The sequence below is a fragment of the Rattus norvegicus genome, chromosome 10, assembly GCF_036323735.1.
Source record: "Rattus norvegicus strain BN/NHsdMcwi chromosome 10, GRCr8, whole genome shotgun sequence".
NCBI lineage: Eukaryota > Metazoa > Chordata > Mammalia > Rodentia > Muridae > Rattus > Rattus norvegicus.
In genome coordinates, this window is record NC_086028.1 from 80,663,746 (window position 1) to 80,949,541 (window position 285,796).

The 285,796-nt window shown below is 45.4% G+C and overlaps 6 protein-coding genes, 2 long non-coding RNA genes and 1 other non-coding gene across 42 annotated transcripts; 6 read left to right on the top strand and 3 right to left on the bottom strand.

Annotated features, from left to right (window-relative positions):
- The first annotated feature begins 40,894 nt into the window (after positions 1 to 40,894).
- Tac4 (tachykinin precursor 4) lies at positions 40,895 to 49,227 on the top strand. Its single transcript, NM_172328.2, has 5 exons — positions 40,895 to 41,014; positions 44,610 to 44,703; positions 46,365 to 46,397; positions 47,352 to 47,411; positions 48,452 to 49,227. Exons 1-5 carry the CDS (start codon positions 40,895 to 40,897, stop codon positions 48,655 to 48,657), a joined length of 513 nt encoding a protein of 170 aa, NP_758831.1. The 3' UTR covers positions 48,658 to 49,227.
- A 5,362-nt stretch (positions 49,228 to 54,589) lies between these two features.
- On the bottom strand, positions 54,590 to 88,642 carry Kat7 (lysine acetyltransferase 7). Of its 9 annotated transcripts, none has more exons than NM_001415103.1 (15): positions 88,473 to 88,642; positions 85,051 to 85,198; positions 82,161 to 82,337; positions 79,120 to 79,359; positions 73,811 to 73,893; positions 70,839 to 70,928; positions 69,024 to 69,122; positions 65,646 to 65,756; positions 63,494 to 63,685; positions 61,517 to 61,606; positions 61,196 to 61,336; positions 60,102 to 60,195; positions 57,685 to 57,831; positions 56,770 to 56,876; positions 54,590 to 56,237 (listed from the first exon to the last, which is right to left on the bottom strand). In NM_001415103.1, the coding sequence occupies exons 1-15, from the start codon at positions 88,485 to 88,487 to the stop codon at positions 56,136 to 56,138; spliced, it is 1,836 nt and encodes a 611-aa protein (NP_001402032.1). In that variant the 5' UTR covers positions 88,488 to 88,642; the 3' UTR covers positions 54,590 to 56,135. The 9 variants fall into 9 exon arrangements, with proteins under 9 accessions (NP_001402032.1, NP_851595.1, XP_038941998.1 ...); NM_181081.4 differs by lacking the exon at positions 88,473 to 88,642 and adding an exon at positions 87,978 to 88,016; XM_039086070.2 differs by lacking the exon at positions 88,473 to 88,642 and adding an exon at positions 87,825 to 87,954 and having other exon boundaries at positions 54,594 to 56,237.
- A 109-nt stretch (positions 88,643 to 88,751) lies between these two features.
- On the top strand, positions 88,752 to 95,488 carry LOC102546598 (uncharacterized). 2 transcript variants are annotated; one of them, XR_001840387.3, is made up of 3 exons: positions 88,752 to 88,892; positions 92,138 to 92,297; positions 92,609 to 95,488. It is a non-coding gene; the product is annotated as an uncharacterized LOC102546598 (long non-coding RNA). The 2 variants fall into 2 exon arrangements; XR_005490429.2 differs by lacking the exon at positions 92,609 to 95,488 and having other exon boundaries at positions 92,138 to 92,371.
- Positions 95,489 to 96,221: 733 nt separating this feature from the next.
- LOC102546674 (uncharacterized) lies at positions 96,222 to 110,345 on the bottom strand. 3 transcript variants are annotated; one of them, XR_010055749.1, is made up of 3 exons: positions 109,310 to 110,345; positions 101,314 to 101,486; positions 96,222 to 98,775 (listed from the first exon to the last, which is right to left on the bottom strand). XR_010055749.1 is itself a non-coding variant. In XM_063270140.1 (3 exons), exon 1 carries the CDS (start codon positions 107,567 to 107,569, stop codon positions 107,114 to 107,116), a length of 456 nt encoding a protein of 151 aa, XP_063126210.1. In that variant the 5' UTR covers positions 107,570 to 107,824; the 3' UTR covers positions 96,222 to 97,651; positions 98,667 to 98,775; positions 101,314 to 107,113. The 3 variants fall into 3 exon arrangements, 2 of the variants coding, with proteins under 2 accessions (XP_063126210.1, XP_063126209.1); XM_063270140.1 differs by lacking the exon at positions 109,310 to 110,345 and having other exon boundaries at positions 96,222 to 97,651; positions 98,667 to 98,775; positions 101,314 to 107,824; XM_063270139.1 differs by lacking the exon at positions 109,310 to 110,345 and having other exon boundaries at positions 101,314 to 107,824.
- Positions 110,346 to 114,483: 4,138 nt separating this feature from the next.
- On the top strand, positions 114,484 to 158,374 carry Fam117a (family with sequence similarity 117, member A). Its single transcript, NM_001109039.2, has 8 exons — positions 114,484 to 114,726; positions 140,969 to 141,138; positions 148,415 to 148,510; positions 151,460 to 151,570; positions 151,990 to 152,124; positions 153,743 to 153,941; positions 155,036 to 155,186; positions 157,155 to 158,374. Exons 1-8 carry the CDS (start codon positions 114,531 to 114,533, stop codon positions 157,453 to 157,455), a joined length of 1,359 nt encoding a protein of 452 aa, NP_001102509.2. The 5' UTR covers positions 114,484 to 114,530; the 3' UTR covers positions 157,456 to 158,374.
- Positions 158,375 to 161,226: 2,852 nt separating this feature from the next.
- Slc35b1 (solute carrier family 35, member B1) lies at positions 161,227 to 168,303 on the top strand. Of its 3 annotated transcripts, none has more exons than NM_199081.1 (9): positions 161,227 to 161,413; positions 162,087 to 162,190; positions 162,771 to 162,901; positions 163,561 to 163,591; positions 164,121 to 164,278; positions 165,446 to 165,572; positions 166,729 to 166,835; positions 166,976 to 167,129; positions 168,013 to 168,300. In NM_199081.1, the coding sequence occupies exons 1-9, from the start codon at positions 161,310 to 161,312 to the stop codon at positions 168,063 to 168,065; spliced, it is 969 nt and encodes a 322-aa protein (NP_954512.1). In that variant the 5' UTR covers positions 161,227 to 161,309; the 3' UTR covers positions 168,066 to 168,300. The 3 variants fall into 3 exon arrangements, with proteins under 3 accessions (NP_954512.1, XP_038941518.1, XP_038941519.1); XM_039085590.2 differs by having other exon boundaries at positions 161,368 to 161,413; positions 162,796 to 162,901; positions 168,013 to 168,303; XM_039085591.2 differs by lacking the exons at positions 161,227 to 161,413; positions 162,087 to 162,190 and having other exon boundaries at positions 162,804 to 162,914; positions 168,013 to 168,303.
- An 18,307-nt stretch (positions 168,304 to 186,610) lies between these two features.
- Positions 186,611 to 191,096, bottom strand: LOC120095178 (uncharacterized). Its single transcript, XR_005490434.2, has 3 exons — positions 190,030 to 191,096; positions 188,826 to 189,234; positions 186,611 to 187,330 (listed from the first exon to the last, which is right to left on the bottom strand). It is a non-coding gene; the product is annotated as an uncharacterized LOC120095178 (long non-coding RNA).
- A 48-nt stretch (positions 191,097 to 191,144) lies between these two features.
- Spop (speckle type BTB/POZ protein) lies at positions 191,145 to 272,036 on the top strand. Of its 21 annotated transcripts, none has more exons than XM_063268721.1 (13): positions 191,158 to 191,233; positions 191,386 to 191,458; positions 212,585 to 212,681; positions 234,852 to 234,902; positions 249,963 to 250,106; positions 250,634 to 250,755; positions 253,669 to 253,820; positions 253,917 to 254,044; positions 260,966 to 261,143; positions 264,334 to 264,389; positions 264,912 to 265,034; positions 268,990 to 269,132; positions 270,363 to 271,627. In XM_063268721.1, the coding sequence occupies exons 5-13, from the start codon at positions 250,029 to 250,031 to the stop codon at positions 270,505 to 270,507; spliced, it is 1,125 nt and encodes a 374-aa protein (XP_063124791.1). In that variant the 5' UTR covers positions 191,158 to 191,233; positions 191,386 to 191,458; positions 212,585 to 212,681; positions 234,852 to 234,902; positions 249,963 to 250,028; the 3' UTR covers positions 270,508 to 271,627. The 21 variants fall into 21 exon arrangements, with proteins under 21 accessions (XP_038941524.1, XP_038941520.1, XP_063124791.1 ...); XM_063268722.1 differs by lacking the exon at positions 212,585 to 212,681 and adding an exon at positions 232,771 to 232,913 and having other exon boundaries at positions 191,171 to 191,233; XM_063268716.1 differs by adding an exon at positions 235,185 to 235,300 and having other exon boundaries at positions 191,216 to 191,458.
- LOC120095411 (small nucleolar RNA SNORA4) lies at positions 213,700 to 213,843 on the top strand. The gene has a single exon (XR_005490885.1). It is a non-coding gene; the product is annotated as a small nucleolar RNA SNORA4 (small nucleolar RNA).
- Positions 272,037 to 285,796: the final 13,760 nt, after the last annotated feature.

Here is a 285,796-nt window from a genome sequence, read left to right on the forward strand (position 1 = left end):
TGTAGCCTAAGCTAGCCTTAAACTTTGAATCCTCCTGCTTCAGTTATCCAAATGATAACATCATAAATGTGTACCTGGGAGGTTAGAGAGATGGCTCAGTGGTTAAGAGCCCTGATTGCTCTTCCAGACGTCCTAAGTTCAATTCCCAGCAACCACATGGTGGCTCACAACCATCTGTAATGAGATCTGATGCCCTATTCTGGTGTGTCTGAAGATGTGTGTGTGTGTGTGTGTAAAATCTTTTTTAAAAATGTGTACTTGGTTTAGTCCCAACACTAGGGAAGTAAAGTCAGGTGTCTCTCTGTGAGTTCCAGGCTAGTTTGGTTGAACAGAGTGTTTTCCAGGCCAATCAAGACTGTACAGTATGACCCTGTCTTTAAAAAAACAAAAAACAAAAAACAAAAATGTATGTGTGAGTGTATGTGTGTGTGAGAGAGGTTGCGTGTATGTGATAGAGAGTGTGTGTGTGTGTGTGTGTGTGCGCTCTGTGTGTGTGTATGTGTGTGTTTATGTGTGTGTGTGTGTGCGCGCTCTGTGTGTGTGTATGTGTGTGTGTATGTGTGTGTGTATGTGTGTATGTGTGTGTGTATGTGTGTGTGTATGTGTGTGTATGTGTGTGTATGTGTGTGTATGTGTGTGTATGTGTGTGTATGTGTGTGTGTGTGTGCGCGCACGTGTGTGTGTGCGCGCACGTGTGTGTGTGTGCAACATCCTTGGCTAGTTTTCTTGGTTGTTTTCTTCTTTTCTCACTAGAACATCTGCTCAAGAGAACAGCAGCCTTGTTTGAGGTTGCTGTTGTTACTGGATCCACAGCCCCAGTGTGTAGAATAAAGGCTGGCCCACAGCACACACAGTAGATATTTTATAAATGCTCCCTAGATTAACCTCTCTTCTTTCTCCGGTGCTCGGGATGGAACCAGGACATTTTACATGCTAGGCAGGTGTTCCATCACTGGGTTACATCCCTAGCCCCTGGCCTTTTGAGATAGGTGTCTTACTCTTTAGCCCATGGCCTCGAGATCCTCTCGCCCTGCATGTGTATCCCCCATGCATGGTGGCCCCAAACTAATCCTGAAGAAACGTGTAGGAGAGGTATGGGACAGAAGCCTGCACGATGCTTTTGCACAGTCACGGGCAACGGATAAGTGACATTAAGTGAGAACTGTTATTATTAAACACACACCAATGGGCTTGACTGATAAAGACTGGAATTTCACAAGGAGAAAAGCAAGATTCAGCGAAAATTTCAAATATTGCTTCATGAGTTAGGTATTTCAGTCGTGTCTGTCATCCATCTTGATTAGAAGATGATTTACTTCAACTGTGTTTGCTCCAAAAATTCAGCCTGCTCAGCAATTGTCAAGACTTAATCTGCTCCAAGCAGATCTCATCCACCCTGTGAGACGACTGTTTGCACCATTAATGTGGTGCTGTCCCTTCCCTGGTCACGTGGGCTTGGAGGGGGGACCCCCCCACCTCCAAGCAGCTGGTTAAAGGAAGAAGAGGAGAACCAGACCCTATCCTGGGGAATCCTCTCCTTGGATCCTCAAGCCTTGAGTCCTCTCAACTGAGAGTTCTGGCAGGAATCTTTCCACTTACTACTCCACAAGTCTAATGCCTAAGTCTGGGGCTTTTCCTTTTTCCAGGCAGAGGCAGACACCTTGAAGCAGGGAAGTCACTGGTGACTGTCTCTCCCTCCCGGGCTATGTGGACAAAGGCCACAGATGGTCCTAACCGTTCTGCAGGACCTAATCTGGAGATCTAGGTCTCTCTCTGACTTTGACTACACTGTAACATCCCCATTCACTTACTAAGCCAACTTCATTCAGCACCCTAATTCACCAATTTACGGCTGGGTAAACATCCTCAGAGAGTCAAGGTCAAGGGTTATCTAACAACCTCTGGGAGTTGGGTCCTTTTGGGTCATGCCAGAGTGAGCAGAAACTGCTTCCTCCAGGCTGGCCGCGCGGGTTGCGGAGGAGGTTTTGGGGGGTTGTAAAGAGTCTAGCTCAAAACTGGTAGGGCTAAGGCAACCAGTGGCAGAGAGCCGAGGTGTGGACACAACGCTCCTGACCTCGTGGGACAGGCACGGCAAGCATGGGGCCTTGCGGTCCCGGGTTCGAGCAGACAGTCGCTGCGGTAGATACCCAGGGACGGTGGAGCGCGACAGAGGGGCGGCGGCGGCGGACTCCCAAATAGCCGGGTGGGACCCGCGGGGAGCGGCCCCGCCGCCTAATGGTTTTCCGAGGAGCCCCGGGGATTAGAGGTCGCTCCCCTCGGGACGTGGCGGCGGGCCAGGACTAGGTTAAGGACTGGGACTTCGCACGTGCCAAGAGGAGTGGGTGGAGTCAAGTGGCTTTTGTGCTAAGCCAACCCGCTGTGCACCGAGACAGCAGGGCGAAGTCCCAGGGGCGGCGCTGGGACTCCTCCTAAAGCTGCGAAGGTCCTTTGGTGTCTCTTAAGACTCAAATCCATCTGCAGAACCACGAAGAGGGACAGCGTGAGGAGCACGCTGACGAAGACTGGGGTTGAAATATCGCAACCTGCGGGTGCTGACCGCAAGCTGGTGGGGGAGGCGATTCAGGACAATCTACCTCCTTACAGGTTCATCACTCTGGCCAGCCCACTCCACCCTCCCCCCCCATCTCGCCAGGCTCCCGACTTTAAACCCTCTATTTCTTAGCCCCTTCCCCTTCTCATCTCTCTCCCCTTGGGCTCCTGTCAATCCCCCGCAGACCCCAGCCCCAAGTTCCAAAGGGACTGTGGCCTCTGGGAAGGATGGCCCTGCTCCAGCCAAGCCCAGGCCTGCCTTACCACCCCCAACTGCCCTTAGGCAAAAGCAGCTTTATCCCGAGAGGACCCCCAAACCTTTTGGGGGAGGCGACCTAGAACTGGGGCTGGGCTTTGAGTGAGGCAGGATGACTTCAAAGGGCGGTGGGTGGGGTTGGCGCCTGGTCACAGGTGCCACTCAGGGTGGGCCAACCTGCCCAACCAGGTCAGGGCCTGCGCTGCACCCGTCCTCCCGCCCAGAACATCACAACAGAAGCCTGACAGCAGCCCCACCCACTAGAAATGCCCCAAAGGCACCGGCAGAAGACCTTAGGAATCCCAGATCCCAGGCATCGAGGGTCAGGTCTTCCTTGGAGCCTCCCACTACCCAACCTGCAACATGTCTGCCCCTACATGTGCCCATGGAGCCCCCTAGCTATTGTGAAACACTTGCGCTCCAGGGCCTCAGGGCTGCTTGATCTGCCCAAACTTCCTCCTGTCACGGTCTCCACCTCCCCGAATCCTTAGGAAACAGACACAGGGGGAAGCAAGTCTGTAGCCTAGCTCCTCCCCTGGATTATGGAATCCCTGGCACTGAGACAGGTAGGTTCAACCTGGTGCTGAGAGGGGGACCCCAAAACACATGCTGTGTTCAGAGAGCACTAGCGTTTCCTCTGCGACCTTGGTACTCACAGCTGGAGCTTAAAGACTGAGATGTGTCCCTTCACACTGGGAGCTAAAAACTGGCTTTGCTCACAGTACCTCCTGTGTAAGATTTTCCTGAGGCTCAAATGAAACCGCACACAGAAGTTCTAGGACCTGGTTCACAGTAGGCACTCAGTAAGTGGCAGCTGTCATGGCTGCTCGAATTAATATTAGTTACTGCATCTGTAGACCCATATGCCCTGAAGGGAGTTTGACTGTCACAAATTCAGTGGGTTCCTGCCTTGCAGGAATCTAGCCTTTGCCCCTGGTCTCCTCCCACTGGTCACCTCCTGCTTGGCCTCCAGGATGCTCCAAGGTGGCCATAAGCGTCAGACTGAGCCATCCTGGACCAGCAAGGACTCTAAGCCCCCAGGGAAAAATCAGGAATGAGATGCTTGTGAATGTTTGGACTCCAGGGTCAAGGCTCACCCAGGAAGGAAAGGTTCCAGAGAGAATCCTCAATGATGGTATTCCAGGGGGTGCTGGCAGAGACAGGGTGGATCCAGGCAAGCCATGTCAGACTGCTGGGCTCTGTTCCTGGTGCACTGTCACTAGGCTGGTACAAGTCAGAGATGGAGCCAGGCAGGGTGTCAGCCTGGGGTATCCACAACCGGAGGGAGCCTCCTAGAGGCAAGCAGGTGACAACTGAATAGGAAGGATGACCCAATATTGGTTGGGGGAGCAAATATGGGTGGAGGCAGAAGATCCCCCCGCCATGCCTCCAAAAAAGGAAACTAGGTGTGAAGGGTAGTTAGTCCCTCTGAGTATGAACCGACGCTGGTATGAAGGATCAAGCTGAAATTCTGCTCTTAGGCTACCTGCAACCTCCCTCGAGTCAGTTGGTAGCTGAAGGAGCCTGATCAGCCGCATTCCGAAGAGGCCTGGGTTGCCTTTCGACTAGGCTCAGAAGAGCCCCTGGGGGCGGGCAGGTCTCTCCACTGTCTGAGAGCTGGCTGGAAAAACTGGTCTTCCTGCCCCCCCCCAGCAGCCTGGAGTTGAGGGGAGGGTATCCAAGGTATAGGAGGTTCCTGACATTCCACTGGGTTAGAAATAGGAGAAGGGTAGGGACAAGAGAAAACCCAGAGAAAGAGACAAGAACAAGTAAGCTAGCAGTAGCTTCTCCATCCAGGAAAGAGTATGGCTTGACAGGGTTGGTGCATGCCTCTGTGTGTGTGTGTGTGTGTGTGTGTGTGTGTGTGTGTGTGTGTGTGTGTATACATTTTTAATCAGCTTCAGAAACAGGACAAGTGTGAATCTGGCCCCTCTCCTTCCTCCAGCCTAAGGGAGAAGATGTTTTTCTTGTCGGCAGGCAGGCTTGAAGTTAGACATCAAGAAGGACTTCCCTGATGGACAAGTTCGTTATTCCCACACAGCTGTGTGGGAGGAATAGTAAGAAGAGAGTGACTGTCCACCTTCGTGAAATTAAGTTGTGACTTGGGCCCTCTGTCCAGTCCTTGTCTTTTTCCAGGGCTGGGCATGGGACTAGGGAGAGACACCATGCTCCCTCCCTCATGGTTCTCTCTTCTTCTCAGCTTATCCTAGCACTACTTGTATAGGAAAAGAGATGGTGACAAAAGGAGGGGTCCTGGACGCCCAAGCAAGACCATTCAATCCTTAAACTAGCCTGGTTGCAATCCCAGAACTCCCAGAACTCACATTCTGTTTCCTGGTCCCTCCCCCATGCCCTAGTGTTTTCCAGTCCCATTTCCTCTCCAGGACACAGCAGATGCCATGGAATGGTAGGTTGTAAAGGACAGGCCTCCTCCCTCAGGCTGCTACAGTTCCACCAGTGTCCTGTTCTGGACAGAGTTAGCATTTTCTAAACACAGGCATGGGGCCCTACTATGTAAGACAGGAGCATCCAATCAAAGTGTGAAGCCCATAGCTCTCCATGTTATCAGCCCTCCCCATCAGATACCTATTGCCAAACCCAGCCTTGCTTTCTTTCTGTTTCGATTTGGTTTGGTTTGGTTTGGTTTGGTTTGGGTGGGGGGTTGGTTTTGGTTTTGGTTTTTTGAAACAGGGTTTTTCTGTGTAACCCTGGTTGTCCTGGAACTCACCTTATAGATCAGGCTGGCCTGGAACTCACAGAGATCTGCCTACCTCTGCCACCTGAGTGCTGTGATTAAAGGTGTGTGTGTGTGTGTGTGTGTGTGTGTGTGTGTGTGTGTGTGTGTGTGTGTGTGTGAGAGAGAGAGAGAGAGAGAGAGAGAGAGAGAGAGAGAGAGAGAGAGAAATCTTAGACACTATTTCCCAAGGTCAGCCACCTAAACCCATGTGCAGAAGCCTCTGCAAACTCTAATCTCAAGCTCTAGACCTCGAGAAGCGAAGATTCCCACAGCAAGTGGCTGAGCATGAAATCCCTGGGGCATTTTTAAAGGCTGGAGTTGAGACCCAGGGCCCTGTACATTCTTAGGCAAACATTTGCCTCTGAGAAACACCATCCCCAGCCCTCTTTTTCTTTTTTGTTCTGGGCAGAGTCTTACATTGCTCCAAAGGGCCTTGAACCCCCAGTCCTCCCACCTCAGCCACAATGGGAGCCAGATAACAGGTGTGCCACACCTTGCCAGGCCAGTGCTTGCCTTGGTAACCACGATAACATGTCCTGTGGGTCCACTGAGCATCACATTCTGTGCCGGAGGCTGTCATCTCGGCAAGTGTGAGACTGTAAGCAGGAGCCACCAGTGTGTTAACAGAGAATCCGAGACCTGGTGTGCACTAAGCAAACACTTACCTACTGAGCTTACCCAGCCCCAGCCTTGGCTGTTTTGTTTTCTGTTTGGGGGGAGGGGTGGTGTTCGTTTGTTTGAGTTTTGGTTTTTCGAGATAGGGTTGCTGTGTCCTGGTACCTATCTGTAGACCAGGCTGGCCTTGAACTCACAGAGATCCACCTGCCTCTGCCTCCTGAGTGCTGAGATGAAAGGAATGGACCACCACACTCAGCCAGAATGTCTATTTCTTTAAAAACAAACAGACAAAAAAAACCCTCAAAACAAAAAAATGGGCAGTGTTGGCACACGTGAGTGTGCATACTTGTGCGCGTGCGCCCACACACATACACACACACCCATTTAATCCCAGTGCTCAGGAGGCAGAGGCAATAAATATCTGTGAGTTCACCAGCCTGGTCTAGAGAGAGAATTCCAGGACAGTCTTGAAAAGTAAAATAAAAAAACAAAAAAAGAAAAAAATGTATTTTATGTGTATGAACGTTTTGCCTACATGTATACATGTGTGTCATCTGTGTGCCTGGTGCCCACAGAGGCCAGAAGAAAGTGTCGGAACCTCTGGAACTGGAGTTATAATGAAAATGGCTCACGCTGCGTGAATGCTGGTAACTGAACCCAAGTCTTCGGCAAAAGCAGGTGCTCTTAACCACTGAGCCATCTCCAGCCACTTCCTGTGTGTTTCTTATAGCGAATTTCTTCAGGATGCCTTCTCAGAGCCTGTGGGATAGGCCCCCTGACTGCCTCAGGACCACACAATACAGCATGCATTCAGCAGGGCTTTGCTTCACGATGCGGACAATGTTCCAAGGGCAAAGACCAGGAGCAAAAGCGTTCCGGAGGAGCCAGTTGGGCATTGCCCTGGAGCTCTGGGCCCTTATCGAACATATCAGGTTATGGGTTTTAACCGAGTAACCACAGCCCTACTGGGCTGGGTAAACTCCAAAGGGTTAATACTGACCCCACTGACCTTTAGTCCCACGGACCTTGGTGCTACCCTGAGCTATCTGGTGAAGGTAGAGACAGGCACATATTAGTGATATCCACAGTTTTAAAGCCTCAAACGTTGGGCAGGGGGCAGAGCCAGCTGGTGACAAAGGCCACTAAGGAGAAAGGGACAGCTGAGTCCTTTCCCGAGCTCTGCCTGCACTCCCTCAGACATTTGTAGAAGCCACGGTCTCCTACCTGAGAGTAATCTTTGGATGACTCTGAGAAGTGCTTCAAAGTGGGGTCCTAGTTGAGAGGACTTGGTGTCCTTCTCAAACACTGGGACTTGGGAGGCAGGAAGTGCCCCTAGTTCCACGACCTCTATCTCTCAGAAAATAAGGCAGGGTTGACTATCCTGAGTTTCCTGGGTCCTTTCCAGAACACTCTCCCCTTTCTGCTTGTCTTACAGGGAGAGGAACGGTCACTTAATCCCAACACAGTACAATACCAATACCAAGGTGTAGGGATAGAGGATCTTCATAGACCACAGCCAGCTGTCACCCAAAGGTGGGGAACCAGATTTGGGGATCTGGAAAGAAGGGGAAGCTTTCTCTCAATCTCTCTCTCTCTCTCTCTCTCTCTCTCTCTCTCTCTCTCTCTCTCTGTGTGTGTGTGTGTGTGTGTGTGTGTGTGTGTGTGTGTGTGTGTGCTCTGTCTGCATGACACCTGCATGCCAGAGAGGGTATCAGATCCCATTACAGATGGTTGTGAGCCACCATGTGGTTGCTGGGAATTGAACTCAGGACCTCTGGAAAACCAGTCAGTGCCCTTAACTGCTGAGCTGTCTCTTCAGCCCTCAGTAATTGCTTTTAACCACTGAACCATCCTTCCAGCCCTTTTAAGTAAATACTGATTTAAAACATTTTTATCTAAACTGGGTGGTGTTGGCTGAAATCTTTAATCCCAGCCCTGGGAGGCAGAGGCAGGCAGATCTTTGTGAGTTCCAAGCCAGCCTGGTCTACAGAATGAATTCTACAACAGCCAGGGCTACACAGAGAAACCCTGTCTCAGAAAAACCAACAAAGTTTTCTGTGCATGGGTGTTTCATCCACATAGGTCTCTGTGCACCATGTGGGCAGAGGGCAGTGTCCATGAAGAGCAGGTTGGGTGAAGGACCCTGTTATCCACTGTCCATAGTTCCAGATTCAGGGCCCCTGCTCTCTTTCTATTCCTGGGGATCTCGCACAGACCCTTTCTTGGGGCTATGTTGGGTCCTGGAGACTGGCATTAGAGAAGGTTTGAGGCTCCGTGTGGGTGCTGGGAATTGAACCGAGGTTATCTAGAAAGACAGCTGGTGTTCCCAACCACTGTGCCATCTCTCCAACCCCTTTTTAAAATTGTTGAGGCTGAGTCTGTCTACCTTGTCCAGGCTGTCCTGGCACTTACTCTGAAGCCCAAACGGGTCTTGAATTCATGAGTCTCCCACTCCAGCCCCTGAGTAACTGGGATTCAGGCCTCTGAGCCACCAGACTCAGCCCATAACTTCTTAAATGAAATCATCTCCTCAGGCCGTGGGGAGCTGAACTCAAAGCCTACCACTGAGATACACCCTATGTCCCAAAACATTTTGTTAAAATATACATATCTATAATTTAGGGATAGATGGGAGGAGCTGAGGCGTGTCAGGGGAGACCTTGCCTGACTCTTAAAGCAACAGGGAGTAAGCAATGACTTCTGGGACATTCTTCTTGCTTCATGGATAGGTGTGTGTGTGTGTGTGTGTGTGTGTCTGTGTCTGTGTCTGTGTCTGTGTCTGTGTCTGTGTCTGTGTGTGTGTCTGTGTGTGTGTACTCTTGTAGAGCAGACCCCAACCACTTGTTGGTCTATGGCTACCAGTCTTTAGCCTCCTCCCCTTCTTTCAACACTGTCCCAGAAAGGATCTGTTGGGTACTCGCAGGGACCCTGAGTCTGGGACTATGGACAGTGGACAAACAGTGGACAACCTGCCCTGAGCTGCCTGGATATGCACGGTTTCTTTTTAGGATCTGTTTTCTAAATGAGATTTCCTTAGACCGCCCTCGGAGGGGGAAATCTATTTTGGGGAAAGAGCGGAGCAGGACTTTGCCCAAGGCTACATAGCCTCTTTTCCTTCTCCTTGGGACCCCCTACAGTCCAGAACACCCGCCTCCCTCGACGACCCTCTTCATCCCCGCCCCCAGCTTGATTCAATTCTCTATTCCTAAGAAGGTTCTCTCCCTCTTCTGCAGATCTGAGTGAGACCACTTGGCCTCTCCATGCCTCGGAGAGTCAGCTCACTAACAACAAAAGGATCAAATGAGATGTTTGTGAAAATACATCGTAGGGGTGGTCGTTTCTCATTCCCTAAATGCAAGCAGCCTCTGCGGGGTGGCAGCGCGGGAGGACCGGAAAAAGGTCGAAAGAAGGTAAGGATCAGCTGAGGGGGCTGTGGCCCAACCGCAGCCATCGAGCGGCACCCAGAGGCCAGAGCAGGCACTGCAGACGGACTCCCAGGGGGCGGGGCGGCTGGGAGGGCGGGGCGACTGGGAGGGGCGGGACCTAGCTTTCACCTGCATCTAGCAGGTGAAGGAGGCCAGGGCCGCCATAAGCTGAGCCGGCAGGACAAGACATCATGGCCCAAGATCCCAAGATCGAGCTAGTCCCAGGCTACAAAGGACAGGGGTGAAATTCATAGCACCATCCAAAAAAATAGAACTCAGGAGCTGAAGAGTCTATTTGGCCCAAGCCCCTGCCTCCAATCTCCTTCATATAGGATGCATTGTGTTTTCTTGTGTTTGCTCTCAGTGAAAATCTACCTGGAACAGAGTGTCCAGCCTCATGCTTCTTCTCTCACCTCCACCCCGAGGTCACTTCCCCAGGTGGAACCCTCTCTAAGGAGCAACCCCACTGCAGGCTGCCTCAGATGTCCCTCCCTCTGCTCAGGCTGGGGGAGGGAAACCACCCGCCTTAGTCATGCCAGATAATCACCTCTGGTCACTCACTGTCTGGCCTCTTCCTCCAAGTCACTCGGAGTATCTCTTAGACATTATCTCACCGTGCAGCCCTGGTGGGTGGGTGGGTGTCAGGGAGGGAGCAAGGGGGAAGCAGAATGCAGAACCAGCTTTAAGCTGGAAGAAACTGAAGCCAGAAGGAAGCAACATATCTACTTGTCCTGCTTCCTAATGTAAACTAAAAGATGACATTTAATCATAGGTGAGGTGGAGGGTAGACAGCAGAAAGAACTTCCTAGGGAATCGTGAAGGACTATAACTCGTGCCCACCGAACAGCATTTATGCGGCAAGCACTGTGTGAGGACCTAACAGGAGTTGATCCTTAGGAAGGCAGACGTTGGCATCATCCTTGTTTCAAAGATGAGGGAACCGAGGACTCAGTTGCCCAAGATGAGAGAGGGGAGGTACTGAGATTCGAGCCTAGGGGTTCTAACTTCAGGGGATGCCTTCTGGTGAAGTAACAGAGCAATGAGTCTGAAGCAAGAGCATGCCTAGGTTGACCTCCTATATGACCTAAGGGCTAACTGGGTGACCTCAGGTGTCTGTTAATGCTACTGGTACAGTCCACTGGAGCCTGACCAAGCCCCTCTCTTATCACCATGGAAGGTTTCACTGTGAAGTCCTTCCCCACTCAACTTTTGTTTCCCTGCTTGAGATAGCATCTCATGTAGCTCAAGATAGCCTTATCCTTGCTGTGTAGCCGAGGATGTCCTGGAAGTCCTGATCTTCCTGCCTCTACCTCATGACTGCTGGGTATGCACCACTAAGGATGCCTTTTCCTACCATCTTGTTGTTTTTGTTGTTGTTTTGGTGTTTTGAGACAGGGTTTCTCTGTGTAGCCCAGGCTGTCCTGGAACTCGCTCTGTAGACCAGGCTGGCCTGGAACTCAGCGATCTGCCTGCCACTGCCTCCTGAGTACTGGGATTAAAAGTGTGCGCCATCACTGTCTGGCTCTCCCCCAGAATCTTCTGTGACCTGAGAATTATGTCCTGTCCTGTTCCCCATGCCCCCTTGCATACACTGTCACATGCCACCTAGCAGGTGGACCCTACAAAGCCTGCAGGAAGGAGGGTACTGAAAGCATTCCACGCTGGGAACTGAGCATTTAATAGGGATCATGAACTGCTGTGACCTGGGAAGTTCCTGCTGCTGTCTGACCCAAATCCTTTCTCCAACAGAGTAGCTGGAGTTCTTCATGAGAGAGGCTGCCACAACCTGTGCCTTTGATAGAGGTATGAAGGACATTCCAGAGCTTTTACAGACAGCTTGATGGGTCACTGGAGGCCATAGGGCTGCACCACTCTTCTCAGCCAGGATAGGAAAACAGATGTCCCATGTGTATCCTGGTCTGGAACCCAGTCATCATCCAGGGTTGTCCCTCATGACAGCTATCAGCAGGGACATGCCCAGGCTGTGTATCTGATGGGAACCAGACTTGCTCAGGTCCCTGGCCCCAAGAAATCCTCACTGCCCAGCCCTTCTCCACTGCTGGCCTGCTGATGTGGTTAGAACTGTTCAGCCAGTCTTCAAAGGGAGCCTTGGGTTACATGTAGGAGGAAGCATGAGGGGGAGAGTCTGAGCTGAAATGGGGGGCCAAGACTCAAGACCCATACCTCGGTCTTGAGGAAATGAGGGAGGTGCTCCAAGACCTCAGGAACCCAAGAGTGAGTGTGGGGGAGGGGAAGATAGCTCTGTCCCAGGAACTACTGGGATGGAAATCTCCTACTGGTCCTTGTCTCCCAACACACACACATGGCAGTAGAGGCTTACCCCCCACCACACATACACACACACACACACCCATACACACACACACACACCCATATACACACACCCATACACACACACACACATACACACACACACATACCCATACACAGACACACCCATACACACACACACATACACACACACATACCCATACACATACACATACACACCCATACACACACACATACCCATACACACACACACACACACACACACTTTTGGGATGTAGACACCAGGCTTTGAGGAGAGGACAACAGTCCAGCTGTCCCCTCTCCAACCCTGCCATCAGGTCTTAAACCCACAATGCCAGAAAACTCTGTCACTTGCTACCCCTAGGATTTCCCATCAGCCATGGGTCTGGTAGGAAATATCTGGTGTCTGTCCTGTTGCAGATGCACTTTCTTATGAATCCCTGCCTCTGTGCAGAGCTTAGGGGTACTGCACAGTGAGTACTGTGTACTGAGAATACGCCAAGCCCTCTGGCAGCTTCTCTTTGACAGACAGCACCCTTCCTGGGGGTTCTATGGGGAAGCCTCTTATATCCTCACGCCTATGGGGGTTTCTCAGCCTACCTGGTTTCTCTGCCTGCCCATGGAGGCCCTGAACCAGTCAAACTGCAGGATGGATGGCAGGCAGAGTGTATAGGCTTGAGTCTCCCAATCCTGGTCTCCATTTCCAGACTCCCTTCTTGTCCGGGTTTGGTTCATGAAAGGTGACAGACAGAGCCTTTGCGGGAATGACCACTATGTCAGGGTCACTAGAGCAGCAGCACCTGGGGCAGATGGAAGATGCCACCGGCAGCACAGATGCTTTGTGTGGGACAGTGATTCTAGCAGCAGCCATGCTGACCACAGCAGAAGCTTACAGAAAATCCTGGCTACAGGGGACCTATAAACACAGGGTATAGTGGTGCATGCCTGTACCTCCAGCACTCAGGAGACTGAGGCAGGAGGATGGGGCATCTGGGCCAGTTGCTGAAGGTGCACAGTGTGGAAGATATCTTAGGTATACCTTGTTGATAGTTCTCTTCTTTTTTTTTTTCTTTCTTTTTTTTTTGATAGTTCTCTTTATATTTAATTTAATTTTATTTATTTATTTATTTATTTATTTTTTTGGAGTCACAGTCTCGTGTTGCCTAGGCTAGCCTCTATCTTCCTCAATGGATGAGGGTGACTTTGAACTTCTGATCCTCTTGCTTCCACGTCCTGAGTGCTGGGGTGTCAGGCATATTCCACCACACCCCGTTTATGTGGTTCGAGGAAAGGAACCCAGGGTTTGGCGCAGACTAGCAAACACTCTACCAGCTGACTTATGTCCTCACCCTTAGCGCTCTGCACTGGGGTGTGTATGCCAAACCATGATATCACAAACATTATTGCTCTGAAGTATTTATTTCTTTATCATGTGTCACAAACATCTACAAAGCAGTTTCTATGCCCAGGCACCCTTCTGGCTACTTTCCAAATAACGCTATGAGGCAAGTGCTATTAGCCCCATTTCCCAGGTGAGGAAACAGAGGCACAGGGATTCAGGGAGGGGCCCAAGTCACACCCCTCGTAAGTGGCGGAGCTTAGCCTTCAGCGTGGACTGACATCAAATCTGTTGGCATCAAAAGAGTCTCAGGTGCAAAAAAACGCTGATGGGTGTTCCTGCCGGTGGCTGGTGGGAGGCACAGTGTGAGAGGGATATCCCTAGAACTTTTCATGGGTCTCTTGTCACTGGATAATTGATAGTGAGGACTCACTTAAAGGGAAAAGAAACATTTCCCGAGCCTCTAGGAAGTGCAGTTCCCTTGCCCTGGTCCAGTCTGTGCTGGCACAAAAGGACAAAGGTCCATTGGTAAAATCCTGTGGGCTCCAACTGGAGCCCCTCCCCCACCTCCTCTGATGTCTCCTCCCACTGCCTCCATTTTGGCTCCTCACAGTCCCACCGCCGTCTCTAGGAGCTGCACACTGGCAAAAACCACAGACCATATGCCTTAAGCTCAGCTTTTGGAGAGAGAGTTACTCAGAGCCTCTGTGCCCTGGCACTGGGTAGAAACAAGAATGGGGGCGGGGAGCGGGAGGGACACACTTCTGAATGCCCATCACTCAGGACGCTGAGGCAGGAGGATCGCCTCAGATACAAAGCCTGCCTGGGTTACCAAACCCCTTGGCTTCTACATCTTACACCTCTGCTCCTCCTAGGCTGCTCCTCACCAGCCCATCTCTCCAAGTCCTAGGCTGTCCCACGCTGCCAGTCCCCAGGGGACTCTCTCAAGCTGAGTGTGAATCTCTCTGGCCACATCCTCAGCCACACCCAGGCATCTGCAAGCAAGAAGATGCAGGCAGTCCACCAGGTCACATTGCTTCTTCAGACTTCTGTGTGGCTTCCTTCAGAGCCACGTCCCTTCTACCCACCGGGCAAGCCCTCGCTAGAATGACAGGCAGCAGGCAGCCATGACGTTTGGGCAGCTTACAAGCGATGTGTGCGAGCCCGGGCCACGGGACATGTCCTTTTTTAAGACAGAGTTGCTTGTTTCTCAAGGAGGATGGGGCAGGGAGGGAGGGAGGGAGGGAGGGAGGGAGGGAGGGAGGGAGGGAGGGAGGGAATGGGGAGGGAGGGAATGGGGAGGGAGGGAGGGAATGGGGAAGGAGGGAGAGGAAGGGGCATCTACGAGGCAGCAAGATTAGTCCAAACTCACACAGCACTAGTGTGTGCAATGCATTGCTCTCGGCCCAGTGTGTCTAGGGATCATGAACTCATGCCTCCAAGTCAACCTGTGAGGAAGACACTTTTTCTACCGTTTTTTTGTACAGAAGGGAGAATGAAGCACAGAGAGGTTAAGTAATTTTCCTAAGGTCACACAGTTGGATATTGAAGACAAGATTTAAATTCAGACATAGCTTTTCACTCTCCCTGTGTAATTTTTCAGCTTAAAAGTTTCACCCCTAGGGGTTGGGGATTTAGTTCAGTGGTAGAGTGCTTGCCTAGCTGTGCTTGCCTAGAGTGCTTGCCTGGTTCAGTCCCCAGCTCTGAAAAAAAAGAAAAGAAAAAAAAGTTTCACCCCTATGAGATTAAGCTGAGGCTTGCTCTTCCTCGAGACATCCAAAGCCTCCCCCCCCTCAAGCTGCCAGCTCCCTCTGCAGCACTTCTATGCCCTACTGGACACCTGACTGTTTGAATCTCATCTCTACCAGCTGCCCTACTGTGTGATTTTTTTGGCTAAGTTACTCCATCTTCCTGAGCCTCAAGCTCCTCTTCCCCAAACTGGGGGATTTCTGATACCTACTATTAAGTAGACTTAATGAGAGCACCCACATAAAGAGCCTACTATGCACAACTGGCACACAGTAACAGATCAACACAGAGAAGAAGGAGGGAAGGAGAAGGATTTCTCAGATGGTAACTTGGTGTTAGGTTGTTTAGTGGGCCATGGAGAGGAAGGGGGTCTCCTACTAGGGGCTATACTGGGGAGGGGGCTATCACCTGGGGAGGAATGTGCTTCAGAGTGGATGGCCAGGCACCAGTAGGGCTCCTGTTGACACTTGAGTGTTTGGAGTGTCTGGGAACAGATCAAAAATCTCCCACTTGCCATAGAGGGGCACCTCTGCCTGGGGCCTACCTCTAGCAGTCAGTAGCTGTTCCTGCTGGGCCTGGTCTCAGGAGAAAGAGGGGCAGCTACCTGGTGAGACTTCCTGTCAGGAGTATTGAGCCCACACAGGCTTGGTACTGAGGTCTGAATCTGGGATTTTGGCCTGATCCTACTGTCCACTCTTCCCTGGCCCCAGCCCCTTGGCCCAAATCAGACACAGTTGCCCATGATGCATGTGGGAGACCAAATTCTGTTGGGAATTTGGTAAAGAATGAGGCATGGGGGTGAGGTGGGAGCAGGGTATGGAGTTCAGGCTGAGGTGCAGACAGCCACACAATGGTATCCTGAGCTAATGGTCTGGCTACTCTGGTATGGTTTGCTGCTGGTGGGAGGTATGCTTACCTACCTCCTGCCTGTGGCAGGAAACTCCACTTGGTGATGGTGTCTGCATGTACAAACTGAAAAGCGTTCTGAAAGGAGAGTTCTTGCCTGAGATACGGTAGTGTCAGCTTCAAATACAGTTTCCAGCACCGAGGCTCAGCAGGACAGTTTGCGTATTTGACAACTGCTTCCCCATACTCTTGAGGGAGGGAAACCAGTCTGCTTCTGGCCCCACAGCTCCTTCACCTTCCACCAAGGAGGAAGTGGGGCAGGAATCTGCCACCAGAGTTTTTCTCTGGATCTGATCATGCTGAGTCCTCCGATCATCTCCTCTCACATCCAATCAGGAACCCTGTGATCAGATGCACACTCTGTGACCCTCTGGAATGTAGGGGGAGAGAGTGCCTGGAGTCCTTCCCCGTCCACCGGCCTGATGTTAGAGGCTACAGCCTCAAAAGTACACAGGGAGTGGGTGAGTCACTGAAAGCCCAAAAGTCTCTGTGCCCTGGACTTCTCCCACAGCGACCCTCTAGTGCTGGACCAGGGATGACCTAGAAGTTCTTTCCACTCCAGTTCACCCCTCCCCCACCAAGCCACATTATCCCTCACTCCTGAGAAGCAACTGTCTGTGACTTCTAGGGTCCGGAGAGACAGAGAGTGGGTTACTGTTCCAATCTGAATCTGAAGACTGTTTGGGAGAGGGAAGTGAGGTCACCAGAGGCAGGCTCTGAAGGTCATACACAGCCCCTGGTCTGGCTTCTCACTGCACTTCCAGATCTGCCACTGTGTAAACAGCCCCTGCCCCACATTCCCACTGCCGTGCTCTTGCTTTACACAATGGTGAACCGAAACCCCGAGACACAATAAAATCTTCCCTCGGGCCTTCAATTCCAAGAGAGGCAGGCGGATAGATCTCTTAACTCCAGGCCATCATGGTCTACAGAGCAAGTTCCAGGACAGCCGGGGCTACACAGAGAAACCCTGCTTGAAAACAAACAACAATAAAAAAAAGTTTCTGTCATTCTCTTGCCTCAGGGAGATGAACTAGATATGGGGGCACTAGCTGCCCCCCATCCCTCAGCTGCGCTGAAGACCATGCCTCCCTCAAAAACTGGGTGGCAGTCACTCAGGGTGGCTCAGGCCTGCATCCTAGGGCTCAGAAGATAGAAGCAGGAGGATCGTAAGTTCAAGGCCATCCTCATTTACATAGGGAATTGGAGGCTAGCCTGAGCCACACAGAGGTCAGCCACACAGAGGTCCAGTATGAGACTCAGGCCCAACCAGTAAGATGGAGTCTTGCGACAGAGCTCACCAGGAAAAGACACCTGTTTGCCAACTCAGCTGCCTGGGGCCCCATCCCCAGAAGGACCCCCCCATGGCGGAAGGAGAGAGCTCACTCCCGAAAGTTATCTTCAAACGTCCATATGTACGCTGTAGCATGCCTGCGCTGCACTCACTAAATAAATACATGTTAAAAATAAAAAATTAAGAAGGACTGGAGAGGTGGCTCGGCCTGCAAAGCGCTGAACAAGCCTTACGACCTCGCGTTCAGTTCCCCAAAACCCATACAAAGGTGGAAAGACACACCTGGCTCCTGCAAGTTCTCCTCTGAGAGCCGTGAGTTCCCCGTGGCTTGCAAACCCACACATACACGCACGCAATAATAAATAAACAACTTCTGAAAACACAACAATGAAAGAAAAAGATGAGTGTTTTGGGGGGAACACCACATATATCCCTTTACATGCTCCTTGCGCTTTCAAATAGCAAGTCTCCCCAAAACACTAGTGGGAAACTCAGGCAGGAAGAGAAAGATAGCAAGGAATGGTGTTTGAAGAGTCTGGGCTCCAGGGTCCTGAGAGGTCCAGAGATCGGCAAACTGGGTTTAGAACAGGTCATTCTTTTTTGTTGTTGTTGTTCTTTTTTTCGGAGCTGGGGACCGAACCCAGGGCCTTGCGCTTCCTAGGTCTCCCTTCCCTCTGCTATCCTCTCTTCCTTTTATTTATTGTGGGAGAAGGAGAGATGGGGCAGGTGTGGGGTCAGGGTCTTGCTATTGGTTCAGGTTGACGCTGAATTTGCAGTCCACCTGCCTCAGACTCCTGAGCGCTTGCTATGGGATCCAGGAGACCCAGATCACTGCTTTGTTCTGCACCTCTCCATTTCAGGTTGTGTGTACCTTGCTCTTGGGAGTTCAGGGCACCTACTTGCTTTCATCAAGCTGAGGAGTTCCTCAGCCTGGGTCTGGCTTCATTGTGGAGTAGTAGTGCCCAGCGCTCTGTGTATCCACAAGTCAGCCACCCCCAAAGGGTAGCAGGAGGAGCAGGAGCTGGCCAGTGCTGGCTCCCCGCTGCAGAGCCGTGCTTGGACAAGTCTGTCTGAGATGAGCAAGCTAACCTCAGCTCAAATCCCTGATTTCTAAAGAAAAAAAAAAAGCCAGAACCCAAAAAACCCTCCCTCACTCCTCCAGCCTCCTCCCCAGCCAAGAACCTCAGACCACAGGCCCCGCCACGCTGGCAGAGCCAGGGAAACAGGCCAAAGCTGCTGAGGAGAGGAGAGGGTCGAGCTAGGTCTTAGAACATAGACAGATTTTTGCAGGTAAGGCCAAGATCCCAGAGCATCAGGGGCTGCTGCAGGCCACAAGGACGGTGAGGACCCCAAGCCACACAGGTGCTAAATGGCAGCTCGGATCCTAAGGGTGGTGTGGGGAAAGGCAGAGGAAGCTGCTTCAACTTCCGGGCTTCCAGAGAGCCCGGATGGACTGTGAGGCTCTCCTGAGTCTACACCTCACCTGGGCTGGGGGCAGGGGTGGGGTGTGTCCCTCACTTCCTGAGAGTAAAGAAAGCAAGAATGGCCTCAGGAATGGAGTACATGGAACTTCACACAATGGGCACAGAGAAGGAGGGAAAAGAGGGAGGAAGAGAAAGCAGTTCAGTGCTGAGGAGCTTAGAGTGGACAGGAAGGCACCAGTGTATTCATGTAACGCCCACTGAAGCACACAGTCCACACCACACTCCCAGCCACTCTTACAGTCGTCCTCTTCTTCTTCTTCTTCTTCTTCTTCTTCTTCTTCTTCTTCTTCTTCTTCTTCTTCTTCTTCTTCTTCTTCTTCTTCTTCTTCTTCCTCCTCCTCCTCCTCCTCTTCTTCCTCTTCTTCCTCTTCTTCCTCTTCTTCCTCCTCCTTTCCTCTTCCTCTTCCTCCTCCTCCTCTCCTCCTCCTCTTCTTCCTCCTTCTTCTTCCTTCTCCTCTTCCTCCTCCTCCTTCCCCTCCTCCTCCTTTTCTTCCTACTCCTCCTCCCTCTTTCTTTCCTTTCTTCATTTTTTCTTCCTTCCTTTCTTCTTTCCTTCCTTCTTTCTTTCTTTCTTTCTTTCTTTCTTTCTTCCTCTCTTTCTTTCTTTCTTAAAATAACATCCCGTGTAGCCCTAGCTGGCCTCAAATGTCCTATGTAACCAAAGACAACCTTGAACTTCTGATCCTTCTGCCTCCACTGCCCAAATATGCATGTGTACCACCTTGCCAGGTTTGTGTGGTGCTGGGGATCCAACTGAGGACTTTGCCAATCCTTCATGAACATTCTACCAATGGAGCTCCATCCTCATCCCGTACACGATCCGCCCTCTCACCCTCAGAGGCAGAACCCAGTTATACCCACAGGCAGGACACCTCAGGACTCAGCCATTGACAACAGCTGCTCTCACCCCTACTCACACCCGACCACATACCCTCACATACACACACACACACTCACACACACACAGACACACACTCACATACACACACACACTCACATACACACACACTCACACACACTCACACACACAGACACACACTCACACACACACCTGACCACACACCCACACACATACACACACACTCTCACACACTCACACACACTCACACACACTCACACACACATCTGACCACACACACACACACACACACACACACACATACACTCATCTACGCTCCCTTCTGTACATATGTCGCACATGCAGAGCAAGCCCACAGTCACTCTGTTTGTGGCCAGAGAGCCCACATCCCTCACAATACACACAGACATAAATACAAGCACACTCACGTTTCTGTAGATGGTGGGTCAAGCCCTATTTGCCCAGAACTGGACAATTCAAGGAACTTCCCTGGTCCCAAGCATCCTTGTACATTTCCCAGGCAGGTTTTCTCTTAGAAGTCCCTATTGTAGCCCCTCATCTCTTCAGCTTCCGTCCACGCAATGATACCCACTGTGCTGCTTCGGACCTGCAGAAACTACCTGGGGTTGAAAGCCAGTGAGTGAGGCCCAATCAGAGACATGTGTTTTATCTGCAGTCTCAACATCTGGGGGTCCTGAGTCCCCACACCAACCAGCCTGTCCTCCCTATATAGGAGGGGTCGTGGAGGGCAGTGCATGAACCTGCTTCTACCTCAGTGTGCCTATCTGTAATAAGGACATGGTCAATCATTCCTCGTTTTTGTTGGACAAACTGAGGTTCCCTGTGAACAAGAACACTGGAAGACATGGTATCTAGCCCCCACTGGGGAAACCAGGACCTAGGGAAGTCGAGGTACTCATCCAGAACTGGTCTCTGGTCTAGATAGAGGACCAGAGACAAAGGGGACAGAGCTGGAGACAAAGGGGAGCCAGAGGTCGAGAGAGGAAGCCCAGAGCAGTGAGAAGAGAAGTTGCTAGTAGAGGGCCTGCTGAGCTCAGGGGAGTTCTAATTACAGCAGGCAGGCGGGTAGGGCAGCAGGGCTAGCAGCCTGTTTGAAGTCTGTGGTGAGGGAAGCATCAAAGGGCCAGGAGGCAGGCTAGAGGCCGGGAGATGAAGGAAGGACCACACGGTCTGCCTGCTAGCCAGGCCAGCACTTCCACTCTAATGCTCACACAGTCAGAGAGCACTGGATCTGATGCTCACACAGCCAGAGAGCACTGGGTCTGATGCTCACACAGCCAGAGAGCACTGGGTCTGATGCTCACACAGCCAGAGAGCACTGGGTCTGATGCTCACACAGCCAGAGAGCACTGGGTCTGATGCTCACACAGCCAGAGCACTGGGTCTGATGCTCACACAGCCAGAGCACTGGGTCTGATGCTCACACAGCCAGAGCACTGGGTCTGATGCTCTCACAGCCAGAGAGCACTGGGTCTAATGCTCACACAGTCAGAGAGCACTGGGTCTGATGGTCTCACAGCCAGAGCACTGGGTCTGATGCTCACACAGTCAGAGAGCACTGGGTCTAATGCTCACACAGCCAGAGAGCACTGGGTCTGGTGCTCACACAGCCAGAGAGCACTGGGTCTGATGGTCTCACAGCCAGAGAACACTGGGTCTGATGGTCTCACAGCCAGAGCACTGGGTCTAATGCTCACACAGCCAGAGAGCACTGGGTCTGATGCTCACACAGCCAGAGAGCACTGGGTCTGATGCTCACACAGCCAGAGAGCACTGGGTCTGATGCTCTCACAGCCAGAGAGCACTGGGTCTGATGCTCACACAGCCAGAGAACACTGGGTCTGATGCTCACACAGCCAGAGAGCACTGGGTCTGATGGTCTCACAGCCAGAAAGCACTGGGTCTGATGGTCTCACAGCCAGAGCACTGGGTCTGATGCTCACACAGCCAGAGAGCACTGGGTCTGATGCTCACACAGCCAGAGAGCACTGGGTCTGATGCTCACACAGCCAGAGAGCACTGGGTCTGATGGTCTCACAGCCAGAGCACTGGGTCTAATGCTCACACAGTCAGAGAGCACTTGGTCTGATGCTCACACAGCCAGAGAGCACTGGGTCTAATGCTCACACAGCCAGAGAGCACTGGGTCTGATGCTCACACAGCCAGAGAGCACTGGGTCTGATGCTCACACAGCCAGAGAGCACTGGAGTCCGGAACAGCCTGATCACAGACAGGGCCACGGGCTTCCAGGAGCATGACAAGCTGCAGTTCAGACAAGCCCTGGCCTGAGAAAAGCTCATTTCACGGTCCCTGCAGCCCTCTCCTTGTCTCACCAGCTCCCAGGAAGTGTGTCTTCCGCACCTCTCAGCACCATATCTCAGGTAGACTCCAAGTCACTCAAGCTTTGGCACCCCAGAACCTGACACCATGACTGCCTTTCCCTCAAGTCCCAAACTATCAAGCTTTTGAGATTTCCAATGAAGAGAGAATGCCCACCATGATGGGCAGCAAAGGGATAGCCCAAGATGGCTCAAGGCTGTCTCCTGTTACAGGTCAGCAAGTTGGCCTTGGAGCATGAATGTAGCAGATGGGTTTTCTATCATATCCCCTCTTCTGCACCCCCTCCAGGGTCCTACAGCCCTCCTGGCCATACAGGGCTTCTAGGAGTCCCACCCCAAGATCATGTTGCCTTTGTTCAACATGACACTCTAGGGGGTCCCCCACTTGGCCCATTTCCTCTAGAGGTCTCTGGCACATCTCCCTGATGTGTTCTTTCAGCTCCCCAGAGAAGGGACAGTAGGTGGCAGGAAGCAGAATTGTCAGGTGATATAGACAGGAATCCCAACCTCCTGTCCTTCTATATGATGACCACTGGGTATATCCTTCAGCTGCCACTTCTCTCTTTCTCTTTCTCCTCTTCCCACTCCTACTCCCCCTCCTCTTCTTCTTTCTCCCCCTCCTCTCCCTCCCCCTCTTCTTCCTTTTCCTTCTCCTCTGTCTCCTCCTCCCCTTTCTCCTCCTCATTTTTCTCTTCCTTTTCGCCCTCCTCTTCTTTCTCTCCATTCTTCCTCATCCTCTTCTTTTGCGATGGGATCTCATGAAGTCCAGGGCAGCTCAAATGCACTATGTATGGAGAACGGTCTCGAATGTCTGATCTATCTCCCAATCACTGGGGTTGCAGACATGCACTGCCACACACTACACTCCGCCTGTGTGGTGCTCCCGAGCAAACCAAGGTTCCCAGGCATGCTGAGCAACCACTCAGCCATCCGCAGCCCACACTCCTCAGCCTCCGCTTCCTCATCTGAGGTAGGTAGGCACTCACTATCTCTACCTCCAAAGGACATTGTGAGAATTGGATATGGCCATGTGTACAAGATGCCTGGCTTCCCGCCGGCTCTCAGGTCACGATGGCACTAATATAGAGAGGGGACCATCGGAGGACGCTATTTCCAGAGGAGAGCAGAAGAGACTGGTCCCTGTGTAGAGTTAGGCCCAGAATCCCAGCAGGGCAGGGAAGTGTTTACACAGCACAGTACAAGCCTTCCATGCTAGGTGCCACGCCCCTCTCCAGCCCCCTCATGCCTTGCCTCAGCTTCCATTGGTGTCCCCGTTGTGTCCACCCTCTACTCTCAGGTCACTTTGTCACCGTCCACATCTCAATAACGTCCCAACCACCGTGCCACATGGCAGAGCCCAGGGCATCCACTCTTCCTCGGGCCACCATGCTCACAGGGGCAATTCCTTTTCCCTGTTCTGGAGCTGCACAGATGCTGTCTGCACTTTCACCCACTGAGGTCACGTGCTGCCGTCTCAGGGAAGGAAGGTGGGTGAGGACGCTCAGAGCAGAACCCTGAGCAAGCCACTCCCACCTGTCCGACTTCACACGCCAAGGTTCAGACCCCCATATCTCACAAGGGAGGGTCTAACGTCACCCCTGAATGTGACCTCGGTTGGGATGAAACCAGCCTGCGTCTTCTAGAGTTTTCCATACCATAGTCTCAGGTTAGATGATTGGGAGCTAAGAAAAACCACGGTCATAAATGAGGTATCAGAGCACATGCCGGGACTTCTGTGATGGAAACAGGAGGTTCAGGGCTTCAAAGCTGTCCTCAGCTATAGGATGTTAGGGGTCAGAGGTCACCCCAGGCTACTTGAGACACTGGCTTAAAAGAGACAAACCAAGCAAACAAGAACCAACCAAGGTCTTGAGAACCCCATGCTCAATGTGCTGTGGGTAGCCAGTCTTCTCAAGGTCTTGCCCAAAGCTGCCCAAAGGCCTGTCTGCTTCTTCTCTCCTCCATCCGGGGTTTCCCCCCCTTTTTCTGCCCATCCACCTAATGTTCCATTCTCATGACTTAATGGCCTACCCAGACCTCAGACACCCTGTTCCCCTCCCACTCCACCTCAGGTATCCATCCGCTGACCTACTTCCCAACATGCCTACCCCAGTGAGCCTCCTCTCCACCCTACATACTTCAAAATGGTCACCGCCCACCCACCCCTCTGTGTTCGTCTGCCTTTATTGATCTCCACTTATATCCCAGACACTGGGCTACATCCCCAACCTCTTTGGCCTCCCCACCTCATTGGGATATCCCAGCCCCATTATGGGAAGCGTAATGTCTGACAGAAGATGGCTGTTGCCTCCACAGCTTCCTGGAAGACCAAACAGAAGGAGAAAGGTTGTACCTGGAACAGAACACAAAATCGTACGCTAGCATTTAAAACAAGAGGGCTTTTTTTTTTAACTTTAAAAAAGTTTCTGTTTATTTTTAATGAGTGCATTTTGCCTGCATGTATGCCTATATACCACATGCATGCCTGGTGCCCTCAGAGGCCAGAAGGCATTGGATCCCCTGAAACCAAAGTTACAGATAGTTGCGAGCCACCACTTGGGTGCTAAGAATCAAACCTGGATCCTCTGGGAGACATCACATGCTCCTACTGAGCCCTGCAGGCTGGGTCTTAACAAAAAAGAAAATCTCAACCCACTAAGCAGGAGGGAAGGTTTCCATGGATACCGCTAAAGTATGGGATGGACAATGAGAACTGTCTGTGGAATGGGCCTCAGTTACTTAAAGATGAGGTGTGACTCTGGGAGGGGCAGGTCTCTCTCCCAGTTCCCCCTGCCTTGGCCCCATTCCAGTTTCCCAAGAATACAGGAGTGAAGGGAACAGGGCCTCGGGAGGTAAAAGCCAGGTGACAGGGATCCTCATGCATCTGAAGTGAGGTCCTGCGTCACGGGGCAGGTGCTGTTGCTCTGTCTCCCAGGTCAGTGACTTTGGGTAAGTCTCAGAGCCTTGCTTTAAATATGTTTGCAATGGAGACTTCTGCTGCAGACATCTCACAGAAGGGCTTGGAGGGCCATCTCTAGTTTTGCACAGTACAAAGAAGGTGCTAAGACATGGGTCTAAAAGGCATGAAGGTTTGTTACCCCAACCATAACTTCACATTTCCAGACGGAGGGCAGACCTCAGGGTGCTTTCCAGAAGCACAGCTCAGACCCAATGTCACATCTAATGTCAGCCTCAAAGAACACGCGGTTCTACCCCAACCCTAACCCCAAAGCAGTTCCAAGTGCCACCAGACACTACCTCCAATGCTACCCAAAGCATCCTCTGGAGTTGCACCCCTCTGGAGAGCTCCCCCTTCTCTGCTCACAGCCAATCCTGCTCTCCCCTACAAAGACAAGGGAAGTGAGGAGACAGTTGAGCTGCCATTAATAGTAGGGAAGGGGCACAAATGAGGGAATGGGATGTTCGAAACTATGGATCCCAACTACAGTGGTGGGGAATTCACTGAATACTTAGCGTGCACAAGCGTGGCTGGGTGCGATCCTCAGGACCACATAAACTGAGTGTGGACATGAACATTTGCAATCCCAGCGCTGGGAAGGCAAAAGGAAGATCAGAAGTTCAAAGCCATTCTTGGCTACAAGACAAGTTTGAGGCCAGTCTAGACGATGTGAGACCCTCTCTGCTTCAAGAGAAAATGTGCATGCTTGGGGTGGGCAGTGGATACTAACCGAGGCACCTCTAAACTGCCAAGCACAAAGGTTGGGAGAGCAGAGGAGAAACTGAAGCGAAACCTAACCCAGGCCAGGCATGAAAAGTAGAGCCTTGGGACTCACCTCACAGCAGGCTGCAAAACAACAACAACAACAACAACACACACACACACACACACACAGACTCACACACAAATACACATACTCACACACATACACACACTCATACACATACAGACTCACACACAAATACACACCCTCACACACATACACACACTCATACACACACATACAAATTCATACACACACACAAATGCACACAGACTCACACACAAATACACTCCCTCACACACATACACACACTCATACACACACATACAAATTCACACACACAAATGCACACATACTCACACACAAATACACACCCTCACACACACAAACTACAAACTCACACAAAAACACTCATACATACTCTCATACACACACACACACACAAACACACACACAAACACACACACAAATGCACACTAATGCAGAAGCTGTGGCAAGGGCACCACCCCTGGGCTTGAGGTGTTGGTGCCAGCTGGGTGGGCTGGCATGAGATGGGGAGAGGGTGGCGCGGAGAGCTAATCCCCCCAGCGTCTCCCAGACGCCCACAGAGACCAGGGTGAGCTCTTTGTCTGCTAGGAGAGACGACAGAGGGCGGGCGGACAGGCGGGCAGGCTGCCGGCTCCTCTTTCTCTCCCAGCCTCCACCCCAGGGCAGGTAGAAGCCTGCCTTGTGGAGGATGGGTTGGAGGGAGTGGGGGTGAAAGGATTAGAGGAGAGACAGGCGCTTCCAGCTAGTAGGGTTCCCTATCACAGACCCATGGGCCTGTGGCTTTCGGGTGGGGGTCCCCGGAAGGGCAATGGGGCATGAACCTCAATTGGGATCAGGCCTTGTATGCAGTGGGAAGGTGTGGGCGGCTGGTAGGACACTGCAGTCCCATATCCAGTCATGCTGAGAGTCAACACACACACACACACACACACACACACACACACACACAATCTAAACCAACTGACAACCCATGTGTTTACACTCTTGCACAGAGGCAAACACAGAGCGGTGCTGTTTAAAGCAGCTCATCTGGCCTCTGCCACCACACTCCCCAGGAGCCCTCCAGAAACACCACACTGGAGTCACTGCCATCCTAACTGTCCACATTGAGCAGTGCCACGGTCACCAGGGGGTCACCACACACCCAGCAACACAGTCCGCCATAGCAACGTGGCATCACGACGCCCACAGGCACAGAGAGGGTGCTCAGGAAACACTGGCACCTTCCACAGAGCCAACATAGACTGCACACTATGGCCCCTCTTTCTGGTGTCTATAGATACCTGTCCCCAACCCTCCCCTTCTCTACAAATATGAACACCAAACACATCAGGGAATCTCTTAGGAAAGAATGGAAAGGGGGCGGGGTGTAACTCAGTGGAGTGCTTGCTTAATAAGGACTCAGCCTTGGATTTGATCCCCCAGCACTGCATAAACTGGGTGCACTGTCATATCCTAGGATCCTAGCAAGCGGGAAGTGGAGCAGGAGGCCATCCTGGGCTACATGACACTCTCAAAATTAATAAATAGAGCCTGGAAAGATGGCTCAGTTAAGACTACTTCCTGCTCTTCCAAAAGACCTGAGTTTGATTCCTAGCACCCATGTTCAGCAGTTCCCAAAGCTCTGTCATTCCAGCTCCATAGGCTCTGATGCCCTCTTCTGGTCTCCTCAGGCAGTGCACTCATGTGCACACAACACACATGCACACGCAAACACACACATGCTAAAATAAAATCTTTAAGAATACGTAAATGAAATGAGGAATAAAAAGTCTGCCTCTTCCTATGTCCCAAGCGCTATCGTCTGCCTACCTCTCCTGATGAAAGATGGACCCTTGATGCTGTGGTCAGGGCTAAATACGGAGAATAAGCCCTCCCTGGGGAATAACTAAGCCAGGCTGCACCTGAGCCGGAGGAACAGGCAACTGGTGCTGACGTCGCTTCCAGGATCTTCCATAGCCTTCAACCTCTCGGGACAGATCCAGACCATCAGAGTCAAGTTCAGTTGCCCCAGTTGACATGGGCATTTGTCACCACCTCCTAGTGTCGGGGGGAGGCCAGTTCACATGGGACCCTTCTCTCCCTGCCCTGAAGCCTGCCTGCTCTGCAGCCCAGGGGCCCAGCTGAGGGGAAGCCCAATCCCACTGTGGCTGGCGTCTCCAAGGATGAAAGATCTCTGGCTCCTTGAGAAACCAGGACTAAATATATCCCTTGCCTGTTTTCTGGAGCCCAACTGGAACTAGCTGGCAAGACTCACCCTTCCTCCTGCGGGACAGGCCTTGGGCCATCACTGGACAGACAGGCAGACCATGCCACTCCTAACAGCCCCAGACCCAAGGAACGGAGTCCAGAAATAGACCAGGAAGAAACTAATGTTTGCATACCTTTCTTCCTTCAAGACCATCAAAGACAGGGATGAGAGAGTAAATTATGTGAGACCAAGCCCAGCCTATGGCAATGAAATGCTTGAAAGCCTCAGCTTTCCTATCTGTAAAATGGGAATAAAATAATCCTGGCCTCAGAATGTTGTCAACAGTGAATTAATATAGGTTGAGGGCTGGGACAGCATCTGGCACAGGGTAAGTGCCCAATAAACTCTGGTCACAGGGACTGGGGAGATGGCTTGGAGAAGAAAAGCCTGACTTTATGAACACGAGAACCTGAGTCCGGATCTCCAACACCCACTCAAAAATCTGGGTATGGCAGGCAGCATGCTCTTATATTTCCAGGGTTGGGTCTCAGGGGACAGTCTGAATAGTTGGTGACTTTCAGATTTAGTGAGAGAGTCTGTCTGAAAAATAAGGTGAGGCCGGGGAGCTCCGCAGATCAAAGTGTCAGCCTTGCAAGCCTGAGACCTGTGACTGACCCCATGAGCCCAGTGTGAAAGGAGAAAAGTGACTCTGGAAGCTGCCCTGTGATCGCCACACACACTGTGGCAGGAATGCACCTGCGTTCAAACAACTACCACACACACACACACACACACACACACACACACACACACACACGCATGCGCACATGCACACGGACACGCGCGCGCGCGCACACACATGCATGCGGGCACACACGGTAATAATCAACTTAAAATGTTTTCTTAAAGGGCTACGTGGACCAGGCACTGTGGTGCTCACCTTTGATTCTAGTCTCAAGAGATAGAGGTAGGTGGAACTCTGTGAGTTTGAGGCTGGCTTGTCTACATAGTGAATTCTGGCCAGCTAGGGTTACATCGTGAGACTCCAGTTTGTTTTATTTTCTGATTTTGTTTTGTTTTGTTTCTGGAAGGTAGAGATCCATAGAGGAAGATGTTGACCTCTGGCCTCTGCATGGGCACACATCAATATGCACACCAGCACAAGGGCGCGTGCGCGCGCGCGCGCGCACACACACACACACACACACACACACACACGAATTAGTGATTGTTACTGTGAGCATTCTGTGCCTTCCCAAGGCCACCATCCTGAAGATAATGCGACCCAACCTTACTAGATTCAAAGACTAAGGCCAGGGCTAACTGTTAAGACCCCAATATGGCACAGATCAGTGAGGGGTCCATGAGCCAAGACACGCCTCCTCCCCCAGCCCTGCTCTGGCCACGTCTTGAGCTCCCCAGACCAGGACTCCGCCCACCTGTGGTCAGCACTGTGGCTGGATCTCCCACGCCTCGGCTTACTTTAGCGGCTCCAGGCCGCTGCCCCAGGACAGCCCACTCTCAAGCCTAGTCCAGAGGCCTGAAATAGGAAGGAAGAGGGACCTAAAAATAGCCGTAATTACAGAGGGACCCTAGATGGGGGGATGGCAGCTACCCTCTGTCTTCTCCTGGGCACTGCCACAGCCTGTTTAGGATACAGTTCAGGCCCAGGGTAGGACTCCAGACTTGCCTCCTGTTCCCCAGTCCACGGGGCCTCCCAGTGGGACAGAGAGTGAGGGGTTGGGGGTGGGGTAAGCAGGGAGCTGAGCCTGACTCCAGGACTATAGCAGACAGGCCTCCTCTGCTTCTCATACCCACTGGAAGAACACAGTACTCCTCACAGAGTGCTGCATTGCACCCTGTCCTCACCCAGCCACTTTTCTCTTGTCCTGTCCTGATGCCTGCCTCCTCCAGGAAGCCCTTTCCCCAGCTCGCCCATCACACCAGAAGGGACTCCCAGAGAATATTTGCCAGCACCAGATGCAGAGAGACTGAGAGCAGGAGAAGCATCAGCTGATACCCAGGTCTCTGAATCCTGCAGCATCCAGTATAGGATGACCACAGCCCATCTTGAGGCAGATTTGAAGGAAAACCAACTGATGGTGGAAGGGGTGATGGCAGGGTTGGTGTATGAGAGATCTGATCTGAGAACCCTACACTCAGAAATCCCCAGGGTTTTGGAACCCACAAAGCTTAGATTTTAGTCCCTTCCACAGAGACTGACTGTCCCACCTTCGTTTCTCTGAGTTGTGTTCCTTTGGTATATATGTGAGAAAAACGACAGGATCCCTCAGAGCTGGAGTTCCGTGGAATAAGTGTTCTTGATTCCTTGACAGGAGTCTCCTGAAGGAGTTAGCAGAACCCCTGGCCTGGGAACCGGGAGCTCCTGTCTTCAGCTATGGCCAGGCGTCAGAAGCTTCAAAGAGGCACGGGGCACAATGGGAGAGCCATGAGGGGCTAAGAAGCCCGAGCTCTCCCTGGGTCGGGTGCTGGAGCCTCTGCCGTGACGGAACACATGATGTGCTGGTGCCATCTGGTGGCCACAAATGGCAATGATGGTCACCTAGCTTGAGGAAGAAGGAGAGACCTGAAAAGTAGAAGCCCAGAAAAGCAGGACAGAGCCAGGAGAGGGAGGAGATGAGGGGAGAGAGGAGCTGAAAGCCCCAGCAAGAGGCAGGTGCTGTGGAGGAAGACAATGGTTTCCGCAATGTTGCCGTAGACCAGGCAAGCTGGAGCAATAGACTATGAATATTTTCCTGTGACATCTCAAAGACTCCTGGAGGTCACCAAGGGCCCAGAGCACGCAAGTGTGGGCTGATCCAGGTAAAAGAAGGTAATCATGGTGTCCACCAGTCCTAGCCTGGGCTTCGTGGGCTTCAGCTGTCTAGCCCTAGCTTCCCCAGGAGCCCTGGTCATCTTCCAGCCCCCATTGCTGTGGGCACCCAATGGATATGTGAAACCAAAGGTCACCCATACAAGAGACCAGCACACACTGACTTGTCCAGGGGTACCCATGGCATGCACCTGGGTGGTACAGTGTCTTGGGGGGCCCTTGTTGCATTCTGTTCCCTGCTTCCTCACAGGGGTGGGAGGTGGAAGGTGAACTTGTTTACCACTTCTGCTCCGGGCAGTGGAGATGAGCTCAGACTGGCCCTGTGCCTTCCACGGGCAGGGCCAGGCCTGAGTCATGGGGGTCAGATGACTGCTGAGGCTAAATGGGTCCTGTCCTGCAGCCCCCAGCAGCCACGGCACACCCCGCCCTTTCAAAGCAATCAGGCACCTCTGGGCCAAAGAGAGGGTGGGTGGAGAGGGTACAAGGTTCAGGCCATCACTGGCCCCTCCTCTGGTCAGAGGACACCAGGGCAGTCAATACTGCTCTATCTGTCTCCATCCAGGCTCGCTCCCCCGAGTGTCCCTCACAGGACTATTCTCAGCCCCCAGGGGAAGCCTAGCTTAAGCCAGTGCCATCCTGGAATGCCGCAAATGCCTGCAGTTACAGGCCAAAAACATACTTCTGACCTAAACGGAATCTGAGGGTTGTGTGACTTCTCCCTGTGTCTTACTCTGCTATACTGTAAAGCGAAGAGAGGCTCCGAGTCCTTCAGAGGGGGACATCTCAACTTAGCTTGGCTCTTGACCTCTAGTGTCTGCTCCTGAGGTCACAGCGGCAAAACCTGAGAGAAACCCTTAGCTCTGTCCCAAGGTAGGTGCAGGGGCCTCAGGGATCTCTGCTTTTCAGAGACCCAAGTCCTTGCTCACCTGGGACAGCTTAAGTAATAAGGTCAATCTCACTCACCACTGTCCTCTTCTTCTCAATGTGTTTTGCCTTTCAAGCCTGTCCCGGCATCATGGAGCATTTGGTCTCCATTAGGAAGCCACTCTTCTAGGGCTGGAGAGATGGCTCAGTGGTTAAGAGCACTGATTGCTCTTCCAGAGGTCCTGAGTTCAAATCCCAGCACCCATGTGGCAACTTGCAACTGTCCATGACTCCAGTTCCAGAAGCTCTGACGCCTTCTTCCGGTCTCAGTGTGCACTGTATACTCGTGGTATATGGAAATACATACATATACAGACACACATGCAGGTAACACCTGCAGACACACATGCAGGTAACATGTCTATACATGCAGAATAATAGGATAGGAGTCTTCGTAAAAGAGTCTCTTTTTAACTTTTTTTTAACTTTTGAAAAAAAGATTTCATGTAGCCCAGGCTAGCCTCAAATCCACTATGTAGTCAAGGATGATCTTGAACTTCCCACCTCTACTTCCTGATTGCTGGGATTACAGAGGGGCCCCTCTGCCTGCGTTCCAAGGAATATCAAAGCCAGGACTTAATATTTGCTAAGAAAACCCTCTTCAGCAACTGAGCGCCCAAGCAACTGTTTCTGTTTTGTTTTGTTTTGTTTTGTTTTGTTTAGCATTGTTACATATAGTCCAGCCTGGCCTCAAATTTATAACCATCGTTATGTTTCTGAGTGCTGGGATGAACACTCCGCTCTGAAAACAATTCCTTTTAGTGGGCCTAGTAGTACATGTCTTTAATCCCAGAACTCTGGAGCCAGAGGCAGGTGGATTTCTGTGAGTTCGAGGCCTGCTGTGTCTATGTAGAAAGTTCCAGGACAGCCAGGGCTATACACATGGAGAGCCCTGTCTCAAAAACAAACACATAATTTCTTGTTGGTTTAAAGGCACATAATTCTTTGCTTTGGATTCTGCGGGACATGTCCCCGGCCCCACTTCCCTAAGACGGAGAATCACAAGGCCTGCCCCACTGTTGGCCCATAGCGTTTGCCAGGTAGTGCTTGTGGCCTTATGTCTGCTGTTTGGAAACATCTGGGCCTTGTTCCTCCACAACAGGGCTTTTGGCATTAGATCAGAAAGGAGGCCCTCACCCTGGGCCCTTCTCCCCACTATGCAACTTAGAGGGTTTGCACAGATTCCACCAAGACATTGCTGGTCCAGGTCTTATCACCAGACTCATGAGGTGGCCTTACCTAGGCCAACATCTCTGCCCTGGGCATGGTTACCCTTTTTTGTACAAAGGTCTTCTGACCTTGAAACTTCAGGATACGGTGCAATATGGTACAAATTCAGGATACTACAATATGGTGGCAGCAAAGCTGTGTGTATTATAAAACTGAACAGCTGAGGGAGACCTAGGGGAGACCAGGCTCAGGGTACTCACCCCTACCCTCTGCCCCTCAGCCCCGAGTTGGCACCAACTGCTTCCCACCACAGGCTTGGCAATGCCCACTTCCTCTTGGCCTCCCCCGAGCTCTGCTGATCCCCCACACTCCACCCCCGTCAGCCTCCTGCTTCAAGCCCCAACAGTGCCCCAGCACCCCCATCCGCTCCTCTGATCTTCTACCCTGGCAGCCCCTCTGCCCAGCTTGGCACTGCATCCTCTACCTTGCTGCCTGCCAAGAGCGGGCATCACCCACTCTCCGTGCCCAGGCACCGGGGCTTGACTTTAGCCTCCTCAAATCTTCAAGTCTCAACACTGTCCTTGCCCACCAGCCCCTGGGCACTGGAGACTCACTGACTCCTGCAGAATTCAGCATGGTCATCCCCCTGCCTCAGGGCTAACTACCTCTTCAGCTGGTTAGTGAGGTAACTGACACTCCCTTAAGTCCCGAAGCAAATTATCTCCTCCCACCCTTGCTCCTCCTAACCCTGCTTGGTGCTGGGGATTGAACCCATGGCCTCAGGCATGCCAGGCAAGCACTCTACCCCAGTCACATTTGAAGCTCTCCTCCATGGTTCTCAAACTTCCATGGCGGTCTTCGTTTCCGGAATTTTACTCATTGCACAAGGCAACACCGAAGTGTGCAAAACCAGAATCACACTCCAGCTTAAAACAGCAGAACTTGGGCTTGCAGCCAACTGTAAGAACCCGAGTTCAATCCCGGGGGCTCGGGCGATGGAGGGAGAGAACAGACTCCCTCAGCTGTCCTCCCACCACACACGTGGCCATGCTCCCACCCCATGAACACACATCCACATAAAAGAACAAAACCTCCCTTTACAGGGAGAAACAAAGGCAACCTGCCCAGATCTGTCTCTTTCCAGCTCCCCTTCCCCGTAGGTAAACTGCTTCCCAGATCGATCTATTATTCTGAAAAGGGTTTGATATTGTCGTGGCATCTGCATGTATCCAGTTATAAATGGACATGTTTTTCGTGCTACTAAGCAGATAGGATCACATTATAGACGCCCTACCCTATGCATGCATAGCCTTTTCCCCCAATGGCTGTACGTACGCATTGGTCTGTAGTACTCCGCACTCTCTTCGTCTTCAGTGCGATCATTCACATTTCTCTGGGTGTCCCCTATCCCCGCCCATGTGCTCTTCACAGAGGTCAGAGGTCAGCCTCAGGCATCAGCTCTGGCCTCTCACCGTTCTTGAGACAGGGTGTACCAGGTTATCCATTCTTTTTTTTTTTTTTAACTTTATTTATTTATTTATTTATTATGTATACATCATACAGCTTTCTGCCCTGCATGTATGCCTGCAGGCCAGAAGAGGGCACCAGACCTGATTATAGATGGTTGTGAGCCACCATGTGGTTGCTGGGAATTGAACTCAGGACCTCTGGAAGAGCAGACAGGGCTCTTAACCTCTGAGCCATCTCTCCAGCCCACAGGTGATCCATTCTTGAACCTCTCCAGTAAGTCTCCTGTCTCCCCTTAGGACTGTGGGACTACAGACTCATGCTACCCTGTCTGGCTTTTATGAGGGTTCTCGGGGTTTTCGCTCAGGTCCTCACACTGCACCATCTCCCCAGCCGTTTGGGGGAATTCTTGGTGTTCCCTCCATGCACTGGCCTGGGTTTACTCCACGCCTTGCTCCCGGAGCCCAGTGCACCTCCTCCTGGACAGTCCAGGCATTTCAAAGCCTCGGGGTGTCCAGAAGAGCTCTCAGGCATCCTCCTGTCCTCATTCCAGTGCCTCCCACTTCCTGTCCTCAAGACCTCAAACCCAGGACACCCACTGCTGTCACTGAGCTCAGCCTACTTTTCTCTAGATCAGGACGGGTCTCACCCAGCCCCACCCCGGGTCATCCTGGAACTATTCCGTTGACTTATCTTGACCCCGCGCCATAGGCATGAACATTCTCTGGACAAAACTCCACTACACCTGCTGAAGGGCCATGGCCCAGGTAAGCCCAGATCCTTGTTCATGAACTTTTTTTTTTTCTTTTTTCTTTTTTTCGGAGCTGGGGACCGAACCCAGGGCCTTGTGCTTGCTAGGCAAGCGCTCTACCACTGAGCTAAATCCCCAACCCCCTTGAACTTTTTTTTAAAGAGAGGCTCAGCTGTGCATGGTAGAACATACTTACCAGTCCTAATGCTAGAAAGACAGGAATGGAAGGATTCGGAATTCCAGGCCAGCTTGGAGATGGCTGGGCAATTAAGAGCACTGGCTGCTCTTCCAAAGGAGCATGATTGGATTCCAAGCACCCACACTGTGGCTCACAACCTCTGTAACTCCAGTCCCAGAGTATCTGATGTGTGTTCTGGCCTCCATGTGCACTAGGCACATAAGTGCTGCATATATACACAGACAAAACACCCATGCATGTAAAATAAAATATAAAAAAACCTTTTTAAAAGATAAAGGTTTACATTATGTCACCCCTGAAGGCTGAGCAGAGATGGGGTGTGAAATAACCCTTGGCTGTCTGCATCTTCAAGGTCAGACTGCAGGATCAGGGATCAGGCCCACCTAGAGTGGCAGAGCCTAGGTCCTAGCTCCAGTCCTGCTGGGCCCAGGGAACTCAGAATATCTTGATTTCCATAGCCACCTCTGCCTCAAAGTACTCGGACATCAGAAATGGAGTTTTGGGGCTGGAGAGATGGCTCAGCAGTTAAGAGCCATTAAAAACAGTGGCTGCTCTTCCAGGGGTCCTGAGTTCAATTCCCAGCAACCACATGGTGGCTCATAACCATCTGTAATGGGCTCATTTGTCCTCTTCTGGTATGTCTGAAGACAGTGACAGTGTACTTATATACATAAAATAAATACATTTAGCTCCTGTTCTCTCTTACCACTTGTTCTCTCTTACCACTTTGTCCCTTCTCTCCCCATTCCCCTCCTCCCTTTTTCTCCACATACTCATGGCCGACCTCTACTCTTCTATTTCTCTACTTCTTTCTCTCTCTCTGCCCCTACTACCTTCTTAACTCCCCTCCCCATGCCCTGAATAAACTCTATTGTATTCTAAAAATTAATTAATTAATTAATTAATTAAAAAAAGAAACGGAGTTATTTCCCAACCCCAAACTGTCCCCATCTGCCCCCAACTGTCCCCATCTGACTCATGTTGACCTCGGACCATAGAAGGATTGAGCAGATCTAGGAACGGGACTAGGGATCACGGGAGTCCTTCATCTCCAGTTGCCCTCCCTAGGTTTGGTGGCTTAGGTGTCCAGGTTGAAGTCAGGGACAGTAGGACAAAGTATGCCTTGCAAGCCCCAGATGCCCTTTGAGTCCAGCCAGCCAGACTCCTAAGTCCAAGGCAGACTCTTCAGGCGAGAGCAGCAACCTGTTCAGCAGACAGTGGGAACTGGAGACTCCATTCAGAAGACCAAGGGGCAACGCATTATGAACATTTTCAATTAGCAGTTCATTCTCCTGCAGCAGCACTCAGACCAGGCTCCAGGAAGAGAAGACTGATTTTAAACAGAGCTTCTCTCTCCTCACTAATGGGGTCAGACCAGAGAGGGTTTACTGTTTCCAGACGCTGGGAGAAGTGAGCACTTGAGACAGGTTCCTCCATTCCCCTCGAGGCAGGGGGCAGTTCTAGAACCCAGAACTCCTGACCCATCTTCACCAGCCTTCCTGAGCCCACCCTTTAGGATCTAGGATGCTGAGCTTTTGTCTAAGGAAGAGACTCCACACAGGAGACGCAGTCCGGTGGCGGGCACCTAGTAGCCATATTTTAAGAAGCAACCGGATGGCGAAACATCAGGGAATGCCCCGTGACTTTCCTTAATCTGGGCTTTCCCAGGGTATGTAGATGGATGTTGTCGTTTAATTATATTATTAACAGCAATAATTGCTACCATTTATTATATGCTGACAGGGAGCTAAACAAATGCTGCACAAAACTTGTGTGTTATCTTCTTACTCCCTACAAGCACTCCCTCCCTCCCCATCTCGCTCTGCTACAGCAAGGGAAGTTTAGTGATGGGGCCATAATTTGAACCTTAGCACTCTGCTCCGTTCTCTTGGTTTACACCCACCCTGATGTTTATTTTTGATGGCACCTGACTTTAAAGAGAAAGGTGTTTGAGGAGGTTCAAGGTTCGAGAAAAGCAAAGGAGCCAGGCTCCTGCACCCCTGAGCCTATGTTTTTGATGGTGGGGGATGGCTGGTGACGGGTTGATGGAGAACAGGGGGTTCTCTTGTGACCATTCTCAAAACTATTTGGGGTCTGGAGAGACGGTTCTGTGGTTAAGGACACTTCTTCCAGAGGAACTGGGCTCCATTTCTGCAACCCACATTGTGGCTCACAGCCTAACTCCAGTCCCAGGAAACCGACGCCCTCTTCCGACCTCCACGGGGCAGAGAACACATGTAGAGAGAGCACAGACACAATAGAGACAAAACACCCATAAAAGGCTAACAGAACAACAAAACAAAACAAAACCCAGAAACCTAAACAACAACACAGAACTCGGACTTGCTAGCAGTAGACTTGGCAACTTTCAGGCACTTTAATCTGGATCCTTCGAGAGATATGGGGAAACAGGGGTGGAGGCCAACAGTCTAACAGGCTAAAGATGCCAAGAACATGAGAAATTTGGGCTCAGGCATCGAAATGTATGTAAATATCTGCCCACCCCAACTCTGATTGCAAGGACCAGGGCTCTGCTCCATCTCCCAGTGAGGATAGAGATGGAATATTTTGCCCAGTGCTCCTGCTCTTCTGTAGATGCCCTGCTCTGTCAAAGTGGGTGTTTAATAAAGGGCCAATAAAGGGGAGCAGTTAAGGGGGAGGGGGTAGAGGGAAGGAGGGAAAGAGAAAAGGAGGGAAAGGAGGAAGGGAGAGAGAGAAAATGTCCAAGCTATTGCAATGGAGAGGTCCAAGCACAGGGTTTATATTTGTTGCTCCAGGTCTGTGCTCCCAGGTGACCTGAGCCACTTTACTCCCCCGCCAATGGAAGGAACCTATTGTTCTATGCAAAGAACAGGTCATCAGAGCCCTACACCCAGATCCTGACTCCCGGCCCGTGGCAATCTAGGAGGGACGGTGAGGCGGGCAGAAGCTTCCACGTGGGGGCGCTGGAAGGGCGTAGAAAGGATGGAAGCTGGGTCCGGCAGCGTCCCCAGATCCGTCTCCAACAGCTAGCCTTCTTCCGCAAGTGTCCCCACAGGGCAGCCAAGACCTCTTACCCGAGCCCCTCCCAGCCCCGCCACTCAACACCGCCCCCCACCATTTCCTAGATCTAAGAGGTGAACGAACACAGAAGCCGAATACAGGCCAAGGTTCGAATCCCGACTCTGCCACCGGTGGCGCCTGGCTTCCCGGGCCGGCCTCTGAACTGGCCCACGACCCCCTCCTCTGGCCGAGTGGGTGCTCGGAAGCGTCGGCTTCCTGCCCGCAGCTCGCCCGCGGCATCTAGTGTTTCCCTTTTCTCCCTCGGCATTTTCTTTTTTCATCCCTGCCTGCTTGTATCTTTTTCTTCTTGGCTCCGCAATCCTGGCCAAACCGCAGCCTTTAGCAATCCTTCGCGCCCACCCGGCGCCCAGGGAGCCTCACCGCTGCCGCGACCCGCCCCGCGGCCAGAGCGCCGCCCCGGACGCGGGCCGCCCACGCGCGGTTGTTCCGGATCTCAACCTGCCTTCATCAGTCGGCGAGGGCTGTTGCCGAACTTAGCCGATAGGGGGCGCTGCCGGGCTCGGCCGGTTGCGGGGCACTGCCCAGCTCGGCCGCTGGAGGGCGCTGCTCTCCCGGTCGTGCTGAACTGGGGGGCTAGTACTGGAGTCCCATCCTGTTGGGGCCCCGCCCACCCCAGGGTCCGACCCGAACCGGAACCAGCTAGGGCCCCGCCCACCCTGCGTTTCCTCCCAGAACCTTACCCTACCCAGGACCGGTGGCCTTGTCATCTGGCTTAGGCGTCCCAGCCCACCCGCTTCCCAAGCCTCAACATTGCAGAAGGGAACTCACGGGCCAGGGCTTCACCCGGGTGGCCGAGGGCACCGGGCGGGGCTGCGATCCCCGGTCACCGGGCCTTCCAGCTTCAGCCTGACCGCAAACCGAAGGCGACGCTGCAAATAGCCGCGGTTTGCTGCTGGTGCCCTGCCTCCCTCTCAGCCTTCCGGACCTTTGGGGTTTTCTCTCTCTTCTAGCCCTACACCCTCTCATCTGCCCAGTGTCCTCACAGTGCGCCCACCACATATTCACCCATGTACGGTGGTTCCTTCACTGGCGAGGTGGAGAACCTTAAGACCAATGCCGAGGCCCAGGCGTCCTCTGTGCCTGTGAGCGCTTTAGCTAGGTCATTCATGAACTACTTGCCACAACCCTAGGAGGTTTGCAGACAGAGAAACTGAGGCTCAGAAACTCCTCACAGACTAAAGTCAGTCTGTCTGTGCCTACAGTGGGAAGGCCACCTCCCATGTCAGGCCAGCCTGCGAGCCCTAATGGCACTAGAGTCTAGGATAATCCTTTAGAGCAAGCCTGACCTGTCTGCACATCTGTAAAATGAAGAGAGCAAAAGCAGATACCTGTGAGGAAGGATGTGTTAAGGAAGACGATGGAAAGCCCAAAGCAAGAGGTTGGAGGGAGACACTGGCGTCTTGACCATGAGAGAATTAAATAAAAGACAGGCTGACAGCCTGTGGTGGCCCAGAACCAGGGACTGCATTTTAGTACGTACTGGTATTCTGAAACAATTTTCATTGCGACACACCACAGATTTCTGGTGTTGAGGACAGGCATAGTGTTTTCTTCGTCTTCCCATTCATTCCCTATAATAGTAATAATAACAGTAGTTAGCCAGACAGGCATGGTGACGCTAGCCTTTAATGTTAGCACTTAGGAGACAGGTAAATCTCTGTGAGTTCGAGGCTAGCCTGGTCTACAAAGCAAGTTCCTCGACAGCCATGGCTACACAGAGAAACTCTTATCTCAAGAAAAAAGCTAACGTTAGCTTTTTTTAGTTAGTTAATGGCTGTTAAATATATACCATCCCACACTCTACACTGTGCTGAATGCCGTACATCGTATTTCACTCTCGGCCTTTGCAGAATGTCATTATCAGCCTTGTGTTACCCAGGAGGGTTCTAAGGTTAAGAGGGTTAGGTAATAGCCAGAGGGTCACATAGCTCCTCAATGATGATGCTACAGATGATGCTACAAGTGGATCCCTGATCTCTGACAGCAGGGCCTTTGTTCTAGACTGACAGGTGACAGGATGAATGGATGGCCAGGCAGAGGGAGGAGCTAAACAGACAGAGAATGAGCTTGGAGTTTGTAGGAGAGCAATACGGAAGCACGCAGAGGGGGCAAGTGTGGTTCTGTGTTAGAAGGCTGTGGAAACAGTGGAATATCACTGCAGATCAGTAGAGATGGGCTGGGAGTGGTCAATCAGCAGTGACAGACTGGCCAACCTCGAGAGCCCTGGAAGGAAGCACCATACAGCTCTCTTCCCATTTCCAGCAAGATAGTCCCCTGGGGGTTGTCCCTGGCAAGCTCTAATCTCCAGGTCCCACATCCGGTGCCATTGTGCACCTGTCACAGGAAGGAACTCAGCCAAAGGTACGGCTGGCATTGCATCAGTGGTAAGTAAGCCTTGGGATCAAATGTTGGGGTGGCTATGGAGAGGTCTAGGCTCCTGATGTCATTGGCTCAATCAGCCAAGGAGGCTGTTACATGAAGCAGTGCAAAGGTGGGGCAAGCCACAGGAAGGAGGCAGAGAAGCTGGAAGGCCTGGAGAGCAAGGACATTCGAGTGGCCCAGTGGGGATCTGAGCCCACTGGAAGAGGTGGCATCAGGTTGAGTGGATTTCCTGAACAAAGCAGCACTTGCTCACTATGCTGCCTCTCCTTGCCCTGTTTCTCCTGATCGGGCCGGCAGTGTCCACTACAACACGAGACAGAGAGGACCTGACTTTCGGTGCAGAAGCAGAGTCTTGGGTGACCGTGAACCTGAAGGTACCTTTCTGAGATGAGGACCCATGGTGGAGGACTGGGAGGTTCCTTCTGAGGCTGCCAGGAGAGCAGAGGGCACTATCTTAAGTACTTTCATGGCAAGACTGACTGGTCAACTCCCCAGGATGGAGAGGGTCAAGCCTTGATCTAACCAACCACCAGAGGAGCATTTGGCGTGTACTCGTGAAGGCATCGATGTGTGCTGTGTGTATGGAAACAGTTAACACCTACTGTGTTCCTAGCACTGTCCTGACAGCCTTGTTAAAAGTAACCCCTTTCAACTTCATGGGGAAATTTTCATTGCTATCCCATTTCACAGATAAGAAAACTGAGGTATAGAGAGGTCACAGAGCTTGTCTAAGGTGTGCTGCTTCAAAAGCACAACTTCCACCTTAGTTAGGTTAGTTAGGTTCTGATTCTATGTATCTTTGAATGGGAGAGTTTCCAGAATTTCTTTTCTTTTTTTAAGATTTATTTATTCATTTTATGTGAGTGCACTGTCAGTCTCTTCAGACACACTAAAAGAGGGCATGGATCCCATTATAGATGATTGTGAGCCACCATGTGGTTGCTGGGAATTGAACTCAGGACCTCTGGAAGAGCAGTCAGTGCTCTTAACCACTGAGCCATCTCCCCTGCCCCCAGATTCTGGGTTCAAGTGACCAACTGGAGTAGGATTGCTATTTTGTCACACACGAGGAATTGCTTTTGCCTCCTGAAAAACACTGGTATTTGACAATGGTGGCGTCCATCTACCACCCTCCTGCATACTGTCACTTGGAAGAACTATTTTTAATTATTTATTCATTTTATGGGTACGCTGTCGCTGTCTTCAGACACACCAGAAGAGGGCATCAGATCCCATTATAGATGGTTCTGAGCCACCACGTGGTTACTGGGAATTGAACTCGGGACCTGTGGAAGAGCAATCAGTGCTTTTAACAGCTGAGAGTCATCTCTCCAGGCTGAGAAGAAATCTTAAAGTTGAAACTCTGACCCTACTCTAAGATCCAATATCCCTTACCTTGGTGAAGACCCTGACCTTGGAGCTCCCAGTCCCTTCCCAGGGAACCACAACAAAAGTCTGGCAGTCAGGAAGGCTTGACAGGAGGATAACTGGAGCCTGTTTCCCCACAGTCCCAGGACGACAGAGAGGACGCTCAACTGATTTTGGCGTATGGTGCTTGGTCATGTGAGGTCCCTGGAAGTTGGGAGTCCCTGGCATTGGGAGGTTAGGGATGCAGCTCAGTTGGTAAAGGGCTTGTGTAGCATATATGAAACCCTGGGTCCAATCCTCCACACCACATAAAACTGCATGATGGTGCATGCCTGTAGTCCCAGCGCTCGGGAGGTAGAAGCAGGAATATCAGAAGTTCAGGGTCATTGTTAGCTGCATAGGGAGTTCAAAGCCAGCCTAGGGAGGGGAGGAGCAGTATAAATAGAACCCTAGGAAGAACCACTCACAGACAGTCCTGAGGATGGGGAAGGCCCTCTAGAGTTTGACTGGGGAAATATGGGCACAGGGAGAAGATGGCAGGCCTGGGAGACCTGGGTTTAAGTCTCAGCTTATCCACTGACCCCTGCTATCTTGACCTCAGTTTTCTTGCCTGCAGCATAGAGGGAGGGAGTAAGTGAGTCTAGTTCATTCTGGCCTTGGAGTCAGTAACAGACATGCAATGTATGAAAAGTCCCATTGGATGATAGCACAGGGAGTAGCCACACGGAAGTGTCATCAACTTCACATGCACTGGCCTTGGCAGCTCCCGTTTCCCCTGTAGTCAGTCAATTAGCTCACCCTGCAGGAGTGAATCTTCACCTTGTCTCTTCCTCTCTCCTTTAGTGTCCCTCTGTCTCCTAAGACATGAGGCCTGTACTAGGAGAGGAGAGGCTAGGCTAGAAAACTAGAAATACAGACAGACTCTGCAGGTTGCTAACTGTCGCTACAAATGGGACATTCTGATGGCTCCCAGTTCCCAAGGTGTCCTGCTTGCGCGTGCGCACGCACACACACACACACACACACACACACACACACACACACACACAACAGTTCCTGGATAAACTAGAATGGTTCTCCTAATGCCTCCCCTCCCCCTAGCAGAAACCTAGTGGATAGAAGGTCTGCTCTATTTCATTTGTAGACGACCAGTCTTCCCAGGGTGCACTTGAAGGATGCCCTTTGTTAAGGCAAAGTGGTTTTCATGAGCTGTTCGAAGATGGGCCTCAATCTCCAAAGAGACTCTTCTCTGGTTTCTGGCTAGGCTGGGTGACTCCAGCTGGCGACAGCTGCCCCAGCCACTGACGTCTTCGGGAGGAGACAGATTGGGAGACTGAATTAGGACAAGACTTAGAAAACAGACTCTCCCCATCATGAAACGGGGTGCGATCAACCCCAAACAGCACATGGGTCTTCCATGACGTACAGCTGGATCCCCGGAGTCCTAAGATCCTGCCCAGGCCCTAAGGAGAGTCCCTGATCTGTCCCTGGCTCCCAGAGGCTGTGGTCTGTCTTCAGCCCTGTTGGAAAAGGTGGTTCCCGCCTGTCTCAGTTCAGAGATGATTCCTCAGAGACTTAAGGCCAAAGAGGGAAAGGGCTTTAGCCAAAGTTGCAAGGGGGGTGGCGGGAGGGAATGTAGGTCTACAGCTGTTGGGGAAGGGTAATGCTAATTGGGCTAGGCTGGAGGATTAAACTGGCTTTTCCAGGGGCAATAACTTCTCTCAGAATGCCCAGCTTCCGGGGAGTTTAAATCTGGAGCGATAGAGTATAGAACAGCTACTAACTCTGGTGGTTCTACCATATTAAGTGGCAGCCTGATTCTGATCCTTGACAGCACTTCTCAAGATGGAAAAGATCATTTCTCAAGACGTCCGAATCCTGTTTCAGCTTCTCCTCTGTTACCCTAACTAAAGTTACTAGCAACTTCAGTTTCCATGTATGTAAAACAGACAGGGGATCGCATGTTCTCTTTTTGAGACAGTCTTACTGTATGTCCCTAGCTGGACTGGTGCTAAATGTAGACTAGTCTAACATCCAGTTTGTGGCAATCCTCCTGCCTCCACGTGTGCATGTGTATGTATTAGTGATGGTAATATTTTGGCTATGTGGCTGAGACGAACTTTGTACTCATGATGCTCCTGCCTCAGCCACTTAGGTGCTGGGGTTACAATCACATGCTACCATGCCCAGCTCCGTAGTCTAATAATAAATATTGAAATTTTGACCTGGGTATGCTCGTGGGCCTGCCCTTTGATCTAGACGACTGGGGTTCAAGTTCTGACCCCACTTTTCAGTTATGCTATTTCTGGTCATATCCCATCTCCATGTACCTGTATGTCTTCCTCTGTTAGATGGTGACTGTAATAGAATCGGACACTATTTTCATGAGGTTTGGCTGAGAATTAGTGTTACTAAATTAAAGTCCTGAGGGCAGTGCCAGGAACACAGTATGTGAGATTTTACATCATCATTAGTACAATGTGCTGTTTGGGGTAAAACATAAAGAAGAGCCTGGTGCCAGGCTGTTGTTGAGATGGTTCCATGCCCCTCCCCCTTTCTTCATCAGCATCGCACTCTAAGGCTAACTCTCTGCTTCTCCAGGGAATCCCTGTCCCCAGCATCGAACTTAAGCTTCAGGAATTGAAGAGAAGCAGGACTCGCCAGTTCTACGGTCTGATGGGGAAGCGGGTGGAGGGTGAGTGAGAAAGGCCGTGGGCGTGGCTCAGAGTGGCTTCTGTAATAAGCAGTAGAAGATGCTCATGGGACACTGTCCCTGTCAGTCATCAGTCAAGCAGGATGCTCTAGGGAGTGCCAATGGCACAGGCATATAGGACCTAGCCAGTAGATGACGGGCTGATGAGAGGTTTGCAGCCCGGTTCCATACCAGCGAGACGACGGAGAGAATGTTCAGAGGCTGGACAGCAGCACCGAGATAGGTAGGAAGAAGACAGACTTTCCAGCCAGGTCTGCGCAGATCAGGATCATTGAGTGCCCTGGGGATGGAGACAAGTCAACTGGACAGAGTTCAGCTTCTCTTGGCTTGCTCTTTTTCTTCAACACCATTGTCCTGAGGAGTCATCCTCTGTCCATTTGGAGCATACAGGCTGCATCCATTAAAGGCAGAAATGTATGCATCTTTGGACCAATAGTTTCACATCAGGGAATCTTAAGTTTGTGTGAGAAATGTCACGTGAGCCCTGAAATATTTGCAGCACGGCCTTCATTGCCAGGTTGACCATAGCAGCAAATCATGAGACCATGGGGCTGGGGGAGAAGGTCAAATTATAGAACCTAAATGGGACTGTAGTCCTAACTCTCGGGAGTAGACACAAGATGATAAGAAGTTTAAGGTCATTCTTGGCTACATTGAGTTCGAGGCCTACGTGAGATCCTGTCTTTAAAAAACAGGATCAGGGAGATGGCTCAACTCAAGCATGGGAAGTTGAATCTTGCCACACCCAACACCCACATGTAAAGCTAGGCAGTGGACCTGTAATTCCAGCACTGGGGAAGTAAAGGCTGGACGATATTTGTGGTCAACCAGTCAAACCAAATTGGTGAGCTTCAGGCTCAGTGAGAGGCCTTGCCTCAAAAATCAAAGTGCACAGTCACAGTGATTCAGTAGGACAATCCGTGTTCATCTCTGGCTTCCATACACACACACACACACACACACACACACACACACACACTCACACACTCACACACACATGCTACACCACATACACAGACACACACAAACATACATACACATACTCACAGATATACACACACATGCTACACCACACACACACACACACACACATACCACACACACTCACACAGACATACACATACATGCTACACTATATACCACATATACATACACAGACACAGACACACACACACACACACACCACACACATACCATGCACATATACCACACACATACACACCATGCACACACACACCACATACACACCACACAGACATATATATATATATATATATATATATATATATATATATATATATATACACATACATACATACATACACCATACCCTCCCCACACACACACATACCACATACACGTTTTGGAAAAAAAAAAACAAAACCTTGCAACCACACATAATGAGGCATTGAAAAAGATGAAGAAATGAGCTAGCATGGGTCTCGGTGGTGAAAGGGGTGTGCTTACCGTTTATAAGGCTGTAGGTTGAGTCTCTAGTGCCAGCAGAGGATGACACCTGCCAGCAATCCTAGCAGGAAGCTCAGTACAAGTTCCAGGCTAGCCTGGCCTACATGGTGAGACCTTGTCTCAAAAAAAAAAAAAAAAAGAGTAGGACAGGTTTCATCCCCTTCTCCTTCTCCTAGGAGTACATCCCATCCAGTCAGCGGAGAGAACGGGTGAGTGCTGCTCTTGTCTACCCAGCATGCTCCCTGGGCTGGGGCACTGCTGCCCATTAACTACACTGGAATAAACAGTGCTGCTCTGGCTGGGGGGCGGGGCATGTCTGGCCAGCACTGAGGGCTGCTGTGACTTGACCCAAAGACTGAGCTTTCCGGTTATCTCCAGAGGGTGGGATATGCGTGCCTGGGGAGTGCCTGCAGGGGTAGGAGAGGGGCCACAGCTAAGAAAAAGAAACAACCAGGAAGATAAGAGAGCTGAGCTTCAACCCTTGGCCCCCTGAGTAAGCACTGCAAATCCTGGTAGGCTTTATTCTGCTTAAGCCTCCATCAGAAAGGGAACCACAAAGGGAAGGTTGGGTGTGGAAGCTCACACCTTTAATCCCAGCTCTTGGGAGGCTGAGGCAGAGGGATTACCTGTGGCCATCCTAGACTACAAAGCAAGTATCTGTCTCCAATGAAACAACACAGAAACCACCAAGCTCTTCCTACAACTCCCAAATGCCCTGTGAATGAGGTCTAGCCCCTTCATGCCCTTTGGAGCCATTCCTGATTTCACTGCCCGATCCCTAGCAGCTAAAGTGGGACAGGATACCCTGAGCAGACAGCGTGTCTCCATGGACTGGGGATGATGCTCTCCTTGGCACGCTGCCTTGTGCAGTCTTGCCGTGTCACGTGACTGTCACTCCCAGCCTACAAACTCCCCACAGGAAGACTCAGGCTTGGGTCGCTCTGCACCCCTAATACTCAGCCTACTTTCTGTACTCGGAAATATTGGTGAGAGGACTAGCAAGAGGACAGCCAATGAGTTAAGCCATGGATGAAGGGACCCAGGTCATCATTCCCGTGATGAGAATGGCTGCATTTGCAAGGCCCCGCTCTACCCTCCCCATGCCCAAGGCAGCTTTCTTTTCCTGTTCCTCTTTTCTCTAACTCTCCTTTCTCTCTCACCAGGGTATCAGCTGGGACGTATAGTGCAGGACCTCCTTGGCACCAGAGGGTTGTCCATCGAAGGTAGGCAAGGGCATCACGGGAAAACGGCCAGGTATCCTTCTCCATCAGACAGAAGAGGCTCCCTTATTCTATCCAGCAGAGGGGGCCACGGGAGGAAAAGAGGTCCCTGATGGTCTTTGGATTATTTATTTGTGTATGTTTATATATATGCTATGTATGTGGAGGTCAAGAGTTGGTTTTCTCCTTTCTCATGTGCCAGAGACCCAAACTCAGGTGGTCAGACATGGTGGCTGGTGCCTTTACAGGGTCAGCCATCTTGCCGTCCCTGATTATCTTGAAGTTGTATCTTCCCCAGCCCATGCCTGCTAGGTTCAGTGGAGTTACAGAATAAGACGTTCTGCAGACATCTTCTGTCTTGCTCAGTAAAGTCCTAGTTGTTGATCCCTGGGTCCGGAATTTCTTCTTAAAGAGATAGATTCTTAGGCTTCAACAACTATCATTAAGTAGGCAGCCCCATGGGAGAGGTGATACCCTAAGCGACTTACACCCCCCACCCCAACACACAGATACAAACACACGAGCAGGAGCTTTTCCCTCAAGTGGTTCCTAAAGCCAGCATAAAAATAAATGATCCAGGCTTGGGGAGGAGCACAGAGCCAGTGAATCAGAGCAGGAAGAACAGTGGATGCCAACAGTGAACAGATGCAGGTCACTCTGAGCTCCATGCTGTTTTCACGTGGTGCTGACTTCCGGCCCCTCCCTGTCTCTGCTGATAGAACACGGGCTATTGCGAAGAACAGGCATGACTTCTGTTTTCCTGAGACTTTCTCAAGGCATCTGACTCTTTTAGAGGTCCTCTGGAACTCACCCCAATTACTAACGAGATGAACATTCTATATGCATGGGGTGAACCGGTTGCTAAGAGACATCATTTTCCAGGGTTAGAAAAGTAATTTGCCCTAAGCTACACAGTGAGCTGGTAACAAAAGCAGTTTCCTGGTCAGTGATAGCCCTGTGTCCCAGGAAGGGGCTTTAGATAACCATTCTCTGCAGAGGGTGTCTGAGGGCTGGCAGGTGAACCTGTAATTTCACTGCTCTAGGAAGCTGCAGACAGGAGACAAATCACCAGAGTGCAGGGCCTGGAGCGGTGGCCAGAGAAAGCCTCCAGAGTCAAAGAGGAAGATCAGAGCCCCCTAACCACCAGCAACATGTAGCACTGTCCTTGGGCACAGAAGAGGATGACCAGAGCTCAGAGAGAGCCCCAAGGGATGCCTCCCAAATGATGCCACGCCCATCTCGCCCCTGAACATCACAGCAGATGAACTTCAGCCAAGTCCTGTGCCTTCTGTCCTCAACCCGGGTAGCTCCTGCCAGACCCGCACCACCCAAATTCTGCATTTCTCCCGGGACTCTTGGCCTCTGGTAGCAATGACACACAAAGCACTTTTGCCTCCTCACAAGCTAGACTGACCCAGCTTTCCCTTGTACCTAAGGTAAAACTTCCCACTCTGTATTCCATGCCCCACACACAGCAGGGCTCGATAAAGGAGTTAGCAATAGGCAGCTTCCTCAGCCATGCTGGGTAGAGGGCTGAATGCCAGAATAACAGAGCAGCATTTCCCAGCCCAGGCCCAATTCCTTATCAGCCTGGCTAAAATGGCAATAGAAACAAGAAAAAGATCCTGGTGGAGAAGGTGCATGTTTTGGGGGTGGGGACAGGCACCTTCTTCCCTTTAGGTTCCTGATATGGCTCCGTGGGCTAAGGCAGTTGTTTCAATTCAATCCCCAGGATCCACAAGATGGAAGGAAAAAGAGGTTGTCCTTTTACCTCTCTGCATGTATCATGGCATGTGTTATACAAAATAAAGTTAAAAGACGGGTTTGGAGAAGTGGTCATCCTCTTTAACCCAACCCTCCTGATCGCATAATTCAGTCCCAGGTCACTCATCAATTCTCTTTTATAAGGTGGCTGTTTTAGTTAGTAACTGATGTTAACAGACATCATGACCAAGGCAACTCTTCTAAGGACATTTAATCGGGGCTGGATCAGAGGTTCAGTCCATTATCGTCAAGGCAAGAGCATGGCAGTGTCCAGGCAGGCACGATGCAGGAGGAGCTGAGTTCTACATCTTCATCTGAAGGCTGCTAGTGGACGACTCACTTCCAGGCAGCTAGGATGAGGGCCTTAAAGCTCACACCCGCAGTGACACACCTACTCCAACAAGGCCACACCTACCAATAGTATCACTCCCTGGGTCAAGCATATTCAAACCGTGACAGTGGCCTTCAACTGCTTTGTTTTTAGAAGAGTTAGTTGTCCTCAACTCTGGAGAAACAGAACCATTCCAAGCTCAGAGGGCCCCATCTAGTGAGGGAACCCTTGTGTCTGTTAGGAGAATCTTGATGTTTAGACACCAGAAGCTAGGTACCATGCTATTTATCTGTAGTCTCAGCCCTCAGGAGGCTGAGGTGAGGCTTGAGCCTGGGAATTAAGCTGGGACGACATTTGGTGGAAGGAGAGAGTCCGTTCTCTCCTTCCACCAAATGTCGTCCCAACTCCCAAAACACATCCTCAGACTTCTTCACATGATGCAGTATTCACGCATATGTGTATGTGCACACACCATAAGTAAATGTAATATACAAAAATTCCCTTAGAATGAAATCCAAGGGGAAAAGAGACAGTGGTGGGGTTAGTGGTGGTGTGTGTGGGGGAGGCAGCTGGAGAGATGGCTCAGCAGTTAAGGGCACTGACTGATCTTCCAGAGGTCATGAGTTCAAATCCCAACAACCACATGGTTCACAAAAATCTATAATGGGATCTGATGCCCTCTTCTGATGTGTGCACATATAAATAAATATATGGCCAGCACAGTGCTTGGCTTGTGAGCATCAAGACCTGCTTTGATCCCCAGAACTTACATTAAAAAAAAAAAAAAAGAAAGAAAGAAAAGAAAGAAAACAGGGCATGGTAGTATATGTTTATAATCACAGTGGTAGGGACAGAACAGAGCCAAGTGAACTCTATGCCTCAAAGAACAAGTGTTTGGCACAAGAGAAACAATACCCAAGACTCCCCCCACCCCCCAGGCCCCACGTTGTCCGTACACATGCACGCATACACACACACACACACAAAGGACAAGGGCTGGACCAGAAGTGAGTTGGAGTTACTTGGGTAGGGTTAAGAGCAAAGGAAACTCACTTACCTATTAGATCGAATGTGGATGTGCATGCATGCACGCACACACACACACGCACACACACACACACACACACACACACATGCACGCAACACACTTTTATCTTCTTTGTTCCTCATTTCAAAGAGGAAATAAGTTACTTTTCTTAGGCATTTGATCCCCTCTGTGTGACAGGGCGTGAGGGCAGGGTATACTGAACAGGAAGGAAAGGTAAGCATTTGGATGCCTGACAGCAGAGACTGCTAAAATGACCAAGGAAGTCAAGACTACCACCAAGATCGTCTTCAGCCTTTCTTCCTTCTCCCACATGGAGATGAAGTGGACTTCTTCCTTGGAGTCCTTACAGAACTTCCCAGTTGATAACACTTCATCTGTTCACCTCCCAAACCACAAAGCACCCAGGTGCCCATTCTGCCCACAGAGCCACCCAGGGTCCCTGCATCAGTTTCACGAGACTCGGCAGGGGAGGAAACTCTTACTCTTTTGCTTCAAGCTTGGGAGGTTTAGGAGAAATAAAATTCAGTGAATGGTCCAGCATTTGATGGGAGCTCAGACACCACGGGAACTTGAAAACCTTAGTAGGAGCTGAGATGGACGCATCTAAAAACTCACTTCTGTGCACCTGTATAACCTGCCACATTTCCCCAAGCCCCGACACCCGCACTCCACCGTCTCCATTCCACTGCTCTGTTGTGGATGGTCAGGCCAGTTTCTCAGTTTCTAGTCAGACACCACCTGTCCGGCTACATTCCCAGCATTCTCTGCTCCCCTTCATTACCACTCAGCTATGTGGTCAGATAACGTTGGTACTCTGGGTGCTGAGCTGCTCTCTCAGGAAGCTGGGATTTCTTAGTCACTGTCTAACTCCAGCTCCCACAGCTATGTTGAAGAGCTCTTCGGGGAGTATTCTGAAGGACTCACATCCTGTTTTCAAGGAGTCTGTCTCCAGGGAGCTGCATGGTACAGGTAACTGAAATAGTAGCCACCCTGAGTACACAGTTATAGTTCTGAAACTTGGCATATCTCAAGAAAATATGATGGCGCACTCCCGAAATCCCAGCTTTTGAAGGTAGAGGTGGGGGGTCAGGAATTCAAGGCCAGCCTGTGAATTACTGAGCTAAGCTGGGAGTGACATCTTCGAGAACCCCAAGAGTGAGCTGAAGCACCTCAGTTTTGTCTACAGTCTCTCCCCACATTGCAGGTCAGCTCTTGCTTCTGGTCTACAAGCATCATTCTTTCTTTTCTAAATAATTATTAATGTGGATTGGTGCTTGTACATCTGTATGTACATCTGTGTAAAGAAGCCTGCTCCTCTAGAACTAGAGTTACAGACAGTTGTGAGCTGCCATGTGGGTGCTGCAAATTGGATCTGGGTCCTCTGGAAGAGCGGCCAGGGCTTTTAACCAGCGAGTCACCTCTCCAGCCCCAGCTTTTGCAACCTTCTATCACTCGAAATTCCAAGGCTGGCACACGGTTGAGGAGGGAAGTCAGCCATTCACAAAGGGCCTCACATAGAGGAATGCAGCAGATTCTAGCACATTCTATACTGTGAGGTAAGAGACAAGCCTCCAACGACTTGTGACAGAAAGGGAGTCCGAGGTAGGTCATTTCCAGAACAGCCCTTATTAGAAGGTAACTTGTCAAGAAGCAAGTGTTCATCTCCTATGGACGCTTGGGAGGCACCAAGGAGCCAAAGTGGTCCACCATCCAGGTTAATTTTTCTACTTCTATGCACAAGTAAACAAAGCCAGGAGTCCAAACGTGTGCTGAAAGCACTGTACAAGAGAGAAGGGACAGGGCTGGAGAGATGGCTCAGCGGTTAAGAGCACTGACTGCACTTCCAGAGGTCCTGAGTTCAATTCCCAGCAACCACATGGTGGCTCACAACCATCTGTAATGGGATCTGATGCCCTCTTCTGGTGTGTCTGAAGACAGCTACAATGTACTTATACAATAAATAAATAAATCTTTAAAAATAAGAAATCTTTAAAAAAAAAGAAGGGACAAACTGACGCCTTGCCCAGAGGGACATTTTCCTCATGGGTGAGCTTTGTTTCTGGTTTAGTGACACTCAATGGCATTGCTGAAGATACCACAAAGGAAGTGAACAATTACACTGCCCCCATCAGTCCTCATCTTCTGTTCCCAAGATATACACCCTATGAGGCCCTGGCAGCCAGTGAGCCAGACCCTCCTCAATACCTCACCACTCACCCGAGTTGGTTCTTTGCATTCTAGTACATTCCAAAAACTAGTGCAGAGTCCCACCTAAGAGCAAAGCAGCCGGAACGTGCGTCCTGCTTTATCTCCGAGGCTTCTCGCACCAGGCCTTATTAACCTCGCCACTGGGAAGGACCTCCTGAAGCAACGTCCTGAACTGGAAATGAACGTGTGCATATTTGCCTAGGTACAAAAAAATACCCTACTGAGTTCTCCAGCTTCAAAAAGGCCAGAAGCAAACAGGAGAGAGTGAAGGTAGCTCAGAGCCCTGCTGCTTGAACCTGCTGTAAGAACAGCTACACTGACTACCCTCACAAGAGAACCAAAATGCTGAGTCTATCGGTTTCGTGTTCCAGAAGGGATGTATGTGTGCTGTAAGCAAACCGTGCTCCACAGCCCCCACCTTGATGTAGACCGAGCAGCCTGACAGACAAGTCCATTCCAGCTTCCCTAATCCCAGCCATACAACCTATCCAGAACGACAGGGGCTGACGACAGCCAAGCCCCAGCAGGAGCATCTCTGTGCTCTACAAAGTGCATACTACAATGCTAAAATGACTGAGCAGGACTCACCATTCCCATGAGAAATGGGAGACCATCAGAGCCACCAGGCAACCAGGCCGCACCACAACATGGCTTTTGGGGCCAAGAGAAGCAAGGCTCTCTGGGTGGTCTTAGGTGACGCTGTGAAAGGGTCATTGACCTCTAAACCTTACATGCTGAGAACCACTGCTCTAGAAAACATGACTGTTTCTGACATGTATATCTGTCTAGAGGAAGGATGAGCAAACACTAGGGAACTGAAGCTGAGGAAAAGGCAATGGCAGAGGTGGTACGGATGCTCAAGAGGGACAGGGTACAATACGCAGTCCGGCTTCTCAGCTCACAGTTGCGGTAGGCTGCAGGTTTCCTTCTGTGGAACCAATGTGAGCACACATTAGGCTGTCACACATAGGCCTCACTGAGTGGCTAACCAGGCCTGGGAACAACTGCAGACTACCGCTCCACGGTCCTCTAGTTAGGAAAGGCAAGTAAGCTGTCAAGGGAGGCGAACCCTCCTATCCTGGAAAGGTTCCAGCTTTAGTGGTGACTAGTCTGACAGGATCAGGACTGTGCAACCTTTCTCTCTCCCTTCCTGGCATTCAATCCTCATGGTCCATGTTGCCTACCTTCACTCTTCAAACTGAGAGAGAACAAAATCTCCCTCTGCGGCAAATGTTTACAACACAGAGACTTGAACAAACCCTGTTCTGAGATCAATAGAAGGGAGGTTATTTTTCTCCATTGCATTTTCCAACTCCAATAAGAGGCCTTGCCAGTGAGCAGACACAGCTCCCTTTCCACCACAGATGGCAATGCCCAACCTCCCTGCTCCTGCCTGAGCAAACACAAGCAAAGAATGCAGCTATTTCCAGGGGCATAATCTAGGTTGCATAATGATTAGACACAGCTCGACTTGCTCCCAGTGAACATGCTTGGAGGAAAGGAATACACTTACTTGTCTCTGCCTCCTACAGGCATCCATGGACTCCCCAGCCTACCTTAACTTTCCATTGGTTCCTTGACCCCAAACCAGAGGCAGATGAATGAAAGAGTGGGTTATACTAACTAGTTACTGTTGTGCATAACTACTTCCTGGAGCCAGGGGAGGCAGACTGCATTTGTTCTACCACTTCTGAGCAGAGAAAACACTGTCAACAACTGCTGCACAGGGGAAAACACTCCACAGCTACAAACCCCACTGCTAACACTTCAGAGTCACCAACTCCAGGTCAAGCATACCATTTCACAAATAAACAAGCCTCAGACTAATCAGACATGAGCAGAGAACATGCTTTATTGAGTAGATACAGAAGAGCACATTCTACCACGTGTGGGGAAGGGCTCAGCATCCGTGAAAGGCCTTTACCCTTAAGAAAACCCCCAGGAAGCGGCTTTTGGATACATTTTAACAGTTACACTGAAACTGGAGGGGAGCCGCCACTGAACATGCTTAAAATCAGCTCCCTCCAACCCACAGTGAATATTAGTAGTGTACAGAGATGACAAGAGAAAGGCACAAATGACCAGAGTTAGGGTTGTGGTGAGAGGGTGCCACGTGAAGACAGCAGTGCTGGAGGAGACAAGTTGGGAAGGGTGACATGTCAGACATCAAAAGCTGCCCCAAGATAGCAGGTTATATACTGGGACAGGGAGAAATTAGAGGGGACATTTCTTCCTTCACTCAACACCACCAAAAATAGGAACCCAGAGAACAGGATGATGGTGGCAAGTCCCGAAAGGGAAATGAGTTAGTTCTTAGACAGAAGCACTTCAGCCTGCTGGGGGAGGCACTGTTGGAAAGGGAAGCGAACCGTAGCAGTGCGGCCACTCTGTCTTGCTGAGTCACGGGCTGAGAAACACAAGTCATTTCAAACATTTTCCACTTCTCCCAGGAAGCTCTGGACAAAATCAGTGCAACTTACATGGAAAGTACAGCTGCCCCACACCAGGCTGGCGAAGGCAGTGTGGAAAGACCCACAGCGGGATCACTTGATGTGGCATGAAAAAAGATTGTTAAAATATTTTGGCAACTGCCAACATAAAAGGGGGCAGAAAAAAAGTGGGGCATTTCTGCTGTGGAAAAAATTACCCATTCATTTCCACCAGCAAGATGCTGCCCCAGTGCCCATAAGTAAATACAAAGGAAAACACAGGATCACCACCTCTTAAACTTCACCGACTCACTCAGATGGACCAGGGCCTGTGAACCCCTGGGAATTGTCAGGCGTTCCTAGCTCTGGGTCAGCCTGACCCTGATCAAAGTTAAGTCTTTTGACAAAAAGGGAGAAAAATAAGTGACTGTGAGATGAAATGCAGGGTGAGCGGACCCTCCCAGCAGACACACAGACACTCACAGGCACTGCCTCTTGCCCACCCCTTCATGAAGAATGTGTGAGGACTAACTGGAAAGGGCCCTTTGGTGGCAACCATGTTTGGAGGTCTGGTAACCAGGCAGGAAAAAGCACTAGCACAAAGGTCAGGACACAACAAACTTCACGGGGTTAAAGAGCATGAAGAGGGGACCAGTGACTGGACAGGTACAGTACCATAACACAACTCCTTGGGTCAGTGCTACGAGGGATCTGTACTCGAGCCTAATACAGATCCATCCAGGCAACCTCACTGAGGCCGAAACAACAGTTCCTCAGAACCAGTGTCTGCAGTGTACACGCAGGTTGGAGCCAGAACAGTGCTGAGGGGGTGGCCTTCCCAGAGGATACTATACTTGCCAATCACAAGAGCAACAGAAATGACAGACAGATCCCTAGGGTACGGATTTCTACTGCTGGGGCTCGCTGGCTCAGAATGACAGGTCACTTTAAGTGCCCTTGGGAGGGGTCCATTTTAAGCAGCTTGGATCCATGGTTTTGTTGGAGTTGGACCTTTTGGCCTCTTTGGCGATCCATTCATCTATCAGGTCCTGTGAAGAATAAGGAAGCGACTATTATACACACGGAACTAATACGCTTTAAAATGACTAGCAACAGATTCACCCAAGTCCTAATGATATATTAGGGTACAAGATGATATTATCTTTTGATTTGCAAAGTTTCCTCTTTATTCCTATTCTGCCTTCAATGAGAACTGGAAATCATTATTATTGATTTATGCTTATGATGTGTAGATAACTAACAAGTCAGACTGGACCTAAGCTGAAGTGGCATTCCACATAACAACAGTCCTAGAACTCAGGAGGACTTGAAGAGATGGGCCTAAGTGTAAAGCCACACAAAGCCGCTTAGCTTGTGTCATCCAGATCTGACAGAGCTTACCAAAAGCTCTGATAAGGACAAGCAGGGAGATAAGCTTAGCAACAAAGGCCCTGTGGACCTTGCTGCCAGCTGGAAGAAGGCTAGGAGGAGCTTCCAGCTAAGCCCTCGAAGGGAAGGTAACTGTGGGTAGCGCGGCCCCTGTACTTTAAGGACACCACAGGCAGCTGAGGAAAATCTCACCTGTCTCTTTAAAACTAGGTGCTTCCCTTTCCAATACTTGAGCATCTGAAGGGCTTGCAGAGTGCTGACAATGTCCACGGGATTCACAGCTGTTTCCTGGCTAATTTCTGTAACAGAGGAGCCACTGAGATCCCACTGGGAGCAGACTCCCACACCCCATGTCTCCCAAGGCCCCCTTACATGGAGTTTCCCAGAGTCCAAATCTGTGTTACTTGGGTCAACCTGTTCAAATGTTTCACCAGCCCAAGTAACTTCAAAAAACCATTTAATGGTTAAGAAGCTACTTTTGACCCCTTAGAAATCAAGGTCAAATATGAAACCCCTAAATTCATCCTAAAGGGAAGATGTCTTTCCTAAAATTCACATGTTTCAGAATGCTGAATGATATCTTGATTTTCAAAAGCAATGAGGTGCTGGACATAGTGGCACACCTCTTCAGTCCCAGCACTTAGGAAGCAGAGCAGGCGGGTCTGCTCTACACAGTGAATTCCAGGATAGCTAGGGGTACAAAGAGAAACCCTGACTCGAAAAACAAGCAAACAAATGACATATATGCTTGTGTCTGTATGCATGTCTATTTTATGTGGATGGGTGTTTTGCCTGGATGTATGTCTATGAACCTGTGTGTTCCTGGAACTGGAGTTCCATGTGTTGTGGGCCATAATAGTGGTGCTATGAATTGAACTCAGTTTCTCTGGAAGAAGAGCCAGTGCTCTTAACCACTGAGCCATCTCTCCAGGTCTTTCTCTTATATGAATTAAGTGCTAACAACTCCAGACAGGAGAAAACACTTTAGAACCATTCCCAGGACAGATGTTCTGGGATCTTCAGCCCTGCAGCGGCGGTCTCTGGAATGCTCCCTAGCCACGGTCGGATTAAACAGAATGGGGGCCACAGTCAAGGAATGCAACCTACCTTTGATGGAGATCTCCTTGCCCTGGAAGTTGTGCAGGTACCGGAGCAGTACTTCCTTCCAGTAGCTGCGGTAGCTTATAAGCCCCAGGTCTGACAGTGGGCGTTCCGGAGAGCCAACTTTCTCTTCTACCTTGGAAAGTAAATAACCTACCAAGAGAAAACACAGATCTGGATTCTGTTGTCTTTATTTGGGGAGGGGATTTTACAAATATCTACTTATTTTGTGTGCATGTGTGTGTGGAGATAGAAAAAAAAATTGCAGGAATCAAGTTCTCTTTAGCATGTGGGTTCTGGGAATCAAACTTAGGTCCTTATCCTGGCTTTACCCACTGACCACCTACCTCACCACCCTTGAGTAAGGGTGCTCTGCTGAGAGGTCTCGCTATGTAGTGCCAATGGTCTATAAAGCAGTATATAGGTCCTGCAGTGAAAATTTCCCCAATGATTCTGCCTCCTTCGTGTTGGGAAACCCAGCTAGACTCTTCAAGCAACACTAAACCTCATCTTAACAGCAAAAAACAGTATACAAACACAGAAGATTTAAGGAGGATACCTGCTTTAGAGTAGCAGAGAGCCAGCCATTCAAAGGAGCATGTTTTGTGTGGCTGTTGAGGACCTACTGGCAGTAATGGTGTGTATATGCTTAGGTCAAGGAGTGGCACTATTAGGAGGTGTGGTCTTGTTAGAGAGTATGTGGGTTCTAAGACTCTCCTCCTAGCTGCCTGGAAGCCAGTATTCTAATAGCGGCCTTCAGATGAAGATGTAAACCTCTCGGCTCTGCCTGCAACCATGCCTGCCTAGATGATGCCATGCTCCCACCTTGATGATAATGGACTGAACCTCTGAACCTGTAAGCCAGCTCCAATTAGATGGTTCAGCAGATAAAGTACTTCGCAGGTAAGCGTGAGAACCAGAGTTTGAATCCCCAGAATCTTCATAAAAATAGGTCAGGCATGGTGGCTGCCAGGAACCGCAGCCTTTTAGAGGCATAGATGGGATTTCTGGGACATGCAGGCTAGCTAGGCCAGCTAAAGTAGGTGAGCTCTCAGTTTAGTGAGAGATGATGTCAATAAATAAATCAGAAATGGAGGAAGACATCATCACTTCTGCCGGCCACATGTGAACATACAGATACATGCATATTATACATATTCATGACAAAAAGACTTATAAGCATGTATTTGTATTTTATGTGAACGACTGTATGTATGAATTTATGTACGTGCACTATGTGTAGAGCCCAGGAGAGGGCATCAGATCCTCTGGAACTGGAGTTACAGCTGGTGTGAGCTGACGAGCAGATGCTGGAAACTGGAACTTAGGTTCTCTGCAAGATCAGCAAGCACTCTTAACCCACTGAGCCAGCTCTCCAGTCAAACCTTCATTCTACTCTGACTAAAATTCAATGACAGTGGCTGCTGACTAGGACACAACTAATTCTTGTTTATCACAGTGGTTTTGCTCTAGAGGCACTGGGAATGCTGACATAGCAAACACTGAACCATCGCACACAGAAGTGAGGCTTGCTTCTTGAGAGCCGCTAGCCAGAGCATCGCCAACTCTTCTGTGTGTAATGTCCTTTTCTGTATGTCTAAAAATATCTTGCAATACATTCTATAGATTCAAAGATGCGCAGCCCACAGCACTGTATTCATGTCATGTATGTCTGCACAATGCTTACAGCCATTTTAAATCAACAGTTTAAGGCAGCGATTCTCAACCTTCCTAATGCTGCAAACCTTCAACTCTCAACCTCGTTAGGGTGACCCCCCCCAACCATAAAATTTATGGTTTTTTTTTCCTACTTTATAACAGTAATTTTGCCACTATTTTGAATCATAATGTAAATATCAGATATGTGGGATGTCTTTCTAACATTGTGACCCACAGGTTGACAACGAATGGTTTAAGGTTCTTGCCATCAAGCTTCAAGCCCAGGACCCACATAGAGAACACTCCTGCAAGTTGTCCTCTGATCTCCACATGCACTCACCAAACTAACAAATGTAATAAGAATCACCCCCACCCAATCAACCTGGGAGTTACATATCAGAGGGGAGATAAATTCAAGCCCATGATTAATGAAGAGCGAGTATAATACCCAAAACCTTAACTGGTACATGGATTTCTTCCGCAAGTGCTTACATAAGTGAGATCCCAAGCATCAAAGCAGCGCTTTAAGCCATAGGCACACATTTGTGCTGTCTCAGTCTCAAACGGGATAATCCTGCACGGCTTGCTTTATTATTCTCTGTGTCTCTTACTAAGTCAGTAGCGACTCATTTCCCCACTCTGTTCATTCCCTAACTAGCCATGACTAAATGTTAGGAACTGTCAAGAGCACAGGACACAAGTGACCAACCCCCATCCCCTCAGGGTTGCAGCCTGAGGAGCTGATGCTCAGCGACATCACTTACTGAAGTCAATGAGCATCTTCCCATAGCCCTGTCTCATGTACTGAGGCATGGTGAGAATACAGGAGACATTGTAGTTGAGAAATGAATTCTTCTCCTAAAATCAAGAACAGAACAGCAGATAATGAGGCACAGCTTGCCTATTATAAAAAAGGAAACCAAACTGAATTCCCCCGGAAGGTCAAAATACAACCAAATCACATTATTACTTGACTGTTCATAAAATATCCAGAATAAGCCAATTCATAAACAGAAGACCAGGAAGGGTCAGGAGGAAACAGGAACAGACTACCAATGTTTTTCTTTAAAAACTGTGCGGACTGCACTAGTCACACAACTCTGTCGACATACTAGAAACCACTTGCCCTGTAGAGTTTAAGTGATGAATTATATAGTACATTGTATTTCGTTTTAATTAAGTTGTTACCTTACATTTAAAGCTCATAACCATAGCTATGGTGGCCTTTAATCCCAGTACTGAGGAGGCAAAGCAAGTGGATCTCTGTGAGTTCTAGGCCAGCCAGGAATAACTGGGAGACCCTGCCTCAACAAAATGAAAGAAAACCAAAGCTAAATTTGGTCTTGCACCTTTTAAAGCAAAGAACACTGTCAGTAAAGGGACTAGCTGTGCTAGAAATGAACCTAGCCAGAGAACCAGGTTTAACCTAACATGGAGGAAGGCAAAGCCAGAAGTATTGGCTTGACTACAACATGTGTTTTAAATTCACAGAAAGGGTCCAGACCAGTAATTAATAGCTTTAACCCACAAGCACAGAAACCAGAACCTTCTAGTGACAGTATCAGCTAAGTGTCCCAGCTCATGTCTGTGATCCCAGCACTTTGGAGGTTAAGGCAGGAAGCCTGTCCTGGATTTGATGCCAGTCTAAGGCATGACTCCCAGTCAGCCCAGGTAACAGAGGAAGATCCTGAAGAGAATCCTGTCAGGAAGCTTTCTACGATACACGTTTGCCTTTCTTATTTTGCTTATGGGAAGACTATCACTGTCACCCACTTCCTCAGAGATCTGAGCCTCTAATGCCAATACCCATGATGCCTCCCATTGTGGTTAAGCTTCTAAATCACCAGATCCTGCTAACCTTAGAAAAATATCCAATCAGGTGGCAGCCAGTATTGTCTGCTTCTGTCATAACGTAGAACAGGAAGGGCTCTACATCGTAGTATAAGGTCTTATGGTCCAGAAAAAGCTTCGCCAAAAGGCAGAGGTTTTGGCAGTAGATCTGGAAGCAGAAAGAGTGTTTGTGTGGAGTCCAGTGACTTCTCAACCAAATCGAAGTCTAGAAAGAATGATCATATCAATACTATCCACAAATGGAACTAATTCCTATCTCTCTCGAAGACAAAATCTTCCTCTGGAACCCCACCACTGTGTCTCCTTTTCTCACATCACCACCTTTTACCTTGTTTTTCTTGCCATCTACTTCAAACACAGAGATGGAGCCTTTGCGATAAATCTCATCACCAGGGGGGTGTTTCCACACACACTTGGCCTACAAGAGAATGGAGTTCACATGAAGCAGTCAAGATTTCCCTACCACCCTGTTCCTTTCCTGGGAAAAGGAACCACAGGATAAATGTGGTTAGCTGAGTTAACAGATGACTGAATGCACTTGGGGACAGTGAGCCCGATTGTTTTCAGAAAAGTTATAGCTTTCTTAAGCTGTTGCGATCTATCTGAGGACGCATATGGCTGTTTGGCTCAAGTTTTCTGGATTATTTTTGGCATTATCTCAGCCCAAGATATTAAATCACCTACTACGTAAAAGCTAGATGAATAAGAATATCCTTGCTTACAATAAAATACTGCAAGCCAACAGGAAGTTCTTAAGCAGCTTAGTGTTGCTAAGTATGCTCTGCTCACCTTTGCCAGTCGCTTCTTCCCATTACCACCCTACCTCATCATGTGTCTGCACAAGGAGGATCGTGAGCCGCTCGCTATCTGCCCACCCCCTGCCATATGTCAGATAAACAGAAGTCCTTCCAGGCTTATTTGAAAAGGTAGGAGGCCTGGCTGAGCAGCAGGAAGCTGAAAGGTACTTGGTTCCAAACTCTTTTCCTTATTCTCAAAATGTTCAATTCATGGCCCTGGAGCTAGCACCCGCCATCTTGGCAGCAATGCAAGTTCTCTACTACTGAAGTAAGCCCGGGCCCTGCAGTCGAGAAGCCAAAGCAGGTACATGCGTTTGCTGCCAAGCCTCATGACTCAGATTCAATTCTGGGAATCTCCATAGTGGAAGAGAACCGACTGACTCCCACAATGTTCTCTCATTTTCACACGTGTGCTATGGTGTGTATGTACATGTGCACACATGCATGAGCATTCCACACACAAAGTTTATACATATAGAAAATTTCTTATTAAACAATTCACTACCATCTCTCTGACAACTCAAGCATAAAGTGTCACTGGACCTGTGGTTGGTCCGCACTGGTCATGTGAGCACTCAAGCAAAAGAGATAGGAAAACTACAAGTGAGGCCAGCCTAAGCTAGAGACCCTATTTAAAGCAAAAATCACATCACATCCTCTAAGAACTGTATTTCAGGTTTAGGAATATAGCTCAGTGGTACAATATCCATTAAGGGCGAGGCTGTGTTCCCTGCTTAGCTGATGGTGGGGACCGGGTGGCAGGGACATGGTATGCAAGGCATGGATATCATGTCCTACTTACCACAGGGGACTAAAGCATGTATTAACCGGAATTGTTTCAAAGCTCCATCTATATTCCTATTTCCTCCCATTATTCCTGCTGGTTCTTTCCAGGATAACCAAATTAATGCAACAGTTATGTGTCTAGAAACATTTGCCAAGCTAAAGAAGCCATTTCATGATTATTCCTGAAGCAATGGAGAGGAGAAGCCTGCATTTCCCCAAACCTGACCTCTATACTCACAGAAGTCACCAGAGCCAACTATGCACATCCTTTCCTAGTTAATACAGAGAACTTTAAGAAATGCAAACCGTTCTTTTCATCATCTGTTAAAGATGGAAATCTCTTATAAAATGTATTCACCCAAGACAGACAGTTGCCATCTAACATATGAGCCACAGTGTCCTGTTCTATCTAACAGAATATATGCGTTTCATTAAGTTTGGTACAAACACAAACTGTAGGGAGAGGTAATTAATGTGCTGAAGAAACAACAAAAGACAAAAAACAAGAAGAAAAGACGTTTATGGACAGGGTGTAGTTAAGATGCTATGCAGCACTGGTCCGGGCAAAGGGTTACCCAGAAATGTGACTTTCAGTTCCTTAAGTCTCCACCCTATTGCTGTGGACACTTGGGAAATGTCACTTTTTGGACACTTATGCTATCTCTGGAACATAACTGGGAAACCATGTAACATCCCCTCGTGATGTGAACAAGAAAACACACCATGTGTCGGCGGAGAATCGTTTGGCTCTTCATGTATTTTAAGCAGAATTCACACATGTAGAGACGTCCCAGTCGTGCATATTCTTCAGGATAGGGAGAATGGTACCAAGTATCCAGCTCGTAGCGGCCAAAAGCAATTGTTTTAATCATGTTGCTTCCCTCTGTGATTTGGCCTTGAAGCCTTAACTTCTCCTATTGACAAGAAGAAACCAAAACAAATAAATCCTTATCTTTGGTTTTAAAATTAGATTTTTATCTACACAATAATGTATGTTTTGTTTGTGCATAAACATGCATGCATGTGTGCATGTGTTTATACCTCACACGCATGCCTGCACATGTCAGAAAAGGGCATCAGACGTCCCAAACTGAAGTTATAGGTAGCTGTGAGCCACCATATGGGTGCTGGGAACTCAATGTGTTTTCTTTGCAAAAACAGCAAATGCTCTTAACTGCTGAGCTATCTCCAGCCTCTATTACCCTTATTCTTAACAATTTCTACCAGGCCAGCAACTAAGGTATAAAAAGACTTAGCTAGATTTGGCCTCTGTCCATAGATGGCTACTAATGTGTTACTTGAGCATAAAAATAAATAAATAAATAAATAAATAAATAAATAAATAAATAAATAAGGCACGTTCATAGAAAATGGGCCAGCTATACTGCCCAGCTATCTTTAAAAGAAAAAACGTTTTTGTGTTTTAACCGAACCTCAAATGAGGATATAATGGGGATGACCTTGAACTCCTGAATTGGCTCCCTTCATTTCCAGATAATGTGGCCACAGGTTCGTGCCACCACAGCAGATTTATGTGGTGTTGGAGATGGAACCCAGGGTATCCTGGATCCCAGATAAGTACACTACCAAAAAAGCTATAGTCCCAGCCCACTTCTGTTTGTTTTTATTTTTAATGTTTGGTTATTGTGTGTGTATGTAAAGACAAGTAGAGATCAGAGCAGCTTGTGGGGAGTCAGTTCTCTCCTCCTACAGATCTCGAGGCTATTCAGGTTTGACCTCTGCGGCTATCCTCCTGGTCCTCCTCCCTGACTAGGGCTTGGATTCCAGGTGCACAACAGGCAATTACTGTTTGCAGTAACCAGCTGGAGAAGTAGGACCTGGCTGGCCTGAGGCAATGATCTTCATGATGGAAAGGAAGAGCAGGAGGTGGCGACCAATCCCAGACCAGAGCAGCCACCAAACCTGCCTCTTGCAACTCATAATAAAAGGAAGGAGGGGGAGGAGAGAAGGATGATGAAAGGGGTGATGGGGAAGGGGGCAATGAACGGGATATAAAGTGAGTAAAAATAAATGTTTTTAAAAAGAAGGGAAGGAAATGAAATTAACACTACAAACTCAATTTCCCTGAGCACATTTAATTTGTTTTATCATAAGTAAAATCAGTTTCTACAACGTTTTCTAGGCCAGCCACAGGTACTGTATCAAATGCAAACAAAAGGAGCACTTCTGCCTAGATATCTCACGTACCAATGAGCCCAGAAGTCTCAAACTTGCTTGGGCAACAAGATAAGATCTCCTTATCAAAAAAATCAACAAATTCAACAACATATCTGGCCTTCCCCATTTTTCTTTGCTGTTATTTACATGCTTTTAGGGTAAATGGATGAAATGGAAAGAAACCCTATAAAGAGGACGGTGCTATACACCGAAGTCCTAGGTTCCCAGACTGTACATTTCACCTAGTAGATATAAAAGGCACCTACAAAATAAGTTTTAAGCACCCCGGCCCCAACCTCAAGCAAACTGGATCTTCCAGTTAAGGGAGACACAGGAGGGAAGGGTGAGCAGGGGGTGCGTTCTCTACGTAAAGAGAAGACGAGTGGGCTGGAGAGATGGCTCAGTGGTTAAGAGCACCCGACTGCTCTTCCCGAGGTCCTGAGTTCAATTCCCAGCAACCACATGGTGGCTCACAACCATCTGTAATGGGATCTGATGCTCTCTTCTGGTGTGTCTGAAGACAGCTACAGTGTACTTATATATAATAAATGAATAAATAAATCTTAAAAAAAAAAAAAGAGAAGACAACCTCTAAAGACAGCCGAGATATCTCATCATACTTGTTTTCACCTTTCTTGGCAGTTCGAAGGGCTTTTCACATGGTCCTCCACTCACTGTGGGGATTTTGGTACTCACCAAATCCTCAGAAGCCCGGGCTTGTGCTCTTCGGAAAAGATCTAAGTCATATTCACTCGTCAGGTTTTCCAAGAGAGGCTCCCGAGTGTTCCCATAGGTCTGTCTGTGTTCCTAGAAAAAAGTAACCAGGGGTGATCCCATCTGTTGTGGAACTTGGTTTATTTCACTCCAATGGAAGCCAAGCTGGACCAGGTGCTTGCTATTTACAAAGTACCCATCATGGCAGTGGTGCAGGGGACTGAGGTCAGGCAATGGTAACAGTGGTGAGGTCAGAGACTGCTCTTGCTCGCCTCATCAATCTGAGCAACATAAAGGCCAGCAGCCCCAAGGTGGCACGATAGTTCCTAGAATCCGAGAGCCGGCCAGCTCGAGTGAAGCAAACATGGCTCTGGCAGCCTTGCCTTCTCCCCCATTCCCTCTGCCCTGCTAAAAACCACCAGATTGCACTCCTAAAGCTGCCACCAAGATATCTCTGTGAAAACAGGGGTTTGTGCCTAATCTGGGTTGCTCTGTGTGGGGTGTAAGGGTTTCCTTCACTGATGACACTCTGACAGAGAAGCAGGTACTCCAGGCATTAGTATTTGAAGAGAGCACTCAAGCTAAGGGAGGGCAAGCAGCTGGACCAGTGGGCCCATGGAAACTGCTTCTGACATTACTTCACTGACTGCTCAACTTGTAAGGTCAAGTCAAGTGCGCAGCTCCTGGAATGTTTACTAACTGCTAAACATTAAAGAAAAATTAAATATAATTAAGAACAGAAAAGGAATCCAGTTTTAAATTAACTTTCAAATCTTACCAAGCTGGTAAGTCTCCTTTCCCTGGAAGGAAGGCAGGAGGAGGAAGAGGAGGAGGAAGACTTCTCCTTAAAACTGATTCTAGCCTCTCTCTTTCTGCCTCAGAAGACAAGACAATGGGAGTTCTGAGAAGTAGGAGGAAGAACATTCTATATGCTAACACACATTAGCATCTAAAGAAAGCACTCAATCTACGAACATTTCCTTATGGCTAATATGGCTCAGTATGTTGTAACTTCTTTCTTTAATTTGTCTCTGTGACTTAAGATTTAGGTTCGAAGTATTACTGACTTCTTCTAACAATCCACCTTCCCCTTTCTCTTACACTGAGAAAGGATTTCATGTAGCTCTGCCTCCACTTCCCAATGCTGGGATTACAGGCAAGCCTGAGACCACAGCGCTGGAGAATCAAACTCAACATGTCTTGTACTCAGGCAAAGACTAAACCAACGAAGTCATTTCTCCAGATCAAAACAAAACCCAACCAGCCCGGGCTGGGGCCACACCCCTGCAACCCACACTTAGGAGGTGTAGAATCGGCTAAGGACAGTCCCAGCCATACATTAGTACATTCAAGGCCAGCCTCCGCCATATGAGACCCTATTTCAAAAATGTAAGCAACAAGAAAAATTTCTATCTAGCGCTTTTTAAATTAGGAAAAGACCCAAATAACGTGTCTCGAGCTGGTGAAAAGCATATCTGAAAGGTGAAACAGCTCGATAGCATTTACATCAGACACTTTCTACCTATAAAAATTTGAAGATTTGGGGTTGGGGATTTAGCTCAGTGGTAGAGCGCTTGCCTAGCAAGCGCAAGGCCCTGGGTTCGGTCCCCAGCTCCGGGGGGGGGGGGGGGGGAATCTACAATTTATAAATCAGCTACAACTTATAAATCATACACTTATTGCCTATTCTAATGACAAAGTGGAATAGCGTTCCAATTCTATGAAGAAAATACTCAAAAAAAATCACATATCAACACAATACACTACACAAACACACACACACACATATGTGTATTAAAAATGTACTTTTTTGTTCATGACAGGGTCTCATTCTATAGTTCAGAAGGCTCAGGTGTCTTACTTTGTGGCTCAAGCTGGCCCTAAACTCATAGCCTCCCTGAATGTGTGAGTCACTACTTCTGACTACTTTTTGTTTTGTTTTGAAACAGGGTCTTGCAATGCTGCCCAGGGTGACCTCTAGGCATAGACCACCATGTCTGGCTATATTTCAGTAGAAAATGTACTAATACATGTCTAGTAAAAGTAAATCTTTAACTGAAAAGCTGTATTTTTTTTTTCCAGAGCTGAGGACCGAACCCAGGGCCTTGCACTTGCTAAATCCCCAACCCTGAAAAGCTAGCTCTATTTTATGCAGAAAAGGCTGAAAGATTTTAATATGAGGACATTAGTTCAAGCTTTTTAAAGGAAAAGACAAGACAACCGGGTGGTGTGGGAGAACACAGAAAATGGCAAATGAAGAGGATTCTTTTTCTAAAAAACAGTTTATGTGCAGGACTGGAGAGATGCCTCAGCAGTTAAGAGCACTGACTGCTCTTTTGGAGGTCATCACTTCACTTCCCAGCAACCACATGGTGGCCCACAACCATCTGTGATGGGATCCGATGCCCTCTTCTGGTGTGTCTATACTCATATAAATAAATCTTAACAATAAATTTATATGTATTGGTGTTTTGTCTGTATGTGAATCTGTGTGTGTTTGATCGCCTGGAATTGGAGTTAGGGACAGTTGTGAGCTGCCATGTGGGTGCTGGGAATTAAACCTGGGTCCTCAGGAAGAGCAGTCAGTGCTCTTAACCTCTGAGTCCTCTCTCAGTCCCCAAAAAGGCAAGTTATATAGTTAAAATAAAAAGCTAAAAACTTGATAAAATGCTAATCGTGGCTATTTTCAGGTAGGTTAATCTTATCTTCTGTATGCTATTCGTAACTTTCCCTTATTATTATAAAGTGTACATCATATTCAAAGTTAGTTCTTAGATGCTCATCTATATCCCGATCCCCTGAATGTTTTATCTTATGCAGCCATTTCTAATGTCATTGGTATTTGTTCTAATAGGCATATTTGCCTCCCTGTCCCAGGACTGCAGATTGAACCTAGCCCCTTTGCATACACTACTACTAACAGAAACGACTGGGAGTTTATTTTTCATTTGGGAACAGGGTCCAGCTAAGTTGCTGAGGCTGATTTGGACAACACTTGGTAGCCTGGTAGGCCTAGACCACATCATCTTCTTGCCTCAGTCTTCAGAGTAGCTGAGGTTACAGAGCAGCACCAACAGGACCCCCTTAAATGTAATTTTTTAAAATGATATTGAAGGTGTTCTACCAACTGGGCTGCATCCCTAGGCCCTGAGGATGGAAATCTCAAAAACATCAACTCTACTGCAACTGTATAATCCCTGACTCACTCAACAGCTAGCTCTAACTTGTGGGAGGGTGCTAGGCAGCTGAAGAGAGCCCCAGAATTCACTGGATGTTCTCTGTAGTAAACAGCTATGAGATCCGACAGGCAGAAGCTCAGACTTGACTGACAGTGGGAGTTCAGCTTGGATTTTTCCTCACCATGTATTTCTCTTTCTGCTCTTTGCTCAGTCCAGAATTTCTTTTCTTCCTGAGTTCAGCCACTTTTTCCTTATACCGCAGCTGTCTCTCTGTTGGTGCCTAAAAGAAAAACAAAACTGAGCATCTAGCTAAAAATCTCATTAAGTTTCAAAATACAATTTATTTTAAACTTTTTTTTTAAGACATGTTCTCAAGCCAGCCTTAAACCTGGAACTTCTGATCTTCCACCTCCCAAGTGCTGAGATTACAAATCCAAACTACCATCTCTCTCTTTTTTTTTTTTTGGTTCTTTTTTTTGGAGCCGGGGACCGAACCCAGGGCCACAGACCACTGAGCTAAATCCCCAACCCCTACCATCTCTTTTTTTAAGAGAGAGAAAGAAAAAGGACCTTCTCTATTTAGCCCTGGCTGGCAATCCTTTTTTCTCAGTCTCTAGAATGATAGCATTAAAAGAAGCCTGGGCTACCACACTAAACTCAAAAAAAAAAAAAAAAAGAATTTTTTTTTTTCCTAAAGAAAGAAAACAATTGTCACAGTACAGATACATTACAGCCACTCATCCAAACCACAGTTTTTAATGCTCTTTCAGAAATGCAGACTTGTTTTAGTAAAAGTCATAATGGAGGAGGGAGGAGCATTGTGATTCTTGTTTATAATCCCAACAGAAGCTGAAGGACTGTTATAAATTCCAGGCCAGACCTGTAAGGACTATATAACAAGATTCCCATTTTAAAAAACTGCTGGGTGGTGGGAACACATGACTTTAATCCCAGCACTCAGGAGTCCGAGGCCAACCTCCTCACAAGAGTGAATTCCAGGACAGACAGACAGGACTACATGGAGAGCAATTACACACTGCTTTTGCCTACCCAGCACTGAGGTTAGGAATTTATTATTATACACTCATGAGAGGACAGCTGGGCATTATTCATTCCTTCATATTAACAAAGAAATGTAGTTTACCAGCTGGCTGGCCCAGGACAACAGAGCTAGTAAGAGAATCAGAGTATTGCAATCCAGATGTTTAGCTCTAAAGGCAACCTTAGCACTGTGTCTCCTCTGCTCGTCACCTATAATCTAACCGTAGGAACAGACACTTTGATGATGAGCTATGACTACAGCCATGTCTGGGGAAAAGCGCATGAGAAGAATACATGAGAAAGATTTACTAACTGTGGGAGAAGGACTTGGAAGAATTCCTATAAGAGCTAAGACTTGCTCAAAGCCTTGAAGGATATATATGTAATCTCTTCTTGGTAAGGGTATAGAGTTCGCAGAAAGATCAAAGCCATTTAGAAAGAAGCAAGGAGTTAAGTGCACTCTATGCAGGCTGACTGTTCAGAGGATGATTAGGACAAAGCAAGGAAGCTTTCTACAAATCACAGAAAGACAGAAGCAGGAACTGGCCCAGCTGACAAGTTGTCAAATACTGAGGAAATGCCACTGGTGACTGAAAATGTGCCAGCAGAGTCAAAGGCGCTTGAAAGCCAACACAACAGGTTAGAGCGAGGATGCAAAATGAGGAAACAGAAGCGTGATGGAACATTCCAAACTAACCAAAAGATTCTATCCTATTACTACTGCTATTATTATCACAAATAGCTTAATTCCTCTACTTAGGAGATGGAAATGTCTGCTTTATGAAAAATTACAAGTTGAAAACCCAAACATGATTTCAAGTTGATGTCTGGAAGACCAGTGGTTTGATTTGTCCTGGAAACAAAAGGCACAGATTTGCCTATGACGACAGTTATGGGGCAAAGGAGATCCAAAAGGCAGATCTCAAATTGGCCAGAGCTTTCCCAAGGCCCATACCTGGTGCCTGGTTGCATGCCTGTTGTTGTCATCTTGCCTGTGGGACAGCATCCTCTCTTCTATCTGCTTATCCCGGCTCTGTGCTCTCACCTGCAACCATCAACAATGTCAATAAATCCACCTGCTTCTAAGACTACATTTACTAAAAGCAAAAGAATTTGAGATAATCCCTGTATTGTACTTTACTTTGAATGTAAAAGTATTCTTACTATTGATTATTGCTCTCTACTAGAAAAAGATGAGGCAAGCCCCACACGGTGCTTTCTCAGTCACTAAATACCAAAGAACTGAAATGATCATAGCTAAATGGTGTAAAGCTGAGACTTTCGCTACAAATGTTGACTCTGGCCTGGAATTCTACCATGCTGATAGGAGACTGTGAAGAAACACAAGGGAGTACAGAAGTATAAATAAAACAACAGAAAAATTCTGAGCTCAGGATGGGCACAGTGACATTTGCCTGTTTCTAGTGAGCAGACAGGCTAAGTTGGCTTAAGAGTACAAGACCAGCCTATGCAGCATAGGGAGACAAGGTCCTGCCTAGAGCTTGGAAAGGGAAGGGGGAACCCGATTTCGAGCCTACAGGGAACTGACATCCCACATCTACCTGCCTACTGGGTTGCATCACTGAGCAGGCTCGAGATGGAATAACCAATAGTTCTCCCATGTCTGCCACACCCCACATCTCTCCACGACCAACAAACGGTGTCATCTCAACAGGTGAGCATTTCAAAACTTGGCTGGAAACCTTCATTTCTTTGTCTCCCATCTCTACACTGAGCCCATCTCCTACGAGCTTCCTCTCCTTCAGAACACATCCAAATCTAATCTGATGTTAGGCATTCAACCAACATCACACTGGTTCAAGCTATCGGCTTCCCACCCACCTGTCCTATGCCATCTCTTTCTTTGGGAGCTGTTTCTATACGTGCTAAATAGTCGTTCCACAGACATCTTCTTCCTTGCCTGGACCCCCTAATGCTTCCAACTGCCATCAGAATAAAACAGAATCCTGTGCTAAAGATTTTGATCCTTTATGATCTGAATACTCCTTCATTTCCCATCATGCTCCAATCATAAACCTCCCTTCAAACCCAACAGTTCGTACCCAGCTCATGGCCACTGCTCTTACTATACCGTCTCCTTTAGCTCTCCCCACTCCTGGGTCTTTATAAGTTGCTACTTTGACATCACCCATGCCTAGATCCTGTGCCAATCTCATGTGGCTTCCTTGACCGCCTCAAGCAAAAGCAGTATGTTAGCCTCCCCTTGAACACGGTTCCTGTCTTACTCTATTGGTTTCTCATGGTTTATCACTAAACTGATATTAATTTATAGGTTTCCCCACGGGAACGTAACCTCCTTGATTGCAGGTGTCTTATTTTTTGATTTTTATCTTAGTCACTAAATCCTTTGCTATCCACAAAGTTACATGCAGCCACAAAAACAAAAAGTAAGACAATAGAAAGGTTTACTGGGAAATGTGAGAGCAATCCTGCACATGCAGGCAGTTTAGAATTTCACAACTTCCTTTGGCTAGGGAGGCAGCCAGCATGCACAAGGCTCTGATTCCCACTGCCTTCCTGCAAGCACGTGGCCGGTAGTAAAGCACGGATGTTGGACATTGAGAAAAACTTTACAACAGAAATGTTTCCTTTTATTCGGGATTTTCTTCCCTGGTCTTAAATTTCTCAAATAAACTACTTAAGGTACTTAAGGTGTAGACACACTGCTCCAGGCCATGATCTTCAAAGCCAAGTTTCAAGAAGATGGATGCAAAACGAAGCACTATCAGAACGCTATGAGAATGCTATCAGAGACAAGCGTAAGAGAAACATTATGAAACCATCATCACAGCTATTTTTAGGGGAAGAAGTACAAGTGTTTTTTGGTCAGCTTCTGAATCAGGTGCTAACACAGTCATGCCTGTGCTCATGGAAAGACAACAGGAAGAGCTGACATAGAAGGCAAGCTGTCTCATACAGAAAGACTTGGAAAGAAGACAAAAAGCAGGGTCTTTGGCAGAAAAATACATGTAAGCATTTCACGTTTTACTTGGTGAAAATTTAAAAATGCGAAGAAACATTCTCCCAGCCCCGCCCCGGACCTTGTATATTAGAACAAGTTCCTGAAGCAAGGAGAACAGGAAATTGAATTCCTTTCCAAATGAGACTTGCTCATACAAGCATAAACTTGTGACCCAGGCCTTGTGAGCAAAAGAATAACAAAAAGCAACTAACACTTTGGTGCAGTCAAAGTATTTAGTTTGGCTAACTTGTCCAAAGACTACCTCAGTCTATTTAATTACTATTTGCAACTCTTGCTTCCCCATAATTAACTGTGATTCCATCCTTGGTGGCAGTAGCCCACACAGGAATGCAGAAAAGAGGACCTTCGGCTCCAGTCTCAAACACATCATCCAAGTCCCAAAGGTATTTAGGATCTGGGTTTTTAAAGAATTAAAAAGAACTAGCCAAGAATAAAAATGACTGATAGAAACCAAGAGCAACAGGATATGCAGAAATCAACAAAGGAGGAACATCGGAAAATTGTGAAAAAGCAAAACAACTTCATGGATTTGCTAAGAGAGCCTGAGGTGGAACAGCAGGCTTAACTATCTACACAAATCCTGCCTAAGTAGAAAAGATGCGCCCGGCAGGATGTGAAGTCGGCTACCAAGGAAGTGAATGTGAGAGTGGTGAAACTCTGATGCACTAAAGACGAATCTCCCTGGACACTTCTTCCTGAAGACGCACCACGTATCACAATTGTTTTATTTGTTCATGTAGTTAGCTTTTGTTAAAAAACCAAACCAAACCAAACCTTTCTTCCATTGCTTCCTCCACTGATGTAAAAACAAGACCTTGTCCCCTTCGTTCACTGCTGTACCCCGAGAGCTTAGCAAAGCGTGCCAAGTGCGGGTCACCCACGAGCACTCGAGAGCACACCCTGAATGAAGGAGCACACATTACCTTGCACTCGTCAGCCGAGAGGTTATGATACAGCGGGCATCCTGAGATGGAGAAATGTCTCTCGTGCTTTCCTGTAAGATGTCCTGTTAAAGGAGGGAAAACTCAATGTCCAGGAAGAATATGCACACCGGAAGCGAGATTTCTGACAAGTCTGTTTTTACCATTCCGTTTTACTACATAAATGTTACCACATGGAGCTGACTGAAGATCACGACTTGTCGCCCTCCTCTATTACTTTCCTCCCCAGAGCAGGCCGTCTTTGAGATACACTTAAGTTACTTTTTGAGGCAGGGTCTCACTGTGTAGCTCTGGCTGGCTTGGTACTCAGTATGCAGACAAACTGGCCTCTGCCTCCAGAGCACTGGGATTAAAGGTGTGTGATACCACTGCCCAGCTAACAAAGGGGTTTAATACCATCCTCTGAGATAAAGGCCATCCTGAAGTTCCAGAACAGCCAAGGCTACACAAAGAAATCCTGTCTCCAAAACCAAAAAACAAACAAAAACCTTTGTTAAGTTAATCCAGTTTTAGGAATTTGAAAAAAGTATACTACTACTCTCCCCACTATGCAAAACTATCCTACGTTTAGCTCCTTTTAATAATCAAAAGAAATTCATTAAAAGTGAAAAAATAACCCAGCCATTTCTACAATATAGAAACGTATTTTGATAATTTTGAACAAGATTCAACATATTTTTGTTGTTTTCAGATTTAGTTTTATTTTATTTATATAAGTATACTGTAGCCATTTTCAGACACTATACAGAAGAGGGCATCGGATCCCATTACAGATGGTTGTGAGCCACCATGTGGGTCCTGGGATTTGAACTCAGGACCTCTAGAAGAGCAGTCAAGTCAGTGCTCTTAACCTTTGAGTCATCTCTCCAGCCCCTTACTTTGTTTTTGGAGACAGGGTTTCTCTATGTAGCTTGGCATCCTGGAACTTGTTCTATAGAGATCAGGCCATCCTCAAACTTAGAGACCCACGTGACTCTGCCTTGTGCTGGGATTAAAGGCGCGCCAATACTGTCTGGCTCAACACTTTTTTTTTAATGAGTGCTCAGCTGCATATACATCCACGTGCTAGAAGAGGGCGTCAGATCCCCTTATAAATGGGTGTGAGCCACCATGTGGTTGCTGACAATCGAACTCAGGACCTCTGGAAGAGCAGCCAATACTGAATCATCTCACCAGCCTGAAGGATAAATATATTTAAAGATTTGAACTTCTACAACTAAACTCTAAAATAGGAAGATCAGCATAAGGCCTTCTTAGGGAAAACACTAGGGATGACACAGGAAGCTTGCTCTAACTAAAAAGCTGTCTTTCCTCTCCCTTCCTCTTCTTGGTCCTCCCCACAACCCCCAAACTCCCTTTTAACATTTGTGAACAGAAATGGAGCCCGGGGTCTGAGCCATGCTAGACAAGCACGCTACCGTAACACAGCTATGTTTCTCTCCATTCTAACTTTTTTCCTTCCTTCCTTCCCAAGATAGGGTTTCACTCTGTAGCCCAGGCTGGCCTTGAACTCACAGACCTCTGCCTGACTCCCAAGTGCTGCAATTAAAGGCATGGTCCACCACCACCCAGCTAAACAGGTCTTATCATCATCATTAGTTACTAGTATTAGTGCTGTTGCTACTGTCCTTACTAGCGCATGTACACTGAAGAGGACATTTGGAAATTGGTTCTTGCCTTCTACCTTTTTTGTTTATAATTTATTAAAACTTAATATTGTAAAGAATCTGGGGATTGGGGATTTAGCTCAGTGGTAGAGCTCTTGCCTAGGAAGCGCAAGGCCCTGGGTTCGGTCCCCAGCTCTGAAAAAAAGAACCAAAAAAAAAAAAAAGAATGTGCATACAAAAAATCCCCACACAGGGAATGGTTAGACATCTCAAATTAGTTTCTGTACAGTCAGAAGAACCAATTGAAGCTGTGGAACTTCACATTGAGTTTTACACTTTCCTCTAAATATATACGCTTATTTCAAACAAACAAACAAACAAACAAACAAGAAATCCCACAATTAAAACTAGAAAAGTAGGGGTTGGGGATTTGGCTCAGTGGTAGAGCACTTGCCTAGCAACCGCAAGGCCCTGGGTTCGGTCCCCAGCTCCAAAAAAAAAAAAAAAAAAAAAAGAAAAAAAAAAAAAAACTAGAAAAGTAGTTCTGTACTTCCTTCATGCTTAACCATCATTACCTGCATTCACAGATTTACCCTTGCCTGTTCTCCTTTCTACACGTCATTTCAGGCCCATCTCTGTATTTGTTTACATGTGTATACACTGTGTGTGTAAGATCTGCAGATGACATGTGCCGCTTTCTGTTGTCTTATTTTTTCCTTTTGGGTTCTACCTTGTTGAGACAGATCTCTCTTGTTTTGGGTGCTGTGTAGCTGTACTACTGGCTCTGCTGGCTTCCACCAGTAATGATATTTCTGCCTATTTCAGGGCAGTAGGAACACTTTACATTTACACTTTATGAGCGTTCCATTATCAGGTTTGCTTTTAAGGCTAAACCCAGAGTTGTTTTCCTGACTCCTTAGGCAGCATCTGTCCGTCCGTCCGTCCATCCATCCATCTACCTATCGCTCTAGTCTCAGTCTCACTATGTAGCTCTGGCTGTCCTGGAACTCAAGTCTGGCAACATGAGTTTCATCTCTACAACCAACATAAGAAGTGAAGGAAAGAGTCACCCCCGAAAACACGTCTTCCACACCCATGCTGTGACAAGGGCACCCATCCCTACACACATAATAAAATACATACAAGCCTTAAAAATACAGAAAACTGAACAGTATTTCTTTAGTGTACATCTTTTCCAAGAGGATTATAAAATACCAATGACTCAAAGGGCTTGAGAAACTACACTAATGAGGAAAAAGATAAAACCATTCACGATAACCTGCAAGCCCACAAAAACCTTCACCCTCCTAATGACACCCAACGCCCTCCTCTAGCTGCCATGACTGTGTGCTTGGCTCATGCTTCTGCACACACATACACCACACAATTTTTTTCAGAAAGTTCATCATTCTTTCATGGTGAACGAAATGTTAACGTTTGGGTTAAGGAGTCATTAGGATTTTAAAAATTATACAGCAGGGGGGTGAAGTTGAGTCTGGGAGGAGTAGCAGGGAAAGAGATGATCAAAATATTCAGCAGGAAATTCTTTAAAATAATAAAAAACATTAAAAAAAACCCTTAACATAATCCATACAGTAAGCTGTGAAAAGTGAAAATAATCTATGGGGTTGGGGATTTAGCTTAGTGGTAGAGTGCAAGGCCCTGGGTTCATCTTCAACTCTGAAAAGGGGGAAAAAAGACAGAAAGAAACAGATTCTAATGTTAGAGAGTCATATACTCACAGTCACATATTGCCTAATGCACAGCCAACAGTGGACCTCTAAACACAAAATAGGAGAGCGCACAAGCAAGGGTTCTAGAATTTTTGTGGTGCTGAAAAGTCGCTATCAGTTAGTGATGCTGCAGTTGGTCTGTGTAAGTGCTCTGTGTACGCACAATTCATGTATTTGTGGTCACCATGATACAAACCTACCATGCTGATTATAGAAAAATGCAGCATAGGAGTTGGGGATTTGGCTCAGTGGTAGAGCACTTGCCTAGCAAGTGCAAGGCTCTGGGTTTGGTCCCCAGCTCCGAGAAAAAGAAAAGAAAAAAAAAAAATGCAGCATATACCATCCTACATAGCAAATAATGCTTAGCAATGTCAGCAACCATGTTATTGGTTTAGGATATGTTATATTTTTCAGTTTTTCTATTTATTTGGAGACAAGCTCACTAGACAGCCCAGACTGGCCTTAAACTCAAACACCTAGATAGACCTTCTAAGTGGGAAAATTAATGGCACTTGCCACCATGCCCTGCTCAAAATTATTTCAAATCCTTCTATTTAATAAAAAAGTTCAGAATAAAGCAGCATCCAAGTTACACAAGCAGACATTACACACATTCTGAATACTTGCTGCTCTTATAGAGGACCCAGGTTCTAGAGGACAAGTCTCTAAAAAGCATGATGCTCTCTTGTTTCTGACTTATCTCAGGTTGCTTTGCTCACTGGGGTGTAGGAGCAATAGGCTGTGTCATATATAAACACACACACACACACACACACACACACACACACACACACACACACACCCAACAACAGCCCAAGTGTATAGAAGGCTATATCATCTAAGCTTGTCAAAGTATATGTTCTCAAAATATGTCCTTGCTATTGAGCAACAGGAGGCCGTTTCTTAGAGAAAACTGTTCTGGGATCACAGAGACTGCATGTTTTACAAACTGAAGGCTGAGGGTCTTCTGTTTAGCAGGTCCACTGGCACCAATTTCCCAACTGCTCCTAATCGTTAGCATCTTTAACAAAGCATTTTAAAAAGTATTTACCTTTAAACAATACACGATGCTACTGGTACACTTTATAAGCATAAAGATAAGTTTTATATGCACTGGGAAACCAAAAAATTCATACTGAGAGGCACCTTTATCTCTCTATCAGCTCCTCCAGACAGAGGCTCCTGCCCAACAGCTAAACCACAGCTTACTCAAGCAGCACAGATAAGCTTCAAATCACTGTGAGGATCCCCCTAAAATGATCATTAAAAGTTAAGTCTTGAGAAGACGAGATACTTATCAGAAGAGGTTTCTCCTACTTATACTAACTAATACACAAAGCTGTAAGAATCAGATACTCCTGGTCTCATGCAAACTTTCCTAGATTCACAGTCTCTTCTTAAGAACCCTGTTTTCGGGGGCTGGAGAGATGGCTCAGCAGTTAAGAGCTCTGACTTCTCTTCCAGAGGACCTGAATTCAAATCCCAGCAACCACATGGTGGCTCACAACCACCTGAATAGGATCCGATGCCCTCTTCTGGTGTGCATGAAGATACTGACAGTGTACTCACATACATAAAATAAAATAAAGAACCCTGTTTTCCTTGTCTCCGTAACAGCTGTGGCCTGGCATCCACTATCCGGCATTACCTTATGCTCTATCGGTACCCATGAGCACCTGCCACCTGATTGGCATGAGGCACTCCAGAGAGAACTTGTTTTCCATGTTTGTTCCTGCTTAGGAAAGGAGGGAAGTTTTCACTAGGAAAAGCATGTTGAAAAAAGTGAATGGTTCATGACTGTCACATTTCCTGCAACTAGATGTGTTATTATTTACAGACAATAGGCCAAGAACAGTTCCTATTCATGAATTCACAACCACTCAAGTGTCTGAGAAGCTAGACCACAACGGAATCCTGGGCCACAATACACATGAAGCTGGGGCACACTCACCTAGAGAGTTGCAGCCCGGCGTAGGGCACTTCATGTTGAAATTGTAGCTTTCGTGAAATCGACGACGCTTGGGGCGGTGAGAGAGATCACTGCCTGAGTCCTTCAGGGACATGTCCTTGGCAATGCTCTCATCATGAGACACATTGGGACTGGAGATGTCTATGTCAGACTCAGAAGAAGGTGCATTTCCAGTCGGAGTTCGAGGTGGCGACTCATCATGATCAGCTGTATTTTTAGTTTCTAAAGAAAAAGCAATTGGTAGAACTAGTGAGTGGGTCCCTTTATTTAAAGATTCACTAGATACGAGTTCTCGTTCTACTGTCATGAGCCCTCACTCTCTGTAGCTAAGAATGACCTTGAGGATGTGATCCTCCTGCCTCTCCTTCCCTAGTTCTGAGTCTATAGGCATATGCCACCATGCCTAGCTTTATGCAGTGCTAGGGAACAAAATCAGGGGCTCTGCATGCTATGCCAGCAGTCTACAAAAGTAACATCTACAGTCTTCAAAGACCTAACTAGTAATTTTTAGCTACTTCTCCACTCTAAGACATTGACATTTGGTGTAACTTTAACTCCTGATTGAATAAATCTGAAGTTCAGGTAGTACATGTTACTTCTCCATGTTTCCCCTAAGCTCTTAATCCTGAGTAATCAAAATCACATATAAAGTCTGAAAAGTTACCAAAAGGAGCCAAATATGACAAAGCTGTGTTCTCGCCATCAAGTGTTGTATAATAGTGAAACTTAAAACTACTTAATGTCAAAAATTCACTGAAATGTATTGTCTTCTTTATTGGAAAAGTTAGTTAAATAAATAATGAGCCTATTCCCTTCCTCAGGCCTCACAATACAGAAAAATCAATGGCTGGGTGTGGTGGTGTGCTCTCTTAATCCCAGCACTTAAAAGACAGAGGCAAATGTTCTCTACAGACTACAGAGCAAGGCTACACAGAGATCCAATCTCAAAACCAACCCCCACTTAAGAAAGGAAGAGGAAAAAGAAACTGATATCATTTTTTTTAAGGGTCTCAGAAATGGCTCAGCAGTTAAGAGGCTGCTCTTGTTCTCCCAGAGGACCTGAGTTCAATTCCTAGCACCCACCATAATGGCTCATCCATAATGGCTCATAATTGTCTATAACCAGTTCAGGGATTCCAGTTCTAGGGGAGTCAATGGTATTAGCACACAAGTGATATGAAGACATAAACGTAGGCCAAACATATAAATTTTAAAAACTTCTTTTAATACTTAGTGTGTATGAATGTTTTGCCTGCATGTATGTGTAAATCAACATGCCTGGTGCCTGAAGTTATTAGGGTCTCATAATCTTGAAATTTACTTCTTTTCTTTTTAATTAAAAGAGAGAGACACAGACAGAAAAGACATTTAGGGGGTTGGGGATTTAGCTCAGCGGTAGAGCGCTTGCGTAAGAAGCGAAAGGCCCTGGGTTCGGTCGCCAGCTCCGAAAAAAAGAACCAAAAAAAAAAAAAAAAAAAAAAAAAGAAAAAGAAAAGACATTTAGCGCAATGTTCTCTCTCTTTTTTTTTTCCCTTTCTAAAGATTTTATTTTTAATTATGTGTATGAGGGTATAATGTGGGTTCTGGCAGAGACCAGAAGAGAGTGTCAGATCTCCTAGAATTGGAGTTACAGGTAGTTGTGAGTCACCAGACATGTGTGCTAGGACCCCAACTCAGGTTCTCTGTAAAAGCAAGCTGTACATGTGCTATATGTGGTCACGCATGCCTTTGATCCCAGCATTTGGGAGGCAGAGATATTCAGATCTCTGTGAGTTTGAGGCCAGTCTGGTCTACACAGTAAGTTATAGGACAGCCTGGGATATATAGAGATTCTGCTCCCTTACCCCTGCAAAAAAGAGCAGTATATGTTCTTAAACATTAAGCTATCTCTACAGCACACTTAGGGTCTGATTGCTGGAGTCCAAGAGTGCTACAGAAACGATACACTCTTAAATCAAGGTTTACAAACCAGATACCTATAGAGGTTAGACAAGGTCAAAGAATGTCATTGCCTACCAGAGGTGACAAGTACTATTCAGTTCCAGTTAATAATTACTGAGTAAATAAATGGCCATTCAGTATTTCCGATCTGTCCTGTTTCAATTAACCCATGAGTTCAAAGCCAGCCTGATCTAGATAATGAACTTCAGGATACCTTGGAATATAGAGACACTCCAAAAAACAACCAATCAAAAACATTTAAGCACTGGAGCTGGAGAGATGATTCATTGGTTAAGAGCTGTGGTTATTCTTCCAGAGGACCTGGGTCTGCTTACCAGCACCCACACAGCAGCTCCCAATTGTAACCCCTGTACCAGGGTATCTTGTGCCTTCTCCTGGCCTCTACAGGTACCAGGAACAAATGTAGTGCACAGACTTATATGCAGACCAAACAATACAAATAAATACAAATTTAAAAATTAGTACAGGTTTTTATATGAAAATCGCTGTGTTTCCAAGTTTAAAAAGTTTAAAAAAAAAAATTGAAACTCTGCAAACCAACCAATTAATCATGTTACCTGGCTGAAGAATCTGAGTAGCTTGTAAGATCTGCTCTAATGTCTCTTGCTATAAGGCTCTTAAAGCATGGGGTCACAACCTTAATGACCTAACACTGCCTATCACTAATGGTCACTCCTAGTCAGTAGTGTGGAGATAAATGGAATAGTAGTCATGGCTCTAAAATCTGGGCATCCTTCATGTGAGGTTCAGAAGGCTCTGCCTCCTCCCTATTCTACACCTAACACTCAAAAATACTGTGCAAGACAGTGAGACATTAGACAAATTGAGTATGGTGGCACACATCTGCAGTCCCAGCACTCTAGAGGTAAAAGGATTCCAAGTTTGAGGGATATTTTTCAAACTCTGATTCAAAAACTACAAACCAAGCAAACAAACAAAAAGGAATCAAGTGACCAGCGTCTGCTTACCTAAACTCTGACAAGCTCTCTGCAGGGCAGGTATCTCCCTTCAAAGAGAACCGACCAAGCCCTCTGTACAGAACCAGTCACAGACCCACTCACCTCTATCTGAAAAATCAACCGCCTGTTCCGTTTCAGAGCCCGAGGAGCGAGTCTGCCGGAGGGGGTACTTTTTTGGAGTCACTGGTGTGGGCTGCTGCTGACTCCGAGTCACTCTTCTGGTAGAATAGGCGGGTTCCTCAGTGCCGAAAGATGGCAAATTTCGAACAGGGCTGGAATCTAACCCCAGTTTTAAAAGATATAAAATAAAGGAAAGAAGAAAACCCACTTTATATCCATTCACACAATAATCAGAAGTTTCTTTTCTTCTATTTCACAAAACCCAACGAATGCTGACATTATATCCATCTCTCTAAAGAGTGCACGCCAAGGGGCAGGGGGAATGATATCGTAATAATGGCAGTACAGGGTAACTAGTTTAGGATCTAAAGACTGAGTTTCACTTGATTCCACTTTACCATAGCAACAATCTGTGGCATCCTATGCAAGTTAATATCTCTAAGCTTATTTCTTTACCCACGCGAGAGAAAAATACTTTAGTATGGGAAAAATAAACAAATAAACAAATGAAAGACAGTAGTGCTATATTTCTCGAGCTTACTGTGAGAAAGTTCCTGGCTTCTTTGTTTGTTTGTTTTCCAAAACAGAATCTGAGTGTAGCCCTGGAACTCATTATTCTGTAGACCAGGCTGGCCTTGAACTCACAGTGATCCACCTGCCTGTCTGCTGAGTTGCTAGGACTAAAGGCATGTGCCTTACCACACAGAGGGAGAAGAGTTCTTTTTTTTTTTTTTTTTTTTCGGAGCTGGGGACCGAACCCAGGGCCTTGCGCTTCCTAGGTAAGCGCTCTACCACTGAGCTAAATCCCCAGCCCCGGGAGAAGAGTTCTTATCAATATTAGTTACACCGCCTATTTCTTCCCTGCTATAGCCCATCCTAATACTGATGTTCTAAAACCAACATAAACAGTGTTTGTTTGTGAGGGGCTGTGTATTCTGACTACCCTTGTACTCTTACAGTTACCCATGGTGTGAGCCACCATGTGGGCGCTGGGAGTCAAACGCAGGTCCTCTGCAAACACAACTAAGTACTCTCAACTGCTCAGCCTTCTCTCCAGCCCCTTAAGTTCTTCCCACAGAGAAACCTATTCTTAAGCCTTCATAAACCTTTCCAATCTCCAGCCAGATGCCTCTTAAAGGAAATAAACTCAAAGATAAAACTGAAGAGCATTTGAAATTACAATAACCTAACACAATGTCAAGTTGAAACTGTCAAAGTGTCAGGAGACGTAAGTTGGTACAGGGCCAGGGCCCTAAGACTGTATCAGTCCAGGGGCTCTTGTCACAAGTCTACATTTCACACTAGGAGGACAGGTGACTGATGCTACCAAAAACCATGGACTCTGTGGCCATGAAATAAAATAAGTACAGAGACCCCCAAGCTCATGGCTAGTTGTTTTGAATATCCATCCCTTTAGGGCACAGCTAATTGCAGTGTCTAAGAACCATTATGACTCTCTGTATGTACGATCCTTCTGCCGAAAGTATTCTGCTCATCTTCAATTTGAAAAATCCTACCAGATTCATTCATTCTGCTCTAGACCTTCCCACAAGAATGTGGTTGCTCCACCTCTAGGCTTCCATAGAATTTGTTAACAAATTGTGTGTGCACACATATGTATGTATGTATGTAAGTGTATTTGTATACATAGATACACACACACACACACACATACACACATCTATAAACACACAGTTACTTCTTTGGTACTTTTTTTGAGAGCCAGAGTCATTATGTAGCTCTGGCTAGCCTTGAACTCTCTATGTAGACCAGGCTGGCCTTGAATTTAGAGCTCTGTAGGTCTCTGCTTCCCAAGTGCTGGGACTAAAGGTGTGCACCACCACATCCGGACCCATGTTATAATTTCCCATTTACTCTATCGTTGCAGATTGATAACCGCCTTTGTGTATTAGCTGAAAACCCTTTCTTTCTTTCACACTGAATAGAACTCTGAGGGGCAAAAGGCTTCCTCTGTATAAGCCCAAGTGACTAAGTACACTAGAGTGCCTTCCAACCACAGCCTTTTGTTTATTTCACTACCAAAGCAAAATTCTGTGTATCTATTCACAGTTATTCTATTAAATGTGACTCTACATTCTAGAACTAAAAGTGCTTTTAGAAGCATTAAGCCTCGCTAACACACTCAATAGGCACTTTAGAGTGATGAGAGCAGTTTACTGATCTATAACACCATATGGTCTTTAAAAAATTACTCATCACACTGTATCTCACATTTATGCAAGCTATTACCTATAAAAGAACATGGTATCTGACAGAAACCACTTTGAAGACCGGTGTTTCAGCAGTTGCCCTACACCTTGACACATTCTAGCATCTATACCAGCAGACTTCAACCTGTGGGTCTTGACCCTTTTGTGGGTGGAGTATCCAATGACCCTTTCACAGGAGCCAAATATCAGATATCCTACATATCAGATTATGATGCACAACATTAGTAAAACTACAGTTATGAAGTAAGGAAGATAATTTAATGGGGGGCTAGAGAGATGGCTCAGCAGTTAAAAGCACTGGCTGCTCTTCCAGAGGTCCTGAGTTCAATTCCCAGCAACCACATTAGGACTCATAATCATCTGTAATGGGATCTGGTGCCCTCTTCTATCCTGCAGCATACACACAGACAGAACACTATATACACAATAAATACATCTTTAAAAATATATAGTAATTTAATGGTTGGGGGATCACCATAACATGAAGAACTGTAATAAAGAGTCACAGTGTTAGGAAGGTTGAGAACCACTGCTCTGCATCAAGTCCAAGGACCAGCCTCCCTATGAATTAGACAATAAAATGATACCAATCTGTCCACTGTGAGGAACAGTCAGGAGAAGAAAGAAAGAAAAATGTTTACCTTGAGAACTCTGGCTTAGCCTGGCTGAAGAGCGGGTGACTCGGGCAGATCGGCGCGATGTGCCGTCACTCTCTGAACTGTCTGTATGCTCGAGATCTGTAGAAAAATCGGAATCTTCGGTTCCATCTGAACTACTGCCTGCATTTCTCTGTAATACCATAGATTCAGACATTAGCACAAAAGCATTTGCTGTGGTTTTCTATTAGCACTAGAAGCAAAATGAAGTACGATGCTGAAGTACCAAGTTCCAATGTAAGAAAGGGACAAGGCTTCCCCTCCCTGCCGCGCAGAGGCACTGGCCTTCCTTTCAGGCATGCTAGTGGAATAACCCGCAACCAAACCACCGGGACCAAGCAGACCAAGGAAGACAAGCAGTTCTCACTGCATTGTCACCAGTTCTCAATTCACACTGAATAGCTAAACTCTTATGACTTGGAAATAAAAGCACCCAAATCAAATGGTCTGGCTGGTCAAAAAGGAAGACAGAAAGGAAAAGCAAAAGCATGCATGGCCCAGACACTAAGAGCACAGGCTGCTCTGGCAAAGGACCCAAGTTCCACTGCCAGCACCCACTTGGTAGCTCACAAGTGTGGCCTGTAACTCCAGCTCCAGAGGGAGTCAATGCCTCCAGCCTCCTCAGGCACCTGTACTCATACACTCATACGCACGATTAAAAATAATATAAATATTTTTAAAACAAGAAAAAGTTCACTCACATGGCAGGCAACAACTGCCTGGAACTCTAGTTCTAGGAGCTCCAATACACTCTTCTGGTGTCTATCAGTACCTAGCTACATGTGGTAGTCTACATACACACATCGTGCACACAAACATTATACATGAAAAAATTAAAATAAAACATGCTGTAGTCTTTAACCAGAAAAAGATAAAAATTATTTTCTTAGCCATCAGTCCTTGAAGTTTCTCCACAGGGATGTTATAAGTGTTGGAAAGGAATTTATACTAAAAACTAAGTAGGTATTCAAACCAGGTTTTTTAAAAATTAGATTATTTTTACTCTATACGTATGAAAGTTTTGCCTGTGTATCACATACATGCCCTCAGGTCCAGGGAGGTTGTCAAATCACCGGGAACTGGAGTCATAAGTGGTTGTGAGGCACCATGTGGGTGCTTGAAACCCAGGTCCTCTGCAAGAGCAACAAGTACGCTGAACCTCTGAATAATCTGAGACCCCACATGCCAGGCTCTTAGAAACTCACACCACACCCTATCATAACTGTCAGCCTCCTGAGGCGTGATTAGCTATGGAGGTTAACTTTTTTAAAAAAAAGATTTATTTATTTAATGTATATGAGTACACTGTGGCTGTCTTCAGACACACCAGAAGAGGGCATCAGATCCCATTACATGTGGTTGCTGGGATTTGAACTCAAAACCTCTGGAAGAGCAGACAGTGCTCTTAACCGCTGGCTGAGCCATCTCTCCAGCCCCTATAGATTACCTGTATCAATTAAGCACTTACACTTATCCTTTTCTACGCCAGAAAAAGAATATTTGCTGCAATCACAACCCCTCAACCTCAGTCCTAATATTCTTGGCAGAGGACAGGAGTGGGATGGATGCACTAAGGACTGAAGTCAGGGCTTCGTAGCACTAACCACGCCCACTGAGCTACAGCCTAGCTCCAGGTCCCAACCCTTTACTCTTTAAAGAATAAGTTGCCTCGGGCCAAGTATGTTTGGGAGTTACTAGATTCTTACAAAGAACACAACCGGTGAGTAACGCCCCACACTAAAAACATTAATTAATATTTCTACAGCAAACAGAAATTTAATGTCACACTAACATGAGACATAAAAAACCTAAATAACCTAAGGCTAGTTTAGGAAAGATTTGCATCCAACAAGTTACTAACATAGTTACATTTTGTTTTTGTTGTTATTTTTGAGATAGGATCTTGCTATTTAGCTCAGGCTGGTCTGGAATTTATTATATAGCCTAGGTTTGCCTTAAGCTCATGATGAGCCCCCACCCCCAGCCTCTAGGGGGCCAGGACTACAGATCTGTACCACTACATCCAGCAAGAACTTACATTTGTTTTCTTCTTTTTGAGACAGGACCTCCCAGGACATAGACCATATGTACCCCAAACTACAGAGATCCACCTCCCAAGTGTTGGAACTAAAGGCTTGTCCATTAACATCCAGTAAGTATTTCCATTTTCCATGTTGACATTTGGAAACTTGGAAAAGGAGACTAGACCGTTCCAACATACCAGTATGTCTCCTGCATTTGGTGTGCCTCAATATAAATAAACACTACCTGTCAACTCTGGTCATTGTAAGAGACATTAATGTAAATATTTAACTTGGAAAACTTCCACGAAGAGTGAGCTCTGCAGAAATACGAATACCAACCATCTATCCATCCAACTATTTCATTCAAAATCTGACCACAAGTAGAGGCACCAGAGCCACAGAATGTCACTAAAAGGCTAACTTTAAGGTACTCTCAGCCAAAGGCCTAGATACCTGTCCATTACCTCCTATCAATTCTGCCTTGCTCAACCCTGAAAGTCGGCTCTTTACTTTTATTTCCCAAACTGCTTACAGTGTATACAATTTCAAGCAGAGACTGTACTGCGCTTTCTATGGTTACTTCTCTGTGTTCTCCACTGAACGGCGAAAACCCTTTAAACCAGTCATCACATATAATCTTCGAATCTCTAGCAACTAGCATGTAGCACTGCTCTCTGCATTTTACAACTAAACATATGGGACAAATGTCATCCAGTTCACCAAACGTTTACTGACCAGGAAATGTCAAACTGAACAAATACGTGGAAGACGTTGTCTGAGATGCAACAGGCCTGCGAGCTATCCCTTGGGGATGGGCGCTGGCTAATCACCCATCCTCTGCTTTGTTGCACCCCCCACCTGGAAAGAAAAGTAGTCTTCCCAACTCGCCTTTACACCTATCGCCATCTCTATCCGGAAGGGCGGGGCGTCGGTCGACCCAATCCAGGCCTTGCTAAGCCGCACCCGCCACAAGAACAGACTGCGAAGCTGGGCCAATAAAGAGAAGAGAGAGCATTCGCCACAGCCAGTCGGAGAGTACCGGAGCCAGACACAGACACCGCCCACGCACGCGGGGAGGTGACCGTTGGGCCCAAACAGGCGGCGTCACCATCCAATCAATATGCTTCTAGGCGTTTCCGCGACCAATTAACAAGACCGCCTCCGATCAGGGAAAGCAGAGGGCGGGAATAGTTACAGGCATAGGCCGAGGCCAGGGTCGGGCCCACATTTTTCCGTCTGGTACCGAGAGGAGACAGGTTGGCTAGGCTAGGTTCGAGGGAACAGAAAGTTGGAACCCAACCACTGCGAGGCGTGGCCAACCGCGTCACATTGCTCAATCGACTCCCCTTAGAAGCCCGCCATCCCTTCTCTGCCATTTCTCACCTTCCTTCGCGGCATTGCCGGCGGCTGCAGCCCGACGGTCCCGATTCGGGCGGCGGCAGCACCAGCAGGAACGGGGGCTCCGGCGGGCTCCGTGGCGGCCTCTGTAACAGTTCCAAACGCTGCGGACGATCCCAAGTGCCTCCTGCCTCTCAGCGTCTAGAGCCTTCTGCGCAGGCGCCGCGGGCTGGAAGCGCCTTTTCCTTCACTTCCGGCTGAGGCTTGCGTCACCTGACCTTTAAGCCAGTGAGAATACAAGGAAGTTCGAAACTTGTACTGAGGCTAGTCAGCGCCATTTTGGAATTGGGCAGGAGACGACACCAATTGTGAAACCTTGGACTAGACATTTCTAGATAGGAATGCGGCATCCGTTGTGGAATTAGGTAGCCATGATTGTTTGGGGCAGAAGTCTGGCAGTTGAAGGTAATCGTTTTCATCTTTACGTTGGGCAAACTCCCTTCCTGGTCGTTTTAATTTGCAGCGTGGAAGGAGGAAAACCCCAGAATCCATCAGGTTGTCGAGCTTTAACCCTTTCATTTCCTAGTCGGTCAAAAGTCGTTTCCGTTTATCATGTGAACTTAGAGCTGGCTAGAGATATTTTTGCACAAGGAACTGTTGTAAGAGCTACTCTGTGTTCCGGAGTGGTGTGAATGGGGCTTGAATAAAGGATTGACAGGGTTATATCAGTCTGGAAGTGCAGTAGGGGACACATTGTCCTTATATTAAGAGAACAGCTAGTAAGTTACGTCCATGTTACAGGATGGTGCAGAGCCATTCTCCGAATGCCGTAGCTCCAAAGAATTCCCAATTTAGCTCTGCTGTGAAACGCCCCCGACTTATCAGTACTCTGGTTTGAGAGCTTCGGGTGGCCCGGAGAGGGGCCCAGGGCGTGATCTGAATATGAGGGTGCTGTCCCCATTCAGCCCTTGTAACCTCTGTAGTACAAATGCAGGAGCCAAGAATTGGGTGGAGAGAGAAATAGTATTTTGAAAGGCACTGGAAAGGGAGTGGGTATTTAAGTAATAATAAAAGGGCTTAAGAAGGAGAAATTAAGAGTGAAAGAAGAGCTGTACGAAAAGCTTGGAACCAGGCAGGGTGGTACATGCTTTGTGAAGCCGGCAGAACCAAATCTTGACCTTAAGGCCAACCTGGTCAACACAGCGAGTTCCCGGCTAGATCCTGTCTCGAAAAAGAGAGGTCTGTTAAGTGGTTACAGGCCTTGAAGTTAATTAACATCAGGGGACTTGAGAGAACCAAGGTGGACCAAGAGTGACTTGCTGGGATCAAGACAACCTTAGTTACCAAGATAGGATTCTGGTTCCAGATTTATTTGTCTGTGTGTGTGTCATGACCAGTGAATGCTCAGAGGACAACTTTGGAGAGTAGATTCCTAACTTCCACCTTCATGGGATCTCAGGGATCAAACTCAGGTCACCAGGCTTGTTGACAGATCAAGTGCTTTTATCCACTAAGTCACCACAGACCCCTATCAGAATTTCAATCTGAGGCTGGCTAACCTGGAGAGAAGCTTTGGGAACTGAATACAAACCTGATTCATATGCTAAACAGAGGACTCTTCAGAGTTAAAAGTTCCGGACGGCTTAGCCCACACTCCTTAGGAGGAAGAGGGAGGATAGCTTAAGCCATTGTTGATGCCTGTTGCATGCAGTATTTTGCTTTTACCTCCTCCCCTCCCCCCAAGCTGAGGACTGAACCCAGGGCCTTGCACTTGCTAGGCAGGCGCTCTGAGCTAAATCCCCAACCCCTTGCTTTTAGTTCTCAGTATAAATACCTTTTAACAATCTATTTGCATTGATTTGCACATTAAAAACTTGCTTGAAAATGGCTTAGATATTTTCTTTTGTATTATTTTAACGCTCCTGTGTTTAATTCCATGTTATCACTGTTCTTTTACACTTACAGATGTGTTCCCGGGGTTACTCTGGAAATGTTCTAACTCCCTTGCTAGTGATAACAGCCTCTTATATTTGAAGGACACCATTTTAAGTTGGTTGTGGTGACACACATCTATACTCCCAGTCCTTAAAGCAGGAGGCAGGTGATTCAGTTTAAGGTGTTCAACTACATGGTTCTAGGTCAGCCTAGGCTGGACTCATCGTCCAACACTCTGATTTCTTTTCTATCTTCAGAAAGTCTTTCCTGATTTACTATTTGTAAGATAGGAAAGCATGGTGACATAAGATTTTTCAGAGATTACTGTATATTCCCAAACATTAGTAGATATTCCCCCCACTCCATTTCACAGCCAATAGGAACATAATTCCCCTTCATGTTGTTATCAGTTTTACCAGTATTGACTACAAGGCTTTGATGTCTGATGTAGATTTGGATCAGTCTTGTCATATTTTCCTGTGTGTTATTCTTGGATGAGTTTTTAAATTGACCTGCGTTTTCTCATCTTGAAGTGTGCGTACTAACGACCAGCTTACCAATGGTTGTAAGGAATGAAGGAGATGAGTGTTTTGAAATACTCAGCAAGTTCCTGAGATAGAATAAGCGCTCGATGTATGGCTTTTTTGGTTGGTAGTCTCTATCTCTAATCATGACTACAGCATCCTACTGCTTGGTTTTTTTCCTGTGGTGTCCATGATCGCCTCTATTTAGCTCACTCCAGCTTTAGAAACCCAGCAACTACACAGACATCATGTCATACCAAGATGCAGAAAATATCATCCTCCCTCAGTGGAGGTGAGTCTAGTGGTTCTGAGATGCTGTGGACTATTTAGAAGAAAGAGGAGGAGGAGGAAGAAGAAGAGGAGGAGGAGGGAGAAGAGGAGGAGGAGGGGGAGGATTCACTGAGACAGAGAGGCAGGTGGAGCATTTCATCTGGAAAGTGCAGGAAAAGATAAGAGAGGTGAATGAAAAATGGAGTTTAATAGGATGACACAGAAAACAGGGGTTTTCCATGCAAAGAGTACAGCATGTTCAGAAGGTGAGGTGTGGAGCTAGCACCCTGTCTGGAGTAACTTACTTGGCAAGGGGAAATGAGACGGTTGCCAAAAACCGGTGCTGGGAACCCGTTCATGCAGAGCCTTCTGTGCCTGGATTGGGAGCCGGGATTGGAGGTGCTAGGCTAGTACTGAAGTGCTATAAGCAGAGAAGTGCCATGATCAGACTTGCATTTCAGAGATTTACTTCTGGCAGACTTCAGAGGAAGGTTCAGAGCGGCAGGGAAGCCCAAGGCAGATTAGTCCAAATGCTGCTGCAATCTAAGCCAAAGACAGGGGTAACCGAAGAGGGATAGCAGGGCCAATCCTGTCTGCCTTTGTAGATTGTTTTTACTTCTGTGTCTCATCTCCTCTGTTACATTTCCGAGGGCCCTCAAAATAAAAAGTTCCTCAGTGCTCCTCCAGAAAGTGAGGGTTCAATTCCCACCTCCCCCACAGCAGCTCACAACTGTCTGTAACTCCAGTTCCAGGAGATCTGACACACAGACATAAATGCAGGCAAAACATTAATGCACATTTTTTTTTAAAAAAAGTTCCTCAGTTTCCTTTAAAATATACCAAAAAAGGGTTCTAAGTCATATTAGGTAATGAGGCAGGACAGACAGAATACAGGCAAAGGACATGAGTCGTGAAAGAGGGTCTAAGGCTAATCTTTCCTAGTTTTAACTCTGCCATAATTTTTCTTTTCTTTCTTTTCAGTGGCTAAGCAAATAAAACGTAGCTGGTAGCGAGCACGTTGGACTCTAAGGCAAGTTCCCTTCTTCAGAATACCTCATCTAACTGTATGGGAACGCCCAATAAAGTTTGGGACTCGGCAAGTGTTTGAGCAGCTACCTTAATCTAGCTGAATGTTTTGCTGGTGAGTTCATTACAATAAAGCGATTTTGTTAAAAGAAATCCAAAGATTAAAAAAGAAAGGTTCCTTCACCAGTAAAATGATAGGTACTATATTTCGAATACAAGTGTAATTGTTCATTGCCTGCTTCAGAGGCCTGGGAGCTCTGTCTAGCTTGTCACGCTGTCTGCGCTTCATTCATTCTTGCTGCTTGGCGTCGGAAGAACTCAGTAAATGGGGTAGTACCTAGTTAAGTGTTCCTGAACCCAGGGCCAGGTGTTTCCTCAGCTAGAAAAGTCTTGCGAAGAACCAGTCCTCCTCTTTTCTCTGACCAGGTATATATCCTGCAGGATTAGAGATAAGACATCCCCTCTGTGTGCAGATACTGCTTTGAGAGAAGCTGGCCTGGACATTTTCAAGAGAATGCTATGGTAACTAGACCCATTGAATCCTGTAACTTCCAGCCAAAAGTATTGATGTATCTTCTATCCCTTTGGAAGAACGTCTGCAGTTGCTGATGTCCTACAAATTCATACTCAAATCCTTTTCTTTACGTCTGCCTTAAGAATAGCGTCAGAGGGCTGGTAGTAGGACATGGTTTAATCCCAGCACTTGGAAGGCAAAGGCAGGTAATTCATTTCGAGATAGAGGGCAGCCTGATCTATAGTGTGAGTTCTAGGAAAGAAAAACCCTGTCACAAAAATATAAAACCAAACCAAACAATAGTCAGTCTGTCGTGGTGGAGCACACCTTTAATGCTAGCAATCACAAAGCACAGGAAGTTCAAATCACTGCAAACTGAAGGCCAGCCTGATCTACACAGTTCCAGTTTTGCTGGAATCCGGTTAGGGGTGGGGAGGGATAGGTGTTGTAGCTCACACCTTTTATACCAGCATTGAAGAAGCAGATGCAAGCAGGTCTCTGTAAATAGGAGGCCAGCCTTGTCTGCACAGAGTTCCAGGTCAGAGAGAGCTACAAAGACGACGACAACAAACCAAAAACGTGAGAATAAGAGTCTCGGGTGGGCCTTTCTTTCTTTCCCCTGCTGGATATGGCCTGGGGCTTCTCCTAATGTTCTGGCCAATGGTTAAGCTGGTTCCTGTGTCTTCCTTAGCCCCACCCTCAGCCCACCCTGGGGGAAGTCATTGGCTAGATCACAGCAGGCTGCCAGCATAGCTTCCCACCTTCTGCAGCTGGGGTTATAAATAACCACCAAGGCTAAACAGTCAAATAACCACATTTTGAAAATTGCTTTAAAAAAAAAAGTCATTATGCTGCTCTAGTTGCAGTTCTTCTCTCCTGTCCTTCATCCCCCTCTTTTCTTCCACTTAATTTATCTCCCTCCCCTGATCCAAGCCCTCCAGGGAAGTCTATGTGAGCACAAAGCTGCCCTATGATGAAGACATCCTTTTCCATATGTGACGGCCCAGGGCCCTCCAGGGCTGTAGTTATAGTTACATAATGTTGTTACGGCAGCAGAGGCCTCAGGGCAACATATGTTCCTCCGTGTAATTGGGTTTTCTCTAGCAGACTGTCTCTCCTTGGGTCCTCCATGCCCAAATCCATTTACCGAGAAGACTGGGGAATTTCCATTATGGATGGCCCTTCATCATCGTTATTTTTATTATTATTATTTTTGGATTCCAGGAAAATCAAATTCTTTTTCATACTTCAGGGTGGAGTATGTCTGTCTAGTAAGCAGGGATGGAGACTTTCAGATGGTGGGCGTTTTCGTTTATTCACCAAATATTTACTAAAGGCATTGGTCTGGAAGCTGAGTGAACACAGCTCATAAACCATCAACTTGGGAAAACCGGCTACAGGAGGGGCCTGTGGGGCATGACCTTGACCTGTCTGCAGCCCCCTCTGCCTTTCAGAAATTATTTACCCAGTACAACACAAGACAAGATGAGGAAGTGATGCTTCCTAAAATTTACTGCTATTGTAAAGCAACACACACACACACACACACTTTAAGGAAAGACAACATGATAACCTTTTATGTGTATGAATACTTTGCTAACATGTATGTATGTACACCATGTTCATTCCTGGTCCTCTCCGAGGGCAGAAGAAGGTATTGGATCATCTGGAACTGGGGTTACAGATGTTTGTGAGCCAGCATGTGGATGCAAGGGATTAAAGCCAGGTCTTTTGGGAAAGCAGCTGGTGCGTGGTCTTACTGACCCATCTTTCCAGCGCGCTCGCTCTCTCTCTCTCTCTCTCTCTCTCTCTCTCTCTCTCTCTCTCTCTCTCTCTCTCTCTTTTCTTTTTTTTTCCGGAGCTGGGGACTAAACCTAGGGCCTTGCGCTTGCTAGGCAAGCGCTCTACCACTGAGCTAAATCCCCAACCCCCTTTCCAGCTCTCTTAAGGGGCATGGCTGATGTAGCAGGGCCATACCCTCAGTGAGCAGGGTCACCCACGGGCAGGTAGTCATAGACTAGGTGGAAAAGGTGCCTGGAGGAGCAAACTGGTAAGCCACACTCTGCTGTGGCCCCTGCTTCAGTTCCTGCCTTGGCTTCCCTAGATGATGAACTGTGACCTGTAAGTCAGATAAACCTTTTCCTTCCCCAAATTGCATTTGGTGCTGGAGTTTGCCATGGCAACCAGGAAGCAAAGGAGAACACTGATCATCTCTGTGTGTCTGTGGTCTTCACCACTGAAGCTGCAGCTTCCCCGTTCCATTGCACTATAGTTCACATTTCCCTAGGATTCAGGGTCCTTCATGTCAGAACACTGCAGCGTCTGCTTGCTCCTCTCTCCCTCCTGCTTTTATTTCTGCCTCAAAGATGTTCTTTATTTCTTCCCTCAAAGAGTTGTGTTTAAGAGTTGTGACCTGCTCATAGTCACTGCTTGAGAGTGACAATCTAAGATAGTACCAGAATTAAAATTTTAAAGTATAGCTCAAAAAAATATGTCTATTTGCTTAAAGAGGTAAGCCCTCCTTGTAGCCCAGGCCAATCTCAAATTCATGTACTTCCCAAGTGATGGAATTCCAAGCATGTGCCACCACACCAATTGTTAGGAATCAAATTCAGCTCTTTGTGCACGATGGGCAAACACTTTCTACCAACAGAGCCTCATCTCCAGCCCCTCAAGTGTACCTTTGTTTTATTTCTTAAGAAGATGGAAAGGTAGCCTCACCACCACCACCACCTCTTTGTGTGTGTGTGTGTGTGTGTGTGTGTGTGTGTGTGTGTGTGTGTGTGTGTGTTTCATTTTGTGAAATTCTACTCATTTCAAACTTCTCTAATGGACTTTTGATTTTTAAGTTTGAATGAGGGAAGAATAGAGATTGCGGGTGGGGTGGCTTCTATCTGAGCCACATCCATTTACAGAGGCATTGTTATTAAGAAGACGCAATATTTGCTTTGTGATTATTTCTCTCTCTCTCTCTCTCTCTCTCTCTCTCTCTCTCTCTCTCTCTCTCGATTCCCAGTCACACCACTGGTGAACTCTGCCAAGTGTACATGATGTAAAGGAAGAGTGAAAGTGAGCAGAAAGCTTATGTGAAGTGCGTGAAGCAGTGAGGCGGGTTCTGTCTCACCCCACACAGGGTTACGGCTTCATCTTGAACACTGCAGTCATGCCTGGGGACATATCTCAGTGATAAAGGGTTTGTCTGGCCCTAGGTGCTATCCCCAGGACTTGGGGAGGTAGGGAGCGATACTCTTGCCTACTGTAAGAACCATGAAGATGCTTCTGTTGACATCATTTTCTTGGTAACCTGAAAGAACGTTAAAAAAAAAAAAAAAAACGAAGAGGGGTTGGGGATTTAGCTCAGTGGTAGAGCGCTTGCCTAGCAAGCGCAAGGCCCTGGGTTCGGTCCCCAGCTCCGGAAAAAAAACAAAACAAAACAAAACAAAACAAAACAAAACAAAAAACCCGAAGAGGGGTTGGGGATTTAGCTCAGTGGTAGAGTGCTTGCCTAGCAAGCGCAAGGCCCTGGGTTCGGTCCCAGCTCCGAAAAAAAGAAAAGAAAAAAAAAAAAAAAAACCCGAAGAAACAGCTCAGCCCATCAACCTCAAGGAGATTTAAAAAAAAGTATAAAGATGTTGCACAGGCCTTTAATCCCAGCACTTGGGAGGCAGAGGCAGGCGGATCTCTGTGGATTACAGGTTAACCTGGTTATGCAGAGAGTTTCAAGACAGCCAGGACCTCACAGAGAAACCCTGTCTCAGTAAATTAAATACAGAATTAATTAATCAAAAAACAAAAAAAAAAAAAGAAAGAAAAAGAAAAGAAAGGAAAAAAGACTTTGCCTTCTCCCATTTTTAAAATATCAATCTTTTTATTTCTGGAAATAAGCTTTTTCCAGAAATGGGGACTAGAAGTAGGTCCCCTGAGTCATTCCATGGGTTCCTCTGTGACTAACTGTGCTTCGAGGGGAATCAACTGGCTGACAGGAGTTGCCAGTCACCAGTAGAAGAAGCACCCTCGTTACTGAGTACAAACCAGCTTACGGCTCAGACCTGCACCTTTAGGCCTTTCTGCTTTGTTAAAGCCTTATTTTAAGGTGTTGGGTTTTTTCCTTTACTTTCTTCTTTTTTTCTGTATTTTTTAAAAAATGGTGTATGTGAGTGTCATATAAGTCTCTGAGTGTATATATCACTTGTTATGGGTACCTGCAGAGGCCAGAAGAAGACATTAGACTTCAGAACTGGAGTCACAGCAATTTTTTTTCTTGATAACAAGATATATATATATATATATATATATATTTTATTGGATATTTTTTATTTACATTTCAAATGTTATCCCCTTTCTTGGTTCCCTGTCCATAAACCCCCATCCCCTCCTCCCTCCCCCGAGTCACAGCAATTTTGTGAACCGCTCAACATACACTCTGGGAACTGAGTCTAGGTCCTCTAGGAGAACAGCAAGTGTTCAGAACAGCTAAGCCTTCCAGCCTGGTCTGTCAGCTTCGTACCAACCAGCCGGCTGCAGTGCAGTCTGAGAAGCATGTATGGTACTAGGGCTGGAGCCTAGGACGGCACAGATGTCAGGTAAGGACCCCACTACTGAGCAGTATTTTTTTTTTTCCCTTTCAGTTTTTGCCACAAGGTCCTGCTACTTCCGAGGGTACCCTGGAATTTTCTCTCTAGCTCAGCAGACCTTGAACCTGCCCTCCTGCCTGTGAGTAGCTGGGATAGCAGGCCTACACCACCAGGTCTACTATGATGGCGTCTCTATTACTCTGGAAATTACATGAAGACGAATAGGCATCTGGTCACTTTATTACTGGCCCAGCCTTGCCAGCAGATGTCACTGCACCAAGCCACATTCTCCAAAGATATGTCTAGGACTAAAGGAAGGGCTTCGGAAAGGCCAGGTCTGACCATCATGATCTTCTTTCCCCGTGGCTTCCATTAGTACCTCTGGAAAATGGTTAAGGATACATACATATAACGTGTGTGTGTGTGTGTGTGTGTGTGTATGGATACATATTATATATCATACACACACACACACACACACACACACACACACACACATTTCCCATCAAAACTATGGTCTAACTCATCAGATCAAGACTCAAGTAGCTGGGTAGAGTCAGAATTCTTTTTTTTTTTTTTTTTTTTTTTTGGTTCTTTTTTTCGGAGCTGGGGACCGAACCCAGGGCCTTGCGCTTCCTAGGTAAGCGCTCTCCCACTGAGCTAAATCCCCAGCCCTAGAGTCAGAATTCTTATCCAGACACCTTCCCCAGTTTGGGTGGGGGAGCAAAGCTGCTGTAGGGAGGCAGGGCAGGTGGAGCATTTTAGTGGGGGTGGGAGGGCACATGTGATAGAGTTATCTGGGAACAAGGACTATAGTCTTGGGGCTGTTCCAAACGTCACTTGTGGAGCTGATACCCCAGGCAAAGCACTCCACCCACCCTCCACCCTGCCCTCTGTCCACATTGGCAGAGGCTGACCCAATAATTTGGGAGCCACACTATGTCATGAAACTAGGAAAGTCCTTAGCAATTCGAACCATCACTATCACCCCTAAGGGGAGGGAAGGAAAAAAGCAACAGTAATCTAAGAAAAGGAGCCACCTTTTTGTACAAATCTTCAACCCCCTGTGTGCCTTTCCACTGTGGGAAAGGACTGCAGAGACCTCATAGCTGTCCTCTGCTGACCCTTCATACCTTTCTCATGCAACCCCTGACTCATGTGCTGTGCATGGGCCCTCCTGCAGCTCTTGGAGTACTGGCTCCCCTTCTCACAGGACCTTTGCATCCGCTCTTATTTCCACTAATCTCAGCTCAAATGTCATTCCCTCAGGAGACCCTCCCTAAGCTCCCAGGCTACACCAGAACACCACTTCTATACTTATAGCACCTGTACTCTCTGCGTATCACTTGCCAGTTTGTAGTTACATATTCGATTGTCTGCCACGTGGAGTCTTTACCTTCTGTTTCCCAAACACATGCCCAGATGGTAGCTTCTATGACGGCCGTGTCTGCTCTGTTCACTTAGTAGAATGCATGGTACCCAGCAGGCATTCAATAACTCTTGGGCTTATAAATGAATGACAAGTAGATAAAGGAAGTTATTAACTTAGAGATGTATGCATTCATATAGTATTTGCATTTAAAATATAGTCCCTAATTCTGGTTTTCCTGTCTGCTATGGAGGACATATTAGAGTAAGAGAAAGTCATCCAAATTGGTCAAAATGGAGGTTAGCATATGAGGCCAAATTAAAGGGTTGTAAGAAGGGAGAGATGACTCAGCTGTTAGGAGCTTCTGCTGCTTTTGTGAAGGACCTGGGTTCTGTTCCCAGCATCTATATTGTGTACCTCACAACTACCTGTAATGCCAGTTCCAGGGAATCCAACATCCTCTCCTGGCTTCCATGCGCACTTGTATAAATGGGGTGCATATAAATTCATGGATTAATATACACAAACAAATAAATATGAGTTTTTTAAAAGGTTGCAGGAAGATGGGGGCTGAAATGTGTGTAAAATATAAAGGGATGGATGCAGATTTGCCAACTAGATCCCAAAGGTCGTTAGGGAATCTTTTGAAAACTAGTCTTCAGTCTCGCCCCAGAGAGGGTCATATTATTCATCCATGTGTCCCTTTAAGCTAGCATGATACTGGATTCATAGAGGAGCTCAAGAAATGGGTAGGAGGTATTAAACCATTTGTTGTTGTTGTTGTTGTTGTTGTTGTTGTTGTTGTTGTTGTTTTTGTTGAAAAAAGATAGACTTTGCTCTAAAATAAGGTTGTATGTAATTGTTCACTTGGAAAACCCCAAGAGCCAAAAGAGGAAAAAAAAAAGCATGAATGGGGTCAGAAGAATTCCTATACATGTATGGACAATAGCTACACAATGGACCGTTTCGGGGACATTAGGGCCATTCAGAACCCATCCCTTGACCTTTTGAGATCATCCTTGTGAAGGGCAATTACCATGCAGCTCTCACAAAATGCATCTTCTTTCCACCAGCAGGTGGAAAGAAATTCTGACCTACATAAATCACTGACTTGTCTCGCCCTACCCTGGACTCTCAAGTGATCGTCTTCCCGATCTGCACTCTTGCACACAGACCTGGTTGAACCTTTTGGGTATATGCTGCTCTCTTTCCCACCACAGAAGGGGAAATCCCAGAAGGTGGTGTCCTTCTGTCAGAAGTAAAAATGGCTGCATCTCTCTGGGCAACCAATGCCTAGGCCTGGTATTCCTGAGTCCACAGCGGGGATGCCATTAGCCTTGCTCCCAAGAGCCATGCAACCAGCATCCCTGGCATTTAGCCTACCATCCCTGGCACTTAACCCCATGGCCCCATAAGAAGGGACATTTTAAATAGTTTTTCTTGGGAGCCATGGAGGGTTCAAAAGAATTCTTTCATGTTAAGAAAAAAAATAAATCCTCCAAAACCAGCCGTTACTGAGCTGCTGGGCTTGCTTATTTCAAGGTTAAGAGTTTGTGCAGAGGTCTCTGGTCTTATTCAACCCAAAGCCAGGGTCTTGGGCCCCAGGAAATGGGAAGGCTGGATCCTGTCTCATAGTTGGCCTGAAGCCACAGACATCAAGAAAATGTGTACCTTGACTCTTGTCAGTGGTGTGCTGAAGCTTCATGGAAATTAGTTTGGGGTCTTCTCTCTACCTTCCCACCTAGCCCCTTCCAGAAACTCATAAATCAACCGTGTCTTAAGCACTGTCTGGAGGATCCTACTCTCCAACCCCTACTGGAGGCTCCCTGCCAGGTACAGGCTGCACACTAAGCAGGGAGCAAAGCTAGAAAGGCAGGGGTGCCCATCACTTACCAACCAGATGCGGTTGCTAGTCACTGCCTGCAGCATTCTAGCAGTGTGAGAGGACACTGCCGCCAGAGTTTTTTGGCTTTGGAGAAAGCCCAGTCCAATCAGGTACAAGGTCCTCTTTGATGTCCAAGTTAGGGAGGCAGAAAGAAGGAGTAAATCCTTTTCTCTTTCGATTTATAGTGGTTTCAGAATTAAAACACACTTTCATCCCTAGATAGATTATTATTCAGCTTTTTGAGACGAGGCTTCTCTGTGTAGCCCTGGCTGTCCTGGAGCTTTCTCTGTAGACAAGACTGGCCTTGAACTCACAAAGATCTGCCTGCTTCTGCCTCCTGAGTCTGGATAGGTGCTTCTCTTCTCTCCCACTCTTTCCCTAATGGCTTCTTTTTTGACCTCACAAAGAGCTCTCTCACTTGCCCTGGCACACTCCCCATTCTTCTTAAAGAGTTCTGGCTCTTTGCTCTGGCAGGCCTTGAAGAGTAGCACCACCCTGCCACCTTCCCTGGTCATTTTTTTCCTTGGTTTCTCTTTAATTTGATCCCCTACTCCAAACCCCTCTCCCCCCATTCATCTGGCCTCCTCCAAGGCAGAGAAAATTGGATTCGGCCCTAGCCTATCCTCCAAAGCACATGTTTCACAATATTTTAGTGGAGAAATAATTCCTGGGTAGCATAAACAAAATCAGAGTTTCAGAGAGTTTAGGTGTGTGGGAGCTAGAGGGAGTTGTGTTTGAGCCATGGCCAGTGGGGCCTGCATGACCTAATGTCCTAATGTGAACCCTTACCTATGGGTCAGGAGTACACCTCCAGGTCTGGGCTCGTCTGACGCAGTACACTGCCTCCTAAGTGGTGATGATGCAGCAGTCTTTGGGCTGTTGCTGGAGCTGTGTCAACTCATCGGTATGCTTCCTGGCTTTTCTGAGTCTCAGACAGTGAGTTGGGGATCACAGTGCCCACTCTAGAGAGTAGTCATAAAGACAGCAGGACAGTTAGAAGTGACAATGTGTGCAAGTGGCTTCCTGTCTTCTGTCTTGTGTGGTAGGGGCACAGATCCCATGACATTATGATTACATTGCTTGTAGAGCCTTGCTGTTAGTGTCCCTAATAGGTAAGGGGCTCCTTGGTCTTTCCCTGGAATCGCAGATGCTCTCATTGGCTCAGGAATCCTAGGGTTTCTAATGTGTTTGGGAAAATTCAGAATTGAGTGTTTGGAGCCATGAGATAGAATTGGTATTTGTACTCTGACTCAACCTCTGGGCCAACTCAGGAGGCCAGAGAATTGGACAGGACTTTTGGGTGGGACCTCCAGGAAAGGTGCCAGCTTGTGTGATCGTATCAGAGAGCATGGAACAGGCAAGACTAAGCTGTTTCCTACCTAAACAGAGTGCTGATGACTGTAAGTCATGCGGCTTTTGACAAAGGTGAGTGGAAGCAGGTCCTCCCAGAGACCACTGCTGGAATGTACGAGAGCTTTCTAAGTGGTTCGATATATAGCAGGAGGAACCACCTGCTCTGCAAAACAACACTGTTCTAAGTGCCTCCAGGTCACTAAGTAGGAGGAGGAGTGGGATTTTTTCACTGGCTAGAAAGACTTGGCTGTCAAGGCTATTTAGTTGAGCCAGAGCCATTTTGTGGAGTAAATGTGTTGGTACAGGAAATCCACAGGAAAAGCCAGGAATAGGCACCTAATTCAGTCAGATCTGAAGAGTTGGCTGGGATGTAAACAGGCTTTATTCCTTCAGTTTGAACAGATTTACCGAGATGCTAGTGAAACCGTGTCAAAGGTCCCTTCCAAGGCTCGCCACCCAATTTTATAGTTATAGGTTTTTTGTTTTTGTTTTGTTTTTTTTAATTTTAACCTCTTTAAGAGGAACATTAAAACAATTCTTTATAAAAGAAGAGCTGTGGCTGAGGCTGGGGAGATAACTCCATGGATGAAAATGCTTGCCGGGGACCTGAGTTCAAATAACCAGCATCCGTGCAAAGAGCATAGCTAGGTAGGGGTGTATGCCTGTTACTCTAGCACTATAAGGGATTGAAGGCAGGAGGATCACTGGGACTTGCTACCTGCCAGACCAGCTCCAGGTCCATAAGAAGGGAACGATGTAGAGAATGACAGAGCAGGACACCCAGCAACTTCTTGTAGACCTACACAGTGCACATGCACGCATGCGTATACACACACACACACACACACACACACACACTTTTTAAAGGCCTGGAACTGTTGCTTAGTTGTAGAGCCCTTACCTAGCATATACAAAAGAAGGGTGAAGAGCAGAAAGGAGAGAAGAGAGAAAGAACGAACAGTAGAATTGGGCCTTACAAAACTTGAAGTCTTTGCTGCTTTTAGGCTATAGGGCTTTTAGCCTCAATTCAGTAATGACCAGAAATATTAGCTAGAGAAATGGATACTTAAGTCACCGTCCACCTCAGCTGTGCTGGACTCAGTGGCTTGTACTTCTTGTTAACACTGTAGCAGAGGCCCCCTCACTCAGAGAGAAAGGACAAACACACATGCGCGTGTGCTTAGGAGAAAGGTGCTCAGAAGCTAGTATGAAATGAAACAGTGGGCTGTCAACCCCCTTCCTGAGTCCTGAGTCCTGACAAACAGTCAGAATCTGACCAGGTTACCTGAGGGATGGTCACAGACTGTGGAACAGAGGCGGAAGTTGAAGCAAATAGTGGTGAAGAAGACGGAGTTGCAGGACAGGGGGAAGTCTCAAAAGCCTCAAAGATAAAACTGACCCTGGGGAGGCAGAGGCAGGCAGATCTTTATGAATTTGAGGCCAGCCTGGTCTATATCATAAATTCCAGGACAAGTATGGCTACATAGTGAGATCCTGTGTCAAAAACACATAAATAAGTACATAAATCTATAGTTATGACCCCACAGGGGTTTATTACAGAAGCCTTTAAATTTTACTTGTTTTAAAACAAGGTCTCCTGGTGTAGCCCTGGCTAGCCTACAACTCACTGTATAGACCAGGCTGGTCTCAAAGTCACAGGGACCAGGCAGGAAGTCACCTGCCTCCACCTCAAGTGCTGGGACTAAGGGCACGCACCACCCCACTAACCACTGAAGCCTCTATAGCTAACCCTGGTTCCGAAGTCAAGCTCTGGAGCTAAGCTCAAGGCACGAAGGAAATGTCTGTCCCAGGGGCAATTACATTTTTGAGGCAGACATAAAGGATTTCAATGAGAGCAACAACAATGGTGCGGAGAGAACTCTCTAGTGGGCAAGAAGCATGTATGTCTTTTGGTTTCTACGCAGCCCCCTGAGAGTAACCTCCCCAGAGACTTTCATCTCGGAGGCACGGGTTAGGTAGTGGAGTGCAAACTGCTTCCCCCAAGGTGCTGCCGTGTAAGTGGACTGACTCCCAGAGATACTCAAATCACAAGGCATGACAAACCTATAGTGGCTTGTTGGTTCTTTTGTTTCATTTTCGGTGCAGCATTGGCAGTCTCAGCCTGTCCTGTCCTGTCTTGTCCTGTCCTAGCTAGACCAGACTGGCCTCAAACTCAAGAGATCCTCCGGCTTCTGCCTCCCAAGTGCTGGGATTAAAGGCACGAACCACCATATCCAGCTTTAAGGTATATTTATGAGAATGGTTCTTTTTTTTTTCTTTCTTTTTTTCGGAGCTGGGGACCGAACCCAGGGCCTTGCGTGTCCTAGGTAAGCGTTCTACCACTGAGCTAAATCCCCAACCCCGGTTCTTTTTTAATTTATGTGCATGCACGTAAGGATGTGCATATGAGATTGTAAGTGCCTGCAGATGCCAGAAGAAAGCATCAGATGTCCTGGAGTTGGAGTCAAAGGCATTTGTGTGCCACCTGATGTGGATGCTGGGAACCTAATTCAGATCCTCTGTAAGAATAACGAGCTTGGGCTGGAGAGATGGCTCAGTGGTTAAGAGCAACAAATGCTCTTCCAGAGATCCTGAGTTCAATTCCCAGCAACCACATGTTGGCTCACAACCATCTGTAGTGGGATCTGATGCCCTCTTCTGGTGTGTCTGAAGACAGCTACAGTACAGTCATATACATAAATTAAAAAAAAAAAAAAAGCAAGCTCTCCTAACGGCTGAGCAATCTCTTCAGCCCTCCCTAAAGTGTACTTTTTTTTTTTTTTTTTGGTTCTTTTTTTTCCGGAGCTGGGGACCGAACCCAGGGCCTTGCGCTTCCTAGGTAAGCGCTCTACCACTGAGCTAAATCCCCAGCCCCTCCTAAAGTGTACTTTTAAAATTTATTTAGGCATGCATTGGGGAGGGGCATAAATATACTACCTCATATCTGCGGAGGTCCAAGGATAAGTTCCAGAACTTGGTTCTCTTCCACCATGTTCATTCCAAGAATAAAATTAGGTTGTTAGACTTGGCCATAAGCACCTTGACCTGCTGAGCCATATCACATGCCCTACAGTGTATTTTAATTTATTTTTCTGTGAATTTACTGCCTGCATTCTGGTCACAGTGTGAGTTTGTAAAATAACGAGTAGGACACCCCTGTTTTAAGCTGGGCTGGGTAGCACTGGGGAGGTGAAGGCAAGATGACCCAGGAGTTTAAGACCAGCCCCCTGCTATATAATGATTTGGAGGGCAGCCTGGGCTATATGAGACCTTAGCTTAAAAGCAAAAGACAAGGCAATGGAGATAAGGCTCTCGGTAGTTAAGAGTGATCACTGCTCTTGCAGAGGACAAAAGTTCAGCTCCCACACGGTGGGTCACAACTGTCTGTAACTCTACTGTGAACAGATCCAACAGCTGTTTCTGGTCTCCAAAGGCACCAGACACTCACGTGGTGCACGGTGTACATAACTGCATTATAAACACTTATGCACAGTAAAACATGTACACAAAAAAATTAGCTTTCTTAAGAAGCTATTTTCAAAAATGAGAAATGCAGCAAGTGCAAGGCCCTGGGTTCGGTCCCCAGCTCCAAAAAAATAAAAAAAAATAAAAATAAAAAAAAAAAGAGAAATGCTGGCACCAGAGAGAGATAGCTCAGCAGTTAGGAGCATTTGCTACTCTTCCAGAGGACCTGGGTTGGGTTCCTAGCACCCACATTAGGTGAGTAGTTCTCAACCTCCTGTAGTTCCAGCTTTAGGGGAGTGGATGTGATGCCTTCTAGCCTCTGCTGGCACCTGCATACATGTACACACACACACACACACACACACACACACACACACACACACACTGCAGCTCACTGAAGAGCTTCCTACACGGCTTAGAAGCATCACTGTGCTGGGCGGGACTGCACACCTTTAATCCCAGCACTCAGCTGGCAGAGGCAGGCAGACTCTGTGAATGCCAGGACATCAGCCTGATCTACATAAAGAGACTGTCTCAAGAAAACCAAAATGAAAAGATGAGCATGGACTGCAGGCTAGCCATAGCATAGCCTAGGCTATCCATAGTGTGCCCAAATGTGTCTACATCCATCGATGGAGGCAGGTTACATTTAATTTATACATTATAAAACCCAGCCATTGCAAATGTGTACTTCTGTGTTCACCATTACTACATTTTAGTTTTAGAGCATTTTATGACCCCAGAAAGTCTCCTTGGGTGTGTTTGTAAAGAATAGCCACTCCTACTCCCAGTCCTAGACAACTCCTGATCTGTTTTCTGCCTCTAAAAGTTTGCCCTTTCTGGACATTCTGTTCCTACAGGGTTGTATAATGTGTTGAATCTTTTGTGTCTGGCTTTTTTACTTGGCATAATGTTTTTCATCCATACCCATAGTGTAACAGCATGTGTCAGTAGCTGGCTCCTTTTTTTTTTTCTTTTTTTTTCAGAGCTGGGGACCAAACCCAGGGCCTTGCACTTGCTAGGCAAGCGCTCTACTACTGAGCTAAATCCCCAACCCCCCCCCCTTTTTTTTTATTAGCAATGCTATTCCATATAAATTCTTTTAGAAGTTTCCAGATGACAGTAGCACACACCTTTGGTCCCAGCACTCAGGAGACAGGCAAATGGATCTCTGGGTTTGAGGCCATACTAGTCAACAGAGTGAGTTCCAGGGCAACCAGGGCTACGCAGAGAAATTCTATCTTGAAAAACAAACAAACATGGCTGGAGAGATGGCTCAGGGGTTAAGAGTGCTGATTGTACTTCCTGAGGTCTTGAGTTCAACTCCCAAGAACTGCCCGGTAGCTCACTGTAATGCAATCTGATGACCTTTTCTGGTGTGTCTAAAGACAGCTACAGTGTACTCATATACATATGATAAATAAATCAGTCTTAAAAATTGTTTTTCTTAAAAAAAAAAAAAAAAAAAAAAAAAAGAGGGGTTGGGGATTTAGCTTCCACAGCCAATACAGCTCTAGCCCTTAACCCAGCACACCGAGTGTGCCCAAGTGGAAAAGATGCAACGAGAAAAAATAGCTACGCTAGGAAGACCAACACTTTAAAAAAGAGCAAAACACTTTCAGCTTCTCCCCTTGAGCCCCTAAAACATCTCACGGTCTGGATCTACCTATACGGTCCTACATCAGCTTCTAGAATATTTGTCAGGAGGGAAAAAGTACAGTCTTTGGATATTGAGGAAGGGGTCGGGGAGAAAGTCAGTTCTCCGAGCAACTTAGTCAGCCTCGGTCTCGTCCGCAGGGTCTTTGGATTCTTTGTTCTTCCGCACCTCTTCAACGTGCTTGTCCTTCTCTTGTATACACTCCAGCTTGGCAGCCATTTGCGCCTCCCGGTTCTCTTTGTTAGCCTCCATTTTGTGGGTCAGTTTCTCCTCTGCCATTTTGCTGAAGTTGTTGTTATCCTCAATGGCTTTCTGGAGCACTTCTTTTTCATGCTCCCGCTTCTCAGCAAGCTGCTTCAAGACTTCTGCTTCATGAGACTTGCGTCTTTTTTCTGCAGCTTCTAATTTCTTCTGAATTGCCTCCAGGGAAAGATCCTTCTTCTTTGGGGGGCGGGGGGGAGTGCGGGACTCGGGGACAGATTCTTTTGACCAAGGGCTGAGAATCAGCTCAAAAGCCTGTCCGGAAGCACGCTTCTCCAGCTCTTTCACCTGACTATCAGAAGATGCCATGTTGAGCAGAAGACAAAAGACTGGCTGTACACTCTATCCACTGGCAAAGAAAGCCCTGCTTGGTCCTAGCTGCCTGGCCACCTCTCAAAAGAAAATATCTTTACCTTTCTTTTTTGTTTGTTTGTTGAGATAGGGTCTTTTTATGTAGACTTGGCTGTTCCGGAGCTTGCTTTGCAGACCAGGCTGGCCTCAAACTCATAGAGATCACCTGACTCTGCCTCCCCACTGCTAGAATTAAAGGATGCGCCATCGTGCCCAGCTTGTTTATCTTTTTAATTGTGAATGAGATCATAGCATTAGATCTTCCTAGTTATGTTTGTCTTTTTGTGGTACTGGGGATTGAACCACAGTTTCACATACGTTAGGCAAATGTTCTGCCGCTGAGCTATATCCTCAGCCCTCTTTTTTCTTTATTTCTTTTTTTTTTTAAGGTTTTTACTTTTTTTTTTAAAGTCTTTATTTTATTTATATGAGTACACTGTAGCTGTCTTTGAACACACCAGAAGAGGACATCAGATCTCATTAGAGATGGCTGTGAGCCACCATGTGGTTGCTGGGAATTGAACTCAGGACCTCTGGAAGAGCAGTCAGTGCCCTTAACCGCTGAGCCATCTCTCCAGCCCTTTTCTTTATTTCTTAAGGCTTCACTAAATTGCCCAGGCTTTCTTGAAACTCACCCTGTAGCCCAGGCAGCACTCAGTCTTAAAATCTTCCTGTTTTATAATCCCAAGTACCTGGGATTATAGGTCTCTGTGCCAGGCTTGGCTTATAAGTACTTCTTTATGGTTTTTAATTTTTTTAAAATTATTTATTTTTAATAGGAGTTACAGACAGTTGTGGTTGCTGGGACTTGAACTCAGATCCTCTTGAAAGAGCAGCCAGTGCTCTTAGCCACTGAACTATCTCTCCGGCCCTCTTTAAGTTTTTAAAATTTCATTTATGGCGTGTGTGTGTGTGTGTGTGTGTGTGTGTGTGTGTGTGTGTGTGTGCTGTACTCACTAGGTCACTAGGGCACTTGTGTGGTAGTCAGAAGACAGCTTGTGAGAATTATTCTCCCCTTCCCTTATGTGCGTCTCAGTGAGCAAACTCAGATCGTCAGGCTTGGTATCAGGAACCTTAATTCAATGTGATGGTTTGAATGAGTAGGGTCCCCATAAGCTCAAATATTTGAATGCTTGGTCCCCAATGGATGGAAGTGCTTGGGAAGGATTAAGAGGTATGGCCTTGTTAAAGAAGGGAAATTACTGAGGGTGAGCTTTGAGGGTTCAAAGCTGATACAATTCCCAGTCAGCTCTCTCTCTCTCTCTGCCTTGAACTTGTGGATCAGATGTGGATCAGCTAGTGTTCCAGCAATATACCCACCCTATAAGTATCCAAATTAATGTTTATTTTAATCATTTGCCTTGGTTATGGTGTTTTGTCATAGCAATAGAAAAGTAACTAAGTCACCCAGTGAGCCATCCCACCAGCCCTCTAATTACTTCTTGGAACAATGCAATTATATCCTTAAAAACCATCTACCTTGAATCCTGAGCATGTAGTACAGGCGTATGATCTCAGTGCTGGGAGCTGAGGCAGGAGGATCAAGAGTTTAAGGCTATCTACTAAGACCCTATTGCAAACAAATAAACAAAGTAACAATTACAAAAATTGTAAATTATATTTTTATCATGTTCCAGTAGGTCATCCCAGACTTCTAAAATTTTAAGGTCTTTGATCCTGTATTTATTTTTTACTTACTTGAACGTTTCTTCCATATCCTTTCTTGTTCAGGCCAAGGATGACTTTAAAAATAGCTGTGGTTTAACAAGAAAAGTCGAGTCTTACTGAGGACAAAATGAGAGTTAGTGGGTGATGCGCACAGGGAGAGAGAGAAGTGAGAAAGTACTAACAAAGGAGACAGAATGTATGGATCCCAGCAAGGGTCAAAATGTGTCAGAGAGATCACAAAAGGTCAAAATCCAGGCTTGCTGGTTATCCTGGGAGTAAGGGAAGGGTTACAGGGAGAGAGAAGCTACTAGAATGGGAAAAGGTGCTAAGGGAGAGACCCCCCCACTTCTGTTCCCATAACCTCATTCATTTCCTTGTCCCTCCTTCCCAATCCCTCTCAGGCTGCTCTGCTCCTTTAGCTCTGACCCCATTTCCTCAGGATTTAGTTCCCTGAGGAGCCAGGCCTGACATTTCAGACAGAGGCTGAGGAAAGGAGGTAGGTCAGAAAGAGACACTGTGTGTTTGCGTCATCTTATATTCTGCTTAAGGATTTTGGAACTATGGGGCCAAAGATAAGATGTAAGCACACAGACATGTACCAGGAAGTTCAGAGATAGAAGACCATCAAGGCGTCTCCAGTCTCTGCTGAACAATTGCTCCTGCTTGTTATATTTTGGGTGGTAGAAATTTGGAATCTCTATATATTTGTGAGCCTTCAGAACTGAAGTTCCGGCTGGCTCTGACAACTGTGTCATTTGTTGATCCAATGGCCTCCAGGGTAAGGCCTTCCTGCTGACTCCAACCAGTCAATTCTCTCAGAGCCTTTTATCCCAGGCAATCCCTCGGGGTCTTTTAAGGTCCCTGTATTATAGAGTCTGCTTGAGGAGTGGCTCTCCTGACTCATGCCTGAGGAGAAACGATTCCAACTCCTTGAGTACTTGCAGCAGCCAAGGACATCCCAAGAGCATTCTGCCATTAAGGGCCTTTCATGTTTGCTGTCAGAACCCCTTAAACACTAGGTAGTAAACACTTTCAATCCCAGCACTTCAGACCAAGGTAGAGGCAGACTGATCTTCAGGAGGCCAGCCTGCTCCGCATAAAGAGTCTCATGCCATTCAGGTTTCTATAGTGAAACTGTCTCAAAACCTTAAACAGTTTAATGTGAAATAGGTGGAAGACTATTGATATACATACTTGCTAGGTGTAACCCTCCACTTTTGATGCTTTTGCGTACCTGCCTCCAGCCAACATTGTTGTTGCTGTTGTTACTGCTGTTGCTGCTGCTGCTGCTCCTCCTCCTCCTCCTCCTCCTCTTCTTCTTCCTCCTCTTCTTCCTCCTTCCCCTCCTCCCCTCCCCCTTCTCTCCTCCCCTTCCCACTCCCTCCTCCTCTTCCTTTCTTTCCTTCTTCCTCTCTCTCTCTCTCTTCTTTCTTTTCCTCTCTCTCTCTCTCTCTCTCTCTTCTTTCTTTCTTTCTGTAACAGGGTCTTATGTATCCTAGAACAGCCCAAGGATGACCCTAAACTATTAATCTTCCTTCCTGTGCATGCTCAGTTGCAAGGACCACAAGCATGTTTGTACAACTATGCTCAATTTTTATGTGGTACTAGGGATGGAACCCAGGACATTGGAGACAAGCACTCTATCGACTGAGCTACATCTCAACCAAAGTCTCTGAAAGCAGAAACCAGGTCATGACTTCCTATTGCAATAGCATCTATCCTGTACCACTTCCGTTTATAAGCTTCAAAGCCTGCTAGGCTGTGAACTTCAGAGTAGGAGCAGCATCTGTTTTTATTTTTAACATTGTGTGTATGTGTGTGTGCGTGCATGCGTCTATGTGTGCACCAGGACATGCTTATGGAGGTACAGAGGATGACTGTGGAAGTCAGTTCTCTTCTTCCATTGTATAGGTTCCAGGGATCAAACTCAGGCTGTCAGGCTTGATTTACTGGGCCATCTCCCTGGTCCTAGGAACCCCATATTGGAACATTTTTTAATATTCCATAAGTTCAGAGTCTGACACATAGTAGTCATTTCAACAAATCTGTGAAGAGTGATTATTGGCTATGATGTCGATAAGGACAACAAAGAAAAACAATACCAAGTGAGAAAGTGGTTTGTAATGGAAAGCACCTTCCTTAGCATCACACAGCCTCTCCAGAGCCTTGGCTGTGGACTCTTCCATTAGTGGAAGCAGACAAGGGCCAGTGTTCAGATGAGGTCCTTATCCTGCGATCACGCCCATGCTAGGGGAAGCTATCAGGTACAGAGAAGTGAGCGAGAGAGAGCTGCTTGGGCATGATACCCAACAGAAGGCAGGAGTTACATACATGCTTGCTTTCTATGCTAGGGTCAACCTCAGTGTCTCTTGCCAGTAACTTATCAGGAAAGACCATAACTTTCTGGATTCAGAAGATTCAACTCTTCATTTGTACCACCTTTAGTGACTCTTTTTTTCCACCATCTAGGTCCTCAGGGGTGATACCTTGGCTTTGGGGAAATGTTTAAAACTTGTTACTGTCTAACTCTCTTAAGTCCTCTTTCCAAGGCAAAATTACTCTATAAAATAATGTGTCAATTTATCCTTACAATAAGTCTGGAAAGTTGATGACTCAGGGTGATTCTTACACAGAGAGGAAGCTATGTGTCAAATGTGTTTCAAAACCCCTCAGTCCAAGGGTGTTTTTTCTTCAGTAACACACACTTAAAACGATCATACAATAAAACCACTCATTGTGTGAGGCTATCTAAGGATCTATGTATACGTGAGGGGTCCTAAAATAGCATACATTATCAAGAGACCATACAGTCACCTTTTCCCTCTCAGGTGGTTCCAATGGTCAGGAACTTGAGCGTTGGGAAAGTACTTGAAGCTGGAAGTCCTGTGTCTGCCAAAGGATCTTGGGCAAGCAGTTCAGCCTCTGTGACCTAACCTCTTATAGAGTGAAGACGTCATATTTGCATTTTGACCATTCCAGGTCTATAGTGAGAATTAGATAACGTGATGGTGTGTAAGCCGTAAAGCACTAGACAGATATTGGCATACCAGTCAGATTCATATCATTGCAAAAAAAAAAAGTTCATGAAAAGTTTTATGAGCATAGGGATCAAGCCAGGCTGAGCTCTGGACTTAGCCTGCAGGGTAGCCCTGAGAACGATGCTTCTTTCCAAAGACTCGGGGGGAAAAAAAGGACATAGTAGCAGCCTCTCAGTTTCAGTCATGAGCCCTAAATGAACTTGTCTGCAAAGTACTTGATACATATCTGGCATGCAGAAAGGGATTCATTGAATATTGGGTGCTATTGCTGCCGATTTCCTCAGTGAGCGTGTGAGACACAGGGGTGGAATCAGTCTTGATAAAGGGCAGAGATCTGAAGTATGCGAGCATGTTGAGCTAATTGAAATTGAGACTACATTCTGTGTTCCTCACCTACCTCTATACCCGGAACTCAAACCTAGAGGTTCGAGCATGCCAGTTAAGTCTTGCTCCACTGACCTCCATCCCAGACCATCAGATGCACCTTTTAAAGTGGAGCTAATTTGAGACTGGCTGAGTTTTAATTCCAGCCATCAGGCTTTATTCATCCCTATAAGGCATTTAGTGAGATTGTCCTCCTCATGGAAAAGGAGTACTTTTTTCTTCCACTACGGCGAATCTTCAAACATGAAAGTAGAGTTTTTGCAAAGAAAATCTTTTCACAAAATGTTCCGTTGCCTCCATTTGTGCTGCACTCATTGGTTGGCTTTCATATTCGACCAACTCTTGAACTCCCACTTTGAGCATTATCTACTTTCATTATTTGATCCCTTGGTACTCTCGCAGCACACACCCAGTTTACTTCCTTTCCTCTGATTAGTAAGTATGGCTTCAAGGGAATACCTTTTTTTTTTAAACACTAAACTCGGTAAAGACTGAAATAGAAAGACAAATCGGTAGCAAGGTCAAAATTAGAATTCATAACTAAATATAAATCTAGAGGGAATTATCCAATTACTTGGATGGTCCCTTCTCACAGACAGTCCAGCGTTGATTGACTCTGTTTCTTTTCCATATATAGAACAAATTAGCAAGGGTAGTCAATTTTTTTTGAGAGGCAGTAAGTTTTAATAGTATTTTAGACACTGCTTTTTCTTTTCTCCTGAAAATGCCTTCATAATATAGAGCATATAATTTTTACAACTTGCCAGTATTCTCTTTGGGGACCATCTGGTCTTTGCCTTGTAGGTCAGAGAGCAACTGAGCTGGAAAGACAAAGATTTTTTTTTTTTTTTTGGTCCTTTTTTTCCGGAGCTGGGGACCGAACCCAGGGCCTTGCGCTTCCTAGGTAAGCACTCTACCACTGAGCTAAATCCCCAGCCCCAAGACAAAGATTTCTTAATGGAGTCACTATCAAACTTGATCAGATTTATCAGTCTCTTCGTTTTGTTAGGTACACTTACAATGGGTGGCTCTGAAGGGAAATTCCCAGCTCCCTTTTAAAGTCTCAAGTTAATTTACAGACTAACAACTGTTTTTATTGAGATTGGACCAGCTTCCGGAAGGGACTTGGAAACGTAGAGGACAAATGAGTGTCATGTGAGGCGAGGTAGCCATTAAATGTACGAATTTAATGCAAAGCTCATGCAAATGATAGGCAAAGCTTGTATAAGTTTATTGAATCTTAGTTTGGAGTTGACCAGCTGCAGTGCAATCTCATGAGAACTGAAAACTAATGTTTTTCGGTTAAACTAAATGTAATGGCTTTTGAAGTTAGGCTTTCTCAGTCCTATAGAAACTGCCTAGAATTTGACACTGCCCCGTTTAAAGATTTCATTAGTGTTTGATTCCAATCCACATCCAGCCCCGCCCCCTGCACGGCCTGAAATCACATGGCATATATTTGCATACTACCTGGGACTGGGTGTGACGATCCTCCTCTTTGAGCCCTCTCATTGGCAGTGCTGAAGAACCAGCCCTCTACTGGAAAGACCAATCGGCAGCCTTAAGGACCTTAAAAAAAAAAAAGCAAAGAAAAGCAGAAGGGTGGGGTTTTGTGTTGAGGGCTGAGCACATGGACCAATCATCCTCGGAAAGAGAAGAGCCCCGCCGTGGATTGGTTGAGGGGGAGGTCCTGGGACTCCATAGGCCAATTGGAACTCTGGGCCGAGGGGGCTGGTCCGTGCCTGTAGGGCAGATAAGTAGCGGCCGCCTGGGTTGGGGGGTAGTGTGGGGCTCGCTGTGGGGCTGAAGCACAGGTAGCCGGGTGGGCCATGTCCGGGGCTGCAGCGGGCGGCCGAGGTGGAGGTTCCTGGGGGCCGGGGCGCGGAGGGGCGGGGTGTCTCCGGCGGGGCTGCTCACCACCGGCGCCCGCTGGCTCCCCCCGGGTCGGTCTGCAGCCACTCAGGGCTACGGTCCCCTTCCAGCTGCAGCAGCCGCACCAGCGCCGGGACGGGGGTGGCCGCGCAGGTGAGCCGGGTCCGGAGCGGGTGCTGGGGCAGCGGGCTGGAGAGTACTAGAAGTATGAGGGCGAAGTGGATGGGAGGTGAGAGAAGAGAAAAGGGGGCGCTCAGAGTTCGCGAGGGCGGAGGGAGCGAAGGCGAGCAGCTGCGAACCTGAGGTGCAACTCCGGGACGGGGTGCCGGGTGTCTGGGCCGGGACCTGAGGAGAGGGACCTGGCAGATGGAAGCTAGCTTTGGGGGGCGTAACCGAAAAGTGGTCCGAATGTCCGCCTAGGAGGTGTGAGAAGTGCTAGAGTGCGTGCATGGAGTGTTGTGGGCGCCCGGAGTCGAGGGCTTCGCTAGGAGCCAAAACCGGTGGGCGCTGGACGCCTGCTCAGTGAGGGGGAGGGGCATGGAAGAGAGCCGGGTGGAGCCATGTGTTACTTCTCCAGCTTGAGTTTGGCCCCAGCGTCCCTCTCTATGGCTCTCGAGTTCCTTTCTCCACCACTTCACGTGCGCTTTCCATTATGCTTCTTCCAGGAGATGATTTGAACTCAGCCCGTTGGAATAAGTTAGTTTAACGGCTTTTACTGCGGTGCAAACGCACCTCTGTTACCGGTTTTCTACATTCCTCTCAGTGTAGCCCAGAAGTTGTATGTTCCCATATCTCTGATCTGCTTAATATGGCTGTCTCTTTCCAATCATTCTGTGCTTGTGTGTTTTTGTACAGGAAGGAGTTGGGCAGTTTACACACTACTTCTTGCCTCTTCCGAAGGTATTTTGCCATGAGCATTCCCAGCCAACGTGGCAATGGAGTGCTTACAATCAAGTATGCTGAGGCAAATACCCCACTTTCTGAAAAGTGTCCTAGCAGTTTCTTAATAGCAGCTTGATGTGGTGGGTGTGGGGAAACTAGGGTGGAGCAAATTTAACCTTGCTTTCACACTCAAGGCTGTGATGGGACCCACAAATGCAGGCGCTTTGGAACGGAAAGGGAACCTACTTGCATAAGGACGTTGGCAGCAAGTTAAAGTGAAGTTTGCATTTGATTCACACCAGATGTGAAAGGATCGTTGCACACTTCCTAAGCTGAAGTTTGTACCAAATGTACAGAAGTTATGTGGTCCCTGCCATCTTTTTTTTTTTTTCTTCTTCTTCTTTTTCTTTTTTCTTTTTTTCGGAGCTGGGGACCGAACCCAGGGCCTTGCGCTCGCTACCGCTGAGCTAAATCCCCAACCCCAGTTCCTGCCATCTTAATGTGACACTCTCTACCCCAGTCTCTTGCACTTTATGCAGATTACTAACTAAGCTTGGATGTCGTATATCCTCTTCCTGAAAGTATTCTGTTACAAGAGTCTTGCTAGATAGGAATGGGATTCATCAGATCTTTGAGGTAGGAAGCCAAGTCTATTTGGACCTCACTGTCTGTGCAAGTATCACATTCTGGAACGCAGAACTTGGTCAAATCTGGTAGCAAGATGGTGACCAAGTAGTCAAAGTGGTGGTGTAGAAGAAGGCATTGCCCAGACAAACTCATGCCTATCATCAACTATAAAGAAACCACAAGACTTACAAACCTGTTGGTTTTGTTTGGGCTTCCTTGAAACCCAGGGGAGCTAGAGCAACAAGCACCAGAACCCTCATCCCTTTCGGTAGAAATCGACAGAAGCCTTGCCCGTGCAGTGGTTAGAAATCATTTAGCAGTCATTTTAAGAGCAGTTTTGTGATCCCTACATTAAAAGGGAAAGCGATGGTGGGGGCTGTGCAGAAGGGAGGAATGTATAGGCTTGCATGCTTGGGTTTCATTACATGGCCTTCTCCTTTTGCAGGGTCGGGGTCTCTAAAGATACTGATGAAAACAGGAAACCAGAGTTCTGTGTAACTTGTCAGGTGACTTAGGGCAGATTGAATGGATTCCTGCATTATGTATTTGGTTGTTTCTCCATCTGTTACTATCCAGGAGGTATTAAGAAGACATTGCCTATGAGGTGGGATTATCTTTATGCTTTCAGTAGGAATGGAGGGAGAGAGACAAAACAGTAGCTTGAGCCTCTTCGTCTTTGTGGCTAAGCATTAAAGGAAGGTGGGGGATGTACTTGGTCTTTGACTTGGGACCTATTGTGCAGGCCAACCTCACTCATGTTCCTGTATCTTCCGGTTGTTTCTATTCCTTCTGTGCCTTGGGAAGTGTGCAGGAGTGTTTCCCCCTAGGCCATTAGGGCAGGTAACAGGGACATTTTTTACTCTCACAGATGTTTGTAGTCTGGGTTTTAAATACAGGCTTTTCCACTTCCTAGCTGGTGAATACTCTTGAGGAAGTTTCTGGACTCCCTTTCTTACTATGTGGACAATATATCATAAGAATTAAATGAGTTCATGAAGAGCTTACATGAGCGCCTGGCACAGGAAAGGTGCTGTGAAAGTGTGTGCTGTTCCCAGCACTGACGTACTGTAAGAGCACTGTTGGGGAGAGCCCACTGCCTTTTCAGGCTTCAAAGAGCAAACCCAGACTGCTCTGAAACCAGTGCTGCAGGTTTCAGAACTTCAGGGCCTCTTGAGTTTTGATTCTGTCATCTTTAGAACAAGCTCTCCAAACAGGGCTCAGAAACACAACTGTTTAAAAAGGCCTGGGAGCTGGGACTGGGTTTCAGGAACAATTAAGTGCCGTCACTGTTTCCCATCCCAAAAGATGTAATACTCTGCCTGTGCAGTTATCTTGCACCACACACCCTGCTGTGTTCTTGACAAGATAGATTAGGCCTCGTTTAAAGGGTTATGGTGCAAAGAGCGGGTTTACCTTCTGTGACCGTTCATCCAGAAGGGATGTCTTCATAAAGCGAGGAATGGCTTCATTTTTTTTTTTTTATGAGCTGGAGCTGAGAAAGCTGAGAGAAAAATGAGGGCCAACTCTAAGAAAACCATGAGCCACTGGTGAGTAATTGAAACCCAAGGTATATTTCTTACTGCAGTTGCCCCTTGAATTAAATGAAATTTTGTGTGTGTGTGTGTGTGTGTGTGTGTGTGTTTGAAGCCAGTTTGAGGCTTTTGTGTTCTTCCAGAACCCATAATGATAGATAAAAGAGCAGTAGGAATTAAATTTTTCAGGGCTCCAGTCTTACCTATCCTGAGAACTTCCTTCTCCATTTTCCTAGAATGAAAACAGTAGTTTTGTTGTTTATTTTGTGGTGCTTGGGATCGAACCCAGGACTTTGGGCATGCTACACAAACACTACGGAAGAGCCACGTGTCCTGCCCCGTGAAGATAACACTTAATTAAACTATGCTAATTATTTCTCCAAACCTGGGAAACCAGATGCTGCCTGGGAACTACTATACTCCACCAGAACCTTCTTAAACCAGGAGCTGGTAATTATAGCCTGTAGGTTAAGTCTGGCCCTGAGCCTGTTTTTGTAAATAAAGTTTTATTGGAACACAGCCACACTCTCTAGATATTGGCTATGTCTGTTTTCATGCTGTCAGTGGCAGAGTTGAGTCATTGTATAAAAAGTTTATCCCTCCTTGTCCTGAACAATACACCTGACTCTTACTCCAGTGTAAAAATCAAGTGTGTGTAATGTATACTTCCTCAGATAACCCTAAGGTAGGGTAAGGTAACAATCCTGTGTCCCTACTCATATTTTAGGAGCAAAGGAACCATCTGTTTCTAGTCAGTTCCCAGTCTTTGTGGTAGATCAGCACGTGTGGGTACAGGTCCCCCACCCCCATGGTTGTCAGGTGACATGTGTTCACTAGACACAGCTCATTTGAATTTACATAAAAGCTCAACAGTTAAGCAAATTTGCTCCCCCTCTTCCTTATGGCCCTCTACCCTCTACCTAACCACTTGGACTACAGAGAACATATTTTAAAAATTAAATAGAAACCACGTGAGGCATAGCTCCTGTTTTGAATTTTTCTCATTACCTTTTAGTTTTCTCAACAAGTCAGTGAGAGATGATAGGACCATGGCTGTCCTAAAATACTAGATTCCCCAGAGGGACACGGGGAGTTGCTCTCCCAAGAGGCTTTTTCCTGAATATAAGGTATCATTGTTACTAGTGATGCCATTGCTAATTATAAAATGCCTTTTCTTGCATTGTTTTGGGGACTTAGCCCTTGGGGGCTAGGTGTTTAGATGGTTGTGAAGCTACAGCAAAGGGGTTGTGTAATAGAGGTTCCAAGAGAGGTGCTTATCCCCTGTGGCTTGTGGTGCCACAAACAGCTGGAAGATTAAAATAGTCGGGATTTTTTCTGCCAAGGAGTCATCTTGGTATAATGAAGCTTGGGGGTACAGTTAACATCCTTAAAGAGTCACAATTGTCCTTCTGTGACCTGTGATTGAGATGGTCTCTGTTGGGAAGTGTTGAACTCGCAGGCTCTTGCTGGCCTGATGCTGCTAACTGCTGTCTTCCACCGCTTTTCCAGGCCCAGGAGTGGTCACCAAGAATACTTACTTTTGAAGTATCTGACCCTTAAATATTTTATCAATAGTGATTGGGGGGGTGTTCCAGTTTTTAGGATGTCATTAGCAGTGACAAGTGCCAATCTTTTGGGTACCTAAAGCAGTGTGGGCCTGTGTGTTCTTCAGGATAGCACAGTATTAGACGGTATAAGAAGTCCTTATGTAACTCAGTGTTAAGACATTGGTAGAAAGGGGGTGAGAATCTTGTGGGGTGTGGCAGTAAGAGGATATTGTTCTCTCCGGTTCAGATACGAATCTCTAGGAAACATGAGGCAGGATTACAAAATTTTCATAGTGATGATGTGAATTCGAGTGTTGCCCAAGCAGTTTGGTGGGCTCGGTAGACAAAAGCACTCTCTGCCTGCATTCGCTGCTGAAGTCAGTGTATTCCGAGTCACATGGTAGACCCCAGGTCCACGCTGTTCCTCCATCACAGTAGTAGTTGGGAATTAAACAGCTGCCTCCAGGTTCTTACCAATCTCATACTGAGTCTTTGTGCTAAAGGATTCAGACTTCGTGGTGTGTGACATTTTCTGACAGGTCTGGTTTTGGCATTTTATATATGCTGTCATGTGTATCAAGCACTACTTGACATTAGCTCAAGTGTTCTGCCTGGTCTTACCTGGTCTTACTCTTGTTCTGTGGATCCCTTCTAAGGGCTGGAAAGGTAAACCCGGTGTTTCTTTCCTACTTCATAGAACAAGTGGATACTATATGGGCTACTTGTCTCGTTGCTGAGGCAAAATACCTGACTGAAAAGGAAGGAAGAGTTTATTTCGGCGCATGGTTCAAGGGTCCAGTCCCAGGGAAGCCAGGGAAGCAGAGCGGGAGTTCGGTGCCTCTAGTACATCTGCGCTCAGGAAGCAGAGAGATTCCTGGTGCTCAGTTCTCCTGGGCGGACCTAGAAGTGCTGCCACCTCTATTTAGGGTAGGTCTTCCATCTTCAATTAACTTAATAGAGACAGTCCCTCAGAGACATACCCAGAGGCGTGTTCCTTCCATGATTCCAAGTCCCAACAAGGTGGCAATCACAATTAACCACCGCAGATGCCCAACAGCAAGTGAGTTTAAAGCGTGTGGACAATCTCTTGATGGCTTAATAATCTGCCCTCCTGGTATGGAATTTCTGCCCCTCTAATTCAAAGTGGTTCTTCCCTGTCTTAGAAGAGGGAGTCGAAGCCAAGGGAAGCTGAGTAGGAACTACTCTCAGCTTTCTCCTCTGCCTGAGTTGCAGCCTCACAGAGATTCCATTATTTGGTTTGCAGAGTATGAATTAACCAAACACTAGCCAAATCTATTCACATAGTTAGGTCAGAAACAAATCCTGGTCTGAGAGGGAAGAGTTGAGGATACTATTGGAAGTTCATAAATTATCTGTGCTCCAGTTCCTCCTGGCCTGTGGAGCTCCGGATGGGTTGTCCTTCCTGGGCACAGCTGGCTGTGAACATGAAGCCTTCTAGCTCACAGCGCCCACTGGACATCCTAGCTTTCTGGCACTCTGCTCTCTCCCTAGAGTCACAACAAAGTTGCATGTCTAGCTTTAGAGTCATTTAAATGGTTATCCTCAGACTGAGTAAGCTTCAGTTGCCTTTCCTGTGTGGGAGTACCACAGCCAATCTAGAGCAGCTTAAATGAACTTTAAAGCACGCTATCTGAGTATTTCATAATAGGAAAACTGCAAGTCCAGCCCTGGGGAACCTGGAACTGAAGTCTTGGCCATGTACAGACTCTTACCCTGCCCTGTTCAGGCACACAGGTCTGTGGTTTGCTCACGAGCCCTAGACAGCTGACACCGGGGGAGGATGGAGTGCCTTGGGCTTCACCCGCCTGCACATTAGCAGTTTGTGCTTCCAGCTCCCTATTAAAAGGGGCGTGTGGAAGCCTGGGAAGATCCTCTAAAGGATTTGATTGCTCTCATGCAGTTGGGCCATGGTTAAGAATTGGGATGCATTCTATTGGAGGCTGCAAGAATGTGTTATTTTAAATGGTGGACAGTATTTGGCAGGGTAGTGTTGTAAGTTTAGCACCCCCCCCCCCACCATAGCTCCCTATCTGCTAATGACAGGCAACTTTTTCCAGGGAGCCATCTTGTTAGGGAACAGGTTAGTGTACCAGCAGCTCTACTACCTTAGTCCCTTGTCCTGTGATCTGAAATGACAACCTTCAGGAGAGCATTGAAGTGATAAGACCAAAGGTGGGATATGACACATAGCCTGCCTGCCTGCCTGCCTTTCTTCCTTCCTTCCCTCCCTCCCTCCCTCCCTCCCTCCCTCCCTCCCTCCCTCACTCCCGTGCGCTCTCTCTCTCTCTCTCTCTCTCTCTCTCTCTCTCTCTCTCTCTCTTCTCTCTTTGCCAGTGTATTTTCCTTAAAGTTAAATTAGATTTCTTCTCTCCTTTCTCTTTTAAAAGTGATCTTGTTTTTGCATCCTGGGATGTATTATGGTGGTAAAGCATGTACCTAGCATGTGCAAAGCTTTGGGTTCTATCCCCATCACTGCATACACACACACACACACACACACACACACACACACACACACACGCACGCACGCACGCACGCACGCACGCACGCGCGCGCGCCATTGCTATAGTTTCATCTGGTCAGCAATGTTCTCAAATCTCTGTAGTGCCTTCTGCCCCATCCTGGAAATTGTGTGCATGCCTTTTTAAGTAGGTACCTAGTATTTCAAGTTCAAGTGCTGCAGTGGAACAAACCCCACAGCTTGAACAGATTTGAGTGCTTTTGCTGAGGGAGGGCCAGGGCGAAGTGGGGAGTGTCATGCTCAATAAATACTTGTTGGATTGAGTTGCTGGAAAGGCAGTGGAGTGCAGAAGGGAGCCACACCTCCCCCAGGCTCACTTGTAATGGCCTTTTCCCTCCTGGTCCCCATACACTGTCCCCCCACCCCTCAGAATACCTCTCCAGCTACTTGCAGAACAACCTGCCCATTCTTTGAAGTGTCAGGGTTCTCTGCTTAAATCATTGGGCTTCTTTTCAGCCTGGCTTTTGGGATTCAAGCCCAGCTGGTGACAAGGACATTGCGTTTCCATGGAAGTCATTGCTAGGCCTGTAGTTCTCTTCCTATCACAGGGGCAAACATGGGCAGTCACCAGGTTGATCCACGGAAAGAAACAGTATGTAGGATTTTGTTATAGTTTTGTTTAAAGTCTGAGCTACCTGGCTCTTGGCCTAGAACTAGGTGTGGTTGATGGATCAAGGAGACTGAGACGAGTGCCCAGTGTCCTTTTACACCAGATAAACCGGTGCCAGTTTTGGTAGTGTTATACTGTACAGCAAGGAGAAGCAGGAATTGCAAAATTCGTGGCTGTTTGGGCCAGGCTGCAGAGTTAAAGTGTGCCCTAGCGAGGCTTTCCCAGTAGTGATCAGGTTGAAAGCCTCTCCCACATGCCAGGCACCATCATCCCAGGTATTACTGGTCCTTCTCTTCCCCTGCTAAGTGGGGAATGCAGGGGAGAGGTGTTCATGATCATTGTCCTCACCCTAGACATTCAGACAGTTCTTCAGTCTGTTTCCCTGTTTGTAACCATGGGTCTAGTGACTTAGACAAAATGGTTTAATAAACCCGCTCAGCTGGGTGTGACCTTGAGCAGAGCTAGCATGTGATTAGGGAGGGGAAGCAGCTTTTCCCTTCTTCCCTCCTCCCCCCTCTTTCTTCTGCTCCTCTCCTTCCTCCCTTGCCCCTCCTCCACACTCCCTCCACTATGAGTTTTCTGAGCCTGTCTGATCAAACACATGGTTTTGAGAAAACCACTGTTGATAACCTGTGCGTTGCCTGCCCTGCAGCTGTAGTTTGGCAGAAACCTGTCCTACTGTCCTGGGATGGTGGATCATCTCATCTGCTTAACTCACGCACATCAGACATTACCCAGAACCAGGAGGTAGGGAGATGGGGAGGTGGGTGTGATCGATGATAGAAGGGATGCAGTAAATACAGCAGTCTGGATAGAGAGGAGAGAAGAGAGCTGTGGGAGCCGCATTCTTGGGTACAAGCATCTCTTAACCTGAGGGAAACACTGGATGCTACCCCAGTGGAACCGTCACATGAATCATTCTGTGTTCCCAACAGAAAAGTCACAAACAGCTAGCTATTTCTGTAGTAAAAGGCTGAGAATTCCAAATCTGAGAGGCCTCAGATTCAGCTGCATTGCTCAGAGAACTCAAGACAATTGGTACTCAAATGCTGTATGTCCACTTTCACCATGCCTTCCTGGTTCTTGCAGACAGGGAAACTGAGACCCAGAAAAAAAAAACAAACCTGCATACAGCCATGTGACTGAAAAAGCCCTTTTGCTTGGTTAGGCAAAGGTCTTCCACACGTGGAAGTCTTTTTTTGTGGACTTGCTGCAGCGTGGTATCCCCACTGCCTACCTGGCACATCTCGAGCTCTGGTTTCCTTTCGATGAGTATCTGTAGTCCAGGCTGAAAGTACACCTGATAAACTGATAAAAGAGAACTGGAAATGGGCTGCAGAGATAGGTCAGTTCCTTCAGCATCCCAAGGGGACCACACAGTGGACTTTCCACACCTTGGACTTGTCCTGTGAGACTGGTGGATAGTGGCAAGCCCTGCCTGTGTGGTATGGTGGTGGCCTTTCAGTGTTTGTGGCTGTTGTGAGGTGTCCAGTTGCCATCTGGAATGAGTAGCTCACCAGGGACAGGTAGGGAACTGGGGGAGACTGATGTCCCCCACCTCTGGAGTCACGGTTATGGGTACTGCGTTTGGAATGGTATGGGGAAGATCTGCCTACGTAGATGGTACTTGTAAGAGAGTACCTTTCTTTTGTGTAACTGAGTGAAACCATACAAAGCACCTGGGAAGAAATGTGGATGGTGCATTCCTACGGCAGGGGGTGGGCACAGTGGCATTGTGCCACGAAAACAGCTTAGCCCTCCTTCATGTTAGGGAAACTCTGGCACCACCACTCACATTCCCAATAGGAAAGCAGCCTGGGGCACCTGATCTGCCGAAGCACAGCCCTCTTCTTGCTTTTGGTTACCTGGAGTGGGGTCCTTGTGGTATTTAGTAGCACCCAGTAGGGGGAACAGCAGAGGCTTGGACTCTGGGAGAAAGCTCCTTCTAGGGAGACTTGACTGGTGTCTTTCTTGGAGTTAACAAACCCCTGTACAAGATGACTTTCCTCTCTATAGACTTATGTCATGTCCTAATGTTTGTATGAATGCTTGTGCATACACTTTCTGTTCCAGTTACTTTCCAACCTTGTAAGGCAAAATCTTATTTAACAAATATATAAAAAAACAGTTCTATGTAATAAAGTTCCCATTTATATAATGTTTTGTTGTTTGTTTTGTATGTTTTTGTGTCTTTAAGTAAAAAGCAAAACAGGAAGCAAGGGCTCAGAGAGCTGGCTCAGTTGCCTCAGTGCTTGCTGTGCAAACGTGAGCTCACTCAGATTCCCAGCACCCATGTGAAAGCGGGGTGCAGTTACCCTGTTACCCTAGCACTTTGGGGAGTGGGGATAGGGACATCCCTGAGCTCATAGGCTGGCCAGCCTAGCTGAATTTGTGAACTTCAGGTTTAGTGAGAGACCATGTCTCAAAAGTGAGATAGAGCTGGTAGGATGGTTCAGTGGGTAAAAGCATTTGCCTCACAAGCCTGGCCTGACTTCAGGCTCCTCCGAATCCTGTTGTTGAAGGAGAAAGCTGACTCCTGAAGGTTGTCCTCTGACCTCCACATGCACACTGTGGCATGCACTTCCCTGTATTCCCACACATACCATACACACACAGAGAGAGAAAGAATAATTGAAAGAAAAATTAAGTTTCAGTGTGGTATAACAAGATTTTAATCCCAGCACTCAAGAGGCAGAGGAAGGCAAATTTCTGAATTGCAGGCCAGTCAAGGCTACCTAGTAAGACCCCTCCTCCTAAAACTAAACAATTTGAAAATTCAGTAGAAAAGCAGTTGATGGGGGTTGGGGATTTAGCTCAGTGATCGGTCCCCAGCTCCGAAAAAAAAAAAAAAAAGAAAAGCAGTTGATGAAGACTTTGGTTTCTGTGTGTATGTACACTTGTGCGTGCACGCACACGCAAACACACACACACACACACACACAAGTACACACACATACCATAACACAGAAAGACAGAAACTGACTTTACATCACTTTATGTAACTTGTCTGAGCTGTGTGGTCACTGAACGTGTAAAACAGAACATTTGAATGCTTATGTGCAGGGAAAGGAGTGGAGTTCATAGGCCCGCCAGTTACTGAGACCTCCTTTTGCTTTCTCTTTGTCCCCAACCTCCCATTTTGTCATAGTTGCCTTTTTCAAGGTGCCCTGGGCGCCCGTGTGTGTGTGTGTGTGTGTGTGTGTGTGTGTGTGTGTGTGTGTGTGCGCGCGCGCCTGTGTGTCTGTGTGTCTTTGTGTGTTTTGAGTGAACATGTGGGTGTCAAGTATGAATGTAGGGAAGTACGTGTCTGTAAAATGCACTGGACAGCCAGCCATCAGGAGAGCAAGTGGCATGGTTGCTCATAGGCAAATTTGGGTAATGGTCATGTATGTGTCCTCTGTACTCATTGAACAATCCGTTTCAAATCATTTCCAAACATTTAAGCCATAACTACCTAGACCTGTGTGACTATCAAGTCGCTTCTCCATGCTTATAATGTCTCTTACTCTCCCCACTTAGCAGATGGGACAGTTGATATGCAAGAAGTTATGGGGGACCTGTCCTGAGTTCACGTAACACTGGAGTGGAGCCCGGGTTTGCCTCTGTGTTAGATTGCCGTTCAGGAGTCTGTGGCTTACCCTTCTCCAGCCGGACAGAATTGGTCTCAGAGCCTGGGAACTGACCGGGTGCCAGTTGCCGTATTTTCAAGTGCAGCCCTTGCTCTACCTTGAGCAGCAGTGGAGTCAGCAGGGTTGCCCCAGCATGCTGTCACTCTGAACAGGATCCCGCACTGAGCCTGCTCTGTATGCCCAGTGTCTTCTGAAGGAGCACGCCTCCTCCCTTGGAGATGAAGCACTAGTACTGTGTTCCTCTGCCCTGCTCTTAGCGCGTCCATTCTTACAGTACACGGAACTGGAAGGTTCATCTGTGCCATAGCCCTACAGTAACTACTGCGCATCTGCACAGAGGAGGACAGGGGCACATCAGTGAGTTTGGCTTAGAAAGTGATGCCAGATTCTAGGCCTAGTCCAGATGGCTCCTCTGGGCCTGTATACCAGGCAGTTGTACCCTCTGCCTTGTGAATGTGGTAGGTCTTGGGAGTTTGTGTGATTCAGTGCAGGACATTGCACCAAGTGGGGCAGGAGTTAGAAGTGCCCTTTGATCCATCTGTCCTTTAACTCCAGGCCTGAGGAGGCTGGGTCTGGGATTACTAAGCAGAGCCAGAGGAACAGACTGACCCAGCTGTATTCCCACCCTCCCCTCTTACACACCACACCACCTCAGCCATCTGGCTATGCTCCTTAAAGGCATCTAGTCATTTTTGCTTATGCTGCAGGGAATGAATGAACCCTAGTCTACTTAGTCTGGTCAGTTGAGCCTGATTCTCAGTGTGTAGCCCAGGCTATTGTAAAGTTTGCAGTCCTCCCGCCTCTGTCCTCTGATTGCTGGGACTACAGGTTATATATCACCACACCGGGCTCAACTAATTAACAAAGCCCCCTCTTTGTTAGAAGTGTTCTGTGACTAGGGAGTCGCCTGGGGGGTTCAGAGCACTTGCTGTTCTTACAGAGGATCCAAAACCTTCTTATGGCCTTTATAGGCACCTGTACACACACACAAGCCCCCACACAGACACTTAAGTACACACATAATTAAAAATCTCTTTTGAAACGGCAGTTTTCTGAACCATCTCCAGTTGTGGTGTGCATCCTTTTATCTCAGGAGCTCACAGTTGCCGCTGTAGACTTGATTAACCTGGCTGTAATTAAGCTGTCCTTAAGGGATTTTTTTTTTTTCATGGCTCAGCCAGCTATGTGAAGTAGACCTGTGGGCCATTTACTCTGTAAGTGTCCCCACTTGTACTCAGGTTGCTTGTCCTTAGGAAATGATCAAGTTTCATAGACTCCCCTCCACGATCCTCTTTACCTGTGTCTTCCACTGTTCTGGCTGTGTCCTGACTCAAAGTAACTGACAGAGTGGTGGACAGAGTCAGAGCAAGAAGGAGGAGGGTGAAAAGAGACTGCTCCCAACGCCTAGGGCGCTGCCTGAAGCCTAGATGTCTGTATGGGAGCCACTGTGCAAATAACAGTGCTGTCTGCTTCCAAAGGGCTAAACTGAGCTTGCCTTCTGGGTCTCAGAAGCTGGGGTAGGACATTGGGTGGCTAATATCCCATACTGTCTTCTTGAATCCTATTAGCCTTTTGTGTCAGTAAGATAAGCCTTTTCTTTACTTACAGAAGGTAACATTACCATGAAGCAGCTTAGGGGAAGAGGTCTGCTCTGTCACCTATCTTCGGAGTAATGTGTGTTGCCACGCCCTCTGCCTCAGGAAGCTGCTTGCAGAGATGTAGCCAGGGAACAGCCTTCTGTTAGGAGGCCCTTGGCAGCTTCCTTCTCTTCCCGGCAGTTGTCAAGGATCTAAACACCACCCGGGCCACCTAGCCTTGCTTCCCAGGCTGGCTTACCCTGGAGGCGCTGCATAACCTTTGTGCTTCTCTTAGGAAATCCGAACAACTGGCAAAGCCAGGACTTCAGAGCAGGGGCTGTCCTGGAGTGCTGCCCAGCGCACTTCGGGGTTTTTCCACAACCAGGGCCCAGCATAAGTAATTTACCACTGATTTTTGGTTCCGTTCCAGAGGGTCAGGGCCCAGGTATGGATTCACTAGGTGGGATGTAGAACTCTTTTGGGGATCTCCTGTGTTGCTGGGGACATAAAATAGAGCTTAAGTGAGGGGATGACCCAGGCTTTCTGCAAGTGGTACAAGAGTTCACATGGGTTTTTGTTTTGTTTGGCAACGTTGGGGATTGAACCTAGAGCCCCAGACATGCTGGGCAAGTGTTCTACTACTAAGCTGCGTCCCCCAAAAACCTTTCACACAGGTTTTTATGGATGAGGCAGAGGGTTGGGTGACTGATGTTCTTGGTTCTGAGGAGCCTAGTTGAGCCCTTGTCCCTAGACCAGCCCAGGGCAGAATGAATCGGAAACCAAGGTTAAGTGCAGTGGATCCTGACAGAGTCCAAGCTAGTGAAGTGTAGCAAGCCAGCACCCTATGTGCCCTCTGCTCCTGAGTAAGCCTGGTGGTTACTGCAGCTTGCCCTGCCGTGTGACCAGGCCTTCTGCCATGGCCAGCCACAGGTAAATTGAGCACTGTTTATACTTTCCTGCTTGGGAGGAGGTGGGCAGGGACATCTGGGAGCCTACAACAAAGTCTTAGCTGCTTGGAAGGCTTGTTTACCTTTGACTTTGTACTGTTTTCCTTTTCTCTCCCTTGTGCCCAAGATGATAACATGAGTTCTGAGATCCCCACTTGAGCTGCAGCGGTCCACAGCACTCTCTTCTTTATCCTCTAGGGGTTGGAACCTTCCGCCCTCAAGGGCAAATATTGAGTCAGGAACCTGTAAGGATCTCTTCCTGGTGCTGTTTTCAGGGACAGACTACTTAAAAAAAATCTCCCTCATTCAGTGCTGATGAGTGAGTTCAGTTCCTCCCATTGTCAAGATAGACTCCCCAGCATTTTAAGCCCAGCACTTGGGGGACAGAGGTAAATGGATCCCTGAGTTGAAGCTAGCCTGGTCTACAGAGTGAATTCCAGGGCAGCCAGGGCTACACACAGAAACCCTCAAAAAAAAAAAAAAAAAGTCAGAATCTCACTGGGTAGCCTTGGCTAGCCTGGAACTACCACTAGATATATAGGCTAAGTTGTCGGAATGCTGTCCTGTGTTCATCAATATATGTGTGTCTCCAATATATATGTGTACATCCATGTGCAGTCTTTTCAGTTAATTATTTGAAACTACCATGACAACACCCCCCCCACCCCCCCCGTCATTTCAGCAGCTTCTTCTGGCAATAAAGACAGTTTGCGTCACAATGTTATCATGCCGAAGGAAATTAACTGTGCCTATGTAGCATTTAGCATCCCGCCTGTTTTCACACTTCCCATTGGTGGCTTGCTTTGTAACCTTGGTATAGAGGTTAGAGCTCAGGTCTCACACATACTGGACCAATGCTCTTCCCATATCCTCAGCATAAAGGGTCTTACTTAAATCTTATTTAAAAAGCCTCTCAATCCAGAGTTATTCCGCGTGTGTGTGTGTGTGTGTGTGTGTGTGTGTGTGTGTGTGTGTGTGTGTGTGTAGAGATTATTTGTATAAGTACATGTGTGAACACTTGTGGATGCTAGAGACTGATGTCAGGTATCTTTAATTGTTCTCCATCATCTCCTCTTCCCCTCCCTCTCTCTCCATCTCCGCTCTCCCTTTCCCCTTCTCCCCTTACCCCTCATCCCTCTCCCACTTCCCTCACCTCCTTCTCATTTTTAACAAAGTCTGTTAACCTGGACCTAGAGCTTGCTGTTGGTCTGATCTAGGTGGCCAGCAAGTACCTGAAACGTCCTCACCCCTGGGTGCTGGGACTTTGCAGGCACACGCTTGTACTACGCTTAGCTTTTATGTGGATGCAGGATCCTAGAAGAACCTCATGCTTGCTCAGTAACATTTTACCCACTGAGCTACCTCCCAGCCCGTCCTGTCACTTCATTGTTGTCGTTGTATCTCTGTCCTGTGCTTGTGTGGTATGTGCATGTCACATAGTGCCCATGTGAAGGTCAGAGGACATTTTGGGGCCCATTCTGTCCTCCCACCTTTACAGTGAGGTCTAGTTGTGCTTTACCCACTGAACCTTCTTACCAGCCCATATTTATTTTAAATAACATTTCTTTGTCTAATTTAGTGTTTTATTCTTCAAAATTTTCATATATGTAAACAATGCATTTTATTTCTCACAACTCTTTCCCCATAATACATTTTCAAAAGTCATTTTAAGACAGGTGGTGGTAGTGTAGAGAAATGCAGACCCTCCGAGTTCCAAGTCAACCTGGTCTACAGAGTGAGTGTCAGGATAGCCAGGCTACACGAAGATACCCTGTCTTGGGAAAAAAAAAAAGTCATTTTGGAGTTCTTCTAGATCCCGTAATTTCTATTCCTGTTTCCTCAGAAGATAAAGGCAGGTGAATCTGTGAGTTCAAGACCAGCCAAGGCAATATAGTGAGATGTTATCTCAAAACAAAAGTAAGCTTTTCATGGGTAAAGGTGTGTCTTTAAACTGGTTACTTTAGGAAGTATGTAGGACCAGGCTGTTCCTAAGTGGTAATACTGTCGTTGAAGACAGGGCGGGGATTGAGCATAAGTACACACCCTGTCATTAACTGTGCATCCACCCTAGTCGGGCTGAATTCGATCACTTTAGGTGGTCACCACCAGCTCTCTCACTGCATTATTCTCCTCTTAAGTGGCTTATAGAGTGATACTTTGGCATTGTGTAAATATCCCTTTCCTCATAACCTTTGGCTCAGTAGTCTTGGCATCTCTTCGTGATTGAGGTATTCCATTGAGAGTTTCATAAAGACAGTTCTGAATTAATGGGTCTTGACAAGAATATTGACATGACCAATTCTACAGGAGGAATGACAGAAACAATGTCCTTCGGGCGGGAAAGGTGACAAAACAGGGCTGTCCTATTTTGTCATCATAAGCATTTTGTGTAACTTGGCTAATACTGAATTGCATACCGGTTGCTTAAACAAATGTTGCCTAAAAGTTTGCTGGAAGCCAGGAAGAAAGCAGACCAAAGAGAGTTAAAATTACTAATGGTTTATTCATAAAGTAGAGTTTATTTTGATTGAGGAAATTACTTGATTGATAGTAATCTGTAATCTTATTTCCCTTTTACCTGGTTTTACCTTCCTCGCTAGAACTTGTCTTGCTTTTAAATTGTTTTCGTCTTTCCTTGACTAATCCACCATGGCCAGAGACTAAAAGCACTGTTCCTGAGTTCCAAGTAGGATCATCTGGTTCCTAGCAGGGGAAGGGACTAGAACCTTTTGGTTCAAATTGTTTCCTGAACCAAGGCAGCCAGGGAGCCACAAAACAGTTGAATCTTTACTAAAATACAAGTGTGGGAAATGTTCGTTGAAAAATCTTCTATTGGGGGGAATAAAAGGTTTCACTTTGCACTTTGACCTTGGAGAGATGAGTTCACCTTCACCATGAGGTGATAAGAGAGATTCTCTGCCCCACAGTGGAATGCATGACCATGTGGGATGCACAGAATCAGAACAGAAACCAAGGTATAGTTTCACAGTTGTCCTCTTGCAAAACTCATTTTAGATGAACGTCCCTAATCTGGTTCTCCCTTCACCCTACTTACCTTAAAAGCTAACTTAAGAGCTGACTGGATATCATGATTTCTTTCCTGTTGGATAGAAATCAGATTACCATTAAGAAGGGAAGCAAGGAGAAAGATGTTTGTTTGTCCTTTGAGTTTGTATGTCCCCAAGGAACCTATTACTATCAGACAACCACGCGGTGAGGATTGTTTTATGGGAGGAGGTTAGGCTACTGTGTGGGCTCTTCTTGCAAAGGCTCCATTAGATCCTAAGGAAAGCAAGCTTTCCTTTAGTAACTGCTGGGGATTTGTTTTGTCTTGAGAATGCTCCGATCCCACAGAAACTCCTCTTCAGAGAATCAAGAAAACGGGTGAAAAGTTCACACTACTTCCTTTTCTTCTAACTGTAGTTTCTTGAGAGCTGAACAAATGTGAGAGACCAGCAGCCTGCTTCTTTGATGCTCACACATACACTCTGCGGTTACCCTCTGCCTCCTGGAAGATACAGAGTTAGTGTATTCCTTATATTTTTCCCACAGTGACATCTCCAAAAAGGCTTCTCTTGGCCCATTCTTCTATCTGCCTGCTGACATGATCTACATTTTGCATGATCTATATTTTGGGAAGTCAGACTTGAAGCCAGAAATGGTTTCGCTGGTTCTCTCTTGAGTTGTACGTTTAAATATGGTGTCAAAGTGATTGATGGAGGGTTTGGCTGAGCAGTTCTTAGAGTGTACACAAATACCATTGCTCTTTTCTGGGTAAAATCTCCTTGGTAGGGGAAGCATGATGGAACCTTTTCCCCCTTCAAGTCTAGTTCTTTTGAGTTTCTTCTCCCTGGGAGGGTTGAAGTTAGCTGTGGCTTAGTGTTGAAAGACATGTTAGTCAGGATTGGGGATATAGTTCAGCAATAGAGTGCTTCCTTGAGTTTCAGTGCTAGACAACGGAACAAAGAAAACCGTCTCACCCAGATTTAACGTAGCCAGCTGGGATAGATGGGGTCTCCGTGGGCTTTCCAGGGAGGTCTTCTAACCTCAGATAGTCATAGTGGGGGTTTCAGTATCACCACAGCTTCTCTTCCAAAACCCACGTTCCCCGAGTTGAGCAGTGAAATGGCCCCAAACCACAGCGAGCTCGTGAGGCCATCTACACTGTTCAATCCCAGCACGTGTCCAGAAATGGAAAGACAATCCCTGTGAGGCTGTTTGGAGGAACTTCCCCTTCATCCTGCAAATCAGTTCTTGGGGAAATGCTGTCTTTTGTTCTCCAGATTTCTCAAGTACTGCACCTCAAGTGGACAAGGTAGGGCAGGAGCCCTCAGGGTCCCACCATTCTGCCCCAGCTTTGCCTGCTTCTCATCCCTTAGTGAAGATCATTGGTTGGAAAACCAAAGGAAGCATGAACATGCATCTGAGCACGGAGAGAAGCGAGGGTCCTTGCAGCACTGTGCTGCTCGCGGAGTGGGCATGGATAGCTTTGAGCTTCGTGTTTTCACTCCTCCGTTTGCCTTGTTTCCTATAGCGTATTTGTAGCTTTTGTTATGAGGGCTATTTTCTCTTTAAAAGAGGGAGGGGAGAAGGCTAGCACTAAGAATGCTTCAAAGCCTGACAGCATGAGAAAGTGACTCATACCTTGTTTGTTGAACCAGCTAGTTGTTGAGTTTTTGCTGGATGTAAAATTACATCTCTGGGGTTGGGGATTTAGCTCAGTGGTAGAGCACTTGCCTAGCAAGCGCAAGGCCCTGGGTTCGGTCCCCAGCTCCGAAAAAAAGAAAAAAAAATTACATCTCTATTTTGGAGGTATATACTGGTGGTGGAATTAAGAGCATCTTCCCATCCCAGGTTCCTTCCTCCTACATGGCCTGAAAGACAGCGAAATGATGGACTTGTCCCTTCAAGTGCCCAGCCAGAAGTCTTGGGTCAGAGCTGATTTCTCCCCATCCCTGGCCCAGCTGAGAAGAACCAGAAATGTCTCATACCCTACATTATCTGAGGTCTTCATCCTGAGAACTCTCACCTCTCTCCTTCGAGTTCCTCTGCTGGGGTTAGGTTTCAGTTGAGTTCTAGGGAAGGATCTTGGGAGAGGCAGAGATGAATTGGTGACCCTTCTGAAAGCACCTTCGCTGGGGAATATCCCCTACCACTGTGCCTGGTGTCAGATAGCTGGCATTGGTGGGGCAGTGGCATCAGCTCTTTCCTCTGCCACCCTGCCAGTAGCTTCTTGTCTTACTCCTCTCCCATCAGCAGAGACCATCAGCGAGTTGATGCTCAGTAGGCACTAAAGGTGTTGTCTGCTACCTGTTGGCTTGGTTGACACCACCTGACTGCTGGGCCCCTCCTGTCTTAGCCCCTCTCCCTGGAGCCATACAAGTGTAGCAGTTGGGAGACAGGGCCAAGTGGCTCTGGAAGATAGCACCTAAGGCTCCTTATCTAGTATGTGCTGTTTTGTTTTGTTTTCTCCATTTGCTGTTGCCCAAGAACCAAAGCATCCGCCACTGCTCAGCTGTGTGGTGAAATGGTCTGGCCTGGTGCCAGGGTGCCTCTCCAGGTGGCTGAGCTGTGGAGGCTGCTGCATGCGATGGGCTGATAATACCCCATGGTGCTGTAAACAGGACACCCCACCCTCCTGCAGACACCCAGCCCATGTCCCAGTGCTGCCTGCTTTGTCATTGCCTGTCATGATACTGGCTTGTCTTCGCTGATACAGGAGCTGATTGTTCTGTTTCTCTCCCAGGTTCCCAAATCTGAGAGGGGCACTTTCCAGAAATAAAACCAGTTCATCTTTCAGCCACAAGCAACCGTTTTGACTTCTCAACACTTCCTATCCTTTAGCTGTAATCACACAAGTGCAGGACAGAGCCCACTGCCCAGATCTTTCCGGTCTGCCCATAGGCACCCACTTCCCTCTCACTTATGGGACTGCTGTGGGAGGCTTGTGAGCAGTGGGACCTAAGCGCCCATTTACAGCTGCCGATGTCCAAGTCTCTAAGAAGCTTTATTGATTTTTGCTTGCTCGAGACAATGGATCACCTTGTAGCCAAGGCTGGCCTGGAACCCCTGTGCTGGGATTACAGGCGAGTATCACTTGCCTGCTACAAGCTGTTTGATCTCCTTTCCACACACTTTTCTCAGATAATATCCAGGAGAGCAATAGACTGTCCCTAGTAAAGGAAAGGACTTTCACAGTAAGTGCTGTGGGGATAGGCCTGTAATCAGCACTACTGAGGAGGCTAGGACAGAAGGAGTGTGAAGTCAAGGCTTCCCTAGGCTAAAGATTGAATTAGAGATACCCTGGGCAAGTTAGTGAGACCCTGTCCTAAAATAAAAAGTAAAGAGAGGGCTGGGGCCATAGCTCAGGGGTAGAGTGCTTGCCTGGTGTGTGTGAGGCCCTAGGTTCAATCCCAGGGCCTGCGATACACTTTCTCAGTTGGGAAACGCAGGCCTCCAGATACTGTGGATAGAACCTTCTCAGAGCAGACGTCATCTTCTCTTTCTCCACCTCCTTCCCTGTATCTTCCTAAGGAGTAAAAGCATGTTTGCATTTCTTTTTCTCTTCAGATTCCTAGGAGGTAAGGTGGGCCAGATTGGGCCCTGCTGGCTGAGGGAAGGCAGGTCCGTGAGGATGGCAGGTGGCTGCAGTCACACTGCTCTGAGGATATGGCTGTCAGACCTATGCTGTTGGGACAGCTCCTCCTATGTATCGGGACCGCACTGTGCCCGCTAGTCTGCAGCCTCTTTAAGGATGGCACAGGATCATATCACTATCTGGTTTTGGCTTTGGTTTGTCCTTAGAGGAGATTGGTGCTTTTGAGTTACTCAGTTCTGGTGCCTAAAACAACAGGTGCTTGCCAAACCATTTGGGGGGGATGTTTATGAAATAAGCAGGAGGTTGTTTTTTTTTTTTTTTTTTTTTTTTTTTTCTTTTCCTAGTCAAAAACCTAATCTTTTAAAAGTGCCCTCTCCTTTATTTCCTAGGCATGAAAGAAACATGGCATTTTAGTCTCCTCAGAGAGGTTGGAACATGCCAAGAATTTGGGGATTTGGGAGGGGCCATGGAGCCTTGCTAAGGGCTCTGAGACAGGAGGTAATTCTACCTTGTGGCTAGCCAGGAGCTGAGCCAGCAGTGCTGGGATGTGGCTGCTGTGGAGATAAGGCTGGAGCCCAGCTGTGACCTCATCTGAGGGGGTGGGGAAACAGGTGGGTCCCGCAGGTGAGCTGAGCAAGGTCTGTCTGCCAGCAAGGGAGGCAGGGCAGCCTTCCACACGGACACTTGCCTTTCCTCAGTCTCTCCTTCTCTCCCTTTCTAGCTTTTTTCCTGTAAGTTTTATTCCTTTTTACCATTTCTGTTATTTTTATGTATATATGGAGGACAAGTCACACAGCTGTTGTGATTAGTTTTGATCAGTGGCAGTTGAGAAGAACGTGATACCAAGTAGAATAATGGCTGGGTCTCGTACCAATTCCAGGAATTTGAGTATTTCCTGGACACCGTCTGTCAGTACTGTGAGTGAAATACCATTTCGTTCCCTGTTGTTGAAATCAGACCCCAGCTAAATAGTTTACTGACTAGGGTGGTTCCGAGGGTGGTGAGAGCCGATGTAAAATCAGTGTGGTGGCAGTTGTTGCTAGGTGATAGATTCCTCTGTTACAGGTTTCAAAAGCCTGACAAGAAACACATGAAAACAAATATACTTCACAGCAGACCCCTGGCCTCTACCGCACACGTGCACGCGCGCGCGCACACACACACACACACACACACACACACACACACACACACACACTCCTAAGAGGAGCTGGTGGGGCAGTTCCCCTCCAGGTATCCAGCCTTGGAGCAGGTAGAGAGGGGCTTGGTTTAGGTATAGAACACAGCCACCTTCTTGAGATGTGGGGTGTCAACGGGCGCTGCCTCTCTGTCTTTGACATTCCTCAGTCTCCCTATGCCTTTCCAGGGCAGACAAGAGAGGAAAGGGTGACTGCAGACCAAAGTAATTTGTAGTAATGGGGCAAGACTGAAAGGTATTCGCTAAGCAGATGTTTCAGAATCTCTGCCGTGTCTTCCTGCTGAGAGGATAGGGCAGGTGACTCTGACTGACCTTTCTCCCCCATCACTGTCCTCAGCCCTGGAGGGAGTCTCTGTCCTTCAAAAACTAGGAAGCAGCAGCTGCTAGGATTGTGACATCTCAGCCCACATAGCAGTCATTTTCTTACCCACCTCTTTGATTATCCGTCATGTAACGCTGCAAAGGTGCTTTCTAGAGGCCGTGCCTTCTAACTGGGTTCTCAGGGACTGCCTTAAAAGAGGCCTAGAGGACAGGATTTCTGTGTCTGAGCCGGTTTCCATAGTAGACCAGAAGCCTCCAGAAATATTTGAATTAACCACATTTCCACCTTAAGCCCAGCTCAGAATAATGACTGATTGAATTGCTTGTGTAGAAGGTAAACTTGAGGCTGAACCAGTGGGCCTGTTAGTAAACCACTGCCGTAACAAGGTCACAAGAAAGCGAAAGAGGAGGTGGCCCCCCAGAGCCTCAGACCCAGACACACAGATAAGTGGCTATGAGGTCTTTCCTGAAGGTGAGCGGCTGCTGCGAATCCGAGTAGGTGCAGTGGTGTAATTACAGAAGCTTTATCTTTCTACTATAGATTTTTCAGTTTTATTCAAGTGCTTGGGTTCTTGCCAACTTGGGCTCTGCTGTAGACTCTGTAGACACTGGGGGCTACAAAGCTAAGTCAGAGCCCAACTTCACAGGCTGTTCATTCTCTAGGAGTCACAAATGCCTGCAACCCTAGAGAGAGGCAGTAAGTCCAAGGAGAGTACAAAATATGCCGAGCAAACCCAGGACATTCCGAAGCTCGCAGGGGATTCCCAGGGTCTGCAGGCGAGGGAGGAGGCCTGGTGCTTGGCTCAGACATCAGCAACAGAGAGGAACAGGCCCGGTCAGTGGTGGAAATGGCAGTGTAGAGGAAGGAATGTAGTGCACAGGACAGGTAAGGAGGCCAGAGCATGGGGCCTGTGACACCTGCGTGCTTGTGTGTACGCTGTACACTGCACAGCCAAGGCATGAGAATGGAGGACGGAGTTGGTCTTATTTCCACCAATGAGTCCAGGGCATCACACTTGGGCCTTTAGGCTTGGCATCCAGGTGCCTTTTCCTTTAGGTCACCTTGTAGCTCCTGACTTCCAATTCTGAAAGGGCCTTTGGAGAATTTTAGAGTAGAGATTTTGTGAACATTTAAAATAATGTATTGCCAGGCATGGTGGTCCATACCTATAATGCTAACCACTGGGAGGTAGAAGAGGAGGGCAAGTTTCAGGCCTGATTGGGCTACGTAAAGAGACCAACTGAAAAAGCCTACAGCAGGGGCGGTGGTGGTACATGACTTTAATCCCAGTGTAAGGAGGCAGAGACAGGTGGATCTCTGAGTTGAGGCCAGCCCAGTCTACAAATTCCAGGACAGCCAGGGCTACACAAAGAAACCATGTCTTGGAACAAAGAAAAAAAAAACAAAAAAAAAACCAAACAACAACAACAAGATCTGCCTGGATGCAATAGTGAGACACTGTCTCAAAAACAACTTCCTGGTAAAAGTATGTTGTAGTCAGCATATATTGATTTAGAAAGGAGGTAGAGCCACAGCCAAACAACATCATGGTGTGCTTCCACCACCACCACCACCACCACCACCACCACCACCACCACCACCACCACCACCACCATCATCATCATTGACAGGGTTTCTCTGCATAGCTCTGACTGTCTGGAACTCTCTCTGTAGACCAGGCTGGCCTCCAACTTGGTGTTCTGCCTGCCTCTGCCTCCTGAGTGCATTCATAGCCCTGTTTGTTGGTTTGTTTGTTTGTTTGTTTGTTTGTTTGTTTCGTTTTTTATCCCAGCCCACTTTATGATTTTAAAATGTATGTGTGTTCACATTCAGAAAGTAAGATCCCATGATGAAACTTCTTTTCTTTCCAGATAGGGTCTCTCTATGCAGTCCTGGCTAGCTTAGAACTCACTGTGTAAGATTGGCTTCGAACTTAAGAGATCCACCGCCTCCTGAGTGCTAAGATTAAAGGTGTGAGTCACCGTTACCCATCAGTGGTTCATAATTAACAGTGATTAGCTCTGGGTGAGGAGGTGGAGTGTGTGTGTGTGTGTGTGTGTGTGTGTGTGTGTGTGTGTGTGTGTTTGGTTTATATATTTCTTGAGTTTTTGGACAATTCATACTTAGAACTTTTGTCATTGGAAGTCAATTTTAGTCTCTTCTAAGTGAGTACTTATCTGCTGGCTGAGGGAGGTGTCTTATATATGACAAAGGTTACATTAAAAACTAAGAATGAGGCTCATCAAAACAGCATCGATGAGCTCCATATTAGAGGGCAAGCCAAGTGTCCAGCAAAGTAGGAGTGCTTAAACAAATCACCATTTGATATCATAAGATCTTTAAAAATGGCAAATATGTGGATCATCAATATTTTGAATTGGGATTTTGTAATGTATGGGACAAGGTGAAATATATTTTACATTGATTATAAGCCTGTCAAAACATATGTAAATATCTAAATTAATTTGAAGACTTTCACATTGTTGGTATCTTTTTCTTTTTTAAACTGGTTAACATAAATAATGTAAAATTTGCTGCCAGGCAGTGGTAGCACACACCTTTAGTCCCAGCACAGGAGAGGTAGAGGCAGGTAGATCTCTGTGAGTTCCAGGACAGCCAGGGCTACACAGAGAAACCCTGTCTTGAAAAGCATAACAACAAAGTTATGATTTTAAGAATCTTAAGTTTGCAGTGCGGTGGCATATTACATGGCAGTGCAGCCATTAGTGTGCCATTTCTGGAATGTTACGACCAGAGGGTAGGTATCTATTAACAGAACCCTTCCCCTTCCTTCTGTGCCCATGGTCCCCGTACCCCTTCTGTCCCCATGGATCTGCCCACTCCAGATGTCTCACGAAGTGGACTCATGTCACATTTGCTGTCTGTCTGTTTCCGGCTTGTTTCACCCTGTGCCACCAGGTTGCCTCCAATTTAGGGCTATTATAATTGATATTACTGTGATCATAAGTGTACAAATAACTTTTAAATCTCTGCTTTCAGGGTTTCGTTTTTTGTTTTTGAGGGGAGTCTCTACCTAGAGTTGGAATTTCTGGACCCTGAGGGAATTCTCTGTTTAATTTTTTGGGGAACTGCCAATCTTTCTGTGTCTTTTTAATGTAAACCTCTTCGAGTCTATTTATACCTACAGTTCCCAGTTCTTTTTGCTGTGCTGAATATACACATAAATCACCAAGGGATTACCACAGATGTGAAAGCAGTTTGCTCTGTTTAAAGGCGAGCCTTTATAGATCTGCAGATAGTGGAGTGTTTGAACATGGACATAGAAAACAGAGTCAGCCCAGACCCCTGAGACTTCCAGATGATCCCAGAACGCTTATGTTTTTTGTTTTTTGTTTTTCTTTTTTTCGGAGCTGGGGACCGAACCCAGGGCCTTGCACTTGCTAGGCAAGCGCTCTACCACTAAGCTAAATCCCCAACCCCGAACGCTTATGTTTTAAAAAGTGTTTCAACTTTTAATTTCTCCCAGAAATCTTAAGCCAACGTAAAATAAAATGAATGCATTTATAATTGCCCCCCTTTGTGTATTTGATTTTGCCGTTCAGATAAAAGTGAGAGAAGGGGTTGGAAAAGACCTGCAGACTGGCATACTGTCCTCTACTGCACTCCTCCTCTTAGAGCTTTGGGGCTCTTTCCAGGCCAGTGCCCTAGCTCTCCTGGAGCTGCCTGGGCTGGAGGAAGTAGTAAGAATCCTTCATGCTGGGCATGGAGGTACACACTGGTAATCCCAGCTGCTGGGGAGACAGAGGCAGGAGGATTGTAAATTCAGAGTGGGCCTGGGCTACGTTGCCCATTCAAGGCCTCCTGGGTAATGTAGCAAGATCCTATCTCAAAAAAGTGGAGAGAAAATAGGACTGTGGAGTACAGTTCTTGTTTAGCCTATGTAAGGCTCTGGATCCAGTCTCAGCACCACAAAAAGAAGAAAAGAATTTTTAATTAGTTGAGCCAAGTTTGGGCAGCACAGAAGATTCAAAATGGACATGGGAGGAGGGAAGAAGGGCAGAAAATGTAAAAGGGGAAGAAGGCCCGGTTTTATGAACATGGAGTCCCTCTAAGGCTGGGAAACAGCTCCTCCAAGGAGTCTCTCGGGGTGGATACTTGGGAGGGCTGCACTCAGAAGTCTCCTGGGGCAGGAATAAAGGGCATCATAAAGGGACCTCTGTGTCTACCGTGAAATGGTGAGAAGGGACCGCAGTGATGTCAGGACTGCTGGTCAGACAGGATGTGCTTTTGCTGCTGTGAATTCTCTCAGGAAGGAGGAAAGATGGCAGGCAGGTGAGGTATCCTGTGGGAGAGAGAAGACTGGTTGTCATGACTCCTTCCTCCATGCTGATGCCAAGGCCTCGTGGGTTGTGCTCTCTTTCAGCTAGCGTCCCGTGTTCGGTGGCCCCGGAAAAGCCAGTGTGTAGGCCCCAGCCACCCCAGGTCCGACGTACTTTCTCCCTGGACACCATCCTCAGTTCCTACCTTCTGGGCCAGTGGCCACGAGATGCAGATGGGGCCTTCACCTGCTGTACCAATGACAAGGCCACCCAGGTAATGGGATCAGGAGGGGTGGGAGGCTGGCTGACTCCACTGGTGAGTGACTTCTGTCACAGAAGTGACTTGTCCTGGATTTTAGGTATACATAGACGCTTTTCTCCTTCTACTGTTTACCGGGGTTTTTCCATCTTTCTTTTCTTTTGTAAACATAGGTGAAAGTGAGTTTGTGTTCCACCTGTCTGGTGGAAAGGAGCCGTCAAGCTGGGGTTTACAGTTTGGATTTCAGGATTTGCATGCAGAGGATCTGCAGCTGACTTTAGAGTCTGGGACTTTTTAAAACGAGATTTGCCTTCCTGAAGTTAAACTAAGGCCAACATTTGGTCCAGTTTGCATTCCCCAGGCATCCGAGGGAATCAGTAGGAATAGGGCGCTCCTGTGAAGAGCTACACCTTGCCAGAAGCCAGGCTCCAGTGCTGCACAACCCAGCTTTCTCTCCTGTGTGTTCATGAAGAGTCCTGTCCTTGGAAGGGATCTCCACAGAGCATCCAGCCCATGTGTCCATCTTTTGGATAGGATTTGTTAACATGAACAAGTAGTCATCTCATCTGGACACTACCCAAAGATGTTGTCTGACCTAGGACTTCCATCTTCTCAGCACTTAGGTTGGTAAGAACAAGGCTCCCTTTGGGGAGCTTATGCCAAGACCTGTTCAACTTGCTGGGAAGAACACCTAGCCCAGTGCAGCCTCCATTCTGGGTAACAGGACAAGACGGGGTGGGGCAGCTCTTCCTTTGCTGAGCAGAGTGTGCCCACTCTGCCCCACATGCATACTGCGTGATGGCTGGGGCTGTGGAGCCCGTGCCCCATGCTACTCACTCTGCCTCCTCAGCCCATCTGACCAGTTCCTTTCCTTTTATGAGATCCATTTTCAAATGTTTTTAATGAATGTTCGAATGCCCACTCCAATAGGAACAAGTTTTGGTTTCTTTGAGCCTGGTTTCCAGTTCCCCAAAGACTTGAGAACAGACAGCCAAGGGATGTCATGGGGCTGATGCCTGACAATGTTTAGAGAAGCAAGGTTCTTCCAGAAATGGCCCTTGTTGCACCAAAAAGAATTGAAACAAGTTTAAAACAGTAAGGTGATACCAATGGCCAGTCCTCTGTAGATGTGCAGGTAGGAGGTAAAGGGTAGCCCTCCTGGGGGCCCGCACTGTTCTCCCTTTATCCTTAGGCAAGGAGAAAGGGATATGCTCTATCCCTCATGGGTCTGGTAGTACACACTTCTTTCTCTATGGTTCAGGCGAGATAACGTAGTTAATCAAGGAGGGCTTCCTGCAGGAGTGGGACTTGAGGTTGCTTCAAGTAGGCAGACCCATAAACATCTTGCTTTGTTAGACGTCAGGCAGCGTATCCCCACCTGTCATTTCCCGTTTGCCAGCCTCTATCCAGTGGTCATCTCATTTCTCATGTAGCTTTCTTTTTGTCACCCCCCCCAGGCAGGGCTGGCCTCAGACGTCCTCTGGCCAGTGGAGTGGCCTGGGTTCTGAGCTGCATGTTTTTGCTTCAGCTCCAGCTGTAGGCCAGATCTTTTATATAACAAGTCTGGGCTTCTTGCCACAGCAAGACAGAGGTCAGCGATGTGCCTCCATGGGTCTGGCAAGGCTCGGGGCCCTCTAGTTTTCCTCTTTCCCGGGATGGGCTCCAGCCCTCGAGGAACTCTTAGCAACCTGTCAATATTGTGGCTGCAGGCTGAGGTGGGAGAATTCTGATCAGTATAAGCATCCAGCCCCAAGTATGTGCTCGGCCGTCTCCCAGGCTTGCTCTTCAGGGATTCTCTGCTCCGAGGTTTGGGTTCCACTCAAATTCCTGCTTGAGGCCCCTGTGCCTGGCACAAGCTGCCATTTTTAGCACTGGCATTACACGGTGAAAGTTTTAGGCCCAACTGCCATCTTCCCAGAAAGCCTTGTGATCCCTTTTGAATAGCGAGAGATCTCCCAGAAGGATGCCTGAAGAAGACATTTCCAGGGAATGTGGAGCAGGGAATCTAGATCTATTAAGGTCTCTGAAAGCATGCGTATGTATATATGTATGTATGTATGTATGTATGTATGTATGTATGTATGTATGTATGTACATACGTATGTATATATGTATATATGTATATGTGCGTTTGGTTGGTTTACTTGTTAGGTTGTGAGGTTGGAGATGGGCCTAGGGCTTCAGTCAGGCAAGACAAGTGCTCATGCTCTACCACTGAGCTACATCCTGAGTTCATTCAAAGCTTTTCAGATGTTAGTGGATGGATGCCAGACCTCTCCCAGTTGCTTTGAGCAAGCCAGCTATTCCTACCCTGCCCTTTCTCACTTGCGCCCCTTCTCTCCTAGCCACAGCAGTGAAACATTTCATGGTCTGCTTCATGCAGCCTAATGGCAGGTACTTGTTACTGTTCTCCTGGGTGCCTAGCTTCCCTGCGATGGAGGCTGTGTCATTCCTGACACTCCCAGGGATAACATGCTTTTCAGTTGTGGCTGAGCCTAAGCAGCTCTTTCCCAGAACACCCCCCCAGAGGGCCTTGCTCATTCCAAGCCAGTGTCAGAGCCCGGCCCCAAACACAGAACACGCGCCCTTGGAGAGCTGGGCGAGCTGTGTACTCCAGGCTTGTCGACACATATGGCAGAAGAGAATGAAAAGCACTCAGCCCTTGGGTTTATGGCAATGCTGTCAGTAATCCCAGGATCCCCTTCCTGGCCATGTTCCATGCTTTCAGTCAAGTACAGAGTCAATCCTCAGGTAGCCATGGATTGAATAGGAGGCAGGCTCCTTACCTACAGGACAAGAGGAACAGCTCTTCTAGAAAGGAGGAAGGGGTGTGGCTATGACACCTGGGGAAGAGCCACTGCTTTGATGCTTGTATCTTTTTCTGTGTTGGGGATAGAATCCAGGGCCTGCACATGCTAGCCGGATGCTGTACTCCTGAGCTAGACCTCCAGCCTAGCTTGTTTTGAGCCAAGATGACCAATGTGAACGGGTGTTTCCAGCATTGGCTTTGTGAGAACACGGCCCTTGAGAACTAGGGAGTCACTCCCCACAACCCCACCTCTGTGGCATCTCCATCTTCTGCAGGAAGTCCTGTGTCTGAGATGAGTTTTTCATAATTGTCTCGGTTTATTGGGGTGTGTTTTCTCTCCTGTGGCCCACCCTTCCCCCAGGCCATCTGGTAACCCAGAGCTGGCCACCAAGTACTTTGAGTTGGCTTCTCCTAGTGACTGGGCCCTAGCCAGGACTAGTGATGGCAACACATGCCAGTGGCTGTGGTTACCTCTCTCCCTTCTTACTGGGCAAACTCTATGAGCCTTGTGCTCTTCTGGAGGGAGGAAGTGGGCTTCCCACAGCTAGGATGACTGTTTGAGCAAAGTTCCCCAGCTGGTGGCATCCTGCCCACAGAAGGGACCTTGGGTACCTCCCTTGCCTGGCTCCACTCACATGTCTTTTCATACCCATTTCTGCTTCATTAGTTGATAAGATGGGAAAACCTCCGTGATCCCCATTCCCGCTCCCTGCCATTTACCTCAGACTGATCTTTCGTCTAAGTTCTTCACAGACATCATCATAGAGCATTCCAAAGGCCAGAGGCTGAGGCAGCCTACTGGCTGGAGAAGACTTCCTTTCTGTCTTTCCCTGCTTCAGGGGGAGGGTTCCTCCCTTTCCCTGAGCTACTGCCTCAGTGTTCACTGATGGCACATGACCCTGTGTGACCGTCACAGACTTTTAAAAAAAAAACTGTTATTTTTTTTTGTTTTTGTTTTTTTGTGGGCATAAGGGCTTGGGCACAGAGCCTGTTTTTCCAAACTAGCGACCAAAACCAGTGGTTCTGTGCATGGTTTGACAATACAGCAAAAACTTGAATATGGGGCCATGATGGAAAATCTGAGGGTTGTCACTGCTAAGCTAGAAATGGTGGCTTTGGCCACCTGCAGCCATAGTTCTGGTGACCGCCCTCAGAGCCTTTTTGTTTGGCCAAAGTCCTAATGGACTGGCTTCCTTCTGAACTGAGCTCAGCACGTGCTCCCTCTCTGACCAACCATCTATCCCCAGCCAGGTCCGCGCTGCTCTTTACTTCTAACAGGCATGGTGCATGGTGGGTAATGCGCCCAGGGCCCAGCTCAGCTCTGCACTTGCAGCATGCTCGGGAGCCAAGGTCACTGGAGACATCGAGGGCCTGGACTCTTACCCTCCTGGTCATCACCACCAGGTAGAACTTAGCTGTGCAGGGTCCTACCCTCCTTGGCTTTTGTTGCTCTGTTGGCTCTGTGGGATGCTATCTTCCTCTTCTGTGCCCATCTATCCCTCCGCACGCTGCTGTGGAACCTTGCAGTCCCTGGCAGGGCAATCAGTCGTCCTCTACCGTGCATGTCTGGTTTTGTACAACAGCTGCAGACCTGGCCGCTCACTCGTGTTTAGTAATCTTACCCCTCCTTCAGTTGCTCCCTTAGCCAGGGTATGGAGAAAGCCCATTCTAGTGCATGAGTTTTGGTCCCCATGTCCAGACTCTTCTCCACACAAAGGGGCATCTAGCGTGACTATTTACACTGCTGCCACAAGCTTGGCCTGACCCTAACCTGGTGACCTCCTTGAAGTGTGTCTTAGCTGTGACTTTACTGTCCCCCAAGGAGACCATGATCAAGGCCTTCGTAGTGGGCCTCAGAAAGGAGGATCCTGAGAATCTGGAGGTATACTTCCCCCCACTTGACTACCCACTGCAGCTAGAGAGGCAGAAAGCTCGACCTTTGTGCCTTCCTGGCTTGACAGCACTCACACCAACCAGCCTGTAAGCAGCTTGGAAGTCCAGTAGCCCTGGTGTGTCAGGTTCCTTGGGCTGCTTTAACAGTTACCCCAGGCTTCGTGGCTCATGGCAGCAGATCCTCTCGGAGTTTTAGATTCCAGAAGTCTCCAAGTTCAGTTGCAGTGACTTGACGCAAATATATTGGCAGAGCCATGCTCTCAGAGCTGTTTTTGTGTTCTTTTTGTGGTAGAGTCCTTACTGTGGAAGTCAGGATAGCCTTAAAGATTGCAACCCGGCAGCCCCAGCTTCCAAAGTACTGGGACTGTATACAGGGGTATGGCACCCAGCTCAGGATCCAGTGCTCTTGGCGGAGTCTGCTTGCCACTTGCCTCTTTTGGCTTCCAGTGGCTGTAGGCTTCTCTTAGCTCATAGCAGCTTGCTCTAGCCTCTGCTTTAGGGTCACATTGCTTTATCCTCTGCATGTACCGGCTCCTCAGCCTCCCTCTTACAAGAACACTCTGGCAAAGCAGGGACTGGCAGTAAGGCACACCCATCATAGATGGGAAGAAGCTTAGAGGGCAGTGGGTGAAGTTAAAAAAGGAAGGGAGAGAGAGGGGGGAGAGGGAGAGGGAGAGGAGAACTTGTCTGGGTTGAGGGCTGTGGTGATTCCATGGGCAGACAGTAGATGCTGAGATAAAGTGATACCATCAACATCACATGTACAGAGTGCACAGAAGCCGGTAGGAAGGGGCTGCTGACGAGAGAGAGGTCGGAAACAGATTAGGAAAGGAGGCGGTGCCAACTACTATGGTTTCTATATCTTTCCCCCACTCCTGTACCAGTCCACTCCTCCCTTGTACTCCTTCATGTCTCCTAGGAGAAGGCAGCTGAAAGAGGTGTTAGTAGCCAGTTGCAACCTGACCCAGCATGCGTCTTCTCTTTCACCACCCACTCATGAGCACAGTATCTTCTCGGGGGTGAGGAGGGAACTTCATCCTCTTAGGTTTTGCCATCTCTCCCGTAGTCTTTGTTGCTTTTGCAGAGGCGACAGAAATGTGCAGGACTCAACTACACTGGCAACACTGGTGATGTGTGAGCTTGGCTTAGGCACACCAGAGAGGACATGTGTGTTACTGTGGAGTCCTAGTAGCTGCTGGAAAGATGGGCTGTGTCCTCCCTGTCAGCTGGTGTAGCTCTTCTGAGGTGTGACACCCTGGTTTAGAGAGACACACATAGGCATTCAGAAGGAGATCAGCTACTTGGTTTCCAGAGACTGAGAGCCAGCATCCCCTGAGGGCTTTGGGGTACACGCCTGCATTCCTGGCTGTACTTTTCATAAAGGAAGAATGATGGGAATGAACCTGAGGATGTGCTCCCCAGTGATGCCAGTCGTCTAACCCTGGCTGGAGTCCACAGCCTGGTGAAGGTCCTGTCCCTGGGCAGCTGCAGACAGGAAGGACCAGAAGCTCAGTCTGCAGTGGCTTCTTCACATGCAGCTGTCGCACCAGGCAGTCTGCTCTCACAATCCTGGCTCAGACTTGCCCTGTGAGCTCCTCTTAGCAGCTGTTGGGTGGTGAGGAGTCTTGTTTTCCCCTGATCCTCCCCACTCTCTGTGTACAGCAACCTCTCGGGGGAGGTCAGCAGATCTCTTAGAGGAGCCGGTTCCCAGGCCCAGTGTTTTTGGCAGCTTGTGCACAGTAGTCAGAGAGGAGCTGGTCCCACTAGAGAACTCCCCTCAGCCGCTCCCTTGGAGTGAAAATAGGATGTTGGTGATGGGGAGGGATCTGGGCCTCTTGAGCTTCATTCTTGGAGCCAGTAACTTCCTCTTTTAGTGGAAGCTCCTCCGCCACCATCTTGGGTCCCCTGTCTTCATGCAGCAGAGGGAAGGCAGCAAATGGAACATTCATCCCCACGAGGAACAAGAAGGCCCATGGGGAGGAGGCTTGAGCAGACTAAGAATCAGTGCTGGATTCAGAATTCTGGCTCCATTTTTCTGAAAGTGTCTGCCTATGCTGGAGGACTTTGGCATCCCTGACACTCCCTCTATGAGATAAATAAGCTTGAGGCACAGCATTAAACAGTTGCTCCCTGTTTCATCCTGAGGCACCCAGGGAGACCTTTCTCCTGTTTCCTCTTTGGGATCCTGTCTGATCACTTGTTCTCCATGGGTTCCCAGGCACCTGGCCTTGGCTGGGCTCATGGGGAGAAAATAAAGGATACGGGGCTCGTTTGAAGCTGCCTGGGAGAGGGACGGTACTTGGCCTCACCACTGAGTGCACCCAGACTGACTGGGACTATAACAGATGTTTGAAAGTGACAAGGAAGGGCTGGTGTAGTTCCGTGGTAGAATACTTGCCTAGCATTTGCAAGGCCCTGGGTTCCATACCCAGGACCAAATGCACAATAAAGGATAAAGCGGGCTGAGTGCATCCATGAGGTTGATGAACAGATGTGAGGAGGCTGTACAGGCCACCACCTCTATCCAGGAAACCGCCCGGCTGCTTCCTGCCTGCGGAGCTGCCTGTCTTACTGGTTGTCTTTCTACAGACACCCCTATCCTGGCAAGAGCCAGAAGGTGAGCGGGCCAGCTTCTGCATGCACAAGCGATCAGCATCATGGGGTAGCACAGACCACCGAAAAGAGGTAACTAACTTCTCCCTACATTCTCCGTCTCCCACCACTGTGTGACAGCTTTATCCCGAGGATAGCTACGCCTCCATCCTCTCTTGCCTCCTCCAGCTTCCTTCTGAGGGACCTCAGCCTTCCAGTGGCTTGGGTGTGGGGCCTCAGACCCTCTTGCTAGAGAAATCCCAGCCAGTGGCTGCTGAGAAGTCCAGCATGCAGATTGGGAGAGTCATTTGTTTAGTTCCTTTGAGGTTGGACTCTGGTAAAGTGAGTCAGAGACTGAAGGAAGACAGAACAAGGCCCTGGCAATCAGGAGCCCCAGCCACATTTACTACTTAACCATCCACCGGCTTTCCCTTTAAAAGAAGAGAAGAGTAATCCTGGGTTCCTAAATACTTCTCTTCACTCTCCTCCTTCTGCCCCAGGAAGGCTGGAGGTATTGACACCAAGGAGAGAAAGCCACAGGCTAGAATTCCTGGGCTTCTAAATCAGCTCCTTCTGACATGTCCTATGGCAGCTCTAAAGGAAAGGTCAGCTTAGCAGGACTCATCCCTGACCCATTCACAGAGGGAAGTTGTTTCCGCCCTCCATGATGCTTAGAGTGCTGACAAAGTGCAGTGACTGGACTGTAAGCTTTAAGCCAAGTGGAAATGTAAAATGTTCTCAAAGTCTTGAATGGCAGAGTAAACAAATTCTGCACAGGAAGGGTGGAGAGTCACGGTCTTCATGTCTGATTGATCCCCAGTAGCAAGTCTAAAAGCACATCTTTGGGCTGGGGGATGCAGCCCAGTGGTGAAGCAGTCCTTAGCATGGGTGAGGCCTTGGGTTCAGTCCCCAGCAGTGTAATTACAAACTATTTTCTAGGGGCTGGAGAGGTGACTTAGAGGTTAAGAGTGCTTGTTTTGGGTTTCTGTTCCCAGCACTTAAATGGTGGCACACAATCATCAGAAACTCCAGTTCAGGGGGACTCAATGCCCTCTTTTGACCTCCACGGATACCAGGCATACATGCATGTAGGCAACACACTCATACATGCACACTAAATACATCTAAAACAATAATTCTAAAAAGCGGTTTCTCGGCCAAGTGGTGGCGGTGCACACCTTTAGTCCTAGCACTTGAGTTTTTGGTTTTTTTTTTTTTTTTTTTTTTTTTTAATGAAGCAGTGCTGTCTGCATGTACAGCTGCAGGCCAGAAGAGTGCCTCAGTCCCTTTATAGATAGTCCTGAGCCACCATGTGGTTCCTAGGAATTGAACTCAAGACCTCTGGAAGAGCAGTCAGTGTTCTTAATGGCTGAGCCATCTCTCCAGTCCCATAGTCACAGCACTTGGGAGGCAGAGGCAGGCAGATTTGTGGCAAGCCAGGTCTATGGAGTGAGTTCTAGGACAGCCAAGGCTACACAGAGAAACCCTGTCCTGAAAAACCAATCAATCAATCCATCAATCAATCAATCCATTTCTTCTTGACTGTCATCACAACTTTTATGACAGTGGGCAGCAAATCTACTCTCTGAATTCCATTAGGTTCCCTCTCATTCATAAAGTTCTGTATCCTGCTCAGGGTGTGAAGGCCCAGAATTACAAGTGTGATGGGAATCATATTCACAAGTGTTTGTCTGCTTCTTTGGTTGGTTTGGGGATTGTTGGTGGGGGGCAGGGCAGGATATTATGGTATATTCTAGTCTGGCCTCAAACTAAGACTTCTGCTCAGCCTCCTGAGTCTGGGATTACAGTAAGCTTGTTCCTCCACCACTGCAGAAATGCCCCTGGTACCCTATATGGTTACAGGGTCTGGGGATCAAGATGAAATGTGGCCCGTTTTCTCTCTTCCCGAGGTATAACTTACTTTTAAGCGAGGGGAAGAATTGGGTGCCCATATTCCCAGGTCTCGAGGTCTTTGGTGTACCTGAAAAAATCATTTGAGAAACGAAAAGCTATTGACCCTCAGAAATGCTACTTTCAGCCAGGTATGGAGGCAAATGCCTATAATTCTAACACTCAGGAGGCTAAGGCAGGAAGACTGTTGTGTTTAAGGCCAGCCTGGGCTACACACAGAATGAGACCTTGTCTCATGATAAGGAAAAAAAAAAAAAAACAAAAAAACCAGCCAAGTTAGAGAAATGGCTCAGCAGTTAAGATCATTCATTGTTCTTGGAAAGGACTGGAGTTCAGTTCCCAGCACCCATGTCAGCCACCTATATGTAGCTCCAGCTCCAGGGGACCCAGTGCCTTGGTCTCTATGTGCACCTGCACTCACCTGCACACACACAGACCCACACATGCACACAATTAAAAATAAGCCTTTGAAAAACTTTAAAAAATAGATTTATTTTAGATGCACCAATGTTTGCCTACATGTTTGTCTATTACTATACATGTATGTGTGTATGCATGGTTAGTACTCACAGGGTTCAGAAGAGAGTAGTAGATCCCCTGGAACTTATAGAGACCTACCTGCTTCTGCCTCCCACGTACTGGGATTAAACCGTATGCTGCCATGCCTGCCTCATGCACTTACTGGAAGGGTGTCCCTTACAATCCACAATCACGATGACGTATGTTTTCTATTTGGGGTCTGACTCATCCTCGGCTACAGCTCTCAACCTTCCTAATGCTGTGACCCTTTGATACAGCTCCTCATGGCGTGGTGACCTCCAACCATAAAACTATTTTTGTTGCTACTTCATGACTATAATTTTGCTACTGTTAGGAATTGTAATGTAAATGTCTGATATGTCACCCCCAAAGAGATTGAGAACCCCTGATCTAGGGGATGTGTAACAATTTAAGAAATCAAATCTAGCAGCAGGGTATCCAGCTTAGTTGAGCCTCTGGCTGTGGTGGGTTAGCACCATTGCTGTCCATGACCCTTTCAGGCACCTTCATGGACAGGGGCCTCACCCAGGGGAAGGAACCAGTATCCTTTGGCTTTGCCTCACTGTCCTTTCTCCTCCTTCTCTTCTCTAGATCACCAAGTTGAGGCAACAGCTGCAGAGGACAAAGCTGAGCCGCAGTGGGAAGGAGAAGGAGCGGAGCTCCCCTGTCCAAGGGGACCATGCTGTACTGGGAGCAGTGAGGGTATGCGGTCCCCTGACCACCAGTTCCCTCTGTCTTCCTTCATGGCCAGCTTCTGTAGTGTTCAGAGGTCTGTCCAGCTGTGCAGCATTGAGCTACACAGATGCCTGTCAGAAGTTTTAGTCCAAAGTTGGGTTCCACTGAGTGTCCTTGGAAAAGCCATAACTGTTCTTAGTGTCTTTCTCCTCTGCCTCAATAAAGGCAGGGACACTAGCAGCATCTTCCAGGTCTCTCAAAGCTCCAACTCCTGGAGAAGTCCCTTCTGAATGGGTTTATTGGCAATCTGTAGTTGGCAACATCCAGATTGGAAAAAAGGTGAAGAAGAAAGTTATGTGGACATGATCATTCCCTCCGGTCATAGCTGGTGACTGACTGGGGCTGAGTGGGGACATCATCTGATTGCCTCACTTGTCTCTCCTTAGGTATCCCTTCCTAGCCTCCCCGCAGGATCCCCCGTCCTGAGACTCAGCCCTTGTCTGCACAGAAGCCTAGAAGGGCTCAACCAGGAGCTGGAAGAGGTGTTTGTGAAGGAGCAAGGTGAAGAGGAGCTGCTGAGGGTGAGTGGGGGCTGCCCTGACGGTACTGACCGGGCTGCTCCTGCATGAGAGCAGACGACAGTGCTGCTCTTCCGGATTCTCAGGCTGTAGCTCTGGAAGCAACAACATGTAAATACCACCTTCCAGAAGTACACAGACGGAGTTCATTTGTCTCAAGCAAACTTAAGCACAGGAGCAGCAGGAGTAGGTGGGTGTCACTAGGGAAGGCCTTGTGGTGGGGACAGGCATGTTAATTCTTTGTCTTTGCTGTGACAAATGCCCAACAAAAGCAACTCAAGGAAGGAAGTATGCATTCTGGCTCTCGGTTCCAGCCTGTGATCCATCATGGTGGGCAGTCATGGTAACAGAGGGTGAGGCGGTGGGTCACATGGTAGGTATGGCCATGAAGCAGAAAGCAGTGAGTGCTTGGGCTCAGTCTGATTTTTTATTCAGTCTGGGACCCCTGCCTGGGAATGGTGCCATGTCCATTTAGGGTGGCTGTTCCCACCTCAGCTAACCTAATTCAGGGAACGCCTCACAAACATGCTCAGAGATTGTTTCCCCTGGAGGTCTAATGCCCATAAATAACTACTTCAGATAACGTTAGATTGACCACCATGAATGAGCAGAGAGAGGGCCCCTGCTAGGAGGAAACCGTCAGCTGACTGGCCACCCTCACCCACATGTGCCTCAGCTCATGCTACCTGACTGTCAGTCACTGCTTCCCTCCCCCTCTCTACTATTGACGGGCAGTTGCCATATGCAGCTTCCTCCCACCCCACTCCCAGGCAGAATTGCCAACTGCCTCTTTTGCCGCTCAGGTACATTTCTATCTTGACACAGTTCAGTTAGGGAATGGCAGTTGGGCTGTGTGAACATAATTGTGATGGGCACAAGCCTCGGTTTGCTATTTACCCTCTAGTTAGTTTTTATCTGTTTATTTGTTTACTTATTTTTATTTGGTTGTTTATTTTGAGACAGGGTCTCACTATGTAGCTCTGGCTGTCCCGGAACTCCATATGTAGACTAGTCTGATCTTGGCAGGAAGGTCTCTCTCTCTCTGTGAGTTCAAGAACACAAAGATCAATTCACAGAGATCTGGGTGCTGGGATTAAAGGCATGTGCTACCACACCCAGCTTCTGGCTGATTTTTAAACTGGACATATGTACAATTCCTTCTGTCCCTGAACACATGCACACAACTAGTTAACTGGGGTCCAGATATCATCAGATGTTTAAAAAGGAGGGTGTAAGGTTTTTATTGTATAACCATCTACATGTTTGTCCTGCAGTGGCTTATAGCATGTGTGGTGTTCTAGAACCTTACCCCTATTATATTACCTTATATATCAATCACCTTTGTGTCCAAGAGTCTCATACACAGAGCAGCACTGATCACGTCACACAAATGAACATGACTATGCATGGGATTAGCAAGTCTCGAGGAAAAAGAACAAAAGGACTCTGGGAGAAACAGTTTCTCCCAGACTGCAGGTCATCAGGGAATAAATGACTTGAGGAAATGACATTTTTCTGTCCTCAAGAGTAAGAAAAAAGGTGCAGGGAGTCCACTAAGGGTCACTGAAATGTCACAGACCTGAGAAGGCCCTGGACTGAGTCTCTTCTCCTTCCTCATCAGATACTTGAGGTTCCTGATGGACATCGTGCCCCGGCTCCTCCACAGAATAGCAACTGTGACCACCCGCTCCTCCTGGAGCCAGGCAACCTGACCAGCTCTCCCTCCATGCCACTGGTATCCCCCCAGCCTCCTGGCCAGGCCAGCCGCGAGCACCACCAGAGTGCCACAGAGGAGCTGGCATCTATCCACGGTAACAAAGGTAAGTCATGGAGCTAGAGCACTAGAGCTGGCTCTGGGCTACAGCAGGGGCTCCACTGACCTTAACATCCCAATCCTAGCATTATGAACCCACCAGTGTCTGTGTGAGTCGTTGTTCTGGACACCATACCTGTGATAATAATGGTTCTTACAGCACTCTGACTCCAAGTTTATATTATAAAGTCTCTTACCCAAAGAGCAGCCTTTCCCGTCCCTGTTATTTGACCGAGGTTCAGGCTGCCAAGGTAGAAAGCCGGCCCATCTCTGTTCCAGGGTCCCCTTGACTCATATCCAGCAAGAGCTTCAAGGCAATTGTAAATTAGATAAGAGAATGTAGTCTCTTATTCTGGATCTTGCATGTTTGATGTGGGCTGAACTAGGGTTCTAAGTCCCTCGTTTCTTCCATGCAGGCCTTGGCTTTCCACTTAGAGTAAGGTAGGAATCCTACTAACACCCTATGTTAGAAAAGCACTGTTGCCCAAACCACGTGACTTGTTCACAGTAACCTCATGAGCTAGGCTAGTCAAGGGCACAGTCTAACAATAGACACAGGAAGTAAACAGAGCTCAGAATGAGAAGGAGTAAGTGTAAGAGAAACACAGATAACGTCAATATTTACAGTCTAGGCAAAGTGCAGTCACAGAAGGGAAAGTAAGAGGAATGTTATCTGAGTGGGGCAGAGTCAAGATTGCTTCTTAGAATTAATATAGGAGTCCTCTCTGCAAGGGTGGGCTAGCTTCCCAAAATACAGATCGGATGACGATATGGTGCTCTTCAGGCAGGGCATTGGCTCCAGGAGAAGGCAGAGGACAGCAGGTATTTCCTTTTTGTCAGAGATCCTGGCATTGAAAGGAATCTTCTCCATCGATTTAACACGTTTTGTCCTCTTTGGTGGTGCCACTGAGATAAGACCCACAGCCCTATACTGCTTAACAGTGCTCTAAAGCTGACCACAGCCCCCATCTTCATGGTCTAGCAGGAAATACACCAGCCCAATAGCAGAGCTACATGGCCCCTTTGACAGAAAACTTGAGCTGAGGAGAGTAGAGGTTTCCCTTGATCCACTGACTCAGCCCTGACTGAATCTCTCTGTAGCCTCTTCTGCAGGCCACCCAGCCTTCCTAGAAGACGACAGTCCTTCTCCAGTCCTTGCCTTTGCTGCTTCCCCTCGGCCCAATCACAGCTATGTCTTCAAACGAGAGCCCCCAGAAGGCTGTGAGAGAGTGCGTGTGTTTGAGGAGGCCACGTGAGTACATCCCATGGATGAGGCATGGGAGGGAGGGAACATAGAAGGCGAGTTGTGTTGTCCACCCGACAGGTCCTTCTTCTCCAATCTCTCCAGTCTAGAGGTTGTCAACATCAGACGATCGGTCTCACAGATTTTCCATGATCAAACTTGTTGACATTACCTACTCTGAGCACTTAAATCTTTGCTTATCATTATCTCCATAGAAACCTACTTTCTGCCCACATGCCAGCCACAAGCGCAGCAGGAGCTGGAAGAGAAAGAGATCTGAAACCTAAGCCTTTGTTCCTTCTATTTTTTTTTTTTTAAATCATCCCTGGGGAAAGTGTGAGGACTTGCTACACCATAATAAGAGAGTGAGAGAGGAGAGAGAGAGAGAGAGGGAGAGAGGGAGAGAGGGAGGGAGAGAGGGAGACAGGGGAGAGGGAGGGGTAGGAGTGTGTGTGTGTGTGTGTGTGTGTGTGTGTGTGTGTGTGTGTGTGTGCACGCAGAGACAGACAGACAGAATGAATATGAATGAGCGAGAAAGAATGAATATACCATTATTTCTTCACCCCCTGGCCGTTCAGTCCTAGTGCTATAAATTTCCAGGGAGAAATTTCTAATTTGTGCAAGAAAGAACTTTGGAATATTCTCATCATATTGGATGGTTCAGAAGCCAAACACTGGTCCCTTTACCATCTGTATGGGTTTGACTATGGCCTTTAGAGGCCTCCCCAGTCCCCTTTGCAGGCCTGGGAGAGCTTGCTCTATTTTCTCCTGCAGCTTTATATTTGTTTGGGCAGATTCACACTGGAAGTTGTGGTTTTGATAGCAGCCAGGAAGTTTAGTCATGGTGTGGGAGTAAAGATTTGGCTAGGTCTGGGTTTTGGGCATTAAGGGCACCATTTGTATCTCAACCGAGGGAGAGGACAACCCAGAGGGGTAGGAGTTCTGGGGAAAAAAAAAAAGCCCACTGTCAGCAGGTCTTCATTACTGTTCCCACTGCTCCTGGTGTTCTTGTGACTTCCAGTCCTCTGAGGCATTGAGGAGGAAAGAGGTTTTGTCCCACAGCTTATAGAGGCTGGGCTCTTCCAGCTTCCCTCCCTCTCCATAGAGGCAGGTAGAAGTGAGGCTGGGAATAGTCCTCATCTGTCACAGACTCCTGAAGCTAGATCAGCCTCCCAGTCATCTCTGCTGGCTTTCTGCTCTGCGTTAGAGCTTTGAGGAACGTGGTACTGGCCAGTTATTTCCTAAGAAGTGGGCTTTCTTCATGTCAGCAACTTGCCTACTGGCAAGCTCCTTATCTGTATATATCTCTATTCTGGGGAGTAGAACCTAGGGCCTTGCACATTCCTCCCTAGCCCAAGAGACACTTTTGGTTGTCATAACTAGAAGAAAGGAACATGATCCTGCTGATATCTAGTTGGTACAGTCCAGGGATGCTGTTACATGCCCTGTGACTTGTAGGGAAGAGTTCTCGACCCTGGTTCCTGCAGCAGGGATCATTCAACCTTAGATGTGAGTAGGGCTAAGGCTGAGAACCTTGCTTCAGACAAAACCCACCATAGCAGCAACGAGACCCGAGAGGCTTCAAAAAGTGGCAGAACTCTCCAGGTTTTTTCTTTCTTTCTTTCTTTCTTTCTTTCTTTCTTTCTTTCTTTCTTTCTTCCTTCCTTCCTTCCTTCCTTCCTTCCTTTCTTTCTTTCTTTCTTTCTTCTTTCTCTCTCTCTCTCTCTCTCTCTCTCTCTCTCTCTCTCTCTCTCTCTCTCTTTCTTTCTTTCTTTCTTTTCGGAGCTGGGGACCGAACCCAGGGCCTTGCAAGCGCTCTACCACTGAGCTAAATCCCCAACCCCAACTCTCCAGGTTTTGACCAAGTTACTGTTGAAGGGACTCAACTCCCCAGACACCCTGCTGAGTCAGTCGCCCTTGTATCACTGGCTATTTTTCTTGTAATTATGTATCTATCTCTCTCTCTCCATCCCTCAGGTCCCCAGGTCCTGACTTGGCCTTCTTGACTTCCTGTCCTGACAAGAACAAAGTCCATTTCAACCCGACTGGCTCTGCCTTCTGCCCTGTCAGCTTGATCAAGCCCCTCTTTCCCAGTATGGGCTTCATTTTCCGTAACTGCCCCTCCAGCCCTGGCTCTCCTCTCCCTCCTGCCAGCCCCAGGGCACCACCTCGGAAGGATCCAGAAGCTTCCAAGGCCTCCTCGCTGCCATTTGAGCCATGGCAGCGCACGCCACCATCAGAAGAGTCTGTGCTTTTCCAGAGCTCCTTGGTAGTCTGAGTCCCCCAGACCCCTACCACACTTTACCATGGAGAATAGTGCCTTGGTGGCAAGCTCTTCATTGGCTTTCCAAGCTGGGGGATGGAGGAGCCCTTCCCTCTTGGCCTTTGAGCACTTTCATTAATTGTGTCAAAGCCCCAGGTCCTTTGGTGGACATCAGCCCCTCCAAAAGGGAGGAGACTTACCTCCTCCGCTAGCAGCTAGGCAGCTCACAACTGTGTACCTGCAGCTTCCCTCACCCACTAGAAGGTCTTGAATCTTCCAGCCCAGAGTGTGAGTTCAAATGACTTTTAAGAGGCTCTTGTCATGGAACACGTTGGCTGTGACTGAGAAAGGAAGGGGAAATGCCACAGGCTTTCTGACAGTTCCACTTCTAGAGACACAGAAAGGCAGACCAGATAGATGCCTCCTTCCTAGAGGAGCTGACCAGAGTGGTCCTCGGGGCCAGAACACTTGACCAATCGTCTGTTGGCAGGGGACCACGAGATTTCCCAAGTGGCATTTTCATCTCAGTTTTACCCTGACTGAAGATTGTCTTAAGCAGCATCCCGGCCCAAAATGAAGAGTGGGAAGAAGGATCTGGCACTCCTCCAGGGGGCATGTAGCAGCCACATACCCTCCACCTGCCCCAGGGGACACATAGCAGCTCCATATCCTCTACCCACCCCAGGGTTGGATTGAATTAGAAAAATGCCTATTTTTCTTGTATTGATGTAGAAACTCTATTTTCACCCAAAGACACTATTTTTGCAGCTATTTGAAGTTTGTATATTTTCCGTACTGCAGAGCTTACTCAAAATTGAAGAATGTTAATGTTAGAGGTTTCTTATCTTATGTTTAGAGGTTATTGTGGGTTTTTTTGTTTGTTTGTTTTTTGCAGATCTTGATTTATTAGACCAAATAAATAAGTGTTCCAGCAGTTTGAGTTTTCTGAATACCTGGGATGGGAGGCGTGAGGTAGAATGGAAGGTATTGTATCCATTACCGTAGCCTATCTTCAAGAGAAGGAACCTCCATTTAACATAGAGTGGACTAATTGCTGTATGGATGGGCCTTGCTAGAGACTCTTCACAAAGACACACTAACAGTAGACTCATGAAGTCTTGTCTAGAACGGAGAACATGATGTGTCCTGCAAGTGGACATGGAAGTCATTTGGGAAGGGTACCATCCTAATAAGAGTACCCAAAGGCTCCTGAGGAACATTGGACCTGAAAGAGAGTATGAGGACAATTGAAGGGAGACAGTCTGGCATTACAAGTACTCCTTGTACTTTCAGGAAAGTGAGACCAGTGAATAGCTTGCAGCTGGGACAGCATTATGCCTGTAGTTTCAGTGAGTACCCAAGGCAAGAGTGTGCAACCCTGAAGGGGACACAGGAACCATCCTTGTCCTTTCACAGCCTCTGAGATGTAAGAGCTCTTAGACATTTGAGGGAAGTGGGAATCGCCATCCCAACCTTCTGTTAGTGCCTGGAATTCATGAAGCATTTCAACAAAAGACTTAAGGAACCCTCCCCTCACCCCACAGGCCAGGCTATCCCAAGTACTATCCATTGGTTTGGTAACCACCAGCAAACCAAATTAGAGGCTTTAAGAGAATATCATTGAAAATAGGACAACTTTTGGGAAAGAAGAACCAGTCTGAGTGAAGGAAGGTCCAAAAGATTAAACAGCTTTTTCCAAAACGACTGCACCACATAGGGGAATAAGGATTGGAACCCTGATCACTTCACAGCTGGTGCTTTCTAACCAAAGAGCTCCCCTTTGATTATTGCCAGTGATGTCACATGGGGAAACTCAGGTGGTGGTGGCAGCAGCACACCCTTGAATCTCAGCACTTAGGAGTCAGAGGCAGGTGGATCTCGAGTTTGAGGCCAACCTGCTCTACAGAGAGTTCCAGGACAGTCAGCCAGTGAAATCCTGTCTTGGAAAAATAAAAATAAAAATAAAAATAAAAAACACACCAGGGGGGTTGGGGATTTGACTCAGTGGTAGAGCACTTGCCTAGCAAGCGCAAGGCCCTGGGTTCAGTCCTCAGCTCCAATAAACAAACAAACAAACAAACAAACAAACAAATAAATAAATAACACCGGGAAGCTCAACCTAGGTCAAGTGAATTGTTTGAGGTCCCAGTTGATAAATAAAAGGCAGAAATGGAATCCAGACTCACCCAGTTACTATTTGGTTGCCTGGGAAGTGTCTGCTGATCCAGGAGAGTAAACCAAAGGGCAAGAGAGTAAAACTTACAGTGTCTCCCAAAAGGTGACACTAGGCAAGGGACAGACCCTATTTTTTCTTAGTCCTCCTAGCCCTGAAAGATGTCTGGCTTGTCCCCAAAGCCTTAGTGAGTCAGGTCCCCAGTGATGGGTGTGGTGCTGCCTGCTTTTCCTTCCTTTGCCTGAAGCTGTGCCAAAGGAGCAAAGCTGCTAGAAGAGAAAAGCAACCCCAAGACCCAAGACTGCCTGAAAATTTGGACAGTTTTAGATGGAGGACTTGGTGACCTGGTGTTAGTCTCCCTTTTACAATTCTAGGGAAGCAGGTGGAGACCCAACTGTTTAATCAGTGAGAAGTTCATGGATGAGACCACTAATAGGCAGAGGTGTATTGTGAGGGGTTACTTCATTGGATAGTTGCAAGGTCTTAAAGTTTACTTAAGTCCTTGGAAGGGAGGGGTTGGGGATTTAGCTCAGTGGTAGAGCACTTGCCTAGCAAGTGCAAGGCCCTGGGTTCGGTCCCCAGCTCCGAAAAAAAGAAAAAAGAAAAAAGAAAAAAAAAGTACTTGGAAGGGAGGTGGAGCGAAAAGAATTGTGAGTTCAACGTCATTCTCCTATATAGATTCAAGGACAGCCTGAGCTACACGAGATCATGTCTTTTTTTTTTTTAAGGCATTTCAATAAACTTGGATTTTTCACCCCGAAGAGGTGAGGAAATACGATTAGAGTTGAGAAAATGTGATGACTAATAATACTTTAAAGTTGCACAGCGCACTTTACAGTTTATAAAACAGTTTGGCAAACCTTAGCTCATTTAATCTTCAGAACATTCAATCAGTGACAGGGTGGTTATTATTAATTACTACGTTTACAGAGTGAGAAATCCGTAGCTCGGAATTTAAGCAACACGTACTGTGCTGCCCCTAAGTGATAAGAGCCCTGATCTATCACGGAGCCTGACCAGTGGCTCCCTGCCATGAAAACTTAGTAATGTGTCCTAAGAAGAGAACCTGTACATCTCAGCCAGGTCTTGAATGTAGGGTAGACAGGGTTGGAGTCGCTGACGCTGGCCAGCGGCTAGAGGGCGCTACGGCTCTATGAAGCGTTCTTGGCGTTAGGACCCAGCCGCGGCCTGACAGCCAACTGCAAAAAAGACTTTGATTCACTCCCCTAGACCTCACCGCCTCTTTCTCCGCCCAGCTGTCTATTTTCACTCCTCGTAGCCAATTGATAACATCCACATACTTGTACGTCATCACTATACGCCGCGTAAACTCCTAGGCCTCCCCGCCGAGCTCCGGGTTGTAGGTGTCCTAGGCGTTGCCTGATCGGAAAAATCTAAAAGATGAGACATTAACCTCGATATGGCCGACTTTCCTGGCCACCAGGAATGGCGTAATGGTTTTAAAGCCTGCCTTCTTTCCTAGAACGCTCCTTCTGGGGCGGGAGGCATTTCCTTCTCGGAAGCTCTGAGCTGGCATATCTGGAGTTGGCTGCTCCGGCCTACGAGCCGGCGGTCGCACGCAGCTCCTATGAGGTCCCTGCCGCCGGCCGGCGATGTCCGCCTGGAGCTTTCGCCTTCGCCGCCGGTACCGCTACCTGTTCTGAACGGATCTCCGGCCGACTCGTCCCTGCGTCTCATGGCCGCTAGCAGATCCCTGGTGCCCGACAGGCTGCGCCTACCACTCTGCTTCTTGGGTGTCTTTGTCTGCTACTTCTACTATGGGATCCTGCAGGAGAAGATGTGAGCAGACCCTTGAGGGGGCAGGACTGCTAACATCCCCCAGCCAGGGCTGGAATCCAGTCCCCACCGTCCATTTTACAGTCTAATCCTCGGGCTTCCTGTGTCTGGTACAGGTTTTCCTCTTCTCCGGCTCGGCCCTCTGACCTTTTTTTGCACCCTGCTATTATGCATTGCTAGCTGAGCATCCTTGTAATTCTAAAATACCAGGGCCGGCCTCAGGAGTTTTGGGACACGATTCTTTTCTTCCTTTAGATATTTTTACTTTTGTTGATTCCAAGAGCGTTCCATGGCCTGAGCCAGGTCCTTTTTTTTTTTTTTTTTTTTTTTTTTTAGCCCTGAGGTGTTGCACACGGTTAATCTTCTTGCCTTCGGTCTTGCTTTATTTTTCTACAGGGGATACTTTTGTTCCGCTGTCTGACTTTCCTAGTTGCCCCTACCTTTGTCCATTATGGTTATTCTTTCCTCAGGCTATGGTATCAGTAGGCTGGTATCTAGTTTTTAGGCTTAAGTCAAATCTGCCTCTGTGGGTAAATACACTCGGAAAGCTTACTAACTCTAACTACATCTACAAAAGCATGATACTTCCAAAGCTCTCAGTGGCTCCGAGCATACTTGATGACACTGAGTGACACATAATGATTTCTCCCCTCGTTTTTTATGTGTTTCATCACAGAACAAGAGGAAAGTATGGAGAAGGACCCAAACAGGAGACATTCACCTTTGCCTTAACTTTGGTTTTCATCCAGTGTGTGATCAATGCTATGTTTGCCAAGATCTGTGAGTACCTCATAGTAATTTGTTGGGCGCACTCTCCTTTCTCCCATATTCTGGGCATAGATGTGGATTCATCTTTAAAAATCAAAGTTTTTCCCTACCTCCATACCCTTGAGTATTTAAACAGCTTCTCTGCGGTCTGTAAAACCAATGGCTGTGAAATGAGATTAAAATATTAGGCCTCTAAATTATACCTACTTTTGAGTTAGAAATGACTGGGCCCTCTATATTCCAAATTCCCATTGAAAACACTTAGAACATTTTCCCCTTTATCCCTTTGACTTTGCCTTGTGTGTCAGCTTCAAACACGTCTTTGTTCCTATCAGCAGAGTTAAGCCATCCTTTCTTGAACTCAATGAATCCCTACCACCACTCTGCATGTGGTCATGTTAGGCTTAAGGGGAACTGGGGAGATGAATAATTTTCAGATTTCCCAGCTTAAGAGGATAGAAATAGCTGTCTTTCTTGACAGGCAAGTTTCTTTCACATGGCCTCAACTCTTTGCTTAGTGGTCCATCCTTGCCCCACCGGGTTTCTCTTGTATGTTTTGTTTGTTTTTGTTTTATTTTTTGTCTTCTCCCAGTGATCCAGTTTTTTGACACTGCCAGGGTGGATCGCACTCGGACCTGGCTCTATGCTGCCTGCTCTGTCTCCTATGTGGGCGCCATGGTCTCCAGCAACTCAGCACTACAGTTTGTCAACTATCCAACTCAGGTGAAATCTCAGGGTGAGATGAGAGTTGGCTCAGAAATTGTGTGGACAGGACTAAGGGGGATCATCCCTCACCTCCCCTCAGGTCTGTGATTTAAATAAATGGAAGCAATCCCACAAGGCTAGGGATCTAACTCGGTAGAGCTGGCTTAGCATGGGTGAAGACCAGTGTTCCATCCCCAACACTGCATGGGTCAGGCTTGGTGCCACTTGCCTGCAGTCCTTGCACTCGGGAGGTAGAGGCTGGAGGATCACAATCAAGAGGTTCAAGATCATGTTCAACTGTAGCAGTGTATCCGGTTCAAAGCCAGGCTGGGCTTCTTGAAACTATGTTCAAAACAAAACTGGAAACTATATTCAAAACAAAACAAAACTTGAAACTATGTTTAAAACAAAATTTGAAACTATGTTCAAAATAAAAAAAAAAAAACAAAAAACAAAAAAAGGAAGGAAGAAACATTCAAAGAGTTTATGCTTGAGAAAGAGTGTAGAGTTTAGGACATAGAGTTGGGGCACAGGTTTGGGTTTGGCCATAAAAGGGCTGCCTCCTGAGGCCAACCTGTGGGGTTCAGGTCCAGTGCTAATGCCTCTTAACGCAGCAACTGATGTACTTCCTGGCACACCACAGAGGCTTAGGAATTATTTGCTCACTTTTATTTCAGGTCCTTGGTAAATCCTGCAAGCCAATCCCAGGTAAGCAGAGACAGTGAACTCTGTCTTCCTCTCTTTCCGAGTGGCTCTGGGTGTCATCATCCCATTGTAGGTCTCTCTAGTGTCTTTCCTGTCACCGGTGTTGCTTCCTGTGTTATGCACAGGCCAAGTGGGAACCAGAGGCTAACCTTGCCTACTCTGTGTCCTCAGTTACTGTAGTGTCCCCTGTTTACATTGTCACCACACACCTGGAATCCCATTCGGGCCAGCAATCTGATTGATCTCTTCCTTTCAGTGTCTGGTCTTCCCCTCCTGGCTCTCCACCCTTCCCAGGTCCTTCATGGACCTTTGACTTTTGTCCTCTCTTTTCTCCACCTAGCTACTACTCAAGCCCTGTTGCTCAATCATCTTTATCTAGGGGCCAGCGTGACACCCCTCCCACCTCGCCCTCTGGAAGGCTTCTTTCTCAAATGTTTCTCCTTCAGTCTTGATGTGGCTCTCAGGAGGAGGATGTTGGGGTCACTGACACCAATGGGGCCTTGAGTTTTTACTGTCGTTTGTTTTTCTATAGTTATGCTCCTCGGAGTGACCCTCTTGAAGAAGAAGTACCCATTGGCCAAGTACCTGTGTGTGTTGCTAATTGTGGCTGGCGTGGCTCTTTTCATGTATAAGCCCAAGAAGGTGGTTGGGATAGAAGAGCACACGGTCGGCTTTGGAGAGCTCCTTCTGGTACGCAGTCCTGTTGTGACACAGTCTTTTCAGCAGATTCCACCAAGGACAGCCCCAACAAGGCAGGCGGAAAGCCTGACTCAGGTCCCTGGCTCTGCTATGGCCATAACAAGAAGCCTGAAATATTTAGCCATAGCTAAGGAAGCTCTCCTGGAGAGGAGTGCTCTAAGGACTGTGCCTAGCTACCCGTGTGAGCTCAGAGATACCCAAGAGCAGAGGAGGAAAGAATGTTGGAGTGTGCTTCCCTGGGTTTCCAGGCAACAGAAGCCAGACTTGAATGAATGGGATCAATCGTTTATGTTAGGCCCTGTTCAAGGGCTTCACATTGTTGTTGATTAACTCTTATACCAGCCTCCTAACACCAGCAGTGTTCTCTCCATTTTATAAGTGAGCAAACTAAGGAGACCACTCACTTGACCACTGACACACACTTAAGTGGCAGTCAGGATTCCAGGCCAGGCAGTCTGATCCTAGACTCAGGAGCATAGTGTCCTTTCTCCCTCCCTTCTTCCGTCTGTCTGTCCATCCCTCCTTCCCACCTTCCCTCCCTTTTTTTCTTCCCTCCCTCCCTCCCTCCCTTCCTTCCTCCTTCCCTCTGTCCATGTGTCTGTCTCCCTCTGTCTATCTCTCTTCGCCCTCTTCCCTCCTTCCCTCCCTCCCTTTCTCCCTCCCACCCTCCCACCTACTCTCTGTCTCTCTCTCTCATTTTCAGACAGGGTTTCTCTGAGTATCCCTGGCTATTCTGGAACTTGTTCTGTAGTCCTGACTGGCCTCAAATTTATAGAGATCCACCTGCCTCTGCTTCCCAAGTGAGGGATTAAAGGCATGTGCCACTACTGTCCAGTTCTTACCAAGCCAGAAAGCCAGCCTACTCCCTGGTTCAGTCCTTCTGCACCAGCTTATAGGCTTTGACATTGAGAACTGGTGGGCTTCCTGCTCTACTCTGATTATAGCCCCACTGTGATACCATTAGTCTTTCAGTCCGGAGCCTGCCAAGAAAAAGGCTGGTCTCTCTACCCCTACACCTGACTGTAGGCAGCTATAGTTCTGAGGACTCTGTCTTTAGGTAGCAACTTTTTAAGTGCCTGAGGGGAGGGTCTTGTGTCCTGGGTTAGGGAGGTACCCTGCTGGCCAGCTCACTGCCAACTGCTCTTTTTCCTTTCCCAGCTCTTGTCTCTGACCCTGGATGGACTGACAGGTGTTTCCCAGGACCATATGCGGGCTCATTACCAAACAGGTTCCAATCACATGATGTTGAACATCAACCTTTGGTCCACGGTCTTGCTCGGTGCTGGTAAGGAGCCATTCTGCTGTTCTGTGCACAGATCACCAGAGGGCAGACTGCTTCTACCCAGTTATCCCTAGCTTGGCTTCCAGTTGTTAACCTCATGCAAGGCCAAGGGCCTGACTTGATTCCAACGCCCTATTGTCCAATGCCTGAGAGACTGTCCTGGAAAGACCAGTGATGGCAGGATCTCTCCTCTCCCCGTCACTAACACTGTAGGGTAGACATGCTCCAGATGTTGAGAAGACACAGTGAAACGCACAGAGATACCTAGGAACAGTCTTTCTCCTGAGGCAAATGTGACGTAAGCACAGTGCTTGCTGACTTATAAGTACACTGAATGGAGTTCCCAGATGAAGGCCTTTGCTTTAGAGTCAGTGATTCCTGACTTTCTCAAGTCAGGTAGCACACTGGGGTTAATGGGGAAGGCTATTGGTGGCTAGAGGTGACCAATTCCAGGAGCTTCCTTGAGCTGCAGACCTATGGGTCAGTGTGTCTGCGACATCTAAGGATGTCTGCATTCTGCATTTGATCACTTTTTTATTGTTGGTTTTGTTTTGTTTTTAAAGATTTATTTCTTTTATATACACTGTCTTCAGACACACCAGAAGAGGGCATTGGATCCCATAACAGATGGTTGTGAGTCACCATGTGGTTGCTGGGATTTGAACTCACAACGTCTGGAAGAACAGCCAATGCTCTTAACCACTGAGCTATCTCTCCAGCCCAATAGATATGATTTTTTTTTCTCGGAGCTGAGGACCGAACCCAGGGCCTTGTGCTTGCTAGGCAAGCGCTCTACCACTGAGCTAAATCCCCAACCCCCCAATAGATATGATTTTTACTTTTGTTTTCTGAGGTATTTTCTCACTCTAGTTCAGGCTAACCTAGAACTCTCAGCTTTCCAACCTCTTGAGATCATAGCCAGAAACCAAACATACCCAACATCAACCACTTTGGCAGAAGAACATCATTAACTTTGAAGCCTTTCTTGGAAAATCAAGTTGGTTTCTGTAACTAGGTAAGAGTTTGAGAAAGACGCATGCCAAGCCAGAATAAACTCCACATATGGTTCCTCATCCAGCCGCTCTCGTGGTATTTAAGCAGGCTGCATGCAGTGTGTAGGTGAGCCTAAGACCTGCTGGTCACCTCCTGATCGTTTTAGGGATCCTGTTTACTGGGGAGCTCTGGGAGTTCTTGAGTTTCGCCGAGAGGTACCCGACCATCATCTATAACATCCTGCTCTTTGGCTTGACCAGTGCCTTGGGTCAGGTGAGTTCCTTGGAGGAGGCAGCTTGCCTTCCCTCCTGTGTTGTTCAGAAAGAATGGCTGGGAGCAGAGGGGACGGCAGTTAGCCCTGGTACCTGGTGACCTCAGGGCCGTGCTTGGTCTCACATATCTTCTCTTCCTAGAGCTTTATCTTCATGACAGTCGTGTACTTCGGCCCCCTGACCTGCTCCATCATCACCACGACTCGGAAGTTCTTCACCATCTTGGCTTCTGTGATCCTCTTTGCCAATCCCATCAGCTCCATGCAGTGGGTGGGCACCGTGCTGGTTTTCCTGGGTGAGTTCTACCCAGAGCAAGAGCCTGCAGGGGTCACAGGGGAAGCAGCAGAGACTTACCGTGTTATTTCAGAGAAGACTTTCCTAAAGGAGAAGGGAAGGAAGCCGTCTCTGTAATGCAGCCTTCCTCCTGTGCATTCCTCTTAGTGATGTCCTTTAGTGACATGGGCTTTCAGGATCCCGAGTGAGACAGTGTGGTATTTACTTCCCTGCTAAACATGGTGCTCTGTGAGAGCTGAAGAAGTAGCTGCAAATCTGATTCTGTTTTTCTTTTGCTCTTGTTCTCTCTCTCTCTCTCTCTCTCTCTCTCTCTCTCTTTCTTTCTCTCTCTTTCTCTGTTTGGTCTGTCTGTCTCTCTGTCTCTGTGTGTAGGCAAGCTGTAAATAGCTGGGCAATTTTGATTCTAATTTTTCTTTTGGGGTGTGTTTGTGTGTGTTTGTGTCTGCCTGCCTGCCTGCCTGCCTGCCTGCCTGTCTGTCTGTCTGTGTCTATGTGTGCATGTGTTACCAGTGTCTTGATGACTTCTCATTTTTTGGCATTTTCCTGTCTTTGAGGAAGCTAGTTGCAACTAGTCCAAAATGTGTTGTACCCAAACCTGGGCAAAGTGATACACACCTTTAATCCCAGTACTTGGGAAGTAGAGGCAGGCAGGCAGGCAGGCAGGCAGGCAGGCAGACAGACAGACAGACAGACAGTTCTATGTTTACAGAGTGAGTTCCAGGAAAGCTAAATATATACAGTGCGACCCTGTCTTGAAGCAAACAAAAACAAAACACATTTGTTGTGTCTAAAGCCTCCCCTTAGGGAGGCTAAGCTGGCTTCCTAGATCGTTGGTGGGCTTCCCATTCTCCCGTGAAATGTAAGCAACTTTCTCCTTTCCATAGGTCTGGGTCTTGATGCCAAGTTTGGGAAAGGAACAAAGAAGACCTCCCACTAGGAAAAGAGAGGCTTCCTCCACTCCAGAAACACTTAAATTATTATCTCCAACAGTGACATCTTGGGAAAATGGACTCAGTCACGATAAGGGACTGGGTTCCAATCTTTTTATAAAAAAAAAAAAAAAAATCAAAGGGAGCAAGATGGAATATTCTAAACAAAGCACTTGGGTTTAACAAGACGCATTGCTAATTTCTGGTTTTGTACAGACCAGCACAAATAAAGAGAAGAAAGGCAAACTGGAAGTGTGAGACCCTGCTGCTGCTCTCTGGGCTAGGCTGGGTGGGGCTTGGCGAGAGACTGGGTGGTAAGGCTCCCCCATGAAGTGCACAGAAGTGTGTGTGAGCAGGGGGAGCTCTGGGAGTTGGCAGGATTAAGCCAGCAGCCTCTGTTCCCACGGGCGAGCTCTAAATATGCTGAGACAGGTGGCTGGCCCTGAGAGCCAGAGGATGTAAAATCACTTCAAAGCACGTCGGCAACACACGTCGGCAGATGAGCTGCCAAGACCAAAGGTGTGTTCTCAAGGAGCACCTTTAGGTTGAAATGGGCCCAGGGCCTCAGAATCTGCTGGCTTTTGTCTTGTCCTCCACTGCCACCTCTCAGCCAGAACCTGTGCATGAAGCCTGAACGTGCTTTCCCTGACTTCCCCCGTCCCCCTCCTGTCCACCAGGCCCCTCTCGGGAGCCTGGATTCATTCCCTCTATTCCCCTACCCCCTTCAGCAGAAGCATCTCAGTCCTCTGCGCTCTAGCGTGCCAAGGTGTCACCATGCCAGCTTCTGCCTGTTGAAAGGGAGGCTGGCGGAAGGCAGGGTGGCTGAGTCCTGGCTCAGAGCAGCTGTCAAGTGCTCTGGGTGGTAATGGGGGGAGAAGGAGGAGCATGGAGCAGAGCCACCTGCCCACTGCTGCCTTCAGAGCTGGATCACAATCCTCCGAGGACCAAACTTTACACATGAAAGTGCATCGCCACCAGCTGCAACTTTCCCTCCATCTGTCGAGCCCCGCCCCCCTGGCGCTCCAGATGGGAGCCTGGCCTCCTTCCTGTGCGCTGCTTCAATGACACCCTCTGCCCAGCCTCCTAAACCCTTCCCTTCTCAAACTTCCTAGGGGCTGGATATCGCAAAGCTCCATCGCTAAACTCCTTTCTCTCCGGGAGAGTTTTAAATCCATTGGTGGAACTGACTTCTTTTTCACCGTGCTGAAGGTTGTCGGCTCCTCTGCTGTATTCACAGTACCTTCCTGGTGTTCCCCGGAGGGTCAGACAGCAGTTAGAGCCTGATGGCAAGGCTAGGGCCCCACAGGTGGCCAACATCTGTGTCTACTGTTCTAACAAGAAACGTCCGTTTTCCAGCCATCCAACTTGCCCTTTCCAGTCCCCTTTAGCTGTCTTGAAAATGTCCCACACTGGTCACCAAGACAAGACTGCTCTCAGCAGCTTGAGATGGGAAGTCCCCTAGGATCAGCTTGTCCTAACCAGCTGTGTGCTTGGGGGTCTGGTTCCTGGCTATTCCTGACCGCCCACCTCACCTGTGAGCATGCAGGACCTTAAGTGGTAGCTAAGACTTGTACTTGCCTCTAGGAGGCTCACGGTCTAACAGCAAGGTTGGAAAACAAACCACGACATCTCAGAAACAGGAAGGCGTCCGGGCAAGGTGAGGCTTGACTGTTGTGTAGGAAGATAAAAGCCCGGGCAGATGAGCATTGGCTTTGCTGCCAAGCAGGAAAAGGGCCTTCCAGCTGCCCTGCACTCTTGCCTAATGGCTGTGTCCGTTTAATGTCCGAGCATGGGATAGGACCGTGGTTTTCAGGTGGGGCAGCATTCTACTCAAAGATCCCTAAAAGCTAAGCTGCCATCTCGTTCAGCCTGGCATGCTCAACCGCAGGAGCATGGGAACGGAAGGCCAGAGTTGACAAAGTCAGTCCTATTGTCTCCAACAGGCCTGATACCGAAATACCAGGCAAGTTCAAACAGGCGATGTTGATCTGCTAACCCAGGGCAACCTGATGCCTCAGGGTTTGAAGGATCAAAGGACCTCCTTTGCAGTTAATTCTCAGCTATGTGCAGAAGGAGGGACCCAGCCTGCAGACTTCCCTAAGCCCTGTGTTTTTACCAGGGCTGCATTGTACTTAACTCTGTTTGGGCAAAGCATCGGCTCCCTTTGTCTATTTGGGTCTCTGTGCTTAGGCTCCTGACAAACTAAACTGATTTTGCACTTTGGCCTACAGCAAGGAATGGTGACCCACAAGTGCTATTTGGGGTACAATCTTAGGGATTGCTACTCTGGAATCAAACAGAAATAAAAAATTATATTCCTTTCAAAAGGACGTAGAAGGGCAGGGATTAGGTATTACCGTAGATTATGCTTAAGGAACAGGTTTCATACCCTTGCTCCCCCGTAACACACTTGTAAGGAACACTGAACAAATGTCTGTGTTTTTTAGAGATGAGAGAACCTAGGAGCTGGGAGATTAGGTGATCGCTATAGACTCCTGGTGTGTCTTCCAGTCATGGTTGCCTCCTGGACCTGGGCTCTCCAAAGGAGGAATACGAAGCCCCTCAGGAGGCCTATTGCCTTCAATAGCTGGTTCCACTCGTCAGGGAACAGTTTGTATGTTTTACAAGCAGAACTGGTCATTTTCCCCAGATGCCCTGGCAGAGAAATTGCCCCTCCTCCCAGGTCTCTGTGGGATCATTCAGTCCTTCCCATAGAAAACAGAGCGGCTGTCTTCAGGAACAACGAGCTCACACGTTTATAACTCTCCTGCTTTCCCAGGGCTCTTTAGGCTGTGCCATTTTATCCTTAAGACACTCCTGGGGAGAGCTTGGGCCAGAAGCAGCCTCCCACATCTGAAGTAGGAAGCCTGAAATTCATCAGCTGGTGATTGAACACAGCTTGGCTGAGGGCTGGGGGGCTGGGGCAGGGGTGGGGGAAGAAGGGTGGGATGGGGATAGGGGTGCAGCAAAAATAGCCTGTTTTGTCTCCCCGTATTGGGTTATATTGGGTCAGGGACTGCTTTAACTCACAGCAAGCTGAGCTGGTGACTCTCAGCTGTGCAGATTTTCTGGCAATTCCTAGTATAACTTTCAAAAAAATTGGGAACTGACAACAAATACTATATAAAAATATAATACTATATATATGTAATACTATATATATAATACTATATATGTAATACTATATATAATACTATATATATGTAATACTATATATAATATATAAGGCTATAAAGGGATATATATAATATAAAAATATATATAATACTATAATCGAATATATGTATGACGAAACCTACTACAGTTTGTTTTGCTTTATTTTTTGAGTCAGGGTCTCATCTAGCCCAGGGTGGCTTAAAACTCAAAAGTCAATATGTAGTTGGGACTAAACTTAAACTCCTCTTGTCTAGGCAATGGAGAGATGGCTTAGGGATTAAGAGTACCGACTGCTCTTGAAGAGGATTGAACTTGAGGTCCCATACCCACAGTGGTGGCTCATAGCCACCTGTGACTCCGGCTTCAGGGGACCCAATACCTCTGGCTTCTGAGGGCACCCACACTCACATACTTACATGCACACACCCCAACACAGACACACACATATAATTAAGAAACACACACAAACTCCTGTCTTTACCTCTCAAACGCTGTGATTACACAGTGTGTAATACCATGCCCAACACCATTACAGTTTAGAAAACCTTTTAGGAAAAGCCTATTCAATCCCTTCCAAAGAGAATACAATCATCCCACTATCTTGATGATAAATTCAATTTTCAGTTGCAGAAGATGTTGGACAGAATGTTGTTCTCTGTAGACAGGTCTGGTGGCATATGCCTCTAATTTCAGCTACTAGTGAGGCTATGGTGGGTTGCACATTCAAGGTTATCCTGGGCAAGTTAATGAGAGCCTGACTCAAAAAAATGGGAAAGGAGGGTGCAGGGCACAGTTACCAAGCCTGGAATCCTAGCATTTGGGGATTGGAGACAGGAGGATCAGGAATTCAAAATCATTCTTGGCTCCACACAGAGTTCAAGATTAGCCTGGGCTACATGAAACTCAAGAGTTTTACATAACCCATGAGTGATGCTGGGGATGTGGTTTCACTTGGTAGAGTTCTCACATGAAGTCCATGAGATTGCCAGCATAGCATAAAGCCAGACATGGCAGAACATGCCTGTGTGCCCTGCATTCTGCAGGAGATGAAGGTGGGAGGACCAGAAATTCAAGGTCATCATAGCTAAACGGCAGGTTTGAGGTCAGCCTTGGCTACACAAGATCCTGTCTCAAAGGACGAGGACAAAGGGGAGCAGGGACTGGGGATCTAGCTCAGTGGCAGAACCTCAGGTTCAATCCCCAGTACTGCATAAATAAACATAGTCACTGATTAGACATCGAAAGGTATCTTGCTATGAGTGTCGGTGTGCTGTAATTTTCCATTTGAGCTAGTACAGCCGCTCACTCCTGGTAATCCTAGCTGCCGAGGGGCAGAGGTGAGAAGATTGCAAGTTCAAGGCCAGCCTAAGAAACTTCCCAAGACCCTGTCTCAAAGCAAAAATTTGAAAAGGTTGGGAGGGTAGCTCAGTGATCAGAGCACTTACTAAGCATGGGTGAAGTCCCAGGTTCAAGCCATAGAGCTGGTAAAATCCCTTGCAATTTGGAGGCCATGTTGCATACTGTACCCAACACAAGGTCAAGTGTGCTGGAAAAAAAATCTAAGAAAGTGACCTGAGATGAAAGTGTGTAATTCAGAGCAATCTGGGAGCCCTAGGTCACCTCCTCTGTCCTCAGCCCTCTCTATGGGGTCAGGTGGAGGGTAGGCTGTGGAGGTTATAGGGGCTTTTCAGGAAGGGCTGCAAGGAATTTCCCAAGGTTCTTCCTGAAACCTCCCCTACAGTATATTGGGACTGGCTTTAGTCACAGGGCTCCCCCTGTGTCATCCAGAATATTCTGGAGAGAAGCCACTGCCTTGTTTAAGCCATCTGACAGGCATGATCCTCAGACCTATAGCTTGGCAAGAGCCAATGAGTCTGCCACTGGCAGGGAGGGTGGGAAGGGGACCCAGAGGAACTGGAATCCTTGAGTGGTTCAGTCAGTGCGAAGGGTCACAAGGAGCTCGAGGGATGAGAAGCCAAGCGCAGTTCAGTTGGCAGCTCTGGCCCACAGAGACACAGGACCTCAAGACAGCTAGCTGCTTCTGCTGCCCCTGAAGCTCACCTTTTTTGTCCAAACGGGCAAACCCCCTGTGATTTCTGGAAAAGGTAAATGGGAAATTCTTCAAGCCATACAACAGCGCAAAGGATACGTGTGCTCTGATCCACTCTCAGTTCTGCTTGCGGCATCCGGATGTTCAGAGCTAGCAAAGGTGCCATGTTTCCACTTACATCTGACTAGATATCTTTCCTTCAACCTAGGAGGCTGGGAACTCGATGGAAGTTGTGTGTGTGTGTGTGTGTGTGTGTGTGTGTGTGTGTGTGTGTGTGTGTAATGGGGGGCAAGGCCAAGCAAGTTATGGGGAAGGGTCCATACTCCCTTCAGATTCACCTCAGACTCCATACACAAGATCCATCATAATCATGGGACCCCATTAATCCGAAGGGACTTCCCAGGCAGGCATGGTGCTGCATGCCCTTAATCCCAGCACTTGGATGGCAGAGACAGGCAGATCTCTGAGTGTTCGAAGCCAGCCCAGGCTACTATATAGAGAGACTTTGTCTACACACACACACACACACACACACACACACACACACAGAGTGGTATTCCCAAGCAGAGCAGTGTAACTAGCTAGGCAGCACTGTGGAATATGGTCATTGTTTTCAGTGGCTGTATGGGTGGGGCGACCAACCACAGCAGCCCATCGGGTTGGATTTTCAGTCTCTTTCTGGACCCTCCATATACTCTCCAGGGCTGCCAGGTTTAATGAATAAAAATACAGGCTGCTTATCTCACATTGAGTTTCAGATAAACAACACATTTTTGGTATATGTCTCTGTATTCCAATTTAGCCAGGGTTCTATATTTTATCTGGCATTAGTCATTATCCGAAATGTTCTCATGGGCCCCTCTCTTCCCGAGGAGGCGCTCTCATTTTCATTCAAACCGCAGTTCTGTGCTCAAGGTACTTTTTGTTGTTGTTCAGGGCCAGATTTTTTTCATTTCCCCGGTGGCCAAGGGAAGTGCAGTACCAGATTTCATCAGCAGGGGGCACCACTCTCCTAGATGAGATTCTCCCTCCAGTCGAGTTGCTGGGGGCTTCAAGAAGGGAAAGGTGGGGACACCGAATTGAAGGTTCTATTTGTTTCTTCTGTCCTCCCCCTGGAGCTCACGTCTCACCCCAACAACCTGCCAGAGCTATTTCTGTGGATCAAGAACCTGATCCTGTCACTTGGCTCCGAAATCACTTCCAAGGTTCCACAGTTACCTTCTCGACACAGCTTAAAAAGCCCTTCAGGATCGCACTGGTGTCTATTTTGCCTCCGTCAACTCCTGCTACTTCCAGCCTGCTCCATCCCACCCACCTCACACTCCCAGCTCTCCCATTCACCAGGAACTATTTGCAGCCTCCCCTGTATGATATTTACTGTCATGCCTTTGTGCCCAGCGTTCCCTTCGCTTGGAATCCCCTTTTCCATTTGGTACTTTTAGCCATTCAACACACTGCAGTGGCGTGTACTGAGACAGACCGTGGCATTGTGCGGCGTGGAGCAGAATGCTGCCTGGAACCTTTCCCCTATGATTCCCACTGGGGGAGGGATGATACAAGTAAATACATAACGAAGGATTATGGACTTGGCTCAAGGGTTGACTGATCTGTCTTCTTCAAATAGATTTAACTGTTCCCTCTCAGATTCTCTGATGGCTTTCACGTTAAGGGTCCCAAATCCTAACACCTGCCCAGTCATTGCAGAGCGTACATAAAATGAAACCCGTGGGGAAGAAGGGAGTGTGAAGGGGTCAGGATGAAATTGTCTGTGACAGGGGTTGGGGATTTAGCTCAGTGGTAGAGCGCTTGCCTAGGAAGCGCAAGGCCCTGGGTTCGGTCCCCAGCTCCGAAAAAAAGAACCAAAAAAAAAAAAAGAAATTGTCTGTGACAGACTGAAGTGCAGGTACCACCTAGAGGGTGCCATAGCTCTTCGCCTCCTCCATTCAATGACATTTATCATTTCAAGAGAAAATGGAGGGCGGTGGATGTAATTCAGTTGGTAAACTGCTCGCCCAGCATGAACAAAGTCCTGGATTCGATCCTCAGCATTTCCCAAAACCAGACGTGGGGGTGAATGTCAGGAATCCCAGCACTTGGAAGATAAAGGCACGAAGAGCAGAAGATTGAGCTCAGCTACGTCGTGAGTTCAAGGTCAGCCTGGACCACATGCTCAGCCCTGCCTCAAAGAAAGGAAAGAGGGGAGGATGGATGAGGAGGCAGAAGAGGAGAAGAGAATCGAAATGGTCTTTTTCTTCAAGAACTTTCCCAGGGTTTGTTTGATTCTTTGCTGGCTTAAAGCAGACATGCTCTCTGGTCAGATATGCCCTCAGAGTCGTTATAGTGCTTCTATGGACTTTAACTGCAAGGCTGACCGGCTCACTGCAAGTGTTCCACAAATGCTTGTGAGAGAGAAAGAAGGAAGGAGGGAGGGGGAAGAAAGGCAGGAGACAAGGAGTGACGGTTTACTGATAGAAGTTCTTACTGCCATTGTTCTGGGCATGGAACAGATGGGACACAACAACCTGACCCTGAATTTATTGCTGAGTGTGTGTGTGTGTGTGCATACATGTGTGGGTTCTCATGTTAGCAGGTGTGACAGCTGGAAAATGTGTCTAAGAACCACCAGCTCCATTCTCCAGCGGGCTCTCCAGCTAAGGTCCTTCTCGTTCTGGGAAGATGGGGGTGCTGGGGGAGAAGGCAGGGCTCACAGTGGACTTTCTGGCTTTTCTCCAGGACTTGCAGCTGCCTGCATAGAGATGAGAAAGAGTTTATGTAGGCTTTTGGTACCAACTGATGCATCCTCAGGGGAAGGTGTCTGGCAGCTGCTGCCACCCACTGCCTACACACCGGAGTGCCCACTGCATAGCAAGCAGTCGAGTGGGTCAGAGTTAAAAAGCTTTCTCTTCTCACTTGTCCAAAATGAGATCATCAAAATGATCCCTTACCCTGTGTTGGGGTGGGGTGGGATGGGGGGGGGTTGAAGATGTATGAGTGATCAAAACGTCCAAGTGACAGAGATGGCGGGGGTGGCTCACACTCCTCCTCGTGGCCCCCAGAAGCAGAGCAGTCACTTGACCCTGCCATCCGTCTGCTGCTTTCTGGAAGGCTCTGCTTTTCATCTGGAGAGGATGCTGGCTCCTGCCCACACAGAGCAACCCGTGTGCATTCTCATTGCCCCGGCGAATAAAGGCATATCTTTGAAGGAAAAAAAAAAAAGATATCTGAGCCTTCCAACGTCTATTTTATTTTCAAAGTAACTGGATCATTCAAGAAGCAGAGACTCCATCTTGGCCCTGAGATGCCTCTGGAGTCTTTCTGAATGGGGTAGAGCAGAGGGGACTGGGGCAGTGGCGGTAGACTAGAGTCACTCTCTAGGCTGGACTTTGGAAGTATCTGCCCCATGCTGTTCTCTCATGAGAGGAACATTGAAAGGTTAAAAACTCCTGGCTTGCAGGCTCAGCCACCCAGTGCATGGCGGGAGGGAACCCTTGTAGCAAGCAAGACTTTCCAGGAATCCCTTCGGCAGGCTGCTCTGGCTTGCCCAGGTCTAAGCTCTTGGTGTGGTCCTTGCCCCAGAGTAACATATTAAGCAGGGGTGCTCAGAGAACTGTGTGGGGTTTTTTTTGTTTGTTTGTTTTTTGTTTTTGTTTTTGTTTTTGTTTTTGTTTTTTTTTTGAGAACTGTGGTTCTTGGTGAGGTGAACTTATAATACCAGGGAGGAGGTAGGGGAGGGGGGAGGAGAACGGGATAGTGAGACAAATATCCCAAACTAAGACCTCTTCTAGTTTGCAGCATCCTTTAACAAGGAATATCTTTCCTAAACTACCAGGGACAGGGATGGCGGCAAAAGCAGAGTCTGGCTTGTTTGTTTGTTTATTGTTTATTTGTGTGTGTGGTGGGGTACACATATGCGTGTGTGTATTAGAGACCAGAGGACAAACTTGGGTACCATTCCTCAGGCTCCATGCACATTTTCTTGCTAACAGGGTGCCTCATTCACTAATGAGTCACCAAACAAGCTGGCTGGCCCATGAGCCTGAGGGATCTGCCTGTGCCTGCCGCCCCAGCAGTGAGATTACCAATGCATACCATCAGGTCTGGCTTTTTTATGTGGGTGTTGGGATTGAACTCAGGTCCTCGTGTCTGCAAGACAAATACTTTAGCTACTAAATCATCTCCCTAGCCTTGATCGATTTATTTGAATATTTAGTTATCTTATGTGTGTTCGTGCCTCAGTGTCTGTCTGTATGCATTACCACGGATGCAGACAGTGCCTGAGGGGGTCAGAAGAAACATTGGGACTCATGAAACTGGAGTTGGGGGTGGTCATGAGCAACCATGTGGGTGCTAGGAACTGAACCTGGGTCCTCGGCAAACACAGTAAGTGCTGTTAAGCACTAAGCCATCTCTATAGATCCCTATATATTTATTGGATATCTTGTTATGTAACCCAGGCTGGACTCAAACTCTTTTTTTTTTTCTTTTTCTTTTTTTCGGAGCTGGGGACTGAACCCAGGGCCTTGTGTTTGCTAGGCAAGCGCTCTACCACTGAGCTAAATCCCCAACCACTGGACTCAAACTCTTAATCCTCCTGTCTCAGCCCCTCATGTGGCAAGATTATAAGAGTATACCATGATACTCCTCTATAAAGTCTTGAATCAGAGTAAAAATGTTCAGTTACATGGCCCAGACTTTTTAGTGTTTCTCTCTGTCTCTCTGTCTTTGCCCCCACTTCATTTTTCCTTCTCCTCTTCCTCCTTACTTTTCTCCTTCTTCTCTTTCTTTTCTTTTTTGAGACAGAGTCTTGTATAGCCCAGGCTGCCCTCAATATCACTATGTATCCAAGGATGGCCTTGAACTTACGATCTTCCTGTCTTTGCCTCCTGAATACTGGAATTGCGGGTGTGTGCTAGTATGCCTGATTTCTTGGGTGCTGGAGATTGAGCCCAGGGTTTTGTGTATGCTGGACAGTACTCTGCTAATTAACCTGCATCCACAATCTTCCTCTTCCCTTCCCTTTTCTTCCCTCGCCTCCCCTTCTTTCTAGACAATAGACAGAATCTCACTACATAGTTCAATCTGATCTGAGATTCCCAATCCTCCTGCCTCAGCCTTCTAAATGCTAAGATTACAGGCATGCACCACCATGGCTGGCCCAGCTCTCATTTCTAATCCACACATCTAGAATTCTAGTCACAACTCAGGACAGGGCTGACTATCTCTCTGGGACTACCACCTGAGTCTGACCTACTTTCTGCCAGCCACTCCACTTGGATTAAAGAGGGATGGATACCTGCATCCTCTCTTTCCTTTCCCTCAACCCCTTCCATCTCTGCTGCCCCTTCTTCCCCTCCTTCCCTGGTGCTTCCAACCCCTTTCCCAATAGCCCCCCTCCTCACACTCCTCCCGTGCTCTCCTCTCCAGCTCTGCAGTGGCCATACCAAATCCTTTCCTTGGCACAGGCCCTCGACTGCCCTGCTGGGTTCCTCTCCTTGTTTCTGCACCTTCTGTCCAATTATCCCTCTGGCCAGGTTGCTTGGGAGCCTTTCCCTCTGGCCACCCTGCCTCCTTCTAACATCCAATGATTAATTTCCATTTGGGGGTGGGGCTGTGGAAAGCAATTTGGAAAAAAAAACAACAAACCAACGAAGACAAAAAAACTGGAGCTGTTAGGCAAGCTACTCTGTGTTTGGCCCTGGCCCTGAGACTCCAGCAGAGCAGAGAGAGTCTCAGGGAAGGTGACACCACAGGCCAGGTCATTAAGGGCCACAGGATCTAGTTTTAAGGAGAGTAAGATCAAATGCTTTTTAGAGTCAGGCGGGCCTCAAAAAACAAGGGCTGGCAATGGGAGGAGCCGAGGCTCTTCCACAGAAAACAAAGCTCTGACTCAAAGGCACCCTTGCTCATCCACGTTCCCGAGTTTAATGTCCTTGGCTTGGGAATTAACTTTGAGGCTTTCCAGCACAGATAAAAATAGGTCTCATAAATGCCATCACGGGCACTTTCCGATAAGGTGGCCTTTTAAGGGAAGCTTGGCTCGCAGCAGAGGGTCTGAGTCAAGGAGCCTTTTGGTAGAGTGTTCCTGTTCCCAGACCTGGCTAAACAATGAATGCAGGAAGAGGAAGCTAAAGGGAGCGTCTGTGCCCCAAAGACCAGGAGTCACGCTCTGGAAACAAATGAATGTGGATAGCACTCCTTCATTTGTACAGTCAGCCCACACACCCGTGTATCCAGTACCTGCTATGTGTTAGGGGTGCTGCTGTGTGGTAGAGTCACAAAAGAGAGGAGGGGGAAAAAAAGGAGAGGAAACCTCCGCCTTTAGGAGGAACAGTTTTGGCAGTAATATGAGGCAGGAACCAGACAACTGGAACACAAAATGAGAATGCAGGGCAGGAGACAGAGGTAGAAAAAAGTGGCTCAGGGATATGAACACCAGACAGACAGTGTCCTGAAGGCATGCTGGGTAAAAGGCCTCAACAATCAAAAGAAAATTAAATGTTTTGTTATATCAATCTCTCTCTCTTTTTCTGTATTTGTGTCTGTGTGTCTGTCTATATGTGTAAGGGAGCATGCCACAGCACATATTTGCACGCTATGGTATGCATGTAGAGGTCAGAGAATAACCTGTGGATTGTTGGCTTGTTCCTTCTATCACGTGGGAGCCAGGAGTTGAACCCAGGTCACTGGGCTTGGCGGCAAGCACTTTTACCCACTGAGACATCTTGCTGGCCCATCAGCAGAAAATTAAGATGGGCAGCAGTGAGTGAGTGAGTGAGTGAGTGAGTGAGTGAGTGAGTGAGGGCCCCCGAAAGGTGTTGTGGGAGGGTAACGTGTGCAGAAGGGTAGAACTTGTTCCACTCCAGGAACGGAAGCAGGTCCGTGTAAGGCTGGAAAGTCCATTGCTAAGGGAAGGAGGAGCCTGGAGACAAAGCCTAGGTCACAAGGGCACAGGTCATCTGGCAAAGAGTCTTTCTTCTTTATGAAAGAGTCTGGACTTTATTTCCCTGAGGGTAGAGTGGCGCCGTGGAAGGGTTTTATGCAAACAAGTGATCAGATTAGACTGGTATTTTAGAGGGCTCACTCTGGCTGGAGAGTGGAGAACGAAAGGCTGCATGGCCTGGGAGGAGGCCTTCTCGATCCATGGAACATCCGGGGATGTGTCAGCAGGGATGGAAGGAAGTGGGTGGGACTGAGGGATGAGTAAAGGATCATGCATGGCACGTGGCCTGGGGGAGCTGAGCCTGCTTCCCAGTTCCTCAGCTCCCACTGCGGGTGAGATGGGAGGCAGGTTCCATCTCTGCTGTTAGGTGTCTTTAGGTCACCGGGGAGGTATCTGGGTACAGCTACAGTTGGAGAGAAGGGCCTGGCTCGAGGCAGACTGGGAATATTCTTTAGCAGATGGATGGCAGTGGAGCTGAGAAAGAATGAGCCGGCTTCAGGCAAGTGAGGACACTGTGACGAGGGGAAGTGAACAGATCCAAGGAAAGCCAGCATTCAGAGATAGCGATGGAAAAGAGTCCGCTGTGTCGGAAGAGTAGTCGGAGCCAGTGGGGGGAGGGGATCTTTTGGGGACGGCCTTCTCTCTCCAGTAACAATACCCTAACTTCTCTTTAGAAAGTTCTCGGGGTTGGGGTTGGGGATTTAGCTCAGTGGTAGAGCGCTTGCCTAGCAAGCACAAGGCCCTGGGTTTGGTCCCCAGCTCCGGAAAAAAGAAAAAAAAAAAAAAAGGTTCTCTTCAAGGGCTGGACAGATGGCTTGGCGATTAAGAGCACTGACTGCTTTACCAGGGGTCCTGAGTTCAAATCCCAGCAACCACATGGTGGCTCACAACTATCTGTAATGGGATCCAGTGCTGTCTGGAGACAGTGACAGTGTACTCACATACATGCAATAAATAAATCTTTAAAAAAAAATTCTTTAGCTTCACTCCTCCCTGTTCTCATGCCTGTGGTTTGCCTCCCAAGGCCTGGTTCTGTCCAATCCCCCAACCCCAACTCACACTACCCTCTGGCTGGGTCTGTGCCCTTCATTCATGGCTGTGCATGCACTCGCTCGTGTGCACGCATGCACACACGCACGCACAGACACACACTGTACACACATGCACACTATACACACACACCGTATACACACACATACGCACACATATATACACATGCACATGCATGCACACTTGTGAACACACATGTGTACACACCTATACACATATACACGCACGCAGACACACACTGTACACACACACACACACGACGCATACACACTGTACATGCACACACATACTATACATACCCACACTGTACATAAACACACTATACACACACACTGTATATATACACACACTGTACCTGCACACATACTATACACACACACTGTACACACACATGCATACTCACTGTACATGCACACACACTATACATATACACACACTGTACACACACTATACACACATGCATACACACACACTGTACACACACATGCATACTCACTATACATGCACACACACTATACATATACACACACTGTACACACACTATACACACATATACACACATGCACACACACACTGTACACACACATGCATACTCACTGTACATGCACACACACTATACATATACACACACTGTACACACACACCATACACACATATACACACATGCACACACACACTGTACACACACATGCATACTCACTGTACATGCACACACACTATACATATACACACACTGTACACACACACACCATACACACATATACACACATGCACACACACACTGTACACACACATGCATACTCACTGTACATGCACACACACTATACATATACACACACTGTACACACACACCATACACACATATACACACATGCACACACACACTGTACACACACATGCATACTCACTGTACATGCACACACACTATACATATACACACACTGTACACATACACCATACACACATATACACACATGCACACACACACTGTACACACACATGCATACTCACTATACATGCACACACACTATACATATACACACACTGTACACACACACTATACACACATATACACACATGCACACACACACACTGTGCCGTCCCTGGCCTCTATCTCGAGGTTTGCCCTCCTTATTTGTCTTCTCTGTTACCCCTTTGCTTATCAGTTTTCCACTTAGGTCTCTGTCCTAGTTTGCTTTCTAGCTCTGTAATAAAATGCTGACTGAAAGCAGCTCAGGAAGGAAAGAATTTATTTCATATTCTAGCTCGCAGTTCATTAAAGCCCTTCCGCAATGCCCCTGAATACAACCCGGTCTGTCATAGTTAGGTTTTTTTGTTTTGATTTTTTTTCCTCCTGTGGTAAAAACACCATGACACTGGGCAGTGGTGGTTCACACCTTTAATCTCAGTATTTAGGACACAGAGGCAGGTGGGTCTCTATGAGTTTTGAGGCTAGCCTGGTTTACAGAGCAAGTTCTAGGACAGCCAGGGCTACATAGAAAGACCCTGTCTCAAACAAAACAAAACAAAACAAAACAAACAAAACAAAACAAACAAAACACCACCATGACCAAAAGCAACTTGGGAAGGAAAGGGTTTATTTCCGCTTATAACTTACACTCCTTTATGATGGGAAGTCAGAGCAGGAACTCAAGGCCAGAACCTGGAGGCAGGGTCCGAAGCACAGCCCATGAAGCAGCATGCTTGATTGCTTGCTTGCTCTTCAAAGCTTACTCAGTTGTCTTTCGTAGATCATTTTCCCAGCAGTGGCAGCACACACAATGTTCTGAGCCCTCCCACATCAATCATTAATCAAGAAAATGCATGGCAGGCTCGCCCACAGTCCGGTCTGATGGAGGCATTTTCTCAATTGAGGTTCCTCTTCCCAAATTACTCTACCTTGTGTCAAGTTGACAAAAAAAACTAACCAGGACAGCTGCCAACCATTCCCTCAAGCCTTCTCTGACCTTCCAGATGAAGCTATGGTCACCATTTGTTCTCCCAGGAAATATGTGCTAAGCACTTTCTAGCCACGGTCAGCAATGGGCTACATACCAGGACTTCAGGGCCAGCTGAACTGACATGTCCCCAGAGAGATGACAATCTTAGCAGGGGAAGATTCATTAGCAAATGATTACACAGAACACTTAGAAATTATTGTTCGTGTTGCCCAGAAACACTTATAAATTATTGTTCGTGTTAAGGAGAAAATAAAACCAGAATGCTATGATGGAAAATAACAGATTTGTACTTCGGAGCCTGATGAAGTGACCGGAGAAGGGTCTCTGAGGATAGAAAGACTTAAGCTGAGACCTGAAAGGTGAAGCAGAAGCAGCCCTGTGAAGAGCAAGAGGAGAAGAAAGGTGTTTCAGGCAGGAGTGGTAAGTACCGAGCTATGTAGGCAGCGAGCTCAGTGGGTGCTTGATAGATGGGTGCTGTGAGTGGAGCAAGATCTGAGGCCAAAGCTGCTTCGTGGGATTGCACCTGAGTTTAAGCTTCTGCAGCTGCCAGTAAGACGCAGCCGCCATGGAAGTTTTGTTTTTCCTTAAGATGTATTTGTTTGGGGTCTGGAGAGATGGCTCAGGAGTTAAGAGCACTGACTGCTTCTAGAGGTCCTGAGTTCAATTCCCGTTGTCCACATGGTAGCTCACAACCATCTGTAACAGGATCTGATATGCCCTCTTCTGGTGTGTCTGAAGAGAGCATGCACACACACACACACACACACACACACACACATGTAAGTACCTGCATGTGTGCATTGCCCTGTATCTATGGAAGTCAGAAGAGGCATTGGGTACCCTGAAACTGGCATTGCATGTGTTTGTGGACCACCTTGTCATTTTGGGGAGCCAAACAAACCTAGGTCCTTTGCAAGACAAGGAAATGCTCTTAAGAGCTGAACTATTTCTTCACTACCTTGTTTGTTGTTGTTTCTTTGTTTTGTTTTGTTTTTGACACAGAGTCTGCTGTATCTCAGGTTGGCCTCAACCTTGATTTGTGGCTGAGTGTGATCTCGAACTCCTGATTTCCAGCTTCCTTCTCCTCAGGGCTGGGCTTACAGGCATGCCCGACCAGTCCCGGCCCATTCACAGATTTTAATTAGGACTTAAAATTGACTTTAGTTTTTGTTAGATTGCCCTAGTTGCTAAGGGAAAATGGATTAAGGGTCACTTAGAAGATTAAGAGAATCACTGGCCACTGTGGTAACAAAACTTTATTTATTTATTTTTAAAAGAACTACTTATTTATTTTATGTGTGCTATGAGTACACTGTAGCTGTCTTCAGACACACCAGAAGAGGGCACTGGATCCCATTACAGATGGTTCTGAGCCACCATGTGGGAGCTAGGAATTGATCTCAAGACCTCTGGAGGGCTGGAGAGATGGCTTAGTGGTTAAGAGCACCGAATGCTCTTCCTGAGGTCCTGAGTTCAAATCCCAGCAACCACATGGTGGCTCACAACCATCTGTAATGAGATCTGATGCCCTCTTCTGCTGTGTCTGAAGACAGCTACTGTGTACTCAGATATAATAAATAAATAAAATATTAAAAAAAAAGACCTCTGGAAGAGCAGTTAGTGCTCTTAATCGCTGAGCCATCCTTCCAGCCCCGTAACACTACTTTAATATCAGCCTTGGGGAAGCAGACCTCCCCAAGTTCTACATATGGTCTACATAGCGATTGCCAGGCTAGCTACAGCTACATGGTGTCTCAAATTTAAAAACACAAATAAAATGACTAAGAAGATCCGTTAGGACTTTCTAGACCCAAGCAAATGAGAATCTTAGCTAGAACCGGACTAAGACAGTGAAAAGTTGTGGTTCCAAAGCTATTTGCAATTGGACTTTATGGAAGTTCCCAAAAGATTTGATGTGAGGTGCTGGGAGAGGAAGACTAACCAGGAAGACTAACCGAGCCCAGAGAGGTGTGGCTGATGTTAATCCAGCTAGTCCTGTCTTTCTGTGAAGTGTCTGGGCAAACTGTCAGAAGCCCAGAGCTTGAGAAGCATCAGTTGAAAGCCGCAGTCTCTGAGGTCCCTTCTGGTTACAACCTGGTTTTGTTATGGACTGAAAATTGGAACAATCTTGCCATTTCTTTGGACTCATCCTGTAGCACCTGACGGAGCTCTGTGCCTGAGGAGAGCTCCGAGCCTGAGGAGCATTGAGCAATCGCTGCTTGACTTTTCAAACTTCTGAAATTGAATTTTAAATTAAATTCTTTAAAAAAAAAAAAAAGAACTTCTAACGTAGAGTAAACTTTCATTTGAAATCAATTCGCCTTGAGAAAGTAGAACTGTGGTGAGGCTAATTTAAACTTGTAAAAGCCAAAGTCATTTCTACATAAGCAGAAACTTTCTGTTTTTCTTAATTATCTGCATCTGCATTTAGGTAAATGTCATTTTAGGGCAGATGTCAGCAGGTGACTCAATCACATTCAAAACGGCAAAGAAAGAAAAAGGCCAGGTGTGGTGGGGTAAACCTTTAACCCCAACACTCAAGAGTGAAAGGCCAGCAGTTCTCCCTTGAGTTTGAGGCTGGTCTGGTCTACCTGGCAAGCTCCAGGCTAGCCAGGCCTACATAATGAGATCCTATCTCAAGCAAACAAACAAACAAAATAAAATAATAAAACCAACCTCGTTTAAAATGCACTGATAATAATTGATAATGGGGTATATGCAACATGGATAAAATCTACTCTTTACTATATCTTCCCCATCTCCGATTTATTTTGTTTGTTTGTTTGAGATAGGGTCTCAGTATAAAATCCTGGCTGGCCTGAAACTCACTTGTATTGACCAGTCTGGTTTCAAACTCACAGAGATCGTCCTGCCTCTGCCTCCTGTCTTTGGTGTATTCTTTGTTTAAAACAAATGTTAATGCTTCCACAATTTATTGTGAAGTGATGAGCTCTGATACATTTTAGAATATTTATTATTTATTTATTATTGATTTATTTGAAACAGAGTCTTACTCTCTAGCCCAGGATGGCCTGGAACTCCCTATGTAGTCCAGGCAGGTTTTGAACTCCTGGGAGTTCCTCCTGCCTCAACCTCCCAAATGCCGGGATTACAGGCTTGAGCAACTTACATCTGGCTTTAGACCAGACTCAAAAGTTAATGACATGCAGATGGAGTTGTGTGATTTAAATCATCTAGGATTTAAATCTGCGCGCACACACACACACACACACACACACACACACACACACACACACACACACACCGGTCCTTTGACTGCTGCTTTTTTGCCTGGCGCTCCACCTTTCACAGAGCATGATTCCCAGCCATTTTCTCGGGTTAAAAATTCAGAACTTCAATATCTATAAGCTTATTGAAATCAAATACTCAAGTAAGTACATCATTCCCAGCCTTTTGTTTTATTAAAGAGGGGAGTAAGATGACAGAATACCTTTTATATGCCAAGAGCTTTTGAACAAACGCGCTGTTCAATGCTTTGTCTTACCCCGCCTTGCACAGTCCATTTCACCAAGGAGACAGGGAAGGCAGTGGCCCTGCCTCCTGTGAGACCCTTTCCATGGACATCATTTAGGAACAGAAGTTTGTGCAATTTGCATCACACGCTGCAGCAGGGAGGCCTCTCCTCAGTGCTCCCTTCTTAGCAGTGTCTCAGAAGGGGGTTGCCCAGATGGGTGTAACCCCCTGGGGACTTGGGGTTTGCAATATAAAGCACAAAAAACGGAGGGGAGATTAGGTATCCTCTGTAGGTTGATGAGCCTGAGGGTGGCATTTAGTAGCAATGCCTTGAGGCTGGACCTCAGCCCCACACCGTCTGAGGGTGATTCTTTTTACACCAGCCTTTGGTTTCCAGCTGAATTTCCAAATCAGCCTCTTGAGATCCTGTCAGTATTTCTTCAGGAAATTCCAGTTCCGGTGGATAGAACCAGAGTTGGCATGGCTCCTGCAACCAAGTACTCTTGTCGAAATGTAAAGAAACTGGCTCCAAGGTCAGAGAGTTTGTTCAACTGGCAAGCAGCGGTGATCTGGCTGAGACAGCTGTGCTGTCTTGTTTCCTTGATTCTGTGCTGCCTGGAGAATTCTACAAAAGGGCACCGCCTAGGTGCAGGGTTAAGCAGGGTACACAGATGTGAGTGGTGAGTGAAGAACATTTACCCCAAGTCCATGCTCAATGATATGTGCATAAATAAGCAAGTCTACTTGTGCCAGGGATGAATTATGTTCAAACATTATTTCAGTTCATCCTTATCACCATATACTAAGTTAGAAAACGATGAGTTTTGGGAAGGCTTATGTCTATACCATGGAAAGTGTTAGTGCTGGGTTTGAACTTGGGTCTGCAGAAACGAAACATGCTCATTCATTAAGTCACAGGTTTGCTGTGGGATTCAACCAACCAATTAACATGTTTCCACGGTCAGTTTTCTATTAGCCTTAGCATGACCCTAGAGCAACACTGTCTATGTGTTCTTGGTTTTTTTCTTGTTTGCGATCTTTTATCTGTATCCTTGAAGGTGCCACTTGTGTTTTCCTTTGGGCTGTACACCGTCAGCACACAGGACTGTATTGCCTACTGGTCTTCCTGTCTATCGATCTCCACACAGACTCAAATGTGGCAGACATTGGGCTTGGGCGGGGCTAAGTAGGTGGGATACAAAGCTACCTTTGAACCAACTGAAGAACTCTACAAAGGCAAGAGATTACCTCCTTAAAGTGCTTCTTATCTAGGGGTGGGGATTTAGCTCAGTGGTAGAGCATTTGCCTAGCAAGCACAAGGCCCTGGGTTCGGTCCTCAGCTCAAAAAAAAAAAAAGTGCTTCCATCTAAAATGGTAGTTCATATTTCTCTTCAGGCTAGCCTGCCTCTACCTCCCCTATGGTTCCAGAAAGAAAAAAAAATCTGCCTTTGCCTATTGAACTGTTCAAGATCCATGATGGCAAAATAAATAAACACCAGACATCTCAGGGTCTTGGGGGACAGATCCCTTGCCCAGACCTGGCACATGACAGCCAATGAACATTTTGTCGTTTGTGTTTCGGATTAAGGAAATGAGTTCTGCATGTTTCCTAGCATCACAAGGAGCACCGAATTGAATTGGTGCCATTGTAAACTTGATTGTTGTTGCATAGATAAAAGCCTCATTAAGTCCCTCATGAGGAGAGAAAAATTTTATTTTGAGGAAAGAGGAGCTACGAGGGCTTCTTTGCTTGTTGTGGTTACAGCACCAAAACATTAAATGGAGCAAATAATTAAATAACTGAACTTTTTTTCTTTACCCAAACCTTGTCAAGAGGCTGGGTGAGTTTTTAATTAGTGCTGCATTTTCAATAAATCCAGATCAGTACGTGGTACCGATTCTTTCCTGGATAAGGGAAAGATAATAATGAGAATCTTATTTTTTCAGTCCCACACTAAAGGGATGCCTGGTATATTTAATCATGCTGTAGAAATCCTGGCAGCCTTCTCTGAGCCTGGCCTCTGCTCTAATTACATTTCTAGATTTTAGTAAATTGAAAGGGAAAATGTAGGAACAAAATAATTAAAACCGAAGAGGAAGTGCATATTAAAAAGGAGAAGCTGTTTAAAATTCTTACACGTAGTGCTTCCAAGGACATCCACAATCGCTTAATCAGCTCCACACCAAATCAAAGCCCTTTGTGCGGAGGCTGGAGGGATCATATCTCAGGTGGGCGGTGTGGTCCTCACAGTGAAATGGAAGTCTCATTGCACAGAGCTACAGATGGTGATAGGACCTCTGATGGCCCTCCAGATCACTGGGGATTCAGACCGGGGACTGGACAAGCTGCCGGCACATATTCCATACCCGGAGGAGCCCTCTCCCGTATCCTGGGCAGAGTCTGGTTAAACTGTAAGGATTAGTCTCAATTGCAAGGAAGCTGAAACAGATGTCCGTTCCCCGTAATCATCTCTTTCTGCACCTCTTCCCCACACGTCTTTCCCAAGCCGCTATCTTTTTCTTTCTCTCTGCTTTTCTGTGAAATCCTAAGTCAAGAAAATAATAGGTACGTAAACAACTGGAGTATCACCAAGAGTTAGTGACTTGTAACGGGTTACTGGCTTACCTATGGGACATTTTGAATTCTTATAGGGAGCAAACACCTCTCTGGCTTCAGCTCAAGAGAGGAGGGTTTGTTGATGGTGATGGTAAATGAAATCTAATTGAAAAGTTTCAAGAATCTGTCTCAGGTGACAAGAGCTCTTTCTGCCTCAGAGCCAAGCACACTGACCACATGATTAAAGAATCTAGGCTCTCCAGTTCTTAAACAAACCATTATGGCTGGGCGTAGTGGAGCACACTTGCAATCCCAACACTCAGAAGGTAGAGACAGAAGGATCAGGAGCTCAAAGCCAGCCTGTGTTACATAGTGAGTTTGGGGCCAGCCTGGACTATGTGAGGTCATTTCAAAACCCCATAAGCAAAAAAACTAAGCAGAAAACAAACAGCCAGAGTAATTTCATCTGGAATACAGATTGTGTAATCCCAGGGGATTCCCAGTGTTTTGCCCATGATGCCTAGGACATCCAACATGGGGATTACAGGGTCTGCTTCTGAACTTAAACGTGGAAAGCAGCTTGGCACTGTTGGGGGTTTTTCCCAAACCCAGTGGTTTGGTTACTGGGCTGCCAGTCTTCCCTGCTGAACAGGCTCACCAGCCACCTGGTGCCAAGAAGCATGTGGCAAGAGACAGGAGCATAGTCTCCTGGAGACTGTCCCACAGGCCTGGAAAGCAGTAGGGCTCCAGGAAGCTACTCCCAAACAGACTGCAACCTTGTTACCTCATGACCCACAGGGTCACTGGGTTGATCTCTTGTGTCCAGAGGAGGCGGTCTGCTTCTGATTTTGAGAGCTTGATTCAGTAATAAAATAGTTCCTTTAATTTAAGGCAATCAAAGAATGAAACAATAACAAATATCCCATTGCCCACAACTTCAACACAAAGATGACCATTTTCTTCCAGGGCCAACATGCTCTGAGGCAATTCTACCCAACTCTAGAATCACTTTTGGTCCATGGGAGCTAAGACATGAACCAGACTGGGGACCCAGATGGCTTTGCCAAGAAATTGTCACAGAATCAGCTTCCTCTCCATTGGGACACACACACACACACACACACACACACACACACACACACACACACACCCCTTCCGCCTTTCTCAGAAAGAATGGCTCTTTGGTTATCATTTTAAATGCTAATTTATTTACTTTTTGAGACATAGTATCACCTTGTAACTCTGGCTGACCTTGAACTCAGTATAAAGACCAAGCTGGCCTTAAATTCACAGAGCTCCTCCTGCCTCTGCCTCCTGAGTTCTGAGGTTAAAGGTGTACCCTAGAAAAATACTTTAGCATTTGCAGGCTAGGCTTCTTAGACATGGATCTCTTTGAATTTAAGGCCAGCCTGTCAACAAAGAGAGTGGCAGGTCAGCCAATCCTACAGAGCGAGACCCTATCTCAAAAAAAAAAAAATTAAATAAAACAAAAACACAAGTAAAAAGTTCTTTAAAAAGTCTTTTAGCTGAGAGTTGGCTAAAAAAGAAAGTAAGAGCAAAGTCATCTGTAATCCACAAACTGCACATCTAGGTTTCAGTTGTGAAATGCCTGTTGCTGCTCCACCCACCCGGTCCCTGGATCTCAGCTGCCTTCCTTCATTCTGGCCTCGCACCTCAGCGCGAACTTTTGCGCGCTGCACGCGACCCCCTCCGAGTTCCCGCCTCTTTCCACTCTGGCCCCGCCTTCCGCTCAAATCCCCGGGCCCTGATACCGCCTCGCGACGCTTGCGCACTGGGGAAGGTAGGCGGAGTCTTAAAGGAGGAGGAGCTGGAGAGTCTTGACCGGGGCGGGGTGGGGCGGGGCCGGACGGGGCGGGGCGAGGCGGGGTGGGGCGGGGCGGGAAGCCGGGGGAGGAGGCCGCGCGGGGTGGGGCCCGGCGGGTACGCGCTCGCTGCGTCGACGTGCTGACGACAGGACGCCCAGGCCGGTGTGTGTCGGTGTGTATGTGTGTGTATGTGTGTGTGTGTGTGGTGTGTGTGTGGTGTGTGTGGTGTGTGTGTGTGTATGTGTGTGTGTGTGTGTGTGTTTGTATGTGTGTGCGCGCTCCAAGAGTGTATTTGTGTATCGGCGGTCCCGCAGGTCCCGGATGTTGCGGGCAGTATGAGGCGAGCGCAGGGGGACAGGGACCAGCAGCTGTCGCCGCCGTTCTCAGGTGAGTGTGTGTGTGTGTGTGTGTGTGCCTCAAGAGTCGAAGAAGGGGGTTGGCCTGTCGGGTTGCGGGGGTTTTCCTTGAGAAGTGACTAAACCCCCAAACACACACTTTCCCTAATGTATTATTCTCTGTCCCATATCCTACGTTGGTTTCATGGCCTGAGGAAGCCAGAGTCTAGTCAGCGGTCTGTTCTTCCTACCTCAAGCATTCTGAAAACACAAACGCGCCCCCTGTCTCCTGCCTCCCTCACCATCATAGCCCCAACCCCATCCCCCTTGCCAAATAGTGAGCTGTCGCCTGCGGCGAGATGGAAAACTGCGCATGCTCGAATGTGAAGGAGCTCCGGGTGCCTGGTCGCTGCCTCAGGACGCATGCGCATTGCTGTTTTGCAGGGACCTGCGGGATAAAGAGCCCCTTGACCAAGAGCCCGCCTTCTTCACTAAACTTGCCACCCAATAGTGAGCTTGTCGCTCCGATCGGAGAGGGAGAATTTAAATTATGCGAGGGATTTAAGGACAAAGCACTATTTGCATCTGGTGTTGCCCTAGAGACTCCCAGGCTACCAACGCCTCCTAGAGCCAACGTGTCCCACGCTGACCCCTCTTTTGAAACTAACTGCAACTTCTAGTTCTAGAATTACTTCCCTTTCCACCACTCCCGTCGTCATGCTGAAACCTTACTACAAATTTCCCCTAAATATAGGAGTAAGTCCAACTCGTTTATTCTAGCAGGGGATTTTGATAGTCTTGTTAAAAAAAGGACTTGTTAAAAGGTCCATAAAAAAGAAACTAAGGTGGGAATTTTTCTTTAGTAAAATTTTGAGTTGCCTTTACAGAGTAGATAAGGAAGGATAAGTGTCACACAGTTTAAGGCTTGAGGTAACAAAACGGAAATCAAGACATCAGTAGCTTCATTTCAGCCCTTTTACTTTGTGCGACCTATTTGGTTTGGTTCTTTGTGTGTGTGTGTGTGTGTGTGTGTGTGTGTGTGTGTGTGTGTATGAAAGTTCTTCCATTGGGTTCGGTCCCCAGCTCCAAAAAAAAAAAAAAAAAGAAAGAAAGAAAAAAGAAAGTTCTTCCATAGTGTTTTACATTTAGTTGTACAGTTAAGTTGTACATTCTGTGACTATATGAAAAGAGAGGCAATCAGAAACAATTGAACAACTTGTGCAGAAGTATTAGTTTCAAATAATTTGAGCGATAATTCTTTCATACTGGCAAGTTCCAAAAAATTAAAATGAGGAACTTTACAAAAATATTCCAGTGACTTAGGACCCAAGGTTTTAGCTGACAGACTAAACTTGGTTCTTTAGTTTGTTGCTGTGCCATCCCTCTTAGAAACTTTGTCTTAGCTCTACCATAGAGGGAAAAAAGGTCTGTTTTTGACACAGTCAAGTTCTTGTGTAGCCATGGCTGGCCAGGAATTCCCTATGAAGATCAAGCTGGTCTCAGGACTGATTCACAGAGATCTGCTTACCTCTGACTCTCTTTTTTTTTTTTTTTTTTTTTTTTTTTTTGGTTCTTTTTTTTTTTCGGAGCTGGGGACCGAACCCAGGGCCTTGCGCTTCCTAGGCAAGCGCTCTACCACTGAGCTAAATCCCCAACCTCCCTCTGACTCTCAAGTGCTAGGTATATACCACCACATTTGGTCCCAAAGATAAACACTTTCTACTAGCAAAAAGTTTGCTGAATTGTATTGAAAATGAATAGCTAAATTGTTGTTGGGTGGAGAGAATGGAAAAGGGAAGGGCATTTTCTGTTTTTCAGTTGTCTGGCTAACCTAATGTCTCAGCCTCTTGGGAGTGGGATATGAATCAGCCTTGTTTTGAAATTCCCTTTCCTTTGTGTTCTTTCTTTGGTATTCTCACAAGACATATTTTGGTTGGCCTTTTAACTCTAGAACCTCATGTTCTTGGGCTTTAAAGTATATACTTTCCACTTCCTCTTTTAACACTGGGCTTTATGTGGTTCAGCTGTCTATTGTGCTGTTTCCGGTTGCCATGTTGCACTTGGAACCAAGAGATGACAGAAGCAGCACAGGGGTTGTGGGGAGCACATATATCATCCTTGTTGGGAAAGAGCTGGATACTCAGCCCACCCCCACCCCCAATCCCCAGTAGTATAAGTTACTGTGTTAGCTCCACATTTAGGACCAGGGCACTTGGCGTCCTTTGGTATTTTAGTGGCTACACCTCTTGAAAGAGTTGTTAGAGTGGCTGGAATGGTAGCTGGAGATACTTTATGTGGCCTGCCTCCTCGCCTGGATCATGCTCTTGTAAAATCTAGAAGTGAAGCTAATAAGGTAATCCCTGTCTCTCTTCCCCTTAGGCTTTCCTCATCTAGGATGTTTGTTGTTATTTGGAAACATTTTATCTCTGAATTCACTGAAGCCTTATTTAAGTTTTTCATGATACAAAAGCATGAGTCGCTTTTAGGCTTAAAAATAAGTTGTTAATTCATATCGGTGCAGAATTTTGTTTAAAAATAAAAGGTAATACAGATGTCAAAAACAATCCGAAAGATTCACGGTGGGAGTGAAAACCCTTCCATTCCAAGGTTCTCCTCCCATCCATCAAGTCACCCTTCTCAAAGGCAGTGTCTCCTCCTTCCAGAGTGTGCACAGCACAAACGCATACAGATTCTTTGGTGTCTGTTTTTCACGAATGCTAAGATACTTTGCATACTTTATACTTTTCCACTCAGTTTATCTTGGTGGTCATTTCTTATAGTACGTGTAGCATCTCCCTTTTAAAAAGTGACAAGGGTTGTACTGTGTATGATATGCCATCAGTCAACTAGTTCTTAGTAAGCATTAGGATTGCAGAGCCACAATTCATGTTTTTGTGTGTCCTGGTGTCTGTTGGGTTAGATTTTTTTGTGAATGTGCCAGAACAATGGGTATATGCCTTTTTAATGTTGGCAGTGTTGCTGAGTTGTTCTCCACAGAGGTTTATCAATTTATGTTGGTGCCAACAGTTCATCTGTGTTTCCTAATCCACACTCATGACTTAAAAATCTGCTTTTTTTTTAAAATTTATTTATTTTATGTATATAGGTACACTGTAGCTGTCCTCAGACACACCAGAAGAGGCCATCAGATCTCATTACAGATGGTTGTGAGCCACCATGTGGTTGCTGGGATTTGAACTCAGGACCTCTGGAAGAGCAGTCAGTGCTCTTAACCGCTGAGCCATCTCTCCAGCCCCGACTTAAAAATCTTATGCAGTGTTTTCTCTTTTCTGTTAAGCTCTTGTATAGTTTCATAAATTTCATTACACTGAGGAGTTATGGACAAACTCTGTGCCTGTTTTGTACTTCGAGAGTATTAGGGGACACTCTTCTATGAAAGAATGATGCATAGGGACATAGCCTGGGTAACAACAAACCCATGGCATTTCCAGGAAGGCCTATGAGACCTGAATTCCAGTTTCCTCATCTTCACTCTCAGTCTGGTTTGTGTGGAACTCCAAAAGCTTATGTGTTCTTTTGTGATATCATCTTGGTAGCTATGAGCAAAGGCCAATGAGCTGCTTTTTGTTGAGTTGAAAAAATAACTCAGTAGCTAAGATACTTTACTAAGTGTCTATTTTCTCAGCAGAATGTTGGCCTTAGCAGTCTTCTGACTGCAGAATACCTTATTATGAGCTGTAAAGAGAGAAAAGGCTGGGTATGATGGAGCACACCTTTAATCTCAGTACTCAAGAGGCAGAAGCAGGCAGATCAATGTGGGTTTAAGGCCAGCTAGAACTTCATAGTGAGACCCCTACCTCTCCCAGCTCCAGCCCCACAAAAAAGAATGAATGAATGAATGAATGAATGAATGAATGAAGAGATGTCTGTACCTGAAGGAGATTGTGGTCTAACAAGATGCACTGACTATGAAATGAGTCAGAAAATAAAGTGTAAATAATACTATGCTTATGTTCTCTGAGATGTGATGAAGGATTGAGAGAGTTTGCTTGGAGGGCTTTCTGAGGGAGGAAGTGTATGCTGAGGTGTGTGTTGTTTGCTTTTCTTCTACTATTGAAAGTTCAAACATACAGAAAAGTAGAGAGGTAAGTTATTACCCTTCTGTCTACCATATTAACTTCACACTTGCTGTATTATAAAATATATATGTGCTAAACATGTTAGGATATATACTATTCAAACTTTTATATAGTTCAAATATACTTCACCCTTTCGATGAAATACATTGTTTTACTCAATTGTTTTTATAGTATTTGTCAAAAGGCGATTTGAGTAATTTTAAATTTTATTTTATATTTGAGACAAAATCTTACTATGTAGTCCTGGCTGGTCTAGAGTTCACTGTTTAGACCAAGCTGGCCTCAAACTCATAGAGAGCCACCAGCCTCTGCCCCTCAAGTCCTGGAATCAAAGGCGAGTACCACTATACCTCCCGTTGTTTGTATTTTTCCCCGCTTCAGACATGTCTCTTTAGTTTCAGAGCTGTTTGAAACTACTCAGGATTAGTGGCTTTTGCTCTTTGAAGAGACCAGGCCATTTGTGTTCCAATGTACATCATCTCTTACAATTTTCTGGGTTTTTTTGGTTTCATAATTTGTTCTTTTATTGGTCTAAGGTGGTACTGAGACCTAAAGGCTTGGTTAGATTCCTGGAAATCAGTGTTAGGAGAACAGCACTAGAGCCTCTGCTAATGATATGCAACTTAGTTGTATGTCTTAAGGTGATGAAACTCAGACTTTTCAGTGTAATGTCCTCCTTCTATCATTAGCAGATAGTCTTTAGAATGGTCCCATTGTGGCTACTGTTATTTTTCCAGTAGTCTTTCTCCTAATGTGATGGCCTTACTTTTCTCAGTTAAGTAGTTGTAAAGTGATGGTTTAAAAATTCTGCCATTCTTTTTCTTTGGCTAGTTTTTTTATTTTCTAAAATCTTTCCCTTATTAGGTAGGAGTAAATTACAGTTTCTACCAAAAAAGGCTGAGGTGAATCTTTCTTTCCATTTAATATTTCCTGAGTAAAGAGGTGGTATAATTAATAGGCAGTTTAGAAAGACTACAGACAACAGTCCTGGGGATTTGTTAAAGACCTGGAACATGGGAGGCAAGGAAGTCCTCTACCTTGGGTTCTCCCCATAGCCATCATCTTTACTGGTAGCAAATGACTAGCTTCTTTTTCTTTCTGTGAGTATTATATTGCTCTCATGGATTTTAATGTACTGTGTCTTACCAACAGTTACAACATTCTTTACAGTGCACATGGTGTTCTCTGTTTTGCCTCTGGAGGCCTCTCAGCTCAGCAATGTGAGTGCATTCTTGCTTGTGGCACAAGAAGTTTCTGCCTGTATTTTTTTTTCCTGTATTTTTTTAATGTGCAGCCATTGCTTTGCCTTTCTTTTTCTTATTTTAAAATTTTTACCCTTATTTTTATCTTATGTGTATAGTGTTTTGCCTGTATGTATGTCTGTGCACTGTGTGAATACAGTGCTCTTGGAGGCTTGAAGAAGCCCCCTGAACAGTTATGAACTGCTATGTGGGTGCTAGGAATTGAACTTGGGTCCTCTAGAGGAGCAGCCAGTGTTCTTAGCCAATGAGCCATCTCTCCAGCCCCACACTTTACCTTTTTGTAATTTCCCTTTCAGTAAATTAGGTTGTTCATGTCCTTTATGGGGCTCTGCAGCTAAATTATGAAAAACAAAGATGCCTTTATTTTATTTCTGTTACTTAGTGTTTGACTCTCTGTGCTGCTGGTATTGCTAAGATCTAGATCTTAGAATCTACAACTTTTTTGTCTTGAAATTTTTTTTTTTTTTTTTTTTTGGTGAAAGATGGTAGTGTCCCAAGTGACGGCATTACTATCTCCCACATGAACATAAAGGTGGCTATAGAGAATATTGGAGCTCCCCCACCCCCGTCCTCCCTGCCTTTGAGGGCAATGTTGCAATGTTGCTTTTTTTTTCTGGGATGAAATATAAGGAAATGAGGGCTGGGATGCAGCTCAGTTCTTAGAGTGGTTACATAGCATGCAGGAAGCCCTGGATTAGATTTCTAGCACCACCTAAACTGGGCTTGCTGGCCCACATTTCTGATCCAAGAACTTGGGAGGTCAAAGCAGGAGGATCAGAAGTTCAAGGCATCCATTAGCTACATAGGGAGTTTGTCACACAGACTTTTTGGAGCATGTGGTGTTCTGACATTTTATAAAAGAAGTCTTTGTGGGGATATGTATAAGTAATTGCTTTCCTTTCCACATTTAAAGCATTTCTTTTAAAATTTCCACATATATCTCTCTACATAAATGTTATGTAAGATTCTGCTGTTACAGCACATATTTTTCATTATTATTAGATTTTCATCTTTAAAAAGGAGCAAGACAAATTGTTCTTAATTAGGGAAAAATTTCAGCCAAACCATGACCTCTGATTCCCAGTCGTCTTAACTCGGGGTCTGGAACATTGCTGCATCCTGTGATACTGGTGTACTGTAGACTTAGGAAAAAACGTCTGCTCATCTGAGTGCTTTTTGCAACTCTGTCACACTAATGAAGGCTAGTTTGTAGCTGGTCTTAGAATCTAGAATAATTCTTGCATTAGTAAAAAATGTTTAATGAGATGCTTCCTATGCAGCAATACTTTGGATAATTTCATGTTCCTCAGAGCCAGACAATAACAATATTCTGATACCTATCTGAAATCCATTTCCCAAGTTCTCTTTACCATCTTGTCATATTTACAAGGTTACTTATTCTCAGTCTGGTTTCATAACAATACTGGCTCCACATTACATTCTGCTTGTGTGTTTGAGGAAGCACACCTGTTTCTTGTGTTTGTTTTCAGGCATGGTGAAATTACTCTGCAAGACTCTGTGGACATATTTGCTAATACATTGGATTCAGTTCCTTCTTTCACTTTTGTTTTTATAAAGCTCCCATTACAGGAACACTTGGGCCATTATTATTACTATAGTCATATTTTATGTATTTTTGAATTAACTAATCTAGTGTGTGTGTGTGTGTGTGTGTGTGTGTGTGTGTGTGTAAATGTGTATTCCAGGTTACATGTACAACTTCCAAGAATTGGTTCTCTTTTTCTAAGTGTGGGTCTCAGGGATGAAACTCAGGTCGTCAGGCTTTGCAGCAAGTGCTTTTCCCAGCTGAGCCATCTCTTAGATATGATAGTCACACTGTCACAGAATTAGCTATAAGTTGCAAAGGTGTTCTCTGTATATGGCAAAGCTGGTCGTGTAGCTTTATTGGCGCTGGATACAGATCACAAGAGTAGATATTAAATGTATAGCAAGAGTAGATATTAAATGTATAGTAAGTCTTCCTGGACACCATGAGCATTATTCTTGACTGTTCTAAGAAGCTGTTGGCATACAATTTCCTGCCGTCACCAGCTACCACAGAGAGCTTATACAATTTTTCAAAAAACTTCTAATTTCTCCTGTCTCTAGATCTGATTTTTTATTTGTAAGAGGGAAAATGTACTTGTAATTATTTATTTCCCTAAATTGAGATGTATATATTCTTTTACCTGATATTTATAAAAAGGCAGCCATATAGAAGCTTGCTATAAATACAATAAGCTTTTCAATGTCGAACATTGTTTGTACTGCTGGGTTTGCATTTTAAATTGTGAGCTGTGCGTACGGCGCACACCTGTAGCTCCAGTCCTTGGATGGGAGAGGCAGCACAGTACTGCTCTGTCCAAGCTCAGTCTGGTCTATGTGTGGAGGTCTAGGGCAGACAAGGCCACGCAGTGAGATATACTGCCTTAAGAACATAAAAAGTGACAGTGTATTCACATACATAGAATAAATAAATAAATCTTTAAACACACACACACACACAAAGTAAGGGCTGGAGAACACTCAGTTGGTAAACAGAGTTGAGATCTCTAGAACCTGTTAAAAGCCAGTATGGCACCTTGTACTTATAACCCAGTGCCAGGAGGCAGAGACAGGAATATTCCTGGGACTTGACAGTCTAACCAGTGAACTCAGTGAACCTGTCTCAAAACACAAGGGGAAGTGATGAAAGAAGACACCTGATGCTGACCTTTGCCTCCACATGCACCCATATCATCAACGCAAAATAATAAGTAATCCTAAGTATGAGCTACTTTAAACGTAGAAAAGTATAAATAATGCCACCCATATGCTATCACCCAGTTATATAAAATCATTTTTTATGTGTATATATGTGTGTAAAGGATAGAGGACAACTTTGGGTATCATTCCTGGAACACTGACCAAATTCTTTGAGACATGTCTCTTATTGGCCTGGAGCTTAGTAATTGGTATAGATTGGCCAGCAAGCTTCTGCTTTTAACTGTCTTCCCATCACTGAGATTATAAGCCCAAGCCACGCCCAGCTTTTAAAGAAAAGTCTTTTATTAAAAAGATTTATTTTTAGTTTGAGTGTTTGCCTACAAGTGTGCGTGTGCACTAGTGTCAACAGAGGCCAGAATAGGGTGTTGGATCACTTGAAGAAGAAATGACAGGAGGTAGTTGTGGATTGACATGGGGTCCTGGGATCCAAACCCTGGGTCTCTGGAAGAGCCACCAGTGCTATTAACAGCTGAGCCTTTTATTTCTCCAGCCCCTTTGCCTGACATTGTTATATTGATTTTCAGAATCTAACTTAGAAATGCTATGAATAATAGGTATACAAACTTTGATTTTAAAAGTCGATTTCAATTCTTTAGTGTATAGATCTAGAGTTAGAATTCCTAGATCATATGGTAATTCTATTTTTGATTTTTTTTCAAGATCCTTCGTTCCATTTTTTCATGGTGCCTGTACCATTTTACATTCCTATCCACACAGACGTTCCAAGTTCTCCACATCCTTACCAACACTTTTTTTTCTTCTTGGTACTGGCATCCTAACAGGTGTTGTTGAATTCTTTTTTTAGCTTTATCTTTTATTGAAGTTGAATTTTAAGTTTTATTTATCTTTAATTTTTTAAAAATTCATTATGTTTTGTTTGTTTGTTTATGTGTTTATGTCTGTGTGTTATGTGTATGTGGGTGGCCATGCAGACCAAAAGAGGGAGTCAGATCACTTGGTGCTGGAGTTACTGGTGTTTTTGATACCTAATGTGGGAACCGAACTCTGGTTCTCTGGAACAGTAGTATGTGCTCTTAACTGCTGAGCCATTTCTCCAGTCCTCAAGGTTTGTTTTTGGGACACTTTGTAGCCGGGCTGGCTTGAAACTTATGATCCTCCTTCCTTAGTCTGTCAAGTGTTAGAGTCTAGATTACAAGTGTCAGTCTTCATGACCAGGATAAACTCTAACAATCAGACCAATTTTGCTGTCCTTTCGATGTTTGTGTAACCTAGTCTGTCCTCAAACTTGTGAAGTTTCTGCTTCCCTATTGTGAGGCTTGCAGTCATATGCCATTAAACCTCTTTTTGTTTGTTTGTTTGTTTGGTTTTAATTTCGTCTGCTCTTTGGGTGTGTTTGCTTTACAGAAGGAATTCCTTTATGTTAGGGTAATAATTAAGTCTTATTTTCTCATATATGTTTATAGTTTTTCTTTTTACATATAGGTCTCTACCAGCAATTTATTTTGATATTCAGTGTGGGAAAGATTAAACTCTTTTTCTATAAGAAAGCCTTAAAACAGGGATCTACTTTTCCATGGGATAACTCAACGACCCAACCCCATGTTTTGGATAATCCATTTGTTCCCTATTCTTGTTAAAATGTCATTTGTGTTTGTCTGCATATACGAGGGTTTTCTCTCTATTGTCTTTATGTGGTTGGCCTGTCTTGTGCTGTGCCATTGGCTGGTTGGCCTGTCTTGTGCTATTATTGTATGCTTTCCTTTTTTTTTTTCTTTTTTTTTTTTTTTCTTTTCTTTTTTCAGACCTGGGGACTGAACCCAGGGCCTTGCGCTTGCTAGGCAAGCGCTCTACCACTGAGCTAAATCCCCAACCCCCCCCCCCTTTTTTTTTTTAAGATTTTATTTATTATATGTATGTATGTGAATACACTGCCACTGACTTCAGACACACCAGAAGAGGGCATCAGATCTCATGTGAGCCACCATGTGGTTGCTGGGAATTGAACTTAGGATCTCTGGAAGAACAGACAGTGCTCCTAACCACTGAGCCATCTCTCCAGCCCTGTAAGGCTATTTTTATCAGAGACTTACAATAATTGTTCTTGTCTGATAAGCAAGGCTCAGTGTCTCTCTTTTTTTTTTTTTTTATGTTCATCAAGTTCCTTGAAAAACCCTGTTTGGTTGTTTGGTAGATTTTTTTTTAATTCTTTTTTTTTTTTAAGACATACCAGAAGAGGGCATCAGATCTCATTACAGATGGTTGTGAGCCACCATGTGGTTGCTGGGACTTGAACTCAGGACCTCCGGAAGAGCAGTCAGTGCTCTTAACCACTGAGCCATCTCTCCAGCCCTGTTTGGTACATTTTAATGCAGTCATTTGCCATTGAAATATATTGTGTGCTATATCATGACCTCTAAAAGGGGGAAAACTAATAACTTTTGAATGAGTCTATAATTTCAACTCACCTTTGTTTTGTTTGTGTGGTTTTTATTTTTATATAGAAAAGGTGACCTGTTATGGTTATATAAAGACATCAATAAAACAGTTTTGGTATTGAACCTGATGGTATTAAAGACTTCTCTCCTCTCTCTCTCTCTCTCTCTCTCTCTCTCTCTCTCCCTCTCTCCCCCTCTCCCCCTCCCTCCCTCCCTCTCCCTCTCCCCCTCCCCCCCCCCAGTTGTTATTTTGGAGACATGATTTCAGTTTATCTCAGATTGGCTTCCAATTTGTGGCAATCCTCTTGACTCAACTTCCTAAATGATGGATTACAAGTATGAGTCACCCTGCCCAGTAGTGTTAAAGCCCTGATAATAAGGAAATGGAACCTACTTAAACAAAGAGATTATCAAAAAGATATATAGCAGCTGTATAGCACAAGGGAAGCTAAACAACTAGACCTCAGAACGTCCTGGAGCCAGAACAGTTGCATGGACTCCCAACAGTAAGAACAGTAGACTTTGCTGCTCTGTAAATAGACTTCAGTTTCCATGAAGGGTAATTCAGATTCCTAAGGGAGGTCTGATTTGGTCAGGCTAAGGCTTGATTTCCCATGGGCCACATATGTGCCCCAGGTTCAACTCCAGTTGTTTATGGGGAAGGGGAAGTTTGATATAAAAAGAAATTTGGGGAATGGCTGGAATTAGAAACAGGATTTTCTTTGAGTAATGATGAATTTTAGGATTCCTTACAATCTTAACGTTCTTAGTGTTGTGAGGGTTTGTTTTTTTTTTAATTTGTTTTTTCCAATGAGGTTGCACCTATTGGTCATTACTAAATTAGAACTTAGAATACAGGATTGGAGAGATGGCTCAGCAGGTCAAGGTGCTTGCCACCACCATGGTGGAGGAAGAGAACTGATTCCTACAGGTTGTCCTCCAACCTTCATTTTGTATACTATGGCATGCACACTCTAAATACATATAATATACTGAAAAAGAAAACATCAAGAAAAAAGTTTTAAGAATTTTTTTTACTTTAAGAATAAAGTCATGTCATCAGGCATGGGGAAGAATACCTTTAATCCCAGCACTCAGGCAGGTGGATCTCTTGAATTTGAGGTCAACTTGGTCTATGTAGTAATAGTAAGTTCTAAGCCAGCCAGGACTATATAGTAAGACTTTTTCTCAAAATACATGAACAAACCAAAGTCCTCATCTTGTATTAAACTAAAAGTATTTTTAAAAAGTTGAGCAAGGGTAGGATTTAGCTCAGCGGTAGAGCGCTTGCCTAGCAAACGCAAGGTCTTGGGTTCGGTCCCCAGCTCCAAAAAAAAAAAAAAGTTGAGCAAGTGGTGGTGGTACACACCTTTAATCCCAGCATTAGGGATTAAATAATAAAAGGATATAGAATTTAGGAGTGTTCATACCTTTAATCCCAGGACTTAGGAGGCAAGAGGCAGCAGATCTCTGAGTTCAAGGCCAGCCTGGTCTGCAGAGTGAGTTCCAGGATAGCCAGGGCTACACAGAGAAACTGTCTCAAAAAAGCAAAACCAACAGCCAACCAAAAAAAACCCCCCAAAAACTTGAAAAATTACTAAGTTTGGTTGTAAATCTCTTCAATGTCTAGCTTAGTAGAAGACAGATAAGCTAAATTTTTATATCTGGTTCTATATTCTTGTTTGTTTGTTTGGTTTTTCAAGACAGGGTTTCTCTATTTAGCTTTGGCTATTTTAGAACCCATTCTGTAGATCAAGCTAGCCTCTAACTCAGACATCTGCTTACCTCTGCCTCCTGAGTGTTGAGATTAAAAGCATGTTTCTTTTTGAGACAGTCTTTTTACTTAATCTGTGGCTGTCCTGGAACTCGGTATGTGGACCAGATCTGCCTGCCTCTGCCTCCTGAGTCCTGGGATTAAAGGTATGAACACTCCTAACATTCTATATCCTTTTATTATTATGCGTGTGCTCTGTGAGAAAGTTGGGGGTGGAGGATGGAGGGAGGGAGGGAGGGAGGGAGGGAGAGGAAGAGAGAGAATGAGCACATATGTACCACTGTGAGTATGAAAGGATCAGAGGATAACTTTCAGAAGTCATTTCTTGCCTTCTACCTTGTTTTAGAGGAAGAGCCTCTCTCGTTTCTGCAGTTGTTGCATATCTCAGTTTAGCCAGTTTCTGAGCCTGTGAGTGATTCTACTGGGAGATTCTCCCACCTCCCCATCGCAGTGCAAGGATTACAGGGTTGTCAGGGCTTCCTGCCAAGTATTTTTACCAACTGAGCCATGCTCCTGGCTCTTTGCTTCTATATTCAATCTGACGTGATAGATTATTTTTGTTGAAATGCAGGAAGGAAGTATAGTCTCAAAGGACAGTTAGAAAAGGAAGAGGTATTTTATTTTATAGTCATTTCAGATAATCACATATATTTGATATTATAATAAAACTGACAAACATTAATTTTTTTGTAAGTTAGTTTGCACTGTTGATCTGAAATTATATTGCTGTAACTGTTATTGACATATGTTGATATGTCCTATATTTGAATAAGCTATTTATTTAAAGAGATTGAATCTCCTTATGTTGCCCAAGCTGGCTCCAAACTCTTTCAGGAGATCCTTCTGTCTTCCTGAGTAGCTGGAACAAGTGGACAGTTGAATGGATTTTACCAATAGTCTCAGGCACTGGTCCTTTGGAAAATTATTGACTCACTGAGTTCAGCAGAGCTTCTAAATGTCTAAAACATCATTTTCAAAAAACACTTTAGTTATGATTACCATTCTTTTCATGAAAAAAGAAATTGTCAAGCAGCTACAATTACCCAAAATTGTAAGGTTTTTTTTTTTTTTTCATTAAATGTTCAGATTTTATCATTGGCAACAAATACTGTCAGTTGTTTTCCTTAATGTGACAGACTCACTTCATTTTCAAGAAAATCTCTGCTATGTATTTATGTCTGAATAACTAGTTTGTTCTTTTTCCAAGAAAAAGTAGTGTTTCATTGAAAAGAAGCTAGTTGAGCTCAAAACTCAGTCACAAGTGCTTTTCCTCGAAACCATTGCGCTTGAGGCTGCTGAGAAGTGCTTTCTGTATACCTCCTTTTTCTGTTCACAAAATATTCATGGTTTTATTTTTATTACTTCATCAAGAACATTCTTGAGCCAAGCCCACATCTGTAATCCTCACATTTGGGGAGTTGAGGAAGAGGATCTAGAGTTTAGTTGAAGGTTAGACCTGGGCTGCATGAGATCCTGTCTCAACAGAACAGGAGAAACATTCTTAGTGCAGTTGACTTTTTTCGAAGTTATCAGTGGATAACATTTCAAAATTAGGACTGATTTACCTTACCTTATGCTAGGTGCAACAGTTTCTACTCATTATTACTTTGTGTAATCAGAACAAATGTCAACATAAACCTAAACAACTTATGATTAATATTGAAACAGTTATGACTTTGAAGACCTTTTGAAAGGGCTCTGCCATATATCTATCTGCACACCATACTTTGAACTTCAGCCTTAGGAAGAGATACAAGTGCATCATGGGGTAGTCTTACTGGATTGCTAGGGTAGTCACTTTGAGTTGCTTAACAGGATTGTCAAAAGGAATGCTACATTTTAAAAGTACATAAAATATTTTAGATTTCTTGACTAAAAAAATGTGCTAGGAATTAACATTTTCAAACACCAGAGTTGAAGGCCTTAAGCTTTTCAGCTAGATTTTCTTTCAACTATGTGATAATCTTGGTATAAACTATTTTAATAACATGCCACTTTAACATTTTTCAAACATTAGGAAATTTAAGTAAATTTTTATTTATTTATTTGTTTGCACATGTGTGTGTGGAGGTCAGAGGGTAGTTCGGAGGAAATTGTTCTCTCCTTTCACCATATAGATCCTAGGAATCAAAAAGTATAGAACTCTGATTGGCAGAGAAGGGAAAGGGAAATTTAGGCTGAAGATGCCAGGAGAAAAACTGTGGAGATGGAGAAGGGATAAGGAATATTGGGTTATAATCCTAGGTCTACTTAGGGGTTCTTGAATCCTCTGTATAGATAACATTTAAGAAAGTGTCTGTCGGAGGTCAAAGAGACAAGAGCAGAGGCAAAAGCTATGAGGCATGTTTGTGTCTGTGTGTTCAAAGATTCAGCAAGGAAGCCAACATAGCTAGAATTAAGTGAGCGAGAGACAAAGTAGAAGTGAAGCTAATGAAGTCTAGTTCTTCTAGTACTGTTTGCTAGCATAGCACATCCAGGGACCCTGCAAGAGTTTTAATTCCTGGGCTATGCCTATACCACTAAGTAGGAATCTTTGCAGGTAGGACTGTGGCAGAGAAGAGGGAGAGAAGTGACTGTGTTTGAGAAGTATGTCAAAGAAGGAATCCATTTAATTATAGATTGAATGTGGGGGTTGAGGGAAAGGAAATGTCATGAATGATTCCAGGTTTCTGGCTCAAGAAACTGGATGGGTAGAGGTGTCACTTACTGAGTTGAGATAAAGAGGAATGGGAGTAGGTGTGGAATTTAGATGGAAGATTAGAAATCAGGAGTTCAGTTTTAGATATGTCAAATTTGGGATGTGAATGAGGCGAAGTATAAATACGTTAAGTAGGCAGATATATGAGTGGAGCTTCAAGTGAAATCAGACACTAAGGTAATACATTTGTATACCATATGCTTATTGATGGTCTTTACAATGTCTAAATGACATCTTACAGGAGATAAATTTGATGGATGAAGATCTTGGAGCATGGGAACTAGTTAGCCTCTCGCAGTTATCTGAACAAGGAGTGTGGTGGTGGTGCGAATCAGGATGATGTTGGCTGGATAGAACAGAAAGTAGGTTGGAGATCTGAGGACCTGTGGGAGCATAGTCAGTAGAGGTGAATACTGGACAAGGAATTGAAGATGGCTTTGGAATGTCAAGCTTAGATGAACGGCGAGTCTGTTAGCAGTTATAAACCAGTCAGAAGGAGTTGTTTGGGAAGTGGTTGGTTTAGATGTATTAACATTTAGTAGCAGGCAGGTGGGTTTGTTTTGCACTGAGTTGGAAGGGCAGATGAAGTTCAAAACGGTCCATTTCTATGAAAAAATTTCATTTGTGTAAAAATGATTCACTAAAGTTTATGAAAATGGTAACAGCTACAGCCAATTTTGTTGTGTTAGGGTGTCTGTTGTGTGTCCTTGGCTGCTTTTTGTATAATGTGCTTCCATTTGGTCACCATAACTATTCTTCCCCTTGTAGCTTTCAAGCTTTTTTTCTTCATCTTGATTCTTCAAAAGTTAGTATCTGAGGAATGAAGAAAGTCCCAAAAGTAAAATGTGGGAATAGGGACAGGAGAGATGGTTCAGTGGTTAAGAGGACTTGAAGCACAATCCTGAGAACTGGAGTTCAGATCTCAGTTCCTATATAACAAGTTAGGCATCCCACAGACACCTGTAACTCCAGTTCTGAGGGATCCAACTCCCTCTTTGACCTTTGCGTGTACATAGGTATATACAAATACATATACATGTATGTATACATTTAGACACACATGAAAATACAATTAGTATTTTTTCTTTTAAAAAATATGGTCATACAGATTAGCATTTAAAATGGAATGGCTATGAAAGCTGAGGAAGTTAAAACCCTGTCAACACAAAGGCACAGTGCATGATGGCCTTGGTGTACTCCAGTACTCACATCTGTTCATCAGAGATGCCGAAGCACTGGGGTGGCAGTGATGGTTACCTTTGGAATTTGACTTGACTCATGGTCATTCATCCTGTTTATGGAAATAAATTCTGCAGAGGTGAAAAACTTCCTTCAGTGAAAATGACTCTAAATTATTTTGGAAACATCTGGAAATACAATGGAGAGCTGGGTGTGTACCTTAGTTGGCAGTGTTTGCCTGGCATGCCAAGCTCTGGGCTTGATCTGCAGCACCACATAAATGGGATGTGGTGATTTATGCCCATGAGTGTGGTGTAGGAACAAACAGATTGGGAGCTCAAGGGCATTCTTGGCTACATAGTAAGTTCAAAGCAAGACTGGACTGCATGGGAGGCGGGCAAGAAAGGAGCTGAGGATTTAGTTTAACCGACTCTGATATACTGTTAGTGATTACTACTCTTCATGAGCTACTGTATCATCCTTAAGTAGGGTGATAGTAGATGGTGTGGTGAATTCATACACTAGTCCTCAAATAATTTTTTTAAAATACTACTTTCTTGTAATAAAAGCATTCTCCTTTTCTTGTTATAACTCACAAAAAAAAAAAAAGTAAAAGTGGAAAAAAAATCACCTTAACATTCAGTCCATGAAATTAACCACAGTTGGCATTTTCATTTTTCTAAACTATTTGTTACTGTTTGTGTAAAGTGCAAGTATGTGAAGGCCACGTGCCACTGGGGTGTGTAGAGGTTACAGGACAGTTCTCAGTCAGGTCTTGTCTCTACTTTGTTGAGGCAGGGTCTGTCTGTCTTGTTTCTGTCACTCTGTGTGTTCTAGGCTAGTTGGTCCACAGCTTCTGAGTGCTTTTCTTTCTCTAGTCTCACAGTAAGAACAGAAGGAACAGTAGAATAAGTAGGACTTGTGTGTCTGGGTTTGTTCACAGGAATGCCGTTAATCTCAGTGGCCAGAGGCATTGGGTCCCACTGGAGCTTGAGTTACAGGCAATTGACAGGAGCATGTTGACTTTGGGACTGGGAATCAAATTCAGGTCCTCTGGAAGAGCAGTATACACTCATAACCACAAAGCTATCTCTCTAGTCCTCCTCTTCTTTTTTTAGAGACTGAGATCATCAAGTTTTTAACCCAGTGAGCCATCTCACAAGCCCAACATTGTCTCTTATTGTGCATTCTTTAAATATCCATGTGTATGTATTATATATTTATGTAAAGAGGCTTTATAAATTATTTTTTAAATTTCGCCTCTATAGTTAGGTGTGTTGGCACACACCTGTAATTCTAGGACTTGGAAGGCAGAGGGAGACTGATTTCTGTGAGTAAGAGGCCATTTAGAGCTACATAGTGAAACTCTATCTAAAAAAAAAAAAAGTGCCTTAGAAATTCACTATATTGGGGCTAGAGAAATGGCTTCAGCTGTTAAGAACACTGGCTATTCTTTTAGAGGACCTGGTTCAATTGACAGCACCCACATGATTGCTCAAAACTGTAACTCCAGCCTCAGGGGATCCAATGCCCTCTTTTGGCTTCCATGGGCACTGCATGTACATGCCAGGCAAAACCACTCCTACACACAAAATAAAAATCTCAAAAAAAATGATCTTTTCTATGCTGGTGAAAAGAAAACACGATTTCTTAAAGTAATTCCATGGGAAGCAGAGTATAATGGCACACTCTTGTAAGCTCAACATTTGAGATTATAGGTAGGAGGGGTAGGAGGATTATGCGTTCAAACCAGCATTAGCCATACAGGAACCTTAAGGCTAGCCTGGGTCACATGAGGTCATATCTCAAATGAAAACAAAAATAGTGCTGAGGAGATGGTTTTGTAGGAATAGTTTCCTGTGTAAGCATGAGGATCTGAGTTCAAATCCCCAGAACTCATAAAAAGTGTCAATGGCTGTAATATGTGTGTAACCCCGCATTGGGAAGTGAAGACAGGTGGATCTTGGGAACTCACTAGCCTGTCACCCGAGGGAAAACAGTGATCTTCTGAATCAATGGCAGACATAGTCTGAAGGAAATGAAGCAAAGAATGACAGAGAAAAAGACCTGACAACCTCCTATGGCCTCCACATATGCACACATTCAGGTGCATGCACTACACACAAACACACACACAGACAAACCACAAACAAATGAATGGTAGCATCATTGTGTAGATCCATAATATGTTAGCTATAGTGGTTTTGTTTGCTTGTTTGGTTTTTGGTTTGTTTTTTTTTTTCTTAAGTTGAGTTGTTTTGTATTTTTGAGGTAGGGTCTCATATACTGTGAACTGGCTTGGAACTTGCTGGGTAACCAGCAATAACTTTGAACTTCTGATTCTTTTGCCTCGAACTCTCAAGTTCTGGGAGTGCAGGCACATGCAATCATGTCTGGTTTATGTGACTCTCAGAATAGAACACAGGACTTTGTGCATGCTAGCCAAATAGTTCACTGAGTTATATCCTAGTTCCTGAATACATAACTCTTTATTAACTAAACATTCTTTCCTAGTTTTATCAATAAATTATACTGTCATAGACATCCTTGTGTGTAAATCTTTATATGCTGATCTCCGAGGATTGACTTCTTAAGAGACATTATTTTGTGAAAGCATGTGCAATGGGACCCATTCTATGGCTCAGTAGATAAAGGTGCCTGTTGCCAAGGCTCACTGCCGAGCCATCTCTCCAGCCCCAGTTTTTTATTTTTTCCTAAGCACTTATCCAGGGTGTCATTTTCTATCAAAAGGATATGTGTGAGACTGGAAAGATGGCTCAGCCGTTAAGAACATTTGCTCCTCTTGCAAAGACCTGGGTTTTCATTCCCAACACCCACATGGCAACTTACAGCTGTTCGTAACTTTAATTCCAGGGGCTCTGGCACCCTCTTCTGCCTCCCTGGCAGCAGGCATACCGTAGTGCATGCATATATACGCAGATAAACACTCAGATGTGTAAAAAGGGGGTATGTAAGATTTAAGTAAGATATTATAGAAGAATTACAGTTTTGGGCTTTCCAGTTAATTGTTAGCTCCTGAGTTCTAAATAGCATTTCGTTTACAGTAAGTATGATAGGAATTCAGAGTGAACTGGGGTGGCAAGGTAGAACTTGACCTGGATCTAGAAAAGCAATATTCTGATAAGAGGAAGAGGAATGTTTTTAGCTTTTAGAGTGCCGTGAATCAATTTGAGAAAGGCAGGTGAGTGAGCTGACAGAGGCCACAGTCAGCTGGTTGGAGAAGAGAGTTTATTTGTGATGCAGTTGAAAGACTTTATGAGAGCTGTGCTGTATCTCAGAGGACTGCTCTTATTTTTAGTGTAGTTTAAGTTGTATAGTATAGAAATATAAGATAAAGTTGACAGTCCTGGCCCAATTTTAAACAAACTAGAAATCGTATAGTCACTTTTTACAAGAAAAACAGATTAAGGGTTATTTATGTGTAAATTACTTTAAGAGTGAACTTCCCAACAACAAATATTTATTTTGCTCTATAGTTTGATAAGCATATTGCTACTATTGTGGATCTTACTCTTTTGTAAAATTAAAGAGTTTAGCTTTGGGGTTGGGGATTTAGCTCAGTGGTAGAGCGCTTGCCTAGGAAGCGCAAGGCCCTGGGTTCGGTCCCCAGCTCCGAAAAAAAGAACCAAAAAAAAAAAAAAGAGTTTAGCTTTTTTTTGACAGTGAAATTATTACAGAACTTTCCAAGAATAAAGAGGTATATTAAATAACTGGTCTGCATTCAGTTTGGTACACATTTCTGGCTTAGGCACAGTACTACTCCATGCACTTGGTTCTTCTCATCTTTTATTTTCAAATGTCATTTAGAAATTTTTTTAATATTATTTATTTTGCGTGTGTGTCTGAGAAAGGTAGGTTAGAGGACAAGTTGTGGGAATTCTGTCCTTGTACTGTGTAGGTTCCAGGGTTCTAACTTAGTTCCTCAGATTTGGTGACAGGTGAATTTACCCACTGAGCTATCTTGCTGGTCCAGAGATTTTCATTTAAGTGTCTTATGGCTAAGGACAAACAGCAAGAGGATGGGAGCAGGTCACAGGGAATTGTTTTTAATTTACTCATGCTGCTTCCTACTTTATTCACTCTCATGGTATCTTTAATGCATATCAAAGCTATGTAAATTATTTCATAGAGGAGATAATTTTGGATGTAAGTCTTTAGGAAACATTATGTTAGTATGTTTGAAAGTAAAATGTTGGGCTGGAGCGATGGCTCAGAGGTTAAGAGCACTGACTGCTCTTCCAGAGGTCTTGAGTTCAATTCCCAGCAATCACATGGTGCTCACAACCATGTGTAATGGGATCTGATGCCCTCTTCTGGTGTGTCTGAGGACAGCTACAGTGTACCTATATATCATAAATAAATCCAAAAAAAAAAAAAAAAAGAAAGTAAAATGTTAAGTAATTTAATTTTATTTAGTATTTATTTTTAATTCATATTTTAAAAAATGGAGTACAGATAATAGTTATTTTTAAACTTAAGAGCTTTCAGCTGGGCAGTGATGGTGCATGTCTTTAATCCCAGCACTTAAGGCAGAGAGATAAGGATCTTTGAGTTTGAGGCTAGCCTGGTCTACAGAGTGAGTTCCAGGACAGCCAAAGTTACACAGAGAAGCCCTGTCTTGGAAAACAAAGCAACACAAAAACTCTTTCTCTTTAAAGTACATAATGCTAAAAGCTAATTAGTGACTTACTTTATTTCTCTTCTAGGAGCACTTTCCTAGGAATTAAATTCACAGGGAATGACAGAGAAACTAGGCTGGCATTTTGCCAGTGTATGTCAAAGTGTATTTCAAAGTGTATTTTTTTCTGTGATAGAGAACATTTCTCTGTTTGGTTCTTTCCCTCCTAGAGACATAGTAGTGTTAAAAATAATTACAGAAATATTTGAGCACAAGTGTCAAACATTGCACTAGACATTTTACACATTTAACTCATTCAATGTTCATAACTCTCTACTAAGGTATTCTCATCTGTATTTTACAGGTGAAGAGTCTGAGGCACAGAAAGGTTTTTAAGTAACTTGCCCGAGATTTTGTAACTAATACTCTTGCTGTAACAATCAAAAGATCACTACTACATGGTAAGCCTGAAATCTTAGCCAATGAAAGTCAGTGGCCTAGAGGCTGACTTACCTGAGTCATGATGCACACACTTGTTCCTTTTTCATTTACTTCATTTATTCAGCATCTACAATTTGCTGAGCACTACACCTGCGCCTAGACACTAGACTTACTAAGGTTAATGCAGCATAGCAAGTGCTCTCCAGGGAGTCTCAGTCTAGTGGGAAAGAATAATAATAATTACAACAGCAAGAGATCTACACATTGAGAGTCAGGAGGAAGCATTTAATTTTCCTTGGGAAGATTACGGTAGGTATTTGCAAAGATGAGGGAAAAGCCTTCTAAGTATAAAAAAAGCCTTTGAAGATGCAATAACAAAAGTGGGCTTACTGTTAGTATAGTATTGCACTTAAAATAATTTCTAGTATATTGGTGTCCTGGACAGATGTGATCAAGAAAAACATTAGTTTGGGATTTAGTTCTAAGATACTATTGACTAGAATTGGGAGGCGGGGTGTTGAGGTAGAGGTGAAGAATAAAGTGGAGAGTGAAGGCTGGCTCCTGTGTTTTTAGTTTGTGTGGGTTTCATTTTTGTTTTACTGAGACAAGATCTCAATAGACCTGACTGAATTAACAGAGATCTTCTTGCCTCTGTTTCTGACTGCTGGGATTAAAGATGTGCACCATCAGGTCTGACTTGAACACTGGATGTATAAGTGGAAGAGTAGAGAACTGTGAGTAGCAGGAAGTTAGAGTTATGAAGAGATAGGCAAGCTTGCAACTCAGAAAGGGTGGTCAGGGGGTAGTTTGGACTGACTTAGAGACAGGATTAGAAGTAGAGAATGGACCATTTCCCTGTTTTCATTAAATACTCACCTACATTTTTATTTAATTAATATAAATTTTGGGGCAGGGTCTTACTATGATGCCTTGGCTAGTCTGGAACTCCCTATGTAAATCCGGGTGGCCCAGAACTCCGAGATCTGCCTGCTGAGGGCTAGTATTAAAGGTGTGTGTTACCATGCTTGGCTCTGTCTAAATCTAGATCCTGTTTTATCTGCTTCAAACTTGGTTAAGAAAAATTGCTACTCAATTCAGGCTATTTGGCAGAATGAGTAAGAGCACACTCCACAGTGGACCATACCACTTAGTATGGTTCATTACTATATTGTGGCCTACATTGAGTAAAAACAAAAAAAAAAAAGAAAAGAAAAGAAAAATTGCTCCTGAAATAAATGCTTTTAGTTAGCGCTTAGGTGGTTGTTCCACAATTTACATATTGTTTGCGCCTTTGTTGGGGTGACCTGACTATAGGTATTTGTCAGAATTCACAGAACTGTATACCAAAAAAGTGTAAAATTGTAACAGAAAAGATTATCCTTGAGTTCAATGGATATTATGCTGTCTACGTCCTTAAGTAGCTTATGGTTAGATCTTTTTATGATATTAAAAACCCAATTTTATTTTAAATCTTCTTTGTTTCTTTTTTTGTTTGTTCCTTCTTTTTTTTTTTAAGATTTATTCATTTATTATATATAAGTACACTGTAGCTGACTTCAGACACACTGGAAGAGGGCATTGGATCTCTTTACAGATGGTTGTGAGCCACCATGTGGTTTGCTGGGAATTGAACTCAGGACCTCTGGAAGAGCAGTCGGTGCTCTTAACTGCTAAGCCGTCTCTCCAGCCCCCTTCTTCTTTCTTTTCAAGACAGGGTTTCTCTCTGTAACAGCCCTGGCTGTCCTAGAAATGGCTTTGTAGACCAGGCTGGCCTCAGACTCACAGGGATCCACTTGCCTCTGCCTCCCAAGTGCTGGGATTAAAGGTATACATTACCACTGCCTGGCTAAATCTATTTGTTTTATGCATGTATGTATATGTGTGCCCGAGTGTATGTATGTGTACTGCATGTGTGCAGGAGCCTCCTGAGGTCAAAAGGGGACATTGACATGGGATCTCTTGGAAATGTGAGTCATGTGAGTGCTAGGAAACTTTTCAAGAACAGCAAATGCTCTAACATGTGAGCTATTTCTCCAGTCTTCCAAACCTAATTTTAATTAATTTGTAGCCGTGTCTTTGGTCAAGTTCATAAATAAACATTGGTTTGGATTGTAACTGTTCTTTTTCTACTTGATTATTTATACATTTGAGAAGTAAGTAGGAAAAGTCCTTAAGAGCCACACACCATACACTGCAAAGTAGGTTCTGAATGAACTCCAACCTTCCTTTTCCATATAGTTTAACATAAATACTTTTTGTTTTGAGAGAAGATCTTATGTATTTCAGGCTGCCCTCTATCTTATAGTGTAGCTGAGGATGACCTTGAATTTATTATCTCCCACTTCACATTCCAAGTGCTAGAAATACAGGTATGAGTCATCACATCTGGCCAAAAAGTATTTGTTTTTTCGTTTTTTTGTTTTGTTGTTTTTTGTTTTTTGAGACAGGGTTTCTCTAAGTAACACCCCAGGGCTATCTTAAAAATGGCTTTGTAGACCAGGCTGACCTCAAACTCACAGAGATCCGCCTGCCTCTGCTTTCCAAGTGAATATTTTGTTTTCAAATTTCTTTTTGAATAAACTTGTTTAACTATGGTTGGTATATGAATCAAGGTTTAGTTTTATGGGAGAATAAAAATAAGCAGTTTCATTTTTGTTTCTAGGCACAGTACAAAGATATGTTAAGATAATTTGTGAAAATTAAAGTTTAAAGTTTATAAAAGCATTGAATCAATTATAAATAATATAAAACTATAAAAACAGTGCCATCAGTTTTAAAGTCATTTATTTTTGTAAATTATTTGTATTATATAATCTAGTTGGATAAAAGTTTCTAGTGCTAGTGAAAAGCAGCCAGTGAGCATGCACTTTAGCTATCAGGCTGTGTAGAGCAAATCATGGCCTTTTCTTCTTCTCTCATGCCATAGTAGCTTAGCATTTGACATAGCAGCCCAACCTACCATGGCTGTAGTTTGTTCTTTACACAGTAAAAAAGGCTCTGTACTGTGGGATGCTTTGGATTTGGTGTTTGGATTAACATTGGGTAGTAGTCTCTCCTTGAGCTTCTTGACTCTGTTCTTTTTTTTTTTTTTTTTGGTTCTTTTTTTTCGGAGCTGGGGACCGAACCCAGGGCCTTGCGCTTCCTAGGTAAGCGCTCTACCACTGAGCTAAATCCCCAGCCCCATTGACTCTGTTCTTAAGTCCAACAATTATGTTTTTGCCTCTTAGAAACAAACGAGTGAGAGTATTAAATAATATAATTATTTTATCTCAGTTCATTGTATGATTAGAATATTTGTTTTTCTTTGGCTTAAATTTTTTTATTTGAAAATTCTTACTTGCTAATGTGTAGAACTTGTCCGATAGACAGAATGTTGAGCTGTGAGGTAGAACTTGCCAACATACCTGGAAGACTTCAGTTTTTCTTCAATCTTCAGTCAATCTTAAACAGCCTCCCAAGTCATGAACCTTAAGGTCAAAGCTTAATAGTCTTAGAATTTTGGAACCATCCACATGTTGGCCTGGACCTTATTATATACCCTGGCTGCATTGTACTTAGAGATTAACTTGCTTCTGCCTTCTAAAGGCTGGGATTAAAGACATCTGCCTGGCCTTGACTTCCTTTTTTATGTTGTTGATTGTGTGAATATCTCTCTCTCTCTCTCTCTCTCTCTCTCTCTCTCTCTCTCTCTCTCTCTGTGTGTGTGTGTGTGTGTGTGTGTGTGTGTGTGTTTGGAAGCCAGAGGTCAACTATAGTATTGTTCCTCAGAACCTGTCCTACCAAGTTTTTTGAGATAGTATTCCTTACTAATACTTAATGCTCATTGATTTTATTAGGGTGACTCCTTAGCCAGCCCCCAGGATATGCTTTTCTCTCCCATCTCAATGCATAGATTAAATGTGTTCCACCACTTTGGGTATTTAAAAAATATAAAGATCTCCCAAAACAAAGACTCAAACAAACATACATGGATTTGGATTGAATTTAGGAACTCATGTTAATAAGGCAAGCACTTTTTTGATTAAGTCATCACCTCAGCCCCTTATTGACACTATATTCAATTAATGTACATATTGATGTCTCTTTGGATGACTGGAACATTTGCTGTGAGTCCCTGTCACAGTTGGTGACTGCACTGACAGAATCAAAACAAAGGCTAAAAGACAAGCCTCATTCTGAGAAAAATTCTGGCCTTCAGCACTGGACACAGTTAGTTTTACAGGTAGATGGCCTTGATTATGAGTATTTCCTGCTAATGTCTAGAGTTGTAACGTGATCACCTTGGTGATCCCTGATAATAACAGAAATGAGAAACAACTTTCTTAAGTAGTTTGATATTAGATGGAGTTACATAGATGAGGAAGAAAGAATGTATTGAGAATAATTGTGTTTTTTTCTTCCATATGACTAGAGAGAGCTTTTGCTGAAAATACTTTTATATTTTGAGTCAAGGCCTTACTATGGAGACCAGGCCAACCTTAAATTCATAATTCTCCTGCCTTATTTTTCTTGAAAATAGTATTCTTAAGGTAGGCAGTGGTGGTACTTGACTTTAATCCCAGCACTTGGGAGGCAGAGACAGTCAAATCTCTGTGAGTTTGAGGCCAAACTTGGTCTTCAGAGTTCCAGGACAGCCCAGAATACACAAAGAAACCCTGTCTGGAAAAACAAAAAGAAAAAAGAAAGAAAAGAAAGTATTTTTGATCTCCATCTAAAACTTGATAGTGTGCCACAGTTGAAATTTCATAAATGTATATAATAGCAATTTATAGAAAAGGAAAAGGAACTCTCAGTAAAATGCATCTTGATCAGAGACAGAACTGCCCTTTCTTGTGGTTGGTAGAATTCACAATACAAAGTGTTTGTTTACCTGCTCTCTGAATAGAAATGTGTTTTCTGGGGCTGGGGATTTAGCTCAGTGGTAGAGCGCTTACCTAGGAAGCGCAAGGCCCTGGGTTCGGTCCCCAGCTCTGAAAAAAAAAAAAAAAAGGTGTTTTCTGTCAACAGCGGTACTTCAGCCTTACAAACAATAGACAGTACTATAATCACATCTGCTGTAGTTTTAGTTGAAGTTTGTTCACTTAGTTCACAGTTTGGCCTATTTGTTTTAGTCTAAACCTCACTGAGTCTTTTACTTTAAAATTTGTTTATTCCCATATTCTCCCTTCTCTGGCCATCTTGAATGGATAGATACTCAGTGAGGAATTACACTGGAAGTGTGTATTATTACATTTTGGAGGACAGTTATTTTGATAAATTAGTTATCAAACAGTGTGCCAAGACTCCTGGGCCTCCTTATAGAGTGGTTTGTTAAATTGTTTGTAGTAGCAAAACCCTGGAAATGATCCAGCTGAGTTAGAAGGGAGTTCTGTATAATCATTAAAAGGAATAGGTGTGCCTGGCACGGTGGCACAGTCATTTAAACCCAGTACTTGGGAGATAGGCAGATCTGTGTTAGAGGTCAGCCTGGTTTACAGAGTGAGTTCCAGAGTAGCCAGAACTACAAAGTGGGACCCTGTGTCAAAAAACGAAACAAAATAAAACAGCAACCCCCCCCCAAAAAAAACAAAACAAAAAACAAACAAGAATTAGGAAGTATGTGCCTGCAAGAGATATTTGCTGACACAGAGCTTTTGTTTTTGTTTTTATGTTTTTTAACTTAAAAATTTTTGCTGCTTATCATTTTTATTGGTGTGTACATGCATGTCTGTACACACATGGAAGTCCGAAGTCCATGCGCTGAAACTGGTTGCCCATGTGGGGATTGAATCCAGGTCATCATGCTTGGTGGGCCTCTAAAGAGGGTCTCCAAAACTTTAACATTTCTCCCTTGCTTCTTTCTCCTCCCTTCCTCTCTTCCTTCCTTCCTTCCTTCCTTCCTTCCTTCCTTCCTTCCTTCCTTCCTTCCTTCCTTCCTCTCTCTCCCTCCCTTCTCTCTCTCTCTTTCTTTCTTTCTTTTTCTCCTTTCTTTTCCTTTCCTATTTTTTTTTTAAGAACAGAATCTTGCTATATTCCCCAGGCTGGCCTCAAACTCAGTTCTCCTGTCTCAGTTCCCAAGTGCAGGGATGACGGAGATTACAGATCTGTGCCACCATCCTTCCTAGAACTTTTGAACCATATAAACTGCTTTTTTTTTTTTTTTAAGTTTTATTTTAAGTAAATGAGTACACTGTAGCTGTCTTCAGACACACCAGAAGAGGGCATCTAATCTCATTACAGATGGTTGTGAGCCACCATGTGGTTGCTGGGAATTGAACTCAGGACCTCTGGGAGAGCAGTCAGTGCTCTTAACCGCTGAGCCATCTCTCCAGCCCTATAAACTGCTTTTTTTTTTTTTTGTTTTTTTTTTTTTTGTTTTTTTTTGTTTTTTGTTTTTTTTTCAGAGCTGGGGACCGAACCCAGGGCCTTGCGCTTCCTAGGCAAGCGCTCTACCACTGAGCTAAATCCCCAACCCATAAACTGCTTTTTATACATGTCCTTTAAACATGTTTTTATAATATTTCTAAAGTAGCACAGAAAATTATAACTGGAAACCAGATGAACCTTAGTTTCTGTCTAGTCTAGATTTTACTGTTTTTATTTCATTGCATATCCAGGGTTGAATAGATAGTCTTTGGGACTGTCTTGTGACATTCTTACACTGTTGCCCTTAGTTTAGAAAATTCAGATTTAGGAATGTTATGTGTAAACCTGCAGTAGAATTCATTTTCAGTAGCGTATGAATAGATTGGCAACTTTTGGTTTCTTCCAATTTATCTTCCAAGTTTATTTAACTAATGACTATTTCCTGTTTTTCGAAGAACTAATAAAATGTTGGTGTACCTCTTCCAATCATGATAAAATGGTATTAACTCCTTCCTATGTTTTATAAGTTTAAGGGACTCAATTGACCCCTTAAATGTAAATGCACTTATGAGATCCTTGTGTATTCTTTGAAATGAGATTTGTCTAAAGTCTAGTACTTCCTTTTTTATTGAACTAGCTAACTAGTTATTGAATAGTTAATTGATATTATTAATTAATATTAGTTAATAGTTAACTACTAGGTAGTTAATTGTTCTAAATTTTTAGATTAATTTTATGATCATTTTAGAAATTAAATCTCATATACCAGGATGAATATTCTCTGACATTTTAATGATTTGCTGTTTATAAGTAAATGCTTTAAAAGATGTTAGGAAATGTTTAAGAGGAAAAATATGTTTATATAGTGGAGAATCTCTTATTTCTTGAAAATACTTATTCTTTCAACTATAACTTGAATCTTTTTCTACTTCTTCAAAGACATTTTCAGTCCATGCAAAGCAGGGAAGTGCATATGGTGAGGTAGGTAGCTCAATATAGGACTAAACATTCAGATTACACTCAATAAATTAAAAAATATTTTTTAGGGGGCTGGGGATTTAGCTCAGTGGTAGAGCGCTTACCTAGGAAGCGCAAGGCCCTGGGTTCGGTCCCCAGCTCCGAAAAAAAAAAAGAACCAAAAAAAAAATATTTTTTATCATATATGACTATTTTGTCTGCCTGTATGTCTATGCAACATATACATGCCTTGTGCCCAACAAGGCCAGAAGAGGACATAGGATTTCCTAGGACTGGCGTTAGAGATTATTGTAAGTGGGCATGTAGGTGTTGAAATTGAACTGGGGTCCTCTGTAAGAATAGCCAGTGTTCTTAACCTTTGAGCCGTTTCTGTAGACTTCAACAGATACTTTTTTATGCTCGATTGACTTGAGCATTAGGAACACTACTAATTTTACTATTTACTAATTTTACTATTTACTAATTTTACTATTTACTAATGTTACAATTAGTTAGACTTAGGATTTAAAAAATCGGTTTTGTAACTTTACTGCTAGTAGGGGTGAGAAAGACTTTTATAAGACTTAAGTAAATCACAGGCCTGTCTCAAATGGGAACTCTAAATATTAATATTAATTTTCAGCCCCATATTGAGCTACTAACCTCACCATTATGCATTTTCCTACTTAGCATGGACTAGAAATGTCTGTTAATAATATAATTTATATAATAATAATATAGAAATCATTTGATTTAGCTGATAGTATGATTCTGCCTTGAAAAAGAGTTTTCAGGGGAAAGCCCTTTAACATCTTGAAGATCAGAGTCAAACTATGTAGGTGCTGTTTTAATCAGTAATGATTAGTTGTTGTAAGGGGAAAGGGCTACTGGGGTCAAGGGCAAATAGATTTCCAAATAGGATAATTCCATATCCTTAGGGAGTAATGCAGGTCATAAAGCTGCCTTAGTTCTGTGTGGCTGTGACTGAGCAGTGGGTTGAGCAGCCTGACTTTTGACTTAGGAACAGTCACATTCAGTGAGACTGGAGAGCTAGGATGGCAATGTCAGTGTTGCATTTGTTTTCTGGTTTCTATTTTTTTTTTTTTTTGGTTCTTTTTTTCGGAGCTGGGGATTGAACCCAGGGCCTTGTGCTTCCTAGGCAAGCGCTCTACCACTGAGCTAAATCCCCAACCCCGTTTTCTGGTTTCTTTATAGCGTCTTTCCTCACAGTGGAGAGAATTAGCTTGGCCCTTTGTACTCCATGTGATGGGAAACCAATACTTCACCAGTCTGTGTGATGCTCTCTCATTTACTCATCGTCACTGGAGCCAGTGTTCTTGGCTGCAGCTGAATGGTCATCATCACCGCGTTATCTTTCACGTGCTGCCTAACACACCCCTTTCCTAATAGAACTGTATTTGGTCTCAGCTCTGCTATTGGCTTCAGTGTCAATGTCACTTTTGACAAGACAGTAAGTTGCTTTGGAGTTCAACTTCTCGATCTGTAGTACAAAATTATGTTTCAGAGTGATTTTTTTTAAGTATGGAGCCCATTTTATGTGCCAAGCACAGTATAGAATACACTGGGTCTAGTGCACTTCCCTCAGGAGAGTAGTTGTATTCAATACGAAGAACTTCCTTTGCTTACTTCAGATCAATTTAGTCTTTTACTTCTGAAAAATTAGTATTAGTGAATTCTCTCAATTTTCACTTTGTAAGATTGTTAAAGCGGTTGATTCAAGAGGGAGAGTCAGTTTTCTTTACAAACATGGTACAGGATGGTTCTCATGCCCCAGGGGATGACCCATGCCTGTGTGTATATGGACAGTACTAATTGGATCCAGTGGGTTAGGAAGGGAGGGAGGATGGAAGGAGAGAAGACAGGACAGAAGAGAAGGGGGAGGGGAGAGGAGGAGAGGAAGGGAGAGAGAGGAATATGAGTATGAACCTAGAGGTATAATCCTCCAAAATGCTCATGTTGCTACCTCTCCCCGGCACTCTATTTCTATACGCAGTCTTTATCCAGTGTTGTTGTCATGTCTCATTATAATTAGCTGTTTTCTCTTTTGAGACAGAGTATCACTAGGTAGCCCTGGCTTCCTGGAACCCACTCTTTAGCTCTGTAGAGTAAGAGTCAGTGATTACAGGACTAGAGAGAGGACTGAGCAGGTAAGACCAGCAGCAGAGGACTAGGGTATTATTTCCAGGATCTATATGGTGGCTCATTCACCATTTTTAACTCCAAACTCAGGGGATTTGATGCCTTCTCTGGTATTCTTGTGCATGAGGCATGTATATGGATACAGACATACTTGCAGGCAAAATATGCATACACATAAAATAAAGATTTAGTGGTCAGAAAAACTAGTCTGCATCTCCTTCCTCCCTGTTTTCAACCCTCCTTCCATTCTTCTGTGGTGGGGGATGAGGCCAGGACCTTTGGAATGCTAGGCAAGAGCTCTACCATGGAACTGTCCTTAGCCCTAATCTAGTGATTTCTCTTCAAGTGGAGGGGGACTCGGAGAGTGTGCAGAGGTGCACTTCCCCTGCAGCCTATCATAGAGTGCTCTATCCTTAGAACCCAAGGTGGAAGGAGACTCCTGAGAGTTGTTTGACTTCCACATGCACACTGTGGCATGTGTGCCCCCCCACACACACTATCAGAGAAGAGCAGCAGCAGCTGAAGAAGCCCCAGCACCCTAGCTGAGGAGCTAGTCATTGGCAGTTGATGGCTTCTGGAGGAGGAGGAGACTTGGTTTACTTTACAAGCGTAGCCTCTGGTGTATTTCCGCTCAGATGAAAGGGCATCCTGAGACATGGGAGCCCAGGAACCACACAGCTCTGAGAGGAAGCCTCCTCAGCAGAAATGGTGCAGCTCCGAGGGGAGGGGATCCCCAGCTGAGCTGAGGAGCTCAGGAGCCTCAGCTCTACTTTTTCACTTCTTCCCTTCATTGCTTCTTGGCTTCTTCCGATGAGAGGGTCACACCAGACAGGAAATCTCATGAAAGAGATTTGTTGTAGGGTCCCGGGAGAGGAGGAATGAATCCAGGGATGGCTGCCCTCTGCTCCCAGGAGCGGACAGTGGAGAATTGGCAAAGGCCAAGGTATATATAGGATTCCTTAGGAAGCAGAGCTTTTCAGGGCAGAGCTTTCCAGATGGAAGACTGGCGGGATTGCAGGTTCTGAGCTTGGGACCTCAGGGACTAGTGGCTCTTTCCATGCCCCTTTCCTTGGGCCTGTAGATTAGGATGAAAAGTCTGCAGGCGGCTTTAGCTGAGGCGCCATCTCTGTGGAGCTGCTGGGGAGGCTGGAGTGGAAGTGCTGACACTGTGGACAGTTCCTTTGGGCGGCTCCTTTGTAGGTATTTCACGATGGCCTGCATTTCTTTGTGCGTATGGACAGCACTGATTGGACTCTGGGTTAAAAGAGACAGATAAAATCTAGAGGCAGAATGATGATTTTTTAAAAAAAAAATCAGAGCAGACCTAAATAATTGTATTTAAGAATTTTCTGAGATTAAATACGGCCTAGGGTTGGACACAGTGGCATGCAGCTGTCTTCAGCTACTCTGGAAGCTGAAGTAGGAGAGTCACTTGTCCTTGGGAGATTGACACAACCTATGCAGCATTGTGAATCCCTGACTCAAAAACATACTTACTCTGGATAATAAGTCATGGCTTTGTTTTAAAAGTTTATGACCAAAGTAACAAGAAAATCCTGTTGGATGCCAAAAAGAAAAGAAACAAGCCACTGTATAAAAATCAGCATTTTCTCAGGAGAGCCTCAGTGCCCTCTCTACCCTGTTCTCAGTTCTCTTGAAACAGAATTGTTTTGTTGCTTTTCCTTTTTGTTTGTTGATATAGAGTCTGACTACATAGCTCAATCTGTCCTTGAACTCTTGCCTCTTGAGAACTGGAATTATAGGCATGTGAACCACACCTGTCTAGAATGTCATAGCTGCACCAAGAAGATGGGTTAGGCTGTGGACGGTAAACAGCACTGTGGGTTAATACACATGAAACAAATCATCCAAAGTATAGAGACTGTTATTTCGATTGAGGCTAGAAAGTCTTTATATAAAAAGGACACTTTTACCACTACTAGCTCCTTTCTTTCTACCCCTTAAGGGGTGACTTGAGTTAGTAAAAGGAAGCTAGCATTGAGCCAATGTGGTGATGCACACCTTCAGTCCCAGCACTAGAAGAGCTGAAGAAGGGGAAGCTCTTATAAGGCCAGTCTGGTCTACACAGTGAGTTCCAGGCCATTCAGGACTACCCTGTCTCAAAAAACAAAACAACAAAAAGGAGCTAGCAATTTAAACGTCTAGGAAAATGGTCTTTAAGGAGCTTCTCAGCAAGGAAGAGAGAGCCAAAGGCCTGAGATGGAAACAAGCTCGGCTTGTTTATAGAAGGCCAGTGGTTTTTAGTTAAAAGATGGGCAGAAAGGGTAGATAGGCCACAAATTTAATATAAGCTGGCCTCCCATATATAAGAACCCTATAGGGTCTGATAATAAAGGCTGATTTTTATTTTAAAAGTGGTGTGATCTGGTTGGCATTTAAAAATGTTTACCATGGCTACTTTGTAGAGAATAGGCTGAGCTACATACAGAGGAAGCTAAGATAACAGGAATTAGGTAACACTGTTCAGTGGAGAGAGCACTGTGACTTGGACACAGTGGATAATAAGGAATAAAGAAGCCTAGTGAATGGAAGGACTTGATAATGGGTGGGATATGCACATATAGGGATTTGGTCTGAGCAACTGTGTTGAAGTTAGTGGCCGTGTTAATGTTGGTCATTATGCTGGATGCCATAAATATAAAGAACTGTAGAAACTCTGCTTTTTAATTCTGTAAGTTTTGGCAAAAGAATAGTAGGAGTCTTTAGAAGGAAAGTTACTGATTTCCTAGAAACAATAGACTATTATTCTGATAGGTTGGAATAGTAAACATTTTATTTCAAAGAACTGATGATGAAGTGTTAATATGCAGAAAGTTATTCTGAAAGAACTTGGTACATAGTATCTGTTCTTAGCTGAAGGTATAAACCTAGTCAATAGCTTACTGATGTCTCCATTAATAATGATACTCAGAATTCACTAGAACCTAAGACCATTTCTAAAGAGTTACCACTTAAAAATGAAATTGAGCCAGGCACAGTGGCACATTCTAGCAATGAGGAGGCTAAGGCAGAAGACAAAGAATTTCAAAGCCATCTTCAGTTACATAGAGACCAGCCTGTGCTCATAAGATCCTACTTTAAAAAAAAAAAAGAAAAAAATCAAATCAAATATCAAGCTAGCATATTTAAACATACTGTCTGTGAGATATTTTCCCAAATTTCTACATGTCGAACAAAAGACATGTTCTTACATATAACCTTATGTAAGGATCAGGAAGTCAAGGGATTAAATTATTAGATTAGTAGTTAAAAGGCTTGTAGTCTAACTTAAGCTGCTTAATAACCATGTGACAGGCCAGCTGGGAAGCCTATTTCCTTGTTTGTAAAATGCTTGTTTTGCATGCTTCACCAAGTTGGTAAAAATCCCAAATAAGATCATGAATGTCAGAGTGCTTTGAAAATAGACTGAAGCCACTTAGCACTGAGTGCAGTTCTGCTTTTAAGGGAGCCCTTCCATTGCCCAATACATGGAACTAAACAGGTCCTCGGAGGAGACCAGGAGGATGAATGAGGTAGGGATACATAGGTTGTATCACAGCTCTGAATTTTGAAGTTATAGATTGTACTATAGTGGTCAGTTGTACAGACCTATTCAGGTTTGCTTTGTGGTTCATAAACAAAATGACTTGTAAAAGACGTAACATGGAATTAATTGAATGTTATAATGTACAAGTAAGTTTGATTCCACCCTTACTTGATAATCAGAACTTTACTTCTAGTCTTGTTGCTAAAATGAAGACAGCAATATAAGGTTATTTTTTTTTCTTACTTTTCCCCCTCTTCTCCCTTTATCTTAGATTTAGGCTATGAAATGGAGTTTTATTTGACTTCTTTAGAATTATATTTTTGTTCAAGAAATGAAAAGTACAAATATGCTAGAGACAGAACAAACAGAAAAGGCAAAGGAAGAAGAAATATTAGGATGAAGAAAGATGTAAAATCTTTCAAAGTAGTCTTCCTCCCTCACATACTAAAATTCCAGGTCATTAGAAGAGGAGGGTTAGTCTTTTTTTAGAGTGGCATGGTAGAGAGGGGTGAGGAGGGGCTCTGTGAAAACATTCCCTACCGAAACCAAAAGCTTTTTGGAGGCCTGTTGGGTTACTAAGCAGTACTTTTGTTTAAAAAGCACTTCCTTACTAAAGTATGAAGCCAGTCTCTTTGCTTAAGTCACCCAGTGCTACATTATTTCTGTCACTTACAGGAAAGGAATTTTACTAACAAGGTTTTCACTAATGAGATCTGCTTAGATTCATTGACTTCGTAGGTGTGATGGGGCTTCATTCAGACTACATTATTGTCTATTTAAAAGATTATTTTAGCTTTTCTAATTCTGTTTCCCCTGAATTTTGATGAAAGCCCAATAAAGATCATGAGAAATATCAGTTAAAGAAGTCATCCTTAGTTCCTATCCTTGGTCCACAGAAAATGTAATACGTATCCTTTCTGCTGTAGTATACGTATGTATATATGTACATGAAATTGTATTGCTTTATGGGTTCATCTTCATATAATAAATTTTATATAGATATGTAAGTACTTATGTATCTATATACACATATGTATACTGTACCTATTTGAAGATTCTTTTTTTTTTCTTTTTCTTTTTTCTAGACAGGGTCTCTATGTAGTCCTTGCTGTCCCGGAGCTATCTATATAGACCAGGCTGGTCTGGAACTCAGAGATACCTCTGCCTCTGGCTCCCTAGTGCTACCACACTTGGCTAAAGATTCTGCAACAATCACTTCTTCATTTATTCTTATTTCCTAACCTCTATCTATGTTGGTATACATATGCTTAGCCATTTATATTTTGTTTGGTTGGTTTTGAGACAGGGTCTTATTATGTGGCCCTTGCTGGTCTGAAGCTTTTTTTTTTTTTTTTTTTTTTTCCTTTTTTTTTTTTCGGAGCTGGGGACGCTTTTTTTTTTTTTTTTTTTAAAGATTTATTTATGTTTGCGAGTACACTGTCACTATCTTCAGACACACCAGAAGAGGGCATCAGATCTCGTTTCAGATGGTTGTGAGTCACCATATGGTTGCTGGGATTTGAACTCAGGATCTCTGGAAGAGCACTCAGTGCTCCTAACCTTTGAGCCATCTCTCCAGCCTGGTCTGAAACTCTTTAAGTGGACCAGGTAGCTTTGAACTCAACAGAGACCCACTTGCCTCTGCCTTCTGAGTTTTAAAATTAAAGACATGTATCACCATGCCTGGCCTTAGGCTTCCTGTTCTAATGATATTATTTTTATTTCATAGTATCACAACTATGTTATGTTAATGGTTATTTAATTTGCTGTTACAGACAAAATGTCAAAGAACATAGGTCACTCTTTTTGTCTGTGTGTGTCTGTACGTGTGGACGCCTGCTGCTCCCTTCTTTTTCCCTTCAGTGGTTTAAATTTCTTTGATTTTCTTATCTAAAGTTTCATTTGAGTTTCCCACTTATTCCAACACCCTATAGTTATTATTTGAAACAGGAAGAAGAGTGAAGAGAACCTTTTATAATTTGTAATATTTCTCTTTTTTTATTGGTATGAAAGGTGCTGAAAATTTCTTTCCTTATGGACCCTTTATAGAATTTTATAATATAGCTTTACATTTTATTTTATATTTTATTATCTTAATCTATATCTTCTCATGAACTTCTTTATTATTAAGATTTTCCTCTTCTGTGTAAACTAGGCTGGTCTTGGAACTTGTGATGATTTTTCCTGTTTCTACTTCCTAAGAGCTAGAATTACAGGCTGTACCACCATGCTGATTTTAATACTTTTTACTCAGATAATTTAGTTCACCAAATGTGGGACTGTTTAGTGACCTCTGACCTGGTCTGTGCAATTCTTGTGTTACCTCAGATATTCAGTGTATCTCAGTCATAGCTGTTAAACTACTGGGCTTTCACAGAAGTAGAACATAAAAATACAGAGTCCCAGATGTTAGTGTTCTTTCGGATTTGTTCTTGTCTTCGGATATGGTTCAGGTCGTAAGTACCAGGGTTGGAAAGTATCTCAGATCTAGATTTAATCTCATGTCTGTCTGGATGAGGTATTCCCTCAAAAGTACAGATGCAGTGAGGCTTGCTGTCAGCCTGTAATTCAACTGGGAAAGTTGGAGAGTTTTAGTTAAATAAACCAGGCTATAGTGCTGAGTCTACTAAAATAGATGTCTCATGTCATTGACTAGGCAGTTTTATTTAGTGAACGTTCTTCCTATGCTGTGATAATCATGAAGTTGGAATGGAATTGGTAACCTGTTCTTTGTCACATCAACTCCACATTTTACATCTTATATTGTAAAGATTTGTTTGTTTATTTATAAGTTGCTTAACTATATGTATATGTGGATATGTGCATGTGAGTAGAGCCTTTGGAGTCCTGAGTTATCAGATTCCTCTGAAGCTGGAGTTACAGGCAGTTGTGAGCTGCCCAGTGTGCTTGCTGCAAAACAAACTTGAATCCTCTACAAAAACACTACTTGCTTTTGACCACTGAACTGTTTCACCAGCCCAAAGACATGTTCTTGTCTTAAATCTTCTTTAGAACACTAACACTATGGAGTTTTCTTTCTATTCTAGAAATTTATATGAATCTCTTTTTAGTCAAAATGTTTTTTTTTTAAACTACAGTCACCCTCTTGAGCCGTTTGATCTGGATACATAACAGCATTTATTATTCTGTGGAAATCAAAATATAATATAAATTTTTTTCTTCTTAAGGATCAATAAGATGGCTCAGTGGATGACAACAGTGTATGAGTTTGTTCCCTGGCGCCCACATAGTTAGGAATAGGACCCATTCCTTTAAGTGTCCTCTTCACATGTTCACTGTCATGTCCATGCCTACACAGGAAAACACACAAGAATAAATTAAAAAAAAAAGAAGAACTTTTCTTTGTGCTAGACAAATTGTCTTTGCAGAAGACCTGGGTTCAGTTCCCAGCACCCAAATAGTGGGAACCATCTATTAATTCCAGACCCAGGGGATCAGTGTTCACTTCTGGCTTCTGTCAGGTACAACACACACATAGCACACATACATACATCTAGCCAAAATACTTCATGCATATAAAATAAAAATAAATCTTTAAAAATATGGTATTTAAAAAACAAAAATTGGAGTTTGAGGCCAGCCTGGTCTACAGTATTGTTCCAGGACAGCCAGTGCTATACAAAGAAACCCTGTGTCAGAAAAAGGAACTTTTTCTTTCTTTATTATTTTGGCTTTTTGAGGCAGAATGCCACTATATGGCCCTGGTTGGCCTGAAACTCTCTATGAGCTCACAGAAATCTTGTGTCTGCCTCCCAAGTTCTGGGATCAGAGGTATGTTCCACCACTTAAGGCCTGGATATTTTTAAGGTTATATGTTGTTTACATATTTATTTTTAAAAATATTTTATCTTATAATAAAAATAAAACATGCTCAGTTTTTACAAACGTAAAAATAACAAAAGGCACAAAAGAAGCCCTGTTGTACATTGTCAGCTGTTCCCAGAACACGGAGCTTCTTTACTCTTTTTGCCCTCAAGGATGTTATCACTAAAAGCAGGTAATTTACTTTGTTGGGGGGAAAGATAATTATGCTTTCATCAACGTTCTGGACATCTATGTTCCATTAACATAAACTGCATAAACCTAAAACTTGTTAATTAAACATTGTTAATTTTGGGGCTGGGGATTTAGCTCAGTGGTAGAGCGCTTACCTAGGAAGCGCAAGGCCCTGGGTTCGGTCCCCAGCTCCGGAAAAAAAAGAACCAAAAAAAAAAAAAATTGTTAATTTTAAGATGCTGGAGAGGTGGCTCAGTGGTTAAGAAAGAGTACTGACTGCTCTTCCAGAGGTCTTGGGTTCATTTCTCAGCATGCACATGGCAGTTGACAACCATCTATAACTAGTCCCGTGGGATCCAGTGTCATTTTCTGTTGGGCAGACATAAATACAGATGAATTATCTGCTTCCATTAAATAAATAAATCTTTAAGGCCAAGTGTGTTGGCACACACTTCCAGCATTTGGAGGCAGAAGCAGGCAGATGTCTGTGTTCAAGGGCAGCCTGGTCTCACAGTTCCAGCACAGCCAGGCCTACACAGAGAACCCGTCTCAAAAAAAAAAAAAAATTGCTAATTTATAAAGAGGTAATTTTTTTTGTTGTTGTTTTGAAACAGGGTATCCTTATGTATTCCAAGCTGGATGGAAGCTTTAGCCTGTCACCCTTAGTAACCTCAAACTTATCCTCAAGCCTCATCTTTCTCTGTGCTGGGATGATAGGCATATGCTACCAAAGGAATGTATAGAATGAATACTGTGACATCTCTAAAGGATAGAAATTCAGAAGGAAAGTTGAAATCATTCATTTATTAAATAGGTCTGTTTCTGGCTTTCCATGTGCCAGACACTGTCTAGGTGCAGCAACAAAACACATGAATCCGCCTTTGTACAGCTCGTTTTTCAGTGAGAGGAAACAGACTGCAAAAATTGTAGCATGCTAGATGGCTTTATCTAGTATAGAAACAGTGAGGCAGGAATATGACTGTGACTGGGAGAGAGGAAGGATATCACGGAAAGCTCTCATAGAGATGGTGACAATTAAGGAGGCAGCAGTGGCAGGGAGTGTGCCCGATAATCTCTTGGGGACTGGAGAGCATTAACCAAACTGCAAGAGCAAAGCCCTGAGACAGGAATGGGCCTGTGCTGTGAGGAAGTTCAAGGGAAAGTGGCATGACTGGGACATAGGGACTTAGGAGATGTAGTGGGGGCCGAGGCCATGGAGGTCATGGAGGTCATGGAGTGCAGCTTTGCAGGCTCTTCAGGCCTTTGTACAGACTGTGGCTCTTACTCAGAGTCAGATGGGGAGGGGGCCTGGAAGTTCCCACAACCACAGTGACATTCTACAAAGCAAAAAACAAAAACCCATTATGTCCTGCTTTTGCTTTTTTTTTTTTTTAAAGTTTGTTTCTTATATAATTGGAGTAATGGTTCCTGGTGTGTAGTCACACTTACTAAATTTCAACATTTATGTCAAGAGAGGAAACTCCTGAAGTAAAGATCTTAGGTATTAAAAGTAAGTTTTAAGTAATATGATAGGATATCAGCCTATAAATATTCTTAGGTGACACTGCTTTATTACCAAGTTCTCAATCCTCAGTTATCTTTGAAAAAAGATTTAAAAAAAGATGAAGTCGAGGCCATGCTCTATGGAGACCTTTGTTCACTGTTACATAGTAGAGGGCAGCTGGATAGCTATATACTGTAGTGTCACTTTAACAACGTGTGTTTCAAACAGTTTTATTATATATTATGACAAGAAAAATACACAACGCATGATGTCCTAGTTAGCTTTCTGTTGTTGTGATAAACTGCTCTAACCAAAAGCACCTCGAAGAGGAAAGGGTTTATCTGACTTACAGGCTACGATCTATTATCTGGGAAAGCTGAGAGGCAGGAAGGAGCTCAGAGCAAGGAACCTGGAAAGATCTGAAGCAGAGACCACAGAGGAACATTGTGGAACAGCTTTTTCAGCTTGCTTTTGTAGACAACTCAGGACCGCCTCTCCAAGGGTAGTACAGCCCACAGTGGACTGAACCATCCCATATCGATCAATAATTTAAAAAAATACTCAAAATATGCCCACAGGCAGTTCTGGTGGAGACAGTTTCTCAGTTGAAGTTTCCCTGTTGATTCTAGTTTGTGGCAAATTGACAAAAACTAACCAGCACATAAGGCTTTATAGTTCAAGGATTAAGTGTTTTTTTTTTAAAGCAAATAATTATATAATCATCAGTTAAATGCCTAGAAATACATCAGTGCCTGCATCAGAAGAACACAGTGCCTGGCTAGATCTTAACTCCTACCATCGTTTAGAGAGAACCAAGTCTGATATGGTGATAACTATTTACTTAACCTTTGTCACAATTTTATCACTCAGGTTTCATGCCTACTTTGTAGGTTTTTGGGGGTTTTTTTACACTCCAGATTTTATTCTCCTCCTGGTCCACCTCCCCAACCCTGACCGTTCCATATCCCACACCTCCTCCCCGCCACACCCCCAGTCTCCACAAGGATGTCTCCACCCCACCCACCCCTCCAGACCTCTAAACTCCCTGGGACCTCCAGTCTCCTGAGGGTTAGGTGCATCTTCTCTGACTGAACCCAGACCTGGGAGTCCTCTGCTGTGTATGTGTTGGAGGCCTCATCTCAGCTGGTGGATGCTGCCTGGTTGGTGATCCAGTGTCTGAGAGATCTTGGAGGGGCCAGGTTAATTGAGACTGCTTGTCCTCCTATAGGGCTGCCCTCCTCAGCTTCCTTGTACTTTGATTTTGTTTGTTTTTATACACATGGAATAGTGATACAGTGTATATTTTATGGGGTTTTTTTAGAACTCAAAAATATATCTGTGACTTTGATCTATGCTACATAGAACTGTAGTTGAATCTCATTGTCCTACAACATACTTTAAATGAATAAACCATAATTTATTTATCCATTCCATGTTGTTTCTAATACTGGCACTTAGGAAAGTTGCTACACTACTCACACATGAGGGTAGACACAAACAGGAGTTTTTCTAGGCCACATATTTGGGAGTAGAATTGCTGGATCTTCAATATAATAAACTATCTTATATACACACACAGGATGCCTTTAATCTCATCATTCAGGAGGCAGAGGCAAGTGAATCCTTGAGTTAAAGACCAGCCTCGTCTGTAGAGGGAGTTCCAGGACAGCCAGGTGCTATGAAGAGAAACTCTGTCTGGGGAGAAAAAAAATGAGTTGACAGGTATATTAACTATCCTGGTCTGAGCACTGTACATTGTACACAAGTATTGAGATGCCACATTAAACTTTATAAATGTATATTCTTTTGTCAACTTAAAAGCTTTTAAAATGAAACTTTTTTTTTTTTTTGGAGCTGAGGACTGAACCCAGGGCCTTGCGTTTGCTAGGCAAGCGCTCTACCATTGAGCTAAATCCCCAACTCCATTAAAATGAAACTTTATTATAGTTTAATTTATTTTGTGTGTATACGTGTGTGTGTGTGTGTGTGTGTGTGTGTGTGTGTGTGTGTGTGCGTTGTGTGTGTGCGCTTGTGCTATGGGAGATGTGTGGAGGTCACAGGATAACTTGGCGACAAGTCAGTTTTCTCCTTGACCTCCAATTCCTTGGAGTTGAACTCAGGTCACAAGGCTTGGAAGGCATGTGCCTTTACCCACAGAGCCATAAAGTTGCCAGCCCAATTTAAAGTTTTTAAAATTTAAATAATAAATTATTTGCCAAATAGTGGCACCTACTTGTTTTTATATCAGCACCAAGTCTCAGTTTCTTTCTGCCTTGCTTGTAGTGTCAGGTTCTTTAGCTTTTCCAGTATATTGAGTCTAAAGATGTTAGTTCTGGAAAATTGATGACAAACCCCAGAAAGCTGAGGAAAAGTGAGGAGGAACTAAAAATTTTCACTTGAAGAATCACACATACAAACCAGGAATGGTGGCACACACCTTTAATCTCAGCATTCAGGCATCAGAGGCAGGCAGACTCAGGTGGATCTCTGAGTTTGAGGTTAGCCTGTTCTACATAGTGAGTTCCAAGACAGCCAGGGCTATGTAGTGAGACTCTGAATGGGGGGGAGGGGGAAAAATCACACATATTCAGGGAATTTTCATTTATGATAGTTGGCTAACTTCTGCCTGGAAGCTAGTACTTAAAGGCATTTCTTTTCCTACCTTTGGGATGTCAGAAGCTTTGTCCCTTTCACTACTTCCATTTCAAAAGATGCCTTGTTCAGTGGCGCTCACCAAATAGTTGTTGAATGAATTTGTTCTGACTGCTGCTCTCTTGATAGAACTTTGTGACATTTTTCTGAGTTTTGTGTTATGGGCTCTGACTGATTTAAGCTGTCCTACTTTAGCATCCTGTTTAGGGCGATGGCTCTTCTACTAATGGTAGCCACATTTGATTGTTACCAAGATCTGTTATGTTCTACTCTTAAGGGAAATTAATTTGAGTCAGTGTGTTAAAGTTCACATGCACATATTTGAGAGATTTTGAAGGCCAACCAGTAAGTTAGTTACATGGTATTTATTTCATTTTCCCATATGATAGGAAAGTAGATTCTCCTTTTTCCTGTTTTTGCCTAGGTTTTGTTCCTAGAAACCCAAATCCTGTCTTAGGATGTGATAGATTTTTAGAGCAGTCGTGCTGCAGACAGCAGCCAAGATAACTTGCCAAGCTTCAGTAGATAGCTTCTTTTCTCCTTTGTATAATCAGTATTAATAACCTGGTCATTTGTGGGCTCCTTCTTGCTATTTCCTAAAACCATTGGATAAATAACTTCATTTAAATGTGTCTTGCTTTAGTATAATTTAGCCACATAGCACCTTTAATAAAGGAATATTTTATATGTTGTAATATTTTCTCAACAATATTGACATGAGATGAGTGATATTTTATTTTTTGCTTATAAGCAAGAGTATTAGAACCAACTATGGTTTTCTGACTTTCGTTTTTAGTGTACTCTTTTTGAGAACTGAATATGAATTAGATCGTTCAGGCCAGAGATATTAGAATAATAATTTTGTCTAGTAAGTCCTTTTACCAGTCATTTCATTGCAAATATATCATCTGATTTTTGTGAACTTTTCACTTTTAAGAACAGCAAAAGTAAGACATGTATGAGACTCAGAATCTAGTTAAGCTGACTCATCATCTCTGTTTCCAACAGAAATTTCCTGCTAGACAAGAAAAATTAGAGTTTTCCTACAGATTTGACTTGGTGAGTTTTATGTAGTTTTATTTATACAATTTAAATGAAAGGGTAAAACAGAATGAGATAAGTAGAAATATTTACCATGACTGAAACATGCATATCTTTAGTGCAAGCTACTGTTTGATTTTAGTGCCTATGAAAGGTAAAGCTGAAGTCATATAAAGAAAACATCTGAATTTGGTTTTCTTTTTAATGTGTGTGTACTCGAATGTATGTACATGTGCAAGCAAAAGTCCAGAGGACAATCTGAGTCACCCTCAGTAACAGTATTCATCTCCTTTGACATAGGGCCTCTTGTTGGTCTGGAGTTACCAATTTGGATAGACTGGGTTCACAAGTGAGTGCCGCCATGCCTAGCTGTATGTGGATTTTGGGGATTGAACTCAGGTCCTTGTTCTTACAAAGTAAGCATTTTATCAACTGAGTTGTCTCTCCAGCCCAACCAGAAAACATTTTTGTGACTGATTTCAATAAAGGTCTTATCATAAATATCCCTAATGGGAACTAACCAGCACCTTTAGTCTTTTCTGGTGACTTTTATATACTAGGAAAAGATTATACATACTAATGTTGGAAGAAGCAATTATATTTTGATTTAAAAAAATTTTTTGATACATAGTGACACTATATAACTGGCTTCAAACTCAGCTTCCTTCTGCCTCAGCCCTGTCAATGCTAGGGTTATAAGTATATAACAAAAGTCCCAGCTGGGTTTAAATTTTTAATTAAAGGATATGGAAACAGTAGAGTAAGGGGAGCTCCTTAGTGGGTTAGAAACACAACTGACAGTGTGATAGCTTTTTTAGTCTGTAAAAAGAAGTTTGAATTTTGAGCATTTTGCCTTTTTATACTGTCCTTTAGAACTCAGCTCTTTAATATTGACTTAAAATCTTGCTACCAAAATGACTGCTTTCTTAAAGTGTTTACTTTGTGCTCTGACATTCTCTTAAGGTAGATATCCTGGCCAACTTTCCCCTGTGTGTTTTTACTTTCTCTTTGACTCAAGAATTTGGAATACATGCTGGAGACTAAAAACTTCACATAGTTCATTGCCCGGATAGACTTGACTCTCTTTATCTATCTCCCAGTGCTGGGGTTTCCAGTCTAGGTCTCTGGCAACACTTTATCAAAAGAGCCATCTCCTCTGAGTGTTCCCCTATATCTCTCCCCTTTCCTTTCTCTCTGTTCTGACTCCTTCCATCCCCGACACCCACACCAATATAGAATCTCTCTTATTCCTGTCCTCAAATGATGTGACTGAGGGTGATCTTTTAACTACTGGTTGTTTTGGCTTCCACTTTCCAAATGCTGAGATCATGGTCATGTACCATTATGCCCTGTTTATGTGGTGCCAGGACTTAAATCCAGAGCTTCCTGTAAGTTACGCAAGGTCACCACCTGAACTCCATGCCTAGCTTAGGATTTAGTTATTCTAAGAAGGAATTGATTTTCTATGTTTAGGTTTTAAGTAAGATACCTTGCTTCACTTAATAAGAAGATATTTTAGTTAAGACCCTAAAGGAGATGACAGGTCTGTCTCTCCCCCCCCCCCCCCCCCGCCTCGTGCACGTGCGCACACACACACACACACACACACACACACACACACACGAGGAAGGCTGGGATGGTAGCTCTCTGATAGAGTGCTTGCTTATCATAGTTGGAAGGGGTAAGGGCTTTTCCTTTCAAAAAATATTTCTGAGCGAAATTGAGTTCCCTAATAGGTTGTAGTGGTTAATGCAGAACATAATGGGTTGCTTTTGTAGTACGGTAAGTCCTCTGGAGCAGGTGAGCCTTTTCTTCTCCAAGTTTTTAAGTCCACATTCTATATCTCAGTACTGATTCTGACTCTTTTATGTTCATTCCTTGGGCCCCCTGACCAGTTTTTATTAGCAATAAATATTTTAAATGGCTTCTTATAAGGCCAGGGGATAGATACTAGGGGGTAATAGACAGCTCTCTCTCTCTCTCATTCTCTCTCTCTCTCTCTCTCTCTCTCTCTGAAATAATTTCAATTTTTTAATTCCTTGTGTGTAGGGGCTGGCACCCTCACACAGAAATATATACAGGCAAAATACTAATACATATAAAGTTAAATATTAAAAAAAATAGTTCCCTGCATTGCTAGACATACATACATGATATTAGAGCTAACCTTTTTTTTTTAAAAAAAAGTATTCATTTTTTGTTTGTTGTTTTTGTTTTTTGAGACAGAGTTTCCACTGTGTAGCCCTGACTGTTCTAGAACTCTCTATGTAGATCAGGGTAGCCTCAAACTCACAGAGATTTGCCTGCCTTTGCCTCCCAAGTATGTGGGATTAAAGGTGTGAGTCAGCACTGCCCAGCTATAATTCAATAGAAGAAAAAGTATTCCTATGTGTAGGTGTTTGTGTCTATGTGTAAATATAGAGACATAAGTGCAGGTGCCTATGGAGTCCAGAAGTTCAGAGCCCTCTCTGGAGTGGGAATTGCAGAGGGTTATGAAGCACCTGAGATGGGTGGGTGCTGGGAACCAAACTTGGGTCTTTTGTAAGAGCAGTATGACTCTTAGTTGCTGAGTACCCTGTTTATTGTTTATAAAGTTTTAGGTCAGCCAGCAAGATGGTGAGTGAGTAGGGAAAGAAGGAAGGAAGGTGGGTTTATGGACCAAAACCCCCAAACTTACTTAGACTTAAAATTGTGATATTTTTAGTTTTACTTCAACTATGCCTATAAAAACCATACAATAATCTGTTTTCTTTCCCATTTGTCTATCTTGTGTGTGAGGGTAGCTCACGTATGGTGAGCTTTGGAAGTAATAACTAATATTAAGGTCTATTTAACCATAGGTTTTTCTGAACCCCCCCACCGTGTATCTCTTCTGATAAATCTCTTGATTTTTTTCCAGCTTTTGTTTAGAGTAAGTAAATTTTCCTCACTTAGGAGAAAAGTTTTTGACATGTGAGAGATGTTCAAACCTTTTCCTTTGCCATACTTGCTTACTGAGATCTCAGAAGATTTGTCCATCCTGATCGTTGGAAGTAACACATGGTTTTAATTTACGAAAACTGAATCATTGCTTATTGTTTGATTTTGCCTTTCTACATTTCTAAAGATTCCTTTCTTTTGGAACTTTGAAGTAAAACAGCCCCTTTATATGCAAATTTGTTTCTTGACTTGAATGATTTGAATTTGTGTTATTCCGTTTTAGACATCTCCCAAGTGACAGATTTGAAAGTGAAGTGTGGAGACCATATTCTGATGTGCTGATTTTTGATTGTTTTGTTGTTGTTCTATTCTTTTTTCTAAAGAATTATTTATTTAATAATTTTATTACATGAGAACACTCTAGCTGTCTTCGGACATGCCAGAAAAGGGCTTGGATGGTTGTGAGCCACTGTGTGGTTGCTGGGAATTGAACTCAGGACCTCTGGAAGAGCAGCCAGTGCTCTTAACCACTGAGCCATCTGTCCTGCCCTTTTTTTTTAAAGCAGCTGGTAGAGTTTTTCTTGCCAGCAGGAGTTCTGTAACAAAGCAGCATATCACCTGCCCAGGGCTTGTTTTGGACATGTTTTATTCTTCTGGATTCCTCAAGTAAAGATGTATTTTTTTCCCTCATGTGCTGTTATATTTCATGTACTTTGTTTCATAGATATTTCTGCCTAAATTAAAAAGCAAAATGAAATTCCATAAGTTTTCCTGATATTTGTGGAGTTTTCAGTTCTACAAGGTAGTTAAATGGAATGTCGTTTCCAGGACAAGCTTCTGGATTCAGAGGGTAGATAGATGCATTGCCTTCTCCCAGCATATATTTTGAGGGTAGAAGATGATAGCCAGTTTGTCTATATCAGTAACTCTTCAAATGATGGGTAGATCTTATGGGAAGAAGATTACTTCCAGACCCTTAAATTGGCAATAAAATTGCTTGATTTTTATTTTAATTAATTAATTTTGATATCTGGAAAAGTTGTGCCCAAAGTGAACATTATTCCGTATTTTATCCTTTGACTTGGCTGCTAGATCTCCTTAGAGATTAGGACAGTTTGTGGTTATTGAGGGCAGTAAGGCTGTAAACTCCCAGCATATCCTGAAGCTTGGGAATGAATGGGGACATTCTGCTGTTAAACAGTTGTATTTTGGGAAGGACTTGATAGTCTTTCATATACCTTCTTCTTCAATGCTAACCTAACTTGAAAGCATGAGTCCTGCCAGTCTATTTCTGTAAAACTCTAGCTTATAGTACTGGATAAGAAGGAAAAATATTGCTTAAAGGTACTGACTTGTACACTGAAAACCATCTTTGCTTCAGAATTTTTTGCATATACAATAGTTTGAAAAAACTTCTTAACTCTTTTTGGGATGAGAGTCTCACTATGTTGACTAGGCTAGCCTTGAACTCCTATGCTCAACTGGTTCTTCTGCCTCAACCTTCCAAGGAACTAAGTGAGAATGGAGTCGTACACTGACATGCCTAGGTTTGAACCTTAATTAAACGAATACTTAGCTATACCAGAAAAATAGTCTACATCTTAACCTGGTTTAGGAAAACTTAGTTAAGTGTCTAGACAGATGTGCCTCCCATTGTACATATTTGTACACATTTAACTTGATCATTTTATTGGAATTTTATTATATAGAATTCAACTTGAAATAACTTAGATTTAGACTGACACCCTGCCTGTTACTGTAAGCTACTTTTTTTTAAATGTTCATCTTACCCCAATGATCTTTTCTTTTTTTTTAATTGTTTATTTGTTTTATGTATGTGAGTACACTGTCACTCTCTCCAGTCACACCAGAAGAGGGCATCAGATCCCATTACAGATGGTTGTGAGCCACCATGTGGTTGCTGGGAATTGAACTCAGGACCTCTGGAAGAGCAGACAGTGCTTTTAACCCCTGAGCCATCTCTCCTGCCTATAATGCTACCTTCTTTGTGGATTTTTTTTTTTCCTGTTGTTGTTTTGTTAATGATGAGGTTCTCACAGTATAGCCCCATGTGGACCAAGCTGCCCTCAAATTTCACAGAGATCCACCTGTCTCTTCTTTTTTTTTTTTTTTTTTTTTTTTTTTTCCCCAGAGTTGAGGACTGAACCCAGGGCCTTGTGCTTGCTAGGCAAGCGCTCTACCACTGAGCTAAATCCCCAACCCCCTACCTGTCTCTTCTTCCAGTGGCCACCTGTAATCCCAGCAGACAGAAACAGGATCCAGGAACAAACTGGCTCATTAGACTAGTCAGAACTGGCAAGTTTCTGGGTTCAGTAAAAGACCCTGCCTTAGTAAACAAAAGGGAGAGTGATAGAAGATGCCTGACATCAATTTTTGGCCTCGACACATGCACGTATAAGAGCAGGTTCACCTGAACATACACACATGCACCCACTCAACATGTGAATGCACATCCATGCATTCATGAATATATGTATGTATATATGTATATATATATATGTATATTATGTTTGTGCCAGAATTTGGATATCTATATTCAGTCAGTAGTTCATGAAGATTAACTTACTAAGTAGAAAACACTAAGGGAAGATATATCATAAGAGTCCAGCTATTCAACAACAGGCTTATGGAACAAATATTTATTGAATGCCTGTCATGTCACCATGGAGACAACAGGGAGATGTTATTCTTCCATGCAACATAAATTCTGATGGAGAAATATGGAAATACAAGCAAGATAATTTTAATTACTGACAATAAAGAGGAAAATGAGGTAATATGGTAAAAGAAACAGGCTTAGAAGTGAGAACGGCCCCAGATTGGGTGGTTAGGGAAGAGATCTGTTAGGATACTAGTTTTTAATAGGATATCTAAAGGACAGGGAGGAGTCATCTGTGAAAGACCTGGTGGAACCAAGTGCTGTGCCTCACGCCTCTAATGCCAGTACTTGGGAGGCTGTGGCAGGAAGATGACAGTGAGATGAAGGCCAGCCTGGGCTACAGAGTGAAACACTGTATCAACCCTTGTCCCCATGGTAGGGGAATTGAGGAGAGAAAGCTCGATGGTCTGAGGATAAAGTTCATGTGCTTGGTAATGATTTGTTCCAACAGAATGAAAGACTAAATAAAGCATATTGATTGACAAGAAATGCAGGCATGGTTATGATGCAGAGAGGCCGTGGTAGTCAGGACAAAATGCTGAAGAAGTTATGTCTTGTCTCATTTGGATTAAAAATGTATTATTAAAGGTGCGTGTGCGTGTGTGTGTGTGTGTGTGTGTGTGTGTGTGTGTGTGTGTGTGTGTGTGTCAAGGTAGGTAGGTAGGTCAGTCTCAGATTTCTTTCTCTATTGTTCTCCATTTTATTTTATTTTTTTGAGACATGATCCTTCCTGAACCTGGAGATCAGCATTTGGCAAGAGTAGCTCAACAATAGGCTTTGGGGTTCTACTTGTTTCTGCCTCCCCAGCACTGGGATTATGCATGTATGTTACCAAACTCAGCTTTTTATGCGGGCGTTGGAGATCTGAGCTCAGGTCCTTATTCTTTTTTTAAAAAGCTATACTCAAGATGATCCCTGCCCCGTGCTGCTGGACTCAGGCAGGCTGAGCACCCTTGAGACAATTGACACCCTTGCAGCCCGAGCACCCCTGAGATGATATCAGGCAGGACATAGCACTCCTAAGACAATCCTAGATACCCAGAGCCCCTGGGTGCCACTAAGATGAGCAAGTAAGTGGTGGAGAAAGAGAAACAGAAGGATGTGGACACAATGAAGAGAGGCACAATGAACTGAGATTTGAAGGTAGTGAGGAACAGCCTGATGTGAGGAGATAGTGGTGCTACCTTGCCATGGTGAGGTCCAGGCCCATGCTGTCAATGAGAGCCATGTCCAGGTCTGTGGCCCTCCATTAGCAGGAATCTTTGAGCACCAAAGGCCAGGTAGAAGTCCCTGGTGTGAGCTAGACCTGCACCTTGCCGGGGCAGTGCTGGAGAGCACACACCTGGTGGTGTGGGTGCAAGAGAACTGACAGGCTGATCAGCTCAGCTACCACACAGGCCCAGATTCAGGGCTTTGAGTTGGCCCACCCCAACCTCTACCCTATCTATAAACTGCTGGAGAGCAGAAAGGGGCGGGTCCTGAAGATCCAAAATCACTAGATTGCCATGACACAGGGGAACAACAGGAGTCCTGGTAAGGATCCAGCATTGATTATGTAGCAAAATCCAGAAGTCTCAAGCCAGACCATTGACTGATTGCAATGAACTTGTACAAGTAAAGATGTGTGTACAAAAGGGTATACTGTGGGACACACTGACACACTGCAGCTTACATAACAAGATTTCTTTTTCTTTTGGGAGGGAGGTTGCAAGGTTGGAAGGCAGATATGAAGGGAAAGGGAGATGAGTAGGATTGGGGTGCATGATGCAAAATTTATAAAGAATCAAAGAAAAGTTAAATAAAAAAGCCAGAATCTAGCTTAAGGCATGGAAATCCATTTATACCTCAGGCCCCTCTACCCTAGGAACCAGCATTGTTACATTGTTTTCCTTAGTAAAAGCTGATCTAATTAGATCTTCCTCCTTCTCCTGGTATCATTTCAAATTCTATGACATCTTCCAGCACCATATTGACAAAGTCATCAAATCCTAGAAGTATACCAACAATTTCTTTATCAATTGTGAATAGCTGATCCTACACACTTGCTCTAGCCACAAGACTTGCAACAGGTTTGTGATTGCAGTGGCTACCATGGGCATGCGGGATGTAGTTGCCTTTTTTTCCCTAGATCTATTTAATATTGCTAAGTTCTTATATAGGTACCTAAGATTTTTAAAAATGAAAACAAGACCAAACAAAAAAGTTACAATCTTGTAAGATTGTACAGAATATGAACTGGATAGACATACAAGAAATCGCAACATTTCCCTTGCTGAGTGAGATCTCTCTTCACAATGCTTTTAGTTTCATTTTAAGAAGTGTCTCTACATTAAAAAAACAAAAAAAAACCCAAAAAACCAGTAATATTACATTAGATTAGGCCAATCATACAAAGGATTTATTTATAACAAATATTCAAAACTCATTCAAATATTGCAACAAAAGATGTCAATATGACCTGCCATAGCTGTCTCTAAGATAATGAGAATTATTACCTCCTGGGATGAAGATGCTTGAGCACAGTAACAGAAGAAACAGAACTCTTTTTAGGTCACATTAGCCTCTTGAAAGTGAGTATACCCAAGTCTTTTATACTTTTTTTTTTAAATCAACAATGTTTTTGGCATCTTGTATTTTAGAGAATGGAAGTGTCTCTCGGGTTTAAAATACATGTGGCCTTGGGAGTTTTCTTTAGAAACTGTATAGGTCTTTTTTTTTTTTTTTTTTTTTTCTTTTTTCTTTTTTTTCGGAGCTGGGGACTGAACCCAGGGCCTTGCGCTTGCTAGGCAAGTGCTCTACCGCTGAGCTAAATCCCCAACCCCGAAACTGTATAAGTCTTTAAAGAAAAAAAAAAAAGGTAGGGGTAGACTTTTTAGAGTTCTTACCTGTTCTCTGGCAAAAACTTCTGTTCGTAGCTCACACTCCATTTCTAGCTCATTTGTGCTGGGCATTCTGTTATACCACATGGAATTGACAACACAAACCTACTTTGGCACATAAAACAAGTTTCGTGGTTCAACTTTGTATCTTCGTGATCTTATTCCTGTCATTTTAAGGCTGATGGATATACAACTAACTCAGATAGCATGTAATGAGAATGTATGAGATATATGTCTGTGTACATTGGTTTATTTTAATTCTCTGGATGAGTAGATTAGATTGCTGAAGGAATGCTTATGAAAGATTAAGCAGAGTAGTTGCACAAACTGTGTGTTTACACAGTTTTCAGAGATGCTGTATCTTAGCTCAGTGAATACCACACATCAACCATTGGCTTTTCTGTTTACTGTTAATGGCATCTGTCTATACCTGTCTTGAAAGAATTCTGATTATATAAGAAGTTAGCCCAAATTAATTATTGGCTAACCCCAATTAATTAGCCCACTTGATACCTGTGTTTCTAAAATGAAGGAAATTATAGCCATTTTTTTTTCTTTGAAAAAGAAAGATATAAATTCATACTGACCAAAAGCCTCATTGTTTTAGATCTGGGATTCAATGTTACAGGCTAGGAGTTTGGACCTATGTTTATCTTTTATCGAAGAGAACAAATTACTGATTGATTGTCATTAAATCACACATCTGATGTATTTAGTGTTCTTTGAAAGCCTGCCTTAGAGATCTGTCAAAAAGAAACAATAAGGGTTGGGGATTTAGCTCAGTGGTAGAGCGCTTGCCTAGGAATTGCAAGGCTCTGGGTTCGGTCCCCAGCTCCGAAAAAAAGAATCAAAAAAAAAAAAAAAAAAAAGAAAGAAACAATAAAAACCAGAAAAATTGACTAATGTAACTAGATAAATCTTTTAATGGTCAAAGTATTTTTACTGAGTGACTACTACCTTTGTTTCCAGACACCATGCTAGATGGTAAAGGGATGGATGCAAAGAACAGATGCAAATTATGTTACCGTCACTTTACTGAACTGTGTAGACTCAGTTTAAATATTGTTTTTCTACTATAGCATTCAAAATTCCTCTGCCTTCCACAGTTTAACCTTGTTAGAAATCATATGGTATTTATTGATCTCTTTTCAATAAACCATCCTTTTTCAAAAAAAATGGTTAATGGTTTCAGGGTCGTATACCAGTGCTAGGAGACATCCCATCATAGATGGCAATTAGCTTGTAATACTGTATCCAGTAATAGAGTTGAGAGGAGTATGTTAAAGTAGTTTGTCTGTGTAGTCCAGGAACGTCTTTCCTTACTGGTCAGGATTTTGTAGAGTCAGCAGAAAAATAATATGGTGGTATACAAAGGTTTTCTCAACTTAGAGTCAGTGCAGTAGCATTTGGAAATCTTGGGAAAGGAAACTTACTTTTTCATTAAAGAACTTGGATGGTCATGTCTTAACATGTTTGAAGCTGTGAAGAATATATTTTGGCTCAAGTTGTCTCTTGCAAACATTCTCAAAAGAATGACCCTCAAATAGGTCTCTTCTTCCCAAGATTGTTTTTGCTGAGCTTCTGCAGCACTTGGCGTGAAGTACTGTAGAGTTCATGCAGTACCAGGTTACTTTGCTGATGAACACTTTGCCCATGGTGCTCACTGTGAGTGAAATTAATTAAACTTCTGCCATTGCAGTCAATTTCTCTCCCAGCAGGCTGTGTGGTTAGAGCCTCTCCAGCTGAGACTGAGTCTCCAGTTCTCCTAGGTGCTGGGTTGGATATTGAGATAATAAGCAGTTTGGTTTGTTTGTTTGGGTTTTTCAGACAAAGACTTGGTTATAAAGCAAATCAAACACAAAAAGGGAGAAAAATGGCCAAGACCAAAATAGTATTTCTTTTAAAATTCTTTTTATTTTAATTTTTAAAATAATAAAGTAGCCACTCAAACAAATACTTGCCAAACCCCAACAAAATAGCTGTCTTTATTACCAGTTATAACGGAGAATATCCAGAGGGAAGAAACTAATGAATTAATAGAATGTCACTTAAAAAATATGTCCTTTTCCTAGACTTTTAAATTTTGTACTTGTTGAAGCAATGGGTATTGAACCCAGCAAACACGCTACTACTCAGCTGCATCTCCAGCCCTGAAAGCCGTTAGATGGATGTGAAAGTTAAAAAATCAAAGACCTTCAAAATAAGTTTAAATCAGTGTTTTGTGATGACTCAAAGTGGAGTGGAGCCTTCAACACATGCCTCAGGAGCCAGGTTTTAAGCTCTTAACTCATGTCTTAAATTCACTTCTTCATTGCTGCACTGCCCAGAAGTAGGCGATCTGAAGCTTCATACCAGGCAGCAGTGGTAACTGGGATTTGTAAAAGTGCCTGAGGTGTATTCCTTGTTACTAGACGAACGAGCCTGTGAAACCAGGTCTGATGACCTGAACAAGCAGGTGAATGCAGCGTTTTGAAAGATTAAATGAAACAGTATGCCATGTATATATGACACTTAACTTCATCTGTGATGGCAAATGATGCTTTAGTTATAAATGTTTCTAGGGTAGTGTTTATGGCCAGTGGAACATTTAATTACATTTATTATTTGTTATCCAGTATATTTATTCTGGATAGGTACAAATATATCTTATTAATCCTGTCAATGCTATCTTAAGCAACTGTGTGTGAGTTGAATTGTTTTTGGATGATTTTGCCCTTACTCGTTTATACCATCCCCCACCAGGATTTGAAGCAGACTGAAAAATATACTTGGGAGACAGCTTAGTCAGTAAACACGCATGTAAACATAAAGGCCTGAGTTCTGATCCCAGGCACCCATGAAAAACCATGGATGGTGGATGGTGGTCTGTAATCTCAGCACTGTGGAGGCACAGACAAGAGGATCCCTGGAGCTTAGGGATTCTGGACAGCTAGCCCAGCTGAATTTCTGAGTTCTAGTTTCCCGGAGACATCCTGTCTCAAAAAAATAAGGTGGAGAGCCATAGAAGAAGACACCCTGTCACATGTTGGTGTACACACACTCACATACCACACAGTAGAAGCTCAGCTGGTGGTGGTGGCTCACGCCTTTAATCCCAGCACTTGAGAGGCAGAGGCAGGAGAATTTCTGTGAGTTCAGGCCCGCCTGGTCTACAGAGTGAATTCCAGGATAGCCATGATGGCTACACACAGAGAAACACTGTTTCAACAAACAAACTATAGACAGAAAGACAGACAGATAGATAAAATAGCCTCATGAATTATAGCAAAGAGACAAAATACATGAAATTGAAACTAACGTAGAGTGAATGTGTAATTACATAGAAAGCAGCACTTACAGAGCAGGAGTATAAACATGTCATTTTAGGAAATGAGTCAGAAAAACTTGTCTTGTAGCTTCCAAGTAGCCAGGCCAAAAGGACAGACAGCGCCATATTGGTGAGATAGCCTAGTAAGTAAAGCACTTCCTCACCATGCAAGCCTGACTACCTGAATTGAGCCCTGAAGTCTATGTAAAAAGGAGAAGAGAAGACTAATGCTAAAGAGTAAAGAGTTGTCCTATAACTTCCACATGCATAGCATGGCATGTGCTTACACACACATACACATGTGTGCATGTGTACACATACTGTCATCATTTTAAAAATTATTTAAGTCAAACAGTTTGACTTAAATAAAAGAATAGTAGGTACTCAAGCAGCTGTTCTCTCTAAGATTTGTATTGTTTTATTTGCTTTCTATCATCCTTATTTTCAAGTAAATATCAGAGGGCTTGGAGAGATTGCTCAGTGATTAGTACTATAGGCTGCTCTTTCAGAGGACCCGGGTTCAATTTGCTGCACCCACATAGCAACTGTCATAACTCCGGCTCCAAGGTTTTTTTCAGGCTTTCTTGGGCACTAGGCACATATATGCACACATACATATATAAGGCAAAATACCTATATACATAAAATAAAAATCTTTAAGAACAAAAACATGAGAGATGAAGTTTAAATGTCTTCTCTTCTAACCTCATTTTTCCTGGTAACAGCTTGCCATGTTTTTGTTATTCTCCTTTTCCTTCTCCAGCATTCATTTATCTGTACCAGTTCTTATATTTGCAGAAATAATGTACCACAGTGTGTTTGATGACTGTGCTGTAACAGATCTAGTTGTTATTTTAAATCCTAAAATAGTTTGGAAATAACCCAGTTTACTTACCTGTTCCTTACTAAAGTGTTTTTGGTTTCTTTCTAGCTTTTTACTGTTACAATATCACATCAGTACTCTAGTCTATCTTGTGCATAAGTGCAGAATTTCTCTAGGGTAGTGGTTCTTACTGTGGTTGCAGGACTAGCACAGCAGGATTACTGGAGACCTTGCTAGAAATGCAGTCTCTTGGGCCCATCCCAAATTGCTGAATCAGAAGCTTGGGGTAGGATCAATACTCTTAAGAGGTAATTCTGTTGCCTTCCAAACTTGGCAATCCCTGCTGTAGTATTCATTCTGTTCAAAGTGGGAGTGCTAAGTTCTCTGGTATGTATACTTTAAACTTTGCTAGATAGGACCAAATTATTACACGCATAGTATAATTCTTGATCTACTGTCTCACCAATGTCGTGAGAATGTCTTTGTCTGTCCTATATCTCTGCAACTTTGCCTCCTTTGACTTAGTTTATTTATTTGTTTTCTTGCTTGCTTGCTTGCTTGCTTGCTTATTTTTAGAGACAAGGTCTCATTGTTTAGTCATGGCTGGTCTAGAACTCTCTATATTGACCAAGTTAGCCTTGAACTCACTGAGATCTGCTGCTTCTGACTCCCAAATGCTAGGATTCAGGTATATATGAGCATACCTGGCCTAACTTAACATTTTTAATACTTTTGTTACATTTACTTAATTTTGTGGGGATGTCATGCATATGCCACAGCACACACATGTGGTCTGAGGACAATTTGTAGGGCTTGGTTCTTTCCATCCCAAATAGTTGAATTAGAAGCTTGTGGTTAGGATCAGTTCACTTTGTAGATTCTAGGCCACAAAAAACTCAGGCCAGTAGGCTTGGTGGCAAGCACCTTTTTCTGCAGAGCCATTATGCTGGCCCATGACTTAAATTTTTAAAGATAATTTGAATTGAATTTTATTTGTTAGTGGTGCATCCCATCAAGGTGTGTAGCAGCTATTGGAAAGGGGCTTGGGGCCATAAGAAAGATATAAAGGGACTTGGAAATATTTGTGAGATTTGATACTGTTGAAATGATTGATTGCCATAAGAATGTAAATTGAGAAAATGATTGAGAATTAAACTATAGGGAGTGATAGCGAACAAAGAAAGTCCAATAAAAAAAATTTGAGGAAGACCACATGTGGCACTCACTTTTCATACCAATACTCCGAAGGCAGAGGGAGGTGAGAAGAAAGAAAGAGAAGTAGAGATTGAGGAGTTATTAGCAAAGAAAGCAAGAAAAATGTAGAAAGTCAGGTGAAAAATTGACTTGATGTTGCAGAGAAAGGAACACATCTAAAGAGGTGTGAAAACGCTGCCCTTTAAGAGAGCAGCTGGCAGAGGAGTGGAACAGAAGGCTGTTCTTAAGTTTGCAGGAAGGTACAGGAGACAAGAAAATTGGAGGGTAGGTTATCAAGGTCATTTTCAACAGGAGTAGAGCGTTTGTGTCCTAAGAGCAGGTTCTGGTGGTAAGGAGATATCTAGTATTAACCATGTTATCTGTTTGTCAAGTAGCTTTTTAGAAATCTGCTTTAATATATCCTTTAAAAGTTTGTTTTGTTTTTCCAGATAGGGTTTCACTGTGTAGCCTTGGCTATGCTGAAGTTCACCCTGTAGACCAGGCTGGCCTTGAACTCACAGAGATCTGCCTATTTCCGTTTCCCAAGTATTGGGATTAAAGGTGTGCACCACTGTACCCAGCTAAGCTTGTCTTTTTTGTTGTTGTTTTATTTCACTCTGTAGCATATGTTGACTTGATACTGGCTGTGTAGACTGAGTTGGCCTCAAATTCAAGAGACCCACCAGCCTTTGTTTCCAGAGTGCTAGGATGAAAGATGTGTGTGCCACCGTGCCCAGCTGTTTTGTTTTGGTTTTTTGGTTTTTTGGTTGTTTTTTTTTTTTTAAGATAATGTTGAACGTTATGCATAAGGGCAAGGCACAGTAATGGGATTTTATTTATTCAGTTCATTCATTTGTTTGAGTAGGGTTTCATGTAACACTGGCTGGCCTGGAACTTGCTGTGCAGTGCTCTGATTCACAGAGATCCACCTTAGTCTGCCTCCTGAGTGCTAGGATTAGAGGATTAGAGGTGTAAGCCACCATGCCTGGACAATAATGTAATTTTGCCCAGGAGACTACATGGTCTTCTCTGAAGTTAATTTTTAAATCAGGATAGAACATTTCAACGGGCCACAGAGTTTCCAGTCTCTTCGAAGATTAATCAAATTATAGCATAGTAGAGGGAAAGAAGAGATAGGGTGGCCTGGGAGAACTGGAGGGAGGGAGATGCAGCTGGTATGGATTATATGAGAGCATAATTTAAAAATTGAGATTTAACATCAATTTCTTTAAAAAAAAAAAAGTCTAATAAGTCTTTAATTATTGGATCTTACCAGGGTGAAGAAAGACCAGAAATCTTTGCCCCCTGACTTTGGAGACCCAGTTTAACCTTCAAACTGGCGATGTCAAGGGTTCCAAGTCCTCCACCTCCGGCAGAAATGTCGAGTGGTCCTGTTGCTGAGAGCTGGTGCTATACACAGGTAAGGTCAGGTTTCTCTCCTGGGCAAAAGCAGCACAGTCACTTTCTAACCTGAGTTTCCTGGTTTCTTGTTGGCCTTGTTGGCCTTGTTTTTCTGACAGAATCTGAATCCCCAAGGCCAGTGGTTTTCCATGGCAGTTGAAGGGGAACCTTGGGCTAGATCCTTTGCCTCCTCCTGATAGGGTGTGTTCTAAAGCTTGGAGCAGTGTTTGAGATCCACAGCCCCAGGAATGGCATCAGTCTCAATTACAGGCTCTTTAGGGCTGCAGAGCCTTAGACTTCCCCTGCCCTGCTCATGTTTTGTTATTACCGTTGTTCTTTCCATGACTGGGGTTTTCTCACTTACAGCCAGTGTTTTCAGAAGTTGAAAAGGTTAAAAACCAGTAGGTCACTGAGATTTCTTTAATTTCTTTTAATAAACTGATGTCTTCCTGTGGGGATAAGGGAAGGATGTTTGTCTGATTTTTCAGCCTGTTTTTCCAGGTTGCCCACATCCTATTTAATGCCTTCCTAATTTTCTATCAACAGATCAAGGTAGTGAAGTTCTCCTACATGTGGACCATCAATAACTTTAGTTTTTGCCGGGAGGAAATGGGTGAAGTCATAAAAAGTTCAACTTTTTCATCAGGAGCCAATGATAAGCTGAAATGGTGAGGAAGAACACCTCTAGTTGTACACATTTTCTATAAGTTACCTGCTTGCTTGGTTTGAAGAGGATATGGACAGGATGTAACTTCTTACGGGCAGGGACCTTCCTTTCTTATTTCCGTTGCTTAGAATAGTTGCAGAAGCGACAGGTACTCAAGAACAAATGGTTGAAATAATTTAATGAGTTTAGTATAATTTGTCAAACTCAAATTGTATAGGGTAATGTAAATGAATAAAGAGAGCGATGTTACCTGAAGATCCAAGTTTGATCCCTGGGGCCCACATCGTACAAGGAAAAGAACTGGTTTCTGTAAGTCGTCCTTTGACCTCCACTGCCATGGCATGGATGGATACACTTGTGGACACCCAAAAGAATGAATAACTATAATTTAAATGTTTTAAAGGCTGGACATGTAGCTCAGCAGCAGAGTGCTCACCTAGCATGTATGAGTTCTCGGCACTGCCGTAAGTATACTAAGGACTGGCAGCCACCCTGCTCTGGCTGGCCAGAGCTCTGTGTGGAGAAGGGACTGCCACCATCAGATTTTCTGCTTTGGTTTGTTTTTTTGTTGTTGTTGTTTTTTTTTTTTTTTTTTTTTTTTCAAGAAAAGCAAAAGTCTAATTTTTGTGACTTTGTTTGTTTTGAGATGTGGTCTCACTATGGTTTTGGCTGGCCTGAAACTCAACATGTAGACCAGACTGACTTTGAACTCAAAAAGATCCACCTGCCTCTGCTTCCTGAGTGCTGAGATTTAAAGGTGTGTGTCATCACATCTAGCAATACAGCCAAGTTTTTTTTTAACTTGAAATCTTGACTTTTAAGTTTTTCTGCACACATATAAAGACTTAGACTCCATCCCCAGAGCTCATAAATGCAGTGTGGAGGCAGATACCTGAATCCCATTGCTCAGAGGCAGAGGTTTCCACCTCTCACGAGTTTAAGGGTAGGCAGGGTAGGCTGGGTGTGCTGTGTATGCTGGCGCATGCCTTTCATCCCCACACTGGAAAGGTGGACTTGTGGGGAACAGGTGGATCTCTGGATTCAAGGCCAGCCTGGTCTGTATAGCAAGTTTCAGGGTAGCCTGGGTTATATAATGAGACTCTTTCTCAAAAAGGAGAACAGGGCAGTGGTTCAAGGTCACCCTTACTATATAGGGAGTTTGAGGCCAGCCTGAACCACATAAGATCCTGTCTTAAATAATAATAGCTTACTTTTAAACAATAAAGCAGATTTCATTGGCTTTGTAACTGGCAGGGTAGAGATAAGCTTCTTCCAGGAGACATATTTATTACATTGCAGACCTCATTTTCATGTCTTAAATGTAGCTTCCTGTGCTTGAAGTAACAATGGGTATATCTACCACATGCCAACAAGTCTTCGAGCTTCCTCTGAATTGGCTGTATAATCCAGTGTGTGTTGTTCACGCACTGAGTGGGTTAAGTCTAGGATCTCTGATGTAGTGCCTAATGCCAGGTGAATATGATGTGGGAGTGAGGATTAATGCCTTCTAAACCAAGTATCATCTGGAGGTATAGGAGCAGGTGGTTAAGGCTGCAGCCATATGTCCCCAGCAAAGATCAAAATATTTTGTCTCTGAACCACCACTTTGATCTCCGATAACCCATTGAAAAGTTCATTAATTTAATATTTGTTGACTTTTGTACATTAAGTAGCAGACTATATACTGAGCGAAATGTTTGTTCTAGGCATGTATCTAAATCTCCCTAGCATCGTGTACAGTGATATATATAGCAGCTGTACTCCCTAGAGAGGCACTGGATGAGACCACCTGTTTGAGAGACGTGGCACAACCTCGGCAAGGCCTGAAGATACACGTGACTTGTGTTCTGTGGTGGCAGAGCAGTGTCTGAGCTGCATGCATTTTAGCTAATGACATTTACAATTTAACTCAGTTGAACCTGTTAAGTTCTGTGTCTAGATTCTGTTTTGAATCATCCTTAACAGATTGGCATCTCAAACTCTTATTTAGAAGCCAAACTTGGAACATTCCCCGATAGAATAAGTTTTACTTTTATCTGTGCTTCTTCCACAATGCCTCTGTTATTTTAAATCTTAAAGGATAATTGCTGGGGGTTAGAGGTGTGGTTCAACAGGTAAGAATACTTGCTGTTTTTGAAAAGGATCTGAGTTTAGTTCCTAGAACACACATTGAATAACTTATAACTCCTTGACTCCAGCTCTGGAGGGATCCCATGTCTTTGTCTCCACAGGTGTGTCATACATACATACACACACACACACACACACACACACACACACACACACACACACACACACCTACAAAGGTATGTATCAGCCAGGTGTGATAACACATGTCTTTAATCCCAACACTTGAGAAGGAGAAACAGGGAAACAGGCAGATCTTTGTGAGTTCAAGGCCAGCCTGGTTTACACAGTGAGTTCTAGGAGAGCCAAGGTTATTTACACAGAGAAACCCTGCCTTGAAAAACAAAGAATATGTATCATGTGCATACTTTTCCAGAATACATTTTTCTCCCACAGTGTTACTGAAAGGCTCTTTGACTTAAAAAAAATTAAAGGGCTACCTTTTCTGAGTTTGAAGAATGAAAAACAGACTAGTCTTAAATACTCTAAATATTTTAGGGTGAGACAGGTTAATGAATTGGCAATTATTAAAGAAATGGCAGAGAAGTAAGGGATTAAATGCTCCTTGATTCTTGTCTGTTTTTTAAAAGTTGGTCCAAATGGTGTAGAAAAGTTGTTTTCGATTCTTTTAAGTCAGTCTCCTGGTGAGGAGCTAAGAGTTTAAAAAAGCAAAACCTAACAACAGCATCAACAGAAACAAATCTTCCTCTCCGGATTCTGATGTCCATGCTAGGCTGCAGGAGCCACAAGGGTTCTTTTGATGCACATCTCTTTGTGTGGTGAGCAGGTGTTTGCGAGTAAACCCGAAGGGGCTGGATGAGGAAAGCAAAGATTACCTGTCGCTCTACCTGTTGTTGGTCAGCTGTCCAAAGAGTGAGGTTCGGGCCAAGTTCAAGTTCTCCATCCTGAATGCCAAGGGAGAAGAAACCAAAGCTATGGGTAAATGTTCTCTTCTTCACATCAGTCCCACCATACACTGATACGCTGTGGATTGGGCCGGTCTTTGTGTAACTAAGTATGACTTTTCTATCCCAGAGAGCCAGCGAGCTTATAGGTTCGTGCAAGGCAAAGACTGGGGATTCAAAAAATTCATCCGTAGAGATTTTCTCTTGGACGAGGCCAATGGACTTCTCCCTGATGACAAGCTCACCCTCTTCTGCGAGGTGAGTCCTTTTGCCCGGCTTTGAGACTTGCAATTCCCTGACCTGATGTGTATTGGTAGACTTAATTGTATTGTGTCAAAGATGTGGAATGAGAAAAATCCCCCAGGGAAGTGGTTCTGTACAAATGTTATTTATGTGACTGATTGAACTGCCTTATGATTTCAAGGTTGCTGGGCACCTGAGCTCCCCACTTGTTACTGTTCATACGAACAAAGATTGTATCTGTCAGTTTTCAGTTGCTTAAGTCAGGATCCTCACTTTAAAAAAAAACAACCTTGTGGGCTTTTTCACATAGTGTTTGGAAGGTCGGACACTTGAAGCTGAGCAGTGGCCAGCAACTGCGACTTGGTATCTGTTGCTTAAACTTCCTGGCCCCTTCTAAGGACGGGTTTGGGTGTGTTGAACTACTGCTTGCTCTCCTCTTTTGCTCTTTGGATTCAGTGGCTCTTTGCAGGAGTTGAGTGTACATGGTTTGTCTTGCTGGACTCAGTACAACATTGGAAGGTGAATGACCACTTCTTCTAGGGTGAAAGCTGTGGAAACGTGAGGCTTAGAGGGGAGGAAGTAGATGTTATCAGACCAAAAGGTCAGTCTCTCTCGCCAGAGGCCTAAGAGCCTTTGGAGAAGCTTAGAAAACTTCCTTGGTCCCAGATCTAATTGAGAGGGGATTCTTAATATGGCAGTACTGAATATGCAGTAGCCATTTTATGCAGAGGGGTACTGAATATGGCAGTAGCCATTTTATGCCACTTTCCATACAATTAGAAATGCAGCTTGGGTAAATAAATACAAGTTCTATCCTGTAAACTAGAATGTTAGTTCCTGTATATCTCATAGGCAGGGAACCGCTTCCTGAGAGTGAGGCACCTAAGCACCGTGCTTTTCAGGAGGCAGAGTCCAGGCCAAGAGTCCCAGCTGCCACCTCTACATTGTGAGTTAATGACCTTTCTAAAGGCATATCACACCGTGCAGTCCAGGAGCTTGTCCCTCTTGTGAAAGAAGCACGGCCAGCAGTAACAGGCTTGTGGATGGTAACAGACACTGCTAACGTTTAGAAAGCTTTGCACACTGAAAAGGTAAAATTTAGTTTGCATACTAGCCATCCTCTCTCCGTTTTAATTGCAGAGTAACTGCATGAAGTGGTGGTGTATCAGCATCTACTTAAGTGTATGAAATGTGGCGGTTGTTTTATGTTTAATGAACTTGAAATGTGAGCTTCATGTTAGTCTTATTAGTTGCAAGTCACCCACATTTAGCTCAATGGAGCAATGGAATATTATATGGCTTGGTTTGAGGACTGCTGTCGTATAAATAGCATCAGTTTCGATCTTTGCCTGTTACCTGTCCTAGGGATTTGTGGGGTGTTTGTTTGTTTGTTTGTTTGTTTGTTTGTTTACAGGAGGTTTCTCTGTAGCTCAGGATGAGCTCAAGCTCACTACTGTCTTCCTGCTTAGCCTCCTAAGTGCTGAAGACTTGTGTTCCAGGAAAAATTTTAAGACAGTGGAAAATTCTAATTTTGTTGGAAATGAAAGATAGTCTTCAAGCCTCTGTGAAGCGAATCTTCTCTAAAGATCACCTTTGGCAATGCTGCAACTTATATTGTAGCATTTGTGGGTCTGCTGTGGGCCAGTGCTTTTCTCATGTGCCCCTTCCTGTTTCCCCACACTGTTCTAGCTGCACTAACCCCTGGATTGTCACCATTTGGCCTGCCCTTACTTGGTTACTCTTATCCTATGGTTAGGTCTGAGGCTAAGTTCCAGCATCCTCTCTTCACTTCCCCATATGAAATTCTCTTAGGAGAAATCCTGTGGTTAAGTTTAGCTTTGCCTTACTGACTTAGAAGGGAAGTGAGATGACACATTGGAGATGAGGAGATGTTGAACAGGGAAACGTCTGCTGAGTTCTGCTGATGCCGTGCTTTCTCACCATAGAACCAGGTGTGCCATCTGTTCACTCACACTTCCCAGTTGGCCACAGGTGCCGAGTGTTGCTTCTCGTACTTGGTCTTGTGCCTAGTGAGACTCGTTCCTGTTCCAAGGCTCTCTGTGGACTTAGTAGCATTCAACACTGCAAGACGGTTGCGTGGGGGTGTGTATTGGATGTGTGGGTTTTTAAAATGTCTGCAATTCATCCAAGTTCTTAGCACTTTTCACAGCTAAACCTTTTCCATTTAAGTCCTGTTCCTTTGACCTGTTTTCCCCTATATCAGCGGATATTTATAAACAAGTTTATTTTAATTCATGTTTATATTTTATTTTCTATTTTACTTATTTTCTAATTAGGGGTTTTCACAAAAGGATATCCACATGGAAATTTAGTTGCAAATGCCCACTGTGCTAGGCTGTGCCTAGATACTTCTGTCTGAGTGCGGCTGCTTCAAGGATCCTGGTGCACCCAGCAGTCCTAAGGGAACCCTGAAGTTAAGGACTGAGGCCCACGCATGTGTTCATTTGGCCTTTATCTCAGTGGTGTTACTGCTACTGAACATTTCAGTTAGATTATAAACTGAGTGTACCAGTGGGTGGGCTTGTTTTTAATGTGCCACACAGGGTTCATTTTTAGATCTCTGTGATTTTTGTCTATTAGGAAATATGTCAATCCTTCCAAATTGATTTTGTTTCATTAACAGACTTAGAAGTGATTTCTAAGCATTTCTTGTATCATCCCTTATCACAGTCTTTAGAACTCAGATCTGTTTTCCTCATTTCTTGTTATACAGAGAGAAAGTAGTATCTTGGGAGGTCAGGTAATTTTTCCTAACGTTGTCCAGCAAATTCATGTCAAGGCCATGTCAGTTCTTCATTTCCCACTTCTTGCCTGTTGAATTCAGGGAAACTGAATGCCATTCAGTTAAGAGAGCAAGGGCTCTCCCAAGTTTTCTTAACAGAGAATTTACTTTGGTAATGAAAGGGAGGACATAAAAAGCATGTTTAAATTATATTTTTAATTTCCTCCTTAATAATTTGGGCCATAGAAAAGCTTCGTAAAAATGTTCAGCTTCCGTTAACCCTTTCTAGTTACTTATATTGAGAACTAATACTCGTTAGCAGTGAAGATGTGTGGATTTCCCCTTCATGGCCTATGAAGGTCAGAGAGTTCCCTTTGTAAGGTGGTATTAAAATGAAGTAGGAAGGGGTTAGGGATTCAGCTCAGTGGTAGAGCACTTGCCTAGCAAGCTCAAGGCCCTGGGTTCGGTCCCCAGCTCCGAAAAAAAAGAACCAAAAAAAAAAAAAAATGAAGTAGGAAACACCATATGAAATACCACTTATAAAATAGCCAGACATTTATGCTTCTAAAACATAACTTTTCATTCTCATGCATAGAATATTCCTTTGACACTTGAGAATATGTATTTTTACTTAATTTTAAATAAATATGTCTTTTCTTTTTTTTCCTTTTATTAGTGAGTTGTTGGTATGCATTAGTTGCACTGTACAAAACAACCAGTTTGTTCTTGACCTATGAAGATGTTAGCTTGATATGCAGTGTCTTTGTAGGTTATAAACTATGTTGATAATAAGCACACATCCTCACTTGAAGGTAACCTGTGTGTGCTGTTCCCTCAACGATACCGTCTTCAGATTTACTTGGTTTTGAGCTTTATAAAACTCATAAGACATGGACTTTGGTCATTTAGGACTTGCTTTCTTTATATAATATTGTTTCTAAGATGTATACTTTGTATTATTATTATTATTATTTTTAGTGGGGGTGTTTTATGGTTGTACTGTTTTTTCTCTTACTGACATTCAGGTTGTTGCTGGTGTTGCTTTGAATGATGTGCTACACTATAAACAGTGTGGTGTTTTCTTATTTTTTCAATTTTTAAAATATTTTTCAATTTCTTTTTTTAATGCATAGGGGTACATTGTGACTTTCTTCAGACACACCGGAAGAGGGCATCTGATCCCACTACAGATGATTGTGAGCCACCATGTGGTTGCTGGGAATTGAACTCAGGGCCTCTGGAAGAGCTCTTAACCACTGAGCCTTCTCTCTAGCCCCTATTCTTTCAATTTTTAATTATTATATAGGCACTAGAGTATTTTTCATGGATTTTCCTTTTTACGGAGATGAGTGTACAAGATTTGGCAGTCCTTAGTTATTAATAGGTGCTGAATGTTTCTGTGGATTTCCTTCTTATGTGGGTGAATATACAATACTGGACAGCCTTAGTCATTCATGAAATTTCCTTTTAAAATAAATTTCCTGTTTTACAAAAGAGAAGTTGAAGCCAGGCATGTTAGCACATTCCTTTAATCCCATACTCAGCAAGCATAGGCAGGATCTCTGAATTTGAGGCCAGCCTGATCTACAGAGCCAGTTTCAAGACAGCCAGGGCTACACAGAGAAACCCTGTCTTTGAAAAACCAGAGGGGCGTGGGGTGGGGAAGAGAAGTTGACTTTAAAAGTGAGACCCTTGGGGCTGGAGAGATGGCTCAGTGGTTAAGAGCACCCAGCTGCTCTTCCAGAGGTCCTGAGTTCAATTCCCAGCAACCACATGGTGGCTCACAACCATCTGTAATGAGATCTGATGCCCTCTCCTGGCTTACAGGCATATATGCAGACAGAATACATAATAAATAAATATATAAATAAATTTAAAAAAATTAAATGTAAAAAACGAGACCCTCCTTAAGAAGTTGGAGCTTAGGAGATTATACAGCCTTCCTGAGACATTTTCATGCATTCATTTATAAGACGACATAAATGTCACAGACACGTCATCCTCACAGCTGCAGTTCTGAATGAGTCTCTGTAGTCAACTTTATAGGCATAAAAACATCTTTCGTTCTTCTCAAAATGGTCTCATTTTAGCATCATCATTTGCAGAGGAAAACAATCCCTCTCTAAGTTAAAAGTTTGGGCTCTGAAGACTCATTTGTGAGTGCCATTTAAAATTTATTTTTAATTAAGCGAACTTAATGTTGGTAAGAGGTGCCAGACATTCAGAGCTCTAGAGAATCCAGGCATCCATATATCTACAGAACAAGCCTGGCTCAGACCGTAAAGGTACATTCTCCTTCCTGCTGTGTCCCTGTCTGTGTCCAGAGAGAAGAATTGCCCTCCTGAGAGGTGTCATAGACTTTGGGCCCCACTCATTGCCAAGCATGTATCTAGCCAGCAGAAAGTCCACTGGTAACCATAGTTCATTTGAAACTCAGCTTAGCTTTTGCCAATTCATTTTACCCAGTCTACTCAATTGCTATTAAGTGTTAATGATTTTGGGCTCCTGTCAGCCTGGTTTAATTCAAACTAGAAACATAGTGCCAAAAGCTTTCTCTATTCCCTTCATTGGCCATCCCTGGGGATTCCTGCCTTTCCCTATGAGGAAGTTGGATTTAATTGGTCTTTTCCTTTTTTTTTTTTTTTAAATCAGTATTTAGAACTATAACTGGGAACAGACAACTTTCTCTTTTACTGTTAATATTCTATCAAAGAAATGAGGGTGCTAATTTGAGAAAACAGTTGAACCAAATTAGAAATCTTACAAAGGACAAAAGAGGATATCTGTGGGGTGGTTTGTGCTGGGTTCTGGGCTATTAAAATATTGTTTATAAACTGTTGCTGATAAATGTGCTCTAATGCTGAGCACATTCATAATTGATTAACTTGACTCCCTCCTTGTACAAGATCCTAACAGCTTGTTTTAAAGAAATGAGTACATTTCTTGACCTGGTAGTAAATATCTCACTCTTACAAGAAGGTAGTATAGGTCATTTCGATCAAGCATTAACTTTGCCTCTGGGTTTATGACTGCAGCTAAAGAATGACTTGCATCTTGAAGGTCAAAAGAAATCTGGGTCATCAAGGATGTTCTTAAACTGTCTTTCTCATCAGACTCTTAGCAGAGGAACAGGGAGTTGATTCTCGGGGCTTGAGTTCTGCTTAGACTTAACTTTTCTAACATGATGTGTGGTTGTAGGAGAAAAAGCTGCATGTTGTTGGGTGCATGGCTGCTTATTTTTTGTTTGGTGGCTAGCATATTTTATAATGTTAATGTGGTTTCTAAATCCTTGTAATTGATATCCTAACACCTGACTTTTCACAAACTCATCTCTAAATTTAGCTTGGTTTCTATCTAGATTGAACTAATTCAACTAGTTGATACATGCTACTGAAGGCAGAGTGGAAAGTTGGAGCTTTTCATGCAATTGGCACTATCGTTCTATTCCAGGCATGTGTAAACTGAAGTTAGTCATCTTGAATGTCATTGTCACAGATGATGGAGTTCAGGTGTAAAACTTACGGCATACTCACCCAGCTATCCCTACTGGAAGGCCTTTCTAGCTCAGTCCTTATGGGAATTGGCCCATCATATTCATTAATCAAATGTCTTTGAGAAATACCAGTTACTTACCTAGCTCTATAGAAACTATAATTTATCAGTGTTTCCCGACCTAACTGAAGTAAGTGAAATGGTTTAGAGTTTTTTGTTGTTTTTTTTTTTATTATTATTCTTTTTTTCGGAGCTGGGGACCGAACCCAGGGCCTTGTGCTTACTAGGCAAGTGCTCTACCACTGAGCTAAATCCCCAACCCCGGTTTAGAGTTTTATATGATGACTTCTACAGCGACTCTAATATGTAAGCTTTCTTTTAAGGTAGGAGAAGGGGAATACTTGAAATTTAGCATTTGTTCTTGTCAGTTTCTCCTTGGGAGCTGTGCTTGAGTTTGCAAGGGATGGGACTCATTAGAAACTGTAAGAGAACTTGTTCTGTGAGGCTGTCACTGTCCTAAGGTGTGGTATGAAAGGTGTGTTTGTGATAAATAGGGAGACAATTAAGCCAAAGGAGAAAGTCTTGATTTGTCGAGGTAATTTCAAGAAAATGTGGTATCTAAATATGTGTGGCACTAAGGTAGAAGTCCTCTCTCCACCTGCTGGTAACAAAAGCTTTGTTTCTGTCTCCCTATCTCACAGGTGAGTGTAGTCCAAGACTCTGTCAATATCTCTGGGCAGAACACTATGAACATGGTAAAGGTCCCTGAATGCCGGTTGGCTGACGAGTTAGGAGGGCTGTGGGAGAACTCTCGATTCACAGACTGCTGCTTGTGTGTGGCTGGCCAAGAATTCCAGGCTCACAAGGCTATCTTAGCAGGTTGGTGTTTATTCATGATTCACTTTATAATTTTGATTCAGTGGCTACCAAATTGCCTTTTGGAATAACTTCAACTTTTGAACTCTGTACCTAAATGCATTTTTAAAATTCATTTTCATTTTGGTGTTTTGAGATAGGGACTCACTTTACAGTTTATGTGGACCTAGAACTTATTGTTAGCTCAGACTGTCCTCAAACTTCAATTCTCAGCTCCCACCCCACTTCCAGTCCCCAATGCCGGAGTAATGGGTATATGCCACCATTCGGTATTTTATATTCTAAAATACCAAAAGTGCTACTCTTCATAAAAATGGCATTTCTGGTTTATCTCAAGTGGTCTTGGGTACTATTTCAAAAATATAAATGGTGGTCATACAAAGGTACTATATGTCTTTGCACTGGGAAAGTAGCTCTTGGAGTACCTAAGAGCAAGTAGTAGCTGCTAGCTGGGCTTTGGATGTGATAGAGAGCATTCTGTTCTGGGACTAAGTACTGTCAGGCTGACACCTAGGCCTCTCAGAATGGTGAAGCCATCCTTCCACTGTAACATACAAGAAGAACGGGACCGTGCTACTGAGGATCAGCTCTTGTTCGTCAGGTTCTTGATCTTTAAAACCAGAAAGACTCACCCCAAGGAAGAACTGAGCGAGGGCTGACTTCACCTTATAGAAAAGCAGAGCTGTAGCCACACACTGCTCTGCACACCATAGAACATGTCAGAGTATCAAGTGACTCTCCAAGTAAACGATTTCCCAAGGCTCCTCTGCTGAGATGTCTCACTCAGCTCCATCATTCTAAAGTACACACTTGAGATGAGCTCAGCCTGTCCCATGTGACAGCTTTCCTTTCTCTGCCTCAGCTAGGTGGTATTGTCAGTGCTGAAGGAAGGGAGTAACTTAGGCTAATATCTACCTGTATAGCGAGACCCTCAACATGCTTGCTTCCCCCAAGCCCTCCTCCCTTTTAATGTTTGTTTCTTGTTTGTGTATGTGGTACAAACATGTATTTGTGCATGTCTATGCAAGTACATGTACTTTGTATGTATGTGAGAGGTCAGAGGTTGAATGTCTTCTTTTGTGACTCTCTACTTTACTTTTTGACATAAAGCTCACTGTTTTTACACTACTGACTCACCAGTGAGGTCTAGGGATCCATTCGTATCCCTCCCGTGTCCTCACTTAGTTCAGGAGTTATGGATACATACCTGGTTATTAAGTGGGTGCTTGAGATCTGAACTCAGGTCCTTCTGCTTGTACAGCAAGCCCTTATCCTCTGAGCTGTCTCCTCAGCCTTCCTACCCACCCCATGTATCTTTCTGTAGATGTAGTCAGCTTCCTTTCCCCGCCCCCAACAGTAGATATTTCAGACTTCAGCCTTTCCTCTCTAACCTCCTCTAACTCCTAAAGGATACCCTTGCCTTCTATGACGCCCTTTTGTAAGAACAGCCTTGATGCCTGCTGTTGTCACCTGCCTTCTCATTGGCAAGGAGTTATTGCTCATCTGCAGAATCGATTGTTTTGAATACTTCGGCTCTCTGAACTTGTCCTGCCTTCCCAGAAACCTCGTTCTCTCAGTGTATGTGCTCCCTTTCTCCCCACACACTCTGAGGTAGCACATTCACTGTCTACTTCCTTTCCCCACAATGTCCTCAGTTCACCTCCTTGCCAGAAAAGCAATTTTCCAAAGTTAGATGAATGACCTGCTAGCTTCTAAGTTTGAGAGGCTCAATCATGTGCTAGTTGACTCCATGCTCCAGTTTTTTCTCAGGTCTTCAACTATCTTGTTCTTTCCCTTTATGGCTCAGAAAATCGAACCCTAGGCCCCATGTATGCTTGGCAAGCACTCCATCCCTGAGCTGTCGCTCCTGCTTGCTCCAGCTATTTCTACTGTGTGGCTTCCTCCCTCTCCCTCACCTGTCCCTTCAGACATCAGCCAGCCCTAAGGGTCTGCTTCAGTGTTCCCTCTGTTCTCTGGTGATTCTGTTCCCATTGCATCAGCTGCAGTCTGTCTACTGATGACTTTCTAAGCCCTGCCTGCTGATGTGCACCCCCTATATCGAAGTACCAGCTTGTAAGTACCGTATAGCCTATAACTCTTCTGAGATAAGAACATAGAGATAACCTTCTGAAATAGATTAAAATAATGATGTTCACATTTGAAATCTGAAAAAGTGAGGAGAAATTTCTGCTATATAACCCAGGCTGATCTCATGTGTAGAATTCTTCTGCCTTACAAGTAAACACTACTATGGCTGGTTAATTTAAAAAAGGGGGGAGGGGCTCAGAGGAAATGGTTAGAAAATGACAGGGCTAAAATTAGTTCTTTCTGACATAAACTACAGGCCAGAAGTCCCAGGTCCCTGCACCTTCCTACTCTTTCCATCGCTCTTCCACTCTTAGGTATTGGACTGGGAGTTTCAACCGGGACTCCAACCCTGATTTACTCAGAAACATGAAAACTTTTGAGTTCTTAGTCATTTTATTACTCTTCATGGTTGAAAGTAAATTGTGTGTGTGTGTGTGTGTGTGTGTGTGTGTGTGTGTGTGTGTGTGTGTGTGTTGTTTTCATAAGTGTTCATAGAATGTTCATGGACTCTGTTTCTTGATTTGTTTTCTTCATTCCCATTTCTAAAAGGAAAACCGAATTCTCCATAATGAAAGAAATTAAACGCTAAGGGAGATGGTTTTACCAAATACAGGGAGCTTTGAAGGGCCATAAACCATTATACTTAATCTAAGGTTTCTACAGCCTTTTGGGGACAGTACCACCTTCATTGAGAACACATAGCTGGAGGAAGAGACAGCTTACCAAAGGGCTCATCACCAAGTTGGCACATGCCATTGAGCCCACCTCTGGACCTTCTCATTCACTGTGTGGTCTCTCTAGAGGTGCCCTTGTTCCAGCCAGACAGCCAAGTAGTAGACCATAGGATACCTTCCTTCCGTTGGAATTTCAGTGTCTATACAGGTAGCCCATATGCCCTTGTTGTCCTACACAGATAAATAATTTCTGTAAAATGTAGATGATTAAAATAGAGCCAATGAATGTTTTGAAAGCATATGTTTTATAATTCTGATATGATTAGAGCATATCCTTGGAAATGGGATAGGAAGAACAAAGATCTTCATTATTACTGGGACAGTTGAGCAATTCCCACGTGATAACCTTATTGTTCCCTCTCATGTTGTAGCTCGGTCTCCAGTTTTCAGTGCCATGTTTGAACATGAAATGGAGGAGAGCAAAAAGGTGTGTACCCGGATGCATGTGCATCTTTTTAACCGGGTGATTAAAGTCAGACCTTACCACTCTGGCAGGCTTATTTTCCTAATTATCTTTCTCTTGCTGTGTTTTTTTTTTTTCTTGCTGTGTTATTAAAATACAGTTTCTTGAACAGACACCTTCTGAGAACAGAGAGGTGATCTGAAGTGTCCCAGGTGACGGAGACGTACTTGCTGAGCAGGTCATCTGAACAGTTTGGATTAAAGATACTAGAAAGTCCAGAGATTTAAAAAAAAACCAATCACACATTTTAGTAGTTGTTTTGTTACTGTTTGAGAAAATAAAGGTAGTATACAATGATGGGAGGAAAGCTACTGTAGTGAGTGAGAGAGGGGGGGGAGGGAGGGAGGGAGGAGGCATTTTCTACCCATGGTTTTAGGTTTAACTATACAAGTTTCTTTCTTCACCAGAACTTAAAATCATGAATATAGTTTAGGAATTTTGTTCTGTTAGGATGGTTCATTCTCATTTTTGGCTTTTCTGGCATAGAATCGGGTTGAAATTAACGATGTAGAACCTGAAGTTTTTAAGGAAATGATGTGCTTCATCTACACGGGGAAGGCACCAAACCTTGACAAAATGGCTGATGATTTGCTGGCAGCTGCTGACAAGGTAAGAACAGAAAAATAGTTCTAAGACCAGGTCTTATTGTGACCTCTTCAGTTTTGTGAAAGGGCGTATGTGTTAGTATGGGTGAAGTAAACATACATATATCTTAATTTAGGCAATACATTGTTCCAACACAGTAGTAACCTTTTGGTACTAAAAGTATCCTGCTCGATATGGTAAACTCTCAGGGTCACCTTAACTATGGAAAAGAAGAGTGTGTTTGATATTCACCCCTCTTCTTGTTCTACCTGAAATTTAACCCTGTCAAGAATTAAGTAAGTAGATGTGGTTTTTTAAATTTTATTTTTTGTGGGTTTTTTTTGTTGTTGTTGTTGTTTTGTTTTGTTTTGTTTTGTTTTGTTTTGTTTGAAACAGGGCTTTTCTGTGTAACCCTGACTTTCCTAGAACTCTCACTGTAAACTCAAAGGTCTGCCTACCTCTGCCCCTCACGGTGTGCACATCACCACCTGGCATTTGAGCTGTTATGTGGGTGCCTAGGATTAAGCTCAAGTTCTTTGGAAGAGCAACCAGTGTTCTTAATCACTAAGTCGTCTTTTCAGCCCCAAATAAATGTAATTTTGAGAGAGAAAATAGCCAGGTGGTAATGGTACACACTTTAATCCCAGAACTCAGGAAGCAGAGGCAGATAGATCTCTGTGAGTTGGAGGACAGCCTGGTCTACAGAGCTAGTTCCAAGGCAGCGAAGGCTACACAGAGGAACCCTGTCCTAATTAGGGTTAACCCGAAGCATTTTTCTCAAGAATCATGTCTGGCTAGAGGACCTGAGGACACAGTGGGAACTGACTTCCACTGTAAAGCTACATCAGCTGGAGCCCGGAGGCCACCTGTGTCCTGGGGCCTATGCAGTACCAGTTATAAGCTGGACGATGTGATTGACATTTGCCCTGTAGAAGTGTTCCTATATGTTGGGCAGGGGCAGTTGATGTAAACGGTTAGAAGAGCTTGCTTACTGCTGTCAACAGACCTCAGAGAAAGCAGATGCTGTGCTGGGAGCACTGCCTCTTTCTGTTGTGTTCTGAGTTCTGGTACTTTTCTAAAGAAAAAGTTCCTATAACCAAGAGCACCAGAGCCTCTCTAGAGTTTGTTCTGGAAAATTGACTTCTTCTAAGGACAGAAGATGGTGCCTAAATACACAACAGAGGTTTTCTGTGTTGGTCAGCATTTTGGAGCATATAGACCAGACCCAATTGTTTCTGTTGGTGAGGATTGAGAGAGTAACTCTATTCTTACTGCCTTTTAAGACTTGACTAATAGTTAGCAACGTGAAAATGCCACACTCGGGGCTGGGGAGTTAGTTCAGTGGTAGAGCGCTTGCCTAGCAAGCGCAAGGCCCTGGGTTCGGTCCCCAGCTCCGAAAAAAAAAAAAAGAAAAAAAAAAAAAAGAAAATGCCACACTCTTCCAGTCAGCCTCGTTTCTGACTAGGAGAAACTTAGTTTCATTAAAAGCAATAAGAAAGTATTAACCTTCAGCTGTGTAGAATTAGCACTGCCCACTGCTCATTTTATTTGAGACTGGGGCTTGCTCTATAGCCCAGGCTGACTTTTGACCTCACAGTCATCCTGCTTAGGTCCTGAGTATTAGGGGTTAGCTGTGTGTGCCCAAGCCTGTCTCATAGAGTAGCTGTGGTTCTGTCTGACCTGCCGCTAGTATCCAGTGAAGTAGTCATTTGTGCTTATACATCTCAGGTCTGTATTCTCTTATCTTTGAAGTCATATAAGGGTGATGAGTACTGTAAAGAAAGTTCATATTTTAGACAAAAATACTGAGGATCAAAGCTTTACATCCTTAGAACTGAAGTTAGAACTTCTGTATCTCTGGGTTTTCATCAGGTCAGGGAGCAAGGGAATCAGGCTGAACTGCTGCTCGAGGGTGGAGTTTTCAGTGCACCATGTTTCCTTCTGATTTTAAAAAAGAAAGTAGTTGAGTCCAGCAGTCCTATAAATGTATGAATGAGAAGTCGCCAGGTGGTGGTGGCAGACACCTTTAATCCTAGCACTGAGGAGGCAGAGATAAGCAGTAGGTGAGTTTGAGGCCAGGATGATCTACAGAGCCAGTTCCAGGACAGTTACGGCTACACAGAGAAGCCGTATCTTGGGGGTAGCGGGTAGGGAAGTAGGTGTTGGCAGCTAATGGGTGCATTTTCAACTTCCCTCAGAATTTCCCATGGGGTGCTTTTGCTCCAGGCCTGTTGAAAGCATGCTTTACCTTTGTACCTCTCTGTGAACTTAGGAAAACAGTGAAAAATCCTTCGTGGAAGGATCTGAACATCTTGAATTTACCCAGGAGGCTGAAACAGCTTCTTCTGAGCCTTACCAATCTCCTGGGGACATGTGTAATTAGACTAAAAACAAAACAAAACACGCTGGCCAGGCCTGAGAGACAGAGTTCCAATCTCCCGAGTAAGCACTGCCATTAGGCAAGGCTTTCAGAAGCATAATTAAGAAAAAAACTTTGTCCCCCAAGAGACATGAGTGGCTACTTTTGTCTAATTGTGCAGGCGGGATCAGAGCTATTCACAGCAGAAGTCCTTTTAAAAGAATGTGTAAAGAAAGATAAGAGGGACAGTCCCCGTGGCCCTGTAGAAAGGCTGACCATGATTTCCTCAGCCCCTCCCAGCACTGTCATTTCTCGCTTCTCTAGTGTCATTTCCCTTTTCCATGGAAACTGTCTTCTGGTTACTTAAATGCAAGAAATTAAAGTGACACCAAAACCAATAAAACTCCTTTTTGCTCTAGGAGATCACAGTGCGAGCAGGTTTGCCTCCTTGACTGAAATTCATAATAAAATTGTAGTGGTTTGATTGCCATAATTCAGCCTGGAGGGGCATCGTGTCATGAATTCTGAGACCCTGAAGGTAGAGGCCTAGAGAGACTCTGGAAAGCCTCATAGCAACGCTTCTCCTGTGAACTAATTAATGGCATTTTATTTCATGCCTTCTTTATTCCTCTGGAAGTTTGTGCTATGGTAAAGAGCTGGTAACCAAGGGTCATCAGACCTAATCAGTTGGATCAGCGCACCAGCATCGACCTAGACCTTCTGCTTCCAGAATGTGTGTGCTGTTTATTTAGAAAATGGGAGTGTTTAAACTGAAATTGGAACCAGGATCTCTGCTTTGTCCTTTTTGCCCTCAGAATCTTAACCTCAACCACAATAAAATAAGACTTGAGCCCTTGGCTCACACTCACTCAGGAACAATATGTGTCAGCGATGCTGGTGAAAGCCACCACAGGGTCCCTTTGCACAACTTGATAGGTCAATTGGGGTATTTTGCCAGGGTAGTAACAATGTTTAAATAAAAAAGAACTGTGGCAAATGTGGTGGGAGTTGAGAGGCAGAGGCAGTCTGATCTCTTGAGTTCGAGGCCAGCCTGGTCTACAGAGTAAGTTCTGGAACAGCCAGGATACACAGAGAAACCTGTCTAAAACGAAGGAAGGAAGGAAGGAAGGAAGGAAGGAAGGAAGGAAGGAAGGAAGGAAGGAAGGAAGGAAGGAGAGGAGGGAGGGAGGGAGGGAGGGAACCCCACCCTAACAAAACAGTGCTTCAGCTATGAGCGGTAGGACTGCAGAAGTTGTGGTAGAATGTCCTGCTGGCTTGCAGCTAGCTAGTCCCTCACTGTCCGAGTAGGTGGTGGTTGTGTAAGAAAGGCAGGTGCTAAGTGAGTGTTGGGATATAAATCTGCTCTGGTTGTCATTTCCTAAGAAGTGAACTTTAGAATTTGATAGACAAGGCTATCCACATTATTTCAGTTCTTTTCACTTCAGGCTTAAGCAGCTGCCCTTCAGAGTGTGGTGTGTTTATGACTGTGTTGGTACTTTTCCTGTACTCTGCAATTGTGTTCAGATGCCTAATTTCCCAGCCACACAACTAAGAAGAAGGCTTTAGTGGCATCAGCCCTGACCCATTGCTGCTCTGACCACAGCACTGCTTGTTTCACAGTACGCCCTGGAGCGTTTGAAGGTCATGTGCGAGGATGCCCTCTGCAGTAACCTCTCTGTGGAGAACGCTGCAGAGATTCTCATCCTGGCTGACCTCCACAGCGCAGATCAGCTGAAAACCCAGGCAGTGGATTTCATCAACTAGTGAGTATATCTTCAGAGTCCTCCTTCAGAACAGTTGGGATAACGTAAGAAAGACTGCATTTGTGGGTAAAGTGAGCAAGCAGCTTCATTAACCTTTTGGTAGTAAATAGAAAATTTCATCTTGCATTCAGCTCAACAGTGTGAGGAATGGTTTTGCTTGCATAGATCAGGTTCTACGTGGGAAGCTCCTTCCTTCCAGACAGTGCTGGAACTGAGTAGGGACACTAGCTGGCCTGGAAAAGCTGTCTGCTCCCTAGACAGACAGCAGCTCCCTTACTTTGACCGGCAAACCAAGATAGTCTGCAGGAGAGTAGAGGCCCCTGTCTTAAGATGAGCTAGTAAAATATGCTGTATCGTCTGGTGGGCCAGGGAAAGAGAGGGGCAGGCAGTAACTGATTGTTAAAGACTGTTCTGAAAAGGAGACATCTGCCACATCTGCTACTTAATCCGAGTGGCAGGTGCTCAGCACAGTACTCTCTAGAGTACTCTGAAGGAGCCAGGACAGGTTATAAGTATAGTCCTTCTCACTGGGGTGCACTTTAGTACTCCTTTGTGTGATGGGGAGCAAAATTTGGAGGGAAAAAAAGCCCTCATAACAGCACTGTGGGATTAGCAAGTCTAAGATGTTCGGGTAGATGAGTGAAGGATTTTAACACAGAAAATACCCAAATATGGGGAAATAATGTCTTCTAGGTCTAGTTACATGGTTGTCCCTAAAGTGTAATAGCCTGAGACAGAAGAGAAAAGGAAGGACCAGGAAGTGTCAGGTCTGTTCAGGGTGCACTGTATGTTGGATAGATGCCTGCTACTTTTTAGAAGGCAACAACCATTGAGCAAAAGGTGGGTGTTAGCTTCTTTTTCTGACCCTCAACAGGCCCTGGCTGTGATGTGCCTTATGGTCAACAAAACCAGTAAATGGCAGGGCAGTGGAGTCAGAGCCATGCTCCTCTTTATCAGCATCCATGAATTTAACTGTCTTCAACAGAGTCGAGCTGATGGACAGCCCACATTTGAAAGTGTATTACCTCAGAGTCCAAATTTTCAGAACTAGAAGAGCCACAGCCCAGTCTACTGGTCTGCACACTGTCTAGGAAGCACAATCTCATGGATGTTAAGAGTTCTGTCTGGGTCGGGCTGATTTTATTAACACCTTCTACACTACACACTAGGTAGCTATTTGGTCCATTTGCACATTCCCTTTGGTAACCTTTCTCTCCACATTTCTCCTAGTCATGCTTCGGATGTCTTGGAGACCTCTGGGTGGAAGTCAATGGTGGTGTCACATCCCCACTTAGTGGCAGAAGCGTACCGCTCTCTGGCTTCCGCACAATGCCCTTTCCTGGGGCCCCCGCGCAAACGCCTGAAGCAATCCTAAGATCCTGCCTGTTGGGAGACTCCATTCATTTTCCAGCAGCAGCAGCCACCGTTGCTGCCACTGACTGCCAGGTAGACCGCGCGGTCTGTGCGGCTTTTACTCTGTGTCGGGGGAGATGGCACCATGGCCACCCAGACTTTAACAGCACTAAATAACTTAGGGGAGCTGGGGGAGGGAAGGGCCCAGGACTCGGGCCACTCAGCCTAATGAAACCCTGTTGCTCTGTCACCGTGTGCCCTTTGGCCTGACCAAGTTTGACACTGGGATTCAGTTTAGGCGCCAGCCTCAAGCACATCCCAGCAGTGGTACTTCGGAGAAATCAGCATCTGACTGAGCAGAACAAATCGTCAGGTGCCTGGAGCAAAAAGGAAAAAAAAAGCAGAAACAAGTGGACATTTAGTTTTAAGAGATGGAAAAAGGAAAGAAGAAAGATTTTTTTTCGAAAATCAGTTTGTGGATTCCAGTAGTATTTATGTTGAAAGAAGCAAATTTTAGTTCAACTGTGGATATTTGTGAAAACTCCTCACCACCACCCAAGTGTCAGAAGAGCTCTCTCGCTAGCACTTACTGTTTGCAAGAAGCCATCCTTTATCCTCTGAAAGGTGGCCCATGGCGGCAGAAGGGAGGAAGTCATCTGATCTGGAAAGCGAGTGTTTGACAGTAGTGGCTTCTGCAGAAATTCTTACTGGTATTAAAAACTGGAAAAAATAATTCATCCAGAATTCATACTGTCTTGATAAAAACTATGATTCTGTTTTTTAGATATCGTGGAAAATGGATTTTTTTGGCATTTTTCTCTGATTTTATGTTTTCTTCCCTTCCCTTTTTCTGAGAGAGAGGGAGAGAGAGAGGAGAGAGAGAGAGAGAGAGAGAGAGAGAGAAAGAGAAAGAGAGGAGAAACAAATACAGAAAATACATAAAACGAAAAGAAGAGAAAAGGAAATTTTATTATTATTGCTATGTGAAAAAAAATCCCAGCCCAGATGGCCTGGCTGTTTGTACCTGACTCGTCGCCTGCATAGGAGCCGGTCCTGTCACTTCTGATTAGCCCCTCTTCCAAAGGGGAGACTTCAAATGTTAACTTTTTCTTTTTGAAAATATAAATAATTACTATTTTGTACTGTGTGGTATCTCTGGTCTTTTGTTTCATTCACTTGGCTTGCCTCTTGGGTCTCAGTTTCTTGCTTGTGAGATTTCGAAGCCCTGGTTTGAGCTTCGTCTTGCAGGGATTATGTTCAGAATGTCTAAGAAGCAGTAGGGAGTTATTTACTCTCCATAGTCTCAAGTTTTCTTTGTGAGCTCAGCATCTGCCAGTCTTTTGTCCTCCTTGAGGTTCTGCCAACCATGTCCTGGTGAGAGTCTGGGACCAGGTCCCACTCCACCAAGGCAAACAATTGTAGTGGGCTTCTTCTGCACCCTGTGTGTGTTAATACCTGATCCCAAATCTCCTTTCTCCTAACAAAATAAAAAGAAATATTTAGGGGTCATGAACATGGAGATTAAATAAAGGGAAATTGTTGTGTCTTCTGGTTCCTGTCATTGACTGATGTATTTCTGGAAAAGCTAAGGTCTTACCTTCCAGGGAGCTCACAAGAGTACTGTGGGGTTCCAAGCTATACAGTACTGGCCAGATAGTAGAACACACTAAAAACATACATTGTTTGGCCAAGGTCGCATTACTTAACCTTAGAAGGAACTTTTCATATTCCATTATCTTTTAGTGACTTTGCTCTTGGCTAATTTTCTGGTTTTCATTGTGTACCTACCACTGGCTGGGTATGTGTGGGTGAGCAGCAGTTTTTACACAAGTGGGACTTGTTTATTATACTCTGTGGCACTTCCCAGTTTCCTCCTTAGTATGACCTGTATAAGGAAGTGTCCGGTTCCCTGTGTACTGGCTACTGGCCTCTGTCACTTTGGCCCCCACTTCTAAATTGATGCATAGACATAGTGAGACAGGTGGGTACAGCATCTCCTCTACCCATGCTGCCTCTGTGTGGGCTCTGTAGTTGTCGGTTCTCAGCAGACCTACATCTACAGGGTCCTTTTCAAACCTCCTGACCTCTCACGGAGTTTGGTTGGACAGGTAGTGCTGACCCATAGCTGGAAACAGTGAAACCCGAGGAAGGCGCACGCCTAAGGTCACACAAGTACCGAGCACCAGCTCGTCTAATGTCATATCCTGACGATTACATAAGGAATGGAGGAAGTTCCATTTCTGGATGCTTAGGTACAAAATTGGAAGTGAAGCTTGCTTCCTCTGGGAATAGTTAGAACAAAGCCCCAGAAAGGTACCTCTGCTGGCCTGTTCCTCAGAGCTTCCAGCAGGGCGAGACAGATCTGCTTCCCTGAACTTCCCTCACACCGTCCTGGTTGAAGATGGAGGACTCGGAGAAAGCGCTTTCAGGAAGGGCGCTGTCCTGACATCTGGCTCTTGGCAGGATAAAGGTCTGTTCTGGGATTTTCCACACTTGTAGAATTTCCAGCACGGACTTCACTGTGGATCGGAAACTGGTGGAATTTCAGGTGTAGATGGAGCGGCTCAACGCTTCTCCTGTTATTACATTATTTCTGGCCATGTTTGTTTTTGTTTAAACGATACAGTTGAAGCCATCTGGTTATGACAACATCAGAGCCCCAGCATACTGTTCATAAACCTCCCACTGCCACCACCTCTTCCCTTAGCTCCCCCACATCTGAAATTTAATTCAAGTTAACTCCACAATCTGGGGCATGTGCTGTCACGGCAGAGATGTCCGTGCCAGTGGAACAGTTGGAGATGGCAATTCCACAAGGATATGGCTTATTTATCAAAACAATATTTCAGGCAAGTAGTTCCACAGAACCTTCAGAGTTGTGGTTTGGGGGCCAAATAGAATATCTGGCAATGTCCCAATCTCCCCACCTCCCTGTGGTCAGCCTCTGCTTCATATCTGACCATCCATGGGGGAAGATTTTTTTTTTCCCATTTCTTACATGGAGATTAAACCTGTCTGTTGTTATTAGGCAGCTTGGAGACCTTTATAGGTTTGAACAAATTAGGAAAGAAACGTCCCTCTTTCCCTTCTCATGATAAGGCTGCCGGCCTTCAGCTGTCAGAGAGGTACTGCCGCTTTTTTCTTTTCTTTTTAATTCCAGCCAGGAACATGAAGATCCTACGGCAGGCAGGCCAGAAGATCTCTGGCTGGACCAGTGTTCTGAGAGTTCCTTTTAAAACGTGGCTTCAGCCTATTATGGGATCTCCATACTGGATGAACCCAGGCAGATGAAAGGAAACAGCGTCTGTGTTTGTGAGCAAACACCCAGGCCAGGGAGAAGGGGTGGCCCTGCACGTGAGGCTGACTGGCGCTTTGTTCTGGCCCTTCAACTCCTATAAAAGAAGTACTAAATCAACATGCAACATGGCCGAATTGCATTTTTCCGTATACTTTCGTCAAAGACAAATTCTTGGCTGGAGCCCAGCCTTATTTTCCACAACTAATTATCTTTTTAATCAGCCTGGGCCCCGTGTGTTTCCTTTGTCTCCTGACTTTTCACCGTACTGTGCCCCCCATCTTTTAGATTCATTTCTGATGGCTTGCTGACTAATCAGACATTCAGGTGAGTCTCACTGGCCTGCTGTGTACGTGCATGCACAAGGTAGCCATACTCTCCCGCTTTTAATTTCAGAGGTGACTGTGCCACTGTGGGACCTTTGACCTGATAGGTGGATGCCTCTCGGATGCAGTGAACAAGAAAGCAGATGTAGAAGATGAGGCTTTGGGATAATGAGCTGGGAGAACCAGAAGCTCTGCCCTCCAGATGAGAACAGAAACTTGAATGTTGCTGGCTGATGGGATCTCTAAACAGTTAGCAAAGTGCAGAGGCCCTCCCTCTGTAAAGCCTCTAATGCAGGAGGAGGAAGTGACATCTGCAGACTGTTTGCTGATTTCTGCACTCTGAGAAAAGAGGAATTCTAAACTTGAGGGAATTCAATATAAGCAGCAGAAATGATTAAGGAGTTGAAAGGGGATCAACTCTGGGGGAGAGACATTATAAAGATAAAATGCAGGCCACCCCAGTATAGGAATGTACCTGCAGCTGACAGATGTCACCGGCATTCTGAGCACTTGCTGGTTTGTCTCGTGGCTCTCATTCCAGTTGTGTGAACTGGGAAGGTAGAGATGTCACTTCCTCAAGGTCACGCCTCCTGGCCCAGAGCCAAGAAATAACAACAAACAATAGAATATCCCCAAGGACCAAGGAGAAGGTGAAAAGCCACCTTGGCCTGGCAGTAACGTGGGATTGTCCACTAATGCTCAGGGAAAATATCTTAAAGGTTACTTCCCAAACTGAAGAAGGAAATGGCCAAGAAGTTCATCTTTCCCTATCAGAGAAAACAGGAAAGAGAAGATGTGTGCTCAAAGTGACAGAGACTAAAACTTAGGCCACTAAGAGCAAATGCTTAGGTAGCATGGGAGAGCTCAGACTTCCCGGGGCTAGCTCTAGGATAGAGGATAGGATTTCTGCTCCCGATTAAGTAAACCAGAGAGAGGGGCCTTAGAACTAAGGACTAGGGGGTTGGGGATTTAGCTCAGTGGTAGAGCGCTTGCCTAGGAAGCGCAAGGCCCTGGGTTCGGTCCCCAGCTCCGGAAAAAAAAAAAAAAAAAAGAACTAAGGACTAGAAAGCATGCATTAGGACAAGAATGGTTACCGTAAAGCACTTTCAGTCACGGTGGAGGCAGAAGCCAAAGCTAATAAGGATACATCAACAAGTTGAGTACAAACTGCTGTTTGCCTAAGTAAGAAAAGAAGGGAACCGACGCCCAAGAACGTATTCGGTCAAGTCAATGAACACGTTTATTTCTATGTGCAAGGGTGTACAGGTTGTTCACGTGGTTGACTGATGTTGTGAAAGTCATGTCTGTAGAATAACTGTAGCTTCCAGTTGAGAAAGAAAACAGCCAGATTCAATCTGTACTCTTTTGAGAACGAATCCCTAAAGACTCGTTTCTGTGCTGCTTCAGCCTATCTTTCAAGTAAAAGTTTGCTTCACACCTTAAATGTTTTCATGGGCCAGTGGTTGGTTCACTGGCGTGCTATGAAAGGCGTGGTATGCAGCTCCTAAATACAGAAGCCCTTTGCCAGTCTGCAGGATGCAAGTACTCTCACCATGGCTCACTTCGCATCTTCAAGGTGACCTTACTGAATGAGAACTAGGAAGAGATGTGCTCTGGGCCCTTTTCTAGAATCTTCCCTATACAGACACCCTACATGCAAATAACCTCATGTGCATAGACAGGAGTAAGACGTGAAGTGATTAGGAAGAGATTGGGTGTTCATTGTCTTTGCTAATTGAATGGTCATACAATTTAATTCTTAATAATAGTAATCTAGCAGCTAGCTCTTAAGATTCTTGAAAATTTAGCAGTGGGCTCTAGAAAGCCAGTGTGAACACCCCTGGAGTGGTTTTAGATTGTCCTCTGAGCTCTCTGTGCCTGATTATTGACTGTTACCCCACAGTACTTTAAAATAATGCCTTTGTGGAGCTGAAGAAATGGCTCAGCAGCTCTGAGCACTGGCTGCTCTTCCAATCCCAGCACCCTCTTCTGGCCACTTTGGGCACCAACATGCTTGTGGTGACCGGACAAAGCAGACAAATCTACATACACACAAAATCAAACTAAAATGTAAAATGCCCTTGTGTCATTTAATGGCAAAATGAAATAGTGTTTTATTGTTCATCTTTAGATCTGTTGACATTGATACACGAACCAATTGTCAGGTTGCGCGTTTCGATCTCTCTGGGTAAATTAACACATTTTTATTTTCTGTCTCAGCAGTACTAGAAATCTGGGTTGATTGGCGCACTGATGGAAAGCAGACATCAACACCAAGGAGTTATGCAGCATTACCAGCGGTTCTTCCAGAGCCATGGCCTCCTCTGCACATCCTTCAAAGTTCTCTAGAAGAGAAAGGGCATTTGAGTGTGTCCAGGTGGCAGTGGGTGGTCCCCAGCCCACCCCCCACACTAAAGTTAAAAAATCTTTGCCTTGATTTGGCTCCACAAAAGTTTCAGAGAAGCTAAAGTGGCTAACGCTCTGGTTAAGTGTTTGTCCTGGCTCACCCAGAGGACCCACGTTAGCTTCCCAGCACCCATGTCAGGTGGTTCACGACCACCAGGAACGTCAGCCTCCAGGGAGTCCAGTACCCTCTTCTGGCCTCTTTGAGACCCCATGCACACATGGCATACAAATACACACACATAAATAAATAAAAATAATCTTTGGGAGCTGGAGAGGTGGCTCAGTGGTTTACTGCTCTTGCAGAGGACTCAACGATGGACTCCCAGGACCCAGCTCACAACTGCCTGTGACTCTAGCTCCCCAAAGATCAGTCACCTCTGGCCTCAGGGCACCTGCACTCACACGTACATATATATATACACACATAATTAAAAATAAATATTTTTAAAGGTTTTATGCTGTTTCTGTTTACTGCTAATAATTCATTTATATGGTAGAGCGCTTACCTAGGAAGCACAAGGCCCTGGGTCCCCAGCTCCGAAAAAAAGAACCAAAAAAAAAAAAATTCATTTATAGATCCAACAGAATGCCAAGTGGACTGTGCTGGTCTCTAGGCACACAGCCACAAGTAAAACCGACTCTTCCTTGTTAAGTTTAGAGTTTAGGAGAAGATAATAAACCATAAATACTGTTTAAAATATTTATTAAAGGAAGATTCATCAATGGAGACAAGATGATAACCAGAGGAAAATACAATTAGGAGAACCAGGACAAAATATGTTAAAAGTGTCAAGAAAAAGTAAAAAATGTTCATTAGAATTGTCAACCTGGGGGTTGGGGATTTAGCTCAGTGGTAGAGCGCTTGGCCCTGGGTTCGGTCCCCAGCTCCAAAAAAAAGAAAAAAGAAAAAAAAAGAATTGTCAACCTGGCAGCTGGGTGGCGGTGGCTCATTTGATCCCAGCTCTTGGAAGGCAAAGAAGAATTGGCATGGCAGCAATCCTTGGTGTCTGTAGTCATTTCAGGGTAAGGCTACAAATGGAGCAGGTAGTCAACAGGCAAGGTATGCAGGCAGGTCTTTGAGGTGCAGCTGTGATGTGACAGACAAAGGAGACAGTCGCACGAGGGTGTGACTGTGTGTTCTACAGAAAGTTTTTTTAAAGAATTTTTAATTATTGAAAAATTATGTATAGGGATGGAGAGAGGGTTCATGAGTTAAGAACACTGGCCACTTCTCCAGAGGATCCAGGTTCAATTCCTAGCACTCACTTGGCAGCTCACACCCATCTATAATTCCAGTTCCAGGAGATCTGGTACCCTCTTCTAGCCTCTGTAGACATCTGGAACATATGTATACAGACATGCATGCAGCTAAAACAGCCACACACATTTTTAATCATGTGCATATCAGGGTGGAGTATGCATGCACATGAGGACAGCTATCTGTGGAAGCAGCTTCGAGATAGGTGCCCCCTTGGTGCTGACATTACAGGTGGCTGTGAGCTGCTGGACTGAACTGGGTGCCAGGGACTGAGCTGTGTCCTCTGCAACAGCAGTACTTGCTCTTAACTGCTGAGTCATCTCTCCAGACAAGACAAGAGCGTGTTTAGAACTGGACATGGTGGGGTGACAGACAAAGGAGACCGAACCCAATGGAGAGGAAGCCATTCAATCTACAGTAAGGCTAGGTGGGCTCAAGCAGTGCTGAAACCATCAGGCCTGTCTACTAGTGGGGAGGTAAGCACATTTGTTTGTATCTAGTGACACATTTTTTGGGGGTTGAGGGAATGGGGTGGGGACAAGATATCTCTTATGTAGATAAGGCTGTTCTAGAACTTGCTGCGGTAGACCAGGATGTCCTGGAACTCACAGAGATCCTCCCAACTCTGAGACTAAAAGTGTTTGTCACCACACCTGACCTGTGCGTTCTATAGTTAAGTAGAAATGAGGTCATGGCCACAACTGGGAAAGAGTGGCGTCTAAGGGGGAGGTCTGAGGTAGCCGTAGAAGAGTAGGAGGTGGTGCACCTAGGCATCACTGAGTGCTACCGTGCAGGGTCTGGGCTTTAAGTGACACTGGCCTGAGTGCAGACCAGGGTAAAGTGTTTACTTTCTTACCTGTATAGTGGGCATATCAGACAGATGTCTAAGAGGTTGGGGAGCAAATAAAGTCACGTCCCTAACCCAGAACTTGGCATTGAATAAAGCCTCCAGAAAAACAGCTGGCGGTATTATGGGTGTTTCTGTATGGTGAGTTCCATTTCTAATCTGTGCCATGGGTGGCTTTTAGATTCCATCTCCTTTCAGGATTTCTTTGACCACAAATCTATAGTGAGGTGCTGACAAATACGAGTACCTCTGGATGTACAAGGGTCTTGGACAGCAGGATTCACTCTGGAAAAAAATGTCTTGTGCCTGGCTAGCCATTATCCTGTGGATCCAAGGTGTCTCATTGTCGTAACGTTTGGAGGAGGAAGAGACCACAGAAGACCCAGGGAATAGCCTGCCCTGAATCTTGGTCACTGGGAAATCATTCTTGGGTTCCCCATTTATGATTCTCACTGTCACTATTTTGCTATCTCCAAAGGTCAGGAGAGCAGACATTCTGGAAGGAGGTAAAAGGCAGGACAGAACCACTTCCGCCAGCAGTTACACAAAAATAAAGGTTGGCAGGAGGAAGTCACTTGACGCCCAGAGCCCTGCTTCCTGGGCTGCTGCTGCCTTGAGCGGCCCAGGAAAGATGGATGCTAAATCAAGCCCCTCTCTGCACGATCCTCCTCCTTTTGCTTTTCTCATTTTCCTGACTTTGCTGTTCCCTGGTCCTCCCTCCTTCTGGAGCGTGGAAGCTTCCATTTATTTCTCCCCTGTTTTCCTAGACATTTCCCTCCCGTCTCCAGTCCTGCTCACCAGAGTGACATCTTGAGCCCAATCCTGCTGCATTAAAAAAAAGAAAAAAAAAAATCCTGCCTCCAATGAGCCCTTCAGTTCTGATCTCCACGGAGATGCGGCAGATGGCAGAGCCTGACTGAGCCGCAGTAGCCCCCCATCCCGGGCCAGGGAACTGCCAAGACCAGTAAATAGGCGAGTTAGGTGCCTTCCTACACTTGCGTATTTCAACTTGGTGCTCCCCCAAAACCAGAAACAGCCATGTCCTTAAAAAACAGCCTGGAGGAGTGCAGCCCCTCTCTAGCTCTTTCTTTGTCCCTGTGGAAGGCTTCTACGTAGCTACTAAGTTCAGGACTGTGATTGAGGCACAACAGTTGTCACCACCCTCAAGGGCACCATCCAAGGCAGAGCCATGTCTTACTAACAGCGGACCAACAAGGGACCATGGGGCCATCCATGCTAGTGGACTAGTCATGCTCAGGGAAGTGGGGAGAGGGCTAAGACTCACATGTAACTGGCTTCAAACATGCTGGCTGGACCAGAGAAAGAGAATCCTGGTCACCTTGGAGACCATTCTTTCTCAAGTGGGTGAAGATGATGTAGGTGGCCAAGGAGAAAGGGAAAGGGCTGAGTTTGGCCTGGGCACAGCTCAGGACCCCAGAGTGGGGTTGAAACCCTGGTGAGTGGGGTGGGAGAGCACCCGGGCCTAGAGTGTGTTTGGAGGCTTCACTCTGATTGTTATCTCATTAAATAAAGCCCCTCTGGCCACCACATTCTCCGGATTATGTATTGTTGGTGAGTATAGGTGTGGAGGGATATGCAATGTGTACAGGAAGTGGCTTCTCTAGAGTCTGCAGAAGTGGGGTCTTGACCCATGAAGCTACAGGATACAAACAAGGGCCCTGTTTTTAATGTGTTTTGTAAAAAGCCATGGCAGACTTCTGACCTTCCCTAAGATTTTTTTTTCCCCTTGCACATTCTTCTTGGAGCGAAATGATAGAGCCCATGGCTGCCATCCTCCAAGCCTTTCACCCAGAATCATGGATGGCTGTAATGTGTGACTGTAGTCTACAGTCATGCTACACACATTTCTTTTAATAGTTTTTTTTTTCTTTTCTTTTTTTCGGAGCTGGGGACCGAACCCAGGGCCTTGCGCTTGCTAGGCAAGTGCTCTACCACTGAGCTAAATCCCCAACCACACACATTTCTTAATACTTAACTCATTCTAAAAACAACCTTCTGAGAGAGAGAGAGAGAGAGAGAGAGAGAGAGAGAGAGAATCTCTTTTTTAAAAAAAAAGTATTTATTTATTTATTTATTATATGTAAGTACACTGTAGTTGCCTTTAGACACACCAGAAGAGGGCATCAAATCTCATTTCAGATGGTCATGAGCCACCATGTGGTTGCTGGGATTTGAACTCAGGACCTCTGGAAGAACAGTCAGTGCTCTTAACCACTGAGCCATCTCTCCAGCCCGAGCATCTCCTTTTTATGAGTAAAGAAATTCAGATACAAGCCAGAGACAATGGCGCACACCTTTAATTCTAGCACTCAAGAGGCAGAGCAGGCAGATCTCTGAGTTAGAGGAGATCCTGGTCTACAGAGCAAATCCCAGGACAGCCAGGATTCTACAAAGAAACCCTGCTTCAACAAACCGCCTCCCCACCCCACCCCCCCAAAAAGAAATTCAGATAGAAAGTTGTTCTGCCAACTTGTCAGGCCTGCAGTGAGGAAGTGTCAGAACAAGAATTTGAATCCAGGCAGCCTGGCTCCAGAATTGATCCTCAGCTGTTGTGCTACACCGTCTGCCCCGCGAAGGAGAAATCATTGCTCCTCCTGTGAGATGCTTATGAGAGGAGGTCGGCAGCTCAGTGACAACAACCCAGAACCTGTCACATTGGCATGGTGCTCACTACTGGCGAGGTGCATCCTTCCAGCCACCGTGTGAGCAGGTATAGATGGGGGGAACTTACTGCCCCCTCTCAGAGAGGCCAGGGGACTACATCAAAATCACCTAGCAAGGAAGACTGAAGTCCAACTCCCTTCAGACATATGCTGACTCTACATAGCCTAACCCTAACGTCAGGGAGAAGGGAACTCAGGTTCCCTGGCACCCTGGAGACTACTCTTGTCCCAAGCCACAAACGGAGTCCAAGTGAGGCTTCCTGGAATAAAAAAGATGACAGTTAGGGGCCAGAAGATTTATTTATTTTACAATCGATGGTCCTAGCCCCACTCCATCACTATTTCCCAAGAGTGAACTGTGGGTTTTTGAAGACCACTCTATATTTGCGACAGTGTAGCTCAACAGCATGGTCCCCTGAGGATGGGATGGATGTGGGCCAACACTGATGCTGCGTTTTCTCTACTGCCTTTGCTCTTCGTAGGAATGCAGGGGTGCCAGTGGTGCAGCCACTTCCTGTCCTATTGGTACGATGTCACACACACAGCTCGATGTGCCAGGGCACTTGGGTTCTCAGGTAGCTTCATGCTACAGTCCTGGGAAAGTACCTCCCAGACCAGATGTGGTCCCATATCCCCCTGCCTCAGGGACACTCCAGGCTGACAACAGTGTGCTATGTACCCTCTCCCTCTCCCTCTCCCTCTCCCTCTCCCTCTCCCTCTCCCTCTCCCTCTCCCTCTCCCTCTCCCTCTCCCTCTCCCTCTCCCTCTCCCTCTCCCTCTCCCTCTCCCTCTCCCTCTCCCTCTCCCTCTCTTCCTCCCTCCCTCCCTCTCCCTCTCTTCCTCCCTCCCTCCCTCTTTCCTCCCCCCCCTTTCCTGAGTCCATTGGGGATGTCCACATTTTCCAAGAGTCCCAAAGTAAGCAGATACACATACACAGTACTGCACACACAGTCCAAGTCAGGATCCGATTCTACAGAGGATGGGGAGAGCGGAGGAAGCAGGTTTTGGAGCATCAGGTACAGGAGGACGGTAAGGATGTCATACAAAGGCCCGGGGTATTAAAAGACCCTATTCATAAAGCTTACCCAGAAGCTCCTGGGCTGTAGTTCAGGTGGGGAACTGGGGTGGGGAAGGGGTGGGCCCTGTGGCTCCCACATCCTGGAGCCACTTCCTCCTGAAACTCCTGTGTCTGTTCTAGCCCCTGGCAGCTCATTGACCCCAATAGAACACTTCCTCTGAGGCGATCGCTCCAGTGTGAACCCATGCCTCTTGTCTGGGTCTCCTGGCCCAGCGGAGACCAGCTGGAAGTTTGAGAGGCTTTATTAAACAATATTTGTTGAGTGAATAAGTACCAAGGAAGAACAGAAGGGGTATTAACGGATGATGTCCACGAGGCCTATAAATAGCCCAGCACATGAGTCTGGGTTTCGGTCTGTCCTTGCCAGGGCTTGGCAGACTCTGGCCTGGCCGGACTCATTCTACCATGACAGGAAGGGATCCTTCAGCTACATAACCCCTCTGCAGCCCACCAACGTGATTCTTTTCCTCTTCCACACCCAAGACAATGAGACTGAAGAAAGATTATTATAGGGACACCGCTTTCCTTCAGTGAGTACAGAGGTACCCCTGTCTCTTTAACCAGACTGTTGGGGAGGAATCCAAACCATGCTTTCTTCTACCCAGGTTGGCCTGGGCAGGGCCAGGGTCCTGTAACTGGCCATGCAGGTCCTGCTTTCAGCTCAGAGCCAACAAGGACAGCATCAGGCTTCAGAGCTTGGTACACTGTTTCCCAAGGATCTGTTCTGCAAAACCACTCCCCACCACATCCCAGCTGTGCCCTATAGACCAAGCCAGAATTCTGGCTGTGCTGGCTACTCCAGACACTCTATGGCCACCACAATGGGAGGCATGGGAAGCAATGCCAACTCCCCGGGGGCTGAAAGGCCAGCCACTCCTCTGCCCTGTCAACAGTACCCCCTCCCATCACTAACCCCCTTCTGCCTCTGGACTTCCAAAGCAGTGTTGTTGCAGGTAATTAAAGGGTTTTAATTAAATTAGGATCCCATCTGGCTGGGATCAGTCAGGCCCTTAACGAGGATTGTGTGTCACCAACATCAGATTGTGTATGGGGAATTTAGACACGTGAGGACTGAATTTGGGGCCTGGAGGTCTTTCAGAGGGGGACAGAGAATCCCTGGGACTCCCTGAAATAAAGCAACTTGTACTACCTCCAGAAATGAGGCCATAGAAGGGGGAGAGCAGCACTTTCTTTCTCGCCCAGGAGTCTCTAACATTTCTGGGATGTGTTGACATGTGTGGGTGTTAGCTTGGTTCTACAGATGAGGAGACCAAAGTCTGAAGGAACTGAAGTGCTTCAACACTGGATTCAACAACAGCTTCAAGAAATGGAGATCCCAAGGGCATGAGGGCCCCTGCCTATAGCCCTAGCCCTCGGAGGTAGAGGCAGGAGGGTTGGGAAAAGGTCTAGGCCAGCTTCTGGTATATGTAGCTAGGCTAGGCCAGCTGGGCTATATGAGGCCTTGTCTCAGAAGGGGGAGGGGATGACCCTAAAATAGAGGGTTAAAGATGCTGGGAATTTCATTTTTCTCACATACAGAAGTCTGCAGGCAGCTTAGGGTTCTCGGAGACCGTGTCTTCATTCAGCCTACCATTCTCCCACTTCGCTGTGGCACTTACGCTACAGTCTAAGGGCTATTGCCCACATTTTCCAGATAGGTGGGTTCATGATGTGTGAAGAAGGAAGGAAGGGTGAACACCTCTATCTTAAGATGCTTGAAACTTACTGTATAATCAGTTGGCCTAAAGGTCAGATCTCAGTCACATGGTCACAAGTGAAAGACAAGGGTATAGGTGGGGACAGGGAAATGTAGGATCATGTCAGACAGCTGTGTGCCCAACTAGCAGCTGGGGATCCCCATTATGAAGGAGACGGGATGTTGATAGTGTGTTAATTCTCTCTCTTTTTTTTTTTTTTTTTGGTTCTTTTTTTCGGAGCTGGGGACCGAACCCAGGGCCTTGTGCTTCCTAGGCAAGCGCTCTACCACTGAGCTAAATCCCCAACCCCTATTCTCTCTTTTTTTTTTTTATAACAACAAAAACATATAAAATGAATGAGGGCTTTGTTTGTTTGTTTGTTTGTTTAAGCTCACAGTTTGAAGAGACACAGTCCTTCATGGCAGGGAAAGAATGGCTTTTTCTTTCTATTCAATCTAGGACATCAGCCCAGGGGATAATCCTTCCCACACCCAGGGCCAATCTTCCAACTTCAGTTAAACCTCTCTGGAAACACCTTTGTGGACACTACACAGTGGTATAGATATGGCCCCAATATAGTTCTGCATCCAATCAGGCTGACGATGTAGATTAGCCTTCACACAGTATGAGACAATTGCCATATCTGCCAATAGGCATCATGTAGCAGAACTAGAATAGGAATCATATCTCACTGTGGCCCAGCCTTGGGCCAACATTTTCCCCAACGATGCACCAAGGTAGGGAAAACTCTCACTTTTTCAAATGAGGGGTGGGGCTCATTGAGTGGGGTGGCACATACCTTTGTTCCCAGCACTCAGGAGGCAGAAGCAAGTGGATCTCTGAGTTTGAAACCAGTCTGGTCTACTTAGCAAGTTCCAGGCCAGCCAAGTTACATAGTGAGATCCCCGTCTCAAAATATTCAAGCCAGGGGGAAGTGGCGCACACCTTTTCTCCTAGCACTCTGGAGGCAGAGGCAGGTGGATCTCTGAGCCCCAGGCCAGGTAGTTTCAGGACGGGCCAAGGCTATACACAGAAACACAGTCACAAAACAAAACAAAGAAAACAAAGCAAAACAAAAACACTCTCAAAGAGGCACTTGGACATGGTTCTTTGTCCAAGATCCTTCCGATGATCCATTCCACCTTAGGGGCCATCTTGAGCTCCCTGCATGTCCTTCTGCCATTCCCTTAGAAGCCTCTGTGGTTCAGGAGGAATTAGCACAGTCCTTGAGACACCTAGCCCAGTGGCTCTGAGATAATGAACCGAGAAGCCTGGAGCTCAGCAACCTGGACTCCTCTCACTGCATCAGCTTTTACAGTTTAATGGGTCAACCAGAAACAAGTTTCCTAGCGGAGCCAGAACCTGTCCCCTTACCAACAAGATCCAGGTCTCTTTTGTGGCATTCGTGCCACTCCGTGACTTTGCATAAGTCCTGGAAGGGGGGGTGACTTTGGCAGGTGCCGCCCCCATCCCACCTTGCCTCTGCCTGGTGGGACTGACGGAGTCTCTTGTCACCTGTCACCCCAGCCCCCAGTTCTCCAGGCAGCACCGCAGGACTAAGAATCTTCCGGAGTAACATTCCTCTCTCCCACTCCCAGCCAAGACATTGGATCGCTTCCCAACTCAGAGTAACTGGTTCATTGAGTTTCCTGCAACCTATTGCAAAAGCCCACTCGATGATCCAAGTCCCCGATCACCCGATGACCTTCAGCTGCCTCCA

Excerpts from the sequence above, each read along its gene's own strand:
- Tac4 (NM_172328.2), top strand. The coding sequence starts at position 40,895 with ATGCTGCCTCTCCTTGCCCTGTTTCTCCTGATCGGGCCGGCAGTGTCC. Across the intron at positions 44,704-46,364 it reads GATGGGGAAGCGGGTGGAGG|GAGTACATCCCATCCAGTCA; the intron begins GTGAGTGAGAAA and ends TCCTTCTCCTAG. Across the intron at positions 47,412-48,451 it reads CAGAGGGTTGTCCATCGAAG|GAAGCTGCAGACAGGAGACA; the intron begins GTAGGCAAGGGC and ends TCACTGCTCTAG.
- Kat7 (NM_181081.4), bottom strand. Across the intron at positions 70,929-73,810 it reads TCTCGGCTGACGAGTGCAAG|GTGAGAGCACAGAGCCGGGA; the intron begins GTAATGTGTGCT and ends TGATGGTTGCAG. Across the intron at positions 65,757-69,023 it reads AGCAGAAAGAGAAATACATG|GAACACAGACAGACCTATGG; the intron begins GTGAGGAAAAAT and ends ACTTTTTTCTAG.
- LOC102546674 (XM_063270140.1), bottom strand. The coding sequence starts at position 107,569 with ATGGCATCTTCTGATAGTCAGGTGAAAGAGCTGGAGAAGCGTGCTTCC.
- Fam117a (NM_001109039.2), top strand. The coding sequence starts at position 114,531 with ATGTCCGGGGCTGCAGCGGGCGGCCGAGGTGGAGGTTCCTGGGGGCCG. Across the intron at positions 141,139-148,414 it reads CCAATGACAAGGCCACCCAG|ACACCCCTATCCTGGCAAGA; the intron begins GTAATGGGATCA and ends GTCTTTCTACAG. Across the intron at positions 151,571-151,989 it reads CTGTACTGGGAGCAGTGAGG|GTATCCCTTCCTAGCCTCCC; the intron begins GTATGCGGTCCC and ends GTCTCTCCTTAG.
- Slc35b1 (NM_199081.1), top strand. The coding sequence starts at position 161,310 with ATGGCCGCTAGCAGATCCCTGGTGCCCGACAGGCTGCGCCTACCACTC. Across the intron at positions 162,191-162,770 it reads TGCTATGTTTGCCAAGATCT|TGATCCAGTTTTTTGACACT; the intron begins GTGAGTACCTCA and ends GTCTTCTCCCAG. Across the intron at positions 167,130-168,012 it reads CACCGTGCTGGTTTTCCTGG|GTCTGGGTCTTGATGCCAAG; the intron begins GTGAGTTCTACC and ends TCCTTTCCATAG.
- Spop (XM_039085596.2), top strand. The coding sequence starts at position 250,029 with ATGTCAAGGGTTCCAAGTCCTCCACCTCCGGCAGAAATGTCGAGTGGT. Across the intron at positions 250,107-250,633 it reads AGAGCTGGTGCTATACACAG|ATCAAGGTAGTGAAGTTCTC; the intron begins GTAAGGTCAGGT and ends TTCTATCAACAG. Across the intron at positions 261,144-264,333 it reads TCACAAGGCTATCTTAGCAG|CTCGGTCTCCAGTTTTCAGT; the intron begins GTTGGTGTTTAT and ends CTCATGTTGTAG.